General features: G+C 39.8%; 1 protein-coding gene and 1 long non-coding RNA gene across 18 annotated transcripts; one reads left to right on the forward strand and one right to left on the reverse strand.

Annotated features, from left to right (window-relative positions):
* Positions 1-29,796: 29,796 nt before the first annotated feature.
* On the reverse strand, positions 29,797-74,495 carry LOC114672825 (uncharacterized). Of its 2 annotated transcripts, none has more exons than XR_013405118.1 (4): positions 74,176-74,495; positions 44,110-44,227; positions 40,923-41,091; positions 29,797-30,372 (listed from the first exon to the last, which is right to left on the reverse strand). It is a non-coding gene; the product is annotated as an uncharacterized LOC114672825 (long non-coding RNA). The 2 variants fall into 2 exon arrangements; XR_013405117.1 differs by having other exon boundaries at positions 74,172-74,495.
* Positions 74,496-78,425: 3,930 nt separating this feature from the next.
* On the forward strand, positions 78,426-235,022 carry LOC706619 (transducin-like enhancer protein 4). 16 transcript variants are annotated; one of them, XM_015117957.3, is made up of 21 exons: positions 78,426-79,297; positions 80,162-80,259; positions 81,345-81,408; positions 82,579-82,623; positions 119,504-119,566; positions 133,874-133,948; positions 157,385-157,589; positions 158,851-158,867; positions 206,777-206,896; positions 207,890-207,943; positions 208,775-208,927; positions 209,153-209,248; positions 210,156-210,288; positions 210,622-210,815; positions 211,664-211,740; positions 220,793-221,042; positions 222,118-222,365; positions 223,830-223,977; positions 224,520-224,670; positions 225,025-225,101; positions 233,314-235,022. In XM_015117957.3, exons 1-21 carry the CDS (start codon positions 79,253-79,255, stop codon positions 233,419-233,421), a joined length of 2,421 nt encoding a protein of 806 aa, XP_014973443.1. In that variant the 5' UTR covers positions 78,426-79,252; the 3' UTR covers positions 233,422-235,022. The 16 variants fall into 16 exon arrangements, with proteins under 16 accessions (XP_014973443.1, XP_001103029.2, XP_001103112.2 ...); XM_001103029.5 differs by having other exon boundaries at positions 157,388-157,589; XM_077966687.1 differs by lacking the exon at positions 78,426-79,297 and adding an exon at positions 79,642-79,836.
* Positions 235,023-288,358: the final 53,336 nt, after the last annotated feature.

Raw genomic sequence — 288,358 nt, forward strand, 5'->3', positions numbered from 1 at the left:
ACACCTTCCCAACTTAAAGTGAACATAATCTTTATCTCCAGAATCCATCTTTTCACAATGAAACCTACATTTTCCTTGGAGAACCACGTTCTTATACTCTTGGTCTGTGTGAACCAACTTCATGAGTAGTCATGAAACAGAGAAACAGCCCATGACAGGTGTGACTCTTCTGGGCTTCTGTGAATAGATCAACAGTGGACAGAAGCCCAAATCGGAACCAAACCAATACTAGAATTTCGCTAGAAAAAAACTGGAGAGGGACACTTTTTATTTCTGCTGCACTTGGGCTATGAGTATGATACCCTGAGCTGCCATAAACAGGATGGATGAAACAGAAATCAACATTTGGTATTTTTACAAACCAAGAAATGAAGAGAAAGAGTTCAGATTCTAATGGTATCAGGACTGAGATTCAATCATGCCAAAATCTTGGATTTCTCAGTCACATGAGCCAATGAATTTCACTACCATCATCCTTAAAAAAAAAAAAAAAAAAATACATCCTGGCTAACACGATGAAACCCCGTCTCTACTAAAAATACAAAAAATTAGCCAGGCATGCTGGCGAGCACCTGTAGTCCCAGATATCGGGAGGCTGAGGCAGGAGAATGGCGTGAACCCGGGAGGTGGAGTGTGCAATGAGCCCAGATCGCGCCACCACACTCCAGCCTGGGCGACAGAGCGAGACTCCGTCTCAAAAAAAAAAAAAAAAAAAAAAAAAGATTACATCAGATAGAGCCTTGAGTAATAGAGACATCAACTATAGACTCACCATCTCAATCTGCCCCTAAATAAAATAATTCCTCCAATTCTGGATATTTATACAGTGCTCATTGTCTTCCCAAATTATATACTCTTCATTTCACCCTCTTGATTTCATTTGTTCAGATGCTTTGGTTGCATTTGAAAACATTTTCTACTTGTCACTGAATATTCTGACGGCCATGGGTAAGACGATGCCACAAACAGGGTCATGGGTGAAACAGCAAACAAAGATGTGATCTTTGCATTGTACCTGCTCAGACTCTTGGAAATACCCACCAAATGCTATTCTACAATAATGACTAAAATAGCAACAAAACCAACTTTAATAGCCCATACCACTAATTAGCATTTTACTGCTTTTCTCCTCTTATGCTGTGTGCACTTTGTATTGTCTCAAGTATTTCTCCCAGCAACCCTCTAGTGCAGTCTAAATTCTCCACTTTACAGAGGAGGAATCTGAAACAGAGAGAGGTTTGACAACTTACCAGAGGTTATGAAGTTAGAAGATGGTGGCAGTCCTGAAAATTAGATCAGACTCCAGACCCTGTGGCCTTAATCATTACTCTCTTTTACTTCTCAAGAGTACTCACTGATGAGTTCCTTTGCAAGGTTTCACAGCAGTCAAATGATGGAAATCAATGGCAGGCACCCTTACTCATCTTTCCCAGGACATTCAGTCATAAAGCGATTCCTTTACGGCATCTACAAGGAACAATGTTTAAAATATTTACTTGTAAATAGAGGTAAAAATATATATCAGGAGATGTGACGCCCATGTAACAGATGCCAACCCAGATGGTTCTTGTAATTATTGGTCTAACCTTCATCAGTTGCTTACCTCTCTGAGGTTCAGTTTCCCCCATGGCAAATAGAAGAGGCTGTAGTAGAGTGTAATGATGATGGCAGGCATTGACTGAGGGCCTACTGTTCGCTAGGCATTCTACCGGCCCTTCACATCCATCGACTCTAAGCAATCCCTAATGTCTTTTTCTATCTAAACCTGCCATTACAGGGCCTTTGTGAAATAAAATATTTCCAAAAGGGACATCTGATAATACAAAAATACAACAGGTTAAAAAGAGTTTGATTAAAACTCTGAAAAATGCACCCTCCCGAAAGTTAATTTTTATTTTGTTCTTCACAGGGCAGTATTGTTTGGACTTGGCAAGCATGCACACTGCAGTCATTTTCCCGGTTCTGGGGCAGCCACCATTGGCTTTGGTGTGACTAAGAAACAAAATGCTTAGAGCTGAGCTCTTGGTGGCCTGCTTATCCACTTGGCTGGGTCCTATTGTCCTGCCGACACCCAATGGACACGTGAGCAGCCAGAACATTTTGTGAATATGCAGGAGTTTCCTCCAAGAACCACAAAAGGCCTCTGTGTCTCAGAGAAAATTAGGTTCCTGCTGTAAACTGCCCTTTGGGGGAAAGGAAGAGAAATTCCAGAGGAGGGGAGGAAAAAGAGATAAAATTCATTTCAACTACTCCTCTCAATTATGATTAAAACAACGATGACATTACGTGCCAATTGTACATTTTAGATACTGGCCTGCCTCAGACACATCTTCCAACTGGTTTCCTCTGTATGTATTTATTTTTCTTTAAATATCCTGAGACGTGCACATTATTATCTTCTGTGGACATCTTTAGTAAACAGGGAGCTTAGGCATGTTTGCATTGTTCTGGCTTGTTGCAGTTGTTGACCTGATTGGATCATGCACTGCTTTGATCACTTAAAAATGAAAGCAGTTTTTATTGCAAATTGCGCTGGGATGATTTGAAAACCAAACAAACCAAAAGGACATGTTCTATTTATTCTTTATTACTCACACATTTAAAGAACACACAGACCTTCCTCCCCTCAATCCCCCAAATATGAATGTGTTTAGAAGATACTTTTAAAACCACCTTTTCTTTTAGCCTTGTAGGCAAAATCCTCTGGAGGGTGCTTCATAAAAAGGGTCTACAGCTTGGCAATTTTGATTTGGAAAAGTACACTTTAAATTATTTTTCCAGACTCTCACCAAAGTCCTGTTTTACAGGCTTAGGAGTTTCCTTTTGGACACTAACATTTATTGGCCATATAACCCTGGGCACAATAGCTAAACCTTAAGTTTCATTTTCTTCATCTATAAAATCGGGATAACTGTTCAAAAGCTTATCGAAAGGATGAAATATTTTAAAGCATGTTTAGACATTCAAAACAAATTTATACTATTTTTCCTTATGGTGTTATTTTTCAATTTACAAATAAGAAAGTTGAATCTCAAATTAAATGACTTGTCCAACTACTCACAGCACACAGGTATTAGAATCTAGAAACAAACTCTATTCTTGTGCCTTAAAATTCACTTCTTCCTCTTTTCTTCATATAATGGAAACATCTAAGTAAAGACTTTGTACTACTGTATGCACATTGTTTCAAGATTAGTCCCTTGTCACCCCCTAGTAGATAGTCAACACAAAGTCCCTTGTATTAAGACATTCTAAAGCTGCCATTTTCTCTATATTATTTTTATTAAAATGTCCCCTAACAAAATATACTATTTTTAAAGTGAATTGAGAGGCAATAGTTTTAAAACTACTATTAGCATAATGATGTATCTGTTCCTGTAGTTGCCTTTTCTTGTCTTTTGATCAACAGCAGTGATAGCCTTATATTCTCTGGGCTACAGTCCTGAGGTTATTAAAAGGGAACAAATACCCTAACAGGCTTGTACCTTTGATTTTCTGCCATACTCTCCAAGTTAATGAGTAAGAGGGTCAAGGGAATTTATTCTCGTGCTTTAGGAAATCTACAAACAATATTAAAAAAGAAGTTGGTGGCAGATTAAGAAACTTTTAATAACCTTGTGCAAACTTTCCAGACACTCATTACTCAGTTTCAGTTAGCACGTATAGGTGATTGAAATATGCAATTTCAAAATAGGCTGTGGGAGTTAGAAGAGAGCCAGCAGCTGACAGAGAAGTAGTTTGGGCAAGAAAAAAGGAGGTTTCAGGACCGAGGAGTTCAGTGAGAAAGTCAGCTCTTTTATTTTGCTATATTTGAATGAAAATAACCCATAAGAAGGAATGTTGAAAGCTTTGAAGGGTCTTGCATGCACGCCATTTTGAAACCTGCTAACGAAAGACCACTGATTGATTTATCTGAGGCATACATATTTTGATTAAAAGCCAATACTGTATTCTCTCTTCTCTCTCTTTCTCTTGTTTTCTTAAAATACTTTTTTTCCAAGCAAATAAGAAGCTTCCTAACTGCTTTCTCTGTTCCAGTCTAAGAAACGGAGATTCCAAGATATTTTCCTATTTATCTTTGAACAGGTGTTTATCTTCCTAATGCTATGTTTCTCAGACCCAACTGTAAAATTGCACATAGATTGAGATTATCAACTGGATTTCAACTCTAACCTTAGCTCCTTCTACTTCTGAAAACTTGTGCCAGCCATATTATGGTTTAAGGCAGGATGTATTGAGTATTATATCAACATTTGACAGAACAATGCCTAAGGCTCAGAAAAGCTAAATGATTTATCCAAAGTCACATAGCTACTGGTAGAGTTTAGAACATTTGACTGAGATCAAGCTATAATAGATTCCAAGTCCTTGGGCTGCATCCCACCATTCATTTCCTACCTATAAAATAATGATAATAATAATCTCTGCTCTTCCTTCTCACAGAATTTTTTGTAAGAATCAAGTAAACTAGTATTTGTGAAAATGTTTTATACACCCAATGTAGAAATGAACAAGTACGAATGTTTCAGGGAGAATACAGAAAGGATAATTAAAGTGAAGGAAGCCACAGGATCAAGAGCATCCAGGAGAGAGAGATTGTGTTATAGTTTGGATGTGGTTTGACCCTGCCAAAACTCATACTGAAATTTGATCTTTAAGGTGGCAGCATTAGGGGATGGGCCTAGTGGGAGGTATTTGAGCCAGGAGGTAGATCCCTAATGAATTGACTAATGCCCTCCACTGGGGTGAGTGAGTTCTTGCTCTCACTGGAATGGATTGGTTGTTAAAAATAATCTGGCTTCCTCAGTTTCTCTCTCTTGCTTCTTCCCTCACCATATGATCTCTTTGCATTTGTCTACGCCCCCTTGGCTTTCTGCCATGAGTAGAAGCAGCATGAGGTCTTCACCAGAAGGTGAGCAGATGCTGTTGCCATGCCCTTTGAACTTTCCAGTCTGCAGAACTGTAAGCTAAATAAACCTCTTTTTCTTATATGTTACCTAGTCTCATGTATTCTGTTTTAGCAACACAAAACTAAGACAGAATGTCATACCTAAAATACAGTTGACATTACACCAACTTGAATGGGAATTCATGTGGTAGAGCTGGGGTTGGTAAACTTTTTCTGTAAAGGCCAGAGGGTAAATATTTCAGGCTTTGCAGCCCATATGTTCTGTCTCAAACACTCAACTCTGCATGAAAGCAGCCATAGACAGTATGTAAATAAATGAGCGTGGCTAGATTCCAATAAAACTTTATTTATGGACACTGACATTTAGATTTCATATCTTTTTTCATGTATTATAAAACATTATACTTTTTTGATTTTTCTTTCATTTAAAAATGTAAAAACTATCTTTAACTCACAGGGCCTCCATAAACAGGCAGTGGGTCAGATTGGGCCCACATGGACAGAGTTCAAGATTCCTGCTATAGGGCAATGAAAAATGATGACGTTGTTGACTCATTTGGGTAACACTTGATAGGCAATACAATGTCACTAAAGTTCATTAGTAAGAAGATTATAAGTTTGGAGTGCTTAGGGCTGCAAGGAACCAAGAAAGTTGATTAACATCAGCTATGATGATAAGGGCGTGCATAGTATGGTTAACAAGAAATCTGAATGTAGAAGTTTGACAGTCCATTCAGAAGTTTAACAGTGTCCTCACTGGTCCAGACTCTTTTCATCCTTTTGTGCCTCCATTCTCGGCATTTGACTTTCCATATTTATGCTTAATGCTGCACTGTCCAATGATTGCTGCCACAGCTTCAAGCATCATGTCCTCACAACAGCATCCCCAGCATAAAAGAAGGGTAAGATTGTTCACCCACAAGTTCTCCCCCTATCAGTCCTTTTTGTCAGGAAGCAAATGCTTTCCCAGAAGCCCCACCACAGACTCCTCCTTTGCTAAAGTTGGGCCAGGTGACCATATCTTTGCATTGCAAAGGAAAATAAATTTCTCACGATTGGCTTACATCAATCATCATTTATCACATTGCACCAAACAAAATTAGGATTCCATTAGCAAGGAAGAAGTCAAGCAATGGCTGTTGGGTAGGCCACTGACAGGACCTGCTTTAATGGAAGAAGCAATTTTTATGGGAAATTGAGCTAGAAATCAAGCTGAGGTAGGATGAAATTTTTGGATTCCCACAAGATCTATCTTACCACGTAATATGGAATTATTAATTAATGCTTCTATTTTATAAATGGACAAAAAAATTGCTGATGGCCAGGCCTATATCTTATTTATTAGGGTGCTCTCTATCTGGCATATGTTTGCAATTATTTTGGCATTGAGAATACTTGACAAATTGAAATGTTAAGACTTGGAGGCAGAGCTAAATAAATAAATCTTCCAGAAAAAAAGAGTGTCTGAATTAGAGATAAAGAAGAAGAAATGGAATAACAAAGATGAATGTTCATAAATTGAAGCATATGTGACTTTATTTTCCCTGTGGGAAAAACTGAAGTCTTCTTGGGAGCAATGCCGATTCCTTGCTCATGCCTCCTAGTATTGTTATATTCTCAGTGGAATGGAAAAGACTGGATTCAGTCTTTATGTGTCACAGTGAATCCGCCAAAAAAAGAAGAAGAAAAGTTATCAGTATTCTACTACAAAATGGCTAAGAAAAAAAATCTGAATGCATTCAAAAAATTTCACTACAAATGAAAAGACAGACTCATAGCATGGGTATTTCATCAGTAACAATTGGGAGCAACATTGTCAACTACATAAAATTAGGTGTTTCATCTTCTGTTCTTTTGTTTTAGGAGAAAAATGTAAGAATGTGTTATAGTCTCTTCTAACTTGTAAATTGGTAGCCAGACACTCTGACCAGATGGCAACACCCCAGTGAATAAGGTAAGCAAAGCTTTGTTACTAGAAAAATCAAGAGAAATATGAATGCCTTTGTGTCTAATTTTTGAGACAATATATTGTGAGTTTGATGTTATGAAATAAAATGTACAGCAAAAGTCAATCTGTTACATCATTAATGATATGCTTATGATTTGTCACGCTGCATGATAGAAAGACAAAGACAGTAAATAGTTCATTTACATGGATATAATTATTATTAATTTTATGTAGAAAAGCCAAGATTTTATAATTTGTGTTTTTCTTTATGAGTTTACCATTATCTGTAACCATGTCAATGTATAGTACCTCCCTTAACATTTTTTATAGCTTTTCTCCATCACATATAAAGACAATGTACATTCATAGTGCAATTCATACCAAGAGTCACATGCTCCTTTACAGACATATTTCTGAGGTCTGCTTCCTTCATAGCCAGAGTTTCCTAAGCACTTTACCCTCTTAACCTCAGGTCTAATGCCCCTGTTTCAGTTACCCCTCACATTCCTGGTTACTTCTTCTACTCTTCCCACTCGTACCATCTTCCATTACTCTAGACAGGGATGACAAAGGAGTTTTATCTAAAATGCCAACTCCAAGTGCATTGTACTGGTTGCTTGGGGAGCTGTATTTAGAAAAATTGTGAGAATGATACTATGGGCCTGGGATGTAAAGAGAGCTGGGTATCTGCCTTTCCTCATTTTAGTGGTTCTTAGAAGTTATTGTTTGATCCTCCCTATATCTGAGGAGAACCAGTCCTCAGTATCATAGCCACTGAAGAACTTAAGACAGAAAGAAGTAAGGGGCATGATACCACAGCGGCCTGGCCCACAAGAAAATCCTTTCAGAGAGAAAAGGGGGAGGGGTGGGTAGAGAAAGAGAGAGAGAGAGAAGATGGTCAAAGAATGGACTGAAAGCAAGCATGGGCAGAAAGAATAGACACCGAAAGAATGAACTTGAGAAAAAGAAGCAGGGTCATGCCCAAGATGGCCGAATAGGAACAGCTCCAGCCTCCAGCCCCCAGCGTAACAGCTCCAGCCTCCAGCCCCCGGCATGAGCAACACATAAGACGGGTAATTTCTGCATTTTCAAATGAGGTGCAGACCGACACCTCACACCTCACATGGCTGGATAACCCCCTGAGACGAAGCTTCCAGAGCAAGAATCAGACAGCAACACTTGCTGTTCAGCAATATTCTATCTTCTGCAGCCTCCGCTGCTGATACCCAGGCAAACAGGGTCTGGAGTGGACCTCAAGCAAACTCCAACAGACCTGCAGCTGAGGGTCCTGACTGTTAGAAGGAAAACTAACAAACAGAAAGGACACCCACACCAAAACCCCATCAGTATGTCACCATCATCAAAGACGAAAGGCAGATAAAACCACAAAGATGGGGAAAAAGCAGTGCAGAAAAGCTGGAAATTCAAAAAATCAGAGCGCATCTCCCCCTCCAAAGGAATGCAGCTCATCGCCCACAACGGAACAAAGCTGGATGGAGAAAGACTTTGATGAGTTGAGAGAAGAAGGCTTCAGTCGATCAAACTTCTCAGAGCTAAAGGAGGAACTATGTAACCAGCGCAAAGAAACTAAAAACCTTGAAAAAAGATTTGATGAATGGCTAACTAGAATAACCAATGTAGGGAAGTCCTTAAAAGAACTGATAGAGATGAAAACCATAACACAAGAACTACATGACAAATGCACAAGCTTCAGTAACCAACTTGATCAACTGGAAGAAAGAGTATCAGTGATTGAAGATCAAATGAATGAAATGAAGTGAGAAGTGTAGAGAAAAAAAGAGTAATAAGAAATGTACAAAGTCTCCAAGAAATATGGGATTATGTGAAAAGACCAAATCTATGTCTGATTGGTGTGCCTGAAAGTGACGGGGAAAATGGAACCAAATTGGAAAACACCCTGCAGGATATCATCCAGGAGAACTTCCCCAACGAAGTAAGGCAGGCCAATATTCAAATTCAGGAAATACAGAGAACACCACAAAGATACTCCTTGAGAAGAGCAACTCCAAGACACATAATTGTCAGATTCACCAAAGTTGAAATGAAGGAAAAACGTTAAGGGCAGCCAGAGAGAAAGGTCGGGTTACCCAACAAAGGGAAGCCCATCAGACTAACAGCAGATCTCTTGGCAGAAACTCTCCAAGCCAGAAGAGAGTGGGGGCCAATATTCAACATTCTTAAAAAAAGAATTTTCAACCCAGAATTTCATATCCAGCCAAACTAAGATTCATAATTGAAGGAGAAATAAAATCCTTTACAGACAAGCAAATGCTGAGAGATTTTGTCACCAGGCCTGCCCTACAAGATATCCTGAAGGAAGCACTAAACATGGAAAGGGACAACAGGTACCAACCATTGCAAAAACATGTCAAAATGTAAAGACCATCAATGCTAGGAAGAAACTGCATCAACTAACGAGCAAAATAACCAGCTAATATCATAATGACAGGATCAAGTTCACACATAACAGTATTAACCTTAAATGTAAATGGATTAAATGCTCCAATTAAAAGACACAGACTGGCAAATTGGATAAAGAGTCAAGACCCATCTCACATGCAGAGACACATATAGGCTCATAATAAAGGAATGGAGGAAGATCTACCGAGCAAATGGAAAACAAAAAAAGCAGGGGTTGCAATCCTAGTCTCTGGTAAAAGCGACTTTAAACCATCAAAGATCAAAAGAGACAAAGAAGGCCATTACATAATGGTAAAGGGATCAATTCATCAGGAAGAGCTAACTATCCTAAATATATATGCATCCAATACAGGAGCACCCAGATTCATAAAGCATGCCCTTAGAGACTTACAAAGAGACTTAGACTCCCATACAATAATAATGGGAGACTTTAACACCCTACTGTCAACATCAGACAAATCAATGAGACAGAAAGTTCACAAGGATATCCAGGAATTGAACTCAACTCTGCACCAAGTGGACCTAATAGACATCTACAGAACTCTCCACCCCAAATCAACAGAATATACATTCTTCTCAGCACCACATCGCACTTATTCCAAAATTGACCACATAGTTGGAAGTAAAGCACTCCTCAGCAAATGTAAAAGAACAGAAATTATAACAAACTGTTCCTCAGACCACAGAGCAATCAAACTAGAACTCAGGACTAAGAAACTCAATCAAAACCGCTCAACTATATGGAAACTGAACAACCTGCTCCTGAATGACTACTGGGTACATAATGAAATGAAGGCAGAAATAAAGATGTTCTTTGAAACCAATGAGAACAAAGATACAACATACCAGAATCTCTGGAACACATTTAAAGCAGTGTGTAGAGGGAAATTTATAGCACTAAATGCCCACAAGAGAAAGCAGGAAAGATCTAAAATTGACACCCTAACATCACAATTAAAAGAACTAGAGAAGCAAGAGAAAACACATTCAAAAGCTAGCAGAAGGCAAGAAATAACTAAGATCAGAGCAGAACTGAAGGAGATAGAGACACAAAAAACCCTCCAAAAAATCAATGAATCCAGGAGCTGGTTTTTTGAAAAGATCAACAAAATTGATAGACCGCTAGCAAGACTAATAAAGAAGAAAAGAGAGAAGAATCAAATAGACGCAATAAAAAATGATAAAAGGGATATCACCACTGACCCCACAGAAATACAAACCACCATCCAAGAATACTATAAGCACCTCTATGCAAATAAACTAGAAAACCTAGAAGAAATGGATAATTTCCTGGACACTTACACTCTCCCAAGACTAAACCAGGAAGAAGTTGAATTGCTGAATAGACCAATAGCAGGCTCTGAAATTGAGGCAATAATTAAAAGCCTACCAACCAAAAAAAGTCCAGGACCAGATGGATTCACAGCCGAATTCTACCAGAGGCACAAGGAGGAGTTGGTACCATTCCTTCTGAAACTATTCCAATCAATAGAAAAAGAGGGAATCCTCCCTAACTCATTTTACGAGGCCAACATCTTCCTGATACCAAAGCCTGGCAGAGATACAACAACAAAAAAGAGAATTTTAGACCAATATCCCTGATGAACATCAATGCAAAAATCCTCAATAAAATACTGGCAAACCGAATCCAGCAGCACATCAAAAAGCTTACCCACTATGATCAAGTGGGCTTCATCCCTGGGATGCAAGGCTGCTTCAACATACGCAAATCAATAAGTGTAATCCAGCATATAAATAGAACCAAAGACAAAAACCACATGATTATCTCAATAGATGCCGAAAAAGCCTTTGACAAAATTCAACAGCCCTTCATGCTAAAAACTCTCAATAAATTTGGTATTGATGGAATGTATCTCAAAATAATAAGAGCTATTTATGACAAACCCACAGCCAATATCATAATGAATGAACGTATTGATGAAATGTATCTCAAAATAATAAGAGCTATTTATGACAAACACACAGCCAATATCATACTGAATGGGCAAAAACTGGAAGCATTCCCTTTGAAAACTGGCACAAGACAGGGATGCCCTCTTTCATCACTCCTATTCAACATAGTGTTGGAAGTTCTGGCTAGGGCAATCAGGCAAGAGAAAGAAATAAAGGGTATTCAGTTAGGAAAAGAAGAAGTCAAATTGTCCCTGTTTGCAGATGACATGATTGTATATTTAGAAAACCCCATCGATTCAGCCCCAAATCTCCTCAAGGTGATAAGCAACTTCAGCAAAGTCTCAGGATACAAAATAAATGTGCAAAAATCACAAGCATTCTTATACACCAGTAACACAGAAACAGAGAACCAAATCATGAACAAACTCCCATTCACAATAGCTTCAAAGAGAATAAAATACCTAGGAATCCAACTGACAAGGGATGTGAAGGACCTCTTCAAGGAGAACTACAAACCACTGCTCAGTGAAATAAAAGAGGACACAAACAAATGGAAGAACATACCATGCACATGGATAGGAAGAATCAATATCATGAAAATGGCCATACTGCCCAAGGTAATTTATAGATTCAATGCCATCCCCATTAAGCTACCAACAACTTTCTTCACAGAATTGGTAAAAACTGCTTTAAAGTTCATATGGAACCAAAAAAGACCCCGCATTGCCAAGACAATCCTAAGCCAAAAGAACAAAGCTGGAGGCATCACACTACCTGACTTCAAACTATACTACAAGGCTACAGTAACCAAAACAGCATGGTACTGGTACCAAAACAGAGATATAGACCAATGGAACAGAACAGAGCCCTCAGAAATAATACCACACATCTACAGTCATCTGCTCTTTGACAAGCCTGAAAAAAACAAGAAATGGGGAAAGGATTCCCTATTTAATAAATGGTGCTGGGAAAATTGGCTAGCCATAAGTAGAAAGCTGAAACTGGATCTTTTCCTTACTCCTTATACGAAAATTAATTCAAGATGGATTAGAGACTTAAATGTTAGACCTAAAACCATAAAAACCCTAGAAGAAAACCTAGATAATACCATTCAGGACATAGGCATGGGCAAGGACTTCATGTCTAAAACACCAAAAGCAATGGCAACAAAATCCAAAATTGACAAATGGGATCTAATTAAACTAAAGAGCTTCTGCACAGCAAAAGAAATTACCACCAGAGTGAACAGGTAGCCTACAGAATGGGAGAAAATTTTTGCAATCTACTCATCTGACAAAGGGCTAGTATCCAGAACCTACAAAGAACTCAATCAAATTTACAAGAAAAAAACAAACAACCCCATCAAAAAGTGGGCAAAGGATATGAACAGACACTTCTCAAGAGAAGACATTCATACAGCCAACAGACACATGAAAAAATGCTCATCATCACTCGCCATCAGAGAAATGCAAATCAAAACCACAATGAGATACCATCTCACACCTATTAGAATGGCAATCATTAAAAACATCAGGAAACAACAGGTGCTGGAGAGGATGTGGAGAAATAGGAACACTTTTACACTGTTGGTGGGACTGTAAACTAGTTCAACCATTGTGGAAAACAGTGTGGGGATTCCTCAAGGATCTAGAACTAGAAATACCATTTGACCCAGCCATCCTATTACTGGGGATATACCCAAAGGATTATAAGTCATGCTGCTATAAAGACACATGCACATGTATGTTTATTGCGGCACTATTCACAATAGCAAAGACTTGGAATCAACACTATTCACAATAGCAAAGACTTGGAATCAACCCAAATCAATCCATCAGTGACAGACTGGATTAAGAAAATGTGGCACATATACACCATGGAATACTATGCAGCCATAAAAATGGATGAGTTCATGTCCTTTGTAGGGACATGGACGCAGCTGGAAACCATCATTCTCGGCAAACTATCGCAAGAACAGAAAACCAAATACCGCATGTTCTCACTCATAGGTGGGAACTGAACAATGAGATCACTTGGACACAGGAAGGGGAACATTACACACTGGGTCCTATTGTGGGGAGGTGGGAGGGGGGAGGGGGGAGGGATAGCATCAGGAGATATACCTAATGTAAATGATGAGTTAATGGGTGCAGCACACCAACATGGCACATGTATACATATGTAAGAAACCTGCACGTTGTGCACATGTACCCTAGAACTTAAAGTATAATTTAAAAAAAAAGAAAGAAGCAGATAAACATTAAGAGTGAGAACCATTTAAGCAGGAAGAACTGTTTTCAGGCATAACATCTATGCCTGCAAAATCCATTCTCTACGTTCATGATCTTTATGGCAACAGCTCTTAAACAAACTAGATCTAAGAAAAAAAAATCTAGTTACTGCAGTTTTCTTTTTAATGTGCATGAGAACAGGCCTACATACGCACATGCATGCACACACACACGCATGCACACACACATGCATACACACTCACACACAAATACACACGGATATACACACACTCAAAAGCGTGCACACAGACACACAGTCTTATCTTTTTATACCATTCAAGTTGTTTCCACTTGGATCTTCATGCTTCTTAGAAATGTCATCCTTCTCTTGGATTCTCCTGTCACCATGGAGAAATTGGTTGTGCAGCCCAGAGTCAAAAGCTTTGGCTGTTTTCTTATCAGTATGCTGTACTTGCCTAGAGGCTTTTTTTTCATTTCAGGTGTGCTTTTCTTGCCAGAAAAGCAGAGTGGATGGCTGATTACAAATAGAGGCCTTAGGCGGTGGTAATTGAGGACTGGTACAACCACAGTGGCATACAGTTTAGAGGAAACATTGCTTCTGACTAAGTGGGGAGAGACTAGAAATTTTCCTGAAAACAGGAAGCGCAGACAATGGTCAATAACTCCAAACAACAAATGTTAAAGCATCTGGGGAAAAATATCTGCAAGATTGCATTCAAGTTAAACTTCTGCTCTTGAAATCAATCCTACATATTGCTAATATTGACTGTGTTGCCTTCACCTAGAAATTGACCCGAGGTCATTTTAAAGAGCATCCTCCCTACTACTGCTCCCTTCCCACTCCCTGTAAACCCCACTCCCCGCCTTGTTCACCCATCCCTGGAATTCTCTAAGCAAACTGAAAACTTTTGTTCCCCCGTTCAGTTCATACGGATGGACTGCCTGTCATGTGCTGGGTCTAGGGGTTCTGGTAGATGAATTGTGCTTGCCTTAAGGAGTTTACAATCTGGAAAGTTCAAGGAAAAGAAACTTATAAATCAGAAAGAAAAGTAACATCCTTGCTTAAATTGGCACTAAGGATCTTGTTTCTTTGGTTGTATCTCACAGTTGTCCACGAAAGGACCTCAGTGATGAGGGGAATAAACACATAAGGTTGACACTCTAAGGACAAAGCCCAAAATGGTTCATCACAATCGCAAAATATTTTTAGAAATATCATGCCTTATATTTGTAGTTTTCAACCAAGCATGACTTTTCCACTCAACTACAGGGGACATTTGGCAGTGTCTGGAGACATTTTTGGTTGTTATAACCGAAATTGTGCATCTGGGGGTTGAGGCCAGGGATGCTGCTAAACATTCTGCGATGCACAGGACACTTCCCTGCAACAAAGAATTACCCAGCCCAAAATGTCAAGTGCTGAAATTAAGAAATCCTGCTTTATATTAAAATACATGCACATTTTGTATTCTATTCAATGTTCAGTATAATATTATTTTACACCTTTTTTTTTCTTTGAGTAAAATTGACACTGTAAGAAAATGGGTCATGTTTATCTGGTGCCCTAGCCTGAGGTCTGATACATGGCCATGAACCACGCTTTGAAACAGATGGCCCCATCCCTGTCTTTTGATTGATTCCCTCTTTCTACAGCTTAGTTCTGACCTTCTCTGGAAGACATCTCAGAGGTTCACAGCTGATAGTTGTCTGATTTAGCAAATAAAAATACTGTTTCCTGGTTAATTCTGAATTTCAGAAAATTGATAAATGATTTTTTAGCATAAGTATATCCCATGCAAAGTTTAGGATGATTAAAATTTAGAATTTGAACTTGGGATTTGAATTTCAGATAAACAGCAAATAATTTTTGAAATATATGTGTGTCCCATCCTATATTTGGGATCTAGTGATACAAAAAAGTATTCACTTTTTAATTCTGAAATTTGACTTTAACTGGGTATCCTGTGTTTTATCTGGCAATCCCATTGCAGTTGTGTCTGCTGTCACCTCTCAACATCTATGTTATGAGGAATATTCCTCCCTCTATATTCTCAGTTAATGACTGCATATAGACCTATTAGCAAGCATGTTTTAACCCTCTGAGTAAAATCTATGTTTCATAGTTTTTGTTCTTTTTGCCTGGAAAAATGCCCTGAACATTGCAGGAACTCAAAAAATATTTTGTGGATAATGTGTCATGTCATTGTAATGCTACACGGGGAAACTAAAAACTTTATTAGGTATCATTGTATAATAAGTGATCAAAAAACTAGGATTTTAGCAGTGAGTACTGATTAGGGCAGCTCGGCTATGAGTACCTGAGACCAAAAAAAAAATCATTTCTAAAAGAAGACAGAAGTTTGTTTCTCTCTTGTATAAAAGCAGGCTGGAGATCAATTGGAAAAACCGGTGTGGAGTCTCCACAGCCAGAGACCCAGGCTTTTTCCAGCTTCTCACTCTACCATTCCTAGGGTGTGGCCTTCATCCTCATGTTCCAAATGGCTGCTGGAGATGCAGCCCTCGTATCTATATTCCATAAACCAAAAGAGTAGAAGAGAAGAAGAAAATATCATCCCTGACGTTCAAAATGATTTCCTCTACTTGCATCTCACTGAGCAGAACACATATACATGGTCTCACAGAGCTACAGGGGTGGCTGACAAATGTGGTCTTTATTCAGGGGAGAAGAGTGCTCAACTAAATGTGAAGTTAATATGAGAGTAAGGTGGAAAATGGATATTTGATGGGGGGAAAAGTACAGACATACAGGTCTCTTCTGGCTTCAGTTGCTAACTCTCTTACCACTTTTGAAATTCTATCCTTTATTCTGAAAATAACTGGGAAATAGAAACTAGAAGATTCCTGATCCCCATCACAGCTATTCAAACTTTGGTTGTTTTCAAATGCGACCTCCTTCACCCAGCATTCTCAGATTCTTCCTCTTGCTTATCTGACCCTCATGAACTATCCAAGCACTTACTGTGCCTCTCCTGGATGTGCGCCATTTTTTTTTTTAACCTCACATTGTAGTTATTTGTGTGAGTTCACATTTCCCCCACTAGATTGTAGACATCTTGAGGACAGAGTCAGTTTTAAAATCATGTCCCTGGCTTCTTGATGTCTTACACACGCTAAGGATTTAATATTTGTTCCACAGGTGAACCACTGTCCCGTACCTGAGGGAGAGAAGTGACAACCTGGCATGTACCCATAGGCATGCAAGGGAGATGTCCGTGTTATCTTTAGTGGTTGCACAGATAATGTGCTGTGGAGATTATTTCATTTTGTTATGTGGCTTTGGTAAAAAGGAAAAATGAGTTTGTTTCAGGACTGCAGGGAGCTTTTTAATGTAACTGATGTGAGAGTCTCAAGATTTGGGATAAAATCCTACCCCAACCTGCTCATGAAAGCCTCACGTCTGCAAAACTCACCATTACCAAATGACATGGTACAGAAAGGTTGTTAGGAAAGGCTAATGCCTATACATCTGGTGTAATGAAGAAATGGGAGGGTTAGGCACGGGAAACCACAGCTCCAACAGAAGGAGCTGAAAAGATATAGATAAGATTAGTGACATATGTAAAGGCCCAGATACTGTGTGACAAAGTCTACCCAGCTGAATAGGCTGAAGCCAGAAGTAATAGGAAGGCCATGTTCTCCCTAATCCTCCAAGATAAGCTGTTCCATCCAGAATTATCAGCCAACAATCTTCAGGGTATCAGGCTGAAAATGAAGTTTCAGACTGCTTTGATTCCTCATCCATAAATGAGAAAGTGCCTGAAGGATCTTTATTTATTCTCACTCCCACTGAAACACTCTTCAAAAAGTGCCAATATACTAGCAACAGATGCATAAAGCCTCCCTTCGTTTGATTGACGGAACATGATATGAAGCAACCCTCATTTGACATTTCAGTTTCATAAGGCTCCTAGCAGGGGGAGGAAAAAAAAAATCTTGAAAAAAATTCACTAGAAAATAAAGAGGATTTATGCAAACTCACATGAATGTTTTCAGAATCAAATTTAACAGTTTTATTTCTCTGCAGCCCTTATTCTATATTTTGGGTTGCAGATGAATCATTTCAGCAGGAGTAATTTCAGCCATTTGCTTATTAATGTTTATGGCTTATTAAAACAAAGTATTTACATATTAATGTTTGTTGATTACTGGATGTTTAAGTTGCTTAGTTGTAAATGATTGAGATATTCACTCTGGGGAGGAGATATTTAATTTGGTGTTGTGTGTGCTTTAATTTAGATTTCAAAATAAGTAATTGAATGAGAAAATGTCATCTACACCTATGCATTTCAGTTTTGAAAGGTCATCCCGTGGTTAGTTTATACATCTTCAAATTCTTGTCACATTGCTCAATAAGATATTAAAGTCAACTTCACCCTATACATATTTCTTTCAATTGACATATAAATGTTCTGTTTGAAATAATAACTAAATTTAATGCCTACATATTTCTTATGGAAGAAAGGTTGGAAAATCTTCTAAATGAGCCTAAGAGAAAGACACTAATTCTTTTTGTTTTATCAAAGGAATTTATTTTTACATTTAATTGCTCTCTGACTTTTTTTGCAGGTTATCTGAAGTTGGAGTTCTTCATGCTCTGTGGAAACTGTAGTATATAGAACTCCAGCATTTTCCTGACAAACATCAAAGCTACTTTGGATCTGGGGTTGACTTCACGTCCCTCAAAGAGCATTTCAAATGGCAATGTTCAGACTGCAAAGAAAACTTGGGGTGAGTAAGAGCAAAAGAAAGAATATACCAAACTTGACAAACCTTGGCTTGATAAAAGTCAGTTTCATTTCAAACATAATTTGCTTGTCTCCTCTTGTTTTCTCCACTTTCTAACCAGCTAAACAGTAGTGAGCAAACAAGTGTTGCCAATAACCATGTCATTTTTTCCCATGGTGCCAGTGGTGTTAGTGATGGAGTGGCTTAATATATTGGTTATTTTACCAGAAGGAAGTGGAAACTTGAGGGAAGGAAAGCAGAGTAACGATGTTCCTAGCAATGGTACTTTTGCTGGCACAGAGTTACTCTCAGAGAAGCCAGAAATGGGTTATGGAATTGCTCTTTCTTGATTGGATGAGAGATTGCTGTAATGTTTTCGGATTTTAACCAACTACCAAGAAGCTCTAAGGACTCTTCAACGACGAGTAATCTTCACCTTTGAAGAGAAAGCCTTGTCTGAATTCCTATAGCAGAAAGAGGAGGAATTAGGCTGCAAAGATTGAACAGACAGTATATAGAAACAAATATTTACATAAATTTAGGGAAATTCATTTTACTTCTTTGTGTCTCTGTTTGCTTTCTCCAGTTGTGCCTCCTCTTCCCCCCTAGTAGTAGATAGAATTCTACTCCCCCTTTCACTTAGTATTGGAATATTCATCTTTGATCCAATAATTCAAATGAGACATGCAAAATGAATGAAAGAGCATAGGATGAGGTGGAGTCTCGGGAGTATATAATTAGGCTCCAGAAAAAAAAATTAACTAAATTTAGCACATATGCTCAACTATGGACCCTGAATCGGAAATAGATTGTTAAATTTTAAAGCATTCATGAAACTGGCTCATGAGAAGTTCAAGACTTGGCTACCAAAGACATAGATGGGAAATGGATTTTGGCTAACAATTATTTATTTATTTATTTATTTGAGACAGAGTCTCACTCTGTTGCCCAGGCTGGAGTGCAGTGGCGTGATCTTGGCTCACTGCAACCTCCACCACCCAGGTTCAAGCAATTCTCTTGCCTCAGCCTCCTGAGAAGCTGGGGTTACAGGCGCGTGCCACCACGCCCGGGTAACTTTTGTATTTTTAGTAGAGACGGGGTTTCGCCATGTTGGCCAGGCTGTCCTCGAACTCCTGACCTCAGGTGATACACCTGCCTCAGCCTCCCAAAGTGCTGGGATTATAGGCGTGAGCCACCACGCCCGGCCCAGTCATTCATTCTTAATGACTCTAAACCCTTGAATCTATTTTCTCAGTTTGCTTGGTGATTAAATGGTATCATGGCACAAAATGTCATCTATTCATTTAAACCTCACAGAGACACCCAAGATAATACAGGCTAGGAGTGGGGATGTTGTAGCAGGACCTTCCATCCTCTCTAGGAAATGTAAAAATGTCCTGCAGTTTTTCAGAAGGATTTCATCATAACTGGACCTTGAATAAGGAGAGACCCTTATAATCAGCAGAGAGTAGTAGAATAAATCTGGTTGGCGTAGAAGCTTCTCCTAAAAATCCATAGTCCTTTTTGTAATGCTTATGGTGAGACTGGAATTTTGTATACTTCATCTCAAGTAAATTTCACGATAACCCTAAGAGATGAGTACTATTATATTCCTCATCTTACATAGAAGGAACCTGAGGCTTCTTTCTGAGCTTCACTGAGTAAGGTTAGGTAAATTGCTAAGACCACACAGCTAATACATAACCGAATCTAACTCCATATTCAGCTCTGACTACAAGTCCAGCCTATGGTCACCGCTTTATATGGCTAGTTTCTGACTCTTCGTCGGGAGTCACTTCTACACATTGCTTGCACACGCACTTACTCTATATTGTAATGAAAAAGAAACGAACCGTAGCCTATATTTTACTTGTAAAATCTTTGGATCTTCAGGCATAATGAAACTATTTCACAGTATGCAATGTGCACAGGATTGCCACAATATAATTACGGTATCAGTCAGTGTTGTGTGTGCATGTATGTGCTTAAAGGAGTCATTCCATCATTCTCAAATATACTTTCCATGCATAAGAATACATACTTTGCTAAATGCATCGTGTCAGAATGACACTTATAATTTCAGGATATGTACAAATTAAATACACCACTTAAAATGCAAAAACCTCAAATAGACTAGATTCTAAAGCTGGCCATTTAACACATAATTATTGATTAACTCATGCTATGCTATACAGGCAAATCTTACATTTAGTTGACATTGGTACAAGTCACATATAAGCTGGTGCATTTTACTGTAACTCATGGTCACTATTAATTGTCTAAATTTCTTACAAATGCAGATCGTTGCTGTTAGAGGAGCTAGACATGAATGTGGACAAATCAAGATTCCCTTTCTCCCTCACCAGGCCTCCTATACAAGTCAGTAGCAGATTATATAATAGATTATGTTCAAAATAAAAAGTATGCTTTTTTAAAGACATAATCATACTCTCATTAGCACAGGAGATGCCTTGTTGGAAATGGGAATGCTAAATAAATCAGCATGATAGAGTGTGAAGATGTGGTTCCTATGTATTGAATATATGGCATATGTTCAATCATTTACAGTGCCTGAAATAGTCCCTGTTCGAGAGTAGACACTCAATAAATATTTGAATGGATTCTCCATTCACTTGAACTCCCTTGAAATCATCACAAGTCATGGGACATTATTTCTTCTGGATATCAGCCACGCCATTGTAGTCCTTCTTCCTGTCTGCAGGGATGTCTGCCTGCCATCTGCCTATCCCAGTTGTGACCTGATCTTTAGCCCCTGCTTCCCCTCCTGCAAATTTTTCCCTTGAGAGCACCTCAAGGGAAAGCCACCATCACCCTTGAATTTTAAAATCACACTTGCTAGTCTTACTTGCACTATTGCCCCACTTCTGCCATGTTTACTAACATACTTTTTATCAGCTATTATGCGAAATAATTGTTCAGCTGAACACAAAGCAACAGCAGAATTAGAGACTCAAGAGAGTCCACAAACTCATTGATAAAACTTTCAAACTGAGGAGAGTGGTCTGTTCCCATTCACAGACAGAGCCAAGCACTGCAATGTACTCTTCTTCTGTACTGGCTGCCCCATCATAAGAGAATCAAGAATCCATTACATTGAACATAGATCTTTAATAAAAGTATTTCTGAGACAGAGTAATATAACAAATCAGTAGTATAGGAGGAAGTCTTAAATATATGCCTGTATTCTAGGTATAAAACAAAAGATTTGTATTGTTTTGCTCTTTTATTTTTAAATTTATTTTATTATGCATACCATAAAGTGTACAAATTTAAAATATCTATTTTCATGAATTTTACAAAAGAAACACAACCACCACACAGCCCAGATTTAAATAATTACCAGCCAACCAGAGACCTCTCTCATACCCACTTCTAATCATTACTTACCCTATTCCCACCCCACATCAAAGGAGCTCTAAAATTGATTACCAAAGATCAGTTAACCTGTCTTTTTATTTATTATAAATGTATTACATCGTGTAGACTTCATATACTGTAGGCTCAATTGTGTCTTCTTCACTCAATCTTTTACCTGTAAGATTCGTCCATGTTGTTGTTGCTATTCTCATTGCTATGTAGTATTCCACTGTATTATAATTTCACAGTTAATCCATTCACTTTGTAATGGACTTTTGGATTTTCATCAGTTTGGGACTAAGGTGAATAATGGTGTTATAAACATTCTTGTACACATTGCAGTGCACGTTCTTAACATTTCTGTTGGAAATGCAATCATGCGCCACACAATGACATTTCAGTCTGTGACAGACTACATATATGACAGTGGTCACATAAGATTATAATACAGTATTTTTACTATAGCTTTTCTATGTTTAGATACACAAATACTTAACTTTGTGTTACAACTGCCTGTGGTATTCAGTACAGTAACATGCTATTCAGGTTTGTAGCTTAAGAGCAATAGGGTAGACCGTGTAGCTTAGGTTTGTAGTAGGCTGTACCAGTGATGAAATTGCCTAACAATGCATTTCTCAGAACATTTCCCCATTGTTTAAGTGATGCATGACTGTATATTTAGGAGGGAAATTATTGCATTACAGGATAAATACATTGTTAGTTTTTAAAAGGTATTGCCAAACTGTTTCCCAATGTGGATGAGAATTCTCAGTTACTCTATGACCATCAAGCACTTGCTATATTCTGGGGATTTGGGGTTTGAGTTTGTTGTAATCATTCTTGTGGATGTATAGTAGTAATTCTATGTGATTCTATTTGTGTTTCCCAGATGCCTAATGCTGTTGAACACCTTTTCATGTGCTTATTGGTCACTTGAATATTCTTTTTCATAAAATGGTTGTTAAAATTATTGGCCATTTTCTTGCTGGCTATTTATTTCTTATTGATATACAGAAGACATAGATTAACATATAAAATACATGTATAGATCCACAAAATCATAGGAATTCTTTGCTGGAGATATATGGCAAATTTCTTCCATTCTCTCACTAGTCTTTTTATTATCTGAATGAGATCATCTAATAAAATAAAGTTCTGAATTTTAATTCATTCCAATTTATCAATCTTTCCTTTTATGGCTATTAGCAGCACTCCAGGATTTGAAAAAGAAAAAAGAAAAAAAAAAAACTGCCCAACTGAAGGTTAAAAAAAAACTCTTTTAAGAAGCTGCATGGTTTTAACTTTCTCATTTAGTTCTATGATGTTTCTGGAATTGATTTTTTGTATATGGCATAAATTAGGGGCCAAGATTTTTTTAACTTGGGATATAAAATTAATCTAGCACTATGTTTAAAATGCACCTCATTTTACATTGCACTACAGTGGCACATTTGTTGTAAATAAGTTGTTTATGTGAATCTGTCACTGGGCTCTTTTTCTCTTCATCTATTTATCCATCTTGGCATCAATACTGTTTTAATTAATACAGTCTCAATAAATGCTTACATAAAATCTCCAACATTCTTTCTCTTCTTCAAGATTACCTTTGCTATTCTTGGCAAATCTGAAATTTTTATTGTCATTTTATTGAACCTGTAGATAAATTTAGAGAGAAGTGACATCTTAAACAATAGCCTCCTAATTCTTAAAAATGGTATGACTCTTCATTTATTTAGGTAGTTTATCTCATTAATCTTTTTTTAGTTTTCTGTGCAGAAATTTTACACATACTTTGTTAAATTTATCCCTGGGTATTTTATTTTTTATACTATTATACCTGTGTATTTTTCAGTTTTTGTACATGATAATTTTTTGCTAATATATAAAAGTATAATAATGTCTTTGATATTGCTCTGTGTTTATACATAGAGTTTCCAGATTTTCAATGTAAACAATCTCATCATCTGTAAATAATATGGTTTTTCCCTCTCCTTTCAATATTTATACTTTTCATTTTTCTTGCTGACTAGGATCTCCAGTAAAATGTTGAGTAAAAGTGATGGTAACTGATATCATTATGCCTTTCCAAATTCAGGATAAAAAGTTTCAACAATTCAACCTTAAGGATTATTTGTATATTTTTGAAGATATCCATTATTAGATGGAGAAAGTTTCTTTCTATTTCTAGTTTACTAAGAATTGTGTCATGAATAAGTGTTATCTTTTATCAAATATTATTAGTAACCTATGGATATAATCATGTTTTTTCTTCTTTATTTTATAAATGAAATGAATTACATCCATTGACTTTTTGAATGTTAAACTAATCTTGCATTCCTGGACAAAGCTAACTTGCTTTCCATTATTCTTTATATGTGCTTCTGGATTTAATTAGCAAAGCTTTGGTTTAGACATTTTGCCTCTATGTTACTGAGAAATATATGTTGGCAAAATAATTGGTACCTGCTTCTGAATTAGTGGCATCAAGTGGCTTTCTGCAGATGTTTTGTAAAGGGGCCAATAACCTCTTTCAACCAGGATACTGATATTCAGTGCTGTGTCTCTTATACGATAATAAGGCTTAGACATCCCTGAGCAAATTTAGCTAAGACTTTTGAGTTTTATGAGTTCTCCTGGGCCCTGGATCTTCATAGCGAGTGGTAGAATAGAGGCACTGGCTCAGAGCTTGGTGGACATGTCTCTGAGCCCACAGCTTTCTCTTGTAGATAGGTACAACAAATCCACGGAACAACGGTTTGCCTTCAGGATAAATTCCAAACTCTTTAATACAGAAGCCAAGACCTGTGGGTCCTGGGATCTACAGATCTCTCTAGCTTCATATCTTACTCTGCTTCCTAGCTCCCTCTTGTAATCTACAAGTCCAATGCACTATCCATTGCACTACAGAGCCAGGTCCTCTTGCAATCTGTATGGTTCGTATGTACTGACTTACTTATAGTTCCTTGAATATATCAAGCTTTCACTCACTTTAGAGACAGGACCACCTTTTCTCCTGCCAGGACCTACCTTTTCTATTTAGGTCTTTTCTTTTTTAGTGTGCCTTATTATATACAGAGATATCACAGAGGATGGCTACTATGTCTTACTAATCTTTTTATCCTACAAACTTGACCAGTATATAAGAGGCACTCTAAAACAATGTTCGTTTGAAATGAATGAATTAATGAAAATGTATTTACTACAAGTCTCCTATGTTCAGTGTCATCTCAGTGTAAGAACTAAAGAATAGGCCGGGCTCGGTGGCTCATGCCTGTGATCCCAGCACTTGGGAGGCCGAGGCGGGCAGATCACCTGAGGTCAAGTGTTCTAGACCAGCCTGGCCAACATGGCGAAACCCCGTCTCTACTAAAAATTAAAAAATTAGCCAGGTGTGGTGGTGGGCACCTATAATCCCAGCTACTCGGGAGGCTGAGGCAGGAGAATTGCTTGAACCCGGGAGGCAGAGGGTGCAGTGAGCCGAGATTGTGCCACTGCACTCCAACCTGGGTGACAGAGCAAGACTCTAAAAAAAAAAAAAAAAAAAAAGAACACAAAGATAAGTGAGAAAAGCAATAACATCACTAATTTATTCATTAATTAAGTCAGCAAATAACTACTGAATATGGATAATTGACATCTTTATGCTTTCTGAATTCAGGGTTAAAATGTTCAGTAATTCAACTGTAAGTTGATTATTTTTGTATATTTTTGACATTGTGTATAGCTTTTGCTAGGCAGAATGCTACGTATAGTCAATGGATGAGGCAGAAACACCCAAGTTTATAGTCTGTCTGGGGAGGGAGAGAATCAAGTTAACATAAGAAAAACAAAGGTGTGAATTTTAAAATTATAACTTGAAATATGTTCCACAAAGGGAAAAAACACAGCATTAAGTTTCAGAACATAGAGAATGGGGAATGCTTATTTCAGAGAGAACTTTCAAGGTAGCCTCACTGAGGTGTTATATTAGGCCATTCTTTCATTGCTATAAAGAAGTACCTAAGACTGTGTAATTTACAAGAAAAGAGGTTTAATTGGCTCACGTTCTTCAGGTTACGCAGGATGCATAGCAGCTTCTGCTTTTGGAGTGGGGGGTACCAGGAAGCTTCCAATCATGGCAGAAGGCAAAGAGGGAGCAGTCATCTTACACAGCAGGAGCCAGAAGCAAGAGAGGGGCAAGGGAGGTGCCACACGTGTTTAAGGGACCAGATCTCATGAGAACTCACTCACTCTTGTGACGACAGCACCAAGGGGGATGGTGCTAAACCATTCATGAGAAATCCACCCCCATGATCCAATCAGCCTCCACCAGGCCCCACCTCCAACAATGGAAGTACAAATCACCATAAGATTTGATGGGGACACAGATTAAAACCATATTAGGTGGTTACTATTAAGGAGCCAGTCAAAACTCTTACCTTTACACAGTTCTGAACCAGGGTACTTAACCAGATCATAATTTTATTCAGCTTGGTTTATCTCAGCAGTTCTCAAAGTATTGTCCAGATACCAGTAGGGGTTCCAAAACTCTTTCAGAGGAGCCGTGAGGTCAAAACTCTAATACTAAGATCATGATATTATCTTGCCTCTTTTACTCTCATTATCTTACGAAGGTATGGTGATTTCCAGAAGCTACATGGCATGTGAGATGTCACATTAGATTGAATGAAGAAAGTGTCCTTTATTAAACCAAACATTAATGAGATTTGCAAAAATATGTGTAATAGTGTCATTTCCTCACTCAATGTTTTTGTTTTAGACAATATAGTTATGTTGATAAAAACATGTTATTTGGCTGGGCTTGGTGGCTCACTCCTGTAATCCCAGCACTTTGGGAGGCTGAGGCGGGCGGATCACCTGAGATCAGGAGTTCGATACCAGCCTGACCAACATGGAGAAACCCCGTCTCTACTAAAAATACAAAATTAGCTGGGTGTGGTGGCGTGCGCCTGTAATCCCAGCTACTCAGGAGGCTGAGGCCAGAGAACCTCTTGAACCTGGGAGGCAGAGGTTGCAGTGAGCCGAGATCACACCATTGCATTCCAGCCTGGGCAACAAGAGAGAAACTCCATCTGAAAAAAAAAAAAAAAAAAAAAAAAAAGCGCTATTTATGTTAACATGTCATGGGTTTATTATTGCTATTTTACAATAATTTAACAAACACCTTAAAAATTTCCAAGTTTTAATTTTCAGTATGGTAAAAATTGATAGATAAAGCCCCATAAACCAAAGTTCTTTTGAGTTCTCAAACAAATTTAGGAATATAAAGAGGTTCTGAGATTTAAAATTCTGGGAACTACTGGTTTTGCTAGTAAAATTAAGGACAGGTAAAAAGAATATTATCACTAGACCAACTGAAAGATACCTAAGATGATATACAAAAATGATCCCTGCTAACCTTCCAAGTTTGGACATAAATTGAAAACATCTGTCTGAAAACTAAAACATTCAGTCAAACATCTCCAATGTTCCAAAAATCCCAATGTGTAGCAGGTTATGGATAAAACATTCTGAGTATTTGAGTGAGTGGGGGCAGGGCTCCATGAGGAGGAAGGTTCTGGTGCCCCATAGACCCAGACTGAGTGTTTTCCATTTTAATTGGAAAACTTTGCAGCCTCTTGTTTATAGCACAGGGGATAGGAAATCAGGCATTTGTAAGTGAAATAAAAATAGAACCAACTCTTCAATTTAAACTTCTGGAATCTTTTCCTTGAAATGTTGCCTGCAGGTCTCTCTACCCAATTATTCTGCACCAGGACTGCTCAGCCACTGTCCGAGATGATCAATCCTGAACCTAACACCATAAAATATTCAATCGCTCCATACCTTGGCCTGCTCTCTGGGCATTGTAAGTACAGCACCTCGGTCATATTTTTGCCTAATTTTTACTCTTATCAGTGAAACTAGAAGTAATAAGACTCCCAATGATAAGAGATCATTATGAAGAAAAAGTTTCTTCAACATTTATTTTTTAACACTTAAGTTCATTCTTCTGTAATTCCAAAGAAAAATTATCCATTTTATCTTGTAAAATTATATATATTTTACATTTTATCTGAAATGAAACTAGAGCCCTCCCCACCACCAAGAAGTCAAGAACAAAAAAAGCCCACTAAAAAAAGAAAAGATTGAAAAATAGCAGAATATATTAAATTGGAAGATTATTGTGGATATTCTTATAGTCTTGATGTCCTGTACCCTAAGAAACATTTATTCCACCAGACTTTGCAAGCAGAAATTATCAGATTACTTTGTGAATCCTTCTATTTGAATGTAATTTTTTGAAGGTTCTAGCCTACTTTTCCTATTGTAAATATGCTCGTGCGAATGTATATGAAGTAATATGTATGAAAGTGCTATACACTATAGTACAGTAACATATTGGATTATTGTTGTAAGTAAACAAAGCAAAATAAAGGCCAGGCATGGTGCCTCATGCTTGTAATCCCAGCACTTTGGGAGGCTGAGGTGCATGGATCACTTGAGCTCAGGAGTTTGAGACCAGCTTGGGCAACATGGTGAAACCCTGTCTCTATCAAAAATACAAAAATGAGTTGGGCATGATGGCACATGTCTGTGGTCCCAGCTACTCTGGAGGCTGAGGTAGGAGGATTGCTTTAGCCTGGGAAGCCAAGGCTTCAGTGAGCTGTGATCACCCCAGTGCACTCCAGCCTGGGTGACAGAGTGAGACCTGGTCTCAAAATAAATAAATAAATAATTGTTTTAAAAAATAAAGCAAAATAAAATATGATCTTTTTAAGTAAAAGCTATTGATGATATTCCTATTTAATCAACTTCCATCAATCTGTAATAATGCCTTGCTGAATCCAAAGTCTCCTTTTCAATTGACTAATGGAACATTTCTAGACTGACCCATTGGAGTATAGATGCCATCAAGTAATCCATCTGTAATCTGGAGCCACTTTTGTTTAAAGCTGTCCAAGTGCTTCTTGGATACTTATTAATCTATTCCAGAAAGATTCTCTATTAGCAAAGTTCTACAATATGCATTCCCCTACCTGCCTGAGTATTGAACCAAAAAATAATGGTTTGTAGGTATTATAGTAGACAATGGCCAAACTTTACCATTATGTCTATAATTATTTACACAAATTTATTTAAGTTCAATGATACATTTTCCAGAGCTAAACTTTTCAATTCAGAAAGTCAATGGGTTTTCTGAACTTAAAAAAAAAAAAGAAAAGAAAAGTCAAGCATTAGAATAACAAACTCATGATAATTGTCATTCCTGTTCTGAGGACTCAGTTTGTTTGAAAAGATTTAACTACAAAAAAGAAAAACAGTATTCAATGAATGTGAGGATGTGGACTCATTCATATATTTCCTTGAAATAGATTGTTAATAATAGTTAAAAAGACAATACCACACTGTAAGATGAAACTACTTCAATGTAATTATTCGGTCATCAAAGACTATGAACATATAAATACAGAATTATGTAATATCTTCCATAAAGTGGCTATTTACTTCAAGGTCATCATATCACTTTAACATTCTTAAGATTTTCAGTATATTATGACTATGATTTGGAAAGGTGAGGGGAGGTCTGCAGAAAATATTTTACTTCATGGATATGCTTGTGTGTATGATCTTAATTATTCACCAAAGTTTCTATGTTTCATCTTCATTTCCCTGATAGTATTACTCTAAAATGAGGAAATGGAGGCCCGGCCCGGTGGCTCAAATTTGTAATCCCAGCACTTTGGGAGGCCGAGGTGAGCGGATCACGAGGTCAGGAGATAGAGATCATCCTGGCTAACACGGTGAAACCCCGGCTCTACTAAAAATTCAAAAAAAATTAGCCGGGCATGGTGGCAGGTGCCTGTAGTCCCAGCTACTCGTGAAGCTGAGGCAGGAGAATGGTGTAAACCCGGGAGGCAGTGAGCCGAGATCGCGCCACTGCACTCCAGCCTCGGTGACAAAGCAAGACTCCCTCTAAAAACAAACAAACAAAAAAAAAAAAAAAAGGAGAAAGAAAAGGGAAAGATGTAAAAATGTGTTTTCTTCTTAAATCTTTTACCATCCTCAACAAATACTGTTGAGAACTTCACCCCTGGTTACTAAGGGGAAAAAATTTACAATGCATGTTTGGCACACAGATGTCCAAAGGAGACACCGCCTATCCTTAAGTGTATCATATGCTTAGAAAGAAAGACATCTTTCTGAGGAAAAAGAATAGGCAAGGGTGGAATTCCAACTTTCAACTTTATGATATAAATAACTTTGCTTATATTGAAGAAGAAAAAAGAGCAAGGAACCTTCAATAGTCCTTACACATTTCTGGGAGGTAGTAGCTAGTGCCATGCCCTACACTGCCCAGCATTCACAATAACTTACAACAATAAAATCATAGCTTTTGCCCCAAATAATTTCATCTGTCAATCATACATGATAAATTGGATTATGAGATTATTAGCACATAGTTAAATGTATTTAAATTGCAATTTGTACAGCCGATGGAGATTTCTATAAATGAACACTAGCACCAGAGCCTATACAACATGGAAAATAGCATACATAGCATAAATCAGGCAAAATATTTGGGATCATGTATGCTTAATATGTGATACATCTGAACATTTTTCATTAGCATTTTGGCGTTTTCTTTCTCCAGCCTAGCTCTAGGTTGTGTTGCTAATGGACAATATAGAGGGTATAAAGTATCCAACTTCCTTCTTCTTTTCCTTAGTTGGAGCTGAGCAATCCATTGGCACATTCAGTGGGGCAGGAGTGGTTGGCAGGGTTAGGGCTGATGAAGAAGCCTGTGAAATCACAGTATTGACTACTTAGGGGTGTTGAACAAATAAATGAATAAATCGACAATAATGGCAAGCAGGTTTCTCACCTTTGGAGAAGAAATTACAAATATAGAAAGATGAATGCTGCAATTAAACCTGCAGTACTGAATTGGAATTGGAAGTGTCAGTGTAGAATCATGGTTTTTAAATATACATAAACAGAAATAGACAGAGCTGTAGGTGTGCACGAGTGGGCGTGTGTATACAGGCACATCTTTTCTAGCTCCATCTGCAAAAAGGGCCTAGATGCAATGACACCCTGATAGAAATAAATATCCAGGGTGCTCAGGTGTTGATTTCAAAGTAGTAGCATTCGCTACTAAGGAAAAACCAAAGGTCCTTGGTAAGTGACTGAATCAAGGACTAGAGCAGGGAAACAACAAAATAAGCCTGGAATATCTTGTGCCAGAAAGTAAAAGCATGTTCAAAGAATTGTGAGGGCAAGTCAAAAGGACAAAAAAGCCAGCTTGAAAGGGCTTTTACTAACAAAGCCTGGGACAACTTGATCATCAAGTATTATAATTATAATATTGGAGTGTAACTCATTGAGTAAAAGAAGATTCTGAGCCAATACTGGTATACATGGTAGGCAGATAGATAAGATAAATGATATACGGATGGATGAATGGATGGATAGATGGATGGGTAGATAGATGGACAGATAGCGCTACCTTATAGCAGAATAACATATATGTAAAGAGAATGATAGATTATACAAAATCACCATTTACCACCCATTATAGAAATAATTTATATAGGCAAAGGTCATCAAAGGATGGTAAAACTAGTGGGTGAAAGCTCAATGAGAAAGAAGATATTTATAGTCTCAAACTATTCCCCACAAATTACTTAATTATTCATTACTTAATACGTACAAAACACATATTAAATATTCTAAACCCAGAAAATACCATCTAAACAAAGTGGTAAGACTTAAATAGCACCAAGAATGAGACAACGAACATCATGTACCTGCAGAAATCATGTACTAAGAACACAACATCAATACATGGTACTTCCTCATACAATGTATAAATCACAAAGAAAACATGAGATGAAACTAAATTCTGGAACATTCTGCAAAATAATTGTCTTATATTCTCTAAGAATACCAAGGTAATAAAGACAAGGAAAGACTGAGGTGCCGGGCGCGGTGGCTCACGCCTGTAATCCCAACACTTTGGGAGGCCTAGGCGGGCGGATCACGAGGTCAGGAAATCGAGACCCTCCTGGCTAACATGGTGAAATCCCGTCTCTATTAAAAATACAAAAAAATTAGCTGGACGTGGTGGGGGCGCCTGTAGTCCCAGCTACTCGGGAGACTGAGGCAGGAGAATGGCGTGAACACGGGAGGCGGAGCTTGCAGTGAGCCGAGATGGCGCCACCACACTCCACCTGGACAACAGAGAGAGACTCCGTTTTTAAAAAAAAAAAGACAAAGACTGAGGAACTGTTCCATATTGAAGAAAACTGAAGAAACATGACAACTAAATGCCACATGTGATCTTGGATTGGATCCTGGACTTCATAAAGAATGTTATGATAATTGGCAAAATTTGAATAGGGTCTATGGATTGGATGGTAATATGTTATCATTGTCAATTTCCTAATTGTAAAGATTTAATTGTGATTACATAGGAGAGTATCCTTGTTTTTAGGAAATACACATTGAAAGTAATAAGATACTATGTCTGAAACTTACTCTCCAATGCTTCAGAAAAGTATATAGTAATATGCACATATTATGCATATTGTGTGTTGTTTGCGTGTACAGAGAGAAAGACAGACAGAGAGAATGGTAAAATAAATGCACTAAAAGAATATTTGGGAACTTGATTGAGGAGTACTATCAAGATTGAGAGATCTTTGTGTTGTTTCTGTATCTTTTCTATAAATTTAAAATCATTTCAAAATAAAAAAAGAAAAAAGCTTAATTTTCAGTACTCCTCAATAAAATAGCAGGAAGCCCTCTTTTTTAAAACAAATATGTGTGTGTACACATACACACACAAATACAAGAAGCAATGGCCCAGAGTCTACAAACAATAATTCAAGCTTATATTAAACTATCAAAATATAACAAGGAAAAATACTTGTCCATTTCACCCAGTTCTGTTTCCCAGAAGATAAATCTCAAAATTTGGGTTCCAATTTTATGTCCACTTTTCTCTATTTCAATTTATTGATTTCCAGTTTCTCAGAGAATTATTTTGGCAGATTGTACCTTTTCTAATATTTCTCAGTGAGGCCACCTTCCAAATACTCTGTCTAAAGTTTTATAAATGTTCTCAATATAACCACATATCATATCTCTCCCATGTGGAAAAATAGAGAGATTTTAAAAATTCATACACAATACCTAGCATTTTAATTTGAGGAATTGTGCCTGAAAAGTAACTTTTTCTCCCCCTAGTGTTTGGACGTAAAGCATGGGGCCTTGGATGGTAGGCAGGGAAGACCAGTATTACTAGAGGTGTTTCTTTCCAGGATAGGAGTTTTGTAATACAGTAAATTTCATGTTTTCTGTGTGATTTTCTTTAATTCTAGATATTATCTTTCATGATTAAAGTTTAAGACTATCTTCTAGTTAGGATATCTTTTAGAAAGAGAATATTGGTCTCAGTATGTGAGTGATAAGCTATAATAAGCAATTCTCTGTGTTACACTCTTTTAAGTTTTAAAATTTTAAATCAATTAACAACTGAGTTTTAGGAAGTATATTAGTCAGGGTTCTCTAGAGGGACAGAACCAATAGGATATATATATGTAAAGGGGAGTTTATTAGAGAGAATTGACTCAAACTATTATAAGGTAAAGTCCCACGACAGGCCATCTGCAAGCTAAGGAAACAGAGAAGCTAGTAGACTGGCTCAGTCTACATCCAAAAGCCTCAAAATCAGGGAAGCCAACAGTGCAATGCTTAGTCTGTGGCTGAAGAACTGAGAGCCTCCAGGTGGCCACTGGTCCAAGTCCCAAAGTCCAAAGGCTGAAAAACTTGGAGTCTGATATCCAAGGGCAAGAGAGGAAGCAAGCCTCCCGCAGGCCATGGGAAAAAAGAGCCAGACAGAGAAGACACAGCAAGCTGCTTATCCCCTTCTTCAGCCTGCTTTGTTGGTGCCACGATGGCAGCCAATTGGATGGTGTGCACTCAACGTTTAGGGTGGGTCTTCTTCTCCCGGTCCACGGGCTCCATGTCAGTCTCCTCTGGCAACACCCTCACAGACACACCCAGAAACAATACTTCATCAGCCATCTAGGCATTCTTCAACCCAGTCAACTTGACACCTAATAGTAAATAACATAAAAGTTATAAACTTCTCCCCCAAAAGAAACTAAATGCTGTGTTTGCTATATTGTGATGATGAAAAAATTGAGTTTTGGTAGAAATCTAGTGTTACAGAAGTCCCAGCTAGATTCAAAATGGTGATGATGAGATGATGATGTCGATAGTAGTGGTAGCGATGGTGCTGATTGTGAGGATGATTATAAAGAAGAAGGAAGAGGGAATTAGAATGACAATGTTAAGGATTATATGTACCAACATTTGAGAGCCTATTTAGGTCCTGTTTTAAGGCCCCACATACCCTTAGCATACTTATCATTAAATAACTCCATGAGGTAAGTATTATCATTATGCACATTTTAGAAGTGAAAAATAATTAGTTCCAGAGAGATCAGGTAAATTGCCAAAGGTCACAGAATGAACAAAAGGTAGAACCAAGCTCCAAACCCAGGTCAATATGTCTCCCTCGCAGTAACGTGTTGAATTGGGAGTTGCCCTTCTCCTTCCTGGCCCCTCTACCAACACACATCAACTATATTCCCTGAATGTTCACACAACATAGAAGTTGCATGGAAAATAATTTTAATCCTGTCCACTGTTATACTTCAGATATACAGACATATATGTCTGACATATATAGGGCGACTATGGAAGCAACATTATAGATGGCAACCAAGAAGCCTGTGTGTTAGAGAAGAGAGAAATTCATAAGTGAGGGCAGCCTCGGTAACTGCTTGAAGGGAGCAAGAGCAGTGGTTCGTGATACAGACGCTACTAGAATCCACACTAACCTAGAGAAAGTGTTTCTCTGCTCTGGGAGGATGAAAACTAAATTGCAAATCTGAAAGAAAAACAACCGAAGATTCCAGCAACTCTGCTGAGTGGCCTTCTCTCCGTCTCACTGCCACTGAATAGGGGATGTAAGAGGGAGAAGGTACTACCCGGATCACGGTGGGGAAAGCAGTCACGTCAATCATGTTCAAGGTAGAGAAGGTCAGCACAACTGCCTGGGCAGCCAGAGGGGACATCAAGAGCCAGCAGGCATTGGAGCAGTCCAGCACTCAGCCACCAAGAAGGACAAGCTGAGAAAGAGCTGCAGCAGAGGCAGGCAGGGGAGCAGCAAAGCTGGGGTATGCATTTCAAACTAGAACACCTTTCTTGGAAACCTGAACTGAGACCCCAAAAAACAGAAGGACTGAGTTTCTCTGTTTAAGGGTGAGAGCTCTTCAGTTCTGAGACCTAGAAGTAAAGCCTTAAAGTTGCCTATTCTCAGGTCTACAGAGTCTAGGCACCCAAGCATGCTTGGGTTAACACTAATTTAATAACAGGCTACTCTATTTTTAATAAATATCTAGATTTGTTTTCTTGTATTGAGTCCTTAAGATGCCTACTTTTACTTCATAAGTTTCTGTCATAAAAGATGAGCCAGGAAAAAGCAAACTATGATTCTGTGTGTTTTCCTAACAAACCATTCAACCATCCAAATGTGAAAACTGATGATTTGCTATCTTTCCAGACCACTCTTCCCACACGGTGGTAAAAGCTTGTTTAGACATTCAAACGGATCTGGTGTGCTACCATGACTTCATTCACTCACTCATTTAGCAAATATTTGTTGAACGTTTACTCTGTGCCAAGTACTTGATATGCACAAAGCAAAGATTCCCCACCCTCGTGAAGTTTGTAGTGTGGTGAGAGAAATCATTTACATAATGCACAATTAATAGGTTAATTATTGGGGATGTTAGAAGATACAACTGCTATGGAGAAAATAAAAAGTCAAGCAGAGCAAAGAAATAAGAAATGGCAGACAAGGGTTGAAGTATGAAGGTTGAAGTATTAAGTTTTAACATTTCGTAATGGAAACGGTCAGAAATGTTTAATGTGATCCATTCCCAGGCTGTCTCCAAATGCTCCACCAACAACTCACTATAAGGTTGTCCAGATAAGAACTTCAAATTGGAATTATTTAACTTGAATTGTTCAATTCAAGTTATTAAATGTAACTATTTAACATTGTATAGGATGACATAATTGAGTGATACATCACAGAGTTGTATAGCTTTCAAAATGAAAAAGGTCTAATTAGAAAACGATGACTTCTCATCCTGTAGGTAAGAAAATTAGACCCTGAGAATTTAGGTGATTTGACTAAAATCACTGAGTCAGTAAATAGCATTAAAATGTAGTTTTATCAAAAAAGTGTTTTCTGTAAGCACAAATTTCAGTTTTTTTGTAATGAGTTCACTTCTCTATTTCCTGTTTACTTTTTATTCCTAATTCCCACACAATTAGGGAATTTCATTCCCAATTCATCCTGTTTCCCTCTGTCCTGCTCCTTATTTAGTTGTGTGTGTGTGTGTGTGTGTGTGCGTGTGTGTATCCTTTAAGGTGTTTCTTTATGCAGATACAAGAAAATATGAATATATTATTTAATCACTTGTAAATACAAAAATAACATGTAGATACTGCTTTATACTTTCATTTACTTAGTTGTCTTTTAAAAGAGATTCCTTACCTATTTCCTTAAATTCTGCAGTTCCTATTTTGCAGTGAAGAATATAATACTAGCAATGATCTTTTCTCAGTAGAGATTGAGACTGTGGAATAGAGTTCTTTAATCAAGGTGCAGATAACAGAAAGCCTGACTTACAGAGATTCAAACAAATAGGCATTTTATTCTTCTCTTACAACAGAATCCCTGAAGTTGGTGGTTGCTGGCATTGAGTCAGCAGTTCAGGGATGAATCAGGGACCTAGATCTTGTTTTCTCATGCTACCATTCTTGAAAGTTGGCTTTTATCTTCTTGCTTGCAATTGTAAAAGCCTGTTGTACCTTTAGGCATTATCTACATGGATGGAGAGAGGTGATTAAGAGGCCCCCTCCTCAAGCAAGTTTGCATTATTGTTCAGGAAAGAATGCCCTCCCTGCTAGCCCTCCCATTACACTTCACTGGCAAGAGTTGAGTCACATGCCCACTCTTAGATCAATCACAGGCCAAGAGGAATAAAATTACTTTAGCCATATAAACCAATCAGATATATTGGGATGCCAATTTTTTGTAATGGTTGCATAGTATTCCATTATACAGAAATAACTGGTTCTCTATTGATGGAATTCAGATTGCTTTCAATCTTACACTATTGCAAGCTATGCTGCAATGACTATTTCTGGAATTATGCTATTTTGCACAATTGCTACTTTATTTGAAAAATAAATATCTAGAAGTACAAATTATTTTAACCAATTTTAAATGGAAACAATGTTCTGAAATACGTAGTGCAGAACAAAACATGATGACATGTTTGTGAACATTATTTTTAGGTTGATTGATCTGATTTAATAATGTTTCATTCATTGATTCAACAATTATTTTTAGATTCACTACTATAGACAGAGCTCTGTATAATTTCAAGGAATACAACCATAATCTTTGCCTTCAAAGGACATAAAAGTTTGAGAATTTACCAGGCTGAAGTTAATTAATTTAAAACTTTTTCTAATTTAATGTATGTCTTAATATTGATAATGTTCAAATGGAGGCAATTAATAGACCTTTTTCTCCCCAAGGTATATATAATCATTTTTCCAACATGGAAAAGCAATCCTTAAAACTTTTAGACACTTTACTAAAATAACTTATCAGCCTTAGGGTTGCTATTAATATATTAATTTTGTCATTGTTATGGTGACTTCAAATAAGTCTAGTTTGCAGTTTGACACACTGATTCCTCTGGGTTTTTTTCTACACTTTAAGGTTTCACTGTGCTTCCCTGGATATAAGTTTTGTAAACCAGTTCCTGAAAGAGAGGGAACAATAGCCCAACTCTTAAAGAACAAAATATTATTTTCAAGATTGTTTTTGCCACATATTTTCAGGAAAGAATTCCGAAGTAAAAGCATTCGTTAAAATTTTTTCAAACATAAGTGGAGGCCACTAAAGACACCCACTCTACGAAATTGACACTTACAGAACTGACAAATTGCATAAAGGGCCTTTGTGGATATTGATACTAGCTATTCAGACAGAGGAGGCTGTCCACCAAGAATTTATCAAGGGGATCTACAGAAAAACTAAATGCCCAAATCTCAGAATGTTCCTAGCCAGTGTTGTTAGGGAATAAATAATAACAAATAATTAAGACACCAAGTATAAGGAAACAAATATCTTAAGGTTAAGAAAGTAACTCATCTAAATTGAGGACCTCCATGAAGAGGGTTTGAGTCAGATCTAGAGCCGTAGTCCAAATTTGAAGTTAATTGCTACTTTTATAGGGCCAGGGAAAGCCCTGGCTTCAGAACAGTGTCGTGATTGGGAGCACAGTGATGGCTGAGGATAGGATGCTGTGGATCCTATCCTCAGCATCTTATAATGGAAATATCCCATGAGTCAATGATTTACCTTCTGAGTCTCAGTTTCTTCAGCTATTTGACAAAGATAATATGCCTACTTTTATTCAAGACCTGAACAAAAAGAATCTAATGTAACCACTAGACAATCTGCAATGTGTTGAAACTTGCATATGAGTATGCTGTTTGGTTTTTGCTGGGCACCTTGGTTAGCATATCACTAAAGACTTTCCCAGGCCTGACCTGAGCTTTCTTTTCCAGCACCACCTGTCTTTACACCTTACCTCATAAATTTCACTTTCAGAAAAACAAACAAACAAAAACAAACAAACAAAAAGCTCCTCATAATGCCACATTGTAGTTCCCCATGCTGTTTCACATCTTGTTCCTCTTGCCTGGAATACTTTCTCTATTCTCCTCATGACCCCCTCAAGGGTAATATCCACCAGTGGTGTTTTGCTCACCACTTGCTTTCCCACAGGGACAAGTCATGCATGTGCATGTGTACCCATGTGTGTTGGAAATGGGAAGAAGAAAGACGGCAGGAAATGGGCAATGAGGCTTGTTGTGGTTTGAGTTTGTTCCCCTCAAAGTTCATGTGTTAGAGACTTAGTTGCCATTATAACACTATTAAGAGGTGGAGTCTTTAAGAGGTGATTAGGCCAAGAGGGCTACATCCTCATGAATGGAGTAATGCTGTTATCTTAGGAGTTGGTTAGTTATTGAGGGAGTGGGTTCTTGATAAAAGGGTAAGTTTGGCCCCACTTCCTTCTGTCTCACATGCTTGCTTGCTCTCTGCCATGGGATAATGCGGCAAGAAGGCCCTCACCAGATGTCAGCGCCATGCTTTTGGACTTCCCAGCCTCCAGTACCATGAGCCAAATAAACTTTCATTTGTATAAATTACCTAATCTCTATTCTGTAATAGCAACAGTAAACAGAGACAAGTAAAACAAGGCTGAAGAGGTCTTTCAAGACCAGACTGAGAAGGGCTTTACATGCTATGATAAGGAGTTTTACCTAATATTATGGGCAAAATCTTAGGGAGGTTACAGAGTATTTTAGTAATGAGAGAATCAGATACTTTTTATTCAGAAACATGATCTGACTGCAGTGAGGAGGATAGACTGGAAAGAAAGAAAATGTCACAAATCCAAATGGGGCCTGCCAGACAAAGAAAAATTTCACTGTACATTGTCTTCTCCTCTCCTTTGGAGTTTCCAGAAGTTAGTGGGTTCATGCATGGGTCCAGTGAGGGTGGTATTTCACAGGACTCCTGGAGACCTATAAAGCATCATGAAGTGAGTGTCTGGGTCCCTGAGGCATGGGTCTAACTGTGGCAGCCCAGCCTCTCCCCAAGGTCTGCTCTCAGCTCCTCTCTCTTTATAACAGAAGACAGAGGGCAACACTAATATATTCCAATAATAAAAAATAGAGGGAAAGTCATATAAATAGGGGAAGACAGGAAATGAAGAAGGAGCATGCTTAGAAGGGCAGTTACTGGCTGGGCACCGTGGCTCACACCTGCAATCCCATCACTTTGGGAGCACAAGGAGGGTGGATCATGAGGTCAAGAGATCAAGACCATCCTGGCCTGGCCAGCATGGTGAAACCCTGTCTCTACTAAAAATACAAAAAGTAGCTGGGTGTGGTGGCACGTGGCTGTAGTCCCAGGTACTCAGGAGTCTGAGGCAGGAGAATCACTTGAACCCAGGAGGCGGAGGTTGCAGTGAGCCAAGATCGTGTCACTGCACTCCAGCCTGGCAACAGAGTGAGACTCTGTCAAAAAAAAAAAAAAAAAAAAAAAGGCAGTTACCATTTTTTGTTCATCAGCTCTATGCCAGTGGCTTTTCCTTTTACAGTGGTCCTCAAATTTTAGAACGCACTAGAATCATCTGGAGGGCTCATTAAACCATAGATTCAGTGATTCTGATTCTACAGGTTTAAAGTGGGGTGAATAATTTGCATTTCTAACAAGATCCCTTGATAGGCTGACGCTGCAGGCCCAGGAACCACATTTCAGAAACACTGTCCTATTTTATCTCTTAGCATAGCATAGCAGGGTGGTATTAACAGAAGAAGAAACACTTATTGAAGAATTAAGTGGCCGGGTGCGGCGGCTCACGCCTGTAATCCCAGCACTTTGGGAGCCCAAGGTGGGCGGATCACGAGGTCAGGAGATCGAGACCATCCTGGCTAACACGGTGAAACCCTGTCTCTACTAAAAATACAAAAAATCAGCCGGGTGTGGCGGCGGGCGCCTGTAATCCCAGCTACTCGGGAGGCTGAGGCAGAAGAATGCCGTGAACCCGGGAGGCGGAGCTTGCAGTGAGCCGAGATCACTGCACTCCAGCCTCGGGGACAGAGTGAGATTCCATCTCAAAAAAAAAAAAAAAGGATTAAGTAACCTGCCCTCTGCCCTAGGTCAACTACTATGTAGGAAACAAAACTTGGAAGTCAGATTCTGTTGGGCTTGAAAGTCCACATTTTTTATCTCACACTCCTCTTTCTTCTACAGATGTCTTGAGACAGAGGACAGGGCAGAGGAAGCTCCCGGCTATTTCCTTTCCACCAGGGTCCAAAGTACTCACAGCACAGAAATATGAGGGTTGAGTTTAAAGGAAAATCTTGTATCTCTGAGCTTTTTTTTTTTTCTCCAGAAACCATTTCAACTCCTTGAGTTCCTCACTGTGGCCCAAAAGGTGATATTCAGATATTTGCCTGTGCTCAGATAGTATCTCCTCTGAGGGAGGCTCTAAAGGAGCATCCCACTTTTCTGCATGCAACAGAATGCCTGGAAGCATGTGATCTGCCCACATGCATCTTGCCTTGGATGCCTTTTCAAGTGAGTTCCAGCCTCCCTGATGTTTACATCACTTACCCCCAGCACTTCAGGTGATTTTATAAGGAATCGCCCCACTGTGCTCCCTGCAGACCTCTCCTCATATTTTTCATAAATATTTCTACATGCTATAGATGACCCATCAAATCCTGTTTCCAACTTCGAATGATTTGTTTGAATGCTTTCACTTGCTTTTGTCTACTTTGGGCTAGAACAAAGAGAAAACAAAACCAAAAAATTAAAAAACAAAACCACCACCACCCTGGAAAAGCACTTACTTTGAATGTACCTGTGCTTTGCAATTTATTGTTTTATCTATAGATAATAAGTATGTAAAAAGCCAAGATGCTGCTTTTGACCAAAGGAATCATTTAAACCCAATGTTTCATCTTTGCTCCTTTCTGAAAGGTAATACTCAACTTACAAAGTGGACAAGGTTTGCATGAGGAGTCTTTAAAGTCTTTCTGTGTTATTTATACTGCATATGTTCCCACATTACAATCATCAAAAGAAGGCTAGTTCCCCCAAGATTTTTTTTTGCTACATAAGAGATTGTTGTTTTTGGGGTTTTTGTTGTTGTTGTTGTTGTTGCTGTTTGTTTTTCTGAATAAGGAGGTAGTAAACATCAAGAAAAGATTTTGCCCAAAGCAGAACTTCATAACCCTCCCAAATTTTCAAACTTACCTCACCAGTATAGTTTCTATTGACTTAGTTAACTTAGTATCAGCTGACCTAGGCTTGTTGTAATTTCACATTCCTTGACTTTAGGTGGCATTTTTGTCCATGTGGGGTTTAATTAATATATTATTATTATTATTATTTATTTTTAGACAGGGTCTCACTTGGTCACCCAGGCTGAAGTACAGTGGTGAGATCATTATTCACTGCGGCCTCCACCTCCCAGACCCATGCAATCCTCCTGCCTCAGTCCCCCAAGTAGCCGGGACTACAGGCATGAGCCACCACACATGGTGATTTTTTGTGTTTTTTGTAGAGATGAGGTTTCATCATCTTGCCCCAGCTGGTCTCAAACTCCTGATCTCAAGAGATCTGCCTGGCTCTGTGGGGTTTTTAAAATCATTACACTGTATATAGTTTAGGTAAGTAAAAAACTGCATTTTCATAAATCTAGATTTTAAAAATGTAATGCATTCTTCCTCTTCCTCTCACTTTTCTTCTTGTCTCCTTCCCTCTTTCCTTCTTACCCTTCCCACATTCTCCTTCTCCCTTTCCCTGTCCTTTCAATCCCTTCCCTAACACTTCAGCCCAAAAGCTATTAGGCAGGGCCGAGCAAGACACAGTGGGAAGGAGGACTACTCAGTTTCACATGTTAAACCTCCAGTGAGATGAAGAGGGTTCTGCACTAAGGTATGGTGGTGATGGGTGGCCCAGCATGTAAGGTTGCCAGATTTAGCAAGTAAAAATACAGGAAGCCCTGTTAAAATTTGAATTTCAAATAAACAGTGAATAATTTTTAGTACAAGTATATCCCATGCATTATTTGAGACATCCTTATTTGAAATTCAAATTTAATTGGACGTCTATCTTTTATCTGCCAACTATTTGTCTGAGCCCGGTGTGGATGGGAAGGGCGTTCACATGGAAAGGGGCAGAGGGGGCAGCAGGTTAGCGTGGGGTGCCAGAGCCAAGCAAGATGCCAGGAACATCCCAAAAAGAGAGGGACAATGACCCAAGAGATTGTTTATGCACATGGGAATTGATCAAATAAGAAACTACATTGAGGAAAATTTTGAAGATGGGAGTCACAAATTTGGAGTGGGAGAAAACTAGAATGAGACCTGTTACGGGACTGATTGGGCTTAGAGATACTGGTGTGAACGTACGGTTGATAACTTTAAAATGCCATATGTACATATTTGCTTTATATGCATAGAATGCCTCTAGAATGTGCACAAGAAGAGTTGTAGCAGTGTTTACCTCTAGGGAGTAGGAGTGAGTGGCTGGGGCACGAGTTGGAAAAATTACTTTTCCTTATTTTCCTTTGCTACTTTTAAAATTTTTTATTTACATTTAATTTATTTTTTAAGTTTAAATTTTTAATTTAAATTGTGCCGTGTATATTTTCTGCACTAGAAAATGTATTTTTAAAAATTGATGAATTTAAAAAATAAAACTGGCTTTATTTCAAATTAGAAACCTTAGAGATTTTCTAGACCAAATTCCTGTATCCTTGAGGTCACAGAAACAAATATAGTAGTGAGAAAGGGCTCTGGATTCAAATTCTGATGCTGTCACATGGCAGCAAAGTGCCCTTGCCTCTCCGAACGTCGCTTCCCCCACTATAGTGCAGAGCACAAAGCAAGGGCTCTGAAGTCAGCCTGCTTGAGGATGCGTCCTGTTCAGCTTTACCTTGTCCCAGTGCATGATCTTGGGCAAGTCAACTGGCGTCTCTAAACTGCAGACCTTATGATTGCATTAGCTTTATTCCATCAAATCTAAGAAGCCCTGGGCTGCTTGAAATGCACAATTATTTTATGTTCTACTAACAACTTTTTTAAGTGCTAGAATTTATTGTAAGATGTCAACCACTGTGAAATGCAGGCTGATTTCAGAGACATTAAAATGTGAAAAACATGCATCTTAGAATCAATGCAGTATGATCGCACTTACTAAAGGGGAAAACATGACAGAAAGAGAGGTTCAACGGTAATTGAGAAGTAAGTTGACAGAAGTGAAGGTTATCAGGCTAGCATCCAGTAAACATTATAGATGGGAGAAAAAAGGAAAGTGAAGATATAATGGGAGGTAAATACTTCAATCTTTGCACAATTTAGACCAAGAAAATAAAAACAGTTTGCACGTACTTTTGAGCAAACAAAATAAAATTGGGGTTACCTCCCAGGAAAGGTTGTACTGCTGTCAGTAATGTGACCAAGGTGGTGGCTCAAATCCCAGCACTTTGGGAGGCTGAGGCAGGCAGATCACTTGAGCCCAGGAGTTCAAGAGTTCAAGACCAGCCTGGGAAAGAGGGTGAAACCTCATCTCTAAAAAAAAAAAAAAAAAAAAAAATTATCCAGGCATGGTGGCGCACCTGTAGTCCCACCTACTTGGAGGGCTGAGGCAGGAGGAACACCTGGGCCAGGAGGTTGAGGCTACAGTGAGCTGTGATCTTGCCAAAGCACTCCAGCACTGGCAACAGAGTGAGATTCTCTGTCTCTATTAATAATAATACTAATGTGACCAAGAACTGAAACCCACTCCCTACCTTATAATGACATGTTACCAGGAGGCAGCAGATGTGTAGTTCTAAGTTGGGCACGGAAGCAGGCAGCACTGAGGACCAGCCAGTTCAGTTGGGGTATAGACTGCCTCTGGGCTTGCACCTGGGTGAAGTCAAAAGAGATAATAAAAAGGGGATTTGGGGAGGTTTGTAAAATGTGTAACCTAAGCATGAATGCCTGAGAACTTTGGGGGAACTCTGGGCCTGTTTAATTCTCCTGTTGACCCTGACGAGACACTGAAATTTTAAAAAAGAGCAAGACATGATGGTGTGTCTGTGTAGTCCCAGCCACTGGGGAGGCTGAGGTGGGAGGATTGCTTGAGCCCAGGAGTTCCACATCAGACTGGGCAACATAGCAAGACTCCTTCATTTAAAAAAATGTTTTAGGCTGGGTGTGGTGGCTCACTCTTGTAATCCCAGCACTTTGGGAGGCCGAGGCAGGCAGATCACAAGGTCGGGAGATTGGGACCATCCTGGCTAATGTGGTGAAACCCTGTCTCTACTAAAAACACAAAAAATTAGCCAGGCTTGGTGGCACGTGCCTGTAATCATAGCTACTCAGGAGGCTGAGGCAGGAGAATTGCTTGAACCTGGGAGGCGGAGGTTGCGGTGAGCCGAGCTTGCACCACTGTACTCCAGCCTGGGTGACAGAGTGAGACTCCATCTCAAAAAAAAAAAAAAAGTGTTAATGTAAATAATAATAATAATTAATAATATGGCTGTGTACCTAGGTGGCCTTCACTATCCACCAACTAGTCAGCACTGTATACCAGAACTGAGTCCTGGAAGGAGGGAACAATGTACAGGTGGCAGACAGTGACACTGTTCAGTATCCCTGTTTGGGATGAGGGGGCGTCCTGATTTCCTCGGGGGGGCGGTCAGGGAGGGTGGGGTTGGGGAGTGGAGTGTTGAAGAGGGAGTAGACACTTACCTCATAGAGGCGTTGTAGGAATTAATAACATCACCATGTCTGGTACATGGTAAGTGCTCAGTAAATGCTAGCTATTGTTAAATGAAAAAAAAAAAAAAAAGCTTTTTATACCATAAAATGCTATGTAAATATTTATATTGTGTAATTTTTTAAGCACCATCAAGATTAGATCCTAATTCTTGGGACTTGCGATTCAGACCACTTTGCAACATGCCACACTATGCTTATTTCATGCACTATTACTTTAAATTGAAATCTTTTTCAATAAACTGCATTATATATACTTCTTCATAAACAATATTTTTGTGCATGGGTGCTGTGTATCTTTCAGATATTTCCATAATATATACACACAACGTAACACAGAAACACAGATTTTTCTTTCAAAGAGCAAAGCTTCAGCAGTTTCTCTTGAATTTTATTCTGTCATTTGACTACATTATATTTCTGATGTTCAATTTGTACTGAGTACATTACGGGCTTCTCTAGGGAACAGAAAGAATTTTTTTAAGTAAACATAAAATGCTTTGATAAATCAAAACATGTGAATGAGATTTCTGTTAAAAATTTTCCAATCTGTTTTGAGACTTGAAATAAAGCTGTCTTTAACATAATAAAACCCGTTAACCTAAAGTCAACAACAAAATAATAATAATAACTCATTTGTTATAGAAGTAATGCATAGGACTTATTTTGAAAGGTTAGTTATATTAAACACAAAGAGAATCTTGCTATGAACTAACAGTAAAGAAACTTAAGAGCTGTTAAGGTCTATGCTATCTGACTTAAGCTGACAATAAGTATAAGTTTTTGGAATCCATGTGTAACTATTTATATCATAAACTAGCCATTATGTCTCTCATGTTGGAAAGTCAATCACATTCTAAATATTCTGGAATCTCACCTCAGTGCTAGCTCCATAAGAACAGGGACCTTTGCCTTGCCCATCCCCAGCTGTATTTCCCGCAACTAGAATAATGTCTGCCATAGTAGGGTTCAACAAATCCTAAATGAACAAACAATATACATAGATTTTCGAAGATTTAAGAAATCTCAACAATCAAAATTTCAAATATAGGCCGAGAGCAGTGGCTTACACTTGTAATCTCAGCACTGTGGGAAGCCCTGGTGCATGGATCACTTGAGCCCAGGAGTTTGAGACTACCTGGGCAACATGGTGAAACCCTGTCCCAAAAAAAAAAAATTAGCCGGGTATGGTGGTACACGCCTGTAGTCCCAGCTACTTGGGGGGCTGAGGCAAGAGAATTGCTTGAGCCCGGGTGGTCAAGACTGCAGTGAACCATGTTTGTGCCACTGCACTCCAGCCTAGGTGACAAAATTAGACCCTATTTTGAAAAAAAAAAAAAAAATCCAAAAATAAAAAACAGGTAGTTCGGGAATGATAATTTAAAATACAAAATGGTCCTGTGACCTTGCAAGTTTGATCTAGGTCAAAATGTAGTGGAACAGAGATCTGAAAATCTCAACTCATCTGACTAACCATCTGTGTTTAGTAAGCTATGAAGCTATGCCATTTAACTTCTTTGAGTTTCAGTTTCTTCTTCCCCTCTAAAATGACTGGAGGTGTAAGGAGGGAAAGATGGCTAGAACTAATGATTCTAGGGGCCCTTCCAGTCCCCAAATTCTGTGACACTGTGAGATATAAAGCCCCACTCCAAGGCATTTATATGTATGTTTACACTTTTTCACCTGAGATGAAAACAGAGAAACTAATAGCTAAGTCACCAAAATTGGCAATGTTGTAGAGACTGTAGAGTGGCCTTCAAAACCTGTTCTCCCCTTCCTCCTGTGCACAGAGCTAAGCTACATTTCCCCTTCTCCTGTGCAATGAGATGTGGCCATGTGGCCATGTTCTAGGCAATAGAGTGTTAGCAAGTGGTATGCACCACTTCCAAACCTGGCTCATGAACCCTCACATGTATGCACTGCCAAACTCTTGCCCTTCCAGTTGTCAGGAATGATGAACTCCACTCCTACCTCAACAAATATAGCCAGAGTGACTTTAGAAGCCATGTGTTGAACATGGTAGACTCACTATCAGTCTGAATTACTGAATAACTTCATGCAGCAGAACACCTACTCCCTTTCTCACCCCTAGAAAATTTGGGATACAATTCTCCATGGGTCTCTCAGGTTTTTTGTTTTGTTGTTGTTATTGCTGTTTTTTTTTTTTTTTTTTTTTGCACACCTTATGAGTAAAAGTGCTCAATCCCTGCAATTCTTGAATCAAGGCTATTTAAAAAGAAAGCATTGAATCCCTTTGTTCTGGGCTGTCTTTTCAAGAAAGTTTGTATAGTGAACAACCTTGAAAGATAGATAGGGTCTCCCTTGGAAGCAAAGGACAGATTTGTTTACTGTACCATATAATAAAGATAGTATCTCTCTATAGGGCAAAAGGCAGCTATGCTTGCAGCTCATTTAAAAGTTGTGGGTTCTCTAAGCTCCAGGATCCTTAGCTTTGGCATAATCTCTCTCCATGAGCAACACTCACCAGGGACAATCCATATTGCTCCTGTGGGACTTGAGAGATGTGGGGTAACTGATATAAACATGAAGCTTATGTTGCTTTCTATGGCATGAGTAATAAAGTCATTTGTCTCTGACCCAAGAATTTCATGTCTTCTGCCAACTTCCATGAAACTATCATGGGCTAATTTGTAGTAGGCTTGCAAGTAGGATAAGATCCCAGACATTCACAGTACATGACACCCACTTACTTTCTCACCCTAGAAAACCCCTGGACTCATATGAACAACACATTACAGTTTGGGTCTATTTTTATAACCAGTACAGCAGCAGTCACATTCCTATTAAAAATCAACAAGAAGTTAGAGTAGATTACCTTATATTTGTCAAATAATAAGATGAAATTTAAAAATATGAGTCTATTAAGTGAGATATTCATATTAACTGAATATTTTTCAAAATGTATCAAAGGGTACTGCTGTGGTTTAAATGTGTGTGTGCCTTCAAAACTCATACATTGAAACTTAATCTCCAGGGCAATAGTATTAAAAGGTGAGGAATTTAGAAGGTAATTAAGTCACAAGGGTTACACTCTCATGAATGAAATTAGTGCCCTTATAGAAGAGCTTAAGGGATCTGGTTTGATCCTTTTTGCCCTTTTGTCCTTCCATCCTTCTGCCATGTGAGGACACAGCAACAAGTTGCCTCTTGGAAGCAGAGGTCCCTCACAAGACACCAAATCTGCTGGTGTCTTGTTCTTGGACTTTCCAACCTCCAGAACTATGAGAAATAAATTTCTATGACTTATAAGTGACCCAGTCTAAGGTGTTGTGTTGTAGCAGCCCAAACAGACTAAGATAGGTACACTAGTCTTGTAAAATATCTGGTGAAAATAATGTCCTATGTTCACATGTTTTGCAATACATTCACTGTTTTATATCTCATCCCCCTTCCCTGGAGAGTCACAATGCACATCAGCTTATTAAAGATTCTGAGAAACCAGTAAGAAGAAAACTATTTGCATTATTTAACCAGTAGCATTTCCTGCACTTTTTCAGTATAACCCCTACTGACATTCTATGCAATGATTGTCCATGGAATACACAGGGGGAAATGCAGGGTTAGATCATTTCTAACATCCCTTTATGTATCTATGATCCAAATGTCTGAAAATAAGTAGGAAACACATTTATTAGACAATATGGGTACACTCAGTGCTTCTTAAATTTTAATATGCAAACAGATCACCTGGGAATCTAGTTAAAATGCATATTTTGATTTAGAAATCTGTGTAGGGCCTGATATTCTGCATTTCTATAGAGTTCTCAGATGATGTCAATGCTGCTGGTCTACAGACCATTCCTTGAGTAGCAATACTCTAGACAATATAGGATCTAAAAAATAATAGTCACATTTGTGATTATTGGTTTAAGACATGTAGCAAACTAATAGATAAGAATATGTTATTACAAGTAAGTTTGGTTTTGCTTTATTTTTTTAGAAATGGGGTCTCTATTGCTGAGGCTGGAGTGCAGTGGAACAATCATAACTCACTTCAGGCTTCAACTCTTGGGCTCAAACAATCTTCTCACCTCAGCCTCCCAAGTAACTGAAACTATAGGCACACATCACCATTCCTGGCTAATATCTTAAATTGTTTGTAGAGATGTAGAGATGTAGACTACCCAAGCTTGTCTTGAACTCCTGAGCACAAGTGATCCTCCCACCTCAGCTTTCCAAAGTGCTGAGTTTACAAGTATGAGCTACCACATCCAGCCACAAATAAGTTTTAATTATATATTTAAAGAAATGTGGTCCCAATTTATTGCTTCATTTTAGACAACTTGGGGGTGATTTCAGAATTTCTCAGAAATTCAGAATATGTTTACTTAGTAGAAAATTTGTTTATTCCTGATAAATTCAGGAATATGTTTACTTAGTAGAAAAATGTATGAGAATCAGTTTGGGATTCTGCATCGTTGTGAAGCCTCTTCCCAACTTAGAAATTTGCACAGAGACAGGGTCTTCCACAAAGACACAAATAGCTTGTGAGTCAACCCAGCAGAGGGAATTAACCTGGCCATGTTTTTACCTATGTGCTTGATACGGTTTGGCTGTGTCCCCACCCAAATCTCATCTTGAATTGTAGCTCCCATAATCCCCACGTGTCATAGGAAGGACCCAGTGGGAAGTAATTGAATCATGGGGGTGGGTTTTTCCCCCCTGCTGCTCTCATGATAGCCAATAAATCTCACAAGATCTGATGGTTTTATAAAGGGCAGTTCCCCTGTACACACTCTCTTGCCTGCTGCCATGTAAGACATGTCTTCTGCTCTTTTGCCTCACATGATTGTGAGGCCTCCCCAGCCATGTGAAACTGTGAGTCCATTACACCTCTTTTTCTTTATAAATCACCCAGGCTCAAGTATGTCTTTATTAGCAGCGTGAAAACAGACTAATATAGTGCTCCATACTAAAAATTACTAAAACTTATTCTCGCCAAAAAATGCATTTTTTCTTTTGTTTTCTCTCAGTTCACAGTTGAACTTTTTTGGCCTATGTTTCAGAAATCGTTTTCCCCACTTTACACTTATAATTCTGTAGTAGAATTGTTTCAACAAAATCTAAAGGCACGTGAGATCAGGTAGAAAGGTTATAAGGAAATCCACTTCCGGGAGCATAAAAACATGATATCAACGAAGTTACTTCCAACAGTAGTAAAGAGAGAGAAAGTTTGGCATGCACTAATTAAACAGTATGATATGTGTGAATTTGTTTCCAATTATGAGATCTGAATCCAATAATGAATTCTTTGACCCTGTTTCCAAAGAAACATATTTGGCTCTATATAAAATTTCATAACAATCCCTAAATAAAAATAATGTACAACCTTCATGATACATGAGAAGAAAAATGTCAAAGGTACACTGTATGCACTCAATGGAATAATAAAAAACATTAAATAAAAAATAAAAGAAATGTATCTTTCCTATAAGTATACAACAACAACAAAAAAATAAATAAAAGAAGTTTAGTGTGTGGGGTCATAAAAGCATGAGTAAATTTCACTTTCACATAGATTTATGTTAATACTGCATTTCTGCTATTGGTGCATGTTATTTAAAATAAGTAGAAAAACAGTTACTCATTATGGCAGTAGGACTTAGAAAAATACCTTTTTTGTTTCGTTGGTGTTTTTTAATGTGTTGGAGTGGAAGAAATGTTTATCTATCAGAATTTTCTGTCAATTTTCTGTCTGTAGTGTACAAGACTAAGCTATATGTAGGGAATACATAAGAAACCCAGCAGAAAACACCACACCCAAAGTAAACTGCTGAGGGGAGTTTAATAGACTCTTTACAAATGTGTGGGCAAGGATTTAGGGAAATCAGCAAGGAATTGGGCAATTCCGGGAATGGGGGCGGTGCAGGGCTCACAAACAGGGAGTTATTGTCACTCTTGGGATCAAAGGGAAAAGGATGGAGCAGTCAATGGAAGCTGGGTTGCATTCCTTAATGGAAAGGCTACCTTAGGGAGGGAAGCAACTAATGGACAGCATGCCGACAGCATGAGCCTAAGGAGGAGATACCCCAACCTCACAGTACTGATGCATTCTAATCATAAATCCCAATGAAGTCAAAGAACAAAGTAGCTGTTTGCTGCCAGTCAGCCTTCCAGGGGCAGAGAGAGAGAAAAGAGGCATGTGGCTATGGGGAGACGTGTGGACAATAAGCAGAACAAGGGGTTCTGTGCAGGAAGGGGATCTGTGCGTTTACACATGGGTTCACACAGGGCTCATGCTAAGAGCTTCAGGCTAATGCTAATGAAGAAAAATGTGACTAAAGGCACTTCTGAAAACCTGGAGCATTGCATAAACATGTTTATTTCTCCTTATGTGCAAGAGTGCCCATGCTGTGTTTGCTTGACTGAAATAAAATGTTCCAAGACATCCTGCACATTCCTTTGCATTAACAGCAAGAGCTAATGGATCTTAAAACAAGAAGAATCTTATCAGACCTGTGTTTAAAAATCTCTCCTGCAGAATGGAAGAAAATTTTTGCAATCCACCCATCTGACAAAAGTCTAATATCCAGAATCTACAAGGAGCTTAAACAAATTGACAAGAAAAAACAAACAACCCCATCAAAAAGCAGGCGAAGGATATGAACAGATACTTCTCAAAAGAAGACATTTATATGGCCGACAAACATGTGAAGAAAAGCTTATCATCACTGGTCATTAGAGAAATGCAAATCAAAACAACAATGAAATTCCATCTCATACCAGTTAGAATGGAGATTATTAAAAAGTCAGGAAACAATAGTTGCTGGCAAAGCTGTGGGGAAATAGGAACGCTTTTACACTGTTGGTAGGAGTGGAAATTAGCTCAACCATTGTAGAAGATAGTGTGGCAATTCCTCAAGGATCTAGAACCAGAAATACCATTTGACCCAGCAATTCCATTACTGGATATATACCCAAAGGATTATAAACCATTCTACTATAAAGACACATGCACACGTATGTTTACTGCGGCACTATTTACAATAGCAAAGACTTGGAACCAACCCAAATGCCCACCAATGATAGACTGGCTAAAGAAAATATGGCACATATACACCATGGAATGCTATGCAGCCGTAAAAAGAGGTGACTTCATGTCCTTTGCAAGGACATGGATGAAGCTGGAAGCCATCATTCTCAGCAAACTAACACAGGAACAGAAAACCAAACACTGCATGTTCTCACTCATAAGTAGGAGTTGAACAATGAGAACACATGGACACAGGGAGGAGAACATCATGCACCGGGACCCATTGGAGGATGGGGGGCAAGGGGAGAGAGAGCATTAGGACAAATACCTAATGCATGATGGGTTGATAGGTGCAGCAAACCACCATGGCACATGTATACCTATGTAACAAACCTGCATGTTCTGCACATGTATCCCAGAACCTAAGTAAAGTTCTTATTTTACTTAAAGTTAAAAAAAACTCTCCTGATCCCATTTTCTTGTAGCAGATTTTATATGTCATATATATAATTAATAAATCATCCTTTGCCCTCATGGAGACTTTCTTGACTTCTAAATTTCTCAAAAAAATGATTTTTTTTCTAGAAGTATAAATTATTGATGACAGTGCTGGCGGTGGTGATGATGATGATGACAGCTATCCCTTATCGAATGCTTACTATATGTGCTAAAGTACCTAAGACGTAGGTACTATTGTTGTAGGCACTATTTTACACACAGGTAAAAAACTAAGGCTAAAGGAAGTCCATTAACTTCTTCAAATCATATCACCAGAAATGACTGGGGTTTTTGGAGGCTGTCAGACTACAGAGCCCTCAATTTTAAGCAGTCTATTGCCTTTCCAAAAACAGTATATTATATCTTTTATTTTAATATTGAGAAAGTTGAATGATGACCTTTAAAACTTTTCCTTACTGGTTAATTAAATGATATACAAAACTGCCAAAGATGGAGAAAGAACAAGAGAAAAGACAACAGAGAGGGCATGAACTGAGGGAAGATGGAGGACTTGGAAAGTTCTAAGCTGATTTCAGTCTAGTTGTTGGATCTTGCCATTCACAAATGTTCTCTGTGACTTTCCATCTGAACTGACAGCTATCCTTTCTTTTCGTAAATGAGTGTCGTGAACACTTGGGAGCTAAGTTGGATCATTTTGTCGAATCTGTATTAAAGTTCTACATATGAAGCTCTAATAGTTTTGTATGCCAGAGGCCTTACATTTATCCCATGTCAGTTTTGTTCAATGAAATTCTAAGAAGTATGATGGAACTGTGCATCTGACCACATAGCATCTGTCAGTGTGAAACTGCTATACTAACATGTCAAACTGATTTTTGTAAAACACAGCAATCAATCAAACCTGGGGGTTATCTATATTACTTAACATCAATGCTTAAGACATTAAAAAACATTATAAAGGAATAAATAATAATTCTTATTCAACTTGAGAATATCAAAAGATAAATAGCCATTATAGATTACTGAGGCTTGATGCTTCTCCACCTCTAGACTGCTGGGCCTACTTTTCTATTTATCAGATGATAGTCCATACTATGTAGAAACAGAACCCTTCAATAAGTTTTTCAATGACTTGTTAACACCTTTGACAAAAAGCTTGGTGACAAAAGTAAAATGTTTATATAAAATGACAGATTGAGTTTACCAGTGGGATTCAATTATTCATGATATCTATTAACATGAATGCTGAGAAGTTGCTATAAATTTCCTAAAACTTGGACTGCCCCATAGCTTAACCCATATTTAGCAGAAGAGATGAGAAAGAATTCACTGGCTGCTCACTGGTCTGATTTGTCTGGTGGCCATGTGCCAGTCTGTGCTGGTACAGATGTGAGAATTGTAGGCTGCTGAAGACGATCCTGTTATATTCCTTGTCTTTGCCACATGTTAGAAGAGACTTTACTGGGCAAGGCCTGGATTTCCAAAATAGCTTTCTGTAGAGGTCATCTGTTGTTTTTGCCTTTTTGATGATTATTTTCTTCTTTTCCAGGTTACAATACTTCAAATTTGCTTTGGGGACTTAGCCCCAGTCAGAACGTGTGGTTTGAGATGGATCTTGTGATCCATGCTTAGGCTACCTAAGCCCTGAATTTCCTTAGCCATATTGCTTTTTCAGAGGTGGGTACATGAGCCAGTCCTGCCCTACCATCAAAACTCCATCTCTTTGGGCACACTGATAGGTTTAGAAATAGGCAGAAGCCCAAGTTAATTCAAGCATAGTTAATTCTGAATCCTGGGAAGGTGCACTAATAAAATTATCTTTTCTGCTGGGATGACTAGTGCTCACAGTGAAATAATCTTAGAGATTCAGAGCACCCACACAGAGTTCAAGAAGGAAGCCCATGAATGCAAGACAGAGAAAGTAAATGATTTCTGATAACATTGTTTGAGACCCTGGATCAAACCTTGCCTGAAGATATGAGTACTGAACTTTCAAGTCATAGCAGCCAATTCCTCCTTCTGTGTGCTTAAATGAGTTTGAATTGAGTTTTCTGTCACATGCAGTAAGAGAGTTCTAAATAATATATTTCTGAACTACAGTTAGTCTCACTAGAAAATTCTCCCTATTGATCTCCCTTTTGATCTAGCACTCTCCTGTTAAAGAACATTTAGCAATAAATCTTCAGTGCTTAGCTTGACAGGCACAATCTGGCCTCTCCCTTAACTTGGCTGGCTCAGGCATGTGGCTTAGCAGCATGAGGCCAGTTGGAAGGGAGAAAAAATAGGACTTGGATGGGAAGTGGTCAGGGTGCTGTGGCCTCCTTGGAAGAGGGCATTTGTGGTGTCCGGGAATAGTGCCCCGTGGTCATTTCTAAAATCAGGAGTAAAATAAATATGGAAGATTGGAGACATAGAACAAATATTTCAGAGACATACTTCTGGGAAATCTGGGTCATCAAAAGGAGTTGGGATCCTGCAGTTCAAGGGAGAGGTAAGTTTCCCTTGGTCCTTCGGTGCTTGAACCTGGGTGGAGGCAGGCAGGCAGCCAGCCATGTGGTTGGGCCACCAGAGCTCACTCTGGAGAGCAACCCATATGAAGCCCCACCTGCAGGGGGAATTCAGGCCACGGCCAAATGCACTAAGCCTGTTGATATTTACTCAAGAAGTCAGATGGTCCTGAGCCTGCTCCTATGAGCCTTTGATAGCTTCTGTTGGAGAAGACAGAGGCAGGAAACCAAGGTAGCTGCCAACAGGTGCAACCCACCTTCCAGCTCCATGCATTGGTTTGGAGACCAGCCTAGACTTGGGCTTAAGTCCCAGATCCACCACCAGCTAGTTGTAAAACTTTAAGCAAGTTTTTTAATTACCTGTGCCTCAGTGTTTTCATCCACAAAATAGTTATTTTTTCCGAAAGTAATGATGATGATTAATTGAGAAATGTGTGTAACAGGCTTAGCACAGAGTAGATACTCAGTAAATGCTATTTCTCAGGACACCCCTACACTGTAGCTTACCTGAACATCCCATTTTCTATGCATAGCTGCTTCTCCCATTGTTATACATTTGTTTTCTCCCCTTATGTTCCCCTACTGAAATTCTACCCACCCATTAAGATTTAATTCAAAAGTCACCACTTTCCTGAAGCTTTCCTCCCAACTAGATGGAATCTTTTCTTCAGCTCTAGTTCTTTGTAACAGACAGAAACCGCATATATGGCAGTAGTTCTTAATGTTGGCTGCATATTTGAACCATTTGAAAATCTATTAAAAATATTGATGCCTAGGCCCCAATTCCAGAAGTTTTGATTTAATTGGTCTGGGGTGAGGCTCAAGCATAAATTTATTTGAAAAGCTCCCCAGGTGATTTTGCTGTGCAGCCAAGATTTAGAACCACTGATGGTTGCATGAGTATGTTCTTAAATAATGTTTATCAGTGAATTGAAGCTAAGGTATTAATGGCTTAAAGTTTTAATAGACTACCTTTAGAATACTTGTGTTTTTGTTAAAAACAGTGCAATGCTATGCTCCAAGAATACAAAAGTAAACAAGATTTTTGTTTTTTATGTCTAGCCCAAAGGAAGGAATCACAGTTTAACTAGGGAGATGCATATAGAGTTGTGAGCATATAAGATCATATATGAGTTGTACCCTAGAAATGTGTCAAAAATATTTTAGGAGCACAAGAGGAAAAGTCCGCTAATTTAGAGGTGGCAGAAAAGGGAGAGAAAAAAACTTCAAAACGTGGATGAGCTGTGTTGAAAGGTGACAACAGATTTGCAAGGTCTGAGTCAGAAGGCTTTTCAGACCATATATGGAGGTGTCAAAATGTGTGGCTCCTTCCTATTCATATACCTTCCTAACCCAAATGATCAATTGCTATAGAGAGAATTGCAAACACGTTGATAGGAAGTTTTGAAACAGAAGGTCTATTTCCCAAATTACACCTATATCAGACTACTTTGGTTACAGTGAACCAGCTCCCAGCTTCAGTTATTTTTTTTTTAAGAGAGAAAGAGTTGCCTTCCAAAACCAGCTCATAGAAAGGATGGGTGTGACAGGGTTCAGGGGTAACTGTACCAGGAACAGAATGCCCCCAAGGTTCTATTCTCCTCCTGTCCAGGGACTGCTTCTCTTTGGATGTCAATTTCATTGCCACAGGCTTGTTTTGCCTGTGCTTCTGTGGCTGATATCAGTCCTCGGATTTATATATTCTCACCTGTCCCACCTATAGAAGCATTTTGAGTGGCTTGAATTAGGCCTTGTCAACTCCTAGACCAAGCATTAAAGCAACATATGGGGTACTCTGATTAACCTAGTTTTGATTCAAGTGCCTATCTCTGGCAATCACTATGGCCAAGGAAGCAGAGTCTACGGGAAGTTGTCAGCTTCCATTCAAGTAAGTCTTGTGGTTAAAATAAGCCTTTCTTAGAGCAGACAAGCTGAGTGCTGCTTGGAAAAGAGTGTTGGGCTGATCTTAGAGATAAATCTCCACCACTGTCCATTTCATGGCCACCTAGCTCTCTCAGTACTCTCTTCTTAACATTTAAATAATTTCCCACATGCCTCTGTGGGTGATTGCAGCAACTTCCATTAACAGGTGGAGTCTATTTCCCTCTTTCCTTGAATCTGCACTGGCCTTGTGACTTGCTATGGCCAATAAAATGAGACAGAAGTGGAAGGGGGCTAGTTCTGAGCCTAGACTTCAAGGGGCCCTATGTACTTCTACTCTTTTAAAGCCCTGCCACCAACAATAGAACAGGCCCAGGCTAATCTGATGAAGGGAAGACCCTCTATGCAGAGCCAGACGTTTAGGTGAGTCCATTCTAGACCAGCCAACCATCAGCCAAACCACTAGCTGAGTCACAGATGCATGAGTAAGCCAAGATCAGCCAAGCCTAGCCAAGACTAGAAGAACTACCCAACCAAGCCACAAACTCATGAGCTAAATAAATGGTTGTTGTTTTAGGCTACTAAATTTTGTGGCTGCATGTTAGCAGAATTTTTGTGGAAATAGATAACCAATATAGCCACCAGTTTACAAAATGCAATAATCCCACATATAACCACACATATAAGCAGCCCACCTAAATGCCAATTGCTTAATGTCCAGTATCATGGGGTTATGTCTCTTCCATTCCATTAGGTACAAATGCAACTATTCTGACACTAATATTTAATGATGGCAGAAAATTAGGATAACACCAATCAAAACATCCCACTTAGACATGGGGAAAACAAGAGCTACATGAGGGGGCAAATGCTACCTGGCATTGATCCATGCTATTGATCCTTGCCCCCAAGGGCTCTGATTTCCTTTGGGAGTCACCACTAAGGCACTGTGTGCATGGCCTTGGTAGGAAGATTATTCCAGCTTCACAGAAAAAAACACGAAAATTATCCTGCTGGAAAAGGATAATAAGATAAATGATAGTTTTAGTGGGTCTCGCTGGCATCTATGTGTTGAATTGTTGCCCTGGCAATATATTGAGTTCTTCAGGTGGCCAAGCTGAGGTTCTGCCAGCTGGGTGATTCTCCTCCTCAATTTTTTTTTTTTTTTTTCCCTGCAACAACCCCAAGGGAAGGGAAAGAGGCTTTGGAAAGTTTGGAAAATTCATCCATCCAGTTCACCTACAATTGGTGCAGAAAATCCCAAAGGTCTAAGGATTTCCTTGGGGCTTAAGCAATCATTGACTCTGGTATTCAGGTTTGGGATTTCTTCTGCAACATCACAGCCACCTAGTCACCAGCACCAGGAATGTGGTCTGGCCTGATATTTGAACTAAACATCATCCTCACTTTTTCCTCCTAGCTTGTATCTGCTTAGGAGTTTAAAGAATCAGATCTCTGCCTCTGTCTTGTGGTTGGGAGGATGGATAGAGAAGGAAGGCAAAATGAACCTTTCTTTAAACCCCAGGTTAATGCTTGGGAGGGCTTGGAGATCAGACTTCCTAACTTGCCCAGATTTTCCCAGTATTCCACTTCAGCTTGAGCTGAGAAATGGACCTTTACAATTTGCCAGCACATGAATACCAGACATTCAGCAATATGAGACTGCTCCTGAAGGACAGAAATTGATTTGCTTAACAAAGCTATTTCTCTCCCCTGCCAGTCTGCATTCAGCAAGGTCAAAGTGTAACTTCCTCTTGCAGCACCATACTGAATGCCCTAAGAGGAAGTCCCCACGTTTCACTATCATGATATTTTTCTACCACATTCTCTAAAACTTCAGCCTTGATGGACATGTGGTTTGAACTCCAAGAAACCATAGATGACAGTTTAACCAATAGTGTCAAATCTGCCAGGATTTGAGCCATAAGCTTAGAAGACAGTTTCCAGAAGAAGGGTGCTCTACCCAGAACATCAACATTCTCAACAAACAAAACAAATCCCTAACAACTACTATTTTACATTAAACACTGCTCTGGAATTGCCAACTCTGATTGATTGGTAGGGGCTGCATACAGTGCTGTATTGAGAGGGATTCTGAGGCTGTCTGGATTTTGTGGGAAAGAATGCCATGATTAATTAGTTATGTCTGCCAAGGTCAAGAGATAGGAGAGTAATGAGATATATGTCATGTTTTGCCACCCTTATTTTATACTGATTAAGCTTAAGATCACGTCTGCTACATGGATTTTTCTTTTAAAAATAAGAATTTCATAATTTGATAAGCATTTGAGATAAAATTTGGGAAGAGTCTAATATGAAAACTAATCACCTTAACTTCTCAGTAGAATAGCTTCACTTCTCAGAAGACTAGTTCACTTGTTTATATAAATAAACGTTGTCCACGGATTTTGTTTGTACTCCAAAAGTTACAAGGCATCCCCAGTTGAAACCGTTGCATACTTAAGTTACACATCTTTTTCCTCTTAAATAAAAAGTCAGGCAATAACTGAACACTTTATATCCTATAAAAATGATCCTGAGTTTTTGAGGCTCAGATATAATACGTGCTTTGCCTGCATCTCAGTCCTGTGAAGACCAAATGCACTTTGAAAATGTTAAAATACTGTACAAAAGTTATTTTTATTGCTTTCCACCTTGAAAACTCTAGTACTCTATGTAAATAATTTTTGCCATCATGGAGTTTTAAAAAAATTACTTGGTTCCTTATCATTGATCCTTCTTCCTTTAGGGGAATGATCTCCCAATGTCCCTTGAGGTTGTTCCAATCTCCTTTGGGGTTGCCTTCAACTGTATGACTATGGTAGATGCACCTGACAGTGGTAACGTGACTTGAGCATCCCCTGAGAAGGACCTTGTATGGGAGAAGCACCTGAAATGTGTGTTCAGAGTCCCAAGCTAAGGAATCTGGGAGTAGTCAACCTAGAGATCCATTCTTTATCTGTGAGGAACATCTGAGCCCTGTCCTATAGAACGCAGGCCATACAGGGGATTGAGGCCTTTTGTTTCAGTTTAAATAAAGGTTGCCAAGTGGAGGTTGGAAGAGGAGAGGATGTTAAGTGAAAATGCTGTATAAACTGCATGCCTTTTGCAAGTGGTTGTGGTTCTCCTGTCCAGCCCATTACCACTAGACTCTCTCCCATGCATGTAAGCCCCCCAGTAAGACCCCATGTCTTGTTTTCTGGCTCTGGGTCTCTTCTTTGACCTCTTGAACCTGGTCACATCCCTTTGGAGTCTACAACTGTTTGGCACAACACTGTGGCCTTGGCATAATGGTGGTCTCATCATCCCCATCCACAAAAAAAATAGGGCAACAGTGGAGGCATCATTTTCCTTTTCTGAAAAGGAAATTTTCCATTCATTTTCCTAAATCACTAGTGTCTAGACATGTGAGAAAGCTCAGCAGAATCTGATGCTGTCTCCAAAGATACTGGCTCTTGAATATGGGCAAAAGTCAGCAGCAGCAGCAGCAGCACGTGTGGTCACAGCCTTGCTTGAAGATTGCAATGGTGGCGATGTTCTGATTCTAACCTGACCATTCCTGGAGTGAGCATGCTGTGCTTCCTGGTGCCTGGCCTCCTTGTCTTCCATCTGTTTCTCAAATCACATTTTTTCAGTCTCACAGTGAAACTCTTCACATCCAGTATCTTCTGTGAATCCCCCCTTCCTTCTTGTATTTATATTTTAATGTATTGATTGCTTATACCAGCAGTGATTTCTGTTACAATCAGAAGGCTTCAGGAATGCAATCACAGATAGGAGTAATAACACGAACTCTGTGTCTGTATTTTGTACACTGGGCCTGAAATGCAGTGGGTGCTCCATAAGTAATTGCTAAATAAATGCAAGTGTGGACTGTAACGGGCCTCTGGTCTCTGTGCTCTAATTAGCCACATGGGGACCCCAGTGCAGGTCCAGACAATGTGTCTGAGTTTAAGGCAGGTAAGGCCAGGCCAGCTGAGTCTGTCCTCTGATGAGAGAGGTAAACTCTCTCCCAGAAACCATCACCCAGAAAACTTTCACTTATTCCTCTTTGATAACCTCCAGCTCCTGTGAAGTTTGGGAAATCACTTATCTTGCCTGGGGCTGGTTCCTCTCTTGCCACAAATAGATATGAGATTCCATAAGGAAGGAAGATATGGATAAATAGATATCGGGTAGACAACTAATGATGTCTGAGAGAAAAAAGAATTAATAAAAATTAGACAATAAGTCTGGCCCTCTGAGCATCAGAGACTACTGGACTTGGATATGGTTCGTCTCCACCAAAACTCGTGTTTAAGTTTCATCCCCAAAGTAGTGGTTTTGGGAGGTGGCACTTGCTAAGAGGTGTATGGGTTGGGGTGGATCCGTCATAACAGGCTTGGTGCTATTCTTGCTGTAGCACGTGAGTTCTCACTCTTGGGAGACTGGATTAGTTCTCATGAGAGAGGATTGTTGTAAAACCAGGATGCCCCTCAGGTATCCCCCTCTTCCCATGTGTCTACTTCCCCTTTGACCTTCTCTGCCACATTGTGACATAGCATGAAAGACCTCGTCAGAAGCCAGGGCCATGCCCTTGAACTATTCAGCCAGCAAAACCATGAACGACATGACTCCTTTTCTTCATAGATGACCGTCATGGGTATTCCTTTATAGCAACACAAAACAGACTAAGACAGAGACCATGGGACTCTGGACCACTAAGGAAACAGGAGAACTTCCTAATTAGCATAAGTCCAGGCCCCCACACTCCACTCTGTCTCCCCCAGGCCAAACATAGATGTCCCTCCAGAAGACCTGTGAAGTCTGAGGATGGGGGCTTATTTTCATACAAAGACATGTAAGCTCTGATTGGAGAGGAGGACTTATTTATTCAGAGGAATCAGAATCACTGTAGCTGACCTAGGTTTTATAAGCCTGGAGGTTTCTACCTGAAGGCAGGGGTAGTCCTAAACTGCCTAGAATGAAACGCTCAAGTCTGTGATGTATTTTCAGTGATGCAGCTCTTGCAGCCAAGGGTTCTGTGTGCTGCCAACAATTCTCCTGAATCCTTCTCTGACTGCCTTACAAGGGCTGCTGCGTACTAACCTGGCCCCGGCCTGCCCCTTCAGGATATAACATCCCAGGAGACCCCACTAAGCCAGCAACGACCCTTGCCACTCTAACCTTTCTCCAAGCTCTCTGCTTCTGACCACAAGAACTAAACACTCCCATACTCTGCTCCACGAAGGCTCCAAACACTGGGACCGAGTCATAGCTAATTGGTTTTTTATAAGCCTAAAATTATCCAGACAGTTAAATATTGATGTTCATTTCTGGGTAGCTATAAACACAAAAGGGGTGAAAGAGCATGTTTTATGGCTTCCTCTCATTCAGTCTTTACATAATAATGGTCTTTAGTCAATAAGCCCAGCTTTATAAAGAGGGGATTCATTTGAATTAAGAGAGATGTTCCAATGTGCTTTATGTCATTATGACACAATGGTCCATCCACTTGGCGACATCTACTCTGTTCACCTAGCACACTCCTACTACACAAGTAATCATCCTCATAATGACAGTATCCTTTGGTTCCAATTAAACACCATTACTATTAAAATACAGATCATAGAATCACAATTTGCTAATTGATGCATAGTCTATCTCTCATAGACATAGATAGTTGGTCTATCTCTCAAAGACATTTATGTTAAAGGTAACTTATATTTATGTATGTTCTCATATTATCATTCTAGATTCTAAACTTCTCGAGGGCAGTGTCTTCATTACTTCATTACTTGACGGCAATGTCTTCATTACACATTCACTTATGTTACCAATCAGATATTGATAGAAACTACAGTTCCTTTCATTTTTCTATTAGTTGATAAACACCTAACTGGGCAGCAAGAAAGAAAGAAACAACTAAATTTATTTTAACACCCCAGGAAATTTCATCTTCTTCATTAATTTTGGCAGTTTTTCTACCTACACTCAGCCTATCTTGAAAGAAATGCACAGTCTTTCAGATTTGTGAGTTTGCTCCCTGTTCTTCCCCAAGACAGCCCCTGCGTCCATTTGAAGAGGTGAGGCTGGGGTGACTCTGTGCAGCAGTGGGGAGACAGGGTCCTCAGAACAGCAGAGTCCACCCTGGATTCTCGTGAGGTCTACTGCAGAAGACCCCTGAGCTGGGAAACTGATGACCACAGAAGGTGGTTCTCCTTCCAGGAGGTTCTGCTGGGACCTGGTCCTAGAGCCTGGGACTAGTGTAGGTCATGGCCAGTTTTCTTTTTTAGCTTGATCTAGAGCTGGTCACCTCCCTGGTGACTTAGTCCCATGTTCACCCTTGCTGGTGCAGGACTCCCAGTAGATCCAGGCCCAGCCACTCTGCAAGGCAGTCCTTCAATTTCTGCCCCTAACATGGTGACTGCCCTCCTCCTAGAAGGTTCTTATTCAACTCTCCCTGAGCTTTCCAGACCCTCCTTCGATATTCTAGAGCTCATTCATGCTATGGAGAAGCAGATAATGGTGCCGGAGGTCCACTTTCTACCTCACCTTGGGCGACATGTGGGTTTACTTTCATATGGCCTTCTTGGTTGCTGAGAGCAGTCTGTGAGGACAGAGTCCTAGGTGGAAAGGAGCACAGATGCCACTCTCTTCCCCTTTCTCCTCAACCTAACACATTTCGTTGACTCTAAGATGCCATTGGTGTTAAGATGTACCATTGTTCTATGTACTACTCCTACTACTAATAATATAACATAATAATAAACTAATAATAATGTCCAGAAAGCTGTGACACATCCTGATTGCAGATATGGAAAAGCATGAAAAGATATTTATTAAATCAGTGAAATGATTTATGTGTTTGATATATATTTCTACCCAAGGAACATTGGCCCCAAGAGAAAAGATGTAGCCTAACCACTACTAACCTTCTTCTCCTCCCACAACCCTCAGACCAAGAGGAATAAGTCTGGGGTTTTTCACTTCCTGTTATTATATCTTCCTGCTATCTCAGGGTAGCAAGTTTCACTGCCTAGCTTTTCCTCTCCATGGAAGAAATCATTATCTAGTCACCCATGCCTGGCTCTATTTTTTTTTTTTTTTTGAGATGGAGTTTCGCTTTTGTTGCCTAGGCTGGAGTACAATGGTGCGACCTGGGTTCACTGAAACCTCTGCCACCTGGGTTCAAGTGATTCTTCTATCTCAGCCTCCAGAGTAGCTGGGATCACAGGCACCCACCCCCACACCTGGCTAATTTTTTGTATTTTTAGTAGGAGACGGGGTTTCACTATGTTGGCCAGGCTGGTCTCGAACTTCCGACCTAAGGTGATCCACCCGCCTCAGCCTCCCAAAGTGCTGGGATCACAGGCATGAGCCACCACTCCCGGACTCATGCCTAACTCTTGATGTCATGATATGATTATTCTAGAAAGTTCTTTCTGTTTTGACAAAGCCTGGCTTTCAAGACTACGTTGACTTGTGACATAATTCCCTTTTGAATATCAGAAATTGAATATTAGTTTTTTTTTTTTCATTTTGAACCATTTCTTTAACAATCCTAAAATTCTCTGAGGCATGTTTTTTAGATGTCTCTGGAAGAATAGGGAAAAGTTCAGTTTAAGAAAATACAAAACAAAAAGTCAAAGCACATTAAAATATTACAAAAGAGTTATTCTGTTTCATTTTTATCTTCTCACAAGACCTAGGGTGAAACAGTAGGCAAATTTGACATACAGCAAATTCTAGCTGAAAACAAAGGATAAAAATATTTATATTTGTTCTTCAAGTTTTTTGTGAGTACCTTTGAACACAGAATTTGTATCAGTGACTTTCTTGTAATTTCTCACACAAAAACAGCTAAATTAGGTCTTGTTTTCAAGGAACTCACCAGGAATGCTGACTTAGTAGTTGACATATCTGCTATTTCCAAATGAATAATATCTGTCCCACCAAAAATAACCCTGAAGCCTTATATACTTTGTATTTCTTTGTGTTGCAATCTTTGGATGAAGAGTACACACTTGTTTCTTTTTGGTATTCTAGTAGTAACATCTCATGGGCAAAAAAAGGTCCACATAAAAATTGTTATTATTATCGTGGTATGAATGTAACTTTTTTAGTATTAATTTGGGGCAGGCCAAAAGAGAATTTTCAGGAGCAGGACTTGTAATATAGAGATTTTGTGCCATTACTGCAACTTTTTCTTCCTGGCATTCTTTAAAAAGAAACTTTACTGAGATGCCTGGTGAGGTAACAGGAGTGACTTCTCTGGCCAGTATTTAGCTGCCTGCCCAGGGAAAAACTATCTCCCAAGGGCCTGGTTCCTAGGTAGCATGTGCCAAGACACTGAGGATGAAATCTAAATACAATTCTAAAGTATTTGTCAGGTCAATAGTTGATAGTACTAGAAGTATTCAAAAGAAATCATAATATGATTGTGTTGACTTATAAAATAGGTAGCTGAAAGAAGTGAAAGAAATTTCAGAATCACATGGGATTTTTTCTTCACCAAAGCTTCATTATTTTTCATATTTTCAGTGTTTTAATCATAGAACTATAACTTAAAATACATTTTTTGGGAAGCTATTATCTCTTTATGCATTTTGAGGTGTGATCTTGCCCATATCTGGGCAAAATGTGTGTGTGTGTGTGTGTGTGTGTGTGTGTGTGTGTAGCATCAAATCTATAGTAAGACCAGCTTTAATATGGAAGTCATAAGGAGGAGAAACGAGTGAATGTTGCTGAAATTTACTTCATAGATGTTGCTTTTGGAAACTGCTAGTGAGCTAACATACTATCAGTTTTGCAAACTGATCTTTAGAATTCCATAATAAATAAAAAGTTTTAGTTATAAGATTGTCATACGTATTGGAGGAATTACTAGAAGGGGGACATTTCTTTTTATGATGACTATTAATGGCTTTCTCTAGTTTCAAGTATGATCCAATATTTCCTCATCCGTTTTTTCTTCTATTTGTAATAGGTCCTGTGCCTTACTCCAAGAAGTGTTTCTCACCAACGATTAACAGGATGCAACACACAAAAAGGGCTAGTGAATCTGTTTGTTACAGTCTACTTACTAAGGCTATGGCTACAATACTCCAGTGCTGAAGTCAGTGAAAAGGCATCATCCAAACACAATCCAAGGAAAATGCAAGCTGATACAGCACAAAGATGCTTTGTTTAAGAATGGCAGAAATTTCCAGCAACTATCTGGGAGAAAAAAAATGCAGGATGGGAGGGAATGTAATCAAATAACAAAACAAACCCAAACTAAAAGAGAATCTTTATAAACCAGCACAAGGACACTTTGTTTTTAAGTGCACACAATGAATTTTAAAGATCTTTGTTCAGAAGGGAAATAAAGTATTATGAAGGACTGACACATTTGATGGATGGATGGTTTCTGAAAAACCACATTATCAATTACTTTTTCCTTGTTTGGCTCCAGTCCAGTAATTTTTATTTGAACAAGCCACATGCTAGCATGGTTTTGATTGCAGGAAGTGACTGGTTGTTGTTAAAGGATACTATTTCACTGATGAGCTTATCTCTTCCTTCCCCCTCCCCTTTCTGATGGGACTCCGATATGAAAGGCACAGCTTCAGTTGTTATAAACAGAGTCAGGGATTGTTTGATAGACCCACCCGTGTTTTGCTTTCAGCCTTCTGTGGTACAATCCAGACAATGTATTCAGCAGGGCTTCAGAAAAAAACAGTTGAATTCGGCTTATTTCTGTTCTCAACTCTGACATGAAATTTTGATATCTCTGATGTTTGTCTCTCATAAATCTAAGTTTGTTAGCAAAAAAAGGTTATGAATGTTATATTCTTTTTTACATTAGACCACTATCTCAAGTGAGTCCTACTGAGGAAAAAGAATCTTTATAGAACAGTGAAGCTAAAATGTATCACAGATCTTCTCAAACAATACAGTGCCTTGTTCTAGCTTTGCTTGTTTGCTAATCTTATCAAAACAAGTATATCAGAGTATTATTAGTGTAAATATAAGAAACACAGCTAATTAAGCTATATTATTAAGTGCTCTCAGTTTTCCCTTGCAATTAAAGAAAGATTTGGGGGCAGTCATCAGTGGATAGGAAATTATCTATGAAATCAGTTGCTGACACACACTGTGTGTGTGTGTGTGTGTGTGTCTGCTAGTCAAGATAACTTCCTTTATGACTGAATTTTTTTTGTGTGTTACCATGCCTGAAACTTAAACTATTTCTAAGTTCCCAGGGTATCATGGTAACTATAGGCTTTGGATAGTTACTTGTTTCCTAGTTCTATATTTTAAACATTGATTTTAGTGATTATTTCTCTGCTGAGAATTAAAAGTAAAAAGGTGGTCTTAAACAATGGGCCATTTGATTATTCATCAGAACATGAAAACAATTCTAAATGAATTAGAATTTAACCTTGTTCAATGGAAGAAATATAAATTTAGCAACTATTTTGCTGATTTACTAATTTACATCAAAATTCTTCTAAAGATCTCGCAACATAGATATATAAAATGTATTATTAACTACAACTCATTCCCTGAAAACAAAATGAAGAAAGCAAAACACATTTCATGTCAAAATTATGTATCTAAATATCTCATTTAGTTCTGATGTGAAGGTAGCTTGGAAAACAGCGAACAAAACCAAACCTTCCAGAAGAAAAAAAAAGTCCTGGATTTGAATTTGCTGGTTGGCTGAACTTAGACAAGTTAGGGAACCTGAAGCTCCTGGACTCACCTTTAAAAAGAAGATGAGATGGAGATTACGGGATTGTATTCAATCATTTATGTGAGGATGTGTGGCACACTCAATAAATGTTAGCTACCAATGGGGTTGATTACGGAACCTAGCTATGGAATAAATATAAGTCCTTTCCAGGATATAAGAGAGCTTAGTGAGGCAAGATTCATATTAGAGCCTTTCCAGCACTCTAAGTCTTTATATTTATAATATCAAAAACAAAATTATACATCCCTTTATATATTTAAATATTGAGTCGAATTACTAGTTAGTACTCTATTTGCCAATTCTTCCTCCCTAAGCTATGACTTTGTATATATTTGGTTTTAATAATTAGTAAAGTTCTAGTTGTGTATGCAGTAGCTTTACAGATAATAAAAATTTAATTAAACTTACTTTGATGCAACTTTGATTATACATTTTCCTAAGCATTGCATAAATAATTCAAAAATGTATGTGACTAACATCCCTCATTCATCAAAAATCTAAAGTTCTCTCAAATTTTCAAAAGCTAAGTGTTAAATGTGGTTGTGTTAGGGTATTTTAAACATCCTGCTCTAGAACTGATAGAAAATGTACAGTTAACAATACCTTTTGCCCAGTACAGTTGTTGTTATAGTATTTTATTTATTTATTTATTTTGAGACGTAGTCTTGCTCAGTCGCCCAGGCTGGAGTGCAGTGGCGCTGTCTTGGCTCACTGCAAGCTCTGCCTCTCTCGGGTTCATGCCATTCTCCTGCCTCAGCCTCCCAAGTAGATGGGACTATAGGCGCCCGCCACCATGCCCGGCTAATTTTTTGTAATTTTAGTAGAGACGGGGTTTCACCATGTTAGCCAGGATGGTCTCAATCTCCTGACCTCATGATCTGCCCACCTCGGCCTCCCAAAGTGCTGGGATTACAGGCATGAGCCACAGCGCCTGGCCGTTTTTATAGTTTTTATAGGTTAGAGGAGATGTCTGAATGTGACTAATTTTTACAACATGATTCACATGTTTACTGTTTTCAGAGCAAGTTGTTAGAGAATGCTTGCTGGCCAGCAATGTAAATGTTATAAAAATGTTTCCAAATTTAATTTGCAATAAATATCTGACAATTCTTTCACATTTTCAATATCTTATGAAAATATATTTATATATGAAAATTGCAATCATAATAAATAATTTTCCGAATGATTAATTATATGTTAAAAATTTCAAGGAATATAAGTTCCTCTAAGGATTTAAAAATAAACTATTTCCTTTCAAGAAAGCATAAGGACCAAATTTCTTAACCTCATAAAGGAAAAATAGTTTTTTATTGCTTTTAAGTCCTTGATGAAAGTCATTCCTGGAGATTATAAGGTTATTTTCAGAATGAATTCCTTTTAAAAACCTTCATTTCTCTTTAATTTCTCACTGGAAAAATTATAAAAGGTGCCTCAGTCTGGATTACAAATTGGGAATGGAGAGTTATTTTTGCATTTCTCTCTTTCATATAGTTGTTGCAAAAATTAGTCAGATTCAGAAATCTACCCTAAGCTATAAAAACACTCCACAGTAGCAGCTGTACTGGGGAAAAAGTATGCCAATCACGCTAATCATAGATTTTTCTATGAGGTGAGAGTAGATGAGGGAAGGAGAATTGCTAGACTGCACGGTGACTGAGTGGCCTCTGCTACTGAGCATTTCAAAGGGGCAGATATAACCAAGGAATGGGGATGCTTGATATTCCACTTTCAGTGTGTGCCCTTCTGACTCATTAATTCCCTCCATGCCCCAGAACTTCAGTAAAAGCATTCACACATGGCTTGGGTCAAGGTACTTCAGAAGAGTATAGGATGTCCCAAAGGGTAGTCTGGTGTGGAAAATGGACAGATGAGCAGGAGGCATAGAATGGAGATCAAGCTTTCATCAGAAACAATAAATGACAGAGAAACAGAGATACTCCCCCAGCAATCCCTGGAGCTACTGAGAAGGATGTTGAACTTCTTATTGTACAGGGATTGATGGTGAGTCATTCTTGTCTAAAGTTATAAAAACAAGGCATCCAGCAGAGACTGGAGATGAGGGCACCAATTCCCTGACATATGTCCCTGACATATATAACACCTTTCTATACATATACACTCAGATTGTAGAGTTGGTGTGCAGTCATTGTGCAGTCTAGCAATTCTCCTTCCCTCATCTACTCTCACCTCATAGAAAATCTACGATTCGCGTGATTGGCATACTTTTCCCTAGAACGCCTTTCTATACGTATACACTTAGATTGTAGAGTTGATACATATACACTAACTCTGAGCCAGGCCAGTCACTTTTCTCCGAGTTACAGTTTTCACATTTTTAAGATGGTCACAACAACACCAGCTCTCCCCATCCAACAAGGTTTTGGAAGCAAGGAAGAGGCATGTGGAAGCACTTTGTAAAGCACAAAGCATGATAATCATTGTAAGGCATTAAAAGGCAGCTCTAGGCTGGGCGCCGTGGCTCTCACCTATAACCACAGCACTTTGGGAGGCTGAGGCAGGTGGGTCACTTGAGGTCAGAAGTTCTAGACCAGCCTGGTCAACATGGCAAAACCCCGTCTCTACTGAAGATACAAAAGTTAGCCAGGCCTGGTGGTCACACCTGTAATCCCAGCTACTCAGGTGGCTGAGACACGAAAATTGCTTGAACCTGGGAGGCAGAGGTTGCAGCGGAGATCCCGCCACTGCATGCCAGCCTGGGTGACAAAGGGAGACTTTGTCTTAAAAAACAACAACAACAACAACAAAAAAGCAGCTCCAGTAGAATAGAACAAAGTGAAATTTGAAAAGTCAAGTTTGATTCCCAAGAGGCCATTGGTTTCTGTGAACCTAGTTTCCTAGTGTGTAAAATGGGGATTTTAACACCCATCCTGCTTCTTTGCTGGTACCTTTACATAGCACCAGAGGTAATAATACGTAACAACACTATGTAAACACTCAGGGTTCACACAAAAATAAGGTATCGAATGGTCTCTCTGGCAGACATATTTAATAAAAACCTGTAATAAAAACATTCAAATTTCATTCTATATAAAAGCAAGGAGCAGAAGCAGAGCGTGTCCCCATGAATGAAAATTTCTCTGAATATCATTGTCTTTTCGAAAAGTAGTAGTGCACTGGACTAGATATTACACTGTGAATGATGGCTCACTCACACTATTTTACAAGGATTGCTATTAAAGGAAGTCATGTGATTTACCAGAATTGTTCCAGGCTACATAATATTGAGGACAAGTCCTGAATTGAATTATAGCAGTAGGAGCCCACATAGTAGCATTAAGAATATAGTTCCTTACAGTTTAGATCATTTTATGAGACAACTAATCAATTTTCAACAAAATGTGCCTGCAGCCACTTTCCCCAAATAATCTTCATTGAAGGAGTTAATTTTTTCAGAAGTATTAAAAAGGGGTAAGGAAAATATAATCAACCTTAGCAGATGATCCTAATTCAAAATCCATTCCATATGACCAACTCTGAGATGATAAAATAAAACATTTTTTAGAGCAGCAAATGTTTGCATTTAGGGGAAAGGGGTTTAGAGATCATACTTACCTCCCTTAAGGATAAAACACAACACAGATGGGACCAGAAAGGTTAAAGGGATTAACCAAAGTTAGCCAGGTCACGGCAGACCGTGAATTGACCCCCAGTTCTAATGAAAATAATACTGGACTTTCTAGCCAACTGTGGTGGCTCACATCTGTAATCCCAGAGCTTTGGGAGGCCGAGGCGGTTGGATGGCTTGAGCTCAGGAATTAGCGACCAGCATGGGCAATATGGTGAAATCTCATCTCTACTAAAATTACAAAAAATTAGCCAGGTGTGGTGGCCTGTGCCTGTAGTCCCAGCTATCTGGGAGGCTGAAATGGGAAAATCACTTGAGCCGGGGAGGTGGAGGTTGCAGTGAGCTAAGATCGTGCCACTGGACTCCAGCCTGAGCAAATAGAGTGAGACCCCCATCTCAAAAAATAAATAAAAATAATACTAGACTCTCATGAATTATTTTCTTGTACAAAGCAGTAAGATGTTTAGTTACACTTTCCTACACCTACCCCATTCCTGCACCACTCATTTCAGAAAGGAAACGCGCAGATTTTCTCCTGTAATGTCTGCCCCATAGGCTGTTGCGATAGTTAGCAAGAGTGGGAGCCTGTGGAAAGGCATGGCAACAGCAGCTGCATAGGTGTGAACCCTGCTGTTAGTTGAAAGTAAAAGGACTAGGGCTTCAGCACTGTACATCTCTTTGGAACTTCCTTACTGAGCCTTCAGACACTCTGAGGTCGGAGGCTGAAGGGAGTTAGCCGTGCTTCCTGAAGCTGCGGTAATTCTCAGTTTCAGCTTTTGCACAGTGGCAGCTGCAACACAGTCATCTCCCTGATTCACCCTCTGCCCCCATTTTTGCAATAAAACATCTGCTTGAAAAGGAGTAAACCAGGCAGGTGAGTTGGATAGTGCTCAAATTACATACTTTAATTGAATACTCACTTGTGGAATTCAGGTTCATGCAAGGTATTAAATCAGGAGGTAGAAGAGTTCTGATCTCTGCTTCAGTACTTACAAGCCATATAACCTTGGGTAAGTAACTTCTTTCTGAGCCTCAGTTGATTAATCTTCAAAGTGGGGATAATGATATCTTGTTTGCTTAAAGGCAGGGGAATGAAACAGAAGCAGCTGTTAAAGATCCCTTCTAGATTCTAGAAATTTAAAGATCATCTGAGCTTTCCTCAAGTAAGGGAGTCATTTTTACTAGTGTGTTTCTTAGGTATGATCTCTGTTATAGAGTATAAATAAGTTCATGGCTCTTTTTAACTATTCAAGACAATTGTTCAGACTAGCAAGAAGTTTAGGGTCTCCCTCAGCTCCATTGTTGACATAAGGTGTGACTATAAAAGTCCTATGCAGACTTATCTTCCTCACACACTCAGCCTTTTATCCCGAAGCACCCCATTAATGCCAGGATGTCTAAGCCAAAAGGAGATTCATATGTTCAATAAAGAGTTACTTCAGAATGAGAAAGATCCATACTTCCTGCCCCTGCATTGCAGCCAGTGAATTTGGGTCACTGGTCCATTCTCCTGTTGACTTTAAGGTGAGTTCTAGATAGCCCCTACCACATACACCATACACCACTGTGTCCGCACCATAATCTCCGGGAGGGAAGAGAAAGCTTCAGTGCTCCTTCTTGCCTGCAGACTTAATTAGGGATGAGCTCAAAGTGTTCAAATAATGTAGTGTTTCAATAAGGAAAGTTATTTTGTCCCAGAAGCCTCCTTAGTACCTATGCAAATTTGTCTACTCTACTCCCAAGCCAAGTTCCCTCCCCACAAAAAGGCAAATGGGTATCTACATGCCTTTTATCCATCAAGTTAAGAAGGGACATCCCAACACAAAGATGTCTTGGCAGTCTTCACCACTAAACATTGAGGCTGCTGGCAACAAAGCTCTGCCTAACCAGACAAGTTAAGAAATTTGTCACCCTCTGTAGCATTGATGTCCTTTTTCAATAATGAGCTTTCTGTCCAGTTATCTCTATCTTAACATAGACAGGAGGATGGTTTCTGAGCAAGTCAATTGCAGATCTAGAAATGAAAGTGCACGTCCTTGATTCTCTATAATCATTGCTGTTCTAGCTGTATATTCAACGCAGAGCCGGACATTCAGACTTGCACAGGCATCCTCTATCCAAATTAAAATTGACCCGTTACTCATTAGTGGGGGTGAGGTAGTGGCAGTACCAAAGGGTGTGTGTGTGGGAAGGGCAGGGTGTGTGCGCCTGTACTCTTTATCAGCTGTCCCCAATTAAAAACAATTGATTATTCTTGAATATGACAAAGGGTACTTTCTTAATCTTAGGTCAAGTGTAAATGTGGGCACCTTATACCAAGTTGATATTTGTAATGATCTTGTCACTCCCTGCTTACGAGCCTTTCTCCCTCCACAATGGCTATTATAATCAGAGTAGAAAATGAATGCTTTTATCAGACATAAGAAGTTCAATGTGACCAGAACCCAGTGATGTAGCCATGACCTAATCTTGTATTACTCCATCTCTAGCATGTACCAGTCTTTAAAAAATGCTCACATTCACCAACACTTCCTCAAATGAGGCTTTTGAATCCACCTGAAATTTGCTTCTCAGTGATTTTTGGTTTGGCTGACTCTTTCTAGGCATTCAGGCTTCTGTTTAAAGGTCACCTCCTCCAGGAAGGCTTCTATGAACTCCCATCTGAACTAGTTCTACTACTCCTGTCACTCCTTCATATTATGCAACTGTTTGTCTATCTCCCCCCATCAGAATGTAAGCACCAGCAAGAAAGACACTTTGCTTATGTTGTTTATTGTATCAACTGGGGTCTAATCAAGAGAGAAAAACAGTAATTTCAACAAGGAAAGTTTGATATAAAAAATGATTACCTACAACAGGGAACTGGAGCAAAGGGGGATTAGTAAGAGGTAACGAGAACTCTAAATAATACAGAAATAGAGATATAAGGAAGAGTGACTTACTAACCCCAGGGCTGAGATGCAGCACCTCAAAAAGAGTCCCTCCAAGACTCAGACACACTCTTAGGGCTGGCTGAGATCCAGACTTTGTTGGAGAGGGCACAGTTGTAGCTTTCTGAATAGCAGGTGACCCCTGCTAGAATTCTGCCTTCTGGAACTTGCCAGAAATCCACATTCCAGAACTTGTTGGAAATCCATTCTCTGGGGTTCAAAGGAAAGCTGTTGAGGGAGGTGTCTAATTACAGGCACTTGCTCCAAAGCCACCTAAGGGGCTTCTTGAGGAAGCTGCTGGCTGCCGGGTGCTGCTGCTTGCTACCTGTGCTGTAGCAACCTGCCCAGTATGCACACCAGAGTCAGGAACCAGGAAAGCAAACCCTTTCCTCCTGCAATGTCTCTCCAGGACCTTCTATTGACCTAGCTTCTGTAACAGCTGGAAAATACTTAAAGGGCTCAGATTCTGTTTCACTAGGCGGGCAATGAGGGTGAATTTGGAGCTAAGCAGCAATATATTAATAATAGCCACTTTTATTGCTAAATCCCCATATTCTGGCACATAGTAGGTTTAATAAATATTTGGTGAAGTAATAAATAAATGATTTACATCTAACCTAAGTTGAAAAGCATGCCTGGCATATGTCACTTGAAGATTGGAGCTTTCAGGCCTAGCTTTTAACATGAAAGTTGCTGCGAAGTGCCTCCCACAGGAAAACTCTGGAATCCCCCACCTGCCCCCTATTCTGTGGTAGGGATAAGACAAGCCGCCAGATAACATCATAGCTAAGCTTAACAGTGAGAAGTGCAATGAGAGAAGCACAGGCCAAGAAAGGAGATAAAAGTGACCATGAGCCCCACTTACAGTCTGTGTTAGGGCTAGGGCTGGGCCACTAGTTGCTTCATTTGGCATCTTTCTGAGACATTGAGGTAAGTTATATAGCTCTGCCACATGGCCAAAATATGAAACACATCCAAGGGCTATATTTTAAAATGGAACTTAAAAAATAAAGAAACATCTTGATTTCTCTAGCCACTTTTCTGTTGACACAAACCGTCGAGAGAGATTAGGCGAAAGATCCCTGCTACAAGCTATTTGATATTTCCTAACAGAGCAAAGTTTCCTCTTTGTCCACTGACCCTTTCAATAGTTCTTCGGGTTCTATTCTTAGAATTCTCGTTTCCTGTCCTGGGAGAAAGCTGCACAGAATTTCAATAAATATGACCCAAATGATGTGGAAACTTTCTATAAGGATGTGATGTGGTGTTCATTCATTAATGCCATCAACAAATATTTACTGAGCACCAACTACCAGACAGTGATGGCAGACATAATTTGGGGTGTTTGGAGTGCAACTGTGAACACAACCAGGTCCCTGTTCTCATGGAACTTGCAAACATTCTGGCTAAAATAGAGAATATGGAACTTCCTATGGAGGCACTGTGGGTGATTTCACAAACCATTGAAAAGCTCTACTGGGAGCAAGCAAATAACCAACCTTAAAATAAAACATGGTTGTTGCTGGTGTTCTTAGAAACTTTGCTGTCCTCGTGTACAAATTGTATCACTTGAGTCTTCTAACTTTTGATTCTTGGAAACGTTTCAGAGCAGTGCTGTCTAATGGAAATATGTGAGCCTCATAATTTAAAATTTTCTAGGAACAAAGCTAAAAAAGTAAAAAGAGACTGGGCGCGGTGGCTCACGCCTGTTATTCCAGCACTTTGGGAGGCCGAGGCGGGCGGATCACCTGAGGTCGGGAGTTCAAGACCAGCCTGACCAACATGGAGAAACCCCGTCTCTACTAAAAATACAAAACTTAGCTGGGCGTGGTGGCAGGAGAATCGCTTGAACCTGGGAGGCGGAGGCTGCGGTGAGCCGAGATCTCGCCATTGCACTTCATTGGGCAACAAGAGCGAAACTCTGTCTCAAAAAAAAAAAAAAAAAAGTTAGTGTGTGCCTGTAGTCCCCACAACACTGGAGGCTGGAGGCTGAAGCAGGAGGATAGCTTGAGCTTCAGAGTTTGAGGCCTGCCTAGGCAACACAGGAAAACCCCCATCAATACAATAAAATAAATAGAAACAGACAAATTAATTTTACTAATATTTTTGAGTGATTCAAAATATCACAATTTTGACATAACTATAAATTATGGAGCTGCAGTTTTTTTCACATTAATTTGTTCAAAATCCCACATATATATGTACTTATAGCACATCTCATTTTGAATTGGACACATTTCAAGTGCTCATCAGCCACATGTGGCTAGGTATGGAACAGCAGAGGTTCAGAAAACTGCCGAAAGGAGTTCTCTGTCCTCTTATTTTGGGGATGGAGAAGAAAAATATTTGCCGAATGGAAACATTCTGTGAACTTTGGCTCCGGGTTTTCAGTATGAAATTAGAGGCAGGAGAAGACCACCATAGCCTTGCTTTGCACCAGCTCACTGCCGTGGCCAGAACGGACGTTCACAGAACGTGCTCGGTTGGACATTAAGTCACTGAGTCGTCCACTGAGGAAAGGGATATCATTAAGAATAGTTTTCCACTAACGCCGAACCGGCGGCATCATCTCATCCAACAGGTCAAGTTATAGTAGGCAAGCACGCCTAGAAATAAACGTCTAAAACCCAGTCTGTTACATTAGCCAATACTCTTCTTGACTTTCTCCGAATTTTTTCCCTGTCCCAAAGATTAGGCTCGCTAGGAAAGACTGCGAGCCTCAGCGGCCTCCCCTTGAACTGGGGCGCTGCCCCCAGCTGGACACGGACTAAGGATGGAAGGGTGCACTGACGGGGGCCGCCCCCATTTCCCAGGCCCCTCCGTAGGGGTGCCCCTCCTCAGCCATGGCTGCCCCTTTCTCTCGTCCCCCAGCATCTGCCCCTGGGGCCCGCGTGGCATCCTGCTCCGTTTTAACGGGGATAAACTTGACTTGCTTCTCCCAAGAGCGGGAAAAGGGGCGCAGTCTTGGTACTGATCTGGGGGAGGGAACGTCCCAGGCCGCGCAGGGGCGTTTTCTAACCGTGCCCCGTCGGCCTGCTCTGTTCAGTACCGACCGTCTGCGGGGTTCACGTGGCCCAATCGGCAAAGTTTCTTTGGAGATCCGGCGTCTCTGATTCCCGGATCTTCAGCCTCACCCGGAGACCCCACGGTTAATGCCCTGCGACCCCCTGATGGAGCGTCGGGATGCGCTTTCTCTCCGAGTGCCCCCGGGGGTGGAGGGAGGGAGGTCTGTTTCGGGACTAAATGGCAATCACAGCTCCCGCGGGGCTCGGAGGGACGAGCTCCCCGCCCACCCCGCGGCCCCGGCCCCAGCCAGCATCTCGCGACTCCATCTCTGGCTCTAAACAAGAACAGGGGACCGAGTCCGCGTTCACACGGAAAATTATGCCGGCTCCAGCGGCGCGTAAAATTGATGTGAACCGAACGAAGTGGGATCAGCGTGATCCTCCCTCTCTTGTCTCAACAGGGGTTTCGGCGCGTTACACAAGGCCGAGCTTGTCTCTTTAAGGAGACATTGGACCCTAATTAGTCCGCATTCCTGGCGCGGCTGCGGAGCGAGGGGCCGAAGGTGTCTGGGTTGGGAGACGGGTGGGCGGGAGGACGAGACTCGGAAGGAGATCTTCTGACCAGGCCCCAGGCTCACCGCCCCCTCCACCCTCTTTATTTTGCCGCCACCACCGCCACCAACACCTAATTCTGAAGATGCAGCCAGGGCAGCAGCAACAGCAGCAGCCGCGGATTCTCTCAACCCCACGTTACTTTGATTGACAGCTGAACAAATGTTTCCCCGGTTCGAACGCTCGCGCTAAGGAACGACAGCCAAGGCGAAGCTCCGCCTTGGGCGGGCCATCTCCGCCCCGCCTCCGCCAACCTCATTCCTCTTCGTTAATTGGTCGGAGCTACAGGCGACGCCCGGCACCCACGTGGGTTTCAGCTGGGTTGGCTCCTCCCCGCTGGCTTGCCATTTGTCAGCAGTGAAATGATGGGCACTAACACAGAACGGCGATTAATGTTCAGCCACCTCTGATTGGTTGCTGGAGACGCCTACCGCAACGGGGGTGGGCGGAGCGCTTGGAGAGCGCCCCAGAGCACTCGCGTGGCGGGCCGGTGATTGTAGTCAATCTGGCAGTATTCTCAGGCAGGGTCGCCCGGGGCGGACTACATCTCCCGGGATGCTCCACGGCCCCCTCCGCTGAAGGTTGTGAATATGTATCAGAATGTTAATGATTAGCTGCTGCTAAATTTGGTCAAAGAAGTCACCTACACAGAGCGTGTTGTTAGAGCTGTTCTGAGCGGGTGTTTGGGTTGTTGGCTGCTTTCTTCCCCCTTTCTCACACACTTGTATATTATTTTGAGGTGGTGTTCGCAGAGTTTGAGAGAGAATTAAAAAAAAAAAAAAAGCCGCAAGCGTTTCACTCTTTTATTTTTATAATCCCCTTCAATTTGGGGTTAAAAAAAAGACAAGAAAACAGGAAGGAAGAAAAATAAGGAAATGAGATGTGGTAAAAGAAGCTAAAAGGTGCCTTTTAAAAGATCGTTGCTGTGAAGTGAAAAAAATCTCCAGAGAAACCAAAAAGCACCGCCGAGACCTCTTCCGAACCAAAGGAGTTTGTGTTTGCTTTTAGGGAAGAAGAAAGATCATTCATTCGGAGGAATAACAACCAATTAAAAGACAAATAAAAAAAGTTTGGAGTGGGACGCAGAGCGAGCGAGCGGCGCTGCCGGCGGGCGGTGGGGCGCGGAGCTCGCACTTTCCCGGCTGGGTGAGCGGCTGCCGCGGCGCCGGGCTCGGCGGGTGCGCCTCGGCGGAGCTGAACGTCGGAGCGTTGCCTCGGGAGACGCGCGCCGGACAATGCCCGCGGCGGGCCAGTGACGCCCGCGGGGAATGCGGAGCAGCCCGGCTGCCGGCACCCAGCCGCCGCCGCGCGTTCCTGCCGCCCGTGTCACGCGAGACCCGGCGGGGGCCGGGACCGCCCGAGCCGCCCCTCAGACCGAGCCGGCCGCCTCCGCCGCCGCGGCCGCCTCCTCTTCGGGGCCATTAAAGCCAATGAGCCGCGCGCCTCTGCCGAGCGCAGCGAACTAAATCGGCTTGGATGATTCGCGACCTGAGCAAGATGTACCCGCAGACCAGACACCCGGTGAGTGCGGGCAGCGGGGCGCGGGCTCGCCGGGCGCTGGGAGATTCCCCGCGTCGCCCCCTGCGCACCGAGTTGTGTCTTTTGGCCGGAGGGGCGTGGAGAGCCGCCCGAAATCGGCGCCCCGCGCCGGGAGCCGCCCGCCCGCCATCACCCCCAGCCCCCGGCGTGGTGGCCCTCGGAGGGGGTGCGGAGAGGCAATTGAGTTGTAGCCATTTTCTTATTGTTGTCTTTGAAGCCCCTGGAAGCCGCGCCGAGCCGTTTGCGGTCCCCGCGCCGCGACTCCTCGAGGGGGGGCGGCGAGCGATGAAGGAGGCGCGACTCCGCGCCCGGGCGGGGAGGGCGCCCTCGGCGGCGGCGCTGCTGGGCCGGCTGCGGCTCGGAAGTGCGGGGCGCCGGCCCCTCGCGCCGCGGGCCCCCGGGGCGAGCGAGCGAGCGAAAGAACGAGCCGAGAGGGTGGCTGCCGCCCCCCTCCTTCCCTGGCCTGACCGCAGCCCGACGCCATGGCGCGGGTACCCCCGACGGGCCAGTTTCGATTCCGGGTGAGGAGGGAGTGGGCGCGGCGCGCGGGTCCCTGGGCGCCCGTCTTTGGCCGGGGAGGGGAGATGGGGCTCGAACCCTCGGGGTCCGGGGCGCGGAGGGAGGGCTGCGGGCGGGAGTACGCGGAGGCCCGGGACCACCTCGAAACCAGCTCTTGCCTGGGCTGTTGGGCGCGAGGAGGGTTGCGGGAGGAGAGTTTTAATCGCTCTTTGCCTGCGTGCGCGATGACCCCCCCAACTCCCCGCTAACGCCGCGTGGTATGTTTTCTCCGTCTCCCTGCTTCGCCTGTGATGTGGGCTAATTAAATATTTTATTGTTGTTCTTCAGGCACCGCATCAGCCTGCTCAACCCTTTAAATTTACAATTTCCGAATCCTGTGATCGGATTAAGGAAGAGTTTCAGTTTTTACAGGCTCAATACCACAGGTAACGATATTGACTTTAGCTGATCCTCCTGTTTGCTTAGCTCTTGTCTCCCCCACAAATACACACAAACACCCTCCTCCTTTTTTGTGGGGGCGTCACAAAGGTACTATTATTTTTTTTTCTCGGTGGGCAGAAAGGGCAAATCAAGGCCTCCTTCCTTAGGCAGGTGTAAATAAATTAAACATTTCTTTTTTCTACCGTAAATAAAAAGAAGGCGGAAAAATCGAAACTGGGGAGACTTGGAAAACGCTGAGGCCAAACTTTCGATATTGATTTATTGGGGCCAGGAGAATGAAAGGTTGGGGAGATTCTGGGGCCTTTTGACATCCTTGGTTCTTTATTACTCTGGACTTGGTTCCTTCTCACTTCTTTTTGCCATTCCACTGAAGAGCTGAGAGCCCAGGGAGGTCGGAGTGAGCGATTTCATTACTTTTATGCTGAAAAAAATGTTTTCATCTTATAGACGATTTTTAGACTTAGGGTGCCTTTGAGACATTTTTCTTTGGCTGGCTTTTTAATGATGCCTAATTCTTATTTCATAAATACGAGAACCAAAACAAGCCACTGAACCCGATTGACACTTTGCCCCTGGGTGGTGGTGTTCCACTTGTCTGTGTGTTTTGGAGGGAAAAAAACAAGACATCATTCATAAGACATGCTTGATTCGTATTTCCATTAATCTCTTGGTAGAACATGAAAGAAACTCCCTTGTGACATTTTGGAGGACTTATTTGTGCTTGTATGTGCAGTCATTATTGAGGTTTATTTTCGTGTTTGTTTTATTAAGTGAATATTCAATTCTGGAGGAAGTTCCTGAATTAAACTGATTAGAGGATTTGTTTCCTTAAAACTTAATTAAAAAAAAAATCCTAAAAACAAAAACCACATATACGATCCTTATTGAAGGGGCAAGTCCAGACTGGTTAGAGTGACCCCCTTCCCGAACTTCCCTTTCCATAATGATGGGGGTATTTATTTAAGATTGTTGATTTAGTTGTTTGTAAGTGAGATTTAAAATATGTGTTTAAGAGTTGAAGGACGTAAATTAAGATCATTGTACTTAGAGTATTTTATGTCTTGAACAGTCTGAAGCTGGAATGTGAGAAACTCGCCAGTGAGAAGACAGAGATGCAGCGGCATTATGTCATGGTAAGAAAACCATGTCACAGATTCAAAGTGCCTATTAGTTTGGAATACCAAAAACAAGAATACGTTTAAATTGCTGGAGGCTGCAAGATAGATCACAGTCACCCTGCCAGTGCAGTTGAAGTTGTGGGAATGTGTCTGTTAGCAACCTGTAATTCTAGGATGTTATAACCTGCCTTTGACAACTGGCTTGGATTGGAATTTTCAGAAAGTTCAACCACATGGGGTATAATTTTCTGTGTTTTCTTTTTACAGATAGAAAAAAAAATAAAAACAAAACCTCGTTTGTTTTGTTTAGTCACAAGCAAAAATGTTTTTGTGTTAGTGGTTTTCTTTGTTGTTTTACTGCTCTTGCTCCAAACAACTTTAGCCAGTTTTTCTGTATGCTGTTAACATTTTAATGTCTTATTTCTTTGAAAAGGAGTGATGGATAAGGAAAGACAGCAGACCATTTTTCAAATTTTTTTCTCTTTATGTTACTATTACATTTATATTTGCGTGTTTTCAATTTCTGTAGTGTTATATTGGTTTGAGGAACGTCGTAGTCTCCTGTATAACTGATTCATTCTGCCAGAATTTCTATGCCAGTTATACTACACATTCAAAAAACCAGATTTGCCTTTACAGAAGTATTATGAAGCATATTTTTATGATTGTCCGAGAAAGCTCCAGAATAACTCACTCATTTATTTTTCTATCCAGCTTTTTTGCTTTAAATATGTGAATATGAGCAGTATACTAACAAATCAGAAATCAAACTCTTAAGTAGCATCACCTTTTCCAACCTTCCTTTCAAAACATCAGCGTTTGTATAAGACATTCTTTTCTGTTAACTTGCCTGCTGTGCCTAGGAATTAAGAATCCGTAGGATACCAAATTTTCATCAGACTTTTTTGATGCATCTGCTTGGGATGTATAAAGACAACTGGAGCTGTTAAGAATGCTGTGTTTGAATTTAATTTTTCTTAGTTTTGTGAGTATTCTCTTTGAATTTGTGTCTTAAGGTGGTTAAAGATAGCGATGGGCTCTTGATTTATTGGCGTAGGTTATATGAAGATATTGGTTTAGGTGAGACTTTCATGTTTGTTTCAGATTTACTTGGGGCATTTTGAACAAACTAGGGAGATTATTTGATGAAAGTCACGCATTTAATTGCTTTTCCTTCTTTGACAGTATTATGAAATGTCCTATGGGTTGAATATAGAAATGCACAAGCAGGTAAGTTATTTCTTTATAACCATTTTAAATGACAGTAATACTGGTATACTTTGAAAAGAAAAAATTGTATGTTTTTGCAGTTTTATTCTGCAAGCCGTTGTGGCTAACTGTATTTAAAGGACTGGGTAGTGAAGAAAATGCTGTTTTTTCATGTGTGGCTCCCCATCTTTCTTTCATATTATCCTAATTTTTATAATTTAAAAATGTTATTTTAAAAAGTCAATACGTATTAAACTTTGTACACTTTCAAAAGCAGGATGCTAAATTTTAAAATCCTCTTGTTATTCTGAAAGAGTTGCTTTATGTATTTTGGGCATTGCAAACTTGTCTTGTGAAAGAGCTTTTCTTGGAAAATATTAAAAAGTAAAATTAAATTGTGTGGCGCCTTCATTGGCTTGATGTGAAAGAATGGATAGAGGGTGAGCTGGGAGGATGAAAATGAAATCTGTGGAGCTACAAAGGAAATTGATGTAAAATCCTTGTACTGGTCCCCTGAGGCTACTTAGTTGGGTCTTACCAAGAACTATCACCGTTACTTCCAAAATTTGTACAGAGTAAATGAGCCTGACAGGAGGATGTGATAAGGTTCAACATTGGGTCTTGAAATCTAGCAATTAGTTCAGTAGCAAAAAAAAAAGATAATGATTAGTCAGAAAGCACTGAGAGATATGACTCAAACAGCCTTCTTTTTGTGCAGGAGACTGAATAATAAAATGGTTTGGCTTAAATTTCCTAGACAGAAGAATAAGAGCACGTATATATATATCTATCTATACACACACAAATATATATACATATATGTAAAACATTGTTTGGCAATAATAATTTCTCTAGGAAATATTTATTTTTGGTGATCTCCTAGTGGAAGTGCTTCAGGTCTCATCAGCCATTTCAGAATAGGTATGTGTTTGCCTGCTGGGAAAAAGACAAGGGAAGACTTACTGCTTTTCATTTCTTATTTATGGTCAAGGTGGATGTCATTACTTTCTAAGTTGAGAAAACATGGAATGAGCACATACTATTAGGCCTTCACTATTTATGGATTCCTTTTTGGGTATAGTTATTTTCCGCATGCTCAGAACATCCCCAGATAGTAGATCTTTAAAAGATGGCTGTTGGACAATAAAGGCAATCTGATGAATAGTATTTGAAAACAAAAAGTTGGAAAAAAAATGAGACGTTGCTTACACTGAGGACTTTTAATTTCAGATACTGTTTTACTTTGCATGGTATTTGGTTATGTCAATATTAGCATTATAGTATAGTTTGAATGGTCTCTTGAAATTAAATTCTTATTTTGGCATCTTTGCCATTTCTGTTTAGATTAGTAATGTAAATATCTTCTGCTTAAACAAAATCTGTTCAGTCTGATGGATGGACTTCTCTTAGTTCTACCTTACAGGAATAAATTACATGAGAGATACTGTTTGTTAATTATCTCATTACATTTCCTTTGAGGTCTGGATCTTGTATGTGTCTCTTTCTTTGTGCACACCCCACCCTCCAAAATTAATTAGTGTCTTTTTAAAGATTGGAGCAGTTGATTAATTTAGTCCCTTTATTTCTCCTTCTGTATCTTGTTTACCCTAACCACTTAGTTTCCAGGTCTCCCTGTACCATCTACATTTCTAAGAAGCACATAGCTTGTATTTGGCTGTATGTATTTCTTTTTCAAGGGGGTATATGAGATCCCTTAATTTTACACATTTTATACCACTATAATTCTGTCATCTTCTTGTCCAGCTGGCCTCAAATGCCATCCATTTAAAATTGAGAACAGTACATTTTCCCTTTTTTTCTTTTGCTTTTAAATTCAATCATATCAAGAATCCTGAGGGCAGTTTATCACATTATGAAATACAGACAGCCCTGCAAACCACCTACTTATTATATTTTCTTTCTTTCTCCCCCTTAAGCATAGAGGCATATCTGTCTTTATTTGTTTTCCTAGGCAGACAGCCTTAGTTCCTCTTAGCCTCTCTTCCAGATGTACTCGCTGGATACCCTTGTAATGGAAAGCAGCAATAATGCAGGGAAGTTGCCCTGCGGCATAATTGGGCCTAGTTCTCAAGATCGGGTTAGGTTTATTCACTTATTAGATTTGTGTCTCGAAGGGTTCAAGAGTAGGAGTCCCGGGAGTCCTTGGAAGTACCCTAGTAATTGGTGGCCCTGATATTTGAAACCTTTGTGTATTTTTTGGTTAACGTTCCTGTTCTTCTTGGCTGCTGCTAGCCACAGAATATTTATTTTTAGAGAAATTTTTCATTGGAACAGAAAATGATGGTTGTGATGGAGTCATGACTCTGTGACTTAGCAAATTGATAAAAGGATAAAAGTATGAAGTGAAGACAAACAGGGTGGAGGTCGGTATTCTCCCTCCTCCCCTTCCTATGTGATGCTCATCATCAGTCACCCTGTGTTGATTCTGATAGAGAACTATAAAATGAAACCTATGGGGAATTTGTCATTCCGAAATGAAAGCTAATGTAATTAGTACCAATTAAAGTACATTTAGTAAATTGGATTTAATCTTAATTAAGCCTGCATAATGTTGCCAATTTTTAACAATTATGTTTGAGAACATAATTAATTTAAATTTTGGTAACTGAGTAAATAGCATTAGTCTGGTAGAATTAGTGGATTTTTTTTTTTAAAGGGGAACTTGGTGACATGACTTGGAATTGGAGCATAAAATATGAATCTAAATTTCTGGTAATCTTTAGGATTGATAGAGCTAAGCAGATGAAGCAAAAAAAAAAAAAAAAAAAAAAACCAGAAAAGTTAGGATGGAGTATTCTAGGCTATAATGGGAATTAATGCTGTGCCACTGTCTCAAGTTCTAGCATAAAAGTGAAGATGACAAATAGGACATGGTTAGAAATGGCACATGTTTTAGTGTGACGTCTTCAAAATGGAATTTTTAAAAATGAAAGAACATAGGCCTTTATCCCCTAAGGATTTCCCTAAGTGTGCGGTTTTTGTTTTTTGTTTTGTGTGAGACAACTGACCCAGGGTTTAGTTGTTAAGTGTTTCTGCCGATTGTTCTTCTTTGTAAATACAGTGTGACTTCTAAATGGGTCGGTGGTGATGGGGGCAGTGGGATGATGCGTGGAGTTGCTGGCGTTACTACATGCTGCTTGTTCCCATCTTTCACCTGTAATGCTGTCATTGAAGTCCTCACTGAGGGACTCTGACAGCAGTGGTTGCCATTCTAAAAAGTGAGTATTGGATGTAGATTAGGAACAGTAGGTGTGTGAATTAAACCTATAGGAACTATACATGGCGATGAACATGCCACCTTTTGAAAAGCGGAGAATGAGAACATCTATGCTTTCCTTATAGTTAGTATTCTACAGTGTGAAAGCCTCTTCATTTGAATTTTAGTAATCATTAGGAAATTTTAGAAATCTGAAACACATGGAATCTAAAAGTAAGTACTGCACATTTATGTATGTTTTATATGTGGGTATTTTTATATGTGTGTGTATTTGTGTGTGTGTGTGTATATATATATATATTTAATCAAAGCAAGAAAACTCCTGTTTCACTTAAAGCCATGTAAATTTTATTACGAGACTTGGGCCACAACCATTTGAGTGCTGCTAAAATATTAATTGAATAGAAATGAAAGGGCCTTGCCAACTGATAGGATATCATAATCATAGCCTCTTTGGTCGATGGTAAATGATGATAAATGACATTAGGAACCTTTTAGCAAACTGTAATAACTACAAGGAGGGAAGCAGTATGGATTTGCATTATATCTGATACCCTCTAGTACCAAGTGGATTGCCAATACTGCTTGTTTAGCATTTTCTAAGGGCAATAAGATATTGATTTCTGACTTACAAGGAACAGCTCTATTTTCACCATTGAAAAGTATTGCAGGTTGTTAAGAAGAAATTGACTTGAAGAGGCCGACTGCTGCCCATCATGGAGCAAATAAAGCAAAACTGCCGAAGCATGGTGGAGCAGCGAGACGGGCCCTCAGCAATTTGTTGCTATTAATTTACCATGCTCGACAGCAAATCAATCGGCATCTACTTCATCTGCTGGAGAAAATGCTGTCCAGGGCAGATGAAAGGCTCGGCATGGTACAGAGAATAGACTGGATTGGCCAAAAGCAGGCTGCAGTTAATGTGTAAATAAGTGAAATCAAGGCCACTGTTGCAGAGGAAGCTGTTGTTAATTAGGTTGGTGTTTTTTAGTGAACTATTTTAGAAAGCAGCTAAGATTTGGAGAGTAAGAAGAGATTTATTGAGATTGAAGTAATATATGACTGGCATGACATTCTAGCCTTGAGTGTACTTGATTCTAGGGTGCAGTAAATTTATTTGGGGACACTGCTTGCTGTGGAGTTCGTCGAAAAAGTTCGGTTTAGACCAAATTTCCCTTATAACTTTTTTTTTTGAACCTTGCCAGTTTTTTGCACATCTTCCGTGTTATTGTGTACTCTTAGATTTAGAAGAGTAGATGGAGGAGTAGGTGTTTTCGTATGGAGGCACAAATGTGTCTGTTGTATTCTCACCCAGTGCTTTTTTTTTTTTTCAGAGATAGGTATAATTGAACTCTTGTATAATAATGAGAGTGGACTATCATCGAAGATGGGGTGTTCTAGCTGAAAGTAACTAGTAAACCAAGGAAGATTTTGCTGACAGAACTTTATCTTGCTTCATAAACATTAGGAAATAACAATCTAGAGGGCCTGAATAGTGGGTGGATACTACTAGACTATAACATCTCAAAGATTGCAAGTGAAATTTTGATGCCTGCATAAACTTCAGATGCAATTATAAGATCATGTGTGTGGGGGTGGGAAGGATTCTTTTGTTTTTGGTTTTCATTAAGGTATAAAGCCACCTTTTCTAATTTAAGATTATTTACACTCTGATAATATTCCACAGTGAATGTTAACGGAGTGGAGGGTATTGGTGGTTCCCCCCCGCCCTTACTTCTCATTTGGGCATTTTAAAATAGGAGGCCAACTTCATTTACTCCTGTTTAGTAAATCTAAATGAGTGTGGGTTTTAAATTAGATTTTTTCCCAAAATCCTTCAGAGGCTCTAGCTTTAGGGCAGTTGATAAGTAAGTGGAAGCACCTTGGGCAGGACCCAATGAGCTGTCGTTTTACTTATCACAGCACCTGCACTGGAAGCAGATCTAGAGGATGAAATTTAACCTGTTAGGGTGTGTGTTAACCTGTTAGGGTGTGTGTATGTTTTAGGGTACGTGTTTTCCGAATGCTGTGGGGAGTTCCCTTTTTCCTTCTGCTATGATGGATTCTTTTGTCTTTCTAGAGATATCATAGGAGGATATCTGTGGATTTTTCACCTAAGGCAGTGATTCTTAAGTGAAATTGGAATTTCCTTTCAATAGAAGTAAACGTTTATTATATACCTGGCTTGCGCTTACCACTGATCTGGGCACACTGCCAAAATTCTTATCTTTAGTTCTCATAATGATCCTAAGAGAGGGATTATATCCATTCAAAAGTTGATTAAACAGGGTCAGCTCTGCACAAGGTGATATAGCTAATAGTTGGTGGATTCAGGACTTCAAATAAATTTACCTGGGAGGATATCTCCAGGGAGATGGGTTTGCCATGGGTTAGAGATTCAGGCCCCAGTTCATTCCTGGAATAGAGAGTCCCTGAACTTTAGGCTCATACACAGAACCTCTTGAGTTGGGAGATTCTCTGCAACTGCCTAGAGTGCATGGATGGCTCAGCCTGCCCTCTGCATCCAGACTGCTTTCAGTGGGTGAGAGGGTGAGGTTGCTTTCACTTGGAATCTCCTACAGAAGGGCTAGGAGAGCTGCTTGCTTATCAAGATGGAATTTGCTTCCTCCCTAGGCAACCTATTTCTCATTTGTTTACAAACTTGTTCTTCTCTTTAACTTTTATCTTTTCCTGTGGCTTATGAGAGTGCCTACAGACAAGGGGCTGTTTGTTAATCACCATCTTGTGAGCTTTTGAAGGGGGAAGCTGGGAGGGGAAAATGTGATGTTTTGTAGCCTCTTTGTAGTTTAGAAAGAGGTTCATAGATGCAGGAAATCACACAACTCAGTTTTAAATGAAGGCAGATGTTTTGCTTTTACTGTTAAAGGAATTTCTTTGCAGCATTCAAACAAAAGGATAGTTCCTTTTCTCTGCCCCTTAATCCCTGCTGGATATTGTTTATTTTTATGTATTATTTTGATGGGCAAAGTTCTTTGTATCTAGGTATATATCACTTTGAGCTCTCTAGGACTGATGGACCGGACTAATGAGCTACATCTCTAGGTGCTGTTGCAGCATTGGTGAAGGAGACAGTACAGGCAGCAGCCCATTGTTCTTCACATTCTTCATTTAATCTTTGCTTTCCTAGAATATGTCTTTTTTATTTCTTCTTCTTTTTTTCTTGTGCTATAAGATAGGTAGAGGAAACTAGTTGGGAATTAAAAGTTTAAAAAAAATGCATTTATAAGTTATTTGTGTTTGTTTTTAATGTGGCTTTTTTTTTTTTTTTTTGCCTTTGATATGATTTGATGGTTTGGTTTACCACTTCTGGACAGCAATAATGTATTTGGTGGTTAGAGGAAAGAGGGACAGGGATGTGAGTTCTAGAAGGCACTTTCTTGATCCCTCTGCACACCCTCTTAAGATGACTTCAGCGTTCCAGCAGTGGTGGTAGATTCAGTAGTCCTATACTGGCTAAGTTATTACCAGTTTTGTAAGCCGGGCTGTTGGAGAGAAGCAGGGGGCAGCACATTTAGGCGTGGGCAATGGAGTATTTACACTGGTAATGACAGTTTGCAAGGCTTAGGACTTGTTCGAAGTAAGTACAGTGTGAAGAGTTTATGAAATTATTACTCTAAAGGGGAAGGGCCTCAGAAGTTTTAGTCAAAAGCAAAAGTTAGAGCTGTTTTGCCTTTGCCTTCGTAATAGCTGTCAGTGGTAGTTGTTTTCTATCTGTGAAGAGGGATTTAGCTGGCATTCATCACCACAAATCTATATACTCTGTCTGTTTTCATGGGAACTGACCCAGCATTTATGCCAGGCTCTTGCTATTTCTATATGATTGAGCCAAAACTTATCCGTGGAGAGCTGCACTGTGTAACCCTTATTCCATCCAGGGGTGACACATGGGCAGGGTGTGGATTTTCTCAGCTGGTTCCTCAAAGAAGCAGAAGAGAAGTACTCTGGGATACCCCTTAGGTACTCTGTCCTGTGGTGAGTGGATCGCATTGTCATCTCTTTTTGAGGATTTGCCCCCATGCACTTCAAGAATTGTACGGCGGAGGCAGCTTCTGCATTTCACGGAAAGGATAACTTCTCTCCCACGCGAGACGATGCTCTGTCCCCAACCTGGGCTGGCTGTGGTATGCTTGGGACCTCTGCAGGGCCCTGTTGCTTGCAGCAGCCTAGGCAAAGTGAGAGGTTGGGGAAGGAGGAGGAGGGATATTGGCTTTCTGATTTCTTAGCAGGCTTATTTAACTCATTATTATTATTATTGTAATTCAGGTTCTGTCCTAGTTTTCTAACTATGTGTTCTGTTTCTGAAGGTCTGTGGATGATTTTGATTACTGAATTTGAAACTGCAAGAAAATGTAACTGGAAAGAATAGTCGTAGTAGAAATTATAAGCACTAGTACTCTGTAACACCCTTTCTTTACAGAGAGCTTAAGGCATTTTATATGTTCTCTTTAATCTTCCTCATGTTCTGTAAAGCAGGTAGCAAGCTTGGATCCATGTATTTATTTAAATAGCTTCTGTCAGTGGAGTACCCAACAGTTTGCCAAGCAGTGTCATTCTACTGGCCTCCTTTAACAGATGACACTGAGGCTTAAGGGCTTAAGAGACTAGCCCAGTGTCACAGTCAGGGAGGATCAGCACGCGGGTGGGGATACCAGAGTTCACGCAGGTCAGCGAATGCGCCCGAGGTTGCATAGTGAGAGTCACTGGCAGAAGAGGAAATAGTAGGTTTCTTGACTTCCCTTCCAGGGCTCCCTTCGCTGACCATGCTGTTTCCAAACAGCAAACAATGTGCTTGTTTCTGTGATGCCTTTGGCTTTCTGCAACATGAGGAGCATGGTGATGCTACTGGCAGTCCAAGAGTGTTACACTGTCATCTCTAGTGAGAGATCTGATCTGTGTTTGTGTTTGAGTACAGCTTCTCCCTCCCCTCCCCTCTACCCTCCCATTGCCTATGCCCTGCCCAAAGGGAGTCTAGGATCAGCAATACTGAAATATAAAGCCGAGGTCCACTTTTAGAAAAGTGCTTCATAAAACTGACTGTCTGGCATTCTGAACTGTACCGTGCAAACACGTTATATTAGATACATACCTGTTTATTGCCTGTCTCTTGTGCTAGATTGTAAGCTCCATGAAAACAGGAGCTTTCTTTGTTTACTGCTGTGTAGCTTGTGTTGAGCACTGTGCCTATCGCATAGTAGATGCTGGTGCGCAATAAAATACTTGGTGAATGAGAGAATAGCAGTTAGAGCTAGCCAAGAATATGTGTGATTTAATATTTTCAAGGGTGTATTTAGGTTGCAAGATAGATAACAAATACTGACTCTCAAGCATACTCAGGTCTGTGTTGTCTACTAGTTTGTGAAAAAGTGACACTTGGAAAGAGGAAGCAAAAGCAACCGAACTTGCTGTGCCTTTCAGAAACAAGTTAGTATAGCTAAAGTAGAATACATGTATTTTTAGTATGTTGAGTCTGCCTTTTTAAAGATGAAAACATGAATCGTTCCGAACAGAATTTAAAATTCATTTTGAACATCACTATATCACGAGTCAGTGTTTAATCTGAAGAATTCTTTTACCATTAATAGGTCTGTGTACCTGTGGTTTGAATGAATGTGGGACAATATCGATCTTGACTATATTGTGTTGTGTTTAGCTAACTTCCCTGCAAATCAGTAAAAAGTGCAAGCTTTTAGTTCTTTTCAAGGGACAAGGAATTTTGAAAATGTCTTAGTTTTTTTCTATTAGTAGAGATAGAATAATGTCGTTGAAAGAATAGTAATCATAACAGTAAGCAATTTTAGATTGCTTATCATGTCGATAGTATTTCACTTATTCTTACAACCATCTTATGAGATTATAGTAGTAGTAGTATTTGCATTTTACGTACGCGGGGGCTGAGACACAGAGCTTAAATAGCTTGCTTGAAATCAGCTAGCCGGTAAAATAGATCTTGGGTTTGACTCAAGGTCAGAACGCTGGTATGATAGATATTTCTGCCTTATTCCAGTTGATATGTTTGGAATACTCCACCATCAGCTTTCCTCCTCTCCCCAAATGCTTAACTGATTCCGAAGCATCAGATTCTAGTTCTGGCCTTGCTAGTAACCAGCGTTGTGATATTGCTGAGTACCGTACCTTTAAGGGCCACGCTTTTCTCAGCTTTAAATTAGGATGTAAATGAACACCAGAATCTCTTTTAACTCTTTTGGTCAAAATGACCATTTCGGTTTGGTTTGTTGCTGTGACCCAGTGAACAGAAATTGAGACTTTTTTTTTTTTTTTTTTGGTCTTAGAAAGTCTCTTTTAGCACTTACTTTCAGAATTTTTACAATCCAGAATTACCTAACGGGCCTAGGGTAGAAATGTATATTTATATAATATTAATACTTTATTTTTTATAAGGTACTTTCTCATCCATTTTTTTCATGTAAACCCCAATAATAAAGCATTCCCCCCATCCTGTGGATGAACATAGTGAGATGCAGATGTTAGATGACAAAGTTCTACACTTAATTAGTAGGTGGTTTACAATTCATTGATTCTCTTATGGCCAGCGTTCAGGCTAAAGTAATGTTGACACTGAAGTAGAGCAATTTTCATAAAACATGTAATATAAAAGTATATATAAAATAAAATCTTTAAAGTGATTAGTTTTTGTACTTTTCCTTAGGCATATATTAGAAAACTTAGGCCGGGCGCGTGACTCGCGCCTGTAATCCCAGCACTTTTAGAGGCTGAGGTGAGTGGATCATGAGGTCAGGAGATAGAGACCATCCTGACCAACATGGTGAAACCCTGCCTCTACTAAAAATACAAAAATTAACTGGGTGTGGTGGCGCATGACTGTAATCCTAGCTACTCCGGGGGCTGAGGCAGGAGAATCACTTGAACCAGGGAGTCAGAGGTTGCAGTGAGCTGAGATTGCACCACTGTACTCCAGCCTGGCGACAGAGCAAGACTCCGTCACAAAAAAAAAAAAAAAAAAAAAAGAAAATTTAATTGTATGACTTATGAAATTGTATGAATTATAATGTGATCCAATAATTTTCTTCCAAAGATGTGCAAAGGGGCTATGTAGTAGTTTATTACCTGTTGTATAATTAACTCCGGGGGTTACTCTTCCAGAATCTAATGTAGATGTCAGTTTCTCTTGCTTGAAATAAAGCATGTCTGTAAACTGTGACTTGCAGTGAGCTTGACATCTCAAATCCTCAGGACTTTCTTGCTTTGTCCCATCAGGGATCCTTTCCTTTGGGAAGATAAATTCATTGTAAATAAATGTCTTAGTCATAAATAGAAAGGGGAAATGTTTAATCTTGGCCTTTTTGAGTTTATAAATCAAAGACGCAGTAGAGATCAGGTTCCTTCATTAAAGTGTAGTTCCAAAAAGGAAGAATGTGGTTTTGGTTTTAAAAAATAAATTTATTTTTAATTTTTATGAGTACATAGCAGGTGTATGTATTTATGGGGTAAATGAACTATTTTGATACAGGCATACAATGCATAATAATCACATTCGGGTAACTGGACTATCCATCAACTCAAGCATTTATCCTTTTTTGTGGTGTTAGAAACTTTCCAGTTATACTCTTTTAGTTACTTTTAAATGTACAATAAATTATTGACTGTAGTCACTCTGTTGTGCTATCAAACACTACACCTCATTCATTCTGACTATATTTTTGTATACAGAAAAATATGTTTTGTTCACTGCTGTACCACTAGCCCCTAAAACAATGCCTGGAATATAGTAGAAGAAATGAGTGAATGAATGATGGAACAGCTAAAGGAATGGTTTAATTTTTTTCATTTTATTACATTTCGTGTGGCATCACATATTCTGAAGAATCAGTCACCTTTATATAAGCTTTCCTTGTATCTGAGCTCTTAGGGAGGGCCTGGCTCTATGATGAGCAAAAAAGGCCTAGATAGGCAATCAGAGAGTGGGAGTTCTTATCTCAGTCTACTACAGGTCCTTGAGCTGCTGATTGGCATTTTTAAAATTGAGAATTGGATTCATGCTTTGCCAGATGATTTATTTCTAAGATATCTTTCAACTCTTAACATCATATGATGTTTAAATGACCAGCTTAAAAATAAAATTCCTCCCTACTTTCATTGCTTGGTACTGTAGGCATGCCATTTTAGTAAGTTAAGTTTTAAGTTATTTTTTATAAGAGGAAATACAGCCAGGTTTTTTTTTGTTTTTGTTTTTGTATTTTTGTAGAATCTCGCTTTGAGCAGTGTTAGGCTGTTGTGTGGACAGCTAAAATAATCCTAATATTGCCAGTGTTTCAAAGCCTAGAACCATCTGCAGTGTTGCTTTTTTCGCATTTGTAGCTGCATCTTACCAGTTCTTCTATAGGCTAAGAGCACATCAGTAACTACATATAGTTAACAGATTTTTCATATGTATATCTTGGGCAAGTGTTAGTGATAATAAGAGCAGTTAAAATTTATCGAGTGCCCACTGGATACCAGGTAAAGCACTAAATGCTTCAGATGTATTAATTTGTTTAATTTGTAATCTTTTGAGGAAGAGATCTGATTATCCTTATTGTGTATGAGGAAACTAAGGTAAAGAGAAGCTGAGAAATATGCCCAGGGTTATATAGCTGGTGGGTTATAGAGTAGGGGTGTCAAGGCCAGGCATTCTGGCTTGAGAGCCTACATTCTGGTTCTGAACCACTTGCAATAAATGCCTCATAAGTGACTACGGTAAACTTTTTTGTTTGTTTATCCTTGTGGTTTTTTGTTTTGTTTTGTTTTGTTTTTTTGAGATGGAGTCTCACCCTGTTACCAGGCTGGAGTGTGGTGGCACCATCTCAGTTCACTGCAACCTCCACCTCCTGGGTTCAAGCGATTCTCCTGCCTCAGCCTCCCAAGTAGCTGGGATTACAGGCATGCACCACCATGCCCAGCTAGTTTTCTATTTTTAGTAGAGATGGGATTTCACCATGTTGGCCAGGATGGTCTTGATCTGTTGACCTCGTGATCCTACCCACCTCGGCCTCGCAATGTGCTGGGATGACAGGCGTGAGCCACCGCGCCCGGACTATCCTTGTTTTTTAAATGAAAAAGCAAATTGTTTGCTGCTGTGTTCTGTACACAGTGAGCTTAAATGTTAAAAATAATAGCTGGTCTCATTTGGGTATTTTGTTTTATTTTTTATTTTGCAAATTAACACACTAGATTAGTGGACTCATTCATTGGTTCGTCTTTTGTCACAGATTCTACCGCTTGTCCCTAGCTGGATAACCACAGGCCTCTAGATATTTTTGTACCTCTGACTGTGAGATTTCTAAAACAGGCATGGCACCTTCTTTTATAACCACATGTCACACGGGAATGTTCAGGGAACTGTAAACTTTTGAGTGCCTGCCTGGGGTGGAGGAGAGATGGAGGTTTTTGGCTGGGTTTGAAAGGTTCTATATAGTTCTGGAATTTATATGCATAATTGTGTACCTTTCTTGTCGGGGCAGAATCCGTAGCCCTTACTGGTTCAGTGAGGAAACTGGAACCCAAACAACAGAGTTCGGGAGGTACTGTGCTAGAGCAGTGGTTGCAAACTGGAGCAGTTCCTTTCCTCAGAGGACATCTGGCAATGTGATGATATTTGCGGTTGTCACAACTTGGAGGTGCTACTGGCATCTAGTGGGTAGAGTCTGGGATGCTGCTGAACATCTCCATGTACAGGACAGCCCTCTACAACAAAGACAGCTGGCCTAGAATCTCAGTAGCGCCAACACTCAGAAACTCTGCTCCAGAGAGAAGAAAGTATTATTAAATTATGTTGCCTTTTTATGGCCTGGAGGGTTACAGGTTGGGGGCATAATGACCTCTGAGTAGAGAAAGGCCAAGTATGAGCATTGTCTGGCTTCTCTAGTTAAGTCAGTTTGAGAGAATCCTTCAAACCATACTTACCTTTTCCGGTTTTTTCCTCCCTTTCCCATGCTGGTAAGCAGAGTGGGGTTGGTGGTAGTTAAGTTCCAAATGGAGATATTACATGATCCTTTGTTATCTTCCTTTTCCTAAAGAGGGGACCGTGATAAACCTAGGTGGGAGGGACTTTTCACACTTACGTTCAGCTTCTCATTGGAAATCAGCTTGATTTCCACCGAAAACATCCAGATCTTTGTGGTGCTACTACCGCGCAAGGCAGGAGGCGTTTTCAGTGGAGGTGTTGGATTGGCAGAAATTTTTTTTATGTGGGGCCCATTGGTCGTGTCTCCCCATTGAGGTCGCTAGAATTAGTCTTACTCCTTGTCTAGGTTTTTCAGAAGTGTTGCCCTTTATTAGCCTTCCTTTGTCCATGCTGGGCATTCTCAGTCATTTCAACCGCGTTCCTGGGACACCAGTCTGGTTGGTACTAAGATGTGTATGATAGACCGGGCCACCTGAGAATTCAGCATGACATTTCTGGCTTGATCCTACCCAACTGAGGATTAGGGCAGATCTTACTGCAAAATAGCCCCTCTGCTCTTTTTCTTCAGGGCAAAGTACGTTATACTTGTCTTTTTCATGTCCTGATCACACTGTAATACACAAAATGGAACCTTGAGTTTTTTAAGTAGCGGGAGTCCACAACATGGGTTCGTTTTTATTTTTGAATGTGTGGGCACTGATCAGTGAACCTCTTTTACTTGGACTTCTTTTCCCCCCACAAATTCCACTATGCTGTGCTATGAATGTAGGTGACTGTTTTAAAGGCTTTCAATTTTTGGGGGAACAGAGAACTGTTTGGGAATGTGGTTTTACCTCTAAGTATATCTACCTTGGTTAACCCCCACAAAATATAGTCAACCTAAAGTGGCTAGTAAAAAACAAGAACAGTTCCATAGTTGCTTATTTGCTTGAACATTTTTTGGGTGAGCTGGGGGAAGACAAAACGCTTGTTTGGGCTTCTTAAGGGAGAAATTGTGTCCCCCAAATTCCAATGTGTGCTTTTAAGCTTCCACCCTTCTCTAGGTTCTGGGAATGGGGAGGTAAACCTTTGGCAACCCTACTTGCTCGTAAGTCTTCTCCTTACATTTCAGAGGTGTCAGATTTAGGAGAGGCTGCGGCAGGCAAAGTACATTATATACAAAAACTTTCCTTTTGTAATACGGGAGCTCATTTCCAAAGGCTCCATATGGCTAGCCTAGGAGGCTCATAGTAAAGACCTGCTTTAGATGTAAGCAGAGCTGATAGGAGGGTTTTCTTATAATCTAAGCAATAAGTTTTAGGTTATTTTGCATCAGTTTAGGATGCACACTTGTGAGGTGGCATTTATGCCTTCTTCCCAGATTAGATTTACAAATCCCACTTTCTTAGATACTGGATTTTACATTTTGAGTCATGCTTTTTTGCCACTTTCTTTCTGTTTGAGGCTCACCCTGCAAATTAACTTTCTAAACTGAAATATTTAGCTGCTCAAATTGAAATACCTGGAATTGGATTTATTATAAAGTTTAAGAAGATTATAACCTAAATACTTAAACATGAAAAATAACTTAATCTTCATGAGATTGTTTTATTCTTTCATTGGGAGGGTTACTTGCCAAGAGCCAGTAGTCCTGGTCACCTCAGAGGGAATGCAAAGGCTTTCATTCTTTCATCCAGCAAATGTTAATTAACCTCATAGTGTGTGCAGGTTGCTTTGAGGGCTAGCAGGTTAGGAAAGATACAAGGCTTGCCTCCATGAGAATCTAGTCTTTTTCTGTCATTTGGACCACTGTAAACAATGCAAAGCAGTGCAGTGGATACACAGTTGTGACATAGGTGGAAGAGAAGGGGGTCTTTCTGGCTCCTGAGTGATTAAAGATGCTGTCACAGAGGAGGTGGGCACATTTTAATGAGTCCTCAGAGGACGGGGAGCACTTAGGCAGGATGAAAGGAAAGGGTAGGCTTCCAAGTGGAAGCCACAGGGACTGGAAACTGCTGTGCATATTCAGTCTGTGTTCAGCGTTTCCAGCTTTCTTGAGTGGTAGAGGAGAGAATAATTGGGAAGATAGGTTTGGGATGTGTTGTAGAAGGCCTTGAATGCTGGTGGTAGTGCTTGGGCTATAAAAAAAAGGAAAGGAAAGAATAATCAGTTAGTTGGTCAGGGGACCATATCTGTCTTGCTAATTTACTCAACAGCTAGCATGAGGCCTGAGAGCAAATGTGAGTGAACGTTGTTGAAAGGATTTGAGTGGAGAGGGGCGTGACTGGAGAGGGACAGGGTGGAGGAGGTGAAGTCTGAACTAGGGAAGTAGAACTGGAAAGGAGGAATTCCTATGACCTTGCATTTCATTGGATGAAGAGTATGGAAATGCATAGGAGAAAGGCCCTAAGACATTGATGTCTGCAGAGGGACAGAGTCATGGTACCATTCATTGATTTTAAAAAAAGATACTTTAGAAGGGGAGAACTTGGTGTTGATAATGCTGCCAGGTATGGTGCCTAGGAAGGAGGGAGTGAAAGAAGGAAGAGGAGGGAATGAATGAGTTTGTTGCTTCTTTTGCTTTCATATCATCTCCTTACTTTCATCTCTCCTGCCAAATTTATAATCCTTCCAAGAACCTCATGTGTTTTACGGGCATGTGCCTTGGTTGAACTATTTGACCTTTGTAGGAGTATAGAAGAGAGTTTCTTCTTCTTCTTCTTTTTTTTTTTTTTTTTTTGAGGCGGGGTCTCGCTCTGATGCCCAGGCTGGAGTGCAGTGGTATGATCATGGCTCGCTGCAGCCTCAGCCTCCTGGGCTCAGGTGATCCTCCCACTTCAGCCTCCTGAGTAGCTGGGACTAAAGGTGCTCATCACCACACCCGACTAAATTTTGTGTTTTTTGGTAGAGACTATGTTTTGCCATGTTACCCAGGCTAATCTCAAACTTCTGAGCTCAAGACCCACCTCAGCCTCCCAAAGTGCTGGGATCACAGGGGTGAGCCACTGCGCCCAGCCAGAAATAGAGAGTTTCTGTCATTTTGCTCGGTTACTGCCATTACATTTATGTAGACATAATGAAATTTGTAAATTCAGTTTATTTTTAACTTTTTCATCTGTAAAGGATTTTTAACATTAGAAGTATGTACAGAATCCTCAAAATTATTCGTTTATCATTGAAACTCTTTGCTGCAGTCATTCTTCCTTCTATTTTTTATTTCTTGTATGACTTGGCCAGCAACTCTGGGTATCAGTGATTGTATATCCTTTTTAAGTTGAGAAATTTCATGTAGACATAAGGCTGAGTCAATAATTGTCTTGGGCAACTACTGTCTTTCAAAAGAAATAATTATTCCCATTGTTCACTATGTCCCTGATGAGCTGAACGCTGAAATTACAATAGATGCTTTAGTCAATGCGAATTATTTGCATGTGGTTAATTTTCTTCTTTTTTCTCCCTAATGTGAGGCATATTCTGTATTTTCAACCTTTACCCCTTTTAGACACTTGTCTTAAGCTCCCTTGGTAGAATGAGAACAGCAGTGATAGTAAGGAAAGTTAAGATGAAATTAAAAAGGCCATAGAGTACATTTTTGGTAAACCAAAATATTGTTTGGTGGCACAAAGCCACAGATCTATTCCAAAAAAAAAACAAAAACCGAAATGTGGTTTTGCTGTCTGTCATGCAGTCTGTTTCAACTGTCAGAAACATACGTTGCTTTATGGGATGTTTTTTTCAAGTCTGACCACAGCTTTTAATTTCCTTCATTCCACCCACACCTCCTACCACACACCCATGTATCTAGCACTAATTTATAGGCAATTTGAATCTAATGACATAATCATCAGCAAGCAAAAGGGTCAGCATTTGTGGCAAAAGTTTATTTCTTGGTGTGCTAATTATCAGTTCTGTACTCGTGGAAACTCTAAACAGTCAGAACACAGTGATTGTCCTTGTTCTTGGACTTTTCAGTCTAAGTTAGATTGAGGCCTTTAAAAGATGGTTTTGAAGTGCTTTGTATTTTTGCTAAAAACATAGTATTAAAGAAAATTAAACAATATTCAATGAATTTTAGAAAGCAAAAGAAAAACTCACTCATGTTCCTACAGCTGTTCCTACAGTTCCAACTGCTGACCAGGCAGAGGCATCCTTGTGTCTCCATCATATATGCTGTGTCTGATGGGGATCATGTCCCCCTCATGAATAAATACTAGTCAAGGTTCAAAGGGTGATACATAAAATATATAGCACAAAAAATTAATGATAAAATGAAACCCCAGATCTTTAAAATTATTGTTGACTTATTGGTAACTTTACAGTTTCTTCGACTTCTTATAGGCAACATGACCCTAAATATTTTTAAAAATCTAGCCATAATTCAGCCAGTAACTTCCTGTGACATTGGTAAATTATTTAACTTTTTTTTTTCTATTTTTGAGACCAAGTCTCACTCTGTTGCCCACGCTGCAGTGCAGTGGCGTGATCTTGGCTCACTGCAACCTCCACCTCCCAAGTTCAAGTGATTCTCCTGCCTTAGCCTCCCAAGTAGCTGGGATTACAGGCACGCACCACCATGCCCCCAGGATAACTTTTTGTATTTTTAGTAGAGGGAGGGTTTACTGTGTTGGCCAAGCTGGTCTTGAACTCCTGACCTTGTGATCCACCCACCTCGGCCTCCCAGGGTGCTGGGATTACAGGTGTGAGCCACTGCACCCAGCCAATTAACTTTTCTTTTAACTTTTCTGAGTCTCAGTTCCTCATCCGTAAAACAAGGGTCTAGGACTGGATTTTTACTTTTTATAACATGTTGGTTCCCAGCCCCCTAATCTGGGTCTTAGGCATCAGTATTTTTCTAAAAGCTACAGAGGTGATTTTGATGTACGGCAAGGTTGAGGACCAGTGAACTAGAGCAGTGCTGCTCAAACTTCAATGTGCATACAAATCACTGGGGATCATGCTGAAATCAGATTCTGTTTCTGTAGGTCTGGGTTGGTGCATGATACTCTCCATTTCTAACAGAAAGATCAGGTGATACTGATACTGCTGGTCCACTGATCACATTTTGAGTAGCAAGGAGCCAAAACATCTCCAAAATGTCTTCCATTTCTACATTATATCTCCATGGTATAGTTTATATAGTTCGTGGGAGTCTGTGTGCTGCCTGAGTGATATCCCACATTTAGTATGTTAAGATTGATAGTGTATTATCTTATCTGCATAACCTCTCATTGCTTAAGCTCCATCCAGACTCATGCATTTTTTTTTTCTTTTTTTCTGTTTTGGGAGATTCATGCATCTTTGAAACAACACCTCATATTGAAGTCATTTTAATAGTACCTTGCTTTAGACAGCCTGACAGCTCTAGCTGGTGGCTGGTGGGTTGTTACATTTGCTGTAGAGAAGAGGGTTTTCATTTCTTCTTATCTTAGTTCACTCCACTTCAACAGATACTTACGCTTTTGTATTGTCTCCTTTCGTCTCTTCAACAGGTTCCCTCTCCATATTGACCTCTTAATATTTTGGGGTAAATGGGCAAAAAGAATCATGAAGTGCATTTTGTTTTATTTTTCTTCTCATGCATGTACATTCTTTGCAGAAAATTTATTAAGCGTTAAGTTTAAGGGAGCAAAAGTCCAACTCCAACTTACTCAAAACTCAAGCATACTTAAGCTGTAACATTTTTTAACTCTATACTTTAACCCTATCACTTAGCAATTGTTTTTAGAAATAAGAAAATACTATTTATAGTTTGTGGTTCTTTCTTTTTGTTTGCTGCAACTCATCCTCTCAGTGGCCGGCATCATGGCCGAGTGGAAAGACTCCTGAATGGTGGTGTCTGAAGAACTGATATTCTGAGCCTTCACCCACCCTTAAGTAGTTTTTGCAACTGTAGACACTTGGGTTCTGTAAGTAAACCAGGGAAGAGGTTAAGGAATGCTCCATTTCTTAGGGCTGTGTTGGAGAATTTGGTTACCTTGGAGGAACATACCTATCACCTAAAGTCTAAGGCAGTAAGAAATTATAGTTTGCGATTGAGGAATGTTGCTTCGGAGTAGTGACACTCAGAGAGTGGTCTGCGGACTGGTGCAGGTCTGTGAACTATTTCTTAAAGATGGGTGAATGAGATAAGGTACTTGTTACTTGTGCAAAAATTAACTCACTGTTTTCTTCATAGAGAATGTCTTCATCTTTAAAAAACAAAACAAAAACTCCATTGAACTAAACGTAGTTAACCAGAATCTTTTGGCTGATCGGTAACAATCTGGGAACGAGCTACTTTCCTGCTTTAGAATACTTAATCAGTCAAAAGTTGTATCAGGTTATGTTATACTTTAAGAATAGACTGAAGTGGAAGTTCATAAAGTGTAACCTAAAAAATAAAAAAGTAAATTTAAAGGCATGTTAGATTAAAGGTAAGAATCAAATTCAAGGTGGTATGAATGTACGTAGCATAGTTAAGTCCAAGGCAGTTAACACAGGTTCACAAGTAGTAGCTTCTTATTGAAGCTGTAAGAAGCACTGCAGTTTGTGCTTTGGTTAATGCAAAACTTGTTTAAATTCTTCTGAGTGCTTCTAAATTCTCTGAGATAATTTTTGTTTTTCATTTTTTACCATCTACTTAATTGAAGATAACATACTTCTATACGTCACAAAGAATTTTTATTCTGTAGTCTTAAATTTCAGGACCATGTTATTGTCTGAGAAGCTTTAAAATTAAGCCTGCCTCCCCTCCCCCTGCCTGGTGATATTCTTTATTCTTTACTACTATTTATAAAATTCACTGCAGCTAGGGCAACTATCTGTTCACCAAGAAAAGAGGAAGGGAGATCCTTCACCAGTAGCAAAACATAAATACTGAGAATGTCTTTTCTGGGTCAAAGTGCAAGAAAAGTAGAAAACAAGCAAATTTTCTGGGGCTAGGCCTGTGAGCTCACTCCTTCCAATCAGTGAGGTGGCACGTGTCTTCTGCCACTGTGCCAGTGAGTCTGGCATCCCCATCCCACTTTAGATCTGTTCCCTAGCCGCCTCATGGTCCTTGCAGCCCTTCCCCTGTGTAGTATAAATTAGCAAGGGATGCTTTCTTAATTGAGAGACAGAAAGGGCCCTAAGCTTGAATCGATACCTAACAATACAGCCACTCAATTTGTAGCACTATCTAATCTCAATTCTGTCTTAGAACTGCTTACTTTAAGGGATTTTATTCGTAAGCCTACCCTCATAAATATTTCTGCCAACCAGATATGGGGCAGCCATTCTTCCCATTTCATGATTATAGAAATGGAGTCCAGAATCATTTTGGAGTTTGCTTATCAAAGTCATGGTTTAGCTAGGCTAGAAATTAGAGTCACATTAGGATTTGGGACTGCACAGCTGTATCGTTCAAAATATTTGGTGTTCTTTCAGAATGTTTTGTCACTTCATTCTGAATTCTTCCCGTGCCTTTCCATAATTGTCTCCTAAACCAACCTTGACACAAGCCTGTGATTTCCCTGTTTTAGTGAACGGTAGGAAGCACCCTATCATCCAGGTTTTATGCACTGGAGTCATCGATTCCGTACTCCCCTGGTTGTCTAATCTAGTGAAGCCACATAAATCCACTAGCTCTCCATGTGCAGCCTGCCTGCTGTCCTTACTCTCAACCACAGTCACCATCACTGACCATCAGACCTTGTTGTCATACTAGAGGTTATGGTGGTCTCCAGGCTTTCTGCCTACAGCCTTTGCCTTCTCTATTCCCTTATCTGGGCTTGCTGGACCTCCCGGTCTACTTCTATATCTATGTTTTGGTGTCGGGTCATTTTTTAGGGGCCCTTCTCTGCCCCTGGAAAATCCTGCCATTATTCCCAATATGGCTCTGACCTCTTCTCTGCTTACTTTGCCCTTTTATTTAGGTAATTTTATTCACTCTGAGTAGATGAATCTCAGGGTTTTTTTTTTTTTTACTACCCTAGACCCTTCCCCTGAGACCATTGTATGTCCTCATTTGCCTTGAATGTCTTATAGATACTTAAACTCAACAGGTCCCGAAATGACGTAGTCCCTCACAAGCCCACTTAGTGATTCCTATCTGAGGAAACGCCACCACCATCCACCCAGTTTCTCAAGCCAGAAACCCAGAGAGGCAGCTGATTATTCTCCTGCTCTCTCATTCTTTAGCCACACCCAGTCAAACATGAGGTCTTCTGGTGTCAGCTCCCAGTTACTCCTGCATTTGTTTACTTTTCTCCAGCTATGTGATCATGGTAAATTAACCACTTTTCTCTTCTTTGACTTCATCTGTAAAATGGGGACGAGAATAATCCTCTTAAAATTGTTCTGAACATTAAGTGAAATATGTGACACAGAGCAAGCGTTCCATTAATGTTAGGATGGTGAACACCCTTGGCCACCATATTTAAAAGGACTCACTGGCCTGGCGCGGTGGCTCACGCCTGTAATCCCAGCACTTTGGGAGGCAGAGGCAGGCGGATCACGAGGTCAGGAGATAGAGACTATCCTGGCTAACACGGTGAAACCCTGTCTCTACTAAAAAAAAAAAAAAAAAAAAAAAAAATTACCCAGGCGTGGTGGCATGCACCTGTAATCTCAGTAATCTCAGCTGCTTGGGAGTCTGAGGCAGGAGAATTGCTGCAACCCAGGAAGTGGAGGTTGCAGTGAGCAGAGATCGTGCCACTGCACTCCAGCCTGGGTGATAGAGCGAGACTCTGTCTCAAAAAACAAAAAAAACAAAAAAAACAAAAACACCATGAGTAATGCAATAGCCTCCTAACTAGTATATCCTGGATAAAGATGATCCTGGTCCACTAGGTTCTTTTGGATCTACCTCTCCACCTTCACCTTGTACTGATACTACCCCTTTCACTTTTTTCTTTGAATGTCAGTGTCGCGTGCTGGTATGGCAGGCTTTGTTGGGAATGGTCTTACCCTTTTCTCTGCCCCCTTCTCCTTTGTGTGTCAGACTCATTTCACTCTCAGTTACTCAGGGAAATAGTCCTCTAAAAAGCATTTTAAAATACCCTGCATTCTGTATTTGTTTCAATGTCTGTCTCATTTGTTAGATTATAGGCTCTGTGAGTCCTATCTTGTTCCTGTACTGTTTTTTCCAGATTATAACGCAGTATATGGCAGAGTAGCAGACAATAATCGAAAGTTATGAAGTTAATATGGCTCACATTACTCTATCCCCAAAGCCAGAAGGGTTTTCTTCCCCTCCTCACTCTTAGATTTCCAGGGCTCCTCTGGGTAGTACCTAGGGCACTTAACACATGGCGTTTGTTATTGTGTTTATTTATATTTGATCTTCCCCCAACTAAATTATAAACACCTCAAGAGTTCAGATCAGTTCTGCATTCAGAACTGCTGTTTCTACCACAGCTTCTAGTTTAGAGTAGGAGCCAGTAACTGAAAACATCTTGTTGAATTTCCTAAGTCGGAGGTGCTTTGGAAATTCCTTTTGTTCCTATTCTGAAGTTATCTTTCATCCTCCATCTTTCCTCTTGTGGTATGCTTTGTGGTTATAAATCTCTTCTTTCCGTCCACAGTATTAAATATAATCAGTGGCAAGAAGTGGGTGGAGGACAGAAATGCACTGTGGTGTCTTGACCTGTCTGGTACTTATCATAACTTTCCTAGGAATTGACCTTGATGGGCCCTTACTGCCGTCTAAATACAGTTCAAACCCCTTAGAGTGGCATTCAGGACCTTCCACAGTCTGACCTCAGTGAACCCCTTCTGTCCTTATTTTCCACTCTGTTTTTTATTGCATGCATCCCGTGCTCTAGCTTAATGGTTTTCAATCCTGCCTGCACATTAGAATCACCTGGGGAGCTTTAAAAACTGAAACCAGGGTCCTGGCTTTGGAGATTGTGAGTTAATTGGTCTGGAGTGAGGCCTGGGTGTGGGTGTTTGTGAAAGGTGGACTAGTAATGCTGATGTAAGGCCAGGGCTGGAAACGACTGACGAGCTCAGTGTTTCCCACGGAATATCGTCTCCTCTCCGAATTTTGAGGAGAGAGGGTCCCAAAGCCAAAGAAGCTTGAGTCGTAATTGCTTTTAATGTGCTCCTTTCCAAAAATGTACGGTGAACACTATCAAATGAAAGGCTCTGAGATATCCAACAGTAAAGAAAACTGTTTAACTTTCTTCACAGTGTGTGAGGTCATCTGATCAGGGACTCCTTTATGTGTATAATACTTGTTAATAACATATGCAACATGTGGTGTAGAAAATGTTATGTTTAGCCACATCTCAACTTTTGAGTCGCTTCTTTTTTTGTCCTTGCCTGATCATGTCATCCAAACCAGACCCACCTCCCACCCCAGGGCTCTCTCTTAGACCCCCTATTTTGTCTTCATAGCACTTCTCAGTGTCTGAAATTCCTCTTTATATACTTGTATGTGTGCTTCTGTCTCCCTCCACCTATGATGGGAGCTCCCTGACGGTAGGGACTTGTTTGTCTTGTTCACCCCTCTGTCTTCATTCACCTACAATAGTCCTGACAAGTAATAAAATACTTATTAAGTAGATATTTAATAAGTATTTGTTGAATGGGCAAAAAGGCAGTAATACATTCGTGGTTTAGGCTTTTTCTAAGGTACATTTGTTTAAATATTTTAAACTGCCTACAGAATTTAATTTAAAAGCTACCTGAAGTACATTTTAAAAGTAACTAGGAATATAGGAACACAATAGTTTCCTTTACCTTTAATTTTCTCAACCTGCCTAGTCAAGTATTAAAAAAGAAGAAAACAAACAAAAGTAGATGTGAGCCTGATTATAGGGAAAATGCTATTATTTTTCTGATTATAGAGAGGTTTCAGTCTGTGGTCGGGGACTTCTTTTTTCTAATTTCTCAGCCTGTCTCAGGTGGCTTCCCCCAGCCATTGAAGGAGCTGGAGTGAGCAATCAGTGAATGGTAGTGGACTTTGTGTGCAGTACACCACCCCAACAACAAAAACACACAGAAACAGCCAAGGAATTAGTTTAAGTAAAAGCTTCCTAATAATTAAAACCCTCCTGCAGTGTGAGAGTGTCCAGACAGGTTTGTCAGGGACAGTGGGGAGGCAGTTTGTGTATCAGAATCCATACGTGTAATCCCAGGTTCGGTTGCCTGCTGCTCAGCACGTGATGCTGCAGCAACTCTTGGACCTTGTTCGGAAGGGATCTGAATAGCCTGTTCTCTCTAGGGGTCCTCCTGCTGCAGCTGTGCCCATGGCTCCCCAAGCCTGGCTCTAACTGTCTTGTTTTGAACAAGGTTAATAAGTATGAACTCATCTACACATTGTAGTGTGTATAATTCCTGAGCTCCACCACCACACCTTGAATTATTCGGAACTGTCCTTTTACTTCCTGTGAACCTAGTGATGCTGTCGCATGAGTAGGCCCTTTCCTTGGGCTATTAAAATCATCAAGTTGGTGCACTCGAGATAACATTGTAGAGATTTCTCATGAACGGTGTACACAAGGTGCGCTCCCAGGGTGCTGTCTAACAAATTCCTCAGTTCAGTGGGTCTGGTGATGAGCAATCTGGTATAAATAATCTCAAGAAGGAGGTTAAGCTGCATTTCCTTTATTATATTTTAAAATAATCTTTAAAACACATATTTCGCCAAGGTTTCAGATAGGAAACTTTAATCATTTATTCACCCGTTAGGAATTGTCCAGAATGAATTTGCATTTCCTTTTGTTGCACACTATGATAATTTATTATTCTTTTGAGTAGCGTGGTATCCTAAATGCCAGAAAAGATGTGTGATGGGAAGCTAACTAAACCATATCAGAATTTAAGCAGGTTTTCTGGATAGATATTCCTTTGTGGTTGATATATTAATGTGCTTTAGCTACAGGCATACCTTGTTTTACTGGGCCTTGCTTTATTGTGCTTCACAGAAACTGTGTTTTTCACAAATTGAAGGCTGTAGCAACCCTGAGTGGAGCCATTCTTCCAATAGCCTGTGCTCACTTCATGTCTCTATGTCACATTTTGGTAACTCACAATATTTCAAACCTTCTCATTATTACTTTATCTGTTACGTGATTTGTGGTTAGTGATCTTTAATGTTACTATTGTAATAGTTTTAGAGTAACGTGAACTGAGCCCCCGTCAGACAGCAAACTTAATTAATGTATGTGTTCTTACTGCTTCGTGCTATTCCCCCTTCTTTCCCTCTCCTCAGGCTTCCCCATTCTCTGAGACAACAGTATTGAAATAGGTCAATTAATAACCTTACACAGGAGGGCCTCTAAGTGTTCAAATGCGAGGAAAAGTCTCACATCTCTCATTTTAAATCAAAATCTAGAGATGATTAACCTTAGAGTGGAAGACATGTCAAAAGCTGATGAGCCAAAAGCTAGGTGTATTGTGCTCAACAGCCAAGTTATAAATGCAAATGCAAATGAAAAGAAGTTAAAGGAAATTAAAAGTGCTACTCCAGTGGTAAGAAAATGAAACAGCCTTATTGCTGACTTAGGGATAGTTTTAGTGGTCTGGATAGAAGCTCAAACCAGCCATGACATTCCCTTAAGCCAAAGCCTAATCCAGAGCAAAACCCCTCACTCTCTTCAATTCTGTGAAGGCCGAGAGAGGTGAGAAAGCTGCAGAAGGAAGGTTTGAAGCTAGCAGAGGTTGGTTCATTGGGTTTAATGAAAGAAACCATCTCCATAACGTGAAAGTGCAAAGTGAAGCAGCAAGTACTGATGTGGAATCTGCAGCAAGTTATCTGGAAGATCTAGCTAAGATCATTGATGAAGGTGGCTACGCCAAACAACAGATTTGCAGTGTGGATAAGACAGCCTTCTATTGGAAGAAGATGCCATCTAGGACTTTCATAGCTAGAGAAGAGATGTCAGTGACTGACTTCAAATCTGCAAAGGATAGACTCCCTTGCTATGTAACTAATGCAGCTGGTGACTTTAACTTGAAGCCCATGCTCATTTATCATTCCAAAAATCCTAGGGCCTTTAAGAATTATGCTGAATCTACCCTGCCTGTGTTCTATAAATGGAACTACAAAGCCTAGACAACAGCACATCTGTTTATAGCATGGTTTACTGAATATTTTAATCCCATTGTTGAGACCCACTGCTCAGAAAAAACGATTTCTTTCAAAATATTACTGCCTACTATTGGTGTACCTAGTCACCCAAGAGCTCTGATGGAGATGTATAAGGAGATTAGTGTTTTCATGCCTGCTAATACAGCATCCATTCTGTAGCCCATGGATCTTTTAAGATTTACTATATAAGAAATACATTTTGTAAGGCTGTAGCTGCCATAGATAATGATTCTTCTGGTGAATCTGAGCAAGGTAAATTGAAAACCTTCTGGAAAGGATTAGCCATTCTAGATGTCATTAAGAACGTTTGTGGTTCATGGGAGGAGGTCAAAATACCAACATTAATAAGAATTTGGAAGAAGTTGATTCCAATCCTTGTGGATGCCTTTGGAGGGGTTCAAGACCCTGAGGATGGTCTTTGGGGTTGGACCTTGAAGATGTGACTGAATTGCTGCAATCTCATGATAAAACTTGAATGGATGAGAAGCTGCTGCTTATGGATGAGCAAAGAAAGTAGTTTCTTGAGATTGAATATACTTCTGGTGAAGATGCTATGAACACTGTTGAAATGACCACAAAGAATTTGAATATTACATCAACTTGGTTGATAAAGCAGTGGCAGAGTTTGAAAGGATTGACTCCTCTGAAATTTCAAAGAAATTCTGTGAGTAAAATGCTGTCAAACAGCATCCCATACTACAGAGAAGTTCTTTGGGAAGGAAGAGACACTCAGTGCTAACAAGCTTAATTATTGTCTGTTTTTGAGAAAATGTCATAGCCCTCCAACTTTAAGCAACCACCTCCCTGATTAGCCGTCAGTATTGAGCGAAGACCCTCTGTCAGCAAAAAGATCATGGCTCACTGAAAGCTCAGATGATGGTTAGCATTTTCTATCAGTAAAGTATTTTTAAATTATGGTGTTCTATATATGTTTTTTTTTTAAAGACATAATGCTACTTCACACTTAAACTATAAAAGTTATGTTTGTACTGTACTGTAGTACACACATGCACTGGGAAACCAAAAAATTTGTGTGACTCGCTTTATTGTAACATTCACTTTATTGTCGTGATCTGGAACCGAATTCACAATATCTCTTGTGTATGTCTGTATTCCCAAACAATTTTAGCATGCCCGCAAAAGAATTCATGAGATTCTAACCACCTAAACTGTAGTTTCTTCTATTTATTCAACAAAAGCATATTGAGTGTCTTTGACGTAGCAGCCACTGGGGCTGTACGACAAGGCTATCTGCCATGGAGCCTACATTCTTTAGAACCTTACTCCTAGGGGTCTGGTCTGTGGATCAGCATTTTCAGCATCACCTTAAAGTTTGTTAGAAGTAGATTCTGAGGCCCTTTTCCAATTTGGATTTTAACATTTCCAGGTGATTAGTATGTGCATTACAGTTAGAGAAGCACTAGTCTAGTCCATGTAAACAAAAATATATATGAGGTAATTTCAGATGATTACAAATGCTGTCAGGAGAAGACAAAACTGTAATGGGCCAGAATGTGGGAGGAGAGGGAGTAATTGAGGATGGTAAGTGAAGGCATTGGAGGGAGTCTCCCATTAAGGCATTGGAGGGAGTCTCCTATTAAGTCCTGAGACTTAAATGATGGGTGGAGATGAGCCATGGGAAGATCTGGGGAAGGTGAGGTAGAGGGAGGAGCAAGTACAAATGCTAGGAAGAGGGACTGTCTCCTCGTTCCTTGCTGTGCCCTCTGCTCTAGCCAGGCCAGGGCCCATTTATTCACTTGCTGACTGTGCCTGCACCTGGAAGTGTAGTGGAAGGGTAATGGCAGAGCGGTATCTCAGTAAACAGGAAAAGGCCAAAACTTGGATTTTGATAGGAGTGGCAACTCATAGTGAGAAAACAAAGGGATTGTAAGGATGTTTTGGTAGTGACAGCTTCAAAGAATTGAAATTTTATATAATTGGGAGGAGGGAGAAGAAACCACTAGAGGCCATATGCTAGAATTGGAAGAAGAGGAAAGAAAATACTGAGAAATGCAAGATAGATGGAGGTTTCTTGAAAAACAGAGAAAAGAAGTAAACAGACGAGGATGCTTTAGGCTCGCCTGAGAGGAAAGACCAAAAAATAGAGAGCATGGCGCTCTGTATAAAAGGTGGCTTCTTTCCCTGGAGATAGGCATCCTTGATGAGAACTAAGGACGATTAGTCTTGTTTTGTTTTGTTTTATTCCTATATCCAAAATTCCTTTGTCTTTAGGTATTTCTCACATCATTTTGATCACACATACCATGTTGGGAAAAATCAAGATGAATGATCTCCATTTACTGTGGGCACAAGGAGTATTTTCTTCCCTCTACTGTGGCTAAGTATGGAAAAGGTTAATTGTAAATCAGCATTAAAAGACAACCGTACATTTATTTATGTCAGTAGGAAAGAGGAAGTTGTGAGAGAGAGAGAGAAAAGGAGGAGGAGGAAGAAGAGGAGGAGGAAGAAGAGGAGGAGGGGAGGGAGAGAGAAGAGAAGTAAAATGTAAAGCAGGCAGCTGGCAAGGCTTGCTCTGACACACCGGCTGAGGAAAGAACTATTCGTAGAACTTGGGTGTCTTAGTAATCAGAGTAATCAGGTTCTCTGACCGGTTCCACCTTGTTCTGTGCAGGCTGAAGGTAAGCCCTCTAGAGAAAGTAATTTTCTTTCCCTACTCCCACTGACATCCCACTTTTCCCTCCCATCCTTTCTTTCCATTTTCCCTGCCTCTCCCTCTGGTGGAACTGAGTATAACCGTGGTAACATTGGTTACAGTGTTTTCCAGACTTGAGAACTGAAATGATTTGACCTTGTACAAGTAATTGGACGTCTGGCACAATGATCGTCATTCTCAACCTTGATAATTTATCTCTCTCGATCACTCTTAACCTTATAGCAGTATTTAAACACAGTAACTAGAGCCCAGAAGATGCATGTAGGTGGATAGGCACCTATCTAGGATTTCTCTTAAAGATATACCTCTAGAAAGCTCACATGGTGGGAGGAAAAAGAGGGTGCTTTTTTTTTTTTTTTTTTTTTTTTTTTTTACCATTGTAAAAATGCTTCAGTAAAATATAGCTTTAGCTCTGGGGATAGATTGGAATAGTTCCATGAAATGTAGGCACACCCTGATTCTCTTCAAGGACTCTGTTCTGTGTATTCCCACGTGAGCAACACAAACAGTAGCCCCATGTATCTTGTTAGGACAAATAAATGGGACATTTGAGAATATTCAGTTAACTGAACCACACATAGGGTACTTTAAAGCACACTTAACATGCAGTAAAATAGCATAAATATGAGTTCAACATGTAAACCACATTGACATTGCTGGTGGTATCATCATTAGTAAAATCATTGTTTTGGTTAAACTCCCTGGGGGAAGCAGTGGAAGGGAGGTATGGGGGTTGTGAAAAAAGGTTCAATATCGACACTTTCACATCGTTTAAGATGATACAAATTGACTACCCTGTTATAGACAGTATCCTTTTCTCATGGGAGTAAGTAGGATGGGCAGAGCTTTTAAAAACAGCAAGTCTTAGTTTTAAAGTCCTTTAGGAAACTGATAGATGGCCTATTAAATCAATTCTTATAACGTTATCACTTTGTTTTATTGCTTTATTAAGCAGTAGTAGTTTTTTTTTCTTTCTTTCTTTCTTTTTTAACAAAATAAGCACTCAAACAAATAAAGCTTAGGCATGTGGTTTTACCAGCTTGCTAGCAATACTGACAATATCTTCGGTCTAAATCTTTAAGCTTTATTCCAGTGAGGCTTTTTTTTTTTTTTTTTTTTTAAATACCTAAGATCAGTGTTTTTTATTTATTTTTATTTTCTTTTTTTATACTTTAATTTCTTTCTTTTTTTTTTTTTTTTTTGAGACGGAGTCTCGCTTTGTCGCCCAGGCTGGAGTGCAGTGGCACGATCTCGGCTCACTGCAAGCTCCGCCTCCCAGGTTCACGCCATTCTCCTACCTCAGCCTCCAAGTAGCTGGGACTACAGGCACGCACCACCACGCTCGGCTAATTTTTTGTATTTTTAGTAGAGACGGGTTTCACCGTGTTAGCCAGGATGGTCTCGATCTCCTGACCTGGTGATCCGCCCGCCTCGGCCTCCCAAAGTGCTGGGATTACAGGCGTGAGCCACCGCACCCAGCTATACTTTAATTTCTAGGGTACGTTTGCACAACGTGCAGGCTTGTTACATATGTATACATGTGCCATGTTGGTTTGCGGCAATCATCAACTCGTCATTTACATTAGGTATTTCTCCTAATGCTATCCCTCCCCCAGCCCCCAACTCCCCAACAGGCCCTAGTGTGTAATGTTCCCCCCACCGCCCCGTGTCCATGTGTTCTCGTTGTTCAACTTCCACCTATGAGTGAGAATATGCAGTGTTTGGTTTTCTGTTCTTGTGATAGTTTGCTTAGAATGATGGTTTCCAGTTTCATCCATGTCTCTGCAAAGGACATGAATTTGTCCTTTTTTACGGCTGCATAGTATTCCATGATGTATAGATGCCACATTTTCTTAATCCAGTCTATCACTGATGGACATTTGGGTTGGTTCCAAGTCTTTGCTTTTGTGAATAGTGCCTCAACAGACATATTTGTGCATGTGTCCAGTAATGGGATCACTGGGTCAAATGGTATTGCTGGTTCTAGATCCTTGAGGAATTGCCACATTGTCTTCCACGATGGTTGAACTAATTTACACTCTCACCAACAGTGTAAAAGCCTTCCTATTTCTTCACATCGTCTCCAGCCTCTGTTGTTTCCTGAGTTTTTGATGATCCCCATTCTAACTGGCGTGAGATGGTATCTCACTGTGGTTTTGATTTGCATTTCTCTGATGACCAGTGATGATGAGCATTTTTTCATATGTCTGCTGGCTGCATAAATGTCTTCTTTTGAGAAGTGTCTGTTCATATCCTTTGCCCACTTTTAGATGGGGTTGTTTTTTTCTTGTAAATTTAAGTTCTTTGTAGATTCTGGGTATTAGCCCTTTGTCAGATGGGTAGATTGCAAATATTTTCTCCCATTCTGTAGGTTGCCTGTTCACTCTGATTATAGTTTCTTTTGGTTTGTAGAAGCTCTTTAGTTTAATTAGAGGTCTATTTTGGCTTTTGTTGCCATTGCTTCTGGTGTTTTAGTCATGAAGTCTTTGCCCATGCCTATGTTCTGAATGGTATTGCCTCGGGTTTCTTCTGGGGTTTTTATGGTGTTAGGTCTTAAATTTAAGTCTTTCATCCATCTTGAGTTAATTTTTGTATGCAGTGTAAGGAAAGGATCCAGTTTCAGCTTTCTACATATGGCTAGCCAGTTTTCTCAGCACCGTTTATTAAATGGGGAATCCCTTTCCCATTGCTTGTTTTTGTCAGGTTTCTCAAAGATCAGATGATTGTAGATGTGTGGTGTTATTTCTGAGGGCTCTGTTCTGTTCCATTGGTCTATATATCTGTTTTGGTACCTGTATCATGCTGTTTTGGTTACTGTAGCCTTGTAGTATAGTTTGAAATCAGGTAGCGTGGTACCTGCAGTTTTATTCTTTTTGCTTAGGATTGTCTTGGCAATGCGGGCTCTTTTTTGGTTCCATATGAACTTTAAAGTAGTTTTTTCCAGTTCTGTGAAGAAAGTCATTGGTAGCTTGATGGGGATGACATTGAATCTATAAATTTCCTTGGGCAGTATGGCCATTTTCACGATAGTGATTCTTCCCATCCATGAACATGGAATGTTCTTTCATTTGTTTGTGTCCTCTTTTATTTTGTTGAGCAATGGTTTGTAGTTCTCCTTGAGGAGGTCCTTCACATCCCTTGTAAGTTGGAGTCCTATGTATTTTATTCTCTTTGTAGTAATTGTGAATAGGAATTCACTCATGATTTGGCTGTCTGTCTATTATTGGTGTATACGAATGCTTGTGATTTTTGCACACCGATTTTGTTTCCTGAGACTTTGCTGAAGTTGCTTATTAGCTTAAGGAAATTTTGGGCTGAGACGATGGGGTTTTCTAAATATACAATCCTATCATCTGCAAACAGAGACAATTTGACTTCCTCTTTTCCTAATTGAATACCCTTCATTTCTTTCTCTTGCCTGATTGCCCTGGCCAGAACTTCCAACACTATATTGAATAGGAGTTAATAGCTAAGATTAGTTTTATGTGTTACATGTTATTAACACTTTTGTAAAACTGATTTTTGATAAGGTAAAAATGGAGTTGTCAGTTTAGAGCAATAGTACTTGAACATTTTTCCTTACGTTTAGTCTGGATTTTAAGTTAGAAAGAATTTCTCATTAGTCCTCTGACTTTTTAATCTAGGGTCAGGCAAGATCAGTTTCAGAAGTTGTACAGTTTCTTTAGAAAATTTGGAACAAATCAAGATATTTTCTGATTGAAATTTTAAAGAATTGCAGTCTTTGTTCTCTAGTGGTGAAGTGAAGTGATAGGGTTGCAAGATTTATTTGTGTTTATTCCAAAAAGCATTTCAGTCAGGGTAAATAGGACTTATTTGTCACCTTTATAAAAATGTTGATATAAAAGTGGATGAATGTATGTTCTTGATAAACATTTAATAAAATAAACAGATTCATCTTTTAAAAAATTTTGGCAAGAAACTGCTGTGTTGAAAACTAATGGTAAAATGTTTTTCTTCAGGAATGTTTCCCAAAACTGTAATTGCTTTAAGTTAGCTGCTGAAATGGTTTCCTATTAACACTTTGTTATTCTGTTTTATTTCAACAATACATACGTAGTAATGTTGTTCCTATTTTGATGAGAGACAAACGCATGAAACAATTTTTAAAATCAACAATTGCTTTTGATATATCCCTTTGATTAGTAAAATAAAGCTATTGGTACTTTCACCCAAGTTTATTATGTTTTTAAAATAAGATTTGTGTCTCTTTAAGGAAATCATATAGGCTGAAAATGATCCAAATAAAAATCAGATTATTGTATCAGATCTATTTCAGGGAATGTAGTTAAATTCAAGTATAGGGTCAACTAAGTTTTTGTCTCTTAAATGATTAGTAAAATTTGTTACGTGATAAGGGAAATATGTATTTGGTATTGTGTGCTTTAGTATTTGTTACTTTTTAACCTAGTGATTGAGTTACAGCTTTCTTTTCAATGTATGACATCACTTTCCCATGATGTAAGATAGTTGATACATTTTCCAGTGATTCTTGAGTGTTGGAGTATGAAGAAATAAAATATAAAATATTCTTTTCTGTGTTTCCCTGTTTTGTTACTACCTGGTCATGCTCCTAGGCCACTTGTCCATCAGTACTGTAGAGTTAGCCTGTTGACATTCACATGTCAGGTGTTGAGTGCATAGCCAAGGGATTTTCATAGAATGCCTTTTTTGTCATTACGTTTTTCTGAGATATTTTACCCAAACCAAGGTTTTCTTTAGCAGGGATGGTGATCACTTTTATTTTATTGATTTTTTGTTGTTGTTGGAGAATCGTGTAAAGGTGGGAAATTTTGAGAGAGAGGAAATAGAATGGTAGTGAGTTGAGGGCAGGAAAATACATCTGCAACCTTTATTGGTTTTTAAGTGAATATCTTGATAGGGAAGGTATAATGGAATTGTCAGAAATTGTTAATGTGTTTGACAAAGTGTGACTGCCTGTACGATCTTTTTGTTAACATTTTGACATGAACAATTGTCCTTTTATTGGTGCTATTAATGCTATTTTGGAATATCATGGGCATCTAAAGGCAATAGTTGAGCAGTGTCCATAAAGCATCAAATACCATTATAATATCTAGTAACCCTAACAGCAATATTTCAGAATCCCTGCCTGTTTAAATGGGCTATCTGTGAATGTACTGGCTCAGGGATGCATGACCCCCATCACCTATAAATTTGATTGGAAGCTAACAGTACTGGCATAGCCTGATGGATAGCAGATTAGAGCCCTGATTAACCATGTGATTCAAATACTGGGAATATATTGTCTAAGCAAGATTCATCAGATGCAATCAGAATTTCAAGTGGTCAGATGAAATTCAAATGTGTGTTGTGGTTTTTCCTCCCCTATTGCTTTTCCTCCTAGGTTGCCTTTTTTCCCTTCTTTCCCCAAAGCTGAAAAATACTTCTTTGATGAATCTGCTCCTTACCCTAAAGCTGTCTGTCTGTTATTCATCAGAAAGCAGGTCGCAGTTCAGTGAGCAGAAGAAAAGATTTTAATAGAAGCTGTGCCAAGGGCTGTAATGCATCATTTTAGGGCCCTAATTACATTACAATGACAAATATCAATGGTGACAACAGCAATAACCTACATCCTTTAATGGCTGTGCTGGAAAAGGAGTTTGGGCCCCACGCCATTATATTAGACTCAGTTTCAAAACATAGGCCATTAGAAGTGTGTGTCCACAGTGTTATTGGCTGATCGCTGAAGCCCAGTGGAAAGGCCTGTAAATAAATGATGCCTCCCTAAAGCTGGGTCCTATGGGACAAAAGAGGCAAAATTAGATGACCATGGGAGCAGCAGTGTTTCCGAGGCAACTTTAGCTTTCAAAGTGAAGAATGACCTGCTTAATTTTATGAAATCACACACACATCCCACCCCCCAACTGCCAATTAGCCTGACCATGAAAATCCATTGGCATGACAACTTAAAGAAATTAAGAAGTCTTTTAAACAAAAGGAGACCTTTAACAAAAGTCTGGAAGGTTTTTACCCTCCCGTTTCTGTTGTGTGTGTGTTAACCTACGTGATTAGTAAAAAGACTCGTCTCCTTTTTACATTTATTTTTAAGAAAATGTAGAATTAAAAAAAAAAAAAGTTGCTCAGACTTAATACAGCCTAGGTCCAAAATTTTATTTCACCAGATGAATAAGTTTCCTTAGAGTAGTTTTTATTGTCTAGATTATGTAGGCAAACTAAAGAACTCAGTTTTCTTATGTGCCCACACATTTTTCAGCCCTCCTAGCAAGGGACTATTTTATTTATGTAAACAACATAATGAAGAAAATATGCTTGGCAGATGGTTCTAAGCATTAGAATCATCAGTTTGGTCTGCCCCAAAGTGTCTCATTATCTTTTATTCTCTCCCCCTCCACCTCTCCCTGCAAAAAGCTTAACAACCAAATGCCTTTGAGACGCAGTACTTTCAGCCTGGTGAATGCTACTTTATTTTCTTAGCTCACCCTGGAATTTCACCCCATAACCACTGTGGTATGTTCGTCCAGGTGGAGAGTGGTTTGGTGATTCCCATTGCAGCTCTTCATGGTGGCTTAAGCATGCTTAAAGGATGGCTAAATGCTCCATGGGGCCAGTGCAGTAAATTAAATCAGGTCAGCACAGTTGGGTCCTTATTCACTGCCGCTTATTGGTGCTGGGTTTTTGTCCATCTTGTTAGGAATGCAGGCTGGAATGGAAAGCTTAGGTTTGAAACTTCATGGTGAATTTGTGTTTTCTTTTGGCTGGCAAAGTTTTTAAGGTGCTGACATTTAAAAGATTGCATAGCTACACAGTTAGAAGGGTTGCTGATGAAAGAAGGAAGCCTAGATTGCACAAGTAGAGTGTCACTGTCATTCTGGTAATGACTTGGCAAGAAAAGGCATTTTGGGCCTCTCATAAAATGAGGAACTGACGCTGGATGGAATTTAAGAACGTCTTAGGGATAGTAATTGCTTTACATTTTCTGTCTTTCAATTCTTCTTAGCTGTCTTTCCTCCATTCCATCATTAAAATATAAACTATTTTGTATGTATGTGTATTAAAAAAACTATGTATTTATACATCACAGAATATACAAAGCACCGTCTGAAAATACAAATTAAGATAAACATTGGTAAAGCCGTGGGTAACTTTTTAAAGAAAACAGGTAGTGGTTTTTTTTTGTTTTGTTTTTTTGTTTTTCTTAACTTACAGTAGCATCTTATTGGTTTAAAATGTCTGTACTTCTAAAAATTATTAGAGAATAGACTGTTCTCTGACATTGTTGGGACTTTTGCATATCCACAGGAAAAAAAAAAAAAAGTTCCCAAGGATAGTTTCCAGATACATACAGATTGCTTTCTGCTAAGTGTAATAAGATTTTAGCGTATCTCAACCTCTGTACACTGAAAACCCTGGTAGGACACATTTGGAAATTTTTATGGTTGAAGAAAACATTTCATTCTCCAAGAATTTATAAGAATCTGAATTAACCAACTTTTTTGGGTTGGTTGGGTGCTGCTGTTTCAGAAGTTCAGGGTCTTGAGTTTAAAATCACAGCACCAGTGTTTTTAAAGCAAAGGCCACAAGTATAGAAATGCAATGAGTTGCTAATTGAAGGAGTTGAGATGTAGGAAAGAATGGATCTTTACTTATCTAAATTCTTAAGAGTTAGAAGACTGCAGGTTTTATGAAAAATGTTAGTATGAGCAAGGGTCCTGGTGAAGGCTGTTGAAAACTGATTTCCAGTCATGGAAATTAAATTCCATTTTATATTGCCCTGATGCTTGAAGGTTAACTTGTTAAGATGAATGCTGGTTAATAAATTGTGCTGTTAATGTGGCACTGTTGTCATTGCTTCCTTTTAATGGGCTTGCTGATGAGATGGTTTTCCTCTTCCTTAGGAAATATGCCAGCCAAATTATAAAGTATGTTTTAATATCATCCTGTTAATATTTCGGGAATCTGTAACCAGCTGACTGTTCTCTTTATTGCTTTCCTTTCCCTTATTTTTTGCAGGCAGAGATTGTCAAGAGGCTGAACGCTATCTGTGCACAAGTCATTCCTTTCCTGTCCCAAGAGGTAAGGTAGTTGATTTTAGGCACTGGACTAGAAGTTGCCATTTTAGTGGTTTTGCAGAAAAGGGATTGTAGAACTGACTCTCTGGCCTTGCCAGTCTCTTCGTGTTTGTATTTTATTTTCATTTCTAAGAGACAGTGTTCTCACTCCAACTTGTATACCTTAATAACTTTCTGTGGAATATGATTTAAATGTGTTTATGTAATGGAATATTTTCTAGTTGGGCTAAGCAAAATTCAGTCGTTAAAATATTTTGCTATCTTTGTAGTGTTGCTCAGAATTATGCTTGTTTGTCATAATGGTACCTAATAGGGTAGACTGAAAAGTTACCAGGAAAACAGGAGCTTACTCTGTACTATTGTCATTGGGCATTAAGAATTGGCAGAAGACATATCAAATGGAAAGACTTTATGTAATAAACAAACTAATGAAGCTTTTGGCTAGCCACTTTTAAACATTTACTTCTTGTTACCTGATTAAGTCTTTATATTATTGTGCTTTTGGGAAAAGATCTGCAAGATGAACTCAATGAACTCGTTTCTCTGAGTGCCACTTTTCTCAAAATTAGGCTTTGGTGATGGTAGGCTTAGCACATTGCTAAGGCCCGGCATGCGGCTCACTAGTTCTCTTGCTGTCCTCCGGGGAAGTGCATGCTGTCAGCAAACAGGCACAGGTTGAAATAAAGTGATGCATTTCTAGTGCTTGTTGGCTTCCTTGTGGCTTTTTTTTTTCTCTCCCTGCTTGCTTTTGGTAGTTATAAAAGTTGAAGTGAGAATACTGGAAAAAGATAATTTTTTGCTTCTGGATTACTGAATGCCTTCATTTGCTCAGGTAAGATCCACTTTAAGAAGGAAGGAGCTAATGAAATAGCTGCATGTCTTTAGCCGCAATACGCAATACTTTGTGCCTTGGGCTGAGAAGGCACAGAGGCTCTGTTCTTCCTGCCTTTCAGCTGTTCTGTAAGTGTTGGGTCACTGCTTTTCAGGAGAGAGGTTCATTCACCTGCCTGCCAGCGGGGCTGTGCCGATGTTGTGTGGCCAGTATTTGAGCACGTGTATTATAGATATGCAGGTTGCTATATATGATTTTTTTCCTTGGTCTGAACTGGGTTAGACTTGAGTAACTGTGGGTACCCTTCATAGGTATATACTGGGGAGGGGCACTCCTATTCACAAGTCTTGTTGACACTCTGAATTCACATGCTCTTTTGGGTCTTGATAAACAAAGGATATGTTGTCTTTTCTCCTCCTTTAGCTGTAACCACAAAACCTACCACCAGTCATATCCCCATTTGCCTGTTTTTACTTAAGATTTGCTTATGACTAGATTAGATGGCTTAGTGAATGAGAGTCAAGGGGTGCATTTGCATTTCTTTTGGAAGCCTGACTGCTCCCTGCCTGATCCAGACTAGTGTGTATTTTTTACTTCAAGCAGCTCTGCTTTATGGGGATGGAGAATGGAAAGAATGTGTGACCCACAGAGCTGTAACCAGGCTAGGATGTCATGTTCTAAGGTGACAGGGAAAAGTTGGAATTATCGCTGGGGTGGTATTAGACTTTGGGCCTCTGTAGGCACAGACCCCTGAGTATGATCACTGGTACGGCTTTGGTCTCATCACATTTCTGCAGGATCTGTGGGTTGTGTTCAGAAGTGGAAGGTTGTCTTAGGGATGTCGATGAAGCTGATTTGACAATGAGTTGTTTTCCCACATGAATTATGTTGTGTGAGCAGGCCCAGTGGGAACAGAATGTATAATGGTAGTGGTGCTGAGCAAGACTGGACTGAAATTAATTGTCTTAGGGAGTTATACCTGTAGATGAAAGCCATGGGAAGATACTACAACTCATTTGCTCTAGTCTGGGAAGAAAAGTGTCATACTTAACTGTTGTCATACCACTGAACTATTTATTTCCCAAATACTTTGACATTTCTTGGTTGAAATCCTTGACTCATGATAATGATTTATGCCGAGCTTGTCCAACCCCAGGGCCTGTGGGCCACTTGTGGCCCAGGATAGCTTTGAATGTGGCCCAACACAAATTTGTAAACTTTCTTAAAACATTATGAGATTTTTCTTTGCAATTTTTTTTAAGCTCATCAGTTATCGTTGGTGTACTTTATGTGTAGCCCACATAAAATGGGATGTTTGTGTGATTTCTTCTTCCAGTGGGGCCCAGGGAATCCAAAAGATTGGACACCCTTGATCTATGCCATGATTTTCTAAATGCCAGTTCTGTGTATATATTTTCTTTTGCTTACTTTAGATTTAATTTGCTCATCTTTTTCTAGTTTCCTAAGGTATGTGTATATCTTTTATTGTGTGAGCACAAACATGTTTGTTTCCTTCAAATCAGGGCATCTCTGATGTTTTTTTATCTGAACATCGTCCACCTTGTTTCTTCTTCTGTGCATTCTGTGAGCATTGGACTCTTTGCTTCTGCCCTGAAGCCAGATGGACCATAATCTGGAGGGAGGGGAGGAGCAGGTTATTAGAGGAAGATGAATTCTATTTCCTGTCTCTTCAGAGGCATGGAAAATCACTCTTGCATGGCTGTGAGCATCACTCTGTGCCAGGACTGAAGGCTCTTAATCTGATCTTTTAACACCGGCTCTCTGTGTGACAGTCTCGCTGCCAAAACGGCAGCTGCTGCATTAGACTTTATTTTAAAATGTTTTTATTTAAAAATTAAATGATCATATTTAGAAAACAGCAAAACAATTCCTGAAGAGTAGTGCACAAGCTAACCAAACAGTGGCTGGAGCAATTGTGAACATCTGAAGTCAGGCTTTTTGGACTTTGATGGGAACAAGGGGTATATTTACATACTGTTAGATGAAGTTTCTTTTTAATTTAGCCCCCATGTGTTGATTAATATACCTGCTTAATATTGCTTGCGTCTGGTTTACCACATTTTTTTAAACTTAAAAAAATTATATAGTACTGAATGATAACTATGAAATAAATTTAGCTTTAACTTCAAGACTTTTCCTTTTTAGAAATGAGTTGTATAATTGTAGTTCAGAAGTACTTGAAGTGTGTCTGTGTATAAAAATCACAGAAAAATATTTTCCTATTAGAGTTTACAAAGACATTTAAAAATATTAGAGCCAACATATTCTTTAATGATGTGCTGTTGCACTCACGTACAGCTGCTTCCAGAGGTACAAGCATTTGACAAAGATACTGCCAGCTCCTGTCAGGAAAAGGGAGTACCCATCACTTGGAGTTCATAGAACGTCACAAGATTCTCAGTATCAGAATTTAGAAAAACCTTGTGAACCCTCGTCTGTCCCATGCTGCTCTTTTCTCTCACTTCACTTTTCAGCTTTTAGGAATGGATAAGCCTCAACTTTCTTCTTCAAAAAGCAATCTCAAGGTGGTAAATGGGAAGCTCTTTCCTTTCCCTATTTCGGTCTCATTTGCAGGGGAAGAACTATAAATATCAACTCTGAGTTGGCAGTTCCATAAACAAGAGATGCCAGGATGATGACAGTTGGATCTGGGTCCTGGCCTCCCTATTACAAATCGTGTGGTTTACTCTAACCGGGCTAAGCTGGGTGACCTTTAGCAAGTGATTTGCCTTTCTAAGCCTCAGTTTCCTCATCTGTATGATGAAGTTAATCATAGCGTGAAACACATCCAGTGTCTGTGAAGATTACTTGGGATTATACCCGGGTAGCTTAGCACATAGTAATCACCTACTGCCATTGACTAGTAGTATTAACTACAGTAGCAGCAGTGGAGCTCTGTTTTCTCTTGGGAGGACCTAGAACCAACTCTCCTCCCTTTTCTAATCATTGCATTTGGGAAGAATGTGAATTGATTATCTTCCTCTCTAATGCCCTTATAGAAGAAAAAATGAAAATTAAAAGTGAATCCAGGGCCCTGAACTAGCTAAAAATCTGTGTTTTTGTTTGTTTCCATTGGCAATTTTGAGATATAGCTTATAGATCGTTAGGCCTCAGTGGGTCCTTAGTAAAACTGAGGATTGCCAATAAATATTGTATTGCTTCCAGTGTCCCAGTAACAGCTCCTCCTCCACCCCCCAATTCCAGGAACATATCTAAGAGAGTCTAAGGTGGACTGAAAACTGCATCACTGTTACACCCTGGCAGTAAGGGACAGCATTTCTGCTAATTTAGAATTGGGCTAGGTCTCCCTCTGCACTAGCTTTGCATTGCAAAGTTGATCTCTCTAAGCTTTAGTATTCCTATAGAATAAGGAGAGTCAGCCCACCTTTACAATGTGTATTGTATGTATCAAAATGTAACAGATTTGGCATAGGGAATGCCCTTTCCCCACCCACTCTTTTCCTATTTTACTTCCAGGGAAATAGATTCTATTTCAGGTTATTTTGGGTCCTTAGACATTTGGAAAGGAATGACTTAGTAAAAACTGGGAAGAGTTCAAGGTAATATTTCAAAACAAGCTGGCTGGCAGTCTTCCTGTGGAGTTAGCTAGGCCTTGCAGTTCCAGTAGCTGCTTCCAACAATGGACATTTAGCTCCAACAGATTGTCTTTCAGGAGGAAGGGAATATTTTATTTTTTTAGTAAACCAGTAGGTATTTGTCTTAACGTATTAGATTAAGCAGGAAATACGGTGCACTTAGTTGAGGACCTGTTGGAGGATAGTTGTGTTTTCTGCACTGTAAGGATCCCTATAAGGATCACTTTTAGGCTAGTGTATGTTTCACAGTGATCCACAAGGTGTTCTTAAGATCTTTGAGAACCTCAAACCCTTGAAAAGCATTAGGTCAGTAGGTGAAAAGTTTATTATGTTATAGTTGAAAATCATTCTCCAGGGTACAGTTGTATTTTTCAGAAACTTGTTGCTTCAGTAACAAGGAGCACATTCATTGGAAGAGCCATGTTAGGCAAGAGGCAATGTGATAAAAGCTGGAGGTCAGCCAGACCCAGGACTAAATCTTGGCTCAGCCACTTGCTTTCTTTACAATGTTGAGCAAAATACTTAGCTTTTCTGGGCTGCAGTTTGCTTCTCAGTGTAATGGGATACCTGTACTGTAGGATTGTTATATGAGGATTCGTGATAGTGTGAAAGGACCTCACTGAATGTTTGGCTGCTTTAACAGAGATTAAAGGAACAGTGGTTTTTTCAAGAAAAAAAAAAAAGCTTCTTTCTCTCTCAGGTAATAGTGACAGTTGGCAGCGAAGCCATCTGCAGCTAATTTGGTGACTCCACGATATTGTGAATTTGGTTCCTTTTATATTGGCGTTCATCATCCTAGCACCATTGTGTCTTGCCCTAGCCTCAGCCAGTAGGAAAGAGAAAGGAATGGGCAAGTTATATCCTTTTAAGGTTGCCCTCTTTACAGTGGCCAGCACTTAGTTACCTGCCCACAGATAGTTGTAAGGGAGATACGGAAATGTAGTCTTAGCTGAGTGACCATTATGCCCCCCTAAAACTTATACCAGTGTAAGAGAAGGGATATTGGGGGACAACTGTCACTTGCTTCCAGACATAATACTATGCACAAAATAAAAATTATGGCTATTATTATTGTTACTGCTAATGGTTTATCTTTACATAATAAACTGTAGCTTTGACTATGTAATTAGCACATCTCATGTTTTTCAGTTATATAAGATATAAAATAATGCGTAGTTCTTGTTATAGAAGTTTCTTACTTACCATTCAAATGTTGGAGAAGAGTCACCCATCATACATTCATACATTCACAGGGGATGGAAAAGAACCTACATGAACGGTATGGCCTCTGTGGGCTGTCTGTATTTGAGTTTCTTGTGACCAGTGGCTTCCTTATTCTCATTTATTAAACTCGTAGTCGTTGTTACCTTTAGAGAAATGGCATTCATTTTTAACCTTGTTATTAGCAGACTTGTTTCTATCATTGGGTGCCAAGGAGGATGGACATTTTCCTCCTTCTCCACTCCTGTAATTCTATGACTGTTTTTTCGGTGGTGGTGGTGGTTTTTTGAGTTGAAACAAAAGCCAAGCTGCTTAGAGGCTGGTGGTGGAGCCCTGCAGCCCAGTCCTCACAGAGACGATGAGGAGCACACCGGGGGCTGCGCTTGCCCATGGACAGAGTTGTTTTTCCCTTGCATCAGTTATTGTAAGAAAATATTGGTTTAACAAATGAAACAAAGAAGACATTATTCTTTTTACAATATTTAACAATAGTTCTCTGATCGTTAAACTATTTAGAATATAAAAGGGAAATTAGGACCTAAAAATGGAAACCTTCCATTTTTATGCTTATGTTTACCTAGGGAAAAGGGAACTTCCATACCAACCTGAATGCTCTCTGGTGCGAGTTTAATTTTAACTTAAAACTTGGTTTGTATCGCCCTGTTAGTTTTTCTAACACATAGTACCAACTAGCATTTGGGCACTGTCCATTGCATTTATATGGCAGAAAATAATAGTCAGTTACATAATAGTGATAGTATGAGTTTGAATTACGAGTCCAATAGGCTGGAAAAGCTAGTCATATCAAACGATACATAAACTCCTGTTTTGGACATGCCATAAATTTGGTCCATGTAATTTGATGGAAAACAAACCCCTTCTACTACATTATGATATATGGGTATATCTCAGATGCTGTTTACTTGGGCACCTGGGTTAATATGGTACTGAATTACTTGGAGCCACATTTTGCATGTATAGAATAATTGTGAAATGAAAGTTGAAAAATGTGATCAGTCACTTTCATATTGTGCCTTCGGGAGGAAATGAAGAAAATGCAGTGGTTATATGCACTGGTGGCAGTGTTATCGCCTTACAATTGTGCCAGGTTAACTTGTCTTAGTGCTTATTAACGTTGTAAGGAATCAATGACTTGTGATAACGGGTTTGGTATAGGAGAGCATGGTTAACATTGCAGAGATCCCCTGGCAAGCATGCAGTGCCAGCCCTAAGACCATCTTTAGAGAGTGCTCGCGTAAGTGCCAGCAGCCTGCACAGGGTACATCTGCTTCCCGGTCGGAGCCATTTTGTCCGTCTTGGTGATATGTTGTGACAGTGCCGTATATCGGAAGAATGTCCTAAAATGAATAATAGACACGGATTGGGGCTTCTGGGGATTTGGTCCAGTTTTCTGACTTTCACATTAGGTTGTGGGCATGGGTAACTTTTCATTTAAAATACGTGTATTTTCTCATAATACCGAATGGGTCATCAGAGAGCGTAATTCTGTCCCACGTTCCGTGGTTGACTGATTGGCTTGCTGTACCTGACCATGTGTTTTGGTGACAAGTGGCTGCTTGGTGAGATTCATCTAGTGGCGTCATGGCCTGTTTGACCTCAGGAAGTGAAAGATGATTCTCGGGAGGTAGAACTTTCTTTCCTGTGGTTTAAATGTGGGGTTTTATCCAAAGGCAGCTATGACAACCTTTATTTGTATGTCTCAACAAATTAATGAGTGTTTGGGAACTGACTCATTTATTTGACTTTTAGTTAGGTAGTGATTAGATTATTATTAGTGGAGCTAAGTTTGAAGGTACCTTGAGTAGAGCTGCATTGTGCAATACAGTAGTAGCTATGAAAAGCTGAATAAAATTAAAAGTTCAGTTTCTTAGTTACTCTAGCTACATCTCAAGTGCCCAGTATTCTCCCATATGTGGCTAGTGGCTGTCATATTATTAGCACAGATACAGAACATTTCCAACATTGCCCAAAGTTCTGTTGGACAGCAGTGAATTTGTAGAGCTTACCTATCTGTGAAGAATGCCTTGTCCCCATGTAAGTGAGAGTGGAGAAGGCAAGGCCAGGTAGGCAGTCAGTAGTGTGCTCCTGAGAGTTTTAATCCCATGTTCCACAACTAAAATTGTTTGGGAAGCCAGGTATACATATTTACCCTCTCTAAGCTTTGTGGTGCTGAGATTACCTGCAGTTTACCAACCTCCAGGTATGTGCCAAATTAAAGCTGTGTTCGTGTATGTGTATGTATGTGTTTAAGGAATATCTAAAGTAATACTTAATTTCTTGTGTGACTGTGTTAGGCTGTTCTTGCATTGCTATAAAGAAATATCTGAGACTGGGTAATTTATAAAGAAAAGGCTTTATTGGCTCATGGTTCTGTAGGCTGCACAAGCATGGCACCAACGTTACTTGGCTTTTGGGGAAGACTCAGGGAGCTTTTTTTACTCATGGTGGAAGGCGAAGTGGGAGCAGGCATATCACATGGTGAAAGCAGAAAAGAAGGGAGAGAGAGATTGAGAGGGGAGGTGTCACACTTTTTAAGGACTAGATTTTGTGAGAACTCACTCTATTGTGAAGACAACATCAGGCCATGAGAGATTCACCCCCATGACCCAGACATCTCCCACCAGGCCCCACCTCCAGCATTGGGAATTACAATTCAATGTGAGATTTGAACTGGGACAAATATGCAAACTGTATCAAATTAACATTTCTTTGAATACTGTATAGGAAAGGCTGATTTGGGGAGATTGGGTTAAATTTAAAGTTGATTTGTACCAGTAAATTTAATAGAGTTGCTGAAAAAGGCTTTTAGTGGGATTTTTTAGCCTGACTTAGCAGACATGGAATGACACTTTCACTTGAATTTGATCTGCTTGGCCATACCTGGAGTATTGTGTTCTAGACACATTGTGCACTACAAGGAGACTAGCCAGAAGGATGGACGAGTGGGCTAGAGCCCATGACACAGAGAAATTGTTGAGTGGCCTGAGGATGGTTAACCTGGAAGAGATAAAATTGAGAACATGCATTATGCCATTTTCATATACTTTGAGTGTCAGTCAATGGAGGAGAATTTAGAGACAAAACTGGGTCCAGTGGGAAAGAATTTATGACAGGGTAGATTTCAACTTAGTATTAGGGCTCATTATCCCAAAATGGAAAAAGCTTGTCCATGAGGTAGTGAATTCCCTTTCACAGGAGGTGCTCAAGGAGAAACTGGTTAGGGTGTGACAGAGGAGATTCATTCAGTGGATCAGTGGCCTTTGGGTTGTGGTTGGTACTGTAGTTCCACCATCCCAATCTGCTCGGCCCAGACAGCGTTTAGAAATCTGCATGCTTTTGGAGATAGGGAGAGTCTTTTGTGGGTTGGTTGGTTGATTGTTAATAGTGCCTGCGGTACTGTGGTATCTGGGTCTCATGATCTCTAAAGGCCTTTTCCAGTTCTGAATTTCTATGAGTGGCTTCTTAAGTACATGTGGCTAATGGCTCCTATTAGCCGAAAGAGCATTTGATCCAAGTTCGGGCCTAAGTATCTTTCACTCTAGAATATTGCAGCCCTCTAACTGTTCACCCTTCAACCTGGTTTACCTCTCTGCCATCCACCTTCTTTACTTTTCCCAGATCCATCTTACTCAAATGCAGAACTGACAGCACACAGCTGCTTAAAAATTTTTAATAACATCTCATTTCCTACCAGGATAAAGTCCAACTTTTTTGCATGTCATGCAAAGCCCTTTTTGGCCTCCTTCTGTCTTGCCAGAATTTATTTCCCACTAATACCTGGTTCTTTAAAGCATTCCGGTGCTACACTCACGTCTTCATCCATTTGCCTTTATTTTTCTTTGTGTGCACACCCTTTCTACTTTAAAGTGTTCTTGCTTATGTCTTGTCATACCCAGGAAGGCCCTACGAAATTCTACTCCGCTTGTCTGCAGCTGCATCCCCTCCCTGCTCTACCTCTTGCAGCCACACAGACATTCTTGCTCTTCCTCTAAGGCCCCTACCCAGTTCTCTTCCCTCTGCCTGGAATTCTTTTCTCCTCATTCTTCATCTGCAGAATTCCTGCAAATCCTTCAGGTCTCAGTTGTCAGGTCAGCTTCCTAAGGGAATCTTCCCCTAGCCCCAAGATTAGTTTAAGATATTTCCCTGATAAATGATTGCATAGCATCCTGTAATTTTCTTATGGAAGTTATCCTCCAGTTGTAATTATAGAGCCTTTTGAGCATTAATTCACTGACTGTTTTCCTTGATAGAGTTTAAATTCTATGAGATCAAAGACTGGTTCTTGTTCCTTACTCTAACCACAGTGTCTCCCTACCACAGTGTTTGGTGCATAGTAGGTGTTTAATAAATATTAGAATGAATGGATGAAAAAAACACAAAGGCTTCCCAGATGCCCTGGGAAGTGTGCTGGGCATTTCCTCCTAAAACTTCTCTCTGTGTTTTGTCCTGTATTCCTCTAAGACGTGCTCTGTATATGAGTTCTTCGTGTGAGAAGCAGGGCCATTGGTCTTACTTTCACCTCGCCACATGTTGGAGACTTTAATTAATGTTCATTATGAGAATCCTAGCTCATTTTATTTCATTTTGTATCTATCTCTACCCTTATACTCCTTTACTACCCCAGTCAATACGGGGAGTATTTTTTTAATGTTTTTTTAAAATTTTAATTTATAAAAGTTTGAAGCATACTTTAAAAGTAGAGGGAGAATATACTGAACCTACAGGTACCCATACTAAACATCGACAATAATCAACATTTTGTCTTTTTGTTTCATTTATTCCTTAGGGGAGTTCTTTTGTTTTTGTTTTATGTTTTTTTAAAATTCTAAGGTGTGCTGTAACTTTTTGTTACTGCTTTTTATTAGAAGTACTGCATCTGTTGCTGTACATTGGCATGACAGGTGTTCTCATCATAATACCCTCTGAGAAATATGCATTAAACAGCTACTATAGACATACTACTGGTTTGTTAAGGTCTGTTTTTTAGCAGACTTTGTTGGACTTACGAGCTTGTATTATTTTAGTTTCTTATAGAAAAAAATGTTAATACTTTTTCTGAACAAATGCCAAAAATAATTTTATGATGATGGAAGTAAGGCAAGTGATTTAATGTACAGAATTTCATTTTACTGGCCCATTCCCCTGCAACCATGTTTGTATTACTTAAGTCACTGGTTTTTTTTTTTTTTAATTATTTTTACTGAGGTATAATTTACACACCATAAAATTCACTAATTTTAAGTGTATGGTTCAATACTTCTCAGTAACTTTAGAGTCGTATAACCATCACCACAATCTAAGGGTTTTGTTTTTAGAATTTTTTTTTAAATTGTAAATTACAGTATTTTAAAGAATAAATAATTGGGCATTTGTTTTGTCTCTTCACAATCCCAGTTAGAGGCCCCCTCTCTTACCCTTGGCTCATTAATACGTTCTTAGTGGCATTTCATTTGGTGGCACTGGTGGCACGTTCAAACAGGACACTTGTATCTGAGTGAGCAGCCGGCGCAGTAAGCATGACAACACTGTTGCTCTCTGCAGATTGGCTGGACCTGCCGCTCTGGTGCTAGCGCTGGCTTGGTGGCAGAGGGAACAAGCAGGAAGTAGAAGAGGAAATGAGATGTGGGTGGAGTGGGAAGAGAGGACAGATTGGGGAGGGAAGGGAAAATGGAAGACAAGGCAGACATAATGGGAAAGCCCTCATAGTTCTAAGAAGATGTGAAAAACTTGCTATATTTTCTGAGTGAGAGCTTATTTGTTAAAACCCGAAAATGGAAAAAAAAAATGCCTCCTGGGACAGTTTACAGGAGTACTTTGGGCTTCCTTGCGTGTTCATTTTTCTCTTTTGTATGTAATCTTTTGCCCCTTCTTCCTGTTTGAGTTTTAATTTTCTCACCTTCCCTGGTGGGTGCTTCCTCAGGCTGTAGTGTAATGTTACATGGTGTGGCTGAGTGAGCTAATATATTAGGGTGTTTCTGGTGCTTTCAGAGCACATAGGGGAGGAGGCATTGTTTGCCTTAGGGAGCTTCTATTCAAAAGGTCCTTAAACAGTGAATGATTCATGGGTTGTAAGCAGAAATAGGGAAGTAGAATTCTGAGCTGCAGGTAAAGTTCAGATACTGTATCAGCCCATGGCCATTGCTGTCAAAAGGAGAAGCTGAATCGTGACTTCCATTGTCATTTTAGCTTTATAGCAGGAGTTTCTTTAGGCTGTCAGAGTTATGGCTCACTGGTGTGTGTTTCCGGTTTTCTCAAGAAATGCACTTGATTTTAATGCCAGTGCAGAAAGATATCCCCTGCTGCCTAGGGCATCTTTGCCCATTTTAGCAATTGGAATCTAGTTCATGAAGCAAGTGTTGAACAGTCTTCATGGTAGAATGGCACTAAGTAGATGTATTTTCCATATCTCTGTCTCATGGAAACTATTCTTTGAATACTTGCAGATAATATTTCATTAGTAACAGGGAGAAATAGCACAGTAAGAGCTTTAAAACTTTTGTTGAATGAATGAATGTGTGAGTAGAATGAATGATACCTGTGTTGGATGTGACTAAGTGTGGTCCTTTGTTTTAGTTCTGAAGTTTTAAGTTTCTTTTAAATCTTTTAAATCTTCAAAGATTTAAAAGAAATACCTGAAGTTCTTAAACTTGAGCTCTACGTTTTTGATCTCTTTTAAATATGCAGCCCTTCATGATAGGAGTTAAAACACAAACACTTTGCACATTTCCAGAAGAAACATGTATGTTGCATTCTGTATGTCCTTCCGGTGTCTATGCTAACCAATATCATTGTTGAGTATAGGAAAGTAAAAGGTGGAAAATCCCATGAACATTTCTATCCTACTTTTTGTTTGTTTGTTTTCCAAGTACTGCCATTTTTCACCACCGAGAGAATCACATTGTCTTAAATGTGAACATGAGCTCTGTGTTTGGCACATAGTAAGTGCTCAGTATACATACATGGCCAGATTGGCTTTAGGGGAACCTGAAATGACAGTTGCTGGCCATTTTATTGACTGTGCCCTTCTGTTCCTTCTAATATTTTCAAAATCCCTGAAGATTTTTACTTGCTTCAGAGAAAGAAATACTTTCCTTCCATGTTGGCAAATTTTATAAGGAGTAAAGGAATGGAATGGACATATCTATAGACAGACTTCGGGATTGCTTCTTAAGCTCCTGCTTTGAAACTGGAACGCCTACAATTTAAAAAAATTAAAAAGTATATAGTTTAATAATCAGAGTCTATTAAAAGCCTAAGATTCAATGGTCTATTATTTGACATTTTTCTTTCCATTAGTCATAGACACAAAATATGCATTTCTATTAGAAAACCAAGAGTGAAAACATCACATTGTAGATAATTAATTTAAAGTGGTTTCCTTTTCCACCTGGCCTCCCCATTCCCCTCACACAGCTCAGAGGTGAAAATAACGGTCACCCTAGTTAATCTCAGTAACTGTATATTTGAGGGTTTTGGAAGGGGGACCAGGTGGTTCATGGAGAATTCCACATTGAACTGATAGCTCTTTGTATGTATTAAGCAGTGTGGTAGTTGAGCTCGTACTCACCTCAAATAAGTGAAGAAAGTTAGCTAAATTTTTCAACTGAGATTAACCAAAATAAGACTCTTCAGGCATACAGAGGAGTACTTGTTTCACAGCGCAGTTCCTTTGGTTCTTCATTCACTAAACCAAGTTGAAAGAAACCCAGTAAGACTGATTTTAAACCAAAATTGACTGTAGATACTAGAGTGGTCAAATGTTTTAATGGGAAATAATATTTATATAATTGGAGGAGGTAATTCTTGTAAGCACTTTTGTGTCTAGATATATATGAGTGCCTCCGTACAGAGATTTCTGTGCTACTTTTTCTGTTACAAAAATTACTAACATCAGTTCTTACTTATTCTCACTGGAACTGAATCGTGGATGGAGGGATTTTCCTGCACTGTCCATCCTAGTTTTTCGAAGAAAAAAAAGTATCGTACACTTTTGTGGGCTTTAGTTTTTCTGTTGGATTTAAAAGAAATACCTGAAGTTCTTAAACTTGAGTTCTACGTTTTTGATCTCTTTTAAATATGCAGCCCTTCATGATAGGAGTGAAAACACGAACAATTTGTACATTTCCAGAAGAAACATGTATATTGCGTTCTGTATGTCCTTCCGGTGTGTACGCTAACCGGTATCAGGAGAAAATTTAAAAATAATTGCTTCCAGGAAATAATTTTTAAAAACTTTAATGTAGACAGCGAAGAGAAAAGGGAGTGGGTACAAAGAAAGCAAGTGGGATGGGTTGTGTTTTGTTTGTTAGTACTGATAGCAGATGTGTGGTCAAAATGTACCATAACTTTAAAGTGAAATTTAAGCTGTTGTCAAGGAGCATTCTTCATGGGGTCACAGAGATGGTACCTGCAGTTGGATGCCCAGTGACTCCTCAACTTTGTGGACCCAGATATACCATAGACATCTAGTCATCCATCACCTCAGGCTTGTATTGGACACCTGGAGATCCCCCGAATGCTGTTTTGCATGTAATTGAAGTTAGAGGACATGTTAGGAAAAGCTGTTCTTGACTGAGTAGAAAACAAATAATTGTATTCTGTTTCTGATCTTCATTTATAGCACCAGCAACAAGTGGTGCAGGCTGTGGAACGGGCCAAGCAGGTGACCATGGCAGAACTGAACGCCATCATTGGGGTACGTGGCCTTTCCATTTTAGCTCTGATCTTAGTGTTTGTCATCAGCTCTCTCGCTCTCTCTTTTCACATTTTGTTCCGCCAAAGGGGCAAAAAGCAATAGATGACTACAAAATGAAATTAAGCACTTTGCCTTCAATCTCCTGTGAAATTTGATGGCTGCCTCAGAAACTTTGGATCACATTCTCACCAATTTAAGTTGATGTGTTCACGAAAACTCTCCTCTAAGGAGACTAGATAGCTCTTTTTCATATTTCTTTTCTTTTCAATCAGCTTCTGTTGCTAACCTAGGCCAAAAAAAAAAAGAGAGATGGATTACTATGACGTTAAAATGACCTGGTTTCTTTTATCTTTCCTCAAATAAACATGTAGAGTATCTTACTATCATTTTTAATGAGATGTATATTTTCACATCTCCCATTCTACTTACTCTTCCTTCCCCTGTCATGAGTGGCTCTTATGGGTTAGTGTCCTTTTGAAGTAGAAATAATTGATGAACTGCACTTAAAAAAAAAAAAATCAGTGGCCCATTTAGAAAATCCTTCCTAGCAATAGTGGCATTAATGTTGCGTAGAAATTGTGCTGGAATTCATGGGTTTGGGCAGTCACTTCAACTCTGCTTATATATATATATATTTTTTTTTTCTCAGATTAATGTAACAGGCAATAAAATAATGTGCTGAAACTTAGAAATAATAATAAAGGCGAGAAATCACAGCTGTAAAGAGCATAATATTCACCTCTATATTTAGGCAGATTGTACAGGCAGTTCCTTGGGTTATTCTAATGAAGACACTACAACTGTACTTTCCTCTTTCTATCCCCTCCCAAATACTTTCTTTTGTGTATAGATTATACACAAAAGTCTTTTTTTTTTTTCTGTCAGTGTATCAAACATACTTTGAAATGCTAATTATTTCATTTACTTTCATTAAAATTCAAATTGCTGAGTGAAGATGTGGATAAGGGTCGCCTGATAATCAATCTGAAGTGAAGATATTGCTTCAATTATTCCTCTGTCTTTTAACAAGGAAATCAGAACTCTGGGATCACTGCTGATGTTGAGGGCCCAATAGTCTGATTGTAGCTTGTTTTTTAATGGGCTATTTGGAGCTATATTTTGTGTCCCTCTGACCAAAAAAAAAAAATGGTAGGAAATTAGTAGATGTAATGAATGGAAAAGAGTGACCTTTATTTCCTCCAAAGTGCCCCTTGGAAAGAAGAGGCTGAATCAGAAGAAGCCATGTAGAATCATGAATAATGTTTGTCGTACATTTTCTGTGATGGGCAGGAGAAGGGACGGATAGTAGAGATGAATACATTTCACAATTGGTTTTCATTTCCAAAAACTCCAGGAAACAACAGTATATTAAGTTTTAAAAAGCTGAGAAAGGTTTAATTTTAAAGTTAAGTGTATGTGTATGTGTGTGTGTGTGTGTGTGTGTGTATATATATATGTATAAACCAGCTGTGCTCCCTTGAAGTGTGTGTACAAGTGCAGGTGTTGTATTCACTGTGGATATTTTTGTTACCAAATCTTCCAGGGCTCAGAAGGGATAGAACCTGCATTTCTCTACTGTCTCTACTGTTTAACATGGAGAGAATGTGCAGAGTGATCCCTAACAGGAGAGGTTGCTGGGTCATTTTTAGCTTGGTGTTTACTGTTTGTATGAATGACTCAAATACAGATAGCCATTCTGCCTTATGTCTGATTGGCAGCCTTTTCTAGGAAAACAGAATAGGTTATTTTTTTCCCCTTTTTTTGAGTATTTCAGTGACTGTACAGTGGAGAGATTAAGCTAAATAAAAAATGCTTTGTTTTTGTGTTGGATGTTGCTTAATATGAGGGAAGATATAAAATCATAACAAGTTCCCTTCCCTTCAGAGCAAGAATATTTTTAATATAGTTTTGTATTTATTCATTTTTATATACTTTATTTGGAATGGAATGGCAGATTGCCTTTTCTTGGGGAAATGAGGATTTATTAGACTGCAGCCAAGTTACTGACATACTGTGTTTATATGGATTTAATTATTAAAATAAAGCTAACTTAATTTTGTGACCTAAAAACTTATTCAAAGAACTAACTCAACAGTATATACTATCAAAGTAGCGTTACGTGCTATCAAAGCGGCATATACTTGGATATAGTTGGATCTGATGAGCGTTCCAAACTCTTGGTATCTGAGCAGAAAATGGAGTCAGAAATCACATAATCTGACTATTCCGGAAAATAGATTGCAGAAATAGGAAAACAAACCCAACAGTTTTAGGGAGCCACAAACCAAGTGAGAAGGAAAGAGCTCAGTTACAAACTCACTTGACGAATTTTTGCTGCTGATGTTCTCTTTGTGTTGTTAGCCATGGTAGTGGCTTGCATCCAGTAGTTTTTGGAGTTGTAACGTTGTAGTATTTTAAAGGCACTTGCTGTTCTCTGTCCCTTGAGCATAGATGGCTGGGTGAGAAGGTGGTATTTTGACCCGCTACCAAAACCAACTAGGGGTCAGTTTTGAGATTTTTGTTACTTGGTTTTTAGAATGTAGTCAGCAGTGATTTTCTGCACTGAAGGAATGACAGTTTCCTATGAGAGGCAAAGACCCGTCTAAGCCCCTGCTGCAGACCCTCATTTATTTATCACTGCATATGTGTCTATCTTATATGTATGCACACCATCCAGACAAGAGCAAATGTTCCCAGATTTAATGAAATCTGATGAAGCACCTTTTTAACTCTGCAATATTATTCTACCTTCATTGGTAAATGAGCCAAACCAGTGATCCATGCAGTTTAAATGCAGAATGCTGACGTGAGCCCGCAACCTGGAGAGGCGGCTGTTCTCTTGACAATAAGCTAGTTGTGTTTAATGGAATGAAACATAGTTATAATGATTTCTTTCACAGGTCATGTTCAGTTTAAAACTGTTGATAGATTGAAATAAGTTAAATAGCATTTATCTTTTATTTATAAGGAAGAAAATCAGGAAAATTCCTGTGTTGGTTTCCCATCGTTGATATTTTGTGTTTTGTTTTGAATTGGCGGTATTACACATTTCCTTCAGGCCTTCCCCAAGTTCCCCCAGATGGGTTAGGGGAATGTTATGGATCTAGTTTGATTTTGTCATGTGTCCTGCTAGCCACTGTGTTTTTAAATTAGAAGCTCTGCGAGATCACACTGTTGGAACAACACACAAATTGTAGTTTTAAATCAGTAATATGATCTAATTAGAAATGATGTTTTCATTTCCTGTATTATTAAATTGAGTCATCTGACTATCTTAAAATGCTTTTTAAATCCATTACACTATATAATCAGTACATGCTGTGTGAATGTGGTTATGCTTAATAAAGGAGGCTGACTTGGAACCTCATAAGAATTTCACCAAAGAAACTACCATTAAGAAAAAAAGTTTAGTCAGTGTGAATAGCGGAAAAGAAAATGTTTGACTTATGAAAATAGACAATGTGGTTTCCTTTGGAAACTAACCCACTTTTTAAACCTAACTCTGAGGGAAAAAAAAATGATAGAAATGTATGCGTTTGGAAAAAAGCACACCCCCACCCCCAAAAAACCCTTAGGAAACAGGTATGCCATGGTGTTGTAGGAATTGCAGTTTAGCACAAGAAATGCTGAACCTCAATTTTTAGCAGTGACATTTTAATGATAGGAAGTCTGCAAAATTATTTGCCATCAATTGTGAAGGCAATAACAAGCCTTGGTGGTTTTTCACACTCTCTGTGTTAAGTGCTTTCAGAATGACAGCGTAAACTGTGTTAGAGAACTCCAAGGAAGTAAAACTGATTAAAATGTTCATGCTTGAATGGTGCTGATGGAATAGTTCATTTGGACTTTCTCTACCTCCTGCAGCTCAAGCTGAAATATTAAAATTCAGTGGATTTAAATCTCTTTCCTCTCAGCTCAGGAAAAAAACATTACATTTTAATAGGTTTTAAACCCATAATTCATTGGTTTGGAGCAGCACTATTAAATCTATTTAAATATTACTTGTATTACTAAGGAAATGATTTAAATGCCTTTGCCTTTACCATCCTATGTGTTTGACTTAGTTTAAAAAAAGAAAGACAATACCTTTGGGGTCCCCCCGCTTAGTATTTTGTTTTATTCTCCTTGTCATATGATTGAACCTTAAATGTGTGTGTGTGTATGTGTGTGTGTGTATTCTACATTGACAACATGGCAAGAGGGTCTTGCAGTATGACTGTTTAAAAATGTATGTCTCCCTTTTTCCGTTACAGATTTCAAAACTGCCATTTTAAGTTTCAAAGGCATTTGGATGAGCCACCGTGATCATTTTCCTTGTATTCTTTTTAAACGATTTAGCCATTAGGCAGAAAGGGAAAGATATAAATATGTGGGTATATATAAAAATGTGTGTGTGTGTTTCCCTCCCTTACATCGCAAGTGTAGGAAGTATACCTCTGTGGATACATGGCCTCCAGTAACACACCACTTGAAATTAAATTTAAAAATTTATGTTTTTTACAAAAGTATTCTCCTTCCTGGGCCCACCGTGTACCCCTCAGTTCCTTTCTCTACAGCCCTTGCCACTACAACATGTGTCCCACAGCTTGACAGCACCTCCAGTCAGCCACAGCGCGAAGTGCTTGCTTTCCCCCAGTGCTTTGTGGGAAACCTTTGTGGAAATCCACCCTTCACTTCCACAAGCACAGCCTGGGATGTGCAGGAATTACAGCCGCATTGGGTAACCCTGAATCCCACAGGGAAACAGAGTTAGTGGAATGCTCCCCGCATTCTTTGGGGGGGGGGACACCTGTAAGATGCCTTCTATACTATTCCACAAGAGGTTCAAGTAAGATGGAGCTTCCGTTGCCCACAGTAGTGATAGGCTGGAGAATATGTGTTTAGTTTGAGTTTTTCCCCTTCTCTGGTTCACTTTTCATAGGTCCCTACTCCTGTTCTGTGATCATTTCGAAATTACCTGCAGCCAAGCCCTGTCCCTCCACTTTCCTGGCAGACACTTAGGATTTGATTTTGTCGGCCTGAAGCTACTTAAGGGGGCTTTACAGTGTAGGTAGGTAATTGTAGTCACGTACTAGAATCAGGGCTCTTTTTCTGATGTGAGTTCTGTGCATAAAACATATTCTTTAACAGCTCAACTGTACAACTCAGCTTTTGTTACTTTTTAAATAAATATTTTTTAGTAAACTTACAGGTGAGCTTCTCTATCTTTTTCTGCTTCTTGCAGCTGATTACTGTTGGTGTTTTCTAGATGTATGTAATACAGAATGAAATTAAAAATGAGCTATAAAATAGATTCCTCAGAGATTGTTATTTCAGCTTTGTTACTGTCTTTACTGAATAGTGTGCCTGGAGCTTAAAGGCTTTATAAAATATGCTGGCCACTGTCTGCATCGTGTACCCACACAGCTTGCGCAGTGGGGGAAGGGGCTGGCTTGAAGATATACTCACTTGGAGGGCTTTGCTTACCTGCGCTCCCCAAACTCATGGCAGGAAAACCAAAGCAGTTTTATATCACATTCTTTCTTTTTCTTCTGTGGGTATGCCTGCCCCTCACCCTTTTTCTTTTCTGAGCTGGTTCATTTGCCATGGAGCAGGGGACTACATTATTGAATGATGTATTCATAATCTAATCTTTCTGCTACAGTTTGATGAGGCTCTAAGAGGCAGTAATTTCCCTTCTCTCATAACAAAGACTCTCATATATTTAAGTAATTTAAAAACTCTGCCTGCACTTCAGAGACGCCCAAAAAACACTAGGTAAGGAATAGGATTTCTGATTTGTGCTTGTGATGTGCTCTCCATTATTTTCTATGACAAAGCTTCTCTGGAAGAAATTTCTAGAAGCCAGTCTATCCTCTCACCTCCAAAACTGGTACTAGCCAGCAGTGCTACAGTTCTTCTTTCTGTTTGGGGCTGAGCTAGCCTTTCCTCCTCCCCCACTTCCATCGCTGTAGAGTTGAGTTCAAAGCGTTATAAGAGTTGCAGAATGTGTCTGGGTAGATGTATCTGAGGACGGGATATGGGCATTGGATTCCACTGAGAAGAAAGTAGTTTTCCCAGATCCACAGAGCTCGGCAGGCTGAGGTTATGCAGAGGTCTGAGGAACTGTTATATAGAAAAACAGACTAAAACAGAGAATAAGGCAACCTGCAAGCTTGCAGTTCCAGAGTGTCACCCCATTTTGTAGGTTGTTTTGTTTTGGTTTTGTGTCCACTTTTGTAATTCTCTGATGATTTCCTGCCAGCAGTGTTTTTACAAGCAGCATCACCACCTTCTATATAGTCAGAGACCTTTTTCCTTGTGGTGTCAGACTGCTTTGTGCCCCTCGAAGCTGAGACGGAGGGAAGAAGGATGGGCTATGAGAGGCAGTCTCACACCAGATAGGCAACTAAAGGGTTAATGACTGTGGTTAACTGTCAAGCATGTAGGTGAGGTTTTTAAGGACTTTTGTTGCCTTGAAGCTCCCTAAGAAACCGATTTGGGAATCCTACTACCCCAAAAATGCATTTGTGGTCTTAAGTGTTGTCCTTAAGACCTTTGTGAAAAGGTTAGAACTCTTTAGTGAGTAGCAAGAGTTATTTAATGATATGTCCATTCATTCATTCATTCAGTAAATATTTGAGTACTTTCACCAATGTCCTGTTACAGGGGCATATTTTATTTTCATTTTGAGTGATATTTTAAATTGTCTTCTGAAATATATTCTGAAATGATCCTCAAGTTACATTTAAATCATTCTATTAAAATTTTGGTAGCTGTAAGCTTGCTGATGATATTACCTTGTACAACAAATAATCAACTTTTAATTAACGCATTTTGATTTCAATAAAGCTAGTTTCCATAGATAACAGAGTAAAGAGAAACAGTTAATAAAAAACATAAGAATGAGGCTGCATACATTTACAAATTTGTATTTTTTTATATTTGCAGATATATTTTCAGATATTTGGATTAGGAATTTAGAAATTCATTATTGATATTCTCTATTACATCAGATTTATTGAGATGTAATCTGCAAAAAGTAAAATTGACCCTTTCCAGTGTGTAAGTCTTTGAGTTTTGACAACTGAATACAGCTGTGTAACACAATCAAGCTACAGGCTAGTTCACCCCACCCCAATCCCTTGTTAGTCTTTGTAGTCAGTCATTTTTTTCTATCCCAGCCCCCAACAACCACTGAAAATGTTTCTTCCCAAAGCGAGCCTTTTTGACAATGCCATATAAATGGAATTACATATCATGTAGCCTTCCGAGTTTTCTTCTTTCACTTAGCATAAGGCATTTGTGATTTGTCCATGTGGTTGCTCCTATCAGTAGTTAGTGTCTTTGTATTGCAAAGTGATATCTATTGTATGAATATACTAGTTTATCTGTTCACTCCTTAAAGGACAGTTGGGTGAATAAAGCCATGAGAAACATTCTTACATGGATATTTTAAGTAAGTGAATGTAAGTTATATCTTTTGAGTGATTACCTAGAAGTGGGATTGCTGAGTTACATGGTAAGTACACATTAAACTTTCCAAGTAATTGACATACTGTTTTTCAGAGTGATTCTACTATTTTGCAGTTTCACTAATATGTTACACGTGAGAAAACCTTTCCTCTACATCTTTGTCTGCACTTGGAATTACAGGTTTTTGGAAGGTTCTTTTAGCCATCCTAATAGGTGCATAATAGTACATACTATGTTTTTTATGCATTTTCATAACGATTAATGGTGTTAAGTGTCTTTTTTGCTATCTCTATATCTTTTCTAATACAATGTCTGTTCAAATCTTTGCTTTTTTTTTTTTCATGATTCAGTTTTATTTTATTATTGAGTTTTAAGGGTTCTTTAATTTTTTGGATTTTTTGGTGTGTGTATTTTGTAATTCTTCCAATTTATAATTTAACATTAAACTTAGGCATTTTAAAATGTCAAAGTTAAACTTAGGCATTTTTTTTCCTTTATGGACTTACTTTTGGTGCTGTCTGTAAGTAATGTTTGCCTAACCCAAGACCACAAACATGTTCTTCTGGGGTTTCTTGTAGAGGTTTTACATTTGGGCCTATGATTCAGTGTAACTTTTGTTTATGGTAAGATATATGCATTAAGTTGAGGGCTTTTTTTTTTTTCAGGTGGACATGGATTAGTTTTTCAAGCACTATTTGTTGAAAAGACTATCCTTTCTCCATTGATTGGTCTTTGCACCATTGTTGAAAATCAATTAACCATATATGTATGAGTCTGTTTCTGGACTGCTCCAATCAACTGTTGCCGTCTCTTTTGCCAGTGCCATACTGTCTTGATGACTATAGCTTTCATTATTGATATTCTCCATTCCATTTTGCATTTGTTCTTCCTGTACTTCCTTGCCCTTTGCAGCACTCCTCAGTACTTCAGGTCTTTATCATCAGTATATTAAAGAGTGGCTGATGGATGAAGGGAAAGGGTCTAAGCTCAATGTAAACACTTTCTGTCATCAGAAATGGTGTCTGTTCTGCCTCCTAACGTTTCTCTCAAGGTTGAGTGCATTTTTCCATCTCCTCCTGGTCCAAATAACGCCTTTAGCTAGACTCTTCCAGCCTCCTCCTGATAGTCTACCTTGTTTCTGCATTTGTCTTTCTATATTTCATTCTACACACAGCAGCCAGAGTGACCTTCTTATAAAATAGAAATAGGATCTATTGGTCCTCTCCTTAAAGCCACAATGAGTGTGGTGGTGCCGTCTATATATATAGTCTCATCTACTCGGGATGCTACAGAATCACTTGAGCTCAAGGGTTCAAGACCAGTCTGGGCAACAGCTGGATTTCATTTCTAAAAAATTTAAAAAACAAGCAAATGAAAAACCCTGGAAAACCTGATGGCTGCCCCTTTTATTTAGAAAAAAGTCTGAATTTCTAACCATGGCCTACAAGATTCTTCGTGAGGTGACCCCTCCTTCACCAGCCTTTCCACTGTCACATACCACTCATGTTCTTCATTCAGCTGTTCTTAAGCCATGTTGGCCGCTTCCGTCTGTCCCTGGATTACTCTAAGTGTGTTCTCAACTGAGGGTTTGTGCACCAGCTCCTCTGACTCTGGAGGGCCCGTCCTCTGGATCCTAGAGTGGTCTTCCTTATGCCTCTTTTCAGAGTGTCAGCTCAGATGTTATCTCCTGAGGAAGGACTTCCTTGGCTGGCACTCTTTTTACTCTTTGCTTCTAATTCGTTCTCTGTCCCATTAGCCTGTTTTATTGTCCTCATTGCACTTACCATTGATTTGTTATGCATCACTTTCCCTTGACTAGCTAGTGAAATCTCATTCACTTTTATAGCCATGAAGCCTATAACGATAGGTATCATAATTTTCAATACATATTTGTATGATAAATATTCAGTAACTATTTGTTCATAAATGTGCAGTAATTTGTTCATAATAATTTTCCATAGATGTTTGTTAAATACGGTACTCTGGGATATTTTCTCATTTGGATATTCCCCCTACAATTTTGAGCCAAGATAGAGAAGGAAGTGCATGGATTGGTAGAAAATACACAGTTCTGGGTTTCACTTATGATATTAGGAATTTCATTTAGGTTTTTTAATCTGTAGAATGCAAGGCTGGAACTGATAACCATTAAAGTGCTATCTAGTCTAATGTTGAATGATTGTGTAAGGCTATTTGTTTTGATGATTACGGAATTTTTATTTTAAAACTTGGGGTCCTTTTGTGTCATAGTTATTCTTCTAGGTTTATCACCTCTGTAGGCTTGTATTCTTTTCTTGAAAAAGGTGGTGGGGGCCACTAAATATAGTAGACGTGATTGAGTATTTGCTCTGTGTTAAGCATTTACATGCATTACTTTGTTTAATCTTTACATCAACCCCATGTGGAAGGAAATATTGTTCCAACTTTACAAATAATGAAACCAAGGCTTTGAAGAGGTAAGTTGTTTTCTGAAGGCCACGCAAAGAGGAGTGGCAGAACTGGGATTCAAACTCCAGCTGACTTCAGAGCTCACACATTGAACCCTTATGCTACACTTGTCTCTTATTTGTTCTCTTGACCCTGTTCTTTCCTTCACAATGGCATCAATAATCTCTTTATCTTGAGATCCACTGATAGAATTGTCCAGCCAGAGCTCAGTGTTGGAAGGAAAATGGAAACTGGGTATTCTGGGTGCACATACTAAGTGGTTAGTCTAAATTGTCTGAATTATGTTAGTCCCACAGATCAGTTGAATACTCTTGACTTACGTGATGTTGCTTCCTGTCTGTTGTATCTTACTCTTACAAACAAGAACTTAAAGTTGTTATAAACACAGCTATTAAGGCAAGTGTTTTAACCCCATGTTCTTGGATCTTCTGGAATTTCATGCTTAGGCATTGGGCTGTCAGTTAGATGCCTGAGTGCTTGCAGAATTGCCTCTGTGTGTGTGTGTGTGTGTGTGTGTGTGTGTGTGTGTGTGGCTGGTAGGAGAGGAGTATGTATAGTTTTTGGAGAAGAGTGTTCACAAATGGTCCTGTGACACAAACAAGTTTGAACCCATGCCTTATGAGAATAAGACTGTGCAAAATCTTGATATGAAATAACAAAATATCATGTGGGGTGCATGTAGACAAAAAGTATTTGCCCGTAGCAGCGTAAGGGCACATTCTAGGGTGGTTGTTCAGAAACTTGGAAATCAGGAGTTTACGTAGGAGGGTTTCTTGATTAAGAACTATTGTTAGTATTCTAATTGCAGGCAGCAGTAGGTGAGGCAGGGGACGTGACTGGTGGTGAAGACCACAAAGGGGCCCCCACCAGGCCAGTGGCCAGTCAGGAGATAGAAACAAGTTAGAACTTACCGGGATTGCCATTATGTTGTGGGGAGTCCTGTCTTTGAAATTACTTCATTGCTTTGTGATATGTCTTCTCTGCTTCCATTTCTCTGTCTTGAGAAAACCTTGTCTGCCTGACTTGTGAATAACAATTATTTCATGAGATATAGTAATATTGCAAGCTTAAAAAATGGTTTTGACTAAATAGTTAGAGCTAACTGTGCCTTTGACACCAAACTCTTAAGAAAAAACTCAAAATGGTACATTCTTGAATCCTTTTTAAGGCAGCTCCATAGCTACTCTGCCTCTTGTGATTCTCATGCTTTTTTTTTTTCTTGGTAGATTCATAAAAATGGTTAGAGTTTATCTTTGCTCAGATTGTTTTCTGTGACCATCAAGGGCAGTGCCACTATGGTCCTGAAGCAAAGTGGCAGTAATGTTGCTTTTTTTCTTTATTTCCCTAGAGTGTTTCTGGGTTGACTCGAAGCAATTTGTAGACACAGCTCTGCACAAATTAATATCTGGGAGAAGAAATTGTTGAGAGGAAAAAACAATTTAAGTTGCGATCTACTTGGCTTGAAAGCTCAGAGGTTGTTCTTGGGTTTCCTTCAGCTAATAGCTTCAGAATGGCCTCTGAGCAAAGATAGATGTTGAGGCAGGCTTTGTTGTTTGTTGGTTCTCCCTTGCAGGCAGAGGCTACCCTCTGCTGTGAAGGCTAAAGCATTCCAGGTGCTCTTTCCAGCCTTCCTTACAGAAGAACTGTGGGCAAGTGACCCTATCCAGGTCAGTGAAATATAAAAAGATGTGGATTTCTTCTTAAGAGAAACCCATGGACAGAGAATTATCCTCCTTTCTGCATTTTAATATGGTTGTGTGAAGGCGTGAGGTAATGTGTGGAGCTGTGGCAGCCATCTTGTGATGAGAGGGGATGGGATATAAGGGAGGCCACATGAATCAGGGACCCAGAGCCCTGATAATGTTAGGTCATCCATCCATCCCTGGACTTGTAGTGTGAGAAATAAAAAGTCCTTTAAAAAAAAAAGTTCATGCCATTTTTGGGTATTCTATACCTTGCAGAGGAACTATCTTAACTCAAATATATAGTTACATGCCATATAATGATGTTTCAGTCAAGGACAGACCACATATATGACAATGGTCCCATAAGATTATAATGGAGCTGAAAATATTTTATTGTCTAGTGACATTGTGGCTGTCATAACACCATAGTAAATTACTTTTTAAATAAATTTTGTGTAGCAGTGTAGAGTAATTATAAAGTCTGTAGTGGTAATTCATTAATGTCCTAGGCCTTCACATTTACTCACCACTGACTCATTCAGAGTAAATTCCAGTCTTGCCAGTTTCATTTATGATAAGTGCTTTATATAGGTGTACCATTTTTTGTCTTCTATACTGTATTTTTACTATACCTCTTCTGTGTTTAGATACATAAATACCATTCTGACACAATTGCCTACAATATTCAGTACAGTAACACGCTGTACGAGTTTGCAGCCTAGGATTAATAGGCCATATTGTATAGCTTATGTGTGTAGCAGGTTATACCATCTAGATAAATATACTCTATAATTGCACAGTAATGAAATTGCCTGAAGACTCATTTCTCAGAATATCCCTATTGTTAAGTGGTGTATGACTATATATAGATGTATATATATTTCTGTGTTAATGTCATGACTTATGTATATCAAAATATTGGGAACAACCTGAACACCCAACACTAGGGGACTACTTAAGTGAACTCAGGTATCTGTACAATGGCATACCATGTAGCTGTTAGAAATGATGTAATCAAGGTGTATTAAAGATATGGAAAAATGTTCTTGATACATTGTAAACAGGAAAAGAAGAAACAGATTAAACCACAAGATAGTTTGATGTTGTTTTTGTTAAAAATGCTAACATGGATTCAAAAAATACTGGATAGGCCCACCATGATAGTAGTAGTTTTCTTTGGCTGCTAAGATTATGTGTGGCTTTAAATTTTATTTTTCACTTTGCTTATCTTCATTTAACATATAAGTTTCTAATCTGAAAAAAGGTGTAAGACAAAATTCTATTCATATGGCCATTCCTTCTTTCTTCTGCCCCATCTGAGTAAATGGTACAACTATCTACCCAGTTCCTTATGTTCCAAATTCCCACGGTGTCCTGAATTCCTCCACTTAGTCTCACTCTGCTGTCTTCCATAACCACGTCTTTCTAGTTCTATCTTCAGGGTAACACAACTCCTTCTATTCTTTGCAACGTGTACTGCCGCAACCCTAATTGAAGTTATTCATTATTTTCTTGTTTGAACCCCTGCACTACTAGCCGGTCTCCTGCCCTTCATTCTTGCCACTCTCAGATTCAGAAAATTATTATTTTTTAGTATTCTAGCTTAAAATACTTACTAGTCTTTGTAAAGGCCAGTTTAAGCTGGTTTACACACTCAACCTTAAAATACTTATTGGTCCTCTTATAGGCCAGTGAAATAGACTAAAATACTAAGAAATTGATTCACTTGTATATGTCAGAATGGACAAGCAGATCAGTGGGGAGAAAGATGGACGCTAGTAAATATTACTGGGGGGCTGCCTGGTTATTCTTGTGGAAAAGAATTGGATACATACATGTCACCATATGCAGAAGTCAATCCTAGAATCCTAAAAAGAACTTTAAAACTTAAAAAAAAAAAAAGGAGGAATCTTTTTTTTTTTTTCCTTGGCATAGGATTTCTTAAAAGGGTCATAGAAAGCCCAACCCATAAGAAAAAGATTGATAGTATTTATTACTCACTTGAAATGAAAAACATCTGTTCATCAAAAGATACTTTAAAAAAAATGAGTAGACAAGCCAGAAACTAGGAGAAGTTATTTGCAACACATGTAACCAAAAAGCGATAAGATCCAGATTTATACCAGTTAAAGAGCAACTAAAAGTTCAGCTTAAAAAACAAAACCAAACCCCAAAACCCACCATAGCCTAGAGCTCTCATTATTCTTAAATAAAAGTCAAAAACCCTTAGTGTGCACAGTCTGATTCCCAGAATATACTCGTATTCTACCCGACTTCCCCATTGCTCACTGGATTCTCACTAGGCTTCCTTTTTCTTCACTGGTCATGGCAAGTGTTTGTCTTGCTCTGGGTCTTCTCAACTGCCTTTCTCTTGCTTCTGATTCTCCCAGCTTTCTGCAATGTGCTGTTATTTGCATCCTGCAGGTCTCAGTTCAAAGGTTATTTCCCCAGAGGAGCTGCCTCCATTTATTTTTATGAATGAATGATTGCTTACCCCTTCCACCCTAGTTGAGAAAGGGTCCTAATCGGGCAGCAGGTACATCACTGGGCTAAATGGTAGGGGCTTGTGCTCCATTTCTTGATGCTAATACCATTTCCCACTGACTCTTTCACCTAGGAGATCACACATGTGAGTGTGGACCTGGTTTAGTGTTCTTCAAATTGTAGCTCAGGAGACTCATGAGTGTACAGTGAAGTCCATTCAGTGGGCATAGTAGACTTTTTAAAATTTTAATTACAAAAGGGTATAGATGACAATAGAAAATACTAGAGTATGTTGCACATAGTAGTGTTTGGTAAACTGTGTTCATTTACGTGTATATTCTATGTAGACACACATGCACATAGACATATACACAGAAATTGTGGTCAAAATTTTGGAAAGCAAGTCTCCTAGATGACATCTGAGGTTCATTCCACCTCTAACATTCTAAGATCAAATGCAGGATTCCTGAACAACCTAAAGTAGATAGGCTTTTTAAATGTTGCTTTACTTAAAAAAAAAAAAAAAAAAAAAAAATTAGAGATGGTGTCTGACTGTCTTGCCCAGGTCGGAGTATAGTGGCTATTCATAGGTATAATCATAGTGCTCCACAGCCTCAAATGCCTGGGCTCAAGTGATCCTCCTGCCTCAGCCTCCCAAGTAGCTGGGACTACAGGCACATACGTGCCACTGTGCCTCACTCAGCTTTACCTTTTTTTTTTTTTTTTTTTAAGTACTCTGAAGTAACTAAAGAAAGCTTTTCCGAGTACAGTCCTTTAGCTCGGTGACTTTAAAGACTAAAACTCACAAAATAGAACCATTGGTATCAGTAAGATGTTAAAGACTCTAAAAATTTTCCTTAAGTAGCTTAAACAAGCTTCTGGGAAATTGTATTTCCATTATTAATCTGCTTAGCTGTACATTTACTAGTAAACTTTTGGCCAATTCGTAAAATATGCTAATGGGATCACTAATGGGAAAGTTAATAAGTCAGGGTTTTTGTAGTTTTCCCCTTCTTTTCTTGCCATTATTACTTCATGAGTTAAACTACAAGTTAGGACAATGGAGCCGCTGGCACAGATCTCATGATTTGCTTGCTTTGGTTGTTACTTGCCATCCCCTTAAGACCAGTCCAGAGATTTGGAGGACTACAGAGATCCGTGGTTTGTTTAGCTTGAGAAACTTATCCTTTCAGTGATAATCTTACTTGGATTGCTCTAAATGCATGTCTTCTGTCTGTAGTAAATCTCATGTTGTAAGTCATCAGGAATGAGTTACAGATAAGCTTAGCCTGAGAAGTTTCTTCCTTTGTTCTTTTTATTCTTGCTTCTTTCCATATATTCACTTAACTTTTTGCTTTTTCTAGACATATTTGTTAAAGTAAGGTAAGAAGGGCACATCTTATTTTCCCAGCCTCTACAACTACAGGGAAATTGAATGAATAGTAAAGCAAACACTGTATGCTCATCACCTAGATTTACCAGTTAACTTGTCGTTACTTTTGCTTTCTGTCTCTGTTTATATACTCACACAAATACATGTGCACTTTTTGGAATGTGCTGAACTGATTGAAAGTAAAAGGCAGTCATGCTGTTTCACCCCCTAATATTTCAGTGTGCTTCTTCTATGAGCAAGGACATCTTCTTGTATAAGCACAATACCATCAACACATTCCTATACCAGTGTTACAGTTCATAATCATATTTCTCCCGTTGTCCACAAAATGTCCTTAATAGCACTTTTTTCTTCAATCCAGGATTCAATTCAAAAATTGTTTTGCTGTCATGTCATTTTACTCTTCTTTAAATCACAGTGTCCCAAAGCATTTTGCTTTAAGATATTGGCATTTTGACGATACCAGGCCAGTTTTCTGGACTCTTCCACAGTCTACATTTGTCTGATTGTTTCTGATTGTTTTCTCAAGTTTAGATTTAGGTTAAGTGTTTTTAGTAGGAATACTAACTAGGTGATGTGTATTTCCAGTTGTATCATATCACTGGTGAAGCTAGATGATCCGTCGGGTGATACCTGGGCACTATGAGTAACCTGTTTCCCTGCAACTTTTGACCCAGTGGTTCTAATACTGATGGCTGAGTCTGTCCTGCATTAGTTAATACATTTGACGTGGTAAACAGTAAATTTTAAGATATTTCTTTCCTTTCAAATTAATATTCTGTAAAGAGCTTTTCCTGTTTTCTCCTCTCCTCGCTTCCTCACTCTCTGTGCATATGAAAAGGTGGACTTATGGTACCGTTCCTTAATACTAGCAGTCAGCATTTATTGAGTGTTTATTATTTGCCAAACACTGTGTGATATGGTTGGGCTGTGTCCCCACCCAAATCTCATCTTGAATTATAGTTCCTACTATCCCCATATGTGGTGGGAGGGACCTCCTGAGTGGTAATTAAATCAAGAGCAATTTTTCCCATGCTATTCTTGTGATAGTAAGTTCTCACAAGATCTGATGGTTTTATGAGGGGTTTCCCCCTTCACTCAGCTCTCATGCTTCTCCTTCCTGCTGCCATGTGAAGAAGGGCATGTTTGCTTCCCCTTCCACCATGATTTTAAGCTTCCTGAGGCCTCCTCAGCCATGCTTAACTGTGAATCAATTAAACCTCTTTCCTTTATAAATTATCCAGTCTTGGGTATGTCCTTATTAGCGGCATGAGAACAGACTAATACACTATACTAAAGTTTTATATGCATCATGTCATACAATTCTTCCAGCAACCTTGGGAGGTAGATTTTGTAACTGTTCTCACTTTTTACATGAAGAAACAGAGCATCAGAAATGTTAAGTGACTTGTTCACATAGATGATAAGGATTCCAGTCGCTCCGAGGCCACTTCATTATGACGCTTCCCAAATGTCAGCCAGACTGTGCTTTCTCACACCTAGCCCGACTTACAGACAGGAGTGAGGCCAGCAGAACAACTGTCCATAGTAAATAATGTCTTCACAAGCCAAGAAGTATGGCTACCAGCCCAGTAATGGGCCCTTCCCTGTGCTTGCTGCTCTATTTCAGAGTCTGTTGCCTCTTCCTTTTTGGCTCCTTTCAAGGTCTGCTGAGTCTTCCCTTCTCTCCTAGAATGGAACAATGTCTCCTGGTTGGATTGAGGCACATATGCTCAGAGCGAGCAGCTCACAGCTTGGCTAGCTCCTGGTGGATGAGTAGTATGGTTGTAGGCTTGGGAGCCAGCTAGCCGTGAACTTAGGAGCTGGCACTGGCCTGAGAGTCATTCTCTGTCTAGTCCTTGGCCCCAGAGTGCCCCACATCTTCACCTGTTTTCTTGGGGTACCAAAAACTCCATTCCTGAAAATGTATTTTAAAAATGTGTTATAACCTATTAAGTCATTGTTCTTAACGATGCTGAGATTGTCTCAAGTTTTGCCAGTAGGGATCCCTTCAATTTGACCTATTGTCCTGTTGACACAATATCCGTTAGTCTAGATAGCTTTCTTGGTTTCTGGCACAAGATACAGCAGGTTCACCTTGCACTTGCACTTTTTTTAGAAACCAAAATAGCACAAAGTGTGCTCATTGCTACTGAGATGTTGTTGTTTCTAAGGAAGATGCATGTTTTTTGAGAGTTATTCTGCTGTTGATAGCGTAGTAGAGTTGGAGTGGGGGTGAACAAGAAAACTGCTGCCTGGCCTTCAATTGGAAGTGCCCAAAATTCCCAGGGATGTCGGTGACTGTGGCTCTGTCCTTGCTAGCTCCTGCTTGGTCAATGACTTGTCAGTCCCTTGTGGTCAAGCAGTTGGGGACCTTCGATTAAAAAGAACTCCTCTTTCTGCTGACAGAAAGACAACATTTCAAAAGACATTTCTTGTGAATTCGATTCTCCAGTGGTCCTTTTCTGCCCTTTGTGCCAAACTTGAAACTGCAGGGAAATCTTTGTTACAGAGAATCCAGTAAAAAGCTATTAATGGCATTGAGGCTGTGTCTGCCACTTCATTGCTGTGTATTTTCAGACATCATTGCTATTTTTCAGAATTAAATTAATTATCTTAATGGAGTACTTACTTGCTTAAGTTTACTCCATTTTAATGTTTATTTTCTTGAATGGCCCATCAAGGAAACAGGAAGAAGTAGTTTATTTTGTATTGTGGTTTGAGATAAGAGAGGCTTTTGTTTGTTATTAATTTTAAGTAAGGCACCCAAAGATAATAAAGGCCTAGGAAGGATAGCGAGAATAATTTTAACATGATACATATTTTTCTCAGCAGGTCTTCCTAAGTGGTGGTTATGTAGTATACGTTGATTTCAATACTCCAGTCTATGCCCTCTTTAATTCTTTGGCTTGATCGTTGTTTTGTTTTTCTTCTAAAGCATATATATATATATATATGTATCTATCCTGCTAGTTTATAATGTATCTTAAATTACATCAGTAAGAAATCTGTGTTATACTGTGTACTCTTAATATACATTTCCCTTCCTTTTGGTCTTTAAAAGGCATGGGGTTTTATGTTTCTTAGTGGGACTGTAAGATAAAGCAGTAAAATCTTGGCAGGTTAATTGCTCTGTAGTTAACACAGATGGGGCAGAGGGCAGAGGGCAGTTTTGACTTAACCCTGTTGGGAAACATCAGTGAGCGTTCAGTTTATCGTAGGGCAGTCCATTAGATTATGGTGCTCTCAGCTACGTGAATACTAGCCACGGAAACCTTACTCCTTTTCCGAGAATCCTGAGTTCCTCTGTTGATAAGAAGACTTAATAGAAATAATATTTTTAATGAATTTTTGACATTTAATGAATTAAGTCCATTTATTTTAGTTGAGAAAAAGGTAAAGTTCTACTTAGCCATTGGTGACTTACTGCTGTTATTTAAAGAAGATGTTTTCTAATATGTTTTATTGACTAACCCTTATCAGTTATAAAATACCTGCTACTCTAGTTCTAGGCTAGTTCCTAAGGTGAAAATTTGCGAAGAAGCTTAAAAATGACCCATAAGTACAGAAAGGGGTCTCATTTATTAATGTGTACATTTTAAAGCCTACCGTAATATTTTAATATCTCTAGCTTACATTTTTGTCTCATGCCTTTTGGTGACTTACTTTCATTTTATCTTATAGTGTAATATTTTTGAAACACTTGATAAAAATTGCTCCCTTCTACAGGATGCCTGAGTATAATTTTTCTGTTTGATATTTTGTATATATATAAAACGGTGACTGATAAACATGAATTTATGGTAGCTGCCTCTCATTTATTCTTCCTTAAGATCAGGGTATATACTGTTAGACAGTATGCCTGTAGTTTGGTTGTTACCATTCATAAAATCTTTGAAAGGACTTTATAATTTTGGTATAGTAACAAATGGAAAAGACTCTCTAAATGCAGTGTTGTATGCTGGTTTGGATTCTGGGACAGAAAAATGACATTAGTGGAACAACTACGGAAATCTCCATAAAGTCTCTAGTTTGGCTAATAGCAATGAGCTGATGTTAATTTCTTAGTTTTGATAAATTCTGTGGTTATATAAAATGTTAACATTAGTGAAAAGTAGGTAAAGAATATGTGGGAACTCTGTATGTAGTAGAAGCTTAAGTCATTAAAAGCTTTGAATATATGTAGAAATATGACCATAGTTTGAGTTCATTAATTAGTTCAGGGGAAGTTTAGTGGTAGTTATATTTAAGCCCATTTATAATTCATAATTAAGAATTTAAAAATTAAAAGACCAACAATAAAAATAAATGCACTTTTCCTATGAGGGCACCAAGTTCTGTATGTTTGATCACTAAAAATATCAATTTTACTCATTTTTAGATTATCGCTGCTTAAAGTATCCAAATGAAGGCTTATAGTACAAGCAGCTTTTTTATTTCTTCTAGTTTAATTTTAAATTCAAAAGATTGAAACATATGGAAAAAAATACAGTGAAAATTCATCAGTTTATAAAATCAGTGCTGATATTAGTTGGTAATCTGTTTGCATACCTTCTAAGTGTGAGAAATATCTAGGCACTGTGGGAAATATTTTTTAAATAGCTCTAATTAAAAGGTATGGCATACACAAACTTGTGCACACACACACACGTAGCACATATATATGTATTTAAAAAGTCTCTTTTTGTCTTGGGTTGTGAAGTATCATAATGGTATTGAGCGTAAGTGGTGTCAGAATTGAGAGACAGTGGTGGAGATTACTTTGAGCCAGGGTGATGAGGGATATCTTCACCGAGAAAATAGGCAGGAGTTTAGCTTAGAAGGATGAGTAGAATTTATACATGTAGAGACAGATGAGAGAGTACTCTGTGGGTGTGTGTTGATTAGTAGTAAAACTAAGCCCTAGTTTAGATGTCTCACTAAATAGGCTGGTGTTACGGGCAGAGAGTTCCCTGGATGGTGTTACACAGTAGAGTGGAGTCAGGCCCATAGTAGTTTACAAAAGGTCTTGATTGCTAAGAAATTGGAACTTTTGTTTTTAGATAAAAGAGATCTGTTGCTTTTGGAACCAGAGAGTAACTATGAAAGAAGTATTTTATTCTCAGTAGTATCAGAGTTTTGTATTGAGTTCTCGCTACGTTTAGGGAACTGAGCTAGGTGCCAGGGTACTAAGAGGCCTGGAACTGGTCTCTTCTCTCCAAAGTCTCACAGTCTCTGGCAAGTCAGGACCTTCTTATCTGTAAACAGATGAATAACAATACCTTTACGAGGCAATACATGCCAGTGAATAATACAGGGAGCCCTATAAGATATTGGAAACTTAGATTGCTTGGAGAAGGCTGTAGGGAACAGGTGAAACATAAGCTGAGCAGAGGTAGGTGAGTATAACTTAGATAAGTAATGTGGAGGTTGTTCTAAAAGGTGCAGAAGGATATGAATTTAGGGGAAAAAACACAGGTAGAGAATGTCACGTATAACAAAGATTTCTGCCTTTGAAAAGTTCTGGTCCAATGGAACGATGAGTCAGTGCTTATTTTTTATCCTGTAGGAGAAAAAGAATAAAAGTGACGCACCTGAATCTTTAAAGGTATTGGGTTTTGGCTGAGGGTTTTTTTGTTTTTTTTTCTTTTTTTTTTTTCTGACAGGGTTTCACTCTGTCATACAGACTGGGATGCAGTAGTGCAATCATGGCTCACTGTCATGGCTCACTGCACCTCACTGGCTCAGGTGATCTTCCTACCTCAGCCTCCTGAGTAGCTGGGATTATAGGTGTGTGCCACCATACCTTGCTAATTTTTATATTTTTAGTAGACACAGGATTTTGCCGCGTTGCCTAGGCTGGTCTCAAACTCCTGGGCTCAAGTGATCTGACTGCCTCAGTTCCTAAAGTGTTGGGATTACAGGCGTGAACCACTGTGCCAGGCTTTTTTTTTGTTTTTGTTTTTGTTTTGTCTAATGTAATAGATGTGTTTTTAATACTATCAAGATAATGTGTGAATATTTCAGGGTCTGCAGTTAGCTAGGATTTGTGAGATGTAGACTCAGTGCTTAGAGTCTAAGAAGGGAGGTAAGAAAGACGAGCATGCAGGATCTTAATAAATGCCTGCCCATTGACCTCTGATCTAAGGTAGAAAGTGACTGTGTGTCCAGACCATACACATGGTGTATTAGGGGAATTCAGACGAGAAAGAATTGGAGCAATTTCAGTTGAACAATATTTTGAAACAAATTTGCCATATATTTACTTCAAGTCCCTATTTTATTTTCTTCATAGACATTATTTTCTGCACAGTTAGGAAATATAATTGTGTGCGCATACTTTTTGATCCCCACTGAATAACAGTATGTAAAGAATTATGAACATGATTTTGGCCACTTAAATGAAGAGAATCACCTTATCTCAAAACTAACCAGTTAAGAAAAGCTTCGTCAGGACTTGGAGCATGGGTGGGGCTTGGTTGGTGGAGTATCTAGATGTGGCTCCCATTTTCCATTTTCTGCTTGTAAACTTACTTTTCAAAGTGTTCATACTTTATTCTATTGACTATATTTTAAGTGCATGTAGCCAGAACATAGGTGCAGGTCAGTAAGAGAAAAGAGCTAGTTAATACTGTACATGGACTTTTGTGGTCAAACATAGGAAGACATGCAGGAGTGGAAGAAAATAAACCTAATTTGGAGAGGAGGAAAAAAGGTCCACTTTTTTTCTCTGAGGTATTAATAAAAGCATTTCAAGATTTTTCTTGGTGGAGTGATCTCTCTCTCTCTCTCTCTCTCTCTCTCTCTCTCTCTCGATATTTTGTGAAATTTTGCTTGGAAAGAATATTACAGAAGGGACTGTTTGGCTATCATAGGTTAGGCCTGGAATGTGATTTCTTTAAAGGCAATAACTAAAATTCAGTCACTACAAAATTTCACCTGAGAATTACTCAGTACTTGTTGTCATACAATATTGTTAAGCAGGGTTGGAGTTGAAGGGACTCCTACTGAGGAATGCATTTAATGTCCTTCCTTCACCACCAACTCCTCCTCTCCTCCACTTCCCACTCAGAAGAGGCAACAAGGCTTGCCCACCGCAGTTCCTGTAGCAGAGTTTGATGTAGCCTCGGCTGAGGTCAAGCACACCCATTCCAGCCTCTTGAGGGCTTTCTCTATGTGTTGCCAGTGTGCTGGTAAAAATGACTTTAAACTCTTGTCAGCGCAGTTACTGGTGCATGCATCACAGTCCCACTCAAATAAACCTGTCACAACACAGAGTCGGCCGCTAGAGAAGAGTACAAGGGCAGGCCTCTAGCTTTTCATTCGAGCATCACTAAACGTGCACAGAGTGCCCAATTATTTCAGCATTATTGAGCAAGCCTACAGGAGGACCCAAGCCTTGCTACATTAGATTTTCTTTAGTAATTTGCTCAAGTACCACTGAGGACACTTAAAGGGCTTAAAACGGTGGCTGCAACCAGTTTCCTTTTCTGGGTTGTTAATTCAGGTTTTCTCTTTCAAATTAACTCTCCCTGCATGCTGTGCAGTGGTTCTGGGAGAACTGTTTAACACTAATTTTCTCAATTTTCAGCTCTTTTTATTCAACATAACTGCTTTAACAGTTACTCACGTATATGTTTTGATTAGAAATGTATGATAGTGAGGCCTTATTTTATTTTTTTGAGATTAAAAAAGCCTTTATGAGGTTTGTTAAATATGTTTGAATATCGACGATTGAAAGTTACTTACATAATTTCACCACTTAAAAATTACTTATTTTGCATGTGCAAAACCTCCAAGTATAAGAAAGGTAGTGTTTATTGACTATACAGCTCCTTTGCTCCTTCCCCCTTTTAAAAATAGATATGTTAATGATAAATCTTGCATAGGTGTTGGCTTTTTTACTGCCTAGTTGTGCCTCCTTTCTGTTTCTGTTGGAGCAGGGGTTGGATATAGGGGGCAAATTCAATATCTGTGTTTAATTTTTCACAGCAGCAACAACTCCAGGCCCAGCATTTATCACATGGACATGGTCTACCCGTACCTCTGACTCCACACCCTTCAGGGCTCCAGCCCCCTGCCATTCCACCCATTGGTAGCAGTGCCGGGCTTCTGGCCCTCTCCAGTGCTCTAGGAGGTCAGTCCCATCTTCCAATTAAAGATGAGAAGAAGCACCATGACAATGATCACCAAAGAGGTGAGTGAGTGTCTTGGGATGCCAATCTGAGATAACCTGCCTGCTGCTGAGCGTAGGTTCTGGATGCTGTTGTTTATGCTCTCTGAATTTAGTTTTACCGGTGACTAAACAATGGATTTCTACTGGAAGGTAAATTAATTACTGCAAGTAGTCAGTTGCCAAACCATATTCTAGTGGTTGGCAAGAGCTAACGTACTCCCCAGAGGCAGAGGGGCCTGTTTCTGGCTATTGCCTTTGATTTCTTGCTGCCTCCTATGTTCCCCAGGTCTAAATCAGTAATGAAATCCCATGATGCTCTGTTTGAAGTAGCGTGTTGCATTAATAGTTAGTTTTGACTGAATTTATTTTGGGGAATGTCTTGCTGATAAATGCTCACTTGATATTTGACCAAATCAATTATTATTTATAAACAAATGAGCCTATATAGAGCAGTAAAAATCTCACAGGTAAGAAAATAATTTCAGTAGTCTTAGTAATTAAGAAGGTACAGACCAAATTAATGAAATCTGTTGGTTTAACTCTCTCTCTCACCCAGTCTGTTTAGAAGCATGAAATTAACTAATTTCTTCCTATAAGACCAACATAATTGTTTATGCAATTAATTGATTTAAAGGCCAGTTGTGTTCCTTCTAGGTTGATTTCCTTCCTCCACTAAGGTAGATGATAGTGCAGAAACATTGTGATGTGACTGTTGTTTTTCTGTGGTGCTTACTGATAATTTTTGTTAATGACAGAAATGCAGATGAAAAAGTCCCTCCCAGCATTCCTTTCTGGGAATTTACTTAGCACACGGGTGGTTCATTGGCTCGAAGGGTGTGGTTCATAATTAAAAGCTCATATCCCCGTTTCAGCATCCTTACTATGAATTAAAATATTAGGTCAGTGATTTTTATCTCATGCGTAAATGTCCATCTCTGATATTAGAAACACTGTGATTTGTCACTCAGTTATCTTAGTGCTGTGGTACAGAGTTGATGCAAGATTGTAAACACTTTGAAAAAGTCTGTAAGGAGCACAGATAATAAGAATGTCCAGCTTTGGTTCTTCTGAAATTGTATCAAAGGTAGATTGGTACTTTATGAATTTGGTTGTGCAGTATTAATAATTAACTTTACAGCACAGTTGACCTCTGTGTAATGTATTATTTAGCAGAGATCTTCAAGTTCGATAAATTAGTATGATTTTATGTAAACTAACTAGTACTTTTCTTTTCTTCTTCCCACCACTTCATCTTCTTGTGTTGCTGCTGTTTTACATATAGACAGAGACTCCATCAAGGTAAGACTCAAAATTTACAGACTGAGGAATGGCTTATAAAAGAGCTGTAAATGATTTGAATGAATCTAGTAAAGAATTCTTTGAGATGTAGAGAATGATTTCATTGGTTAGTAGTGGTTAACTGCATTTTTTAAATTACTTTCAGATGTGTGTTTTTTTTTGTTTGTTATTTGTTTTTAAGGTCCCTTTTCTCTATCAGAATCACATGTGTTGACCCGGGTTGAATTGCAAGATCTGGCTTGCATTGCTTATTTTATTATTTGCCGTGTGAAAAAAAAAAACAAAAACTGCTTTTCTTCACTTAGGCTTTGGCTGTAAGATAATAATGAAATGAATTAAATAAATTGGTTTGTAAGGAAATACATATTAGTTTCATATTTGAGGAAACAGTTCCAACTTACAAAATTTATCAAAACATTTGTTTAAGTGAATGGTGCATTTTTTTTTTTTTCTTAACCACTGGAAATAATTTTCTCTTTCAAATTTAAGTGACTTTTTTTCACCAACTTTTCTTTCAAATTAACATTTTGGTATCTGGTATAACAAGTTAATTCTCTTTAGGTTTTGCATCTGTCTTATCTGCCTTTTGTATCTCTTTATAGACAAGTTGTAGGGAAAGAGGATAAGTATTTAGGGTCTGATGGTTTGGATATGCTTCTATACCTCCACAATGGGATGTGCTAAGGATACCTGAATTTATTTAGTAAGCAAACAAGAAAAATAGACTGCCATGGCAGGAAATGAGTAAAGCATGAAAATTGATGTGATCACTTACGAACCAGACACAATATAAATACACCATTGTAGGCTGGGCGCGGTGGCTCACGCCTGTGATCCTAGCACTTTCGGAGGCCGAGGTGGGCGGATCGCAAGATCAAGAGATAGAGACCATCCTGGCCAACATGGTGAAACCCCGTCTCTAGTAAAAATACAAAAATTAGCTGGGCGTGGTGGCTTGTGCCTGTAGTCCCAGCTACTCGAGAGTCTGAGGCAGGAGAATAGCTTGAATCCGGGAGGCGGAGGTTGCAGTGAGCCGAGATAGCGCCACTGCACTCCAGCCTGGTGACAGAGTGAGACTCTGTCTCAAAAAATAAACACACACGTACATACGTACATATACCATTGTATTATGCATAATTGTATTACATATGCCATTGTGTTACTTATTGGTTAGAAGGAAAGGACAGTTCTCAACCATTGGCTGAGGTAAAAATGCTGTCTGTTTCTTTATCTTTTACATCAGTTGAATGTTTTGGAGTATAGGTAGTTATATCTTGCAGTTTTTAATGGAGCTATGTATATGAATGCTAAAATTTTCTCCCAAAACCACTGTGCTAGCACTGAATGCCTTTTTACTCCTTGTCGTTTTACAGTGAAAAGGAATTTTTTTTTCAGTGCCCTTAAGTAATGGAAAATAAAACTTGAGCCTATGTTTTACCCTTCAAGAATCTTTGTAATTTGAAAGGGCATCTGCACTTCCATGTAAATGTCAACATTTACAATTAGAACTGAACACATTGAATTATTTAATTATGCATTTGCAGTTGTGTATTTTGTTGTATCATATACGTATCAGTACCTAGATTAAAAAAGCATTCTTAATCAAAGTATATTAAGTGTTTCACACATGTGTACTTAGGAAGTAGTAAGTAAATGCAGTGACTAGGATTAACTGATACCAGCCTTTGAAAGCCTGTCTAGTTATTCTGAGGTCATAATATAAACATTCCCTGCCTTCTTATTATAAATATATACCTTTAGGCAGTCCAGTGAACTAAACAAAAGCCTCCACTCCCAGAAGACTGTGAAAATATTTATACTTCGGTGCACACTTTTGTGTCAATTACATTTTCTTATTCCCTCATGCAAGAGTAAGGATGTGTTTTGAAATCATCTATAATCGTTCAGGGAGAGCCTGGAAATGAGTATCTGTATAGCTAGAAGCCAGGGAAAAACAAGAAAGGCTGATGATTTTGCCTTGATTTATTATGGGATGGCATCTATAAATAGATGTTTTGGTTGGGTACCATTCTCAAATTTGAAGTTGTATTACGTCAGGTCTGGGGCTGTACTATAGTTCTACAAGGTGAGATAGTTTGCTTATTTTTCTGAATGTGTTCTGTGATGCTCAGAGAAGCAGTTTTAGTTGCTTGTTCCATCGATCGTCCTCCCATAAGTGGTTCCTGGTTAAGAGGGGGCTTTTTATGATTGTCTGCTGTGTGACTCTAGATGGTTTTTATCAGCCAGAGCGTGCCAGTTGCCTGCAGCTGGAGCCGAGCTCGTATGAAATAATTTATTTATGCAAGATAATGCTCCTTAACATTTAACAGGTAATGAACGTGACATAAATTTCCTTCTTGCTTTTAATTTTTCCCTTTCCTCTTCTAATGTGCAAACAGGCAGCTCTGGTACTCTAAATAATAAGTAATTTTTGGCCATCTGTCAAAAGGAAATTTCAATACAAATTTAAATTAATGGTGCCTGAAATTTTTTATAGCTCCTCTAAAAGCCTCTAATGTGCAGAAAATTCTGAATCTGCTGGTAGTAATTAGTGTTGCATGTAATGAGGATGTGGGCAATCTTAGACAGCCCCAGTGGAACATTTTGATATGGTAGCAAAATTTTGATTTATACAAGGTTGTAGATGGGTTTAATTGTGAGAGACACTTTAAAATGTTTTCTTGACGTTACAGATTGTTAAACAGGGCAGATTTCAGAATAGCTTATAAACTATAAATTTAAACTTACTGTAAAGATTTAAGTAATTAAGGTACTTTACCTTTAGATGCCAAGTAAAATGAAAGAAATTCACTTGTTAACATATTGGGCCTTTTTTCTCCTTTGTCTTTCTCTTCTGGGAAGTTCTGTGGCCACCAGATTGCACGCGGTTGGCTTTATTGATCTCTTTTTCTGTAGCTCCTGTAGCCAAGTTCATTCCTAAGCCTGTTATTTGCAGACCTGTATCTGAAGTTTTTCGACAAAGGTGGAGAATGTAAATATGGATCTAAAGGAGAAAGCACTGTAGGAGCCCAAGAATCAATTTCCTTGGTGATGAGAAACTAGAGCAGTGTGTGTTGTAAGGCTGTTGAAGTCAAGAACCATGGCACCTGCAGCCTTCCTTGTTTGTCACTTGGCTGTCTGGTGACTCCATGTGCCCAACAGTAAGTCCCACATTTGAGGCCTGAAAATGGCAAGAAATACAGACTGTGATCCACTCTTACCCTTAATGGTAGGGCAGAAAGCCCAAATTTCTCTCTCCAAAAGGAATCCAAAGTAGGTTAAGTGGGAGTGTTCTCACCATCTTATGGAGTATCGAGAACCATTTCTCTCATCCCTAGAAAAGGCATAAGTGACACTAAGGAAATGTTTTCTGAGGTGATGGAATCTTCCATTGCCCACCCCCTCTCATTTAGGGCTGAGGGGTAAAAGTGATGGGCTCTAAAATGGTGTCAGAGGGGACGTTCCCGCGTGCTGCCAGGAGCTTCCCACTTGATGGAGGTTCCAGTTCATTAAGAGGAGTCAGCTGCCCTGAGTCATTAGGTTCCCCATAGCACTCTCCAGTTTTTTTCTGAGTGACTGAAATGAGGGTAGTGATTCAGAGCTGTGAAGGCCCAAATTGCCTAAAACTTGGTAAGAATCTGAGGTTCAGAAATTGTCTTATTTCCCACTCCGTTCCCAAATGTTTACATAATTCCAATATCAGGTAGCAAAAAGTAGGCACCAAAATCAAGACCAGCTTAAATATAAGTAGCAAAATTCACTATCACCAAATGCTGATTAGCTGCATGGCCTCAAGCAAGTTGCTATTATTGTGCATTCTGTATTACTTTGTAAGTCCTTTTTATGTATCTGCCTGCTTCTCCTGTGTTTTATCCTGAGTGCAATAACCTTCTCAAGTCACATCTATGAAGGATTTGCCTTTTTTATCTGTGAAATATAGCAGAAGTACTTTTTTCCTGTGTGCCTATGCTTACCCAGTACAAACATTTTTTTTCCTTCTGAGTGGTGTTGTTTTTATTTTTGTTATTTCATTGGAATGTGTTCAAGCCCAAAGTGCTGGATGCATCATCAAAGAGTATGATCATTTTTAGTGACTTGTGCAGTGCCAAATTGATCTCCTAAAACTCTGTACTAATTTAAAATGCCAAACGCAGTGTTTGAATATGTTTCCACACATCCGCCAATATGGAACTTTATAGTTTTTGTAATTTTTGTTGGCATAATGAGTATGGATGGTGCACTTTATTTTTTTAATTTACGTATAATTATTTTTTAGCTAAGTGCTTTTCTGTGGGTATATACACTGTTTTTTTCCTGTGCAAATTCCTTGATTTTGTTTAAAAGTTTTTGTAATGATTCACTCATTATTTGTGTTTAAGGCAATGCCTTTTTATTCTGCTGCATCTATATTTTGGGGCATAGATGACTAAAACATCATACATTGCTTTTTTTCTATCCCCCAGTTGTTCTGTTGACAATAAAGGTTTATCAGCGGAAAATTAGAATAAGGTTTTTTTTATGTTGAAATTGAAGGGCATGATTCAGGCCAAGAAAGCACTTTTGCCTCATTAATTGGGTGTTACCGGTAAATGTGGGTTTTTAGCCTGAATTAACAGAATGATTACTTCATACACCCCTTTAAGTAGGAGTGTTACCATTTGGGAGATAACTTGGTGGGATAAATTTGTATTACCCCAGACTTTAGAAGTACGTATTGTAAAAAGGCAAAGGCATAAAATAACAGAAAGGTAGACTAAAAAGGGGGGAATCAGTGAAATCCACAAAACACTAAAGAGTGTTTAAGCAAACAAAACAGTCATGGACTTTTGGTATCTTCTATTTTCACCTCCGTAATCAATAATCTGAGAAGAGAAGTTGTCTAACTGAGGGCTGCAGCACTTCAGCATATCCACTGTAACCTAGGGAAAAATGAAGTGGGTCCACAGTGTCCACTCAATCCTGCTGATCTCCTCTGAGCAGCCCCCACTGAATGTATAGCTCGTAGGTTAGATTTTGCCGGTGAAGGTAGGTGTTATGCTTACCGTTATTTCATACATGAGGAAAGGTTTAGAAGTGTGAAGGCCTGTCAAAGGTCACATAGCCAGTGCCGTCCTCAAAGGAAAGCCCTTTGGGTGACCCAGTTTCATTCTAAGTTATTAAAAATCTGAAACATACTACAAAGTACAAATAACTCCCCCATACACCCAGCAACTAGGTATAAGAGCTGTCAATATGTAGCTATATTTCTGTTCTTTTTCTTTGCTGAAGTATTTGTGTGCTCATTTTGCTCCTGTGTACTTCAATATGCAAAATGAACACATTTTCTGAATAGTGGGCCCTTTTTTTTAAAGATAACCATAATGCCTTTAATCACTTAGTAAAATAATTCTTTGATATATTCTAATACCCAGCTTATAATCCAACTTCTTTGATTATTTCAAATAATTGGTTTACTTGAAATGGGATTCGAATAGGATTCATTTTATTTTGTTGTGATCTCTGTTAGGTCTCTTTAAGTCTTTCTCATTAAAAATTTTTTGTTTTTTGCCGCTCCCTAACTCATAATTTCTTTCTCATACTAATCTTCGATTTGTCCTCTTACACAATTCCACAAAGCAGATTAGGATTCTTTCCCTCAAGAAGCTAAAACTTTAGGGGAAGAGAACTTTACTTAGGTAGGTCATGGGGAATCAGGGATACCACCTAATAAGGAAATAGAAGTACTTAATGTATTTTTAAAATCATATTTTAAAATATGTTTTAAAAAGCCTATCTTGAGCAATACTTATCTAGACAGTGGATTTGTATTTCAAATACATCATAGCCTGTGTTTCAAGGTTAAAGAATAGAAATAGAACTCTACGTTTTTATGGTCAGCATACATTTCTAGATCTCTTACTCCCTTGATTATTGGTAAAATCCATTTCATTGTTCATCACCAGTGTATGCAGGCAAACCTAGACTTCATTCTCCTATCCCATTCTCCCATTATAAGAAAAAGGCTTTTCCTGGTGTAATTCACCATGAAGTATTCTTGACACCACAAGGAAGCACACTGAAACATTTAGAATATGAGCCATTCTGTAAGAAGTCTATGACAGGTGCTTCAACAATCCCCTCTACCACTAGGTAAGCTGAATATCATTGGACAAGTCACTTAACCTCCATGGATCTCAAGGCTGTAACTCAAAGCATTCTTCCAAGTATTTGGAATGTAGCTATTTTCTTATTTGTTATTTAGGCCTGTCCTAGAAACAAATTTTAAAATAAAAATCTTATACCATAGGTTATGTTTCAGCAATAAAGTTGGCCATATGATTACCCAAGTAGACACGATGGTTAGCAGTTGAGGAAATCATTTGAGGGGTTGGGTGGTAGGGTGATAAAGTATGCCTTTCAAGCATTTAATGTTATAACTCTTTCAATTTCCCAAAATAAGATGGTAATTTGAAATTAAGTGTTTTAGCATTGCTATTGCTTTTTAATTATTTGTTTACAATACTTTTAGGTATTTATTTCTACCATGTATTTTACTATTTACAGTTATCAAGGAACAATTAAGAAGTTTTGTTCTATGAATCTATGATGCAGTAATTTGTTCAGTATTAATTGATACCTGCCTCTAGGCATGTAAACTGCATGAAATGTAACAGGTGTCCTAATTCTAGAAAATGTGTGGTAATTGTTTGTTTGTCAAACAGATGAATAAATGTCTTGAGGGCATAGCTGGTCCTCAGGTGGTGAGCATAAATGGATTAATGATGTGACTCTGGGGGACAGGCTTGTTTTGCAGCACCCTCCTCCACTGATTGCTGAAGCAGAACAAATATTAATTAACAGGGGCGGGCTGTTTGGCAGGTTGGCTTTCTCCAGCTGATTTGGCAAAATGGTTTAATCCTTTCCCTCCATAAACCAACCGTCTTAGTTATGAGACAGACATTTTCATACTGATGTTTAATTTCTAATTTTCTTAATTAGGATGAATTTCATTTCTTGCAAAAATATTACAACGTTTATAGTTAACAGGTTTAAAACTTTAGAGGGGCCTAAGATTTAAGTGTTAATAGTTGGCACTTGAATTTCAAAAACATTTGTTTCTCAAAATGTAGATAATTCTTCCAGTGGAATTATTCAAAAGAATTGTTCACCATCTTTTTTTGTATTCTTACAGTAACACTAACCCCCCTCTGGAAAAATTATAAAATCACTCATGGGGTAGTTTAATACTCTTACTTCTTGCTTTCTTGAATTATTTCTTCAACACTTTCCTCTGTCCAACTTAGGTATTTTGTTCTATGGTGGTTTGAAGTAGCTCAGCTATCTTCTGGGTTCAAAGACTCTCCACTTGGGAGCCACCACTACTAAGGGCTGTAATTTTGGACTTAGAGAGTCATGTCTGATTACTACCATGGCAACTGCCTTGTGAAAGCATTGAAGAGAATTCAGTCTTCACGAAAGAGTAATAGAAAGGAAGTTTGCTGAGGGGCTGAGTAGTACTTTCTGAAAGAGTTTTTGATTCTTTTGAATAAGGTTGCTGTTAAATGAAGATAATACAGTTATTTCAAAACTCAGTCATGCTGCTAAGACTTGGCAAATCAAAACTTGAAATTTAGAATTTAATACTTTGTTGTTTTTCTTTGAATCTAAATATTGAATAAAATAAGTCACATTGCTTTAACTTTATCAGATTATTCATTATTTAGAACCAATCCAATTATTTTTGTATGTGATAAATTATACTGCTTTAAAAACATTTTAAGCTGAGCGTACTGGTACCGTAATGTAAGAAATTCGCTTATTTGTGATAGTTGCAATTGGTGGTTAAGTACCCTCCTCCTCCCAACCCCTGGGTTCAGTTTTGCCTCTAGTTTTACTTCACTAGAAACTGGAGAACAACACACACATACATGTAATCCGCTCACGTGCGGTCCACCTTTCTTCCCTCACACTGTTTAATATTCCATCCCCTCTGCAACCCCTAAATGTTCATGAAAAGCCTACACTTTCCCTCACCTCCCTCCGCCTTTCCAGAAATGCAGGCAGTGAGGTGGAAGTTAAATGTCTGAAGTATTCTTGTCGTAAGTGAACTTTCTAAGATATGGTGATAAGGCTGAGCATGAGGAATTCTTTTTCATGGAAATGGACTCATTATTTAATTGTGTCATATCCTGAAGGATTCTTGAATCTTCTTTTTTAAATTGCTACTTTTCAAGATGCTGACTTCAAATTTGAGAAGAGGGCTGGGGGAGGGGAGGTAAACAAGTTTGTGATGCCACCCAGTGAGAGAAGCCAGTAGGCGTATATAATATCTCCTTTTTATTTATTGCTGGTTATGGCCATTTTAATTATTCTGGAGAATTTTGAGAATTCTATTCACTTACCGTTTTTTAAACTTCTGTTTTCATGAGCGACATTTGGCCTTTTGAACAACAAAATAAAATTGGAAATGCTAATGTTTTGAGCCAACTAAAGGAGGAAAATAAAAATGTCACCATGGTAACAAAGCTGCTTTCTAGATGGTTTCCTAAGATATGCCTGAACTAGAAGCAGATGTCTGATTTGAGAATCTTGCCTCCTTCAATGTAAACAAATAACTTCTGGGCAGGTGTTGGAAATAATATGGAAATCCTATTAAGGGGCCCCGGGTTCCTGTCAGTCAGGAAGCCCGTGCCACAAAAGGGCGGGTTGTCGCATAAAGGAGCAGAGTAAATTCTCATTAGGCTTGAGCTTTTCCCAGGAAATGATTGTCTCCGTGTGTTCTTTCTCCTGTGAATCTGAATGTAAGCTGTTGCTTCTATTGATCTATTCACTGGCTTTATTTTTCTCCTCTTCATTCCAGATCCTCCCTCGCCCCCACAAGCCTGTGTTCTCCCCCTCACCCACCCCTTCCCTTTAGATTAACACTTGATCTGTGCTACTGCTCTGAGAGTTGTGACATTTGTGATTTTAACCTCCCAACCTGGGTGGGGGTGGGGGTGGAGAAGGAGGAGAAAGTTAGCCTTGTTCCCTCGGCCTTTTTCACAAAGACTCTGGCTGATTTGAACTGGCACAGCTAGCAGCAGCAGCAATCATGAAGGCCATTCTGTGTACATTTACCTGAAGTTATATTTTTTATGAATTAAGCAGAAACTAAAAGCTTGAAGAGACAGCTTTTTAGGAACTTTTAAAAACATCCATAGTTGTCTGGTAAGCTTTTGAGGCTGCCCTGTCCAATGTGGTGTAGCCACTAGTCACATGAAGCTATTTAAATTAGTTAAAATGAAATGGAATTTTTAAATCCATTTTCCCAGTTGCATTAGCCACATATCGAGTCCTTAGTAGCCACACGTGGAAACTGCCAAAAACGGCAGAGATACAGAACCTTCCCACTGCTGCAGAGAGTTCTGTTGGATAATGCTGCGTTTCTGACAGACTCTGATGAGGCTTGCTGGTTCTATGTTCCTTCTGGCTAAAACTGACTCCTGATACTCAAAAGCAAGGTTCCCCTGGTTTCATAGAAAACAAGGCATGTATGTATTCGGTTTTGAGTGGTTGATATGGTTAGCAGCACTAATATAGTAGTGATCTTTAAATGGTTGTAGATTTTTTTTTTTGTCACGGAACTGGTTGAGCAATATAAACATAGGTCTTCCCAAAATGGACCCCTAAGAGATGCAATTTAATGTTTCTAGATAGAAAGTTGTGGCAGTTTTGGGGGAAAGGGAGGAGTGCTTGAAAGCTATGCATAAGGGTGCTCTTTATAATACTCAGAAGGTTAAATGTGGATAAACACAAAACAAGGCTTCAGAAAAGCCACACTATTATTATGCAGCGTTTCTCGGACTATAGTCCCCGAGACGCACTTCATAAAGCCAATAAAGCGCGCACTGGTGGTCTCCCGTTGCCCTAGCAACGGGCCATGGGGCACAGTGTATGTGAAATGCATGAACATCTGTGAATTAATCTTTTTTAGTTTGTTCTTTTCTTGGCACTGATTGGACCACTCGGGCTTGTGCCTGTGACACTGCGTGCAGAGGGGTAATCTGGAGCAGTCCCCAGGGCCTTGCCCTAAAGTGGATGGTGGAATGGAAAGTGAAGGGAGATTTATCCCGGCAGTGCATTCAGCAGTGCAGGGATTTAACCTGACAGCACTCTCGGCGGGATGTGATTAGCTTACTTTCTGGTGCATGGGGAAACGAATAAAAAATTTTCTAGTAAATCTGGGCATTATTGGGTTTATTGGGTTGCCCTGAAAAAATAATCTGCAGAGAAAATTGAAATAATCACTTGTGTTTGTACCACAGTTATCAGGACTTGAAAGCTGAGTTATTCCACATCCTTGGCCCAGCCCCCGCCTCAGGGATTATAACCAAACCATATTGGACTGTCATTGCTCTGAATGAGACTCCTGAATTGGATGCGTAGGCTGGAATCTGTTTTGATGATAAAATCTGGTAGTAACCTAGTCTGACCTTATTTAGGGAAATTTTAAACTAAGCTGGTGACATTTTTGCCTTTGGGAGAATAGAGCAAATAATGACTAAATACGTAAGCATCCGGGAACAATACTTTGGTTAGTTAGTTACTCCCCCACCCCTGACCTCTTCTGTTCTTTCCCTCCTCCCGCCTCCTGCTGCCACTTCTTCCCTCCCTTTTCTCAAATTGCCATCCTCCTAAACTTCAGCGTGACTGTACAGACTGTGTCAGTTCCTCCTGTCAATACCAGATGTTCACTTGTAAACTGTTTTGCTCACCCTCGTCGTTTTCAATTCCCTTCTCTTTTCTTCCTTTTTTCTCTTTGTGCCTCCCTGTTTTTTCTCTCTCTCCATTCTTCCTTCTGGGTCAACCCTCTTTCCTGGGGAGAAATGAAAGAAGAATATTACACATGAAATGTTTCACCATGGATGTAGTCTATTTAGTTAATATTTAGGGTGAAAATTTCCTTTATAACAAATGTAATAAAACAAAAGTCTCTGCTACGTAATAGTCCATTTGATTTGTTCGATTGCATTAGCACTGAAAGGTATTTAGGTGGGAAGAACTCCTTGTCAATTCTGTATATGTTTCCCTCTGGATATTAAAAGGGCACAGCTATACCTCTGTAGCTGAGAGATTTTTCTAATTTTTTTTTTTTTGTTAGACAACTAAAAATTATTTTTATGGTTCCTGACTTTGAAACCTGTTGGTATTGATAGATGAACTTGCAATCTAAATAAAATATTTAAAGTTAGTCAGGACGTATTGATTCAGCAGCTGGAGGGCAAACAGGCCTGTACTGCACTGGGGGTGCGTGGTAAAGATTAGATACAATCCGTTCCTTCAAATCATTTTCCTATTAAAATACGGAACTGCGATATGCTGCCTTCTGAGTAGAATAAAATATATTAATGGATCGTTCCTCTTCATTTCTCAGAGCTTCTGGTGAGTCCTGAATTCTTTAAAATGTGCATATAAAGCCAGTTTATGATGATTGGAGGACTAGCTCTGAAGGCAGTCTTCCCAGGAAGCTGCCAGGGCTGATGGGCAAATACATGCAAACGTGAACCTTTAGCAAACACTGACAGTAATGCCAGTGGCAACATTCTGTCGACTCCCAATCTGGATGTGGGCCTTTTACTCGAATTCAGAAAGTGTTTTGTAGGAATCAGCAAAACAATTGGACTATTGAGCTAAAATATTTATCATCTGATTTTTTGGCATTTGAATACCCTCACTTGCTTTTCAGGTAGTTTCTCTGTTTTAAAAAGAAGTACATAAATTTGATTTATTTTTTTGCTGCTCCCATTTAGCTCTGATGGTATTTTCTTCTTTCAAGAGTATTTTTAAAAATTGCCAGCTTTCTAGTTTTGTTACTCGAAGCCAGCTTCAGAAGTAGGACAGCTACGCAGATTATTAGAGACCTTTTAAAGGAAGTAAAATTCTCACATTGTATTTTCTGTGTCTTGGACTAGTATTTGGTTTTTGAAAGCAGAATTATTTATGCCAAGAACTAAAAATCTGTAAACACTGGTGGTAAAAAGTAAAGATTCCACAATTACAAGTGGCAGTGAGTAAACTGGCTATAGTGAGAAGTGAGAATGAGGTGGAATGAGTATGAATCTCTGCTGTTTCCTTCATCTGTGTGTGTGTGTGTGTGTGTGTGTGTGTGTGTGTGTGTGTGTGTGTTTGATGGAGTCTTCCTCTGTCACCCAAGCTGCTGGAGTGCAGTGGCACGATCTTGGCTCACTGCAACCTCTGCCTCCTGGGTTCAAGTGATTCTCCTGCCTCAGCCTCCCAAGTAACTGAGATTATAGGCACGTGTCACCACACAGCTGGATAATTTTTTTTGGCATTTTTTAGTAAAGACGTGGTTTCACCATGTCGGCCAGGCTGATCTCAAACTTCTGACCTCAAGTGATCCACCTGCCTCAGCCTCCCAAAGTGTTGAGATTACAGGCGTGAGCCATCATGCCCGATTCCTTCATCTGTGTTTAACAGTTTCTTAAAATCTCTATCATGTTTCTATGTATTAGGCTGAAATAGCCATAATTCTTGAATTTTATTTTTAACTTTTAGACTCTTACTGTGTTTTAAAAGCAATAATAGAAATAAAATCAGCACTTTAATTAGTGTTGTAGATATGTGGATCTGTAAAAGTGAAAATGTTTAGGGGAAAAAAATGTTGCTTGTTTTCTTAGACACACAACATTACATGGAAACATTTGGTGATTGTAGTGGCTTCAGCATTTTAAGACTGGGCTACCAAAAACTGTACCTGATACTTACCTGTTGGGCCTACCCAGGGCCAGTGAAAGAGTCCAAATGGAGGCACTTATACCATATACCGAAGTATTTAAAAGTTATAAATCCAGTAAATAAATACAGTTTAGTGATGACCTGAAAGACCAGTTTGGAATTTAAAATTCTCAGGCACTTTGTTCATTGCTTTAACCATGTGCGCCCTCACATATTGTCTTGTACGCACCCTAGTTCTCACTTCATAGCTTCGTCGAACCCCCACAGCTGCCCCCAGATCTAGACACACTCAAACCAGCAGCTTGATCTAACCCTGGGAGACCTCAGGAAGAGGACTAAGTAAACCCTGAAAGTGGGCCTGGGGTGTTTGGGCAGGGAATTTCAGGGTCCTGAGTACCCAGCTCATGGTATAGAGGCCACAGACAAAGGCTATGTGTGGGCATGTCCCCTTGGTCTTACAGGGTGGGGCTCAGCCAACTGAGGGCCAGGGCCCACGTCAGGGGCCCCTCTCGCCAGGCTGCTTGGTTTGTACCTGATTTCATAAGCCATACACTTAGGAAAGAAAGGGAACTTAGAACTGTTGTATCTTAAAATAATTTTTTGTTAAATAAATGGCAACATTTTTAATCAAAATTCATCCAGGGAGTTCTAAAATATTACATACACACACACACACACACACACACACACATATATAAAATATAAAAGATAATCTCTAGGAACAGCTGCTTTGACACTGTGTTTTGTAGTCTGTTTACATATGTCTATGTTTTTAAAATACTCCATTAAAAACCCTAAATGTATATCATACCTATTGGAAGTGCTTGTGAAAGGAAGGTCGGTGGGGGGCTACCTTTTAAAGTTGAGCAAGGTAAAGATAGTGGAGCTTCGAGGTCAGGACTTTCTACACGACCCCCACCGTCAATCTGGTCCACATAGTAAAGATTGGACGCTGGTGAAAATGCCAGGCAAGGGTTAGTCCTAAAAGGATTAGTCATGAAGATTCGAGATTCTTAGACTAAAGATTATCACTGGGAACTAACTCGGGTCATGATTTCTCTTTTCATCTGGCGTTGTCCCTTTTATGCACTTCCGCAGTTGGACAGCTGGAAGTGCCGCAGAAATATTTGAAGAGCCCTGTTTAGTAGTTTACGTGAAAAGTCGTTGAATAATTCACATAACAAATGATTAGACAAGCACTTGTCCATCTGACTGAATTATTCTACATGTTTGCCCAAGCAACAAAGGAGAACAGCGTTTCCTCCTACAGAGGGTATACAGTGGCGGTATTGACCCATCTAGTTATTGGGTTGGTTTCAGTCTTTTGTTGACATTGTTGTTAATGAAAGCAGCCCAGACGAGCTGTGAGCAGCTGGGCTGGATAATTGTGAAGGATTCATGCTTGTTGCTGTTACCCCCAGTGTTTGCAGTGGGTTGTTTGCTTTGACTTTTGTTGAACTGTTGACAAAAGCATTAGATACAAATGGGAACAAATAAAGTGGTGAGATGCCAGGAGGGCTTGGCAGGAGTAGTGGTTTTCTTTCTGACTTAAGTGGAGGATGTCGGAACGTTTCTAGATGGGAAATGGAAGGTGTATTCGGTGTGTGTGTTTAGCAGTTTACCCTTCCGATACCAAACTGGAAAATTGTGTTGCTTATGTACCTTGGCTCACAGAGGTGAGAGAATCAAGGAGGTCACCATATCTTGTAACCCTCAAAAAGCCACACTCTTTACCATGCCAGTCAGGTGGCTTGCAGGCCAAGAGTGTTACAACGGAAATAGTGTCCAGATTCCCCCTCCTCAACTTAAAACACGATTTTAATAATGGAAGTATTTTGGACTGGGGAGATGACAGGCATGACGTTGAGGTTGGGAGGATTAAGAGGAACAGTATATGCTAAAATAGTATAGCTAGCAAAATGGAAGTCATCTACTGGAACGCTTTTAATTTGGTTTAAACAAAATACTCTTTTGTATATTCAAATGGGGAGTAGCTCAGCTGTTGTGAAGCCAGAAAATTAATGGTATTTTTAGTGAAATAGCAAAAGCATGTCAACAATGTAGCTGCAGATGATAATGCTGGCATTTTATTCATGAGGAATTATCAATGCAGGTTACTGGACAACATAGTGTGACTGAAAATGATTGAGTGTCGGAGAAGCCTGCCGTCCTTCTGCTCGATTATTTCGTTTTGCATTTAGGCTTCCCCAGGCTTCATTTGTGCATACATTTTCCCTATCACAAACCAAAATATAAAGTCTCCCTGGTTTAGGATTGTGTGCGTATTTCTCCCTTTAAAATGTCTCCAAATGAAAGTTCCCCTTGAGTATTGACTCAGAAGCTGAGGAGTTCATTCTCAGTGTACACGTGGTCAGTGGAGGTGGTTAGGCTTCAGAGATAGGTCCCTCTGAACAGTTTCTCTAAATAGGTCTATGGCAGTTGTCTAAAAGCCAGCAAAACTCACCACAGTTTGATAGATGGAAATTGTCACAGAATATGCCTTCTCTGACAAGTGGAAGATTTGCAATAAGTATTGAGGCCAGAAAAATGTTTTAAAAACATAGGGAAGAGTAGGCAGAAACTGTATTTAAGCAATTATAATGCCTTTTGGGAGAGTGCGTTTCAGTGATAAGATAATTGAAGAGTTACTAAAAATATATTTGAATGGTCAGGAAAATTAAGCTGTGTCTTTTTGTTTGGTCTGCAGTTTTGGTCTAAGGCTCTCTGGGCACCATCACTCCCTTTGTTTTGTTGGTATTATTTCACCCAGTGTCTGAGCCAGGAAGAGGCTAAGGCTTCCTCTCAACGTTCTGTTCTCCAACCACATTGATTAGATTCCCCTCCGCTGCTGGTGACAGAAAGAATGGATTATACCTTTGTGTAATTGTGCTTGTTCCAGTACTTCATGTGACCAAATCTAGGAAAGAAGAGGAATTTACTGAGTTTGTTAAAAGTGGGAATGGCCGAATGTTTTAGTCTTTGCAGCATCTTAATCCTAGAGTGCAGTGACCAGTGAGAAGAGGTCAGGGTTTTTCAGAAATGGGGGCATGCATTACATGGCTGTGTTCCACTTTAAAAAGTTACATGAATGCTCCCCACATTTCAGCTCTCAGAAGATATTTTGCTTGTTTCAGTACTAGATGGTCAAGTGTAAAAGCCAAGATCTGAAGTTCATGAGGAAGAAACCCCTGAAATGACAGACACTGAATGGGGATAAATGCATCTGTGTGATTAAGCAGTTGGTAGTTTTTCCAGGGTTTAGTACTCAAGAGAGGAGGTAGGGGAATCGTGCAAGTAGAAAACTTGAAAAGACTCACCTTAGAGGGGATATCTAAAGACTAAAATAAGTAATAGTTAAATAAGAAAAAAACTTAAAAAAAAAAAAAAAAAAAGAAAATCTTGAGAAGACAATAAGGCAAGAAGTTTATCACCAAGCCAGAAGAAAGAGAGACTGAGACTACACCGACTTGACTCAGCATGACTCCAAAATTATGAGACCCTGGGTAAAAGCACAACAAAAGGTTTACAAATGAAAAGAACGAGTTCAAGAGAAATTTACTTAGGCCACGTCAAAAAGATTGGTACACTGCACCCTCAGGCAGTGACCAGAGATGCAAGGGTAAGCATATTTTGGAAAAGACCTGTTTTACAGACAGATATGCCTCAGTCTTTCCTCCCCCTCCTTTCCCACTGCTCAAGCAGGTATTCATGTTTGCTGTGCTTTTAAAGCAAAAATAGCACCCTTGTAAACGGTGACTCAAGGTGACTCTACATACTCTGTTCAAACTGCATTTCTTAAGGTTGGGAAGCTGGTGTGTGTTGGGACCTGTCTACTTCTGTGCATGTGTCATGCTGTGAACTCTAGACAGCCAGTAGGCAGGAAACCAGCTAGACACTCATCCTCTGGAACCAGGTGGTCTGGGTTCAAATCCTGCCTTATGCCGTTTACTTGTGATTTTTGGCAAGTCCTTCTCTATCTGTGTAACGTGGGAGTGGTAAAAGGGCCCAATACAGTAGGTCCTCGTTTTTTTATTTTGTTTGTTTTTTTAGTGTACAGTATGAGTAATTTGAAAGTGACCCTGGTTTTGTTTATTCTTTGGAGGGTTAATATTTAAATTAACTTGCATTCCACAAACAAACCCTAAACTAACAGCAGAAAGGAGCAAACTAGAAATGTGCCAAGCCACGGGGAAATTATTCTGAGATTAAATTTTGCCTTAAAAAAAAAAATCTACAAAACGGATCTTGTACATGCAGATGGTTGAGAATTAACTTTAGCTGATCCTAGCACATATTTAATTCCATTGGGGATTTTGTGTTTAGGGATAGTTCAACCTTGGCTGAGAATGTGACTTTTATGTATTTTACAGCCAAACTACTCGCTGCTCATAATGGATGAAATTGGACACCAAAGAGGGAGAACCCTGTGGGTTCCTGTCAGTCTAAATCCTGGTATTAAAAGACATTCACCTGCTGTGCTAGTGCTGTGTGCTTCTGCTGGTAGGAAAAGCTAATAACTACCCCGATGAGCTGAACGAGTGGCCCGAGGACTGCGATCTCACGGTTTAGCGTTTTTACAGAGAGCCTCTTTTATTTTCATGTCAGATTATCTGTAAAATGGACTTCTCCCTCCAGTGTTGTAAACCATAACAATTCTGGCGTTCCTCTAATTGTGTGGGGAGAGGGAGTATACCCAACAGATGCTTGTCGAGCAGGAGCGAGTCTTGCTGCTTTTCATTATTTTACTACTTACTCATACACCTAATCCCTGTCAATAAGGTTGGCTGTTTGGGGAAAGAACACACGTCCCAGCACTGTAATACTGATTTATTTGCAGCTTCTTTTCTTCAGGCTGAGTTAACTGAGGAGTCTCACAAGGCAGTGAGTCAGCCTTGGTATCGACTTTGACAGAGGTACGTCTGAAGGGAAAGGAGTGATTGCAGGATTCAGGGTGCTGGGGAACGGCAGACCTGGTTCAGCAGGGGAGGTTAAGGACTATACTCCCACCTCTATTCAAGACGTGAACGCCTCTCATAGTGTGATCCCTGGTTGCTTTGCTTTCAGTGAAGATTAGCCTCAGTCTCTCTGTTAAAAAAAAAAAAAAAAAAAGAATGTCAGTCTGGAAGATTTTATATGGCCTTTGCTCTTTAGGCCATTGAAATAACACTTTTCTTTTTTTGCAGGAGCGGTGTGGGGGAGGGGGTGCCCTTTCAGTGATTAGTGCCCTGCTACGGAGTTGTCTTCCAGAGCTACAATGTGAAGGTGCCCTCCTGTCCTGGGGAGGGAGGGTGCCCAGAATGGAAATTCAGCTTGCTCAAAGAGTCATACCAACAGGGCTGTAGCAGATTTCATATTTTCTTAATAAGAGTGACAAAGGGGCCAGAGTCCTGGAAAGCAAGATGCACACTGGGCATAAGATGGTGTTTGCCCTCATGGGAAGAGTGTGGTTTTCCCACGGGAGAATCCAGAATAACCAGCCAATGTGGCCAAGTTTCCCACTGTGGGCGGGCAGCGAGGGGCACCTGAGCAGACAGGATTTCAGCTTCCCACACGAGCCAGGGTGGGTCTGGCAAAGGTTTAGGAGATGTCTTTCCAGTGGATCTGTTTTTCTGCATGTTTTCTACCTCTGGATGTATCGTCAGCTTCCTGCGTGACCTGTTTTTTGGAGACAGAGGACCTGGGAAACATGAGGCCATATTTGAGGCAGTTCATTCTTACCAACCGCCAGACCTTTCCTTTTAGAGAAGTGGAATCTTTACCAAAGGCCCAAGAAGCCTTTGTGGGGTCAGCTATGCCTGAGAATTCTTGAATCTTTGTTACTCTTCACTTTCTCACCTACCTGAGATGCCACTTTTGCTTGCTTAGCTCAGGTTTGGAATTTGATTAAGAGGGATTCACATTTCTCTGGTTATCAGAACTTAGCATCAATTGTGTTTCTTTGTAGAGATATATTTTACTTAAAAGATAAGGGAAAGGAATATGTGTTTCTGTAGCTCAGAAAACCCTAAGAGGAAGGATCAGATTAAGTGGAAATTTTGTACACTGACAATTAGAGTTCTGTTAAAGAAACAAGTGCGAGTGAGGGCAGGTGGAGCATAGAAAACTGTCAGCACAGGGACTCAATTAAAAATGCTTTTAAAATGTAATTCCAATCAATGTGGATAGTCTTAGAACATTGCAAGATGTGTGAAAACATGCTTTAAATGCCAGCAACCAGTGAAAAGGGCACGGTTTTAGAAACCCTGCTATAAATTATGTGCCTTTGGCTTTCAGGAACGTGGAGGATACACCACTGAAATATTCAGAATAAATATCAGAGAGAATTGTACAGTCTTTTCATTCTACAAGGAATGAAATTTTTAAAGAGCTAGTTGTGTTTGGCCTAAGATCCTGAAATTTTTTTATAGTGTCACAACATTTGTTTTGGGAGATGTACAAATCAAATCTGAGTATAACAAATATTATAACAAAAATATCCCTCTAACCAAACAATTTCTAGACCCCAACCAGTGGTCCACTTACTTAAAACAATATTGAATGTAACCCAATTCCATTAAGGCAATTTAATGTGTGTTAGTCTTGGAGTTTTTCTTTCATGAGTTCCTTACCTCTTGGAATTCATATAGACAATTGGCAGTGATTCCAAAAATGTTTATTTACCTTTGGGACTATATGATTTTAAAAGTGTAGTTTACCTTTCAAATTATTTTCTGCATAGTTCCATATTACAGTATTTGTTTTTGTGGGAAGAGACTACAAATGAAATTCTGGTTTCCGATTGGTTTCCTCCTTGCCTATTTTAGTTTCTCATAATTTTATACCTAGAAAGTTTTTCATGCATTTAACAGAATAATTTCCCCCTAAAAACTATGAAGTAGTAGCATAATTTACATTTTACTTCTTGTCAGCCACCAAAACCACAGGCTACAACCTGATCAAATATAGTAAATGTGAAACAAAACACAGGCTCAAAATAGAGTGGATGGCCATTGCTGCATATGAGGGGTTTTTGCCCCGACCCCTGGTGGCAATTGGTTCCAGTCATGCCTGTCCATTCTCTCCTGGACAGTGATTTTGTAGGGCTGTTCTGATTAGTGTTTCCTGACTCTGCCTGTCCCTGGATTCAGAACCCAGGGATCTTCTTCCTCCTAATTACCCTTGCTCTCTTTAGTCCTCCCAGGTGACACATGCCTCAGGCTTCCCTCCTCAGTGGGGATCCCTTCCCAGATAAAAGAGTTGAGAGGTGGATTATTGCTTTTCTCAATGTTTAAGGAAAATCACTAGAAGGCTGCTCAGTGTAGAGTGAAAAGCATGTGCTTTGTAGCCATTGCCATGGACTCTGGAGACAGTTCTGCCCCTGCTAGCTTTATGACCGTGGACGTGAATAATAGCACCGTGGGTGCCTATACTCTGTGCTGTCATCAGAATAGCCCATTAAAGTGGAGTTTGCTATTATCTCTGTGTTGCAGATGAGGAAAGTGAGACTAAGTAAGTTGCCAATGGTTCACCCAGAACATAGGTGATGAGCTGACTAGGATTCAGTTAGTCTTCAGAGCCCATGCTCGTTATCTCTACTCTAAGGTCAGTTTTAAACCCTCATCTGGATGTACCTTACTTGGTGTAGACAAAATGCAAAGATTAGAGATAGGAGGAGCCCCAGCAAGGGGCCTGCCACTTAGGAAAATACTTAAGATTATAGGAGCTTCCTCCTTTCCCTGCAGATCAGCAAAAATCCTAAGTATCGACTTTTATCTGTGTATTTTAATGGTGCTGTTGTGATGTGTTCTTTTCATGTGACTTGTCCTTCATATGCCATTAGAGTGTAAACTTGTCACGTGGGGCGGGATGTTTAATACTTCACATTTTGTGGACCTTCAAAATGGTGGTTCAAGGCCAGAGCATTTTGGAATGTCATCATACAGTCCCATGCATGTTTTTATGTTAAATTTCTCATATCCAACAGATGTATCCTCCTCTTCCACCAGCTCAGAATCTGCTATCTGATTAAAATGTATGCAGATGAAAAATCTGACAAAGATTTTAACTTGTAGCCTCATCAGTTTGCTGGAGGTTCATAGGAATATTCTTACAGTAACAGAATCCCCCAATTTGGGTTTTCTAGCTTGATGTCATTTTTATTTCATGAAGAAAAAAGGGTAGTTTTTGTTTGTTTGGTTTTTTTTTTAATAACAACTAACCAGATGTAGTGATAATACTTTATAACTTAAGCGTCTTTATTTTTTAAATCTCTTTATCCTTTCTGCCCTTCCCTAATTGATGAACAAGCACTTATACTTGCAATGTTTTGGCTCCTGTTTCCTGTCAGCTGACTTTTGGAAATTTACGGCATGGATTAAGTAGGAACCACTTCCATATCCTACTTTTCTTTATTTTTCTTTCCAGCCTTCCATTCCCTTTTTCCCTGCCATTTCCTCCTGACCCTCCAGAAAAGGACATCTTAGTACCTTAGTTGGGTGGCAGTCACAGAAGAAAACGATTCCAGTGCTGTATCACATTGTTGGGGCAGCCTAAGGAATTAAGTTGAGGGCTGCATATCATAGTGATTTATACCTTAAGAGTACCAAACTGGAGCCCATGGCTTCACAAAGGCATTTTCTTGTATTAATTTGTGAATCTACATGAAAACAATCAACACATGGAAATTAAATTTCATGTATTCTTCATTTAACCAACCACTTTAAAACAAACATAAAATCCTGAAATCAGGATATCCTTAGAATCCGGAATGTGTAGTCATTAACAGCTATTTGTGATATTTTCAAGATTCCTCTTTGGTTCACTAAGCACTGTCACTGCCACTGTGGTGGTCATTTTGCTTCTCTTTTAAATACAGTCCTCAGCTTTACATTAGGGAGCTAAAGTGAGGTGAGAGATGATGTCTTAGAATCTTATACCAGTTGAGTATCCCTTATCCGAAATGCTTGGGACCAGAGGTGTTTTGGATTTGGGTTTTCTTCAGATTTGGTAATATTTGCATTATACTCACTGGCTGAGCATCCCAAAGCTAAAAAAATTTGAAATTTTAAATGTGCCAATGAGCATTTCCCTTGAACGTCAGGTTGGTGCTCCAAAAATTTTGGATTTTGGATTTCAGATTTTCGGGTGTGGGCTGTTCAACTTGTACTGGCCACTATGAACTGATTAGTTAACAGGCATCACACAAGATGCTTGAAGCTAGATTGCCCTGGTAGAGTGACAATAAGGGATGACTACTTTTCACTCATTTTATACTACTGCCATATTTGATGATCTGTTAATTGCCAGTCACGTTTGTTTAGATATTGTTTAGTCACTGTTTGTGCCTCTTCAAGGCCTTTCTGGCAAAGGGCACAACAGATTAGAGTAAATAAATTATTGCTTTTGTTACCGCTGAAACTATTTTGGTTAAGTACTCTAACTTATTGAATGTATTGTATTTTATTTTTTAAATAAAATATGTGGAAAGAGAGAAAAGCCAACCAGGAATATGGTAGAAAGAGCACTAGACTAGATTCAGGGGGGGCGTGGCCATCGTCTAGCCTTATCTATGACGTCTATTCCCTCTGAGCCTCAGTTTCCTCGACTGCATAATAACCACTTAGGTTCTTCTGATGTATGATGAACCCTATGATTTATTTTATCTGATACTTAATAGCAGTGCTTTATTATTTTAAAAACACCTCAAATTATTAGTTTGAGCTAAATGTTATTCTATATAGATATTCTCAGAAAAATGTTGGAGCTGCCTCAGACATGTAAATCAAGATTTGTTCAATATTTTAATTTATTTCATATGTTTGAAGATGCATTTCCCATGCATCCATGATTTTAGCCATGAGTAAAACATGGTATTATGGAAAGTATAATGGTATAAAATCCAGAAGGATAGATCTGGGCTCAAATTGCAAACTAGAGATAGATGACTTAGCAAGTTACCCAGTTTTCCCCAACTAGATTCTTTTTAATAGTAACAATAGCAGCACTAGTAATATCTATCTTGTTGGGTTATTGAAAGATTAAATGAGACAGTGTGTATAATTGCAAAGTGCCTGGCATTTTACTCAATTCTCAGTAAATGTATCATGTATTCAAAATAGTGATTCTGGCTAATTCAAAAACACTATTTGCATGCTAAAAGTTGTAGTGCCTAGTATTAATTTCGTTCGTGGCCTCTTTATGATTTTCTGTCCTTTTGAAGATGTGTCCATGACAGAAGTAATAATAACCAGACTGCTAGAGCATCCTGAGCATGTGTCATGGGCCAGGCATTGGGCTGTGTGCTTTATGTATGTTGTCTCATTCTAAGATTTCCTTTCCTTTTTCTTCAGAATGTTAACTCTACTTACTTGAAAGTATTGGACTATCATAACAGCAGAGACAAGATGCCGTGGTAGAAACTTTTAAAATTTTTTTTGAATTGGTAATCATGGGTCCTGATAACTTGTTATAGTTATTTCTTCATTATTTTTTTGTAAAACAACAGTTCTGCGTTTTGAATTTATATATAATCTGAGATGGATTCAATTTTTTTTCTTTTGTGGAAACAAACTTAATTGAGCTTATACTATTCCAGGAGTTTTAAGATGTAGTATCTTCACAACTATCCTGCTTGTGAATTTTGTAGGCTTGTCATTGTTTTCACATCTATAAAAATGCGGTCAATTTGTGAATGCTCTTTTGCTTATAGAATCAGAAGTGGGTGGTGTAAGAGGTTCTACACATTTATCAAACTATGGAACTTTAGAAGGAAGAGTACTGAAAGGTTAACCTTACCAGGTACTTCTGGCATAATTTCTCTCTTCTATTTTGAATGCTTGTTTATGTATAAAGATGAATATCAAACTCAGTGCTTGTTAACAAAGCAACTAGTGAGTGATGTAATTGCTAAACAAATTCAGTACACTGTTTGATACTGTATGCTGTCTCTGTGTCAGTTAAAGAAATTAGTAGGTATGTGAACTGTAAATATATTAAATGAGGCAGAAAAAAATCATGCACAGCCTCATCAAGCATCTAGATGCATAGGTCCGCAGATAATGATCCTCGTCAAGTTATGTACGTGAATCTGCCTGTTCAATACTTAGTTTCTTTCATCATAATCCTGACTTTCGTCATAATCCTGACTTTATGATGAACTTAATGCAGTAAGGCCAAAAAAATTTGTTGGTGTACATTGTATTTGAGTAAATGTCCTTGTCTGTCAGCAGATTTTCATTGCAAGCTTGAATTGGAAACCACATACAGACCTTTTCCTAATCCTAACTTCACCTCTTACTAACTACAGGACCTCAGACAAGTCCCTTCACCTGTATTTTTATTAATACTTAGTATTTAACACCAAAATATTTGGACTAGGAGTTCTCTAAGTCTGTGAATACATTTAAAAATTAAGATTCAGTCTGGGGGAAATTATATATTGATGAATTAAAATGAGTCTTGGATATACTTAATCTGCTGTGGTTGAGGGAAGTCACTATCAGCCAACTCAGTAGTGTTACTTTGTTTTTTATGTTTAGACGTACAAATAAAAATAGCTGTTATATATTTGTTAATAGATTTTGATAAAGAGCTTGCTTCATATGGTAAAGAGCTCTTCACATACGTTGTTGTAGCAGAAGTGAAGGTCCATTGGACATAGGCTCTTTCCTTTTAAAGTGACAGCATACATACCTAGAAAGTCGGAAGATCTCTAACTTTCATGTTACTGGCTGTTAGGACATTTCTCTTAGGAACTGAAGATCAAATATCCACATTAAGGACTTTCTAGACATTCTAAGTCCTTATTCTAAGGATACCCTGACTTTTCTGGATACATGGATACAGATCTGTACAGTGATTCCATGGATAACTCTTTAAGAAAAATATGCTACGTATTTTCCAAGGATTCCTTAACTACTTCCTGGAGGGAGGGAGGGAAGGAGGGAGAGAAGGAGGGAGGGAGACAGAGAAAGAGAGAGAGAGAGAGTATATGTGTGTGTGTATGTGTAATTTGGTATATAATATAGTTATATATAATTTGATTTTTTAAAATGACTCTTGGATAGCATAAGAAAATGTTACCAGAAGAGTGAAATCTTGATTAGTTTGAACTTACCTCTCTGGTGTCTCAGGTAACCTGTTGTTATTGTTAAGATGTGGTGCCCTAAAGAAGGCCACTCAGATTCAGCACATTGGCAGTTGGTTGGAGTTTGGATCTGGGAGCATCCTATTTTGTGGTTTTCTTAAGTTAAAACTTTATTTTAAAAGAGAAAATAAATATACAGGCTCTTTTTAAGATCAGGCAGGCCCACAGTCTCTTATCCACTATTCTGAAATCCAGAAAGCTCTGAAAACTGAAAGTTTTTTTGTTGTTGTTGTTGTTGTTGTTTTTTGCATCTCATTCAGTAACAAAACTGAACCTGGCCTGAAGTGATATAAAAGTGTATTAATGTTTGATTATAAACTGTTATTCCAGCCGCTGTTAGAGTATATGCATCATATTGCCTTTAGGAAATTCCCCAAATACTGAATTGTAAAGCACATCTGGCCGTCAAGGATTTCCTGACATGCCTTTTCCAAGTCCAGCCTTGGAACTTGTGTGCTTACCTTATCTCTAACTCTTTCATTGAAAAGAGGCAAAGGGGTCAAAAACCTTGTCTTTTTCAGCTTTGAGCCTTTCTGCATTCCTGTGAGGGGCCTGCGTTGTAGTAGTCATTTGTCACACTCTTGAATAAATCAGTGAAGGGAGGGAGAAGTGTTCAGGCAGCTGTTCCAAACCAGTCAGCCAGCAATTTCCTGTCCAGTGTCCTAGGCATAAATTAAGCCGAGAAACTCAGTTGCCTGATAACTGAAGTTATCAAGTAACAATTTAGGACCTTTCCCCTGCGTTTAAAATCATGAGAATGAAAATGCTCAAGCATCTCGGTGGTAAAGTGATTCTTGGTTGGGGTTGCAGATCACACTATGCCCACAGCCATTATCTCACCTCCTGGATTCTATTGAGAGCATCCTAAGAAGAGAATGCCAGAAACTTGTTATGATTGTTGTAGTGACAGACTTCAGATTATAAAAACATGTAGGAATATACCACATTCTCTTGCTCTTACAGACAAAGGGATGAGTAAACTATGGCCCACAGGCCAAATCTGCTTCCCAGTTTGTTTTTGTGTGGCCTGTGAGGGAAGAATCGTTTTTACGTTTTTGACAGGGCATAAACAAGTAAACAAAGAAAAAATATACAAGATCTCCTGTGGGTTGCAGAGCCTAAAATGATCATTGTAAAGCTGTCAAACACTTTACAGAAAAACATGTGCCGACCTTTGATGTAGACCATCAGTTTAACTCCCAACCTTACTGCTCCTATTTTTAAGATTGATTCTTTCCTTCTCCATTCCTATTCTCCTTTGTCTTCAAGAGTCGGCTGACTCTGTGGTCATTCTTACAGGGCTTGTAGTTACTTTTTTGCATGAAATGAAAATCCTAAAAGATGGTTTATATCCCCTTTTGGAAATGTGCACAGGAGGAAACCCTTAGGTAGAATTAAATTGAGCGTATACATGAAGTTGAAACTTATTTTGATATTCAGATGTGGAGAGAACCAATTAAAGAGTTTACATGGCACCTATGCCAATTTTACGAAGGCAACATTACTGTGGTCCCTTCATCAACAATGATCCATGTCTAAATTATGTAATTCTGGAATATCAGTATAATTTAGGAATCATACTGTGAGCCATTCTATTTTTTTCTAAATAATGTAAATTATATCAGCATACAGCTTTTTATATCTTGCCTTTTAATCCATGAACTGATAAGGTGTGGGTAATCTCACCGATCTTGAAATAGTCTCCGTATTTTGTATTAGGAGATTAGTAAAAATCAGTTGAGATCTAGAGTCAGAAATATTACATTCTAATACTAGCTTCACTCCTCTAGCTTTGTGACCTTAAGCAGTCACCTAATCTCACAGGAGTTCTGTTTGCTCATCACTAACATGGTAGTAATAGTACTATCCAAATAAAGTTTTGTGGAGGACATATACAGTGATGATATGTGCAGAAATGGTGTTGGTGAAGCTGTAATGAACTTGTTATGACAGTTTATCATTTATACATATACTGACTCATTTCTTAAGATATCAGAAACCATAATTCCACAGAAAGGCTGAGAACCAAAATGAATGAGGTTGCCTTTTAATTTACATTATTTTCATCTATTCCTAATATGGATGTCTTAAAAATGAGGAGTATTTATTCCTATAATGCATATCCTCAATTAAATGGTTATATTGGTTAGCAATTACTACCTAATAACTTTTTCCAAAACATACTGGTATGAAATGGAAAGCATTTGTTATATTTCATTAGTTTCTGTGTTGGCTGCAGTGGAAGCTTTTCTCTCTAGGCCGGACTTGAATTTGTGTATAAGTCTACAGTCAGCTGGGTGGTCTAGAACAGGGATCCCCAAACCCCAGGCCACGGACTGGTACTGACCTCTGGCCTGTTAGAACCCAGGCTGCACAGCAGGAGGGGAGTGGCAGGTGAGTGAGCATTACCACCTGAGCTCCATCTCCTGTCACATCAGCAGGGGTGTTAGATTCTCATAGGCATGCGTACCCTATCGTGAACTGTGCAATGCAGGGATCTAGGTTGTACGCTCCTTATGAGAGTCTTAACTGTTGCCTGATGATCTGAAATGGAACAGTTTCATCCCAAAACCAAACCACCACCGCCACCCCACCTCCGTCCATGGAAAAATTGTCTTCCAGAAAACCATTCCTTGGTGCCAAAAAGATTGGGGATCGCTGGTCTATAAAGTCTTCAGCTCAACTGACCTGGCTCTCCCTCATGTATCTGTGGCATCCCTCTAGCAGGCTAGCCAAGGCTTGTTCTTTTGGCACTAGTGCAGAGTCTAGGAGAGCCTCTCTTTGCATCATGTGTGCTACTGTGCCGTTGGCCAAAGCAAGTCATATGGCTGAATCTAGCATCAGTGTGACAGAGCCCTACCAAATGTAGATACAGGGAGGTGTGAAAAATTGCAGCCACTATTGCAGTTAGTCTCACACAGTAGTTTTAGAGGTAAAGGAAAGTCTGCCCAAGTGGGAACTGGCTTGTAGCCTGGCACATGTGTCATGGTTGTGCCCGTGTGCATGCGAACGGCTTGTGTAACTTCAGTGCTTCCCTTCTCATTTCTCATCTCTGCGCCAGAACCTTGGCAGCCTTACCATCTGACTGCTTCACAACAAATAGCCCACGCCCAAATACACACCTCTTGTGTTTGAAATAACACAAAGAGTATTGTTTCCAAGACAACTTTGATGAAATGTCAGCTTTCTCTGGGTTCTAAACCCATATAAGAAGCATTGTTATTCTCATTCCTGCTGGGTAATTTGTATACTGCAATAGTTTGTTTGAAAACATGCCTGTTGTTCTTTAAAATATGCTTAATGCTAGATTAGAGAACAGATTTTTTTATTTCTGTTTATGCAAGCTCATTTCTAAAGCATTTAAAATAAAGAGCTTGGGCATGTATGGTATTTAAAAACCCTTCACATGATGTTTTTAAAACAGATCAATTTCAGCATTAAAATGTTAGGAATTCAGCCAAGGAAAATTCAGCTTGGATTGTATAGCTGTAATGATAATGTATTATAACCATCTTCTTTGAAAGTGATTGTAGCAACAGAATTGAACCTGGTGAATTATATAATTTAAGTGTTTGCCAGAATACTACTGTAGGGGGATTATTCAAGCCTTTCCTAAAGCAAAATGAAACATGAATTTTATTATGAGGTACTTAAATCACAAGAATAGTCATCACAAAATATCTAAAGATAACTCATTTGGATTGAACAGAAGGTCATATGTCTGCACATCACTTATCATATTAACTACTTGGCAGAATATTAGTATGTAAGAGTGCATGGTTTTTGTTTTTTAGCTACTTTGGCTTGAGTTAAAAATGTCTTGAGTTTGCTTATTACTTACCCAAAAAGTATTTTCATGTCAGAAGTAACTTCATAATTGAGACATTACTGATTTCACAAATTGACTCCCAAGTACAGATGGCCCTCTATATTCCTGAGTTCCACATCCTCAGATTCAATTAACCACAGATTGAAAGTATTTGGGGGAAAAAAAAACAATAAAAAGTTCAAATAAAAAATACAGTGTAAGAACTCTTTATACAACATTTACTTTGTATTATAAATAATAGAGATGATTTAGATATTATAAAGAGGTATTATAAATAATACTGTGAATAGGCATTATAAACTAGAGATGATTTAAAATATACAGGGGGATGTGTCTAGGTTATATGCAGATACCATCTCATTTTCTATCAGGGACTTGTGTGCCCTCTGATTTTGGTATCTGCAGGGGAGAGGAAGGAGGGTCCTGGAGCCAAACCCCCATGGACACCTAAGGATGACTGTAATGTAGAAAGTTTATATATCAATCACATTATTTAGGCGTATTAATATTTTTAGAACTTTTTAAAAAGCTTTGAACCAACCGGTTTCTAAACATTATCAAAACATCTGTAATGTTGGTTTCTCTTCCGGGTTGAATTGTGTCTCAAAAAGATGTAATAAAATTCTGATCCCCGGTACCTGTGACTGTGAGTTTATTTAGAAATAGGGTCTTGGCAGATGTCATCGAATTAAGATGAGGTCATCCGGGAATGAAGTTGGCCCTGCATCCAGTGACTCATGTCCTTATAAGGAGAGAGAGGTTTGACAATACAGAGGAGACGCAGAAAGGAAGGCTACGAGAAAGCAAAGAGGAAAGACTGGAGTTGTGCTGCCACAAACCGAGGAATGCCAAGGATTGCCAGCAACCACCAGAAGCTGGAAGAGGCAAAGAAGCATTCTTCCCTGGAGCCTTTGGAGGGAGCATGGTCCTGCCAATGCCTTGATTTCAGACTTGCAGGCTCCAGAACCGCAAGAAATAAATGTCTGTTGCTGTAAGCCACCTAGTTTGTGGTGGTTTGTTGTGGCAGCCCCAGGAAACTAATGATGGCTCCCAAGAGCGAAGTTCATCTGTCACTTGTGTTTCATCATCAGTGAAGTACTTGCTGTATGATGCTAAATTCAGTGAGCATCTACATTTAATAAGCCCCAGAACCGTGCATGTTAAAAGCTTTTAAAATTTTGTCATTTGGCGTCATCTAGTCAGGTGCAGGCACTGCACTTAGGCTCTGGGGATACTGTGGTGAAAACCCTGAAGAAATTTTCTGCCCACATGCAGCTCACATTTCACTGGGAAGACACACATTAATTATAGATTAACAATAATGATAGTATTGCCTCAGTTTGCGTTTATGTAACCTACATTCTTCTTCTCCCCCGAATCCTAATTGCCCTTGGATCCAGCCGTGGGTGATGCAACGAGCTCACCAAGCTCCTCACTTGTTCATGGGCTTGGGTTAGTGTTGCCATGGCCACATACAAGTTATGCAGAAGTGCAATTCACATGAATCTATGATATTCTGGTGTTTCCCGGAGTTATACCATCTGCATCCTGTGTGGTCATATGTGGTGGCCCTGTGGGTGCCAAATTTTCTTCCTTGTCTCTCACTTCAAAAATATCTCTCAAGTGGAGACCTCAGAGCTTTTCCTTCTCTGATTTTTTCAGAAAGCAAAACAAAGCATTGTAACATTCTTTTTTCCTCATTTTTATAGAACTTAACTAGTTTTCACTTCTTACATGTTTGAAAGAGTTCTCAGCCTACATCAAATATATTTGAATCCAGAATTGTCAACCCTAATGAAGCAAGTCCCTTGTCATTCCTTGGCCCCATCCTTGCCCTGTTTTCTTGATGTTGCCTCGCTACTCTTTGTACAGGTTGGTTTCTTTTCACAGGCATGGTGGCTCATGCCTGTAATCCCAGCACTTTGGGAGGCCGAGGCGGGTGGATCACAAGGTCAGGAGATCAAGACCATCCTGGCTAATACGGTGAAACCCCGTCTCTACTAAAAAATACAAAAAAATTAGCCAGGCATGGTGTTGGACACCTGTAGTCCCAGCTACTCGGGAGGCTGAGGCAGGAGAACCGTATGAACCCGGGAGGCAGAGCTTGCAGTGAGCCAAGATCGCGCCACTGCACTCCAGCCTGGGCGACAGAGCGAAGACTCCGTCTCAAAAAAAACAAAAACAAACAAAATCAGAGACCTGTCTTCAACTATCAGCCCTTTGGGACCTTGCATGAGTTGCTTCGTCCCCTAGGATTCAAGTTTCCTCCTGTTCAAAATGAAGAGGTTGAAGTAGACAAGTGCTTCTCAAACTTGTAATGAGCGTTAAAAGCACACGATTCAGTCGGTCTGGGAGTGAGGCTGGGATTCTACGTTTCTAACAAGCTCTCAGGAGATGCTGTTGGACAGTGGACCACACTTTTTTGAGGAGCAAGGGGCTAGATGATTTCTCTGGTCCCTCCCACCTAAAGATGAGAACTTTCTTCCCTTGTTGCACATTGAGAAGGCCCATCTTGCTGGTCTTCACATTTTAATAGTCTCACCATCTCTACACACTGTGTACCAAAGGCAAGGTCACAGTATACTTGGTGCTGTCCAATAGTGCTTATAAGGACCTGCCATCTGCAGTTCTTATTTTATAGCTTGGCCTTCCCCCCCTCAAACCCCAAAAGACTGAAGCTAAACCCACTATCTAATGCCTAATTAGAATTAGCCTTCAGATTACATAGTTCTTGTGATGTTTCCCTTGGGTATCCACCATTCCTTCATTTCACAGTGATGGTAAATTTATAACAGTCCTCATAACTGATTAAATGTCTCAATTCTTTTGCTTTATGTGGCGTTCTTGGGCACTTAATTAGACTACATTAAATGGTGTCTTGTTGCTGTCAGTGCAGTTGGATTGCAGTATGGATAGCATCTTTCAATATTTTTAAAAATGTTCCTATCGTACACTTTGAACTTGTAAATAGAAGTGCTGAGCATGCATAAATGTGTTTTAAGAAATCATTTCTTTATTACTGTTTAGCTGAACTGATGGTGACACCAAACACCAAGGCTTTGATGTTTTATACGGTATTCTTCCCCACTAATTAACTGCACTAATGAAGTTAATTGTGGGGAAGAATGCCGTATAAAACATCAAAGCCTCGATGTTTAATCACAACTTAAAAAGAAGTTTTATACTCTTCGATTGCCAAATACGTTCCAATTAGCTGAAGGAAGGTCAAAAATTCTGTTTTCTTCTATCTCATCTTCAGAGCTTTTCTGGTTGACCATTGGTTACTTGAGCTGCGTGAGTGTTAATCTAGACAAGCTGACAGTGGCATGTGGAGGACAACATATCTTCCCACAAGCTATAAACCAGCATAACTGACAGACTCAGTTTCTGTAAAAGGCAATGATGACCTCTTCTGTAATGTATTGATGAAAAATGAATGAACTCACAGAGTAATGGATTTCTCTACCCTCTAATTTTTTTATTAGCTTGACCCACTACTCAATTTTCCTGTGTGTTTCCATATGTTACTCTTCTAAACCTCTTCTCTAATTTCTGATAGGCATATTTCCTTGATGAATTCAGACTGAAAGACTAAGGAAATGTGTGTGTGTCTATATTTAAAGGCATAGGGCGTATATAAGTGGAGGCTTCGCAAAGTTGATAAGAATTCTTAAGTGACCAGTAGTAGAACAAGAACTCCTTCTCAGGTCATTTCCCCGTGGTATGTGTTACATCAGTTTTTATTGGTTGTTTTTTTTTTTTTTTTTCTTAATCAGGCAGGGTTTACAATAGCAATAATGTAATTCAAATAAGCAATTATTGTAATTGACCTTGGCGATGAGTATCCTTGGCTTTTACCACAGTTTGCTTAATACCTGAGGATGGGCAATTATCTCATAATGCCCACTTTATTGGGATTATTGTTTTAATTATGGCACTCAAAATACATCACTTTGTCAGCATTGTAGAGTCAAGCATGGAAGCACTGCATTCGGTATTCAGAAATGTGTAAAGAGCATCTTGCCTCATCTTATGACATGGTTATGATTGCGTTTCTTCTCTCTCCCAACTGTGGTTTTGAAATGTGGTTCGTCCTGACGTGATCAGCTGCAGGAAGAGAAAGTCTGGGATTTGTTGCTGAGCTAATTGTGCTCTCAGAAAGGATGAAGGTGGCTTGTGCTGATAGGTAAGCAGGTCTAGTTGATTAGGAGTGGTAATTGATAGCAATCACAGTGGCTTGCTGATTATCTGAATATGCCTTAGGTCAGAGGTTGTCAAGTGTAGAATCACCTGGGAGCTTTTAAGATTGCCTGTATCCAGGCCACTCACTTAAGCCTACCTTCTCTGGAGAGAGTCTGATTTAATTGTTCTGGGGTGGGGTCTAGGTGGGGCGTTTTGAAAGCTCCACAGGTGATTCTGATCCCCAGCCAAACCTTAGAACCACTGCCCAGTCCTTTGAATTATTTACTCCTTGCCGATTTGTCTCATCCCAACCATGACCCCATCCCAGATTATAAGACTCCTTTTGGAGGTCCTTGTTGCTCTATACCTTACTCTTCCCCTCCTTCTTTCCAGACTTAGCCTAAGCCTAGCCACCTCACATGCACATGCACATGCTTGAAAGAGCCTCGGTGCAGGCTTGGGTCCTGGTAATGCTTATTCTTCCCAAGCAGTTCCAGGTCTACCCCTCCCATAGGAAGTGTCAGTGGGTAAATTTCACCCCTTCATAAACCTGAAGCGTCGTTTCTTACTAATGCCTCATTATGCTCTTATCATTCAGTTTTCTCTTGGTCACATAAATATGGCTTAGCTTTTATCTAAGTTTTTTGAGTAAGGATCAGAATTTGTTCTTTAACATCTGTCTTAAGTACTGGGTACCACTTTGTGGAAATTTAATTCTGGTTGATTAGATCAGTAGTTATGAAATTCCTATTGTTTCTCCCCTTCTGTGATAAACCTGGAGGATGTGTTTACATGCATCTTGCAGTCCCTTGATACCCCTAAGGATAGGAATATTCTTGTAGGGTACCTAAGACTCCTGCTTTTTTTTTTTTTTTTCTTTTTTCAAATTTTGAGACAGGATCTCATTCTCACTCAGGCTGAAGTACAGTGGCACCATCTCTGCTCACTGCAGCCTGCACCTCCCAGGCTTGATATCTTCCCACCTTAACCCTCCCACAAGGTAGTTTGAACTATAGGAATGTGCCACCACTCCTGGCTTTTATTATTATTATTATTATTATTTTATTTTTTTATTTTTTTTATTTTTTGTAGAGACAGGGTTTCGCCATGCTGCCCAGTCTGGTCTCGAACTCCTGGACTGAAGCAGTCCACCTGCCTCAGCCTCCCAAAGCAATGAGATTATAGTCATGAGCCACCATGCCTGGTGATTCCTGCCGTTTTTAGACTAAGAACCTGTATCTTAGTGCAAATGCATGAAGAAGGCATTATTATATTGACAAACTTGATTCCATTCTAATTTTGTATTCACATAGAAACACACATTTGTGTGAAGCGAGTCACATATTTATATCCTAACGTCTCAGATTCGTCTTCTTCCCACTTCCCCATTAGCCCTCCAGTCTAAATCACCAGCATTTCCCCCTGGACCACAGCAACAGCTCCTTACTGGCCCCCTGTTTCCCCTCCAAGGCTCTATTACCTGCCAGGTCCACTTTAGCCCACACAAACAGCATGAGTAAAGTAGGGGCACCAAAAGTGGTAAAAGCTCAGCTTTGATAGTCTTATTCAAAATTTTGAAACCAGAATTCTACTATTTAATTTTAGCATACATGGAAGGTTTATATTATACACTTAGTGTTGTTTTTAATTGCAGTAGGCAATGTAATCTTTTCTTAAGGGCTTTAAAAATTCTTACTGTGATTCTAGCCTCCTCTCTGAATGATTTTTAGGATTTGTGTGTCATCTCAACAGTCCTCTCCAGTGGCCCTTAGAATAAAACACAGACCTCACCGTGTGCTGGGCCGGCACACTCTGGACTCCCTTTCTCCCAGCATTGTCCCTCTGTGCTGTCTCACCTGCTTCCTCCATGTCAGCACCCAGCCCTCCTGTGTGCTCCAGTGCCACTGCCAGCTTTCCTCTTCTTCAGCGCTATGCATGTGTTATTCCTTCTTTCTAGAACAGTCTTCTGGCTGTCAGCAGGGTTGGCTCCAGCTTTTGCTTCAGGTGTCAGCCAGAATGTCATCTTTTTGCAGAAGCCTTTCCTGACCACCTGGCTGCTAGTTATTCTCAGTCTCAGCATCTTATGTCCTTTGTAACACATTGTCATTCGCATTTATTTTATTTTTTATTAATGTTATTAGCAGCTTGTTTTACTTAATTTTTAATGTCCCTTAACTAAAACCAGTGCTCTGTGAGAACAGGGCCCCCATTCGCCCTCTTAATTGTATTTCTAATGCCTTAGGACCCAGCAGAATGTCTGGCAAATAGTGGGGACTCAACATAATAACCCTCGTGCTTTGTTATTAATAAGGGATTATGTGTCTGCATGCCCCCCTCCTCCATGTTAGTTTTGAGGCCCCACTCACTTTAGTGCACTTTAGAGTCATTTGTCAAATTCCAGTGAAGTCAAGGATGCAAGTCTGGTCTTCACTTAGCATTGTAACTCAAGGTTGCCCTGGAAAGCACATGTGACATGAATTCCGCAAGTTGGAGGAAGAGCACAACTTCTGAAGAGAACGCCAATCCAAGAGGGCAGGAAGATACCCAGACTTGAGAATGTGCTGTCTGAAATTTTGACTGTGGAGAAATGGAGTGGCTTTTCCTCAGAGTCCGGAGGCTTGAAAAAATGTCCATTACCGTCTTTCAAAGGCTTAGAGGAGACATTCACAGCGGCTCTCCCGGCCTTCTGCTGCCCAGATTGGTTTGCTGGCGGAGACTTGGCCATTGGCTTTTAGGACAGATTCCAGAAACAAACATGAAAGGAAGGGTGGTATGCCTCCACTTCATGTAGTTATCTCATTTAATTGTCATGACTATCTTAGTTTGTTCGGGTTGCTATGATAAACTACCATAAACTGGGTAGCTTAAATAGAAATTTATTTCTCACAGTTCTGGGGGCTGGGAAGTCTAAAAACAAGGAGCGTCTGTTAGATGCTTGATGAGTGCCTGATTCATAAATGATGCCTTCTTGCTGTCCTTACATGGTGGAAGGGGGAGAGGAGCTTCTCTAGGCCTATTTTATAAGGGTACTAATCCTATTCCTGAGGCTCTACCCTCCTGACTCAATCACTTCTTAAAGGCACAACCTCCAAATACCATCACCTCGGGGGTTAGGTTTCACCATATGACTTTTGATGGGACACAGACATTCAGACTATAGCAGTGACAATCCTGTGGGCGAAATATCCTTATCTCCGTTTTACAGGTATGACAAAGCCCCAAGGGGTTAACTTGCTAGGAGTCACACAGTTGATAAATGCTGGAGCTGAGGATGAAACCTCATGAGCGCGCGTGTGTTCCCTTCCCTTCCCTTTAGACTCTACTCTCTAATCTCAGTGCTGGCTGTAAGGCTGGTGCCTTTTTCACTGTTGTGTTTCCAATGTCTAAAACATTACCAACACAGAATAGCTATTCAGCTTATGTCGCAGGATTCTTCTGGTATTACAACATGAATCTCTCCTTGTGAAGTCGTTATTCTTCTTCAGATAGAGGAATAAAGACTCATTTTTCCATCTACCTGCTAGCATTGAAAACCCTTAGGCAGAATCTCCCCCACCCAACCTCCGTGGTCTAGCTGGCCCTGTCAAGGCTGCTAATAACCTCTCCCATCTACTCTCTATTCTCAGTGGAGGAAGGTCAGTGGGTGTCTGTTTTAGAGATGCTGTCAGTGGCTCAAATGTCTGTGACATGACATTTGATTAATCCCATGCTCCTGGGTACTTTCTTGCACACATTAGGTTGTGGGATCTTCTGCATTTTGATTACTATACCCTGGAAGCTTACAAACCATAAGACTTGCCAGATAGCAGACTGTTGGCTGTGTTAGCAGAGAGCTGTCCTGTGGTGGGACGTGCATGCACACATGCCACACATGTGCATGCGTGGAAAGAGAGAGAGAAACTCGACCACAAAAGTTGTACCTCTGCTTTGAGTTATTTTGATCTTCCTTCATTCGTTCAGCAAACGCTTATGAATTGTCCTTGCATTAAAAAGTGCATCATGTCCTTCGAGCCATATTTAGTATTAAATAGCAAAAATGCACCACTGAGCTAGCATTCTTTCTTTTTAATAAAATAGTGATTGATCGAATGGCATTCACCTCATTTCTCTGTGTGGTGAGTGAGAGTATTTTCTTGCAGTCCATTTTCAGCATGCTGCTATTACTGCACCATTTAGCTTGATGCCAAATTGCAGTTGGCTCCATTCATTTCTGTTTACTGAGTAGCGCTGTAGTGATTAAATGTCACTGGGTACACCGAGTATACAAAAGTAATTAACCTAAAAGGACATGTTAGAATAAGGGTCAACAACCTCTTTAGCCCACAGTGCCACCAGCAAGACAGAGTATTGACAGAGGTATTGCTGGCAGGGCAAGGGCGGAGCGGGGAGTGTGGAGAACGGAAAAGAGAGAAGCAAATGGAAGGAGGAAAAGGGAGAGGGAAAGGTCAGAGAAGCAGGAGCGATGGACCAGGACTCACAGTTGTCTGAAACGGCAAGTAGGGTGGGGCTAAGATATTTTTCATCAGTCCCTTATAATTCAGCTCTCTGACATGTGATCTTTTGCAGGGGGAGGGTGAGAGATTAGATCACAACTTGACTTACCTTTCAACATTTCAGCACTGGTTAGTGGAGTGCTCTTGCCTGGTTAGACCAGAGTAATTCTGGCACATGCTTGGTGAATCAACCTGTTCTTCCAGTGTTTTTTATGTTTCCTCAAAGTCACCTGCATCTTTAGATCTTCTTGTCATATGAAAGCTTGAAATCATTCCTGTAGAATGAACTGAAATTGTATCCCTTAAGTATCTATGTCTCATTTGTTTTCATTCCTCAGCATACTGAAGTCACTATCAGTCACAACTGATACTAATAATGCTTTATGCTGCTTTACATAATAAAAATTTACATAAAGCACCAGGTAGTCATCTATGACTTAAATATCAACCAATATAAACCTCTTCCTTAAAAAATAAGTATTGTATCTGTCTGCCTTATATTTGGCTTTTTCTTTCATCGTCTGTTTGTGGTGACTTACTACCCAGAAAAAAAAAAGCAAGGGGAGGACTAAGGATGTTTTTCCTTTTCCCACATACCTCCTTGGGGGATAAACATTTCAAGGAGCTCCCCAGGGTCACTGTTCTCTAAATGAGCATCACAGAAAAACTGCTGATGCCTGCATTCTTCCCTGAGTCTGTCAGGCAGGATTCCTTTAAATCCTGTCTTTTCAATGGTCAGACTTAAGTAAGATTTGTTTCCCTGTGGTCACAGACAGCTGAGGATTGTGTGATGAGAGACAAGGAAAGGGATAACCTGTTGAAAACTTTCTTTCTTATAGGAAGCATTAATTTCTATTAGAATTTTTAAAAAGATGGCCTTCATACATTTGTCCAACAATGAATATTCATTGCATGCCCACCCAGAGGCCAGGGCTGGGCACTGACTTTGCGGGAGGGGCCTGCATCCTTGTTTGGTGAGGAGAGCAGCAGTGAAAGGGCACCAGCTTTAACTGTCTTTTCAACATAGTTCTGAAAATTATCTTGTCACCCTATTACTTTCCAAATTACTATTTTTGAAGGCTGCCTCCCTCTTTTGGTGTGCCTACACACACATATCTCACACACACACACACACACACACACACTACTCTTCTTCTATTACAGGCATTATGTTAAGCACTGAGGATGCAAAGAAATAAGACACAATAGTGCATGACCTTTAGGAATGCATAATCTCCTATGTTAATATAACGAAAATAATATGGTAACATGAAGCATACATGAGCAGAACCAAGTTTTCTGCCCCTTCATTTGTTCAGCAGCTGTCAATTAAAACACCGAAGTCCTGGATTTTCATGGTGATCAAAACAGGCGTGGTCCTTGCCTTCGTGGAACTTCTAGTCAAGTAGATGAGATAAATAATCAAAAGAATAGCCACAGTCACAGTGCCAGGAAGGAAGCACATAAGGAGCTGTGTTAGAGACCGGCCGGAAGGAGCTCCTTGGATAGCATTACAGATAAGACCTTTCCAAAGATGTGACATTTAAGCTGAGACATAAAAGATGAAAAGATGCTAGCCACTCAGGCTAGGAAAGGGAGTTCTTGGCAGAAGTCTGCACAAAGGCTCTGAAGGATGAAAACGTTTGGGTTGTCCAGTGCTCTGAGAAGGAAATTTTCAGATCAGATTGGAGAAGGTAGGCAGGGCCTAGATGACACCTGCTACTTATAACAAGTGCGAGACATTTGTCTTAATGGGTGTTGATTTCTGTTGGGACTCAGAACTTTTAAACCTGTGTTGTCTGACCTGGTAACCACAAGCCACATGTGGCTTTTCAGCAGCAGCAATGTGGCCAGTCCAAATTGAGATGTACTGTCATCAGTATAAAATGCACATCAGATTTTGAAGACTTAGTACTAAAAAAAGAATTTAAAATGTCGCATAATTTTCATATTAGTATGTGTATTGACGTGATATTTTTTGAAGTATTGGGTTAAATAGATGACCAAAATTAATTTTACTGTAAAACATTTTTTAAAAATCTATCTGAAAAGTGTAAAATACATAGGTGGTTCACATTATATTTCTGTCTGTCAGCGCCATTCTAAAGAATAACTTACTTTAATGTTTTAATGAAGGCCCTTAAGACCAGTCAGTTAAGCAATCATTGAAAACTGTTTAGCCATTTTGTGGTGATATGAAGAAGACCAGGAGTTCCTTATTAGCAACCTTAAAACTTATTAGGCAGCCTTCCTTTAAATTCATGTATTGTCATTTCTTTGTTCCTGTCATATTACCCTCAGACATTGTATAGAGTGTATTTGCATACATAATACATAAGAATATATATGAGAATCTGTGGAGTTAACACTCTTTGGGAAAAAAAGCGTAGCCTTTCAAATAGATTAAAGCAGTTTATTGAAAAAAAAAGTAGCAACGTGAAAATACTTTCTTTTCTAATAAATGTTAATAGTTACTAAAATGAAGATTGTGGTCCATTAAGATACAGCTTGCCAAGTCCTAAAGCTTAGTAACTTATTTCTCTGAGCTGCTACCCTACTTCAGCTTTGTCAAAGCAGCTGTTATGATTGTGTTGATATTTTCATTCAAAAACAGAGCACAGTACAGAAATAGGTATGAAGCCAGTGCACCTTCCGTGAACATCCGGGGAAGAGATTTTTGCCAGCCCTCCCACTTTTGTTTTTAGGGCAGTCAAACTCATGTACCACATGAGATTTGCCAGTGAGACTTAAGTAACGTTGGTTATAAGGCAGTAGGTGAATGAGTGGTTTAGGAAATGTTTTATAGGTCATATACTGAAAAAAATAATCCCAGAAGAAAGTGGCCAGTGCATGTGACTGTAATTTACACAGAGTTGGCATACAAGATTTATAGAATCTGTGTTAAGGAGAGCAGAGTATTCTTGCTGGAGAACAAATGCAGACAGGAACATTAGACTTTGCAAACTTTGAGGAGGTCCATTGGATTGAAAAGCGTGAAATGACTTTGGGGTGATAGGTAGTTGAAACGATGAACACAATACAAAGTTGTATGCACTTGGCAATTTTTTTTTACAGTTTCTGATAGACTGTTGATACTGTGCCATCTCTAATGATCAGGAAAGGGATTACTTGATTAATTCAGCTTGTACTTTGGATTCTTCTCTCCATCAGTGGTGAGGGGTTATACTTGTTCCAACTCATTCATCCACTTGTTTCCTTGTGTGGCCCAACACTTGTAGCACATGCAGACTAGCTTTCAAGAGAGGGCAGCTAAGTTCCCTGCATCAGAATCAACCCTGTGTCTTTGGCGTCAAAGCATCGTGTCCCAGCAGCTCAGTTTGTCAGCTAAAGTCACTGTGTTTAATGACATTTCTGGGATGGAGCCAACAGCTTTATTCCAGGAAGAGGAAGCAACAGTGAAGAAACCCCGAGAGGACATTAAGATAATGTTCTAATTTAAAATCAATTTTATTGATACCTTATAAATTATTAGGGCATTTTATACTGACCAAGTAATACATAATGCTGAGACCATGAAAACAGAACATGAAAGAATGAATGTTGAAGTGCTGTATTTTCTACTACACATGAAGAAATAAAAACATAAGACTTTTATATCCTAAGTATTTTGACGAAGGAGCTCTACTGAAAAACAAGCTGTATATTTCATTCTTCAAGGTGTGTATTAATATTTTATTCAAGACGTTTCATGTGTTTCTGTACTTAATGTGTTGAATACTTGTTGAATGAGTCCATAAGTAGACAAAAATTACGCGGCTGTTTCCACATTTGCCAAAAGGGAATAGCTGTCTATGGGAGCTTACTAGATGCTAGGGTGAATCTTCTTTATCTTATGGCGACTTACAAGGAAGTGCTGCTAACACCCTGATCTTACCTACTAGAGAAATGGAAGCTTAAAGAGGTTCATTAGTTTTCCCAAGGTCACATAGCAAGTGTTACAGCCTGGTCTTGAACCGAAGGCTGTCTGACTTTTATACCTATAGCATAACCGTTGTAGAAAACTACCTCTCTTCTCAGTTATTCTTCTGACTGTTGCTTCCTCTGGTTTGGTAATATTTTGATTACCTGCAAAAGAAATTTACCTTGATCCAGGTTTCTCTTACCAGGAGAGAAGCAGAGATAAAAACAACAATAGAACATTTTAAAGAATATATTGTTCATGAAATGTTAAACAAGGTGAAACATTTGTTAAGAATAGACTCATTACTTTATATGGAGATTATATTAATCTTCTTTTAACAAGGGCAGGTCTTTAGAAAGTCCCAGTCATTTTTGAAGGTGAGTTTTGATTTATGTTAATTTGAAAAAAGCAAGTTCTGTGAGAGTTTTATACAGATTGTGCTTTTAATGACTTCCTTAATCAAGCAGGTTATTAAAAAAAAAAACTTCTTACTGTGATGAGCAGTAAACTGACACCAGTGACTGGGTCAGTCAGAGGTCTGCTATATTCAAGTTTTTACCACTCGCATGCTATAAATTTTAAGTTCATTTACATAAATTTACATGTGTTATATGTTAGTATGTGAGACTTGTGCATTTTGATCAAATAATTTTCATTTTAAAGGTTTTATATTTACTTTTTCCCTATTGAGGATTATTTCCTCTTATATATCCTGGTGGTTTCCCTGTAAATGAGATAAGAATATGTTAAAATGTTTTATCAGTTATAAAGAGCTCAATGAATAGGGAAATAAACATTTTGTGTAATTCGGTACAATAAAATCCAAGCAGAAACTAGCTGGGTTATGGTACTACAGCAGTTTGATGTACCTGTGTTTATTCAGGATATTACTTTCCAAACTTACTCAAAGTGTAGTTCTAAAATGCAGAAATATAGTGCTTCGAGGTCTGGTGAACATGATCATTTCTTTGGATGATTCATGACTATAGAGTCACCAGTGTCCATTTTTATTTTTGACATGGGTCTTTTGCTTTTCTAACGGGTTGCAGAGGGAAATATGATTGAGGACTTTGGTTATGGCATCAGTAAAGGATCTACAGGGGCCTTCTTCAGCTTTCTGTCTCTGTGCCCCCAGCGCTGTCCCCATCACCAAAAACAAACTCAACGTGAATTGTCCCTGACTCCGATTAACGTTTGAGAATTCCTATAGTGACTGAACTATAGTTAGAGTAACTATAATTTATCATCTAAACTTGGCCATTTTTGAGAGTGAAGGGAAGTCTGGACAACAGGCATAGAAAGGACAAACCAGGACTTGCAATTACCCTTGACAGATTTTAATGGTGCCTTCTGACTCCTCATTATCCCATGTATCTGTTTGCAAACTGATTTACCCTTTGGTACCATGTGGATAGGATTTTTGAAGGCCATAGCTGATGAGCAAACAAGCCATAACGAATGAGTTTTAGGCTTCTTGATCATGGTTGTCCATGTGACCTATAGCATGTTCTTTCTGGTTGTTATCCTCTATGGGCAGGGAAGTCTAAGCACTGCACCTACGTGAATGGAAAGCAAAATTGGCATGGTGTGCATTAGAAATCAAATTAGAAAGTCCATTGTAGAGATAGTATTTGCAGTCTTGCCTCTGTGCAATATTGAACCAAAACCTTATTGTGATTGTTGAAAGGAGAAGAGTTTTGGTGAATAGTAGCATATTAAAACCCTATAATTACAGTGCATCAGAATATCTATGCTGGGGGAAGTGCTACACAAATGTCTACAAAAGACCTAACATAAGGTTTAAAATAGAAGATCCACACTAGGTCACCATCCCAATCTCTAAAGTAAGTAGAATCAACTGGAGTCCAGTATACAGTGATGGGACTAAGTTGCCCTGTTGAGGGGCTGGGCTATGTGCCTGGAACTGCACATTGTACTTTATGTGGATTATTTTTCTTGGTCCTCAAAGCAGCCTTGTGGGGCTGAGGATGGTGTGTTGTTACCCCCGGACTAAAGAGAGACAGAGAATAAGCAACATCCCTTACGGCTACACAGCTATTAAGTGAAGACTCTAGACTCACACCAGGCAGTCTGACTCCAGAGAGATGCTCTTGCCTGCTATTAAAATCTGTGCTCCCTGTTATTAAAATTAGCTAATTATAACAACAGCATCTTATTTTGGGGTGGGAGTTACTTTATAGAAGTCTTTCACATACAATTGTCATCTTTGATCTTGAAGTGGCAGAGGAGAAAAGGTGGAGGGGTGGGGCCATCCCTTTCAAGTTGCTGGAGGTGTCAGTTTTCCATCTGACTTGGTCAACAGCCTTAGTAAAGTCTGGGGTGGACTTTAAACTAGGAACTAGAATCTTCTCATAGTGAAATGAGAACCTGATTTGTGATGTTAGCAATAGCTTTCTAAAGCTTACCTTTTGCTGCCAAAGCAATTGGGGTTTCCATGTAATAAGTCTTTTAATCCTTTATTATTTTCTTCTTGATTTCTCCTTGTTTTCCTGCTCTTTTTCTTAAACAGATCTACCCTGTTCTTTTTAAATATCCCAGTATAAGTGTTTACTTTTAAAATCCAGAGCTTTACTAAACATTCACATTCAGGGTATTTTGCTTTCTCTGGATCAGCCATTGCTTCTGACTGTGACTCTCCAATCATAACAGATTTGCTGAGATACACACACACACACACACACACACACACACACACACACTCAAACTGTAGTGAGAAAGACTTGTGTTTAATCCTTCTAAATTTGTAGATTTATAGGGTCACAATGCAGCTTCAATAAGTTACGTGGTAAGCTTGAGAAATATCTAAATTGAGCTTTTAAAATAATAATAGAGAAATAAAAAAGCTTTTCTAGTAAAAGCATGACTTTATCGGTATTTATTTAATTCCTCTTATTCACATTCCTAGCAAAGATCCAAGTGGCATTCCTGTGGCAGAATGGTGGACTTACAAGATTCATGATGAGAGTCTGTGCCAAGTCCAATTTGATTCCAGAGTAATTATGTTATTAGAACATTGCTGATTGCCCCGGTGCCCATTGTGCAGCTTAACCTTTAAATGCTAGTGATAATTAACTACTTTATCATTCTACCAGGAAACTCCAACATGTAACTCTGTTCTACAAATTCAAAAATATAACACTGCCTGCACAACCAGAAACAGCTAGCTTAAGAAAAATATGAAGTATTTGGTTGTACATATAAGCCAATAAATGAACATAAAAATCTAAATAGGCATTACCTTTTAGTATTTTTTTTTTTTTTGAGACGGAGTCTCGCTACCTTTTAGTATTTTTAAGAAATTGTTTTGTTTAGAAATTTTTCCTCTTAATGTGGAAACAACCTTCAATAGAATATAGCAGAATCTGAATGCTCAGAGAATTATTAATAAAAGATGCATACACTCCACTTCTCTTCTTTTTGTGAAATATCAGATTAGCCAGATTTAGTGCATCTAAAGTGTAGGTAAAATAGCAAAGGTGAGGAAGGGGCTGAATTGCCATATTACCGATTTCAGGGACACCACCACACAAATCTTACTCTAGTGAATGGTCTCCCGTGGAATTGTTCATCCTAGTGATGCTCAGAAAAGAAATGTATCATAAGAGATTTGGACTGAGATTGAGGTGTGCAGAGGGGATGTTCAGCCATTTGTGTTAGAAATATTTCTGGGCAGTTCTCTTCTGCTCGTGATGCTAGGTGCTCCCACCCTCAGGGAGCCCACAGCCTGAAGTGGGAAGTGGCCTTGTAAACACAGCAATAAATTTATTGTGAGTGCTTTACTCATCGGAGGAACAAAATGTTAAGGGAACAAAGAGGAATGAATGATTAATTCTGCCTGACAGCATCCGAGGGAGCTTTGAAAAGTGACATTAGAGCTGATTCTTAAGGATAGTGGGGGATTTCAAAAGATAGATCTTGAGAAAATAGGCATTGCCATAAGCCAGGAAAAAAGGCTACAGATGTAATGAAAATACACAGAGCCCAGGGGAACGCTGGCTTATAGTGCTGATGGTAGGATACAAGGCCGGGACTCTGGATTGGGGTGTGGAGTGAAGACTTTTGGAAAACAACCATACTCAGAAATTTGGAATTTTTTTTTCCCCTGTAAACAGTAGGAAACTGTCCTTTTAAAAAAGAAGTAAGAACAGGCTGAACCTCTCTTTGGGTAGTATGAATTCCAGAAGTGAGGTAGTTACAGTGGAGAGGGGAAAACTAGAAATGGGATTGAGGCATGAAGTATGGTAGATAGTAACCCACAGATGATGGTTGCATGCATGGTTTCGGTGGTCTGAAAACCTGCTGAGTGCACTGAGTTGTGTGAAAGCAAAGCAGAAGTGCTGAGCCAAGTCTCATGGCTTGGGAGTGAGATTTGGAACTCAGCAGATATGCCCAAAAGTCAAGAAATAGTCCACTTTAAAAAATCGTTTGGCTCGTAATGTTTTGTGTCGATCTTCAGCCTTACTGAACAATGCCTGCAGTCTTTTCTGCCACTAAGCTTAAAGTTGAATGTTTGATAGGGATAGAGTATTCATATATAAAACCTCAAGAGGGGCTGGCACAGCAGGGAAGGATTTAGAGGTCCCCAGCCCCTCCCAGTGGGTACCCACTCACTGGTCCCATCTCTCTCCCCCACCAAACTCCCACCTGCACACCTGTGGAGCTCGTGATAGAGTTGCCATCACCACAGGTATGAAGAAGGCCTATCTGTCTTCTAACAATGTGCTTTGAAAGTTCAGAAGTGCCACAAAAGAGATTGTGACATTATGGCTCAGTGGAAATAAGATGGAACATAGACCCAAAAGTTCTGGATAACACACTTTCTCCCGTAGTTAATTAAAAGGCCCTCTTAAATGTTGTATGTTTTTATAAATGTCAGTTATTACCAACAGACTTAAAGCAACAACAGCAAAAAAAGTTCAAAGAGTTAGTCTTACATGAAATGAATTTATAAATGAGGAAGAGCCTTCCTGGCCAGTTTTCTGAATTGATTTGCATGCCAGACAGAGACGTTCCACTGGTGATTGTTTTTCCTATAACTTTTTTTCCATAGAGATTTTCAGATAGTCTTTCTACTACCCTCCAAGATCAGCCCTTTCTTACCCTGGGTTAGGGTCATTCACAGTTGGGAGCCCTGCCCTGGTGCCCTGCCAAGGGACTGTGCTACTCAGGTTTTTGCCATTCACCACTCAGCAGGATAGCACGACCCTCAGCCCAGCTCCCACTCTCCCACCTCGCCTGCATTTAGATCTTTTTTTTTGGTCTGTCTGAAGCATAGGCACTAGGTAATTGTTAAGATTAGATCCAGTTTTCATTGGCACTTTTTTCACTGCTTCATCCATGATTTTAAGGTCTCATATTATCTAAATGTGCCCAATAACCACCTGACCTTCATCGCAGATAGAGTCATTCCCTGCTTTGGATCTTGTCACCCATGTCTCTCATGTGTGTAGGAGACTTCTCCAGTTGAGAGCTCCTTGAAAGCAGAGATGGAACATAGAGGCTGAGCCTAAGTGTGATCCCAAGAGGCGTGGAGGATCTTTCTCCATTCCCTGGCCCCAGCGGCATTGCTAGGTTTCCAGACATTAAAAGGAGTGGGTTCATGAAAACTATAGGAGTGAGAAAGGAATAATATGCATTTTTGCAGGTGGTGTTTTTCCTGCCACTCTGCATCTTCCAAGCCCTAATATGTGGCGCTGAGCAAAATTTCATAAATACGACCTATATGTCACATGACCGCCATCTTTGGTTGCTCAAATCCCCCAAAATTACTTCCCCCTTTTTTTTCATTGACTTACTACCTCTTAAAAGCTCTGCTTTATAGTTTCTCTGTAGAAGCTTGAAATGCTGGCTTCCCATTAGCCAGCAAACTTCTAAAAAAATAAAATAAATTTTTTAAAAAGCCTGACTTTTTCTCTTTCCCTTTTCTCTCATATATGCTTCTTTTCCCAACTTTCTTTCTTTCTCTTTTTTCGAGACAGAGTCTCACTCTGTTGCCCAGGCTGGAGTGCAGTGGCTCCATCTCAGCTCACTGCAGCATCTGCCTCCTGGGTTCAAGCGATTCTCCTGCCTCAGCCTCCTGAGTAGCTGGGACTACAGGTGCCAGCCACCACAGCTGGCTAATTTTTTTGTCTTTTCGGTAACGACGGGGTTTCACATGTTGGCCAGGATGGTCTCTACCTCCTGACCTCGTGATCCGCCCACCTCAGCCTCCCAAAGTACTTGGATTACAGGTGTGAGCCACCATGCCCAGCCCCTTTCCCAACTTTCTAAAGACACTTCAACAGTACAATATATCCGTAAAACCCAACCCATTCTCTGTTTTGAGTTGACACTAACTCCTGCCACCCTTTTTAATTCCTCTCCTCCTTCTGTCCCATCTCTCTGCCTCTTCTCTCTTCTTCTTTCTTTCCCATTATCTTTCCCCGTTGTCTTTTGCTACTTGTCTTTCCCTTTAGATCCCTGTTTTCCTCCTTTCGTCTCCTCTGCTCTCTCCTGTTTCCTCTTAACAGCTTTGCAAGTATGTACTAAAGAACAAAAAGAAAAGAAAGTCTCAAGTGACTTAAAAATCATTTGACTAAATGGATGATAATTTCTCAACCATGCTTCCTCTCCTTCTAATTCCAGAGCTCTTCAGTATCCCCATCAGCCAGTTTCCGAGGTGCTGAGAAGCACAGAAACTCCACAGACTACTCCTCAGAGAGCAAAAAACAGAAAACTGAAGAAAAGGAAATTGCAGCTCGTTATGTAAGTTCATTCACCCTTGCTTTAGGGGAGACCTGCTTGCCTTTTTATCTGCAGCCATTTTACCCTTTGACTGTTTCCAGCCAACACAGGAACACAGGATAACATCCTTTAGGAGACAAAAAACATTTGTTGCTTTTATAGCTCTGTAGCCATTGGCTAACTGAAGTCCTGTGTGTGTACAGGTGCATGTGAGGATAGACTGCTTCATTTGGGCAGCTAACAGAAGACCTGAATGATCCATATTATTGTTTCTATAGGTATATTTGCTTCCCCATTTATTTCAGAGTGGTTGGATTTTCTGTGGTTAGCTCAAATTGTTAAGGAAAAAATATAAAATCATAAAAAAGGTGTTTAAATGCCTAGATGGATTCATGTGCTGAAGGATATACCAAATCTTGTGGAATAAAACATGGAGAGACATCCAAGATCATCCCTAGCCTGGAATGAAGCTCACTTTCCTCTAGTGGCTGGGCAGGTCACAGGAGTGAAAGTGGGGAGCAAGCTGGATGGAGCAGTGTGGAGGCAGGCGGCCCCTGCTCTGCTTCCCTGCTGGTGTCCTACAGGGCTTCAGGCCTCATGAAAAGCTGAAAATCTAGATTTTTACCTCCCAATATGCAGTTTTTTAAAATACTGACAAACCAGACCACACCTGTGTGTAAGTTGGATTTAGCCTGGGCCTGTCAGTTTGCAGCCTCTACTCTAGAGTAATAAGCCAACCATCAGCTTCAGTTTTGTAAACTGAAAAATATAATCAGATCACCCTGTTGGTGCAGTGGGCAGTGCATCAGTCTCATAATCTGAAGAATATAATCATATTACCCACCTTCATAGCATCATCATGAGGATTAAAGAAAATAGGACATTATCAAGTATTTAACACTCTTTGGTTCAGCTCATCTTTATAAGATCTGAGGAATTAGCCTGGACTTATTTAGGGTAAATGTGGTATATTTTGTGGGGGGAGAAGATAATGCTTCTTACTTGTCAATGCAGGACAGCGATGGTGAGAAAAGTGATGACAACTTGGTGGTTGACGTTTCCAATGAGGTATGTTAGCGGCTACTTTAATTTTCTGCTCTTGTCCAGCCATATCAAAGACTAGTTGTCCAAACAATTAGTATCCAAAATATTTTGAGATTTGTCATTTTGTTGTTGTTGTTGTTGTTTTTTGAGGCAGGGTCTTGTTCTGTTGCCCAGGCTAAAGTACAGTATTGCGACCACAGTTCACCGCAGCCTTGAACTCCTACGCTAAAGTGATTCTCCCTGCTCAGCCTCCCGAGTAGCTGGAACTACAGGCACATGCCACCATGCCTGGCTAATATTTAAATTTTTTGTGGAGATGAGGTCTCATTATGTTACCTAGGCTGGGCTCAAACTCCTGGGCTAGGATTAATTACAGGTGTGAGCCACTGCACCTGGCCCAAAACATATTCTTGATTTCTAAAGGGACCCACTTTTTATTTACATAAAAATTATATACTACTGATTTTATGTTATTGATCTTTTATTTTTTATTTTTATTTATTTTTTTTTTGGTCGCTGTTCTTTTCTATGAAGAGGAAAGTGTCTTCTCTACCACAGTGAAGGCACACCAGAGCTCTGTGGTCAGCCTGCAGGTCTTATTGACCTGCAATTGGCAGATGGGTGGGGTTTTGATTTTTCTTTGGGTTTTAAATAAGTACTATAAATACTATAATTTTGGGGCCCTCAATACTGAATATTTTTGTTAGTAGTTTCGGTGAGTATTGTTATCTGTTCTAGCACATTTGTGCTTCTAAGCATGCATTAAATGCTTTTGGCTAGAAATGTCCACACCCAACAACCCCAGTGTTGTAAATGGGCTGTGCTTGCATTACTCTCCATGATGTTCCTTTGTAGGATCCATCTTCCCCGCGAGGGAGCCCAGCACATTCCCCGAGAGAGAATGGCCTGGACAAGACACGCCTGCTCAAGAAAGATGCCCCGATTAGTCCAGCCTCTATTGCATCTTCCAGCAGTACTCCCTCCTCCAAATCCAAAGAACTTAGCCTTGTAAGTAGCTGCTTACCATCTCTCTGAGTGTGGCCTCTGCCAATTTGATGTTTGAATTTGATGTTTTTATCTTTATATTTCTCACATTTTTTACAGGACTTTTATTTCCAAGTGTATATATGTGTTCAGTATTTACGTTTAATTGGCAAAAGTATGTAGAGCAGAATAAGTTTACTAACTTGTTGGTGATTAGTGTTTATTTTGTGATTCTTTTTGCAAGGATAGAAGAGGGATATGGGGAAATTGAGTGAAACACGTCTTAGCGAAGATGAAAAATGCACACTGGGGTTACAGAGATGGTTTTGTCGCCTGTGGTTTATGGTAAATTTAGTTTGGGGCTTGAATGTGATTTTGTTGCTAGCTTTGTTTGAATTACCAAGCTACATATGACTGCAATAATTTTCCCTTCCTATCTAAAAAGTAATCTGTCATTTACAAAAGTCTACCTTGACTCACATCACAAATCACAAATGCAAAAATGAACTGCTCACCCATCAGGATAATCTCCCTGCACCCTATTCTTCTGTGGCTGTGTAGTTAATTGCAATTTTGTGTGGCGTGTCTTTTTTCCTCACCAGTTATTTCCTTGTAACATAACATTTAAAGAATAAAAAGACAAAGAATAAAAAGACAAATTTTCTAATAACCTCCGGAATTCACAGCTAAAGGAAAGGAAATTCCTCAGTTGCTCTGCAAATTAGGGGGAATATGTCTGACCGAGGGCTAGATTGTTGGGTTTTTTAAATTTTATTTTATTTTCTCTTGGCCTTCTGGCATTCTTTTAATGGCACCTGCTCTCTGCTTAGTCTCTATGACAGTTCAGACTTGGATCTGTTTTCTAATGTGACCTGTTCACCAGGAAGCCTCTTATGACATGAACATTCTGCCAGGAGCCCTAAGTTACCCCAGTCTTTACCAAAGCCACTGGCAAGTGGCCACAGTTAGGACATCCTGGTTTGTGAGCCTCATCTGACTCAGACCAATTTCCTAGAAATGAGCTACTCTCCTCAAAATTCAGCTTTAGTTTATGTCTTCCCAAATATTAGGTCTGCAGTCTCAAGGAACTCTTTTGTTTCTTTGTTAACGTTTCTATTAATGAAAATCAAGGCCCAAGCTGAAGAACCTCTTTCATTTTTTTTCTCCCTTCCTTTTCTTTACCTTTTTAATGTTTAAAGTCATTGTTAAAACCATGTTCTAATTGCCAGTACATGTCATTTCATCTCGTTAGAATGAAAAATCTACTACTCCTGTTTCAAAGTCCAATACCCCTACTCCACGAACTGATGCGCCCACCCCAGGCAGTAACTCTACTCCCGGATTGAGGCCTGTACCTGGAAAACCACCAGGAGTTGACCCTTTGGGTTAGTAAGAAGAAAGTGTTTTCTATATTCTTATGGTTGTTTTTAAATAATGTAAAGAGTACAGTACATTAAAAGTGCTAATGACCAGCACTGAATGGCTGTTAGACAAAGTTACTTAACCTGAACTGAGCACCTGGGACCAGCCTTGTCTGGCACATGGTAAGTGTTCAGTAGAACAGAGTGAATGAGTGAACTCTGAAGGCTTGAATGACTTTTGAGAATATTAAAATAAGCTCATTTGAACCATAGATTCTATTTTTTGACATGTTTACAAGTGTCTTCACTGTTGTTTCCTGTGTTCTTCATTTTTCTTCCATCCATTTTGGTTTGCAGCCTCAAGCCTAAGGACCCCAATGGCAGTACCCTGTCCATATCCCACTCCATTTGGGATCGTGCCCCATGCTGGAATGAACGGAGAGCTGACCAGCCCCGGAGCGGCCTATGCTGGGCTCCACAACATCTCCCCTCAGATGAGCGCAGCTGCCGCTGCCGCCGCTGCTGCTGCTGCCTATGGGAGATCACCAGTGGTGCGTTTGTGAGCTTCACAAAATAATATTTTAGCACACAGAGGATTGTCATGCTTGATTGATTACTTGATTGATTGAGACAGGGTCTCACTCTGTCACCCAGGCTGGAGTGCAGTGGCATGATCTTGGCTTACTGCAGCCTCCGCCTCCCAGGCTTAAGTGAACCTCCCACCTCAGCCTCCCAAGTAGCTCAGACTACAGCATGCGCCACCATGCCCAGCTAATTTTTAAAATTTTCCGTAGAGGCGGGGTTTCACCATGTTGCCCAGTCTGGTCTCGAACTCCTGGCCTCATGTGATCTGCCTGCCACAGTCTCCCAAACTGCTAGGATTACAGGCATGAGCCACCATGCCTGGCCTATGTATTTTTTAATGTAATTTATATAATCTAAGGTATTTAGAGATCTGTGGGTATTTATAAATTAAGCTACATGTAATCATCTCTTGAGATCCATTTTCTTTTGTAAGGTGAGGAAGTTTCTTTTTTTTTTTTATATGTCTTTTTTAAAGAATCCTAATTTTAAATTTTCCAAAATGATACTAATTTTGGAAATTTCAGACCTACAGAATTAGATCACATAGTATAATGAATGTAATGACTCTTTGGTTTTACCATGAGCTTCAGTAATCATTAGTATAATTTTTTAATCTATGTTCCACCCTCAAGTATAATACCATTAAATCCTAAACATTTTATCATTTCATCAGTGAATACTTCTGTATATACATCTCTAAAACCTTATTTTTTAAGGATCTATTCGCCCAGGTTTTAGAATAGATTTTGAGAAGGATAAAACAAGTCGCATGTAACTGTGCTTATTTGTGTTGTTTGCTTGGGAAAAATTATAGGTGGGATTTGATCCACACCATCACATGCGTGTGCCAGCAATACCTCCAAACCTGACAGGCATTCCAGGAGGAAAACCGTGAGTACCTTTTTGCCTCTGTACTCATTGTGTGTCAAACTCAGGTCCCTTGCTGACCCCTTGGACTTTGAGTATCACTCGACAGTGTTGAGGGAGTTCCCATGACTCGTATTTTTTGCCTTGCAAGGTATTTTTCATTTTCTCTTAGCACAAGAAGAGAAGTAATGAAGTGGGGTTTTGCAGTGTAAAATTTTGAGCTTTAATATGTAAATGCAAATTGCAGAAGCATCTCCAGTAGTCAGGTCTTCTCTACATCTGTTGCGGATTTCAAGGCAATTCTTTGTTCCAAAAGTCTGATTATTATGTGCAAACCTGGATGTTCAAAATTTGAATATGTTGGGAAAAGAGATGCCAAACTTCAAAAGCTGAAAGGAAATAAGGGCACTCTTACACTAAGTTCTGTTTTCAGAAAAGGTGACTTGCTCAGTTGGCTTCTTATACTGTGCTGTGGGCATCTGGAGCCTCTGTATTCACAGATTCCTTGAGTTAGGAAAGACAAAACACAACACACCAGTTGTTCTAGCCTCCTCTTGTACATTGTGATCTCTCACCAGATCTCATTCCAAATACTTTATTTAATCTAATGCACCTTTTTATTACTACCTAGTCACAGTTGTCTCTGCTAATTGGCTTCATCTTCCCAGAAACAAAGATTTTACTATAAAGTAGCACTGGCTCTTTCTTTAAAATCCCAGCTGGCTGCTTTCTCTCTCCTCTCCTTTGGGAAGCCTCCCCCGCAGATCCTCCGTGGCCTTGTTAGTCATCTGTGTGTGTGCATTTATTCTCATCACTCTGTCCGTGGGCATCCCCTCTGTCACTACACATGCTGTATATGTGCTGCCTCCCCAGTCTCCAGGGCTATCCAGACCTGACCCTCAGTAGCAGCTCAAAGCCCCTTCTCCCAGAGGCTTCCCTGGTAGCTTGCCTGCCTTGAGGCATTTTGTTCTTACTGTCCTTCTTCCTGCAAAACTTTCTGTGGCTTAGTGTCTCATTTAGTTATCTAAGATGTCATTATGTCAGAGCGTTCTGCCCTGACAGCCCTATTATCCCTCTCTCCCTTCTTCCATATTATTCTCTCCTGTTCTACTACCTTTTTAATGCTTATTTATAGCCATTTTCTGCCTCTCCCTCTTGCCTATAAGTTCCATGAAAGCAGAACAGAGCTTTCTGTTGTTCGGTTATAGAAGTAGTCTCACTGCCTAGAATGGCACCTGGTTCGTAGTGGTGCTCACAGTATGGGTTTGCTCAGGGAACGGATATGTGCTGGTCTGTCTTCTCGGACCTCCCATTGCTTGTTTATTCACTCCCTCACACTCGGGCACCTAGTTTTCACCCTGGTGTTAATTGCGTGCCCTCTTCTCCCCACATCCCTTCAGTGTTGCCTAACCTAGACCCTTTCTTTACTTTCCATCTGAGGAATCCGAATCTCAGTTCTTCCTTTTGTAACATATTAATACTTCTCCACAGACTCTACCCTAACCTTCCTTGTTGCATCAAACACAGTGCTGGCTCCATAGCCAAGTTGCTTGGTAAATATTTGACTGATTAATAGGGGAGAAAAGACAAATTAGAGTTCCTCAAGAGTTGAAGGTGTGAATATCAGTTACCATAAAATTCTGTGTACCTGTGCGTGTTTTGCAAATAGTTGTTGACTGACTGACAACTCTTATTGACCAAGAACTCTGAGGTATTTGAAGGTGAAAATTGGGTCTATTTCAAGCAATGCTAAATAACAAGGTAGTACGATTAATCAAATAATGACCCAGATACCTACAAGTTCCATATGAACTTGTGGGGAAAGTGGAAGGGTTCCTTTAGGGAATAAGTACTATCTCTTTTTTATGGTCACTTGTTAGGTAACCAACAGTTGTACCCAGAGCTACAGCATAACCACTAGAGTGAATGAGATGATGCCTCTTGCCTCAGCTGCTGCTTTGAGGCGCAAGGGGTGTAAGTGTCTTTAAGGAAACACCTTGACTAGGGGATTTGGACCAGTTAAACCACTGTGGAGTCACAGCTGCTCTGACTCAGGTCGTGCTTCTGAGTCCTAAGCTGACTTCCCTTCATCAGTTTTGACTTTTGGTTTTATAAAATGTTTAAACATTATAAAATGTTTAAATGTTTAAGATCATTTTGGGTGGGTTAATGGATTAGAGGATTGTTGAGAATTTGTGTTTATGAGAGTAACAGTCACATCTACTGCAATTGGCAAATGACACTTTACCAGGAAAATGACACTTTACCAGGAAAATGACACTTTACCAAAAGCATGTGGTGCAGTCAACAGAGTATGGTTTTGGGAGTGTGACAGATCCCAGTTTGAATTTAGACTGCACCAGTTGAATTTAGACTCTTCTCTCCACTGAGAGGAGTGGCTTTATGCACAGTTTCTTTGTGAGCTTCAGTCGGCTCACTGAATCAGGCATGGCACCTCCTCAACAAGAAGAATGTGAAGATAGGAAGTAAGATAATATGTTGTGTGTTCATTGAGTGCCACATTTGTTACATGGTGGCTGTTTAGTCAACCCCAGCCTTATTTCCCTTTCAGTTTTGTCCCAGCATATGATCCATTTTTCAGCTAGCTATGTAATAGGAGGTACAGTGTGTTTTAGAGGCACAAGTGACCCAAGAAGATGGGTCATTGGTGTGTCTTTATGTAACAGAGCATGAAGGCATATAAAGTTATATTGACTTATATGCACATAGAGATAATATACTTTTATTATAGATTTTTATAGCAGAAATGAATGTAACAGTTATGTGGCTCTCCAGATCATAAGATATAGAATTGTGCAACGTTGTCTTGTGCATATTTTTCAAAACAAAACTTTAAGTGTGCTAGAAAATAAAACAAAAAATCATCCATCCTCCTCCATCACACATACCCACAATGTAACTACCTTTCTCCAGAAAGACTTATAAAAGTTGTGCGTCTCTGTTCTAATTATTTCACACAATGAATTGCTAGATATTATCAGAAATTATAATTAGATGCATGTTCCAAACTAATAAAATGGTGTTTATTATATAATTCTCATTGAGTACTCTTGTCCAGGTGAATTAGCAGAGGTTCTACTCCATATATAGTTGGAATGACAACGTAGTTTAATTTCTACATAAGCCAAAAATGGCCTTTCTCCTTCACCTGCTACTCAAATGAGACTTCTATGGCTAGTGTATAAGTATTTGATTAAAATCACGGTACTAATTGTATGGGATATGACATGTGAACAGAGCAAAAATAAAAGATCTCAGGTTAGTGGATTATAGGCTGCTCACAATTCAGAAATCTGACTCTTTTGCATTGGTTTATTTTTATAAAGCAAGATTTTCAAATGAGAATAATGCCTGATACATGGTAAAAACCTTCAACAAGTGTTTGTTGGCTAACTCTGGTCTGTGTGCTACTTAGAACCAAGGTTTTCTATCATACGTCAATGTAAAATACAATAACTGGTCTGTGTGCTACTTAGAACCAAGGTTTTCTATCATACGTCAATGTAAAATACAATAACCAGACCTCGTTGTGACCTCAAGGTCGAATCCCATCTTGTGACACACTGGAAATGTGGAGAAGGTGTTGTGCACGTGAGAGATGAGCACAGCACAGCAGAACTGGGCCTCAGAAAGGAGAATGAGGGTAAGGTGGGAAAGCCAGCAACCTTCTTTAAATATGCAGGGTCTTTGTCAAGATGATAATCCATATATAATGAGTTTGATACACATGTTTTTAAAAAAGCGAATTGCATGTGTCTGGATTGTTCAAAGTGTAATTATGTCAGAAAGTCCAAGCCTAGCATTTTCTTCAACTGTCTCTTATTCTCCTCGCCATGTTTGTTGGAGAGCCACTCTTTGCTCGTAGCAGCTTAACCTGTGGGGTGTATGTTTGTGTTGAGAGGAGTTCAGGTCACTCTTATTTCTCTCCCTCCAGCCCTGTATTTCTAGTTATTTGTTGGGCATCTTAGCTAGGGATCTTCAGTGTATATTACTTGCACCACAAATTCATTATATCCAGAAAGTACTTTTGTAAATTAGGTCCTCTTCCCAGTTTGCCACTTTTTTGGTAACTACAAGTACCACGTTTCTTTTTTCCTGAGCTCAGAAACTCAGTTACTGTAGCTCCTCCTCACATCTCATCAGTTTAGTCCTATAGGATTTTATGTCCACTGTACCTTCTAACTTGTCATCCTTGCCCTTGCCTAGGTCAGGCCCCCCAGTACCTCTTATTTCAATTGTTGGAATAATTGTGGTTGTTGTTGTTTGAGAGAGAGTCTCGATCTGTCGCCCAGGCTGGAGTGTAGTGGCTTAATCTCAGCTCACTGCAACCTCTGCCTGCTGGGTTCAAATGATTCACATGCCTCAGCCTCCCAAGTAGGTGGGATTACAGGCACATACGCCACCATGCCTGGCTAATTTTTATGTATTTTTAGTAGACATGAGGTTTCACTGACTGGTCTCCGACCTCCTGACCTCAAGTGATCCATCCCCCTTGGCCTCCCAAAATGCTGGGATTACAGACGTGAGCTACCATGCCCAACAGGAATAATTGTTTTTAATTCCTCCTGTCCATCCTAATCCTTGCTACTAAGTTGATTTTATGAATAGCTTTGCCCAGTAATGGCACACTCCCTCTATCCCTCAAAAATCCCTTCAGTCAATTCTGGGAAGGTCTCAGGCTGGCATTCTGGTCCTTCCCTTTTATAGCATTACATTGATTTAATTATATAGAGATATAGATCTGGTATGTTTTTTCAGACTATGCTTGGCCAGTTCCTCTATCCACCTACTGTGTGGTTATTATTGAATGAATTCCTGGATTAAAACCAGCTCATTTCACCTCATCCTTTTGGGACTTTTGTTCTCTGCTATTCTTGCTATCTGGAATATTTTTTCCATCTTTGTCTTTACTTGATGATATCTTTTCACTCTTTAAAAACCCATTTCTATTACCATGTCTCTCTCTCATGCAACATAAGCTCTATCTTTCCTTTTCAAAACACTTCAGAATACTTTCCATTAGAATGTGACCTGATATTGTAGTCACTTCTGTACTTTTCTCTCATCATGCTAACTAGATTGTTAGTCACTTGTGGGCAAGACCAGGTGCATTACCTAATTTTGTATCCTTAGCATGACATTGGCGTCAGAGTATATGGATGGGAGATACTTAATATATTGTTGCATTAAATTAGTTAGAAACAGAATCGTCCTTTGCGCCTGGGTTTCTCTGATTCCTAGCTGTGTTGACTTCCCTCATACCTTCCAGGAGTCTTTGCTAGTTACAGTCAAAGAGTCTATCGAAATCTGATATTTAATAAGTATGTACTAGAGCTTTATTGTTGCCAGTTCTGAGTGCCTTCTATGTATATTAATAGCGAACAGAGGGCCACATGAATGAAAGCAGGCTCTTGGAATTCATCTGGACTCTTGAAAGGACTCTTCCCGGGAACATAGTAGGTGCTCACAGAGTAGTTGTGATTGAGGTGAAGGCTGTCCTGTTGAAGACCTTGAAGGAAATGGTGTGCCTGGGTTCTTAACTATTTAAAATCTCAGTGCTCTTTAAAAACCATTTAGTGATTCTAGACTAGAGAATGAGATGACTTTCCTAATAAATTATCATTAAGAATGTATAACACCATCTAAACTTGGAATAATCTTCCTTTCCCTTCCTTTAAGATTTAGTCTTCATGACCTCCTAATTGCTAAATCAATTAGCCTTTTTCTCGGTCGTCATCCCTCAGAACCTCCGCCTTTAAGGAGCATTACTGCCGCCTTCTTGTCTGAACTGAAATCTGGCCATCTCCTGAGGCCACCCCTTCACCTGCAGCTCTATACGGGGTGACCTTTCCATTTCATTCGCTGACCTCAGCACCAGCAGTGGGGTTAATAACAGCTGTGGTTGCCACCCCTTCCCCAGCCTTGCCAAGAACAGAACTTTTCTGCCTGTTTATGAAAACTTTGCTCCTTTCAGGCTCTTGCCATCGGACTACCTCCTCCTCCACCTTGATGGAAGTATTTCCCCAGTGTATTAAAGACTTGATACACGGCTGAGAGTCTGCCACCACCCAGAGGCTGCCGTAATCCTGGTTGACTCTGGTATCTACAAAGACAACCCCCCAACATCTTCATCGTGGTCTTGGACCCCCTCATCTCTAGTGAACATCTGCCCTCCTCACCTTCAGTTACCTGTATTGACATGTTCACAAAGAAGAACTTGTCATCACCCCTGTGCCCCCTCCAAATTCTAATCATCCCATCCACACAACCTACTGTGGCTCCAGTCAGCCAGAGTGCTCCACGTTCTATTTCCAACTTACCACTGTCTCCCAAGCTCTAGCCACTTCTTCTCCCCTGGATTACTGTGTAGTCCCCAGACTAGTTGTCTTTTCATTTTGCCACCTACACTCCATTCTTCACCCAACAATCAGAAGACCATTTGAAGACGTTAACTGAATCGTGTCACTTTTTTTTGCACAAGTCTCCAGATTCATATTCATAATCATCACAGCCTACATGGCCCTTTTTAGTTTGGCCTTACCTGTCCCTTCATATCCTATATGCTCTCCATCAAATGCATTCTGGCCTCCTGGCTTATTTCTGGTCAAGGCCTTTACATTTGCCGTTCCCTCTGCCTGGCACATTCCCCGTTACTTATTTGTAAGGCCTGTGTCGTTCCTTCAGCTCTCAGCCCATATGCTGCCTCTTCAGAGAGGGCCACCTGATGGCCACTCTGTGCACCCCTACTCTCTTTTATCTGAAACTGTGTGTGTATATTTAATGCTATTTTCCACTGTTTGAGGTTACTTATTTATATTTATCTGTTACCTGTTTTCCCCTCTAGGATGTATATTAGTGTAAGGATAGGGACTTTGTCGGTATTGTTCACCTCTGATTTCCCAGCACCTGATGGTAACTAGAACATACGAGGCATTTAGGAAGTATTTGCTGAATAAATGAATAATTAGCATGCGCTCTTGCTCTGGCCTTTGAATTTGCCATACTCCTAATCATCATACTATCTTCAGACAATTTGTACCCATTCTTAATATTGCAGCCCCATTGCCATTTCCTCTGTCCTTTTCACTCTGTCAAATTCCTAGACTACCATGCATTGTTCATCACACTGACCATCTGACATTTTGATAGTTATTTATGTGCATATCTCACTAATGAATGTGCCCCTCAGGCTGTAACTTCAGGAGAACAAGGTGTGTGCATTTCTTTCTTATTCCATTCTTACCATAGTGCTTGGCACACTGGGATACTCAAGAAACGTGTGTTAAGTGAATGTATATTAGTAAATTGTCATGTGATTGAACATCTTCTCCCCCTTTCTGTTTTATTATCTCTACTAATAATTTAATTCCATGACTACTCTGGCTGGAGATTCCTTAAATGTCCACATTCTTTGGGATTCTGTATCTGGTCTGCTTCTCACTGCATAATCTGCTCTGGGATTCTTATTTCCGTCCCCTTAGCTTCAGACATCACTTCTTTATGGATGATTTCTAACCTGACCTCTCTCCTGAATCATAGCTGTTTGGATTTCTGCCCTGAAGTTCAAGAAAACCAATTCCTTCACCTCCCTGTAGGTGTACCCTTGAGTTATGCTTCCCTGTCATCTTCACTAGGTAATGCAGTCTACGTGGTCACCCAGGTTCTAAGCCCTGGGTCCTCTTCAGCATCTCTCTCTCAGGTCACCCATCCAGTGTATCTCCAAGTCCTGTTGATTTGATGCAAGAAACGTCTTCTGTCCATTGGCTTCCTAGTTTCCCACATCCTTCCCCTCCAGCAAGTCTCACGTACTATGTTCTACAACACTCTGTCATCTGCAGAGGAAGTAAGCCTGCCACTGTCTGGTGCCTTCATCTTCCACAGCCTCAATGCATGCTTCGTTTTTTCTGGGAACATTCAGGTAGTTGAGGACCATTCGATAACGGACTGAATTTTGATGAATGTGGCCGGCCTGTAAATGTTTGCATTAAGGAACGATAAACTTTTAATTTAATTCTACAGCTTCCGCAGTTTGGTCCAGCCTCCTGTCCTTTGTGCACCCACAATGCTTTCCCTTGGTGTGTCTTTTGTGAACTACTTTCCATAAGCAGAGCAGATTCCCAAGCTCCGTGCCCAAGTAGAATAGCATTGTTTCTAAAATGGGCTGTTGCCTGTGATAGTCCCCAGTATAGGCCCAGCTGCCGCCTGCCTGCCTCTGGTGTCTTCTGCTTCCAGAAACATGCATCACAATAGCCTCACTCGCCCCTTCCTGACTTCAGTGCCCTAAAAATAAAAATGAGTGTGTTGAGGGAGATGCTCTTACTTAAGTTGCATTTTAGAACCAAATGCTTTCACCACCTGAGGGCTTTCCCTGGAAACGAACTGGAGATGGAACTGCTGAGAGATACTCACAGGCGGGCCTTTGGGGCTGTCAGGACGCTTTTTTAGGTTCTCATTCCATTTGGATTTTTTAGAATTTGTGATTGTCAAGTCTGATCAAGGTTTTAAACTAGGGCTTTATCATTTTGTTTTTCTTTTCACATCTGTCATTTCAACATCTAAGCCTAGAGGCTCTCAACTCCTTAAGCTTCCTGATTTTGGCCTACTCATCTCCCTTAGTAAGTCCCTTGCCTGAAGTGAATTGATCTGTAGGCAAGGCCTCATCACAGGCCTCTGATTCATCCAAAGGAGAAGGCAATGCAGGTTTATAGAGAATCCCTGAAGGTGGCTGCTGCACGTGACATTGGTTATCTCATTGAATTCTGTGAGGTATAGGTAGCATTCTCTTCATTTTAGAGATTAGAACTGCAGTTTAGAGATTCTAAGTAACTACTGATGTCTCACAGCAGTTTGTACAGAGTCAGCCTGAGATCTAGCTCTGTAGCAGCCTAGCTGTATGATTCTGGAAATTATGTTCTTTACACTGTATGGGTACATTCGATTTGTTCGTAAATCACAAGTGGCACAGAAGGTGTTTTATTTCTCATCTCATTACACTGAACAGTTAAGGGACATTTTTTACATTCCCCTCTTTCTTTTTTCCTCTCCCTTGCCTTAGAGCATACTCCTTCCATGTTAGCGCAGACGGTCAGATGCAGCCTGTCCCTTTTCCCCCCGATGCCCTCATCGGACCCGGAATCCCCCGGCATGCTCGCCAGATCAACACCCTCAACCACGGGGAGGTGGTGTGCGCGGTGACCATCAGCAACCCCACGAGACACGTGTACACAGGCGGGAAGGGCTGCGTCAAGGTCTGGGACATCAGCCACCCTGGCAATAAGAGTCCTGTCTCCCAGCTCGACTGTCTGGTGAGTGAACATGGATGAACAAGACTTAGACTTTCATTCAGAAAACAGGAGGAGCTGATGAGAGAACTGTATGTATGAGCAACACCACACAGTATTGATCCCAGGTGGATAGTTGCTCTTCAGGGGATTGCGATCTTTCACTTAGAGTATGTCTTTTGCTTCCTAGAGACACAGTGATCTAGTTCTTCATGTGTGGCATGTGCACCATACTGATTTCATTAACTCTGCCTCCCATGGGAAAAGACAAACCTCTTGTTTTCCCCTCCGATGGTTAAGCAAACTAAGAGCCCATACAGTGACTTTATGAGCGTGCACCTAAATATCATCTGTCACATGTAAAGAGTAACTTACTGCCTCATGTGGCAAATACTAGATAGCCCCTCAGCTGCTACATTGGCCTTAGCCCTTGAGTTCTTTAGGAAATGTCAGTTTAGTAGAATTTTTGCTATAGCATGAGGCTACATCAATTGAACATAATTAAATATACATAAGATTCCCGTAACCTCATGAGCTAGGAGGAACTTTTTTTTTTTCTGTTACTTAACACTCCATGATCAAGTCTTACCTCTGGTGCAGCTTCATCAAACGCATGATGCCCTTTAGTCACGTAATGCAGGCCCAGGCAAAAGGAACAGACTGCCAGGGAGATATCCCTGAAACTTTCTTGCCATCAGTAGCAGGACCTTTCAGCAGCAGAACTGAGCCTGAGTCTACCAAGGTTCCAGGTTTGGATACTCCAAGACTGTAAGAGCTCCTGCATTAGTGTACGTGTGTATCTGTGTGTGCAGATGATGCAAGCAGTTGGTTAATTTGGTGGTGGTGGGAGTGGGTTTAGAGCTTTGCATTTTGATGCTAATTAAGATTAAATATCTCAGTACTACATTTTGTAGATCAAGTTTAAGTACTTCCCTAATATCATGTAATTTTCTAGCATTAATCCACTTTATCATTGTCATAAGTATAAATGGCTCATTAAACCAGGAGGGAACACAATACTTTTATGGATTTCTGCTCTCATGTTAATGCTGTTTTCCTTTCCTCATGAGTAATCTCTTGATGGTTTTTGTCTCTACAGAACAGGGATAACTACATCCGTTCCTGCAGATTGCTCCCTGATGGTCGCACCCTAATTGTCGGAGGGGAAGCCAGTACTTTGTCCATTTGGGACCTGGCGGCTCCAACCCCACGCATCAAGGCAGAGCTGACATCCTCGGCCCCCGCCTGCTATGCCCTGGCCATCAGCCCCGATTCCAAGGTCTGCTTCTCATGCTGCAGCGACGGCAACATCGCTGTGTGGGATCTGCACAACCAGACCTTGGTGAGGTAGGTTAGCAGGATCTGTTACCAGGTTGTGAGGAGGAGCCGATTTTACCATATTTTGCCAAAGTACTGTGTATGTAGGTATGGGGGGTGTGTGTGTGTGTGTGTAAAGGGGTATCTTACTAAAAATTGTTCAGAACAGGTCCATTTTAAGATGTTAAAAACAAATTATCAGTATAAAAATCTGGTTTTCTATAGTACTTGAACTTCATAAAATGAGGTTTTTTTCTTCCTTGACATTATACTAAAGCATCACCAATTTGTTTTAACAAAATGAGGTCAGTTTGACATAATTAATATACATAAGGTTTCCATGACTTCATGAGCTCCTTAGACATCTGTAATTTGCCATCTGTGTTTGCTAACAAACCATTACTGTTGATAGAGCCTCATTGAGAAGATTTACAGTATATGGTACTGTCTTGGGTGCCATAGACATCAGTGTATGGTACTGGCTTGAGTGCCATAGACATCTAACAGGTTCATTCCTTCAGCAGGTATTTAGCAACTCCCATGGGCCTATGCACTGTATTGGGTGCAACTCATTCTGAAATGGTCTAGATTATCTGTTGTCCCACCTTTGAGGTTGGATAGATAAAACTTTACAAGTGAGATTATAAAGGGTTGGTGTTGGTAGATGGGAAAAGCTCTGAAACGATTCTCTAGGTGTCAATACCTAAGAGATTAGCAAGCAAGTAGAATGATCAGCTACAGGGTATGAAAAGGTTGTAATCAGAGGTAGCTACAAGTCATGTGTGTGAAAGAAGAGGACTTTACTATCTGTTATTTCAAAGGACTGAAACCTATAGATTCCAAAACAAATCGTCATTTTCATTGCTTATCAGGCAGGCTCTTATGTGAAGCTGCTTCTAACCCTTTTTTCTCCTGGTGACCTTGGTACATTTTGCCATGAGTGATTCCTGGGCCAGTAGTTCACACTGAGTATCTTTTCCAGGTGCCTTACTTGAGAGCCTCGCCTTCCGTCTTGCACAGCCACCCACAGACACATTGCTGCTCATTGGCAGGACTAGTTCTGTCGCTCCCTGTGCCATCCCCAGTCCTTTCTAAAAGGGAAAATTAAATTCTCTCTCCCTCATAGCACAGTGTTAGAATAGGTCTCAGAATATATCTTTGATTAGTTCATATACATGTAGGCGTGTTTCCTTTTGTTAATTTCAGATTTTTTTTTTCATTAGTAATATCAATCATGTTTTCATGAAAAAGTAATTAGAAGAATTCCTAAGTATTCAAAATCAAGCAAAAAGTGCAGGACATTTGGCATCTCCGTTAAACTTTAATCTCTTCATATATGCTTTGTTACTACTTTGAATAATTAGAAACCATAATAAACCAAAATGAAATCTACAAATAAGGCCTGGATTGAAATTGAATCATCAAGGAATTCTAAATTGAGTTTAACTAAAAGCTAACTTTTCAAGGGCTTTCCCTCCATTTTGACATTTTCAGGCAATTCCAGGGCCACACGGACGGAGCCAGCTGTATTGACATTTCTAATGATGGCACCAAGCTCTGGACGGGCGGTTTGGACAACACGGTGAGGTCCTGGGACCTGCGTGAGGGGCGGCAGCTGCAGCAGCACGACTTCACCTCCCAGGTATGATCTGTGGCTGAGGCATTTCAAAGACAGGGTTTTAGGCTGAGGTGGGCAGATCACCAGGTTGGGAAATCAAGACCATCCTGGCCAACATGGTGAAACCCCATCTCTACTAAAAGTACAAAACTTAGCTGGGCATAGTGGCATGCGCCTGTAAATCCTGGCTACTCAGGAGGCTGTGGCAGGAGAATCGCTTGAACCTAGGAGGCTGAGATTGCGCCACTGCATTCCAGCCTGGCGACAGAGCAAGACTCTGTCTCAAAATAAAAAAAATAAAAAAGATACAGTTTTATGAAACATACCACCTACTGAAAGAAGAGGCAGTTCACTTACCGTGTGATGTCACTTTTGATTCTGGATTAACCACTTTGAAATCTCATTACTTTGAAATCATCCATTTGACTTTGGTTTTCCACTGTACAATTCAAATTATCTTGATTTTCTTCATAATGTAAGTAGTATCTGTAGAAGGGATAGTACCTCCCAGATGAAAGAAGTGTGTCCACTGTGGCCACTGTCACCATCACCTGTTTTAATTCTAGATCTTTTCTCTGGGCTACTGCCCAACTGGAGAGTGGCTTGCAGTGGGGATGGAGAACAGCAATGTGGAAGTTTTACATGTCACCAAGCCAGACAAATACCAACTACATCTTCATGAGAGCTGTGTGCTGTCGCTCAAGTTTGCCCATTGTGGTAAGCAAGCACCTTTTGTCCATTTTCTGTCAACCAGAATTGTTCCTTCCCCCTTCCTGTGTTATTTCCAAGTCGAATCCTTGAGTTCATTACCATGCCCCTCTTCAGAATTCTGTTACTTCCTGATACATGCCTGCTTCCCCAACGCCATGTAATTTTCTGGCATTAATCCACTTTAACCTTAAGGATTAATGACTCATTAAATCCAGAAAGATAGACTTTATTTTTGAAGCGAAAGTTACTTTTTTACAAATGAATGAGTTTTCTGTGAATAGTTTGATGTTCTATAAAGCACATCTTGGTGTCTGACAAAGTAACACAAACATTGCCTTTTTCAAAACCCTTTACCTGTAGGCAAATGGTTTGTAAGCACTGGAAAGGACAACCTTCTGAATGCCTGGAGAACACCTTATGGGGCCAGTATATTCCAGGTAACATGGAACTTGTTAACTACCACTTATGTTTGTTTAATCAAACTCTCTGTGCATTCTCTCAGATTAATAATGTGCAGAAGTGTCCTGGCAGGTCAGAGCTAGTATTATGCACATTGTACAGAGAAGGAAACTGTGTCCAAGGGGAGGTTAAGTGTCACAGCAAAGCCATGGAGCTGGGGATAGTCCCCAGTGTTCTGTGCTCAGAGCCAGTGCTGTGCCTGATTCAGTGCTCACTGTTGCTTCATCATGAATTCCTTTTTGGAGTAGAGGTTTTATGTCTTCTGGGAATTTTGTACATGTATGTCTTTTTTAATTTTTAATTTTAAAAGTCGAGCATTTTGCTTAAATACGCTCTTGTTAGTAGTAGTAGTTTTTTTATTTTTCCAAAGAAGAGTGCTATGAAAACGTTTGATAAAAATCAGTTTTATAAACTTTTACTTTTCCTGTTGACTCAGTGGAACTTTGTATAGCTTGTGAAATTATTTGTAGAAGGACCAAATTGTAGACATAGTACCCATATATGCACGTGTACACACACACTCTCTCCTCCTCTCTCCTACTGGTACGTGAGAATTTCATAGGCAAGGTGAAAGACTTGCCTTTATTAACCTTCTATATTTAGGATGTTATTTCCTAGTGTTCTTTTCTAGAAGTAATATAATAGACTTGCAGTTTTCTTGACCAAGTGGTATTAAGTCATCATAAAGTAGATTAATTCCATCGAATCCAAAATAGTATGCAAGATAATAAGTAGGGCAAAAAAAGCCAATTGTTGCAGTCATGAAGCTTCTAATTTATTTTTTTTATTTATTTTTCTTTTTTATTATATTTTAAGTTCTAGGGTACATGTGCACAACATGCAGGTTTATTACATATGTGTACATGTGCCATGTTGGTGTGCTGCACCCATTAACTCGTCATTTACATTAGGTATATCTCCTAATGCTATCCTTCCCCACTCCCCCCACCCCACAACAGACTTCAGTGTGTGATGAAGTGACATCACTTCCTGTGTCCAAGTGATCTCATTGTTCAACTCCCACCTATGAGTGAGAACGTGCAGTGTTTGGTTTTCTGTTCTTGCAATAGTTTGCTGAGAATGATGGTTTCCAGCTGCATCCATGTCCCTACAAAGGACACAAACTCATCCTTTTTTATGGCTGCATAGTATTGCATGGTGTATGTGTGCCACATTTTTTTAATCCAGTTTGTCACTGATGGGCATTTGGGTTGGTTCTAAGTCTTTGCTGTTGTGAATAGTGCCGCAATAAACATACATGTGCATGTGTCTTTATAGCAACATGATTTATAATCCTTTGGGTATATCCCCAGTAATGGGATGGCTGGGTCAAATGGTATTTCTAGTTCTAGATCCTTGAGGAATCGCCACACTGTCTTCCACAATGATTGAACTCGTTTACAGTCCCACCAGCAGTGTAAAAGTGTTCCTATTTCTCCACATCCTCTCCAGCACCTGTTGTTTCCTGACTTTTTAATGATTGCCATTCTAAGTGGTGTGAGATGGTATCTCATTGTGGTTTTGATTTGCATTTCTCTGATGGCCAGTGATGATGAGCATTTTTTCATGTGTCTGTTGGCTGCATAAACGATGTCTTCTTTAGAGAAGTGTCTGTTCATATCCTTTGCCCACTTGTAGATGGGGTTTTTTTTTCTTGTAAATTTGTTTGAGTTCTTTGTAGGTTCTGGATATTAGCCCTTTGTCAGATGAGTAGATTGCAAAAGTTTTCTCCCATTCTGTAGGTTGCCTGTTCACTCTGATGGTAGTTTCTTTTGCTGTGCAGAAGCTCTTTAGTTTAATTAGATCCCATTTGTCAATTTTGGCTTTCATTGCCATTGCTTTTGGTGTTTTAGACATGAAGTCCTTGCCCATGCCTATGTCCTGAATGGTATTACCTAGGTTTTCTTCTAGAGTTTTTATGATTTTAGGTCTAACATTTAAGTCTCTAACCCATCTTGAATTAATTTTTGTATAAGGCATAAGAAAAGGATCCAGTTTCAGCTTTCTACATATGGCTAGCCAGTTTTCCCAGAACCATTTATTAAATAGGGAATCCGTTCCCCATTTCTTGTTATTGTCAGGTTTGTCAAAGATCAGATGGTTGTAGATGTGTGGTGTTATTTCTGAGGGCTCTGTTCTGTTCCATTGGTCTATATCTCTGTTTTGGTACCAGTACCATGCTGTTTTGGTTACTGTACCCTTGTGGTAAAATTTGAAGTCAGGTAGCATGGTGCCTCCAGCTTTGTTCTTTTGGCTTAAGATTATCTTGGCAATGAGGGTTCTCTTTCGGTTCCATATGAACTTTAAAGTAGTTTTTTCCAATTCTGTGAAGAAAGTCATTGGTAGCTTAATGGGGATGGTATTGAATCTATAAATTACCTTGGGCAGTATGGCCATTTTCACAATATTGATTCTTCCTGTCCATGAGCATGGAATGTTCTTCCATTTATTTGTGTCCTCTTTTATTTCATTGAGCAGAGGTTTGTAGTTCTCCTTGAAGAGGTCCTTCACATCCCTTGTAAGTTGGATTCCTAGGTATTTTATTCTCTTTGAAGCAATTGTGTATGGGAGTTCACTCATGATTTGGCTCTCTGTTTGTCTGCTACTGGTGTATAAGAATGCTAGTGACTTTTGCGCATTGCTTTTGTATCCTGAGACTTTGCTGAAGTTGCTTATCAGCCTAAGGATATTTTGGGCTGAGACAATGGGGTTTTCTAAATATACAATCATGTCATCTGCAAACAGGAACAATTTGACTTCCTCTTCTCCTAATTGAATACCTTTTATTTCTTTCTCTTGTCTGATTGCCCTGGCGAGAACTTCCAACACTATGTTGAATAGGAATGATGAGAGAGGGCATCCCTGTCTTGTGCCAGTTTTCAAGGGGAATGCTTCCAGTTTTTTCCCATTGAGTATGATATTGGCTGTGGGTTTGTCATAAATAGCTCTTATTATTTTGAAGTATGTTCCATCAATACCGAATTTATTGAGAGTTTTTATCATGAAGGGCTGTTGAATTTTGTCAAAGGCCTTTTCTGCATCTATTGAGATAATCTATGTGGTTTTTGTCTTTGGTTCTGTTTATATGCTGGATTACGTTTATTGATTTGCGTAGGTTGAACCAGCCTTGCATCCCAGGGATGAAGCCCACTTGATCATAGTGTATACGCTTTTTGATGTACTGCTGGATTCAGTTTGCAAGTATTTTACTGAGGATTTTTGCATCGATGTTTCATCAGGGATATTGGTCTAAAATTCTCTTTTTTTGTTCTGTCTCTGCCAGACTTTGGTATCAGGATGATGTTGGCCTCATAAAATGAGTTAGGGAGGATTTCCTCTTTTTCTGTTGATTGGAATAATTTCAGAAGGAATGCTACCAGCTCCTCCTTGTACTCTAGTAGAATTCGGCTGTGAATCCGTGTGGTCCTGGACTTTTTTTTGGTTGGTAGGCTATTATTGCCTCAATTTCAGAGCCTGTTATTGGTCTATTTACGGATTCAAATTCTTCCTGGTTTAGTCTTGGGAGAGTATGTGTGTCCAGGAATGTATCCATTTCTTCTAGGTTTTCTAGTTTATTTGCATAGAGGTGTTTATAGTATTCTTTGATGGTGGTTTGTATTTCCATGGGGTCGGTGGTGATATCCCCTTTATCATTTTTTATTGTGTCTGTTTGATTCTTCTCTCTTTTCTTCTTTATTAGTCTTGCTAGCGGTGTATCAATTTTGTTGGTCTTTTCAAAAAACCAGTTCCTGGATTCATTGATTTTTTTGAAGGGTTTTTTTTGTGTGTGTCTCTATCTCCTTCAGTTCTGCTCTGATCTTAGCTATTTCTTGCCTTCTGCTAGCTTTTGAATGTGTTTGCTCTTGCTTCTCTGGTTCTTTTAATTGTGATGTTAGGGTGTCTATTTTTGATCTTTTCTGCTTTCTCTTGTGGGCATTTAGTGCTATAAATTTCCCTCTACATACTGCTTTAAATGTGTCCCAGAGATTCTGGTATGTTGTATCTTTGTTCTCATTGGTTTCAAAGAACATCTTTATTTCTGCCCTCATTTCATTATGTACCCAGTAGTCATTCAGGAGCAGGTTGTTCAGTTTCCATGTAGTTGGGCAGTTTTGATTGAGTTTCTTAGTCCTGAGTTCTAGTTTGATTGCACTGTGGTCTGAGAGACAGTTTGTTATAATTTCTGTTCTTGTACATTTGCTGAGGAGTGCTTTACTTCCAACTATGTGGTCAATTTTGGAATAAGTGTGATGTGGTGCTGAGAAGAATGTATATTCTGTTGATTTCGGGTGGAGAGTTCTGTAGATGTCTATCAGCTCCGCTTGGTGCAGAGTTGAGTTCAATTCCTGGATATCCTTGTTAACTTTCTGTCTCATTGATCTGTCTAATGTTGACAGTGGGCTGTTAAAGTCTCCCATTATTATTGTGTGGGAGTCTAAGTCTCTTTGTAAGTCTCTAAGGACTTGCTTTATGAATCTAGGTGCTCCTGTATTGGGTGCATATATATTTAGGATAGTTAGCTCTTCCTGATGAATTGATCCCTTTACCATTATGTAATGGCCTTCTTTGTCTCTTTTGATCTTTGTTGGTTTAAAGTCTGTTTTATCAGAGACTAGGATTGCAACCCCTGCCCTTTTTTGTTTTCCATTTGCTTGGTAGATCTTCCTCCATCCCTTTATTTATTTTGAACCTATGTGTGTCTCTGCACGTGAGATGGGTCTCCTGGATACAGCAAACTGACGAGTGTTGACTCCTTATCCAATTTGCCAGTCTGTGTCTTTTAATTGGAGCATTTAGTCCATTTACATTTAAGGTTAATATTGTTATGTGTGAACTTGATCCTGTCATTATGATGTTAACTGGTTATTTTGCTTGTTAGTTGATGCAGTTTCTTCCTAGCATTGATGGTCTTTACATTTTGGCATGTTTTTGCAGTGGCTGCTACCAGTTGTTCCTTTCCATGTTTAGTGTTTCCTTCAGGATCTCTTGTAGGGCAGGCCTGGTGGTGACAAAATCTCTCAGCATTTGCTTGTCTGTAAAGGATTTTATTTCTCCTTCACTTATGAAACTTAGTTTGACTGGATATGAAATTCTGTGTTGAAAATTCTTTTCTTTAAGAATGTTGAATACTGGCCCCCACTCTCTTCTGGCTTGTAGGGTTTCTGCCAAGAGATCCGATGTTAGTCTGATGGGCTTCCCTTTGTGGGTAACCTGACCTTTCTCTCTGGCTGCCCTTAACATTTTTTTCCTTCATTTCAACTTTGGTGAATCTGACAATTATGTTTCTTGGAGTTGCTCTTCTCAAGGAGTATCTTTGTGGTGTTCTCTGTATTTCCTGAATTTCAGTGTTGGCCTGCCTTGCTAAGTTGGGGAAGTTCTCCTGGATAATATCCTGCAGAGTGTTTTCCAACTTGGTTCCATTCTCCCCTTCACTTTCAGGTATACCAATCAGACGTAGATTTGGTCTTTTCACATGGTCCCATATTTCTTGGAATCTTTGTTCATTTCTTTTTACTCTTTTTTCTCTAAACTTCTCTTCTCGCTTCATTTCATTCATTTGATCTTCAATCACTGATACCCTTTCTTCCAGTTGATCGAGTCGGTTACTGAAGCTTGTACATTTGACACGTAGTTCTTATGTCATGGTTTTCATCTCTGTCAGGTTGTTTAAGGACTTCTCTGCATTGGTTATTCTAGTTAGCCATTCATCAAATCTTTTTACAAGATTTTTAGTTTCTTTCCACTGGGATCGTAATTCCTCCTTTAGCTCAGAGAAGTTTGATTGTCTGAAGTCTTCTTCTCTCACCTCATCAAAGTCATTCTCCGTCCAGCTTTGTTCCATTGCTGGAGAGGAGCTACATTCCTTTTGAAGGGGAGAGGCACTCTGATTTTTAGAATTTCCAGCTTTTCTGTTCTGCTTTTTCCCCATCTTTGTGGTTTTATCTACCTTTGGTCTTTGATGAGGGTGACGTACAGAGGGAGTTTTGGTGTGGATGTCCTTTCTGTTAGTTTTCCTTCTAGCAGTCAGGACCCTCAGCTGCAGATCTGTTGGAGTTTGCTCGAGGTCCACTCCAGACCCTGTTTGCCTGGGTATCAGCAGCGGAGGCTGCAGAAGAGTGAATATTGCTGAACTGCGTATGTTGCTGTCTGATCGTTCCTTTGGAAGCTTTGTCTCAGAGGTGTACCCAGCCGTGTGAGGTGTGAGGTGTCAGTCTGCCCCTAGTGTGGGAGGCCCCTAGCCTCCCAGTTAGGCTACTCGGGGGTCAGGGACCCACTTGAGCAGACAATCTGTCCATTCTCAGATCTCAAACTCCGTGCTGGGAAAACCATTACTCTCTTCAATGCTATCAGACAGGGACATTTATATCTGCAGAGGTTTCTGCTGCCTTTTGTGTGGCTATGCCCTGTCCCCAGAGGTGGAGTCTACAGAGGCAGGCAGGCAGGCAGACTTCCTTGAGCTGTGGTGGGCTCCACCCAGTTTGAGCTTCCAGGTAACTTTGTTTACCTACTTAAGCCTCAACAATGGTGGGCACCCCTCCCCCAGCCTCCCTGCCACCTTGCAGTTAGATCTCAGACTGCTGTGCTAGCAATGAGGGAGGCTCCATGGGTGTGGGACCCTCCAAGCCAGGTGCGGGATATAATCTCTTGATGTGCCATTTGCTAAGACCCTTGGAAAAGCGCAGTATTAGGGTGGGAGTGACCCGATTTTCCATGTGTTGTATGTCACGGTTTCCCTTGGCTAGGAAAGGGATTTCCCTTCCCCCTTGCGCTTCCCGGGTGAGGCGATGCCTCGCCCTGCTTTGGCTCTTGCTTGTTGGGCTGCACCCACTGTCCTGCACTGACTGTGTGACACGCCCCAGTGAGAGGAACCTGGTACCTCAATTGGAAATGCAGAAATCTCCCATCTTCTGTATTGCTCACGCAGGGAGCTGGAGTCTGGAGCTCTTCCTATTCGGCCATCTTGGTGCGGATCTCGAAACCTATAATTTAATACAGCATTTTTCATATCATGGATTATCACTTGTTAGATAGTCCCAACTGCACTTAAAAAAGTACATGTTTTATAGTAAGCCTAAGTACTGTCTTTAAGTGTTTAAAGTATTCAGAGTCCTGGTTAAAATCCTGTGTTGTTTTCATTTTCAGTGAGCACAGTTTAGTTAAAAGTTAACATTGAATCCTTCATACTACAGTTGAATATAGTATATACAAAACTGTATGGTATGTTTTTCTTTTTAACTGTTGAACCTCTCCCCTCTTGCAAATTTGTGTTACATTTTAACAGTGGGAGCATTAGGCTTTTCACTAGAAATAATTTTACATTCTTTGTTTTTTTTTTTAATGTGTTTTCAGTGCCATTTCTCATATCTGATCTCACTGAACTCTGCTGCATCCCTCTGAGGTGGTAGACAGGTAAAATGTCTACCTATTTGCTATTGTAAGGAAACTGAGGTGCAGACAGGTTAAGTGACCTGTGCCATGTTCCACAGCTCAACCTAACTCCAAGCCATCTGTTTGAAGTTGAGGGTTTTTCATGCCAATAACACCCCCCTCTTAACGGTAGAATAGGGCTTGAAATAAGGTCTTGCTTTGCCAGCAGAGGTGCTCAAACCATTGGCTTGCCTGCCTACCTGATGTCCCCAGGGCAGAAGCCTCCTGACTGACCCGGTGAGGTGTTGCCAAGGGTGGATCCGATCCACCTCTGCCATTTTAAGAAAGTACCACGTGGTGGCTCATGCCTGTAATCTCATGCATAATTTGGGAGGTCAAAGCAAGAGGATCGCATGAGCCCAGGAGTTTGAGACCAGCCTGGGCAACTTAGTGAGACCCTGTCTCTAGAAAAAGAAAGTTAAAAAATTAGGTGTAATGGGACACACCAATGTCATAGTCCCAGCAGTTCAGGAGACTGAGGTGGTAGGATTGCTTGAGCTCAGAAGGTCGAGGCTGCAGTGAGCTGTGGTCACACCACTGCAGTCCATCCTGAGTGACCGAGGGAGACCCTGTCTCGTTAAAAAATAAATAAATAAATAAATAAAAAGGCAGCAACACTCTCCGTGACCACCTTTCACCTTTCCTTGACTGGGCTCCTGTTTGGTGAAGGAGCACGTTACATTTGCATTTGCTCCGAGTCCTCCATACTCATGGGATTTTCTTTCGGTATTTAACATTTTTGATTATATGTTTCTTTCCTAGTCCAAAGAATCCTCATCGGTGCTTAGCTGTGACATCTCCGTGGATGACAAATACATTGTCACTGGCTCTGGGGATAAGAAGGCCACGGTTTATGAAGTTATTTATTAAGGACAAATCTTCATGCAGACTGGACTCCTCCTGGTAGCACTTTGCTCTGTCATCCTTTTTGTTCACCCCCATCCCCGCATCTAAAAACCAAGGATTTCAGATACTCATTGCAGTTGTGGAGTTTAAATCCCCTTTCTTAACCTCACTTCCCACTTGCTATTGAATTGTGAATAGTCATTAAAAACCTGTGATACCAAATCTTCAGCTATCTACTTGGAAGAACATGGAATAAGCATACTTAACAGTGAACAGAATCTTTAATTATGTATTATATCTGTAATATATTTATTTTGTTTAAAGAAGGCTTTCTAACAATGACTGACTAAATAAAGCTGTCTGCTCCTGCATTGATAATGAAGGTGCGTTGTATTTGATACCCCTCCCCCCCTTTTTTTGGCAAAGGAGGGGAAAGGAAGGTTTAAAATAATTGATTTAAAATGTCACTAAATGTAGACTGATGACTGTATAGAGATGTGAAATGTATAATTACACATGGAAGCAATATGTTGCTGTGTTGTTATTAGGTTTTTTTGTTTTTGTTTTCTACATCTTTCAAAGACCTTTGGAAATTTGGCTGAACAATTAGAACACAACAGGCCATCTCATACTCATTTGGATCTATTTAGATGACGTTAACCAATATATCTATAGCTTTAGATTATATTCGATAAAAGTAATTGGACTTTTTTTCTTTTTTTGACTCGTTGACAAGTGTCTTTGTAATATGTTTTTAGTTCCCTTTTTTGTTGTATTATAGACAGATGAACAAATTAAATTTGGCCTCAAAGAGAGAACTTAATCCCTTCTGGATATTTTTGCCACATTTCTTTGCAAAAGGGAGATATATATATATATATCTTTAGTCAGTTTTGTTGTTATGAGAAATTATGGGTTATTTTGTGGCATGCTCTTTGGGAGCTGCACAGTTACGGGGAGGACTCCCACTGCTGTGCAAGTTAAGTCTTTCACAAAACAAGGACAGCAGAGGAGGGTTTGCAGAGACTCCCTCTGAAAAACACAAAGAATGGACTCTCTCCTGGGATGAGGACTTGCTTTCTTTACCTCCGGTTCTTTCCATGTCTTAGTTGGATGTCCCTGACATGGACACAGGCTGTGCCATTGTGCCAGAAACATGGTGTTATCTTTTATGTTGTTGTTGTTGCTGTTAAACTATAATATGTGACTTCTTTTTTTATTATTATTTTTTGTTTGAATGCTTTAAAAATCTTTTAAGTCTGTGGATCTGCTGATGTACAGTGCCTTTGCTGCTATGGATCAAAATCAAAAGAACCGTGTAGATATACTTTATTGTATAAGTAGAAAATTACTTAATTTCATACTAGAAATGGATGGATGCTGCAAGTTGAAATGGACTGTCCATTGACGTTCCTAATGTGGTAGCAGAAAAAAAAATGGTGTCTTAAGTGCTTAGTGTTTGATGTCATTAACAGTTTCGTAAAACTCTACAGTGTAGAAAGATTTTGATACTAAACTGTGCATTGTACATAGTTCTAATGCATTGTATTGACCACCAGTACTTCTATAATGGTAGATTGTTTGTGCATTCAGACTTTTAAGCATTAAACATAAATAACTTCTAGTATGCTTATTTTTCTAATTCTTTGTCTTGATGACATTAGTTTATTTTTTATCTTTGGCTGTGCCACTCCTATATATTAAAAATGCCTAGTTTTTTCAAGGGAGTTTGTTGTTAAGGTAATGTGGTTTTTTTGTTGTTGTTAAAGTAGTGTGGGTTTTTTCATTATTGCTACTTTTGTTTTGGTTTTGTCTTTACTTGAAAGGAGCTAGGAAAGGTAGGTGATAAAAGTTAACAGTGACCAGTTGGTGCTAAATATTTATTGAGTACCTCTTTGATTTGTAAAAGTACTGCCTATCAAAAGGTTATCATGTCCCTCAAACCCTTGATGCTTTAGAGGTATGCTGTTCAATATGGTTACCCTAGGCATATGTGGCTCTTTAAATTTATTAAAGTTAAATAAAACTAGAAATCCAATTTACCAGTCACACAAACTACATTTCAAGTGTCAAGTAGCCACATTTGGCTAATGGCTACCATATTGGACTGGACACATGAACGCGGCCTTTAAGTTAGCCCACGTAAACCATTGCCAGCCATTTGGGTTTGGGAAGCATTTCTAGCATACCACACTGAGATCTTTACACCAGGCTTCTTGGGCTGCTACTGGTTGGGTGGATGAAGATTCAGTATGATGAGGAGTTTAAATTAAGAATTCTAAAGTCCTGGGACTCAAAAATCTGACATTTTAAGGTTCTACTAAGTAGGAAGATTGGAAGCCCCACACTATTCTGGAAGGATCGTCCGTAACAGAGATACTGACTTTGGTTGCTGAGTTAAGTACAGTATTCATCAACTGGACTGGAAGCCGCACTTCCAGTGTGATACCATGTGCGTTGTTACATCGAATGATGACACACAAGTCAGTCAAGGCTGGCTGAAAAATTAAAAACCATAAATAACACGGGGGTAAGTGATCATCTTCAAAGGTGTGTCACCTAGACAGGATGGTGGAGTTTATGTTGGACTGGGAAGGAATAATCTTCAATATCTGCTATGTACAGAGCACTGTACTGGCTTATATTACATATATATGTATAATGTGTATATAATACATACATACAATATTAGCCACCTACACATTATCTCAGGTTTTTCACAGCTCGTGTACCTGTATGATCCAAAGATTTAGCCTCAGGGAAGAGCGAGTCTGAGGAAGCTACTAATGCATCGAGTGTATCTGTACACACTGGAAGACTGGGGGCATCTGGAGTAAGGGAGGTGGTTATCCAGGTAAGGCACAGAGCAGAGTTGTCCATTGGACTGACACAGTGGACCATACATTGTCCTAATAACATCTGAACTCTGGGTGGCTTTGGAGAGGAGAAGCTGGCGATCCCTCGTAGAGTGGCAACCCCAGGGTCTGGACGGCAGCACCACATGGCCTCCACTGAGAGCTTGGATTCGCCTCGCCACATAAGACACTGCATCCCCTTCCCCACAGCAGGGATTGTGTGAACTTTCTCCTCTAGTGCCCAGCTTAGTACCAGGTTTATATAGTAGTAATCTTTGCTGAGTTGGGCAGATTAGGAGGGTAGTGAGCATGGAAATGTAAGTTCTTCCCACTTTTAAAGTATTCCTCCGTAAATTCATGTGTAACCTTATTAAAAATGTTTAAAAGATGAGAGAGCTTTGGAGTAAAATAGCTTTGGCACAAAAAATATGACACATGCATAGTGTGCACCTCTAGAAGGTGGAACGTGCCTGCCTCAAGGGGTTGGAATTCCTACTGGGTATCTGATGGGTGAAGCCTGTGATGCCTTTAATTGTCTTAAAGAAATCCAAAACATTGGCTGTTGAATGGAATAAAAAACTGAGACGAATGCATAGATTTAACTTTTTTAAACAAGTGGGCATCTGTTTCCTCTCATTGCTAATGTATTATCAAATTAAATTTTTATGTCTATATATTAATCTCAGCCCTGGCTTCATGTGCACAGAGTCTTGATGTTCTTGATATTGTAATTCTAATGTTAAAAGTAATTGCTTAAACTTGGTTTTTAAGTTAACCATCGTTTTTGCTTCAAATGTAGTCTTGCAGAGTCTGAAGAACAACAAAGACAGGAATCACCCTGAACCAGGGAAAACTTAGTTTCAATGAGAGGAGAGCAGAACTCTCAAGACACTACAAGCAAAACCAGAGTAAAGAAGGCATCATGAGCTTCCTAAGACTGGCAGGTCAAATGAGAGTGACAGACCCTAAGTCCTTAGAGTATGGATACATACCTCGCTTTGGGCCACTCTAGCAATATGGCTTCATAGTCTCAGCTGCAAGAGATCCAGCCTTGTCCTAAAACAGTGTATGTTGGAACCTTAGCTGCAGCCTCAGAATACCTGCAAGTGGTTGAAAATTACACAGCCTTGGGATATCCAAAAACTTGGTTTCAAACCATCACACACAGCCATGAAATTCTGGGTTCCTGCAGCCAAAAGCAGGGGAAATGGATGTTCTTCAGCCAGGGGTAGTGTTCTCGTTAGAGGTGCTGTGCGCATGCTAGCCTCGTGAACATGTCCTCAACTGTCACCTCATCTACTTCTAGACATGCCTCAATCTGGACAGTGTTACAGTTATGCTGTCCTAGAAGCAAAATGTCCAACTTAAGGTATTTGTCGATTGATATTTTTGACAGTTTTATGGAAATTTGTTCTGAGATTCCGTGTCCAGCGTTGAGTAAGCAATTACAAAATTATGAAGATGTCAGTGCCAAAAAAATTATTTCTTTGATATTCTTGGATGCTCATATCCAAAACTACCTAGCTGCTGCAACTTGCAAAGAGGCATTCAACAAGCTCTAAGGTCCTGCATCCAACAGTTTCTCACTGGGGCAGCAGCTCATAACCACCCCCGTTCTTTTGAGCTAATTGCATTTATCTGCCTTTAGGTTCAAACTTACATTCAGAACTAACAATGAAAATGGCTTATTTTTGATGACCTGAGCACATTAGAAAACCTCTCATGTATGAGAGCATTTTAAGAGTAATGCTATCAAGATAGAACTTTTACCTTACAAGCAGTTTAGTTTACATTTGTGGCAGCCTGTGATAGAATCTTGTGGATCCCAGAAAGGAATTCACGGGAAGACTCTAGTTTACCTGTCCTCAGGGAAATAAAATTCTCAGCTAAGACTTCATATATTTGGCCTGCAGAGACTTTCCACAGGGTTGTTTTTAGTCCAGAGGCAAATGATGAGCACAAGTGTTTTCATGAAAGTTGTCCCATTTGATCTCAATGCAGGCCTAGCCAGGGTGGACACTAGAATCCTGAATTTACACACAAGAGCACCAAGGATTGGAGTGTTTACCCAAATCCGTATCTTCTGGGGATACAAGCCCAAGGGTCCTGACTTGGCAGTCCAGAATTCTGTACTGTCTGTCCAGCATGGAGGTTGGAACACAGATGGAAATGAAGGGTTCAAGACACTTCATTGCTCTTTGTCCCTCAGTTTCACACAAATTAACTGGCCTCTGGTTTCAGCATCACAGAACCTCTTGACAACTCCTGAAACCAATCACAAATTGTCATCTTTTGTCATGTGCTGTGTGTTCCCACTGTGGACTGAATGTGGTACGTACAATGCAGATACCCACTCGTGTGTGAGTAGATGTCTCGTGTATGTGCGACCCTTGGCATCTGACTGTCTCAGGGAACCCATTAACTTCACCCTGTGGAGTGATGAGAACATTGGGAAGGTTATTTTGGAAGAAGATTTAAAGTCACATAAATGTCGTGTTTTATTTGACTTGGGTGTAGTAAAATACACGAAGCTACTTGTGAAGTAGTTGAGTTTTGAGAATTTAGGCAGCAAAATTTTGAGACTCCGTTTAGGTAGGATCTAACGAAACTCATGCCCTAGTGTTTCTGGATGGCCCTGCATTTCTCCCTAGACTTAAGGAACAGTTGGCCATTACCCAGTCTTCACTAGACACCCCCACTGCCTCTTCCAAGAGGAGCTACCATACTTGGTACCCTGGCCGTATCTTATATGGCAGAAAGTATGAGTTGAGCTAGGGAATTTTTTGTTCTCAGGAGGCTGGGAAGTTGCAGGAGAATGAGTGACTGGTGGGAACTGAGTCAAGGGTGAAATGCAGGCATTGTGACCATGAGGGCTCCAGGCAGGAAGACTGTCAGACCAAGCTTGTGCCTTCCTCCTCATCCCAGCAGCACAGGGACTGGGAGAGATACTAGCAGGATGTACCACAAGGGCAGGAGTGAGCCTCCAGGACCACTGTGCTGCAAGCCGTTCCTTAAGATGACTTCCCATTACTTGAAGAACTTCAGTTGGATGCCTCTTTGCCCTAGAAGAGTTGAGTTTAAACAAATACCTATTCACTTAAACACCTGTTGGGGTCAACTTTGGGTAATGTACCAAATGCAGAGAAGCCTGTTAGTGCCGAGAATAAAGCATCCCTCTCAGAAGTCAGCTAGTCCTTCCCAGATAACGTGAAAACAAGGCTTTGTTTCTGGAGTAATTGAAGAAATCAACTGTTAAACCTTGTTCTTAAATCTCCGTCAGAGATTCATAGCCCCTTTCATGTTTCCTCTGAGTAGGCAATCAGTGTTAATGAAATGTGATTTCAGGTTTTACGGCTGAGTCAGGAAATTCAAAGTTAGGGTTTCCACGCTGATGGTTATCCCACCACTACCAGTGCAGCTGTAGGCATCCAGATTTTAGTATGGGCAACAACAGCCTCCTGGGCACAAGAAGGTTGTAAAGGTTACTTTGAGAACAAAGGCCTTGATTTGCAGACACGTGTTCCTGAGTGATGGTCTTAAAAACAAAGCATAAAGTGCCCCTAATAAGAAGGTTAGTGGTGACTCAAGCTGACGACAAGTGAAAGGATTTAACTGCAATCCCTGAGAGGTAGACTTACACATTTTTGAGTCACCTTTGCATTTACCTTGAGAGGCTCTGCGTGAGGTGGTTGGCTTGTGCTTTGCAGACATCCTGCTTCGTATGCAGCATAGACTTTGAGCAGGAGACTTAGCAACCAGACTTCCAGCTCAGCTCTTCCAACTTCAGCACGCGGCATTTGCAGTGTATGTGTGTGTGTGTGTGTGTTTGTGCACTTTTCTTGCCAAAGATTTGCTTGTGCACAAATTATAGAGCACAGCATTATGGTGTCTTTTTCGTATTTCATACCACTAGGTTTTTAAAACTCATTGAATTTATAATCTGACCGCAGACCTGCAGGAGAGAATAAGATAAGGCAATTTGGTGCTGTCCAAGCTTACAAAGTTTCATCTATTTAAATTGTTACAAATTTTTCTTATTTTTGTGGTGACAATTGTCACATCATAATTTACCTCTGTCATCTGACATTTTCAGGAAGTGAAAAATTCCATGTTACTTACTTTTTTAGATAACTGACGTTTACTCCTTGAAAAACCATAACAAACTTTTTGATTGAAAAATGTTCAGATGTATTGAACTCTCTTCTACCTTTACTCCCCTTCAAAAGGTGCTATAAAGGTTCCTGATGGTAGAAAGTCAAGGTAACAATGTTTTGGTTGTGCTCTGTAGCAGCTATACTTTCCTTAGTGTTTTCATTACTAATGATCAAAACAAATGGATGCATCACTTTCCACATGCCAGCTGCAATGCCAAGTGCTTTATTCACATAATCTCGTTTTTGCCGTCACAACTACCCTGTAAAATAAAAGTGCGGGTTCTCAAAACTCACTTGAAATATTTGAGGCCGTATGTATTTAGGAAGGCAGATTGTTTTTATTGTTTTTATTTTTTGAGACAGAGTCTCACTCTGTCGCTCAGGCTGGAGTGCAGTGGCAGATTTCGGCTCACTGCAACCCCTACCTCCCAGACTCAAGCGATTCTGCCTCAGCCTCCCAAGTAGCTGGGATTACAGGCACCTGCCACCACACCCAGCTAATTTTTTCTATTTTTAGTAGAGACGGGGTTTCACTGTGTTGGGTCAGACTGGTCTCAAACTCCTGGCCCCAAGTGATCCGCCCACCTTGGCCTCCCAAAGTGCTGGGATTACAGGCCTGAGCCACTGCGCCCAGCCGAGGAATGCAGATTGTGTGTGCACCAAACATGTCCCATTTACTAGCACCCCATAATGAAGCACATTCATCTTTCTGGGGCAAAGCATCTGAATGTTCATGTTCAGTGGAGTAGGTAATGACTATAAACATATACAGCTCTGTTCAGGTTGGTTCTGTCCCCAAATGCATCATGAAAACACTTCTGGCTTTCTCTGAATTTTTTATTTTGGAATTGAAAAGAAGGAGTTTGTGGATCTATGTTTTTGATCTCATTTTGAAGATGAGGAATCAGATTCACAGAGGTTAAGTGACTTCATCAAGGGACAATGACAGAAGCTTGCTCTAATGCCAGAGCTGGTGTCTCAGCATCTGCCCACTGTCAGTGTGTGCTCTCGTTCTCAGGGACTGGGACGACCCTATCCAGAATGTTCTTTTGGTTCCCTGTTTTGTATTGTCTCCCACATACTACTTATATATGTTCTCTGCATCTTTTTGTTTGTTTGTTTGTTTGTTTTTGAGACGGAGTCTCACTCTGTTGCCCAGGCTGGAGTGCAGTGGCGCGATCTCCGCTCACTGCAAGCTCCGTCTCCCGGGTTCACGCCATTCTCCTGCCTCAGCCTCCCGGGTAGCTGGGACTACAGGTGCCCACTATCACACCTGGCTAGTTTTTTGTATTTTTAGTAGAAATGGGGTTTCACCGTGTTAGCCAAGATGGTCTTGATCTCCGGACCTCGTGATCCACCCACCTCAGCCTCCCAAAGTGCTGGGATTACAGGCGTGAGCCACCGCGCCCGGCCCTCTGCATTTCTTCTAATCAGTCACTGAAAATTACTTTTTCACTATGCCCAAGAAAAAGTCCATACTTCTTTAAAACATAATAATAATAAAGTAAGGCATGGGCTTTGTTACAGACAGTGTGTCCTTGGCCCTGCGAAAGTTGGTTTTTAATGTGATGTATATGTGACTCATCTAATCGTTAGATGAGAGGCATTATTAAAAGCTGGCTGGACACGGTGGCTCACGCCTGTAATCCCAGTACTTTGGGAGGCTGAGGTGGGTGGATCACCTGTGGTCAAAAGTTCAAGACCAGCCTGGTCAACATGGTGAAAACCGGTCTCTATTAAAAATAAAAAAAATTAGCCAGGCATGGTGGCAGGCATCTGTAATCCCAGCTACTTGGGATGCTGAGGCAGGAGACTCGCTTGAATCCAGGAGATGGAGGTTGCAGTGAGCCAAGATTGCACCATTCCACTCCAGCCTGGGCAACAAGAGTGAGACTCTGTCTCCAAAAAAAAAAAAAAAATGTGTGTGTGTAATTTTATTTTATTATTTGCTTTTTGAGATGGAGTCTCTCTTTGTTGCCCATGCTGGAGTACAGTAGCACCATCTTGGCTCACTGCAACCTCCAACTCCCGGATTCAAGCTATTCTCCGGCCTCAGCCTCGAAAGTAGCTGGGACTACAGACAGGCACTACCACGTTCAGCTAATTTTTATATTTTGTATTTTGGGTTTTGCCACATTGGCCAGACTGGTCTCGAACTCCTGACCTCAAGTGATCTCCCTGCCTTGGCCTCCCAAAGCGCTGGGATTACAGACATGAGCCACTGTACCCAGCCGCTGTATATTTTAATGGTAATGAAAACATCAACCAAAAAAAATGCAGCATCAAAAATGTCTTTAAAATTTTCTGATTGGAGATGTCTCAATCCATGTTTTATTTTTTTTTCTCCTCCCAACTTAGATCAATGAGACAGAAAATTAACAAGGATATTCAGGACTTGAACTCAGCTCTGGACCAAGCAGACCTAATGGACATCTATAGAACTCTCCACCCCAAATCAATAAAATATACATTCTTCTCAGCACCACATCACACTTATTCCAAAACTGACCATATAATTGGAAGTAAAACACTCCGGCAAATGCAAAAGAATGGCAATCATAAACAGTCTCTCAGACTACAGTGCAATCAAATTGGAACTCAGGATTAAGAAACTCACTCAAAAGCACACAACTACATGGAAACTGAACAACCTGCTCCTGAATGACTACTGGGTAAATAACGAAATTAAGGCAAAAATAAATAAGTTCTTCAAAACCAATACAACGTATTAGTCTGGTATAAACAACGTACCAGAATCTTGGGGACACAGCTAAAGCAGTGTTTGAAGGGAAATGTATAGCACTAAATGCCCACAGGAGAAAGCAGCGAAGATCTAAAATCGACACCCTAACATCATACTTAAAAGAACTAGAGAAGCAAGAGCAAACAAATTCAAAAGCCAGCAGAAGACAAGAAATAACTAAGATCAGAGCAGAACTGAAGGAGATAGAAACACACACACAAAAAAAACCCTTCAAAAAAGCAATGAATCCAGGAGCTGGTTCTTTTGAAAAGATCAAAAAAATAGACTGCTAGCCAGACTAATAAAGAAGAAAAGACAGAAGAATCAAACAGACACAATAAAAAATGATAAGGGGATATCATGCCTGATCCCACAGAAATACAAACTACCATCAGAGAATACTATAAACACCTCTACTCAGAGAAACTAGAAAATCCAGAAGAAATGGATAAACTCCTGGAAACGTACATCCTCCCAAGACAAACCAGGAAGAAGTCGAATCCCTAAATAGACCAATAACAAGTTCTGAAATTGAGGCAGTAATAAATAGCCTACCAAACAAACAAACAAAAAAGCCAGGACCAGATGGATTCACAGCTGAATTCTACCAGAGGTACAAAGAGGAGCTGGTACCATTCCTTCTGAAACTATTCCAAACAATAGAAAAAGAGGGAATCCTCCCTAACTCATTTTACGAGGCCAGCATCATCCTGATACCAAAGCCTGGCAGAGACATAACAAAAAAAGAAAATTTGAGGCCAATATCCCTGATGAACATCGATGTGAAAATCCTCAATGAAATGTAGTTAGCTTTTTAAAATATACACAACTTTGTGTTAATTTTTTTTCTTTCTTTTTTTTTCTTTTTTTTTTTTTTAGAAAATGATGCATTTGGTTCTGGCCTAGTTTCTTTCCTTTCCTTTTCTGTTTTTTTATTTTTTTTATTATTTTTATTTTTTCTTAAAAACAAGTACTTTGTAGTATGTACAACATTCTTGTATGATAGATGGGTCATAAGCGAAGCTTTTCCTTGATTACTTTTGTGTGTTTTGATTCATGAGCTCATAAAGGCCCAACCATGGTGGTTAAACAATTGTTTACAGTCATGTTAAAATTACACTAAGATAACAGGAGGCCCTGTTCACAGGCTAGATTGATGGGCTTCAAGGCAAAGGACACAGGTTGCTTGAAATCTTGATTGCCACAATTATGGGTGCACAAAGGCATTTTAAACTGTTGCTCAAGTCTGAGGGCCGTCTGATTATGTGGCCTGAGGGCTCAGTGTCACATACCCGTATTAAAGAAGGCTGACTGTCTCCCCATTGCCAAGAACTTAGGGAATTCAGAGAGATGACTGTAGAGTTTTAATTAAGATCTCATCACAGAACTTGGACCAGTTAAGTTACTGTCTGAATTGCTTTCCTGTGAAAAACAAGGGCTGCCAGAGCCACTGCAGGATTCATAGCTATTTAGATGAGTGCATAATTGGCTCCCTAGAGGAGAATTGGGCAGCTATGAGTGTTTTAAGTGAGATCATCTTTTCGGGACGTTGCAAAACTATAATCCTATTCATCTGTAGTTCCTGAAAAATCTTTCCTGAAACCCCCACTGTCCAGGGAGGTATGGCTAATATCAGAATGGAAAGTTGACCCCTTGCTCCCTCCATCCTTGCTTCGGACATAACAATCGCATGCGATGCCAGTGGCGGGCACAGAGGCAGTAATAAACGTGAGGTCTTCCCTCGATTCATTCCTCTCAAGCTAAGACTGAATTCTTAGTGAATTCTTGTTCTTGGAACTGTTACTTGACTAATATGTATAAAAGTTGTCATATAAAATGTGATAATGATCAAGCAGATTGGTTAGAAAAGTTGCACAACTTTTTACAATGCAGATTGTGGGCAGATAAACATTTTTAAAAGGCAAATTCTGTTTTTACTGTAATGCTTTCTAAGAAAGACCATATTTTAATGTCTAAGTAAATACACAAAGCATCAGATGTGTATGACCACCCATGTTAAAGTCAAGCATTAGGTCCAGGTGTCTGGCTTGGGCAATTGAGTGGCTGGCAGTGTCATCCTCTGAGATAAGTGAGGGGTGGGGAATGGCATTTACCATGAGACATATACATGAACGGCATCGGAGGAAAGTGAAAGTGTAAGTTGGGAGCCATGAGAAGAACATCTAGGCAGAGGTGATATTTGTCAGTATCTCCATAGGAATACTGCTGTGAGGATGAAGGAGATGGCCTCACAGTATGTAGTGAGGGGAGGAAAGGCCTGGATAGAATCCTGAGAATTAAGATAGGCAGATCTAAGAGAAGAGAAAACAGAGTGAAAATAAGTGGGCCACTGGTTGTAGTCGCCAGCCTATAAGATGGCTGCTAGGCCGGGTGTGGTGGCTCATGACTGTAATCCTAGCATTTTGGGAGGCCAAGGCGGCTGAATAACCTGAGGTCAGGAGTTTGAGACCAGCCTGGCCAACATGGCGAAACCCCATCTCTACTAAAAATACAAAAATTAGCTGGGCATGGTGGTGAGTGCCTGTAATCCCAGCTACTTGGGAGGCTGAGGCAGCAGAATCACTTGAACCCAGGAGGCAGAGGTTGCAGTGAGCTGCGGTCAGGCTACTGCACTCTAGCATAGGCGACAAGAGCAAAACTTAGTCTCAAAAAAAAAAAAAAAAAGAAAGATGGCTGCTACAGACTCCGCCTCAGGACTTACCTCTGTGTGCAGCCCTCCTCCATTGTACCAGGATTGAGCTGTGTCACCAGTGGGATGTGGCAAAAGTTATGGCATATTAGGTTATACCAGATTATAAAAGACACTGCAGTTTCGGCTTTGCTGTGTCTTTCTCACCCCTCCTGTCACTCACCCTGGGGAAGCCACCTGCCATGTTGTGAGCATCCTGGGGAGAGTCTCCTGTGATGAGGAGCCTGGGCTTGGCCAACTGCCCTGTGGGTGAGCTTGGAAGTGGAGCCTCCAGCCCCAGCTCACACGCTGCATGTTCATTGGAAACCCTGAGCCACAACCACCTGGCTAAACTGTTCCTGGATTTCTGCCTCACAGTAACTGTGAGATAATTTTTACTGTTTTAAGTCACTAAGTGTTGAGGTAATTTGTTTTACAGCAATAGATAACTAATACCCAGGTTACCTGTAATTCAGGTCTAGTTGACATTTTCCCCCAACACTGAAAGAGAAATCCATCATCTAGGGCTCTCTTCATCACAGGTTTGGTTCTGATCTCCCTCCAAGTTGTTATTAAACAGACAATGGCTTTCAGGGTCACTTAAAATCATTTCTAGCCATACACAGAAATTTTAGATATTTTTTAGTAGTCTTGTAACTGTAACTTCTTGGGACTGATTACATCGTTTTTTGTTTTTTGTGTTTTTTTGAGACAGGGTCTCGCTGTGTCACCCAAGCTGGAGTGCAATGGTGCAATCTCAGCTCACTGCAGCCTTGACCTCCTGGGCTCAATCAAGCCTCTCACCTCAGCCTCCCAAGCAGTTAGGACTACAGGTGTGCACCACTACACCGGGCTAATTTTTGTATTTTTTGTAGAGACAGGATTTTGCCATGTTCCCCAGGCTGGTCTTGAACCCTTGGGCTCAACTGATCTGCTTTGGCCTCCCAGTGTGCTGGGAATATAGACGTGAGCCACTGTGCCCGGCCAGATTTTTTAACACCTAAGGAGTAAACTATACGAAGAAGACTTTCTTAAGTTATCGTGGAGAAAAGAAAGGACCAGGGAAATTGGTCAGAAGGAAGGAAGAAAAGTTGACAAGATGGAGAGATACCAAGATGTCAAGATTGAGCAGAGCTGCTAATAGTACTTGAGCTTTTCCTCCAAGCAAAAATGGTCAGCTCTTTAAGGACAGCTGCAACATTTTTCCCTGGCAGGGTGGAAAGTTAAATAAAATCTAAGGTTTTGAATAGTTAAGAAAACTTTAAAGTGTTGATTATGTTCTGATTATATTCAGATAATTCAGTGATACTTAAGAATCACTGGGTATTATCGGTCTGGAGAATTCACTAAGAAAGTAACTGTAGTAATATTTCTGGAAAAAAGTATGGGAATTATAGTTCTTTATTTGACCTTCAACAGACTGTTATGTAGAAGAGCACAGCAACCATGCAGATAACAAAACTGCATGAAATATTTGCAGCATATATGACAAGCAAAGTTTTAATATTTTTATGTAAAAGTGGCTTTTACAAACTAATAGTAAAATGTACCAAATGACACAACTGGACTATTCAGCAAAGATGAAAAATGTTATTAGAATTTATAACTGAATGAGTACAAATTCAAGATAGCATTTTTCACCTATCAAAGTAGCCACAACAATTATTTTTAATCCAGTGTTAGGGAAGAGTGGATAACAGACATTCTCAATTCTCATATATTGTAAATGACAGTTGAAATTGATAAAATTTCCATGAAAGGATTTTTTTTTTTTTGAAACAGAATCGCACTTTATTGCCCAGGCTGGAGTGCCGTGGTGTGATCTGCAACCTCCGTCTCCTGGGTTCAAGCGATTCTTGTGTGTGCCTAAGCCTCCTCAGTAGGTGGGGTTGCAGGTGTGCACCACCACACCTGACTAATTTTTGTATTTTTTTTCCAGTGGAGATGGGCTTTCGCCATGTTGGCCAGGTGGGTCTCTAACTCCCGGCTTCAAGGGATCCACCCGCCTCAGCCTCCCAAAGTGCTGGGATTACAGACATGAGCTACTGTGCCTGGCCAGAAAGACTTTTTGGAAATGTGCTTCAATCATCTTAATGCACATAAGCTTTGACTCAATACAGTGTCTATCATTTCACTCTAAATATTTCAGGGTACGTTCAACGATTTTTTTTAAAAAAGGGATCTTAATTGAATTCTTTTTTTTTTTTGAAATCTGCAAATAACAGAAACCCAATGTGAAAAGGCTTAAACAAAAACAAAGAGTTGATTGGCTAGGGGAATTGAAAGGTTTGAAGAACTGAGCTACAGAAGAGCAGGAATGCAGCTGGGCTTCGGGAACAAGGCCCACGGGTTCCAAGGTTTTCAGGCCGTACCCTCACACTCATCTGCTGCTCTCTGAGCAGTGTTTTATATTTCCTACAGACTGCCTTTTTCTCATGGTGGGAAACATCACCATTGGTCCAACGGACTGTATCAACAAAGGAAAGGCTGACACCTCTTAAATTCTCTGAGTTCTAGTTCAAAAACAATTCTATGAAGAGACGCTGAAGGCCGAGTCTGGAGGATCAGATGACCACCCATGGAACAGTCGATTGTGATGCTGATGATTGGCCTAAATTGTCTCAGGTGCCCTCTTCAGATGACTTGACTTGTGGCCCTGATGTCGAAGATACCAGAAAATGCAGAGCCATGCATCTGGGAGGAGGGGAAGGGTCTAGCAACTGGGCAGGCAACCCCCTAGATACCCACAGGAAAAGTTTGCTTTTTCCCATGATAAGCCATACGCTAGATGCAGTATGGTGTTTAAATTATGAAAACTGGGATGGGGGGTGAGAAACATGGTGAACAGCAGAGAGCCATCCATGACTTCAGAATGATGGCAGAAGATAAGAACTTGGTAGCTGTGTCACTGAATCTACTGATAGGTCACTTTCTTGAGGAAGATTTAGTCAAATTCAGTTGGCATACTGGAGTCATGTAATTAATATCACCTAATTAACATGTGGGTGTGAATGGAAGTGAAGAATCTGATATTTATTACATGCTTACGGTATGTCTGACTCTGGGGGAGGTACCTATCTAACTAGTTACCTAAATATATGTATTTCATATATTTCTGACTTCAACTCTATAAGACTTTGGAAGCCCCCTATACATACAAGGACACAAAAGTTAAATAACTTTTCCAAAGTCACACAACTGGTAAGTGGCCAAGCCTTTGAGATTCTGACTGTGATGTGCTGGTTCCTTGTATCTCCTGACCTTTCTCAAAATTTTCACTCCAAGATGTCTTAAAGATATAGCATAGCTTTCACTTAACCAGCATTTCATATACCATTCATTTTGCATTTTATAATGCTTGAGTTTATGTCATTTGATTTGCTCCAATATAAACTTCACATCATTATTTCTGCATATTTGTAAAACCTGTCCCAAACAATGTAAATCCCTTACCCAGTAGAGTCTCCAGTAACCATAGTGAGCTGGCTCTTCATAGAGGAAGGACAAATACGCCTCCACAAAATGCTGATCTATCCATCCATTTTATTTTATTTTATTTTTTTGGAGAAGGAGTCTCCCTCTGTTGCCCAGACTGGAGTGCAGTGCTGCAGTCTTGGTTCATTGCCACCTCCACCTCCTGGGTTCAAGTGATTCTCCTGCCTCAGCCTCCTGAGTAGCTGGAATTACAGGCGTCTGCCACCATGCCTAGCTAATTTTTTTATTTTTAGTAGAGATGGGGTTTCACTATGTTGGCCAGGCTGGTCTGAAACTCCTGACCTTGGGTGATCCACCTGCCTCGGCCTCCCAAAGTGCTGGGATTACAGGCATTAGCCACTGCACCTGCCTATCCATTCATTTTAGAGTCATGATGGTTCAGCAAGCAGCTGCCGTCTGATCAATCATTCTTTCATTGAACGAGTGTTGACTGAGGACATAGCATGTGCTAGGACTATATTTGGGGCTGATGGGCATGTTAAAGTGTTCAGGAGCCACTCATTCCTGTGCCAAGTAGTATCACACCAAATATCCTCCTATCCAAGTCCCCACCTGCCAATTTAATGCTGAAACACTGAGAGCTCTGCTTTTTAGTAAACCTTTTCAGCAAATTTCTTCTGGTCTGAAGTCATCTGTTGATGAGCATATCATGGAATAGAGAATCAAGAGCTTTGTAAAATTCAAGCTCTGTTACATCTATTTAATCCCTCTGATCTACTAGACTTGTCACTCTGTTTTAGAAGGAAATTAGATGGTTCTGACAAGACTGTTCTTCACAAAGCAATGTTGATTATTACCTAGTATTCTGTGATCTTATGGGTGTTTGCAAATTGATTTTTTGATGATTTGTTCTAGTATTTTCCAAGTATGAAAACTAAACTGACTGCTCTATGATTTTCAGGGCTGTCCCTTTCTCTCTTTCAAATATAGATCTCTCTACTTTTTACTGGTTTTTAGTGTCCTTGCTGATCCCTGTCGAATTTTTTAAATTGCTTTTGTAAAACACTGTTAGCCTTGCTTCAAAGTTCAGTAAGAGAAAACACTTAAAGGAAACGATGACTTGAACATCTACAGTCCATTTTAGAAAAGAAAACGTGATAATAAGCATTGTAATACAGAGCTTCTTACAAATTGACAAACTTCCAGAGGATTTGCTAGGCCACCATTCACAGAGCTAAGGCTGGCCTTAAATACTAGCTAGAAGGTGGAAGATTGCCTTTCTGTTTAGGGGCGTAACAACAAGTAAATGTTTAGTGAAATGCTTAAAGGTGTTTAAGGCAAATTGATTCAAATATGTCTTCCCCTTGGCAAGCCTGCTTTGTAAAAGACATAAACAGATTACAGGATAATATATACTTTTGAGATGTAAAGAGATTTGTTTAGTCCTCTGAAGAGGATAATCATCAATGGAGATAGCTTACTTGCTTTTTCCTGCCATTCGAGTAAGTTCAATACTGTATTGTACTAGAAGCATAGGTGAAAAATCTCCTTCTAACTAACTGAATTTGAAAATGTAGTCCACAACCAGTTTAGACTCTTACTGTGTGGAAATTACGTCAAGACGACAACCTTTGAGGTTGTACTAGGCTCACTGTGTGAAAACCAGAGAATAGCTGTGAAATTCCCTCCTCCAAAACATCTGGGAGAGAAAACTAGGTGAATACACCCAGATGTGCTCCAGACACAGAACTGATGGGATTTTATTCATTCTCTAGTTTCTTTCTTGGCACCATCATAGGCTCATTGGTACACTTAGCTTTGGAATCTTAAAAGCAATAGTTCAGTAAAGAGAGCTTTGTGGCTCCAAGGCAGACAGAACCATTTTTCAATTGCAGAAGCACTTAATTCTTTCTCACTTTAAGTGTGAAAGCCATTTGGGTGATAGCCCAGGCAGGGTATTGCAGACCGAGAGTGAAAAACTCTTGGCCTCTGAAAAGAAACAGTAGGGGGAAAAATTCAGTTACCATTTACTAGGAGACCAAGAAAAAAAAAAAAAAAAAAAAAGGATTGCATTTCAAAAAAAAAATTGCTTTTGGCAACTGTGCTTAAGACTCTCCAATTTGGAAGTTAAACATGGGAAAATGTTCTAAACGGGTTGCAGCGTATTTGTCTATCACTCTCTTTTTGAAGTGGCAATCTGGGTGACTGGAAAGTATGAACACATCTCTATTCTGGTGCAGCTTGCTGAGAACTGCAAGTTACAGAACGAAGCCTGCCTGTTGGGCTGCTGCTTATAAATAGAAGGAATCTGGTTCATGCCATGGAGGGGGAGCTTCCATTGGAGTTTTTCATGTGTGTGAAGGAAGCTAGTGTGTATTTGACAGGACAGCTCAGCTCTCATGAGCCAGCAAGTAATGACAGAAGAAGGGGGCCCAGCAAATAGCCATTCTCTGAATGTGCTCCTTGAGGAGTTGGGATAGTTCCTGTAGCAGGAATCGTCATGCCAGGATCAGGACTTGAGGGCTGGTGAGTGGCTCAGGGTTCTATCAGGGAGGCCTAGGGAGTTCTGTAATGCCCACAGCTATTCCGCAATGACTCATCCTCCCCAGTGACAAGCATTCTCTTCCTCTTCCTCCCTTTTTGATAACGGTAGTCATTTTATAAGATGATAGGGCTATGGAAAATTTGAAAGGCTTATGGGATATTCATATTCAGATAGGAAAATAATATTTGAAAAGAGATAACAGTACAACCACTAAGGAAAACAGTGTAAAGTTTCCTTAACATTTTAAAAATAACACGTGGTACTGTGTGCCTGTAGTCTCAGCTGCTTAGGAGGCTGAGGTGGCAGGATCACTTGAGCCTAGGAAGTTCATGACCAGCCTGGACAACATAGCCAAATCTTGCCTCTAAAAGAAAAATCCTTTAAAAAATAAAAATAGAACTACCATAGGATTCAGGAATCCCACTGCTGGGTATATATGCAAAGGAAATGAAATCAGTATGTCAAAGAAATATTGGCACTCATATATTCATTGCAATGTAAATCACGATCGGCAGGAAATGGTACCAATCTATGTGCCCATGAATGATGAATGAATAAAGAAAATGTGGCATATATAATAAATTATATATAATATATATTATATATATAATACTATTCAGCTCTAAAAAAAAGGAAATCCTGTCATTTGCAACAACATGGATGAACCTGGAGGACATTACGCTAAACGAAATAATCCAGGCACAGAAAGGCAAATACTGTATGATCTCACTTACAGGGAATCTAAAACAGTTGAACTCAAAGAAGCAGAGAGTGGAATGATGGTTACCAGGCACTGGGGGTGACGCTGGGATTGAGAGATGTTGGCTAAAGGGTACAAAATTTCAATTAGAAAGGAGAAGTTCAAGAGATCTATTACACAACATTCTGACTATAGTTAACAATATTGTACACTTGAAAATTGCTAAGAGAATGGATTTTAAGTGTTCTCACCGCAAAAAAAGATAAGTGTATGAGGCAACACGTATATTATGAGCTCAATTTAGCCATTCTACAATACATGTTGTACACCCTAAATAGATAAAATTTTTGTCAATTTGAAAAGTAAATTTTAAGAAAAGAGAAAAAGAAAAGGGATAACTATCTGCTGAGTAGGTTATGCATTTACAACATTTTTTCAAAGCCCCATAGTAACACAATTATGTAGGTGGTGCTGGCCCCACTTAAATGCACGGAAATGGAGGCTCCAGGAAGCAAAGTGATGGGTCCAGAGTTCATAACTAGTAAGTGATGTGACTAGTTTACTCAGCTGATCTTCACCGCCCATCATCAGCTGCTCCACCTTTTCCTCCCATGAGGAAGAGCCCACCTGTGAATTGCACCAAGAGCCTGATTATCCAAGGGGGAAAATGAGTCCTTGTCCTGTGGCCTGGCTGTCACTTATGTCTTTGCACTTCTACTGAGGAGCGGTGGGAGCAGCAGCGGCCAGCCACTCTTGGGCAGTTCTTTTGAGAGACCACATGTGATAGTTCAGCACCAGGTCTGCTTTACAGCAGGGATTATCAGCCATTTGTCAGCGCCCTGTAAGCCCTTCAATTTTCCGGGCTAGCAAAAAGTCCTTATTCATTCCTCTGAGGATTGTTGTCATCCAGCTGTCATTTGGGCATTTAGAGCGCAAGAGTTTGTGCTGTTCATCTGGCCATATTTCTCACGGTGACATCTGTGTTTCTCCCTCTCTTCTTTCCTAGACTCTGGTTCAATTTAGAGGTATATACTACTGTTTTTCTTATGCTTAATGTCTAAATAAACAAAAATATGTTGATGGTTTGATGTGTTCAGGGCCACCATCTTAGGGATGTTTTAAAATCAATGCAATGAGTGATATTCAATGATTTCTAGACTTCTATCAAGTTTGGAAACAAGGTCCTCACCAACTGTTCACACACACACACAGACACACACACAGACACACACACACACACACACACACACAATGTGTTCTCAGTATCAAAACTCTTGCCATGTCATTCAGTGGAGAACTTGTAAGAGCTTCATTGGTTCTGCTTGGGTGAACACAACTAGGCACTGGATCCCAAAAGAGAAACCAAAGACAGGGTCATATTTTTCATAAAACTTTCAACAGATTGTGGCAACAAATGCATGAACAAACAAACACATGAATAAATAAGTGTAATAAGTAAGTTTTCATTTAAAAAAACTACACATTCAAATAGTCTTTAGTCTAAGTGTGTATTTTCATGATTGTCTGTAGGTGCATTAGAAGTGTCTTTTTCAAGAATTGATGGAGATTTCAGATGCTTGATGTTTGTTTTCAACCTATTTTGCCCTCTCCCTTCTGCAAATGGTCAATTCCACATGGATACCCAAAATTATCAAAAAATGTCCACTGCTGCCTGAAATTCTAAATGTAGTAACCAGTAATGTGAAATATGATGTTTATTGTCCCTACCATCCTACACCTGCACCCCGCAAACTCATCCCTGGAGAGATTCTAAGAAGAGTAAAGCAAAAGGAATTGGGAAGAAGAAAATGATCTTATTTGCACTAGAAAAAAAACTGAAGAGGACATAGATATATTTAACCAATATATTTTATTAAAGAATTTTAGTAAATATGTATTTCATGGTTACATATTTAAGTATATTTGTAGACACTCTTTGAATGCAGGTGAGCTGAATCTGTTTCATAGGTGCACCAGTGCTGAAGGTTTGTTTATGTTTTAAAGAGATCATTAAGGTTAGAGGTTTTAATTTCTTGGAGGTGTAGGAGATAGCTTCAGGTTCTTTCTCAGCCACTTTCCTTTTTTCTCTCTCCTCTTTCCCTCTCTTCATTCTCACTTTTCCTTCTGAGTACTCAGCTAGACTAGGCAAGAGGGGCCCAGCCCTTGCCCCATAGTTTACAGAGCCCTACACATCACATAGAGACACAGATTAATTAAAGAACATGTGGGCACCTCTGTCACTTGGGATCCAGTGTTCAGTGCTGAGACAGTGTGACCCTAAATACCCACCCTCATGACTAACACCATTCAGGCCCCAGGCAAATACTTCTCTATCCTCGTCCTCTATCCAAATGCCTTAAAGATGTATGGACTGTCCTGCTGCTACTCACATTAGAGATGAAACTACTTTAGAGTCTGTGAAAAGATTTTGAGTGGCAGAAGCACTTAGGTAAGAGAAAAGACAAATTAATTAACTTGTCAAATCATTTTTCTCCGATAGCATGAATGCAATAGAGCCTCGCGTGATCGAGTACCATTTCCCAGTTGTGCTGAGCATCTACTTTCTTACTTCTCTTTGTGGTTCCACAGGTATTTACAAATTAGAGCAGCATTCAGAACACTAGCACATGGAGTCTGAGGAGCATATTCTGAAATGAAATCATCCAAATTACTCCTACGTCTTTATAGCTGCACATCCAGACATTTCGTGAGTAGTAGTCATTTTTCATATATGGCTCTAGATGTTGCTTTAAGAGATGGTGAAAATTGTGATATGACTATATATATTAAAATGAAAATATATGGTAATATTGTCTGTGGTAAAAATAATCTATGATGGACAATCCAAATACAATGTTTGAACATGATATATAAAGGGAATTCTATTGACAACTCCAGTTGCTACTGTGTTAGCAGAGTAAATGTTCTCCAAATAGAAATTAGTAATAAAAAAACTACCTTAGGACAATAATATTTTAAGGAAAGCATCTATTTTGGCATTACTGTCAATAGAATACAAAATAAGTGAAAGTGTTGATTACAACATAATTAGTGTTTTGCTGAAACAATGGCAAGAAAAACCAACTTTGTGAACTGTATTTGTGATTTAATGACACCTATTTTATTACTTATCAAACACAACTGGCCTATCAAGAAAACACCCAGACACACAATGTAATTAAATCCAGTCATATTTGAGTTTGTTGACTTTCAGTCATGCAAAAGCCATAGCTTTAAAACAAATTTTTTTCATTTTATCATTATGAATATGTGTTTGTCCAAGAAAAGGATAGAATAGCCATTATTTGGTAGTTTGGTAGCTCATAATTATTTAGCTCTGTGGTACGTGGCATCCATTCATACCTGTGCCACATTCCACCATCTTTCTTCCCTCATTATCCCTTCTTTTCGTCCTTATAAATCTTACTGCACAATCTCAATTAATTAGTGTAATTTTTTATTTTTAAAAATCAACTTAAATTAATCTCGGAGTCTCCATCTCTCTCCAATGGCAAAAATATGTCAATTTCAGTCATTACGGAGGAGGGCATAAGAATGGGATTCTCTTCCTCTTTCTCTTTCTCTAGGGCCATATAAAAAATCCGAAAGCTTACACTGAAATCAGAAGAAGGCTCTTTCACTCAGGACATCAGACTGAACACTGAAATCCTGGGTCCCAAAGCTAGGTAACTCACTGAAGATGGGCAGTTCTCCAGCTTTTTTGTGAAGCTGGGACTCGGTCTGTCATTGTTGCTATTGGGAACCTGGTGGTGGGAATCCAGATTCTCCCAGACCCCACATCCATAGCCTCCTGAGGTCCTGCCACCCTCCATGGTGCAGCAGGGAGGTGAGTGTGGGTCATACTGTTTGAAGAATTTGACAACCCCAACCCATTCCCAGTCTGGGGGCAATATCTCTGCTTCCATTACTATCTTCAAATCCCTCCTGCCTCACCATCCCTAGCATAATTCCTTCAGGAGTCCTATGATTCTGGTAAAACAAGCCAGAGTCAAATTATCTAAATGCAATTCCTGCTTTTATGGATCACAAACAAGAAAGTGAACACAAAGGTCTGGCTATGTTCTTGGAAGAGGGGAAAGAAAAATACAACAAGTGCAAAACAAATCTATGTTTTGGATAATTATCTCGTACATTTGGACTTTGGGCATGTGGGTGAAACACTCTTGAACAGTGTCTGCTTATTTCTGGAGATCTGAGGGGGTTGGAACATAAAAGCAAGGGCCCAGATAATTATGACTGATTTTAGATTTTAAGTGAAATTTCAGGTTTTGATCCAGGCTATTCATTCAGGTCAGTAAAAAAGCAATGGAGATAGTGACTCAAGTTTCTTCTTCTGGCCAAGAATGAAGTCAGTGCATTTGGTTGGTACCTACCCTAAGGTGTATCTCTTGGGAATTAGTGTTTCCTACAAACTCCAGCCTCTGGCCCCTGGAAGATCTGCTTTGCTGCTCCAGACACACTTAACATATTGACAAAATTAAACATGCTCACAGGTGAGTTTCCTCCTTCCTTCACATAGTCACTTATTCATTCAACAAATATTTGTTGAGTGCCAGGCACTGTATTAGGTGCTGGATGTATACTGGTGCATAAAATAGACATAGTATTTTCCTTTGGAACCTACAGTCTAGCGGGGAAGATATCCAATAAACAAGAAAACAATATAAATTACAAATTGTGCTAAGAGAGTGAACACAGAGAATGAGACAGAAACTGAAAGAACCTAAAACACAATTGTGTACAGAAAGGCTAAAGGAATTAGGAAGATAGTTGTCTTTTTCATAGAAGGCTCAGAAGAAGTTCTTACCGCTATGTAAATTTCAGAGGATGTCACACGAAAAAAAGTACTTTTATTTCATTAATACTAAGAAGTTGAGCTAGCATCAAAACCTGCAAGTCTTAGGGAGATCCATGTTGGGTTGACCGGATGAAGAAAATTTTTTGCTATGAAAGAATGGAATGAACTGTTGATGGGGTCAGGCATCAGTTCCCTTGATTAAAAATAGACACAATTACTGCTCAGTAGTAAAAAGATGTAAATACACAACATGAATGAGTCTCAAAAACATAATGCTGAGTGAAAGATGCCTTACACAAAAGGCTACATATTGTATGATTCCATTTACTTGAAACTCTAGATTAGGCTTAATTAATCTATGGAGGGAAACTGGGACAATCATTGCCTGGTGGGGGGGCAGGCAGTGCAGTGGGGCTGGAATTAACAAGGAAGGCGTGTGAGGGAACTGTCTAGATAATGGGCCTGTTCTATACCTTCATAGAGATTTGGCTCACACAGATAAGCACATTGACAGTACTTAGCCAGTGGTTCATTTAATATATTTGCATTTCACTAGACACACATTTGATTTAAAAGTAAATAAGGAAAGCATGAGAGAGGGAAGGAAGGAAGGAAGCAAAGAGAGAGAAGGAAAGAAGAAAACAAGGAAGAAAAAAGTAAAGTAAAGAAAAGAAAGGATAAACAAAAGGAAGGAAGGAAAGAAGAAAGGAAGAGAAAGAACCAAAACCAAATATTAAACTTTAGTTAATGATATACATGCTGGAGTTTTAGAGGTGAAGTGTACTGATGTCTGTAGTTTACTCTGAAATACATGAAAAAGTTAAGATAAACTGATGAATGGATATTTAGATACATAATAAGGCAAATATAACAAAATGTTAACAATTGTAGAATCTAGGAAATTAGTGTATAGGCATTCATTGTATAATTCTTTAGCTTTAGTGGTGTTTCAGTTTTGTTCTTAAAATATTAAGTAAAAAATAGTCACTATTTATTGAGGACTTACTAAAATCTGTTAGTTGTTGTGCTATGCAGAGTTGATACATTACCTTACATACTGAAGAGAATAATTCATGGCGGATATATATTTTTTGTGGATTAGTACATTTGTAAATTGTAAATTAGGAAATCGGGACTAAGACAATTCCATTAACATGTCCAAGACCATATGATTAAATGGCAAGCCTATCTGTTTGCAAAGCTATACTATCTAATATGGAACCCACAGCCATATGTTGCTCTTGTTTAAATGTGACTAGTTTGACTGAATAACTGAATTTATAATTTAATTTAATTTAAATTAGAAAACCAATGTTCAATTCAGTTATTGAAAAATTCAATTTAGTTACTGCAAAATTTCAAGTATGTTTGCAACAACTTGGGTAAGTGAATCTACATTTTCAATGGTAAGTTTTATGAAATCTAAGTACTCACTAAATATATATATTTTTTGATGCAGGGCCTTGCTCTGTTGCCCAGTCCGGCATGCAATGGCATGATCTTGGCTCACTGCAGCCTCGACCTCTTGGGTTCAAGCAATTGTCCTGCCTCAACCTCCTGTGTAGCTGGGACCACAGGTGTGTGCCACCAGACCTGGCTAATTTAAAAAAAGTTTTTGTAAGACAAGTTCTCACTTTGTTGCCCAGGCTGGTCTCAAACACCTGGGCTCAAACCATTCTCCAGCCTCGGCCTCCCAAAGTACTGGGATTACAGGTGTGAACTACTGCACCTGGCCGCATCAAGTAGTTCTTAAAAAAAAAAAATTTTTTTTTGACACAGGGTCTCACTCTGTTGCCCAAACTGGAGTGCAGAGTTGTGATCATAGCTCACTGCAGCCTTGACCTCCCAGCCTCAAGCAATTCTCCTGCCTCAGCCTCCCAAGTAGCTGGGACTCCAGGTACATGCCACCACACCCAGCTATTTTTTTTTTAATAGAGACAAGGTCTCACTACATTGCCCAAGATGGTCTTGAATTCCTGAGTTCAAGGGATCCTCCCACCTTTGCCAAAATGCTGAGTTCAGGCATGAGTCCACTGCATCCAACCTCTCATCAAGTATTTCTAATGAAAACTTAGCATCTAAACCATAATGTGTCTTACATGTAAAATAAACACATTTTGAAGACTTATTGTGAAAAAGAATGTAAAATAATGTTGAAATGATATATTTTGGATATATTGGGTTAAAATTTAAAATATTGAAATTAGTTTTGCCTCTTTTCACTTTAAAAATATTTAACATTTTACATGTGACTGTATTAGTCTGTTCTCACACTGCTAATAATAAATATACCCAAGGCTGGGTAATTTATAAAGGAAACAGGTTTAATTGACTCAGAGTTCCACATGATTGGGGAGGCCTCACAATCATGGTGGAAGGTGAATGAGGAGCAAAGTAATGTCTTACAGGGTGGCAGGCAAGAGAGTGTGTTCAAGGGAACTTCCATTTATAAAACCTTCAGATCTCATGAGACTTATTTGCTACCATGAGAACAGTATTGGGAAAACCACCCCCATGATTCAATTATCTCCATCTGGCCCCGCCCTTGACATATGGGTATTATTACAATTCAAGGTGAGATTTGGGTGGGGACAGTACCAAACCCTATTATTCTGCTCCTGGCCCCTCCCAAATCTCATTTCCTCACATTTCAAAATAATCACGGCTTCCCAACAGTACCCCAAAGTCTTAACTCATTTTAGCATTAATTCAGAAGTCTACAGTCCAAAGTCTGGTCTAAGACAAGACAAGTCCCTTCTGCCTAGGAGCCTGTAAAATCAAAAGCAAGTTCAAGTTGGTTACTTCCCAGATGCAATGGGGGTAAAGGAATTGGGTAAATATACCTGCTCCAAATGGAAGAAACTGTCCCAAACAAAGGGGCTACAGGCCCCATGCAAGTCTGAAATCCAATAGGGCAGTCATGAAACTTTAAAGTTCCAAAATGAACTCTTTTGATTCCATCCTCACATCCAGGGTGTGTTGATGCAAGAGATGGGCTCCCACGGCCTTGTGCAGCTCTGCCCCTATGACTTTCTCCTGCCTGCTTTCACAGGCTGGCATTGAGTGTCTGCAACTTTTCCAGGTGCACAGTGCAGGCTGTTAGTGAATATACCATTCTAGGGTCTGGAGGACAGTAGCCCTCTTCTCACAGCTCCACTAGGCAGTGCCCCAGTAGGGATTCTGTGTGGGCGCACCAACCCCACATTTCCCTTCTACATTGCCCTTGTAGAAGTTCTCCATGAGGGGCCCACCCCGAAGCAAACTTCTGCCTGGACATCCAGGCATTTTTATACATCCTCTGAAATCTATGCAGAAGTTCCCAAACCTCAATTTTTCACTTCTGTGCACTCATAGGCCCAACACCACATGTAAGCCACCAAGACTTGGGCCTTGCACACTTTGAAGCAATGGCCTGAGCTGTATGTTGGCCCCTTTTAGCCACAGCTGGAGCTAAAGCAGCTGGGACACAGGGCACCATGTCCCAATGCTGTATAGAGCAGGGGGGCCCTGGGCCTGGCCTACAAAATCATTTTTCCCTCCCAGGCCTCCAGGCCTGTGATGATAGGGGCTGCTGTGAAGGTCTCTGACATGCCCTGGAGACATATTTGCCCTTGTCTTGGTGATTAACATTTGGTTCCCCATTACTTATGTAAATTTCTGCAGCTGGCTTGAATTTCTCCCCCAAAAATCAGTTTTTCTTTACTATCATATTGTCAGGCTGCCAATTTTACAAACTTTTTTGTGCTGCTTCCTCTTGAAGGTTTTGCCACTTAGAAATTTCTTCTGCCAATCTCTTAAAGTCAGGAGTTCAAGACCAGCCTGGCCAACATGGTGAAACCGCATCTCAACCAAAAAGTACAAAAATTAGCTGGGCGTGGTGGCATGTGCCTGTAGTTCCAGCTACTCAGGAGGCTGAGGCAGGAGAATTGCCTGAACCTGGGAGGCAGAGGTTGCAGTGAGCTGAGATAATGTTACTGAACTCCAGCCTGGGCAACAGAGCGAGACTTGGTCTTGGTTTAAAAAAAAGCTACATGTGGTGGCTCTCACCTGTCATCCCAGTACTTTGGGAGGCTGAGGCGAGCAGATTGCTTGAGGTCAGGAGTTCAAGAACAACCCGGCCAATGTAGCGAAACCCCATCTCTACTAAAAATGCAAAAATAAGCTGGGCATGGTGGTGCATGCCTATAATCCCAGCTACTCGGGAAGCTGAGGCATGAGAATCACTTGCGCTAGGGAGGAGGAGGTTGCAGTGAGCCAAGATTGCAGCACTGCACTCCAGCCTGGGTGACAGAGTGAAACTTTGTCTCAAAAATAAAACAAAAACAGTAAATTTCTTCTGTCAGATACCCTAAATCATCTCTCTCAAGTTCAAAGTTCCATGGATCTCTAGTGCAGGAGCAAAAAGCCTCCAGTATCTTTGTATAGCAAGAGTGACTTTTATTCCAGTTCCCAACAATTTCCTCATCTTTACATGAGACCACATCAGCCTGAATTTTATTGTCCATATCACTATTAGCATTTTGGTCAAAGCCGTTCAATAAGTCTCTAGGAAGTTCCAAACTTTCCCATATCTTCCTGTCTTTTGAGCCCTTCAAGTTTCTAGGAAGTTCCAAAGTTTCTCACATTTTTCTGTCTTCTTCTGAGTCCTCCAAACTGTTCTAACCTCTGCCTGTTACCTGGTCCCAAAGTTGCCTTCACATTTTCAGGTATCTTTACAGCAACACCCCATTCCTGGTACCAATTTACTGTATTAGTCTGTTCTAACATTGCTAATAAAGACATACCTGAGACTGGGTAATTTATAAAGTAAAGAGATTTAATTGACTCAGTTCCACATGGCTGGGGAGGCCTCATAATCACCTCAGAAGGTGAATGAGGAGCAAAGTTGTGTCTTACATGGCGGCAGGCAGGAGACTGTGTTCAGGGGAACTCCCATTTACAAAACCATCAGATCTCATGAGACTTATTCACTACCATGAGAACATTACTGGGAAAACCACTCCACCTGGCCCTGCCCTCAACACTTGGGGATTATTACAATTCAAGGTGAGATTTGGGTGGGGACACAGCCAAAACATATCATTGACTCACATTGTATTTCTATAATTTGACAGAGCTGGTCTACACTCTTTCCACTGTACTCAGCGTGGATTGTGTTCATACACAGGCTAGGCATGCCAATTACCAGGTGTGTGTATGGGGTGAGGTCAGGGTGCACTAAGTCATAAAACTCTTCATAACTTATATCCTCGGAAATTTTGTATCATACTTATTATGTACCAGGAATGTTTTTCAAGACTTGACATTTATTATTTCATCTAACCTTACCACAATCCTATAAAGTAGGTACAATTATCTGCATTTTACAGATGAGGAAACTGAGGCATAGAGGCATGTACACAGATATTTAGTAGCCGCTAAATCAAATTAAAGGAACAACTGCAATTGAGATATACACAGAATTTAAAACTTAGTCTTTCAGAACTTTATTTAAATGGCTTTGATTTAGAGATTTGATTTCAATTATTTGGACTTCTGAGAATGTTTTCATCCTCTTAGGACACTGGCCTCGTTTTTGTGTGCAAGCTGCTTTCTGAATTGTACATCCCTTCCCAGAATTCTAAGGCATTTATTCAAACTATGTAGATGAAACCAGATAATTGGCCAACAGGAGTACATTGTATCTGAGCAAATGGATTATTAGAGGGGTCCCATTTGAGAATTCATCATTTTCTTTCAGTAGAAAGGGCAGTTTAATCTCTTTTAAAAGCCTGCCACACCCTGTGGTAATTGACTTAGCAATGGAATTGCTCTGGAAGAAAGTTCCTGCTTTTCTATGCCAGAGACACTGATGGAAGACTTGAAGTCTCGGGAACAGCTGGGTTGCACTTCCTAGATATCTGTTCACATAGGAGAGAAGGTGACCATTGCATCCTGAGGCAGTTAATTTTCTTTTCTTTTTCTTTTTTTTTTTTTTTCTGAGATGGAGTTTTGCTCTTGTTGCCCAGGGTGGAGTGCAACGGTGCAATCTTGATTCACCTGCAACCTCCACCTCCCAAGTTCAAGTGATTCTCCTGCCTCAGCCTCCCGGGTAGCTAAAATTACAGGCATGTGCCACCACACCCGGCTAATTTTGTATTTTTAATAGAGATGGGGTTTCTCCATGTTGGTCAGGCTGGTCTCGAACTCCAGACCTCAGGTGATTCATCCGCCTCAGCCTCTCAAAGTGCTGGGATTACAGGTGTGAGCTGCTGGGATTACAGGCGTGAGCTGCCATGCCTGGCCGAGGCAGTTAATTTTCTAAGTGCTAAGCTTTGTTCATTTTGAAGGGAACCTCGATGGGCTGGTGTTCTAGAAACCATAGCAAAGAAACTCAGAGAAGACATCCTAAATTACTTGAGCATTTTGGATAGGCAGGCACAACTGGTTTTCTGTGTGAGAGATCAACCCCCACCCTTCTTTTATGAGTATGTCTTAAAAGTTCAGGTCAGTGCTGATGCCAGTTATAATCTATGTCTATTGCATGAAGGCAATGCCTGCTATGGTCATTAGACCCAGCATGCTCTATGCTGCTAACACATTGGCAAATCTTTCAAATACTAATAATAAAACAGGGAGCTTTATAAATTCTGAAAAATGCCACCATAGCGTCAATTCTGTGAGGGTAGAAGGTGACAACACAGAAAAATCTTGAAGAGCAGAACACTCTGAGGATAACAAATGTTAATTCCTGCATTCTCCTAAAAGCACAGAAGGTGGCAAATATAAATGTCTAAAAGGTGTTATGTTCTGAAACCACAAAATTAAAATGTCCAGGTTTGTTAATCATCAGTGACAAATGGTGGGGAGCACCTTGCATTTTGTTTACTCTAGACCAGTGCTGCTCAGAGCGTGGCCCCCACTAGAAGCATCACCTGGGATCCTGTTAGAAATGCAAATTCACAACCGGGTGCAGTGGCTCACGCCTGTAATCCCAGCACTTTGGGAGGCCAAGGCGGGTGGATCATCTGAGGTCTGGAGTTCAATACCAGCCTGACCAACATGGTGAAACCCCGTCTCTACTAAAAATACAAAATTAGCCGGGCATGGTGTCGCATACCTGTAATCCCAGCTACTTGGGAAGCTGAGGCAGGAGACTTGCTTGAACCCGGGAGGCAGAGGTTGTAGTGAGCTGAGATTGCGCCATTTCACTATAGCCTGGACAACAACAGTGAAACTCCGTCTTGAACAAACAAACAAAAAAATAAATTCAAATTCACAAGCTTCCCTCCAAATCTAGTGAATCAGAATTACTGGGGTTGGTGATTTTAAAGAAAAAAAAATCTGCATTTTGAAGAGATATATGAGCTCTTATGTTCACCATTGCAGCATTTTTCACAATAGCCAAGATATAAAATCAAGCTAAGTGTGCATCAACAGATAAATGGGTAAAGAAAATGTGTACATGGTTTATATACACAATGGAATTCTATTAAGCTCTAAAAAAGAAAGAAATTCTTCTTTGTCATTGGCAACAACACAGATTAGCCTAGAGGACATTACGTTAAGTGAAATGAGCCAGGCACAGAAAGACAAATATTGTGTGATCTTACTTATATGCAGAATCTGAAAAAAGTCGAGCTGGTAAAAGTAGACAGTAGAATGATAGTTACCAGAACTGTGGGCTAGGGAGGGAGGGATAGGGAGGGAAAGAAGTGATTCAGTTAGACAGGAGGAGTAAGTTTTAGAGATCTAAACTTCGAGTCATGATTTCAGAATCATCACAGCATGACGATTTTAGTTATAATAATGCATATTTCAAAATTGCTAGAAGAGTAGATTTTAAAAGTTCTAATCACAAAAAATAAGTATGTGAAGTTATAGATATGCTAATTAGCTTGATTTAATCATTCCACAATGTAAACATTTATCAAAACATCACATTGTACCCCATAAAACCCCACAAATATATACAATTATTATTCGTCAAGTAAAGAATCTGCATTTTGACAAGATCCCTAGATGAGTCAGACCAGTGCTTTCTAAACCATCTGTGGAGAAGGAGCTAAATTTCTTGTTTTTGTTTTAAGTTTGTCACTGACCCATTCTTTTAGAAAATTTCTTATTCAGCAAGACAAATCCAGTGATCCCTCACTGGCCTGCTGCAGGAATGTCCAACTGCTACAACAGTTTTTTAAAAAACTTACTCTAACTTGTGTACATTTCTTATTGGACACTGGTAACAAGAGTCCCTGGGCTGGTACCAGTCCATGGACCACATTAGAGTAGCATTCATCCAGACCATACCTCTCCAGTTCACTGGCCTTTCTGATCCAGAATAGCCACTGTTGCTGCCTAGAACTCAAAGATCTTTGCCAGGGAAACACCACGAGCCTTACAGAGAATAAAGGCATGGACATGCAAGTTAATCAGAAGCCACCTCTTCTATCTAGATTGGTCAAACAGTTACTAAACACACTTTCAAATGACCCTTTTCAGCTTAAATAGATCAGGTGGATGGTTTGTCTTCTATTGCATTAGGATGATGAATTACAAAGATTTGCTCCTCATGTATTACTGTTGTGGTTCATGAAACTTACAGTTCCCATGAGTATGTAGATATCATGGAGCAAAGCAAATTTACTTTCATGTCTCTCTTCCAAATAGGGCTGAGTTTATAATTTTCTGCTAAAAGGTTGTGTTGTGAAATTTGGCTGGTCAGATGACATTTGGAGGCCATCAAATTATAATTGATGAATAAACACAGGAGACTATTTTTCTCCCAGGCTTAAATTATGGAGCTGTCTTTGTCATAAGAGATGGAAGTATTATACAACTTTTGTTTTAGTCTGTACTCCATTTGGCTATTCTCATCCCAAGGCCACATCCTTTTAAATCTTGTTAAAATACATTAGGGCTTAATGTATTTAAATCTTGTTAAAATATACCCCTTGTTTATATAAGGGATTCACTAAGAGAAGGTGTCAATGATGTAAACATTACATAAAAGTAAAGACTGCAGAGATGAAAACAGTGCTTAATGGAGCTGCTTTGCTAGTGGGAAATGAGTTCTGATATTAACCAGAACAGGTTCTTACTCTGAGATGTTCCCCACTTACAAAGAGTGTCAAACAGCCTTTTAGCAACCTTCAGGGAAAAAAATCTAGGATTGTTTACATGAAAGTGTTTCAAACTCTTCCTCTGCTATAAATTGTCTACAGCCAAGTGGGTGCATTAGGATTTATACTAAATCTCTTTATCTGGTAAGATAAAAGGAATGTTTATGATTTCCCTGAAATGTATTTGCTTTTCTCACAGCTTTTGATAATACCCCCTAGGATGAGCCATTTAAGAAATAGCTGTTTAACCTACAACACAAACAGTAGCATAAGCCCTTTGGTATTTTCTAATATCCAGAAAATGAATAACTGTGCTTTTTCCAGTTATTCAGCCTCTCCTCTAAGAAGGGGCCTAATTTGTGAAGTTTTTCTGGTTTTTAGGGATACAGGTGGTAAAATGTTTCAAATGTTTCTCATTTTGGTTTCTTCAATTCATATATGATGAAAGGTATGCCCTAAATAAAATACAAATTAAAACCACAACGAGATACCATTTTGCAGCCACCACACTGCCAACAAGAGAAAAAGGCCAACAATACCAAGTGTTGGTGAGGGTGTTTTGCAAAGACACTTATACAAGCTGGTGGAAGTGTGAATTGGCACAGCCACTTTGGAAAACAATTTCATCTTATCTCATAAAGTAGAGCATCTGAATACTACACAATTCAGCATTTCCCCTCCTGGGTGTATACCCTAAGGAGGTTATTGTTTATATGCACTAGAATATATGCAAGAATATTCTTATTAGTGTAGTTTTTAATAGCAAAAATCCCAAACAGTAAACCCAAATGACCATCTAATAAGAGAAAGAGTAAATTCATTTTCTTATGCTCACACAATATAGTATTCTGCTACATGCATCAGCATGGATGAATCTTAATATTAGATTGAAAAGTAAGTTTGAGAAGAATACATACAGGAAGATTCCATTTGCATAAAGTTAAACAATGTGTAAAGCACAGAGATTCTAGATGTGAGATAAAATGATTAAGAAATGCAAGTGAATTATTAACACAAAGTGAGATAGTGGTCATCTTTTGGGAAGAGGCAATCAGTCGAGGTTAGTCACCAGTGGAGCTTGAAGGAACTGATCATGTTCTATTTCTGAAAGTGGGTTGTAGGTTCATGTGTGCATTTTAAAAATTAGGCAGGTATGTTATATATAATTTGCAAGTGTGAAATTTTTATAACAAAATATGAGTACATGGAAGAGTATGACTAAAAACAAATCACATGGGACCTATATGTCTCATTGGCTTATTCTTCAAATTCTCAGTGACTTAATGAAGTAAAATTTTTTTCTCTCTCATGCTACATGTCCATTGAGAGTCATTAGGGACCTCTGATTATGGTGGTAACTTGGGGACCCAGACTCAAGGGTTTCTATGGAAAAGAGATTCTGTGATTACTGCCTGTGGGAAAGTTATCACCAGATCATGACAGAGTTGGGGCAGGGAAGGAGGACAGGAACATGATGAGTCAAGCACTGGCTCTTCAGGTTTCTATCTGGATATGACATGTCACTTCCACTCACATTGCATTGGCCAAGTCAAGTCCTAAGGCCCTGCTAACTTCAAAGATGTCAGAAAAGTACAATCTCACTTTGTCTGTAGAAAGAGAACCTGAGTATTTGTGGACAGACTTAAAGGCCATAATGACTACCGTATAACCATAGCTAAATTTTGAGTTCATTGCTGCTGCTTCTATCCCATGCTCTAGAAGAACACACATTTGTGCTTATTTTCCATTACAACTCTAATAAAGATACAAAGTGCTGACTTAAAAAAGGCTTCTTTCTTGATGATCTTGATGGTCTTAGGAGAGAATTCCTTCTGAAGACAGGATACTCAGTCCAAACAAAAGTCATCCTCATGGAGTAAAAGCCTCTTATCTGGATAAAGGTTCGTGGATTTTGTCTGTTATCTGCAGGGGTGAAAGGCTCACTGTTCTACTTCCCAGAACTGTAGAATGTCACGTTGGGGTGGCACTAAAGATGGGTAGGGAATGGTGGGCAGGGATATCAACAGAAATCCAAGCTTATTGGAAAACATGACCACTGGGGGTTGCATATTTATGCCCAGGACCTCCCCTTTTCTTTGTGTTTCACAGAGGATGCTGGCCAATCATTTTTGTTGGACATACCTGCATCCAGGCAATTGAGGGCATGAGAAAACACATGCCAATCATCTGACGTGGTTGGTGAAGCCAACCTCTACAGTGTTGTCCTCAAACGTGGGGCAGAAACTGGCTCTTTGTTCTCCAGCCCCATTTCCTTGTCCAGTGCACACCGCAAGGCTACTTAGGTTAGGGCCATGGGGTCTAAGTTCTGGATAATGGAACATGTTACACAGGATGTGATGTCCAAGCCTGATGGTGGAACAGCAGCCGAATATTTCATAGTTTCTTACATCTCTTTCTTTTAGCCAAATGCAGAGGAACCACTCTGAGGAGCCAACAGATGTTAGGAGCCTGTGTTCCCAAATCACCACATTGAAGGCTGACCACTGAAAACCCAACTGGATGATGATGTGAGCAAGAAATAAGCCTTTATTTTATGAAGTCAGTGAGATTTGGAGGTTGTTAGTTTCATGAGCTAGTGTTAGTAACCATCAAAAAAAATAAAAGATCATAGTTCCTTTCTTCAAAGATACTTCTGACAAGGAACTCTGCTGGGTTGAATTCAGATAATGCTCTAGGACAAGTCTTTCAGACTGGTATAAAAAAGAGACTTGTCATCTTTTCTCACTACCTTTAAAGTGGCTAGGCAAGTCAGGCTCTGCCCATGTGTTGAGTGATCATTCAGAATTGGTATTATAATTTGGCACACAAAAATGCTTTGATTGATTAAAACAATGGATCCCATTTAGACTTTTTTGGGTGTCTGGAATTTTGAACATTGGTTTACCTTTGCAAATGGTAAAATAATTGCTGGGTATTTTTAGCAGAAGGTGTGATATGATTTAGGAGATGGCATAATAATTCTGCAAGAGTCTGGACAGGCTACTTTTTATGCTTCAGGGTAGATTACACATAATAAACCCATTGGATGAGGGGAAATACAGGCCACAAACGCTATTTTGTGTGTGTGGAATGTGGGGAGAGAAATGAGCCAAGGGAAAAAGGCTAGAAACCAAAGTGAATGAGCAGGCAAAAATGATAGTCAGAAGGGGAGTTTTCCAGTGATTTTTTTTTGGCAGACATTAAAAAATATATAAAATTACAGATTGTAGTCATAGTAATGGAACCTGTAAGGTGACACTTTTGTGTCCATGATGTAGGCATGGTGATCCTACATGAGTTTATTCTTCTCTACAGAGTGGGTAGGAATAAGACTATACTTGCTTGATGTAAGACACATAGTGACATTGGAAAAACTATGATATCTGAGTGGCCTCTCAGAGGAGTTAGTTACACATCAGCTAAGGCATTTGATGTGTTGGGCACTTGTCACATAGAGTCACGTATTCTTGTTTTTCCTGTACATGTCCATGAAGCAGCCTGGTGCAGTCGTTGACTCATGAGTCAGAAATCTGAACTTAAATTTTGACTCCATCCCTTATTCTAGGTGTAACCCTGGGCAAATTCTATGACCTCTTGGAGCTTTAAAGTCCACTTCTATCAGATGAGGATCACACAGACATTTTATGAGAAGCAAATGCAAAAAAAAAAAAAAAAACAAAAAACAAAAAACAAACAAACAAAAACCACTATGTGAAAACCATGACAGCAGTACCTGGCATATCGCTATCATTCAATCCATTAATCCCTTCTTTCTGTCTTCCATTTGCTATGATGTTCCTTGAGGGATGGGATGAGGGCACTCTCATTTTGCATCACCTTAAGGGCCTGGCACATTGCAGATACTAGATAAATGTGTATTAAATGCACAAATGAAAAGGGCCAGTGGTCAGATTATTGGGCTAACCACTGGACTCAAGTAAATTAAAATGCCGATTTTTCTCCTCTCATGAAATTTCCCTTAAGATGGGTGTATTAGATAAGATTTAGTTCCACAGCATTCAACAGAGACTCAAAGGACAGTGGCTAAAAAGATAGAAGTTCATTTCATGCGTAAGCAAAAGCCTTACTATAGGCAGAGTGGGGCTGGTGTCCTGGCTCCAGTGAAGGTCCCAGGGGACTTTGACCTCATTGTCCAAGATGGAGGAAAGGGAGGGAGAAGCCGCCTGCAGACACTGCCTTTAATGAAACAGCCAGGAAACTCCCTCATGTCCCCTTAGCCAGAAGTTCTAGTTGCAGCACCGGAAATGTGATTTTTAGTTCAGATGGCCACGTAGCTTCCACTAGCTTGGGAAAGGAGAACAGATATAACGGTATGAAGTTCCTCCCATAGACTGTCTTATGCAACATTGCTTCGAAAGTGGAATGATTGCTGGTATCACATCCTGGGCCATGAGGGTGGCAATCATGTCCCAGCAACAGAGGAGAGAAAGGACAGAGGCACCCTGAGTCCCAGATAAAGGAGGAGCCACCCGACAGTCTTGAATTGCCCGTTTATGTGTGAGAAATAAATTCCTTTCTGAAAGCTCCTTCTTTTTGGATCTGTGTTGCCCGCAGCTAAATTTCTACTGAGCACTACAATCCGGCTGGTGCGCATGTGCGCCTATGCGACTCTAGGTGAGCCCGGAGCGCTTTAACCCTTCCGCGCATGCTCAGCCTTAGCCATTGCCCAGGATGCTCCGGTCCGGTCCGTTTTCATCCTGCCTGGGCAGCCCCATGGACTGGCAGGAAACCGTCTTCTCTCCACCCAGCTGTGATTTCATTCCATTAGGCTGGAATATAAATCAGGGGTGAGTTAATATACCGAATTGTACCCCAGTGGCCTCCAGTTTATTCTCTGCTCGCTTATGGGGTCAGGCCCCGTGTAGTTATGTTTTATACTAGCAGTACAAATTGTACAAGACTCTTACAAAAATCAAGCCAATCAGAAGTAATAAGATGATAAAACTCAGGCCTACCTCGCTGTAGGAAATCTCAGTATGTGAAAATTTATATATGTAGAATGATAATGCCTCTACAAAAAGACGGATCCCATTACAAAATAATTACTGAAAACCTAATAATTTGCCGAATACCTAAATACACATAAATAGGAGCATTTCCTTACAAATTTGCGGTACTGTGTCCAAATTTTGTTCACTTAAAATGTTCCCTTACTCCATCCATTACACAAAGATAGACCAGCTCAAACACCCATCCTGGGTCTGGATGAAATAGATGGAATTTTATCAGTGTAACTTTTTTTTTTCAGTGTTGCTGCTTTGACATTAAATAGGCAGGATGAATAACCTGAAGGAATAGTAAATAAATATTTTCTAAAGAAATAGTAAAGGCATTAAAGTAAAGTGGTGTTCTGGTGTTCACACAAGATCAAGCTTTCTACGTTTCTTCTCCATTACATTTTATCATAGTACTGACACACCTTTTTTTTTTTTTTTTTACATTTTAGAGTTCATGCCTTGTGTACTTTACAGTTTTATACCTTGTATATTTTTAATGTCATTTAAAAAATCCTCAATTCTAGGCATTTTCGCTTCTTATGCCGTGGCTGATACTACAGAAGGTTGGAACTAAAATAATCATGACCCCTTAAGGCAAGTCCTCCAGCTTTTGAAGTGGGCCAGACTTCATGCCTAACAGCTTTAACCTCTAATAACACAGAGGGATAGAAAAAGAGCCTAGGATGAGAAGCCAGCCTTTCATCTGGGCTGTCTTTTCCTTCTGAGTTCTTAAAAAGGACTGTTTTAATTATCTATTCTGTTGCTTTTCTTAGCAGGCAGAAAAATTTCTGGGTTTAAATGTAACATCTTTCTTTACCCATGAATCTATGGAGAAGTCCACTTTTCATGAGCAGTCAATTAAATCACTCATCAGCTCTGCGGCCCCAGTTCCATTTGCAGCTCACACTGCCACTTCATGAGGAGGAGAGGTGCTGGCAGGCAGCCAAGTCCACACACCGGGCTACAAAACCAAAGTTTGGGAAGTGTTGAGTACCATCTCTACAGGATTATGTTGCCACAAGTGTGCCATTGTGAACCGCTGTCAGAGCCCTGGGTTAGGTTTATTATCTCCTCTTCTGTTCCCCGGGAATGCCTGTTCCAGATAGGCAGGGATTGGCAAATCTTTTATTGGCATTTGAAGTACAAGTTTATGGAACAAAATTCAGTTAGCAGAGGGAGAGGCATGCACAGATAGAGACCATGCATTATTGTCATGATTGTACAAACATCTGGCTTCCACCCAGAATATCCGCTCTGCGGTCCATCCTCATTGTCTGCCCCCAGAAAGCAGGATGCTCCCTTTCCAGGACTCCTCATCCAAGCCTGCCTTGTCTAGGGGTTCCCCCCTGTGACCAGGGCAGTGAGCGCTGACCTGGCTGGAGTCCCCTGGTACTTCTCCAAGATTCCAATGCAGCGTGCTCATTAGGAGTTTTGCTTTTATTGTTTCCAGGTTCCCCACGTTGGTTGTTGATCTATGGTCACTCCACTTGGAGAAAGAAAGCAGAGAGAACCCTTTGGGGTTCATTCCTAAAGCACTGACTCACTTTGTCTTCTTGCCACTGTTGCTGGCCTATCATGTACCTCCATCTGTCTTTATGCCGGACCAAGCAGTCACCAGAGACATTAAAAAAAAGTCTCTCTGCATCAAAAATGATCAGCAGAGCTCCACCTAACCATAGGTCAGGTGCTTCCAGCCTGAATTCGTCTCCATGACAGACCCCTGCAGACGAACTCTGGTGACCACTTTCTGTTCTGCCTTTTGTTTTGTTCCTGTGTGAACCACAGTTGCTCGGGCGAATGGAGGAGGGAGGAGTGGAAGGAGGACAGTGCTGAACTTGAAGTTGGCAGATGGCAGTTTTGATCCACCTGACTTGTGAGCTTAGCATTGGTGTACCTTCAGATATTGTTTAACCTAATTGAGACTCAGTTTCTTCACCAGTAAAATGGATACACGAAAGCCCCTGCTGAGTCAGCAGGAGCTAACAGAAACCCCTTCCTCAGTCCCTCAGACTTAATCTCCATATGATTAAGGATTTACTACACATGTTCTGTTTAATAGCCCAAAGCCAGACTCACTTGAGAAAGTACAAATGGAAGCCAACATCAACATCTAGAGACTTTGTTAATTGATAGAAAAAAGCTCAGCAGAGTCTGATATACAGTGGAGATTCAGTAGGATTAGCACTCTTGGCCTTTACAGCCGTCCCCTGCAGCAGCTGATGGATATGCTTTCACTCTAGATTCCAGGCAGAAATCCCTAGGAAATCAGGGAAGAGAAGGTGAAAAGTATTATATCCTCATTGCAAGACATTCGGCATTGTTAGGGTTTCTCTTATGGAGTGAGCTTATTGGTGTGTGTTCTCTTAAAGCAGAAACATAAAGCTAAATAGCACTTATCTGATTCTGTTCAGGAGTGATCACTGAAGGTTTGTAAGTGCCTCGAGGTGAGGCTTCTGTAAACTTCCCAATCTCCTTATTGATTGTGATCTGAGGTGGCAGAGTCTGAGCTTGCCTGAGGTACCTGACCAGCCAAGGAAGGGATTCCTGGGGTGTGTGGTCATTTTAAAAAAAACACACTCGTAGATGAGGCAGTCACAGTGCAGGCGGTCGGTTTGGATGTGAAGGGGAGAGCTGAGGCTATTACCATAGAGGAAGTATTCTTTCTTTAGAAAGGCTTCTCATCTCTCTTCGTGTGTGGTTTTGGGGCAGAAGAGAGGTGGGAATCAAATTCCGCTCAGCCTCCATCACTCCCACGTCACTCAGATGGGGCAATCTTACCACTGAAATGAATGCCTTTGGTATTAATTCCAATAATACAGCTGCCTTGGAAAGATTAATGGCCGACCTTTTATTCCTTTGCCCTGTGTGCACATTTACTGAGTACTTATTATGTGACACATTTTGTTTTTCAAGTGCTCTGCAGGTCTTAGCTCATTTATTCCTCACAGCATCTCCATGAATTGGGCACCATTTTTAGCCCCAGTGCACAAAGGAAGAAACTGAGACAGAGAGAGGCAAAGCTTTCTTCGCGCTCTTCTATTGCTAGGGATCCTTTATGTTTTACAGCTATTGACTTGAAGATCTCAGTTTCCAGTGATTTTTTCCTAAATGATCTAGCCTGCACCATTTGCTCACTAAGCAATTAGTATGTTTGTTTCACACAATGACAGACAGTCTGAACAGTGGAGGAGAGTACCACCAGGAGACATCGCTGATAATAGATCCTGTAAGTCGTAGAGCAGATGGCCTAGACGGTTGTGTTTATGGAAGACACCTGTAATTTTAAGAGCTTTTCTCAGTCTCTGACCTCATGCCTGTGGTTCTGTAAAACATCTCACATTTCCTTCCAAAGCAAGGGCACCAACATGCATCTCTTCTCAAATGACTTTTTAAAGCACTCTTGATAGTCTGTTCAGTTTGAATACATTTGTGAAGCAAATTCCAAAATTGCGTATTATATCTTCTGGAATGCTGCTATGGTTTGGATATGGTTTATTGGTCCCCACCAAATCTCATGCTGAAATTTGATCCCTGGAGTGGCAATATTACAGGTGTAGCCTGGTGGGGCATATTTGGATCATGAGAATGGATCCCTCATGAATGGCTTGGTGTCCCCAGGTTTGTCCCTTCTTTGCACATACCTGCTTCTCCTTTGACTTTCTCTGATGTGTTTTGACTCATCACAGAAGACCTTACCAGAAGCCAAGCGGATGTAGGAGCCATGCTTCTTGTACAGCTTACAGAACTGTGAGCTGAATAAACCTCTTTTCTTTATAAATTACTCAGTCTCAGGTATTATTTTATAGCAACACAAAACGGACGAAGACATGTATTACTGTAAAATAAAGGAAGATTTTAAAATTAAACATCAAGTTACTCCATAGGCAATCAGGAATAATTTGGGCAGCATGGTAACAGCCCCTGAACTGCATTTGGGATCTGCTCCTGCTCTTTGAACCCAGAAGAACCTGATTCAAATTTGATTGACAACATGACCAGGGTAGGATGCCTAGAGCTGAGGTCTGGTTGAACTGAGATAGGATGATCAAAGCAGGTGATCTGCTGTAGTAGAATGGTAAACCGAGATTCTTGTTGGGATGCTGGCAGACAATATTGAAAAATTGGAGTAAAGTGAGTAAGAGAGAATGTGGAAGGCAGGTAAAATTGATGAAGGCAAGTGGTTCAAACCCTAAGCTGTTAATCCCAAGTGTTGTCACCATGCTGTTTTTTATAGTAGCTGGCATAGGTGAAGTGCCACCCGGGGGCCAGGCTAGACAGCACTGGATTTGCTCACGTATGAGCCAAAGAATGCTGAGTTATCTGTGACAACTGGCGTTTTTAAGGATGGAAAAGGAGCAGGGTCTGATTCTCTGCTCTGGTCTTACCCCATGACTCTAGTAACAACACATTGTGTGTTTCCAATTTTCCCCCAATGCCATGACCTTTAGGAATTCCATCCATTTAGCCCCTTAGCATGGGTTAGTCCAATGCAGGTTGGCAACATTGGGAATTCACCTATTGTCAGGCAGTCAAACAGGCTCTTCCATCCTCCTTTTTCCTCTCCCACCTCTTGAAATACTTTACACCCTTCAAGGTGCGTGTCAGAGGCTACTAGTCTGCAAGGCTTCTCCAATATCGTTTCCTCCTCTCTGGAGCTGGATTTAATCTTTCCTTTGTGCTTCCTGTATTATGGCACACACCAAAGACTATCTTGTATTTATCTTTGTTATTTGTGTTCACATCTTACCTGGACTGAAAGATCCCTGAGGGTAGGATTCATATTTTCCTCATCATTGCTGCCTCAATATCACCCTTCACAGTGCCTTGTACAAAGTGAATGCCCAATGACCTCTCGTTGAATTGAAGCAGATTAAAAATCTGCCATAGTCCAGGTTGAAGTGAGAACATCAAATATTTTTGAAAATGTGTAGATTTGGGTGGTGGATTGAGGCAGAAATAGACGAGGCCCCCAGGGAGTAGACACATTTGCAAGTTTGATTTCTACATCAAGCCAGTGTAGATCTGTTTCCTTCCTGAGCAATCTATCATTTTCATTGTTTTCTCCTATATGGTCTGTTTGTCCTTCTTGCTTTTTCAGATTAACTGAAGAGCATTCCTTTTTCTGGCATTCTCTTTGGGTTATAGCAGAGCTCCTTTTGTCAGTGGAGGGGAGGGGCTCTCTGGGCTCCTGCAGGGCTGCTCTCCTCCGTCTCCTCTCTCTTAGTCTGGAGTGCAGTGCTGACCTCCTTTCCCTGTGAGGGAGAATCTCATCTGGCCACCAGGCTTGGACTTGTTTGGCGCCAGGAGAAGATAAGACAATGTAAGCAACAAGTTTCCTTTCATACCAGCTGGTTGGGGATTAGCCTTACCAACCCCAAGGCAAAGCTTGCCTTTGCTGTTTGAAATAATAATCTGTGCTTGCTTTTGTATATCTTAAGGACTGGGCGCAATAGTTCACAAATGAAAAGCTAATACAGAAATTCTTCTCTTTCTACGTTAATGTTTTCATCTTGTTTTAGACCATTTGTTTTAAAACAGGGGGTGTTCTATATCAGCAGTGGCCCCCTAACTGAAATATTAGACAATTTCTTTCTTGACACTGATTCCCATCTCTACTTTCTTAAGTGGCACCTGGATTTGGGGAAGGGGGAGACAGGAAGAGAGGGAGAGAGAGAGAGAGAGAGGGAGGGAGAGAGAGAGGGAAGTCTGAGGGCTTGGAGAGATAGAAGTCTGAGGGCTTGGGGAAGGAGTTTCTCCTCAGCTCCTGGTGACTCAGCTGGGCCGTCTGGGCTGTGGAAGATGCAGGAGAAAAGAGGCATTTGGAAGCAGATGACTGGAATGATCCAACATATCTCAATCAGGCCACAGGGGCAATAAAGGAGACATGAAATGTCCCCTAGTCCTTCCAATCCATCTTGGATATTTCAGGCCCCAGTGGTCTTTGATCTTTAAGAATTTTCATCCTCTTTAGTCTCTTTCTGATCACAACCAGGATTCAGTAACTGAAAGCACAAGAATTTCACCTGTCCCTAAGTGCTGGCAAGACACCGGAAAACAATAAGTATAAATCAGGAGTAGAAAATACAGCTTCTTGCATATGTAACCAGTGGGTTTTACAAGAATCAGTTGGGTCATAAGCAAAACACAGCATTATAGTATTTCACCCAGCATATCTTGAAGCTCAATTAAGTGTGATTAATTTTCCCCTGGCTTGGGATGTCAGCTCTGTGGATCTTACTGCTTTTGCCTCCATTCTTATACAAAAGGTACTCCAAGGTCACTGCAGTTTGCAAACACAATCTCAATTCAGTAATTAGAATGTCATGGTAAAGATGCTCATCAAAACTTTGAACGTGATAGCATTGAATCATTTCCATCTCTTCAGTGCTGACCTGCATCGGGCTCCATCCTCTGGTTGATTCTTTCTCAACTGCCTCTCCCTGCTCACCTCTTCTTCCTGCACATTTTTTCTTTCTTCTGGTTCCTTGCCAGGGTCAAAGGTGGGAGAAGGAGAGATAAGGGCTCATTGTGGTTTTTACAAGGCTGGATAGCTCTGTTATCTTTGGGCCTGAGGCTGCTGTCTCTAGGTAGGTTGTGGGTTATCTTTGGGCCTGAGGCTGCTGTCTCTAGGTAGGTTGTGGAAAACAAGATGATTAAAACAGACCCTTTCTCCACGGGTGCTTTTTTGGGGTCTTTGAGGTACCCTGCTGAGCTCCTTCTCCTGTGGCTTCCTTTGCCTGTATGGATTTCTCTCTTTTAGGTGGCCACTTCTAACTTCTCAATCAGCCTGTAGGATCCAGCTGTACCCTTTCAACTCCTGCTGAGGTCTTCCCACCCTTCTGTTACCCTCTTGGGCAGGACCCAAGACAAGATGAGCTGGGTCTCTCTCCAGGGGCATGGCTCACCCCAGTCCCCAGGATCTTTTGCCCAACAAGTCCTGGGCGTGCAGGCCGACCCCACGCGGAGCACTCTCTTGGCTTTGTCATGAAAGAGTGAGACAGTTCCTTGTTCCCCACTGGAGGGCAGGCCTTAGACAATGCTTCACTTTGGCTTTCTCAGTCATGAGTCAGGAACCGGTCCTCTGCCAACTGCAGGGAACATATTGCAAAAGGTACTGTGGGGTTTTAGATATCTCCTTCACCATCCTGTCATCCTATACCTTTGTCCCCTCATCATTTCCCAAAAAAAGGAGAATGGAGGTTCACAGTATAGCAACACTTCTCTCAAACAAACAAAAAAGCCCTTGCCAGTTTTCTTCGTCTACCTTCTCTGATGTCCTTTTATCATTTTGATCTGGCTAGAAGGTTGAAGATTCATGGGACAAGGTTTTGAGGCTATGTTTTTTTCCACTTGTATAAGGAGGTGAAGGTCTTGTTTTATTCACTTTGATATTCTGTATCTGTTGTTTTATCCAAGTCAAAGCTGAGGCTGGAAGAATTCAGTTCTCACATATGGCTGCACATGTTACCCAAAGTAGCTCTGACTAGAAAGTGATGGGCCTTTAAGTCTGTCCTTGCCCAGCAATATTGGGCAAGCCATTTGGGACTGCCAACTTCAGAAGCCACAGAAGAATACACCTATGGTGACCAGTCCTTTTTATTAAGAGCAAAAGGCAGCTGGGCGAGGTGGCTCACACCTGTAATCCCAGCACTCTGGAAGGCAGAGGCAGGCGAATCACCTGAGGTCAAGAGTTTGAGACCAGCCTGGCCAACATGGTAAAACCCCATCTCTACTAAAAATACTAAAAAAAAAAATTAGCCGGTTATAGTGACAGCGCCTGTAATCCCAGCTACTCAGGAGGCTGAGACAGGAGAATCGCTTGAACCCAGGAGGCAGAGGTTGCAGTGAGCTGAGATAGTGCCATTGCACTCCAGTCTGGTGACAGAATGAGACTCCGTCTCAACAACAACAAAGAAGCACAAGGCAATGCCAGTATTTCTACCCAATTCTTGGATGTAGAGGAGGGGAGGGTAATGAGCATGTAGGAAGGGTTTTAGCTCATTGTTGTGAGGGGAGAGATAGAAAACGTGAGGATGTTTTCTCCCTAGTGTTTCAATGTATGGAATGTGGTAGGAAGGGAGAGGAGCATATTCATTGCATTTAGGGGGAAATCACTAGATTCCTTCTCTAATCAATAAGTTCATAAGTTTCACTATCACATATTTCCCTTATGGGCCATTTGGCTATCTTTTAATATAATAATGCTACAATACAAATAACCGCAGGCTTGGTGGCACATAACAGGCAATATGTGTTGCTCATGATTCAGGGGGTCGACTGGGGGTCAAGCAGATGGTTCTGCTGATCTGGCTGGGCTCACTCACTTGAATAAACATTTGATGGGTGATTGAGGCTTACCTTAGTTGTAGCAACAGTGGAGATTTTACTCTGGTCCATAGATATATTTTATTTGTTTATTTATTATTATTATTATTAGAGACAGAGTCTCACTGTGTTGCCCAGGCTGGAGTGCAGTGGTGCCATCTTGGCTTGCTGCAACCTCTGCTGTCTGGCTTCAAGTGATTCTCCTGCCTCAGCCTCCCAAGTAGCTGGGATTATGGGCATGCACCATCATGCCTGGTTAATTTTTGTATTTTTAGTAGAGACGGGGTTTCACTGTGTTGGCCAGTCTAGTTTCGAACTCCTGGTCTCAATTGATTCACCCACTTCAGCCTCCCAAAGTGCTGGGATGACAAACTTGAGCCACAGTGTCCAACCTCATATATATCTTTTATAACAGTGTAGCTCAGGCAGATAGAGACATAAAAGTGAATGAAAATATGCAAGGACTCTTGAGGTTTAGGCTTGGAACACACACACCTCATTTCTACCTGGATGTCCTGTATTTTTTATTTGTGAGATCTGGCAACTCTACACTTCATTTTACTGGTTGAAACAAGTCACATGGCTGAGCTCAGAGTGAAGGGGTGAGGGAGATCACCTTGTTCACCATCAGAGGTCGTGCACAGCTACATGGCAAAGGGCAAAGTTCTAGAGACATAGAAATGTGACCAATCTACTACATGGACTGTTTGGTGAGCTTCTGTTTTCTGGTTAAGAACCCAATAATACATAAGAATCTTCTTCACGTTCTTTTCGCTGTGTTACTGGCAGTAATCATTGGAATTTTTTTGAGGACCAGAGTTATTGCCTACGGGATGTGTTGAGGGCCATGCAGAGAAGCTAAGTGAACACAGTCCCCTGTTAAACTGAGTTCTGCCCTCACAGTGGCTTTGCAATACATAGGATTCAAATTCCTGCTTTGGCAACATGACAAATTTCTTTGCCTTTTGGCCAGCCCTCCACGGTTCCGAAGAATCAAAACTGTCAGTGTTAACTCTGAGAATATCAGCATGTTATGGTACCTAAATCACACTTGGGAGAAAGACAGAGCGACAAGGTGAGCTGGAAGAACAAGGCAGGTTGCTAAATGGGTGTTAGAGTTTTGGGAAGACAGACAGAAGAAATGGCAGGAAGGAGGTTGGAAATGGAATGTAGCTCAGGCCATGGTTTCCAAGGCTGTTTGATTGTCACGTGGTGACATTGTAAGTTCCTTAGTTCCCAGTGAGGATTGTGAAACTTCTGGTTCATATCAACTTTAGAGACAGCAATCCAGTTCCTCAGCTGGGTTAGTTACAGGTTTAGATATATGTTAGTATGAGTGGGATAGCTCCCCTTGATAGATTGAAAATTGGTTGGAAAACTTTCCTGTGTGAGAACTAATTGCACATAAATATTATTTAATCTCTGTTTTTCTCAATTGCATTTTAATTTTACAACCAACATTTCTTGACATTAGAGAAAATGAGTAAAAACATTGCATTTGATTCATCATATATTCTCCTATATTTTTGAGTTGCAAATCCCCCAGAGAGAAATCAAGCCAATTCTTTATTGCTGTGAATATTCAGAATTTGGTTCTTGCTTTTGTTAAATGCAGTAACCTTAAAAGTTTTATGATCTGTAAGTATTTGTTTTATGAAAATAAGATTTGAGAGTTGGAAGAAGAGAGGGCAGCTATTAGCATGACTTAAATGTTATTGCTTTTGAAGTAAGAAATGTTCATTGACTTGAAGGTGAATTGTTTTATTTCTCTAAAAAGTATAGTTTACAACGAGTGAGGGATGATGATGTATTTTTTGGGACAAGTATTTTCAAGAAGACTATTTCTAAGTGCAAAATGCCAGGCAAAATCCCTAGAAAAGCAATATGCATATTGCTTTAGTACAGTCATAGTCATGTACTATACCCCTTCCATTTCCTCTGTGCTTCTTAGTAATCTTTTCTTTATATACTAGAATTTTTTTCTGCTTTGAAATGAAATACTCCATGGAGAAATTACTTTCTATATCTGTTTTAAACCTTTATTTAGTTAATTAAAATGCATATTTAAGAGTTATAGTCTGTGCAGCTTAGATTTATGACCCTAAACACTTAAAGTCAACAGTGTATGAAGTCTGGTATGGTTGATGTGGCAGAGAAAATATGTAGTGCAAAGTACTGAAATTTTACAAGCTTTGGCAATAAAGGGTAAAGACCTATATTCATTTAGAAACTAATGTTAGAAAACAATGCTTTGTAATTTCATAGTTTATCATCTCAGTTGATTCTCAGAATAACCTTGTGTGATACAGGCCGGTCAAGTTTTTACATCCCCATGTTAATAATGAGAAAATTGAGGCTCAGAGAGGTTCAGTGAATTTTCCAGCATCATCCTGCTGGTATACTGAAGAACTAGTTTAGGAACCCAGGTATTCTCTACCTGAGTCCTGACTTCTGTGTTACAGCATTATGATTTTCAAGATAGGAGTGATTAGCTAGGCCTAGCCCTGGAGATACAAAGAAAAATGAGATATTATTCTACTCTCTACCTCCTTGAAATCAAGGTTGGTTAATGGGCAAAAACATAGAGTTAGAAGGAATAAATTCTAGTGTCCAGTAGCTATGTAGAATGGCTACAGTTAATAGTAATTTGTTGTATATTTCAAAATAGCCAGAAGAGAAGATTTGAAATGTTCCCAACACAAAGAAATGCTAAATAGTTATGATGATAGGTATTCTATTAATAAATATCCTTATTTGATCGCTACACATTGTATGTATGTATCAGATTTATCAAATGTACCCCATAATTATGTGTAATTATTATATACCAATATAAAATATAAATGAGACATCTTCCCTGTTTTCAAGGGCTGTTTGGAGGTTCATCTGGGAGACAGGAAAACCAGGACCTTTGCAATACAATTTGATAAGAACAATCAATCATAAGAGCTACAGAATGAGGCATAAGGGAAGGAGGGCCTATTTCTATTAGGATGGGAGTGAAGGGAGTTCAGGCTCCTGTGTTTAGGAGGAGTTTTGGTCCACGGCAATATTTCACAAGCTCTGGACATGAAAAAGTAATTTTTCTTTCTGTGGTCTGGAGACTGAGTGATTGAGGAATTAAGTTGATGGTTTTGAATACAATTCCAGCTGAGCAAGAAAGTCTGTGGCGATTAAAGAATTCTTACTCTGAAAGTAATAGGCATTCCCAGAGAAGGCAGCAGGGTTAAGTCCTGCAGTAAAAGATGGACCCCGAACTTTGACCCTACCTGGAATTTCAGAATGCCATTGTGGCAGATGGCATTTTCCAAAGACAGCTACTACAATCTCTTGTCTCTCATGCTTTTCTGCAATGTGACCTTCTCCTCTCCTATCAAGAGGTTGAGTCTGGTTCTCCTCCTCTTGAATCTGGGTGGACTTGTAATAGCTTCAACCAATGGAGTATGCAGAAGGGATGCTGTGTGGTTTCCAAGGCTGGTGATAAAAGGTGAGGCAGCTTCTGCACTGTTGCTAGAAAACTCTTGTTTTATTCAGGGTACTTTCTATGAAAATTAAATTGGTATCATCAAGGATGAGCTAAACCATTTATATATCACATCTATCTGTATAATCCACCTAGTGTCTATGTGCCTATCTATCTATTTACCAAAAAGTACCCAAGACAAGTCTCAATTTAGAGATTTATTTTGCCAAGGTTAAGGACAATGGCCCGTGAGACAGCCTCAGGAGATCCTGAGAACATGTGCCCAAGGTGGCTGGGTTACAGCTTGATTTTATACATTTTAGGGAGACAGAAGATACAGGCAAAGACATAAATCAATACATGTTAGGTATACATTAGTTAAGCCTAGAAAGGTGGGACATCTCGAAATGGGGACTTTCAGGTCATAAGTAGATTCAAAGATTTCCTAATTGGCAATTGGTTGAAAGAGTTAAGCTCGGCCTGAAGAGTTGAAGTCAGCTTGAGTTAAGGTAAGGGGTGGGATTGGTTGTGGAAACCAAGGTTCTTGTCATGTAGATAAAGCCTCTGGGTAGCAGGCTTCAGAGAGAATAGATAGATGGTGAATATCTCTTATTGGACTTCACAAGGTTTCAGACTCTTAGTTAATTCTCTCCTGGATCAGGAAAAGACCGGGAAAGGGAAGGGAATTCTCTACAGAATGTAGATTTCTCTGACAAGAGATAGCTTTGCAGGGCCATTTCAAAATATGTCAAAAAGTAGATCTTAGGGGTAAAATACTTTGATTTCCTTTAGGACTTATTATCTGTCATGTGGTGTTATACTAGGGTCAGGTTGAAGTTGGTGTCTTATTGCTACAAAGAGTCTGTTCTGTTAGTCTTAGAATCTCTATTTTAATGTTAATGTTGGCCAGTTGTGTCTGAAATCCAAAAGGGAGAGGGTATAATGAGGCATGTCTGACCCGTCCTTCCTATCACTTCCTGAGCTAGTTTTTCGGGTTTCTTTAAAATCTCTTTGGCTGAGAGGAAAGTCTGTTCAGTTGGCTGGGGGCAGTCTTGGAATTTTAATTTGGTTTACATATTCATCTATCTATTCTCTCTTTCTCAATGTGAGAGAAAAGTGTTTCTATCACAATTAATTCTATTTTACTATTTTTTGTTTTCTGTCAGTAGAATTATAGATACGTAACATTTTTTATTACAAAGGATCAAAATAAATTTGAAGTTGAAAATGGGTATATTTGCTTATTTAGAAGACACTAGAGAAAGGAAAAGGCTAGTTAAAAGGGAGGAAATATTGTACACTTCCCTAAAAGAGTCTAATGTTACTCTTCCACAACGTCTTGTATTTTGGGGGTTTTCTCCATCTGTTGGGCTTCCCTTACTCAGTTTGTTTGGTAGTCTCTTTTTGCTCTAACTTACTTTTTGGTGGTTTCCATGGTTACTTTGAAGGCCCTATTTTCCTTCCTTTGTCTTCCTTTTTATTCCCATATTTCCCTTCCTTTCTCTTTCCCTGCACTCTCCAAGGGTGAGCTTATCCCCTCATTTGGCTTAATTACTATTTATTGCCAGCAACCATTAACACTGCAAACATTTATTGAATGCCTTCTGTGTGCCAGGCATTCTTCTAAGAGCTAAGGATACAGTTATAGCTTAAATTATTTAGTGGTTTTATGCTTGTGAAATTTATTTTCAACTGGCAGTCATCACCAGAGAAATTCAAGTATTATTGTATAAATTTATATTAACATAAAATATGTGTTCTGAAGATGAGTGTTTAGGAGAGAGTGAGTAACTATTAGCAGCTGGAGCCACAGACATTCCCCACCTCTCTTGACTTGGCGAGAGTAGCTCTTTGTTCTTGGAATTAAGGTAGCACAATTGATGAGAAAATAATTTTCCCTTTTGATACATATTGCACTGAGTAGGTTGCAATTGGGAAGTCCTCTATGATGACAGCTATTAATGGCAGAAAATCTGCTTGAAGCAGATGCCAAGATAAAATAACCAGGAAGTATCACATTACTTTGTTTGGTCTCCTTGGCTCTCATACATGCATTGTTGATTAAACTGGATCGCTGTGAGCCAGGTTCCTAGATTTTAGATTAATTTTGATAGACTTTTTTCTTGGTCTGGGGTTGTTTGGTAATGTTAATAGAGACTTTCTAGAGGAATAACTGGAAAAAATACCATGAAGCCATTCATACACTTGAAAGCAGACACCTTTGGTGTTATTTATATTGAGTACATACTATTCCTTATTTTGGGTTATGTACGAGGACATTTTTGGCCTCCAGCGAATTCTAACCCTAGTGTAATTTGTAAAATTATTTGGCTCGGAAAAATACAGAAAGTCACATTTTAAATTGTTATGTAGCTTTTATTTCCAATCCATTGAAGAACTTAAAAATCAACATAAAGCCACACCCCACCAGTGTTTATTATTTTGACTATGTGACTTTTCCTTTTGGAAAAGTCCATCTAAACCAAAATAAACAGCCAACGTCTTTTCATAGACTGTTTGCTTCTAGACTTTCTGCATATTTGGTATGTTTTGTTGTCATGCTGTTTAGGACTCTTTTTCCTTTTGAATTCAAGACACCCAAGGGTAGGTTCTGAAACTACCCTCCATGAAAGTGAAAGCAGCTGATGGTCTGTTGCACACACAAAGCGTCATTAACTTTGCAAAGCTCAGCCTCCTCTTCTTACATCCATGTTCTCCACTGTTCTCAAATGCCAGTCATTACTAATTGTCTTCAACTGTGTCACTGTCTCTTGAGGGCCCTTTGGTATTAAAACCAACAGAAAAATTTCTCAATCAGACCCAACCCTGGTGATGGGTTTTGTTATGGGCAATTAGTTTGAGTTCTCTTTTGTTTTCCTTGGTCAAGAAGTTGCCAGCTAACCTGAGGAGAAATACAGATGCATCTGTGATAGGAATGGGATAGAAAACAGGAGAAATTAATAATGTAGTGGAGTGCATCTTTGGGTAATGGCAATATGCAAACTTATAAAATTTCTCTGAAGCATAATAACTTCTGAGTATAGTAGAATAGCAAGAGAGAGAAGGAGCATACTCTTATTGAAATACCTACCATGTACTTGGGGAGGCTGAGGCAGGTAGATCGCTTGAGCTTGGGAGCTTGAGATCAGCCTGGGCAACATGGTAAAACCCTGTCCCTACAAGAAAAACAAAAATTGACCAGGCATGGTGGTGTGCACCTGTAGTCCCAGCTACTTTGGAGGCTGAGGTTGGAGGATCACCTCAGCCCAGGGAGGTTGAAGCTACAGTGAGCTGTGATCCTACCACTGCACTCTAGCCTGAGTGTCAAAGTAAGACCCTATCTCAACAAACAAATGAACAAACAAACAAAGAAATACCTACCATATAACAGTCTCTGTGGTAAGATTTTCCTAATTTTTCTCATTTATATCTCACAATAAAACTAAGAAGTTATCATTGTCCCTAACTCACAGATGAGAAAACGAAAGTTCAAAGATATGAAATGGCAGAGCCAGGATTTGAACCCAAATTCAAATCTAAAAGCTTAACTTGTTTCCAGTTTACTAATGTGAGGGCTCAGAAAAAAAATGCCCCAAAGTATGGTGCTTTGGCATCCTGAATACATTGAAAGCAGATTGGAGGGCCTCAGAAGCAGCCTGAGAAGAAAAGTTCTCTTGAAACTTCTCTTGCTTTCCTATCTTCCACTGTGTTTCTTCTCCAAAACAAGACATGGAAACCAAAATTCCTCTTCCCCAAGGAGGTCATAGAAGATAGAACCTCTCTCTCACAAAGCAAGTCATAAAACCTAGAAAGGTCACTCTCTCTCTTCTCCCTTGAAGACTCTTTTTCCAGAGGGGACCTGCCCCATACCCTGGGGGAAGGAATGCTAACCAGAGAGGCCGAGAAGAATCTGAACAGACAGGCCTGGCCAGACTTCCTTCCTCAGTCTATTTTCATTAGATTATACCCTCTGTCCAATCACATTTCTACATGCTGTTCATTCTTCTTCGAATCTAAGCTTAAAAACAGATAGATTCTGCGCCGCCGCCGTCCCCACCCCGCCCCCCAACCTCCTTTGATCTCTGGGTCTTCACTTTCTTTTTTTTTTTTTGAGACCAAGTCTCACTCTGTCGCCTACCCTGGAGCAATCTTGGCTCACTGCAACCTCCACCTCCCAGGTTCAAGCAATTCTCCTGCCTCAGTCTCCCCAGTAGCTGGGATTACAGGCGCCCACCACCACGCCCAGCTAATTTTTGTAATTTTTAGTAGAGACAGGGTTTCACCATGTTGGCCAGGTTGATCTTAAACTCCTGCCCTCAGGTGATCTACCCGCCTCAGCCTCCCAAAGTGCTGGGATTACAGGTGTGAGCCACCATGCCCTGCCTGGGTCTTCATTTCTAAAGGCTCCCATGCTATGTAAAATTTGGATTAAATATATTTGTTATGCTTTTCTTGTGTTAATCTATTTTTTCTTATAGAAGTGTCAGCTGTGAGCCTTTTGATGGGAAAAGAAAGTCACCATACCTTTCTGCCACTATACTATAAACACCATACTTTATATGGTATCCCCTGATTATTTCATGATGACTCAAGAAAGAGTGGGGCAAGACGTTCCCACAAGCACTTTAAATGTGACATTTGACCTCCCTAAGTGAAAATAACCAGAGGAAACACCCTCACAGAAAACCAGGAAAGCAAGTTAAGGTTTTCAAATGTCAGCCCAAGATACAGTCTTGACATTCAGATTGAGAGTCCCTATTTGCACTATAAAATAATTGCCTCAAAATCCGTATCTTTCATTCTCCTGTTATAACCATAATAATAAATAATAACAATATTAACAATAATAGTAATTTTAGAAGGGAATCACTATGCTGGTTTTTCTGTGTGTTGAAAGAAAGGTGAAAATGCTGCACCTTGATGATGTGGGTCTCCCCTCGCCTTACACTAATTGGCTTCCGGATGCTTTTTCTCTTAAGTCTTCATTAGAAACACGCTACCTGGTGCTTTAGAAATGTGAAGATTCTTTTTGTTGTTGTTAAGCAGTTCTTAAAAAAAAAAAAAAAAAGGAAAGAAAGAAACTTAATTCAAAGTTTAGTTTCAATATGCTTGAATTT

The sequence above is a fragment of the Macaca mulatta genome, chromosome 15, assembly GCF_049350105.2.
Source record: "Macaca mulatta isolate MMU2019108-1 chromosome 15, T2T-MMU8v2.0, whole genome shotgun sequence".
In the NCBI taxonomy this organism is placed as follows: domain Eukaryota; kingdom Metazoa; phylum Chordata; class Mammalia; order Primates; family Cercopithecidae; genus Macaca; species Macaca mulatta.

Excerpts from the sequence above, each read along its gene's own strand:
- LOC706619 (XM_015117957.3), top strand. The coding sequence starts at position 79,253 with ATGATTCGCGACCTGAGCAAGATGTACCCGCAGACCAGACACCCG. Across the intron at positions 206,897-207,889 it reads AGGAAATTGCAGCTCGTTAT|GACAGCGATGGTGAGAAAAG; the intron begins GTAAGTTCATTC and ends TTGTCAATGCAG. Across the intron at positions 207,944-208,774 it reads TGGTTGACGTTTCCAATGAG|GATCCATCTTCCCCGCGAGG; the intron begins GTATGTTAGCGG and ends GTTCCTTTGTAG.